Below are 250,673 nucleotides of genomic sequence, written 5' to 3' on the forward strand. Positions count from 1 at the left end.
CATTAACACTGTAAGCATTTTTGTAATTTCTCCTGGTGATATATTTAATTCACCATACTTCATTACAAATTTTAGATACTTTAAAAAATCGTCAGTTTTCTAGTATCTACAACATCTCCAATATACACGGTGTCCGGAAACTCGTAGTACAAGCGGGAAACTGGAGAATCTACACCACATGGGGAACCCAAATAAACATAAAGTTTTTTGATTTGAGCATTTTCACAAAAAAAAAAAAACAAAAAAAAATATTTTTCGGCTATTTTAGGGTTAAAGTTTTTTCTGGTGTTTAGGGTTGAACAACAGATGTTTTAACCCTGCAGAGCAGAAATATTTTATGATTACACCGGATTAAATGAAGGGTGATTCCAAAATAATGCTTCAAATCCGAGTTTCTTCATTTGTTTTACTTTCAAATAGTTTTAATTAGTTGGGTACTTTGATCTTCAGTAATAATTTATAAGAATTTGATTTAAAAAAAAAAAAATCAACTTCTAACTCGATTTACTCGATAACGAAAGCTCAAATCAAAAAAAAATATACTACAAAATCGACTCCAAATGTGATGTAGATTCACCAGTTTCCCGCTTGTACTACGAGTTTCCGGACACCCTGTATAACTCAAAACCAACAAAAATATTAGTAATTCCAAAAACATTTAAGTACATCAAATAATTTAGCGATTTTTTTGGCTGAGGACAATATAGATTATTAACACACCGGAGCTAGCAAATAAAATAGAAACAGACTAGCAAAAGAATTTGCTGACAAAACTCAGCAATATAAATATTTCATTAAAAAAATTGTCCCAATCGAAAAAAAATGAAAAATTGATTTTGAAAATTTTAACACATTTTTTTCTGTCTTTTCATCTTTGAAGTACTATTTAAATTATAGTCGTCATTCTTTTTACCTTATAATCACCCTTCAATGGTCCAACAATATTTTTTTAATACAACGTAAAACAAAATTTTAAAATTTCACAATTAATCTTTAAAAAAATGTCTTAAAAAAAAACAATAAAAAATTTATTTTTTTTACGATTTTCAAAAAAAAAACGGTTAATAAAATTAAATTAAAAAAATTGGCACAAGTTCATGTCTAGTAGTGTTCATTTTTTTACAATTGCATTTTACAAAACGTATTTTCCTTTTCATTCATCTTTGAATGTATGTATTTGGATTCAGAGCTGCCGATTTAAGTATTTCTTATAGTTTATAAACTCTCATTATTTAAACTAATTTATCAAGGTGCATATCATATAAAGTTTGTGCCAATAAGTTACTAAATCTTAATATACAAAAAAAAACACTATGAAATTTAAATTCCCTTTTTCCAAATTCCTTTTTTGCATTCGGAAGGATTCGGGCGACATCGACAGACGCCACACCCCCTTACAACTTTCCGCACGGGAATAATATTTCACACAGATATTGCAAGGAATTTAGACTCTATTTATATATAACTCAATTATTCAGGGTCAGTTTTATTATATGTTATATTATAGTAACTTAAAAATTAATGAGACCAACAAATCAAAAAGCCTTGCTTGTCAACTATGAATCGGCGGCTTCGACGTTTGTCAGAGAGAGTAGATTTGATCTGGTTTTGTATGGAGATTTTTATGTGTCAATTTTGTTTTGATACCCATCAGGGTGACAGCTGCGTGATCAAAAATTTGGGTCAGGACATCGGAGAACAAGGAAAAATTTAATTGAATGCAGTTAAGATTGTGTATAAATTCTTAGTAATTCTTGATAGTTCAGAAGGGAATTAGTAACGAATAAAAAAAATAAAAAAAATCGACAGAAGTTCCTTGTTTAAAAAAATTATCGAATTGGTTCAAATTTAAAATTTTGTTTCGTCTCAAAATGAATCATTCCTCATATAAGAAAAACTATTCATAATAACTACGAGTCATGGGTTGAATTTTCTCCTAAGTAGGTCCTTCGTCATTGCACAAGCAACACTTTCAGCTTATATTAATGGTAGTAGGATTAATTCAAATATAGCCAGGTTATTTTTTAACTCGGGAATAGAAAATAAATGCTGATTTAATAATATAATATAATAAGCAAAAACTAGGCTCTTCAGGTGGCTTTTGTTAAGTTACGCCTTTTTCTGTTGATGTTAAAAGGGCTCTTTGGATTTATCCATATTTATTAGATAAAAAATAATAACAATTTGCATTTTCGCGCCATTTTTGAAAAATTGACATAGATTTTTAGCGCATTTATAATATGTAATCGATCACGCAATAAAGAGTTGACACAAACAACTTTCAATATGATACATATATACTTCCGAGAGTGATATCCTTGCGAAACGTTACTGAGAAACAGCCTTTTGTCTTATACTGTATGCAAGCAATGCATTTGTTAAGTACTGTGTTTGTGTCAAGTCTACTATCATAAATTCGACACTAGCGGCAATATCAAATCATTACATTAGTATCATAATTGCAACAAGTCATCTACAATTAGGGAATGTAAAATTATGTAATATATTCATTTAAATAACAGCATAAATATATGTAATTATTATTTTTACAACATTATAAGATGATATGAAGTTGTTTGGAAGATAACGGTTTCATTTGGATATGTTTATTTACTTCTTAAAATAAGTAATTGAACTAATCTAGCCTATAATGACAACATTTTGATACAGCTTTGTCAAATACAGTTTTCAACATTGTATGATGTTACAGCATGCTTTATTTCATGTTTTGATTTTGTTTGATTTCTCGGTACAGTTATTATTAAGGTTTTCCGATTTAGTTATAAATTATGGTTTTTGTTTTCCAGTTCAGTAATTATTACAGTTTTCTGATTCAGTTATAATTTAAGGTTTTAGTTTTCTGGTTCAGTTACTATTTGAGTTTTCCCATTCAGTAATAATATAAGGTTTTGCCTTTCCTGTTTAGTTACTACATATTTAAGATTTCCGATTCAGTATAATTTAAGGTTTGGTTTTTCCAGTTCAGTTAAGTTTTCTGATTCAGTTATAATTTAAGGTTTTGCTTTTCCAGTTCAGTTAAGTTTTCCGATTCAGTTACAATTTAACATTTTGGTTTCCAGTTCAGTTACTATTTAAGTTTTCCGATTCAGTTATAATTTAAGGTTTTGTTTTTCTAGTTCAGTTAAGTTTTCTGATTCAGTTATAATTTAAGGTTTTGCTTTTCCAGTTCAGTTAAGTTTTCCGATTCAGTTACAATTTAACATTTTGGTTTCCAGTTCAGTTACTATTTAAGTTTTCCGATTCAGTTATAATTTAAGGTTTTGGTTCACTGATTCAGTTACTATTTAAGTTTTCCGATTCAGTTATAATTTAAGGTTTTGGTTCACTGATTCAGTTACTCTAGTTTTCCAATTCAGTTAATTTTAGGTTTTGGTTAACTGATTCAGTTACTATTGTTTTCCAATTCAGTTTTAATTTAAGGTTTTGTTTTTCCAGTTCAATTAAGTTTTTCGATTCAGTTACAATTTAACATTTTGGTTTTCCAGTTCAGTTACTATTTACGTTTTCCGATTCAGTTATAATTTAAGGTTTTGGTTCACTGATTCAGTTACTATAGTTTTCCAATTCAGTTATAATTTAACGTTTTGGTTTTCCAGTTCAGTTACTATTTAAGTTTTCCGATTCAGTTATAATTTAAGGTTTTGGTTTTCCATTTAGATTATGATTTGGATTTGATTTAAGATTTACTTTCTGGTAAAATTATATTATATTTCATGGATTATTTTGGGTTTTGTTATACAGTCACTTTTTCCTCTTTTTGTTTAAAATATTAATAGTAGTGAAATGTTTGTTTTTTGGGGAATGGTTTATTTCAAAGTTTGTTTAGTGGCGTTGTAATAAATTATATATTGTTATTTTTAAAAGCTTTTGTTGCTTTGTGTGATTCAATTCCTTTAAAAAGTTTTTTTTTCGAATTTGAAAATCAATTTTTGTTTAATAATTTTATTATGCCTCAAAATATAACTCATAGTGAATATATTAACAACTATAAGAGTTATTTTACGAGAATTGAGCTCTGTAATTACAATTTGATATGTTATTAAATATTGCTCTTTTTTTAAATTTAAAACAATTACAAAAAAAAAGCAAAAAAAAAATCGAATATGATATTTTTATCAAATATTAGTAGGTGGGTTCCTAGGGAACCATTGTGTAATAGTACTTTGCTACAATTTTGAAATATTTGATATATAATCCACCATTCAAATTATGTGACAATCTTCCTTCAAACACTTGTAAAAACATTATACGTTTTCCCAAAATTCACTATAAAGCTAATATAAATATATAATATTATAAATATTATTAATATTTAAATAGATTTTTAACATATCTTTCGATGATTTAAAAATCTCCCTCCACAATTCTTAATTGATTTATAACATTTTAGAATTTGGAATAAAAACATTTTAAAGTTTGAAAATTAGATACTTGAATTGGGTACCTTTTTGAATCAAAACTATTTTTTTATCTTTGGTATAAGTATACAATATTTTTTGATGCCATGAGTTGGGATTTATGTCAACAATTAACACAATCCAAGATATTTGCACAATAATTATAAACTAACTTAAATCAATATAATATAAATCGATATAACCACAACAGAACATTATTTAAAATAGGTTAATAAAAACATGGCCGATAGAAATTATTACAATATATTAGATTTGAACTAATATTTTCCGAAACGATTACAAAATTAGGGAAAATACCAGCACAATAACAACAGAACATTAATTAACTGGGGATAACGGCAACATCTTAACAGAACATTATTCAACTTAAAAATATAATGATGAAAATTATGTTAAATGGTTTTGTGCCAACTTAACCCTGACAAAAATGTTTTTTGTTGAATTATTGCCAACATTATCTCAATGGGTAGCTAAGATTAATACCAAAATTATATCAACATAACATTATTTAACTTAAATATGTATTTAAATAATAACAGAACATTAGTTAACTTAAATATTTATTTAAATAACAACAGAACATTATTTAACTTAAATATGTATTTAAATAACAACAGAACATTATTTAACTTAAATATGTATTTAAATAATAACAGAACATTAGTTAACTTAAATATTTATTTAAATAACAACAGAACATTATTTAACTTAAATATGTATTTAAATAACAACAGAACATTATTTAACTTAAATATGTATTTAAATAACAACAGAACATTTTTAATATGTAATAGTGACATAATATCATAATATCAACCGTAATCAAAAGACATAATTGACGCAATATCAGAACATTATACGAGCTTACTGTGACAAGGTCTGGCTGTAAAAAGGTTAATTCTCTACCACTAATTCTTTTCACACGGCACTATGACTGAGTATTAAGGTAGGAAAACTGAAAGATTTTTCAGTTTTTTATACTGCAGAATTTAAAAACGGTTTAATTCAGTTTTATTATATTATAACCCTATCAGAGTAAAGTAGAAATTCAACATTTTGACAAGTTTGTTATAATATAAAACAAATGGAAAATTGAATTAAATATTTTCAACAATTATTGGACAACATTTTAGGCAATGTAAGAAGTTTGGCAATAAAATAACAATTTAAGACTGTATTTCAACTGTGTTGTCCTGTTAAAGATATAGGAACATTGCAGTAAATCCTTGTGTAAAAGGAAATAGCAATCAGATATCAATAATTATTTTAGTCAACGAAAGAGAGAGACAACGCTTTGTGACCTATTGGTATTGCTTTCTCTTTTAGTCTTCCCTTTTTTAGATGTCAAAAAGATCCAATATTCTAGTTGAACTTTGAAAAAATTAACTGTCACGAAAATCTAAAAAAATGGTTTTTCCATAATCAAAACTTTTTGTTGGTTTTTGGTAGAAGATAAGGAAATTGGTTTGGGACACACTGCTCACATGGTCAAAAAAATGGTCAAAATAACCCGTGATACAATATCAACAAAGTGTAAAACTATTGAGATGAAAACACTTAGATCCCTCTATACTATTCCATAGTGTCATACTGTACCTTCTTCACTTTCAGGTACCTGAAAATACCATAACCAGTTACAGTGAAGAGGACTGCGATACTTAGGGTTGCACCAACGGCTATCGGGGCGGTCTCGTCTCTCACTGATCCTGCCAGCGCACACTGAAACTGAGCCCCGAACGCGTTCTTAGCCTTGTACATGAAGGCTTGCAGTTGAAAGTCTCGCAGGAAGAGGGTGGCTTCGTGGTCCAATGTGTTTCTGGAAGAAAATGTGGTTTTACGATACAGAGATAAGTCAGGTAAATTACTTGTTACTTTGATAGTCACTGGCTGATGTACAATGCTAAAAAGTCATTCTTGCTGATATTTAAAGCAAATACTGGTCCCACTGTCATCTGCAGCGAAATCAAATATTTGGTGCATGTCATCACCGATGACCTAAATGATAAAAATGACATAGAACGCCAAAGAAGAGTACTGAGTGTACGAGATAACATGCTTGCCAGAAGATTCAACAAGTGCAATCCTCTGTTGAAGAAACAACTTTTCCAAACATACTGCATGAGCTTCTACACTAGCGAGCTATGGACAACATAAACACAAGGCGTCATAAACACACTCCGAGTACAGTACAACCTCGCATACAGAGCCCTATTTGACCTCCCCTGGCCTCTACACCAGAGATGGAGAATTTCACTCAAGCTACCATAAAGTCCTAATGTGTTCATCAATTTATTCATTTTTTATTTATTTCTATATTGATTTTTTATGTATTAACTTAAATGTAAACTTTTATGGCAGGCAGAGCATTGGACACATCGCTCTGTCTAGCTCAAATAAACATTATTATTATTATTATTATTAAATAATATAGGACCAAGATGCGAGCCCTGGGGTACACCGTGTGAGGCTCAAAGAAGTAAGACAATTGATTTTTGATATATTATCGAATTGATAATTTATTTTAAAACCAGGAAAAAAAATTGTATCTATGGGAGAGACAGGGAAAACCAATGAATCAAGAGACCAATACTGGTACTAAATAGTACAGGAGCAAGTTCCGGCCCTGAGGCACTATTAAAAAATACTGAATCCTCTACAACACTGCGTATTCATCAAACTAGGTCAAAAAAAATATTCCAGTTCATAAAACCACATTCGAACAAAGAAATTATATTTATTTTGCGACGAAACTCCACAACATCCTTTTCCCAGATATAAAGCGAATAGAAAATTTGAATGGTTACAAACCAAGAATAAAAATCTGTGTGAAAGAGATTAATAAAAAACTTATTAATAAAAGTTTAAAAACTACATAGAAAACTAAAAAAACAGAAATGAATAAATTTAGTCCGCCTCAGCACAGTTCACCCTAGTGAGGAGGACTAAGAAATACAATTTACTATACATATATTTGATATCATATGTTGTATGTACAATGTTTAAATAGTCGATATAACAGAAAAATTTAAAAAATATATATATCAACGATTTAATTAAAACTTGTTTATAAGTAGGTATATATTACAAATGGTACGATGTTTATTGTCTTTTATTTTTAATTTAATATTATATAGTAAACTACGATTGTCTTGTAAACTTGATTTACTTTCAACTTTTTATTTTTGTTGTAAACTGCGCCTGGTCTTAACACAGGATTTTCTAGTGAGACAAGCACTGTACAGCACTCATTTATTGTAATTTATAAATTTAAATAAGGTATTTGATACACACAGCTTTCAAATCGATTAATAATTTTAAAACCTGGATATTTAAAAAAAACCAGTGTCTTTGGGATATATAAAACAGGGAAACATGCGAATCAAGAGACAAAGAAATAGTAGTAAATAGTATCGGACCGAGATGCGAGCCCTGGGGCACGCCACATGTGTCTAAAAAGACATTGTTATATAGTACGGTTGGTATTTGATGTACTAATTTCAAACCAATATAATAAATATTAAAAAAACAGAATTGGAGAGAGGAGAGACACAGATTAGATGTGCGACTTAAAGATACTCACTGCTGATCCTGCACCTGCAGTAGAACGGCCGTTTCCTGCGCGCACGCGTAGGATTTGCCCACAGGCGTTGGGAACAGCAGCGCCGGCACCTTGGTGCCCAACTCGGCCTTCACGCCAGACAGAGCCACGTGCTCAAACAACTTGTTGTCCGTGTTGTAAAGCAGCTGAAGGCGGGACACGTACCAGCGCTCACCACCAGGTGTCTGGAATACAAAAAAGGTGGTAAAATTTTTCATTAACAACCAACAAAAACAATCTTGATAAACCGTCAGCACTCGTTTGAACTAACCTCTCCCTCAATGACTCGTCAGTCCTCATATGCAAGAACGAGGGAAGTCTGTAAGATGGCAGCCTGCTGATAAGACCTTGATGCCACACCCAGTCACAGGAATAGGAAACGTTGGATGCAACTGTTTGGGTTAACATTACACAACATTTCCACCCCATTACCACCCCCAAACTTGCATCACAATCATGACAAAAGACCATTCCACCGTATTCCATACTTAATGTCCAAGATTACTTTATTCTTCTCAAGGTGAATGTGATGTGAATAGTTTGTCGTTGATTCCACATTCCATCATGGACAAACTGATGTGATCGCTATGGAGCGGAATTTGGCCGAGTTGGGGCGATCTTCTGTATTTGGAAATGCTGTATAGCTATATGGCGATATCCTTGTTTGTTTACTTTTTATTGCCGAGCTAGAAAATGTAATATGAGACAAAACTAAATAGTTGGGAATTCTACCAATCACTCTGACCGGTCATTTCAGTTTCAATTAGTTCTGGATCGATTGTGAATTACCCGCTCATTGAAACCTGATTACGAGCTTCTTAGGTTATTTTTTCGTCAGTCACTTTCGCAACCTACTTTTGCGACCCGGTGAGTGACCATAGAAGATAGAATAGAAGATGTATGAGTGTAAATTTTGTAGACCGTTCATCACGTCTCAAATCACTTTCTCACAACAGACAAAATTTGTGTTTTTAATAGAAATGGAAAATTCCTAAAATCTAAAATAGGCTATCATCATGGTTCTAGTTTCCAGTTACCGAAGACCTACATAGAACCGCTTCTTCTTCCAGATACTTTTGGAACCGGTTCCCGATGACGGGAAGGTTAATCATTAATAGGTGTGATAAAAAAAATTTATAAATTCATACCATGAATATGTTACCTACAAAACTCTAAATTTTCAAAATTACCATTTACAAATAAAACATCATTTTAGATTTTTTTTTTCCATAGGCACAGCTCAAATTCCAATAATAGCTGGTTTTTGGACAAATAATAACAGGTAGTAAAAAAAAACCAAGACAGGAATATATCATTGATCATGAAGTTGGGTTCATAAGTTAATTTTTGTAATCTTTTGATTTTGTTATTTGATGTTTGTAAATTTTTTATGTTTTTGATCTTGGAAATCTTGGAAAGATTTTTCTAAAACAATAGAAAATCTGAAACTTTAAGTTGGGAAAAATTTTGTATTAACATTTATCTTTTTGATATTATGTGAAGTTTGGGAATTTATCATGGTGGGAAATTAATATTTTTCTGAAAAAAATTCTTCAGGTAAATTGGAAAAAATCGGAAATTTGGTCTGAAAATGGGTGGGGAAATTTTTATAAAAACATGTTGAAATTTTTATTTTTCTGAAATTTTTTTTTCTTGTGTATTTAACCACTGATGAGTTTGTCCTCAATTCTTGTCGCACTCCAATATTCTGAATAGAATTTAGTCCAAACTCCGTCAGTGATCTCAATTCCTCCCTTCAGGTGACAGACAACCACCGCTGGTCGAAGCCCCGTGAATTTTATGAATCAGCATAATGGAGGACGCTGACTTCTTGAGATCAATAATACAAACTACTTACCTTAGCAAAGTCCCATATGAGCTTGAACCCCTTGAATGCCATGGTCATGGTTTCCGTGTCTTCATATCTGCAGTTTCCAGACACCGTGGCCAGGTCAGGGACGAAGATATCAGCTTCCTGGAAATTAAATAACCATAATCAAGTTAGCAGTCCACAATGGAGTGCTGGTACCTACCCTGATGTACGAAAGAGAGGCATGGAAATTTCAGAGAAAGGATGAAAGTAGGAGTAGGAGTGCAAGGCTGATGTAAGCGTAATGAGTAACATTAAGAAAGGGACGCTTAGATGTTTTGGGCATGTAGAGCGAATGAGCGAAGAAAGGAATGTAAGGAGAATATATGATTCACATGCGAATGGTAGCAGAAGTCGGGGACGTCCGAGGAAGACATGGCACGACCAAGTGAATCAGATACTCGAGTCGGGCCATGTCAAGAGTCAGAATAATAGAAGAGTATGTATGAGACAATGTATGAATTTGAATGAGGTAAGAAGTGTGTGCCAAGACCGAGTTGTTTAGCGGTCCGTCCTCTCTGCCTACCCCTGCGGGGAAACGTGGTGGTGGTTAGTTAGTTAGTTAGTTATAATCAAAAATACTGATTTCGGTTCAATGAACTCTAGAACAAATGTCATCATCATCATCAAAATTGGAAGAGTTTGTTTGGAGAATTCAGACAAGTGATAAAGTACAAATCTACAATATAATATTTAAGAACCGATATGTAGAGAATTCAAATTTCGATTTTTGTGTTTTATAAACAAAATTAATTTCAACAAGTTAACATGTCGACAGGAACAAAATATCAGGAACACAGAAATATAATTTTTTGATTTTTACCATAATGATGGTAGCAGGAGCAACATTAAAGATAATTCTAATATATTTACATACCGTTCGTTCACCGAGTTTATTATTATATTTGATGCTCAGCAAGCCGTCTGTCTTGAGTAGGATGCACGTGGCGCCAGAGGTACTATTAACCCTGTACAGGGCCGAGCTCGAAGGGGTTGGCGCCGGACCCACCAGATTCCCAGCAGACAGAGATACCTGCAAATACAAACATATCAGTAAATAAGTACAAAGTTATGCAGTTAGAAAGAGAGAGTATGAAAATAGTGTTATTTGTGAATGAATATGAAATGAAATTAAAGATGAGATTAGATGAGATGGGATAGGTTGGGATGAGATAAGATGGGATTGGATATGATGAGATGAGATGAGATGAAATGAGATGAGATGAGATAAGAAGAGATGAGAAGAAGTAAGAAAATAGTGTGCAATATATTTGGGAATGAAGAAGAAATTAAATCAAATGTGAGATTAGATGAGATGGGATAGTTTGAAATGAGATAAGTTGGGATGGGATGTGATGAGATGAGATGATATGATATGAAATGAGATGAGATAAGAAGAGATAAGATGATAAGAGAAGAGAAGAAAAGAGAAGAGAAGAAATTAAAGATGAGATGAGAAGAGAAGGGAAATGAGATCAAAACTGAAGTGAGATGATATGAGATGCAATCAAAGATGAGATGAGATCAAAGCTGAGGTGAGGGAGATGAGATGCAATCAAAGATGAGATGAGATCAAAGCTGAAGTGAGATGATATGAGATGCAATCAAAGATGAGATCAAAGCTGAGGTGAGGGAAAGGAGATGCAATCAAAGATGAGATGAGATCAAAGCTGAGGTGAGGGAAAGGAGATGCAATCAAAGATGAGATGAGATCAAAGCTGAGGTGAGGTAGATGAGATGCAATCAAATATGAGATGAGATAAAAGCTGAGGTGAGGGTGGTGAGATGCAATCAAAGATGAGACGAGATCAAATCCGAGGTGAGTTGAGGTGAGATGCAATGAGATGGGATATGTTGGAATGAGATGAGATGTGATAAAATTGAATAATAAGGGGTGAGATGAGATGATATGATATAAGATAAGTTGGTTAGAGATGTTATGAGATGAGAAGAATAGAGAACATAAATGAGATGAGTTAAGATCAAAGATTAGATGAGATAGATGTAATCAAAGATGAGATGAAATTATACGAGTTGAAAGATGAGTAAGATGAGATTAAATATGAGATAAGAAGAATAGAGATCAAAGTTGGACAAGATCAAATATGAGATGAGATAAGAAGAAATAAAAACTAAGTAGGAATGAGATTAGACGAGATGAGATGACACAAAATGAGACGAGGCGATACGAGAAAAGATGAGATATGATTAAATCAAAGATGAGAAGAGATGATATGATGTGATATGAGATGAACACATAATGAGTTGATAGTTACATTATCTCCGGGCAGTGGCGTAGTCCTGCTGTATTTAGTGACCCGGGGCTTCTTGGTGGATAGCCCTTCCAGCTGGAGACACGCTACTGAGGCCACCATCACAACTGGAACAAACAACATTTACATTACTGTCACGGAAGTGTCATACTAGAAATACTTTCCATTTAGATTTGAATAGAAACCAATATCACCACTTTGGTTCTTGCCAAAGTTCTCGTTTTTTTTACAAAAACTTGTCTTATCTCACCAAATATTAATACTATCGACTTGGGAGTCCCATTTGATTCAGCACGAATGAATACGTAGTAAAAGATACCTCACTCGACCTAGTTAGAAAATATTTTATTTTCTAAAATTCCTTTTGGACAGGCTCTGCAGGTCTTCATTTGAGTAGCAAACATGCAAATGTTACAAATTTATTCATATTTTCACATTTTGTTCTTCATAACGAAATCTATGGAATGAAACCACAAGACATGTTCAAAACACGTTTTGCCCTTATCAAAATGAATCCTAAAGCTTATTCTTTAAAAAAAACACGTTTTCTTCAGCAATCAAATTCAATCAAAAAACATTTTGTCCTAACGAAACAATGTTGGATTTTAGACAAATCGCGTTTTCTTGTAATTGGTGTCTCTTCAGTCCTACTATAATAATAATAATTGGCTAATTTATATGGCGTCGTTTTCGTGAAAAATCACCTCAAGGGCGTTGTACAAATATATCTATTAAATAATTAATACTACTGACTTAAAACTAGTGACTTACGACTAAGGCGTCGATTGTTTGTGTTTTTTAGTTTATCGTTTTATTATTAGTATATTATTTCAATTAAATTACAACTTTCGATAAACTACCAGCATACTACTACAGGGTTTTCCAATAAGAGGTGTTATTGTGATATTCAATCGTAAAAGATCAATGGTTTCGTTGCTTGTGTGGCACGTAGCGCCGTTTTGTTGAAAGTAAACGTTGTCCAGATCAATACCATCCAATTCCGGCCATAAAAAATCATTAATCATCTCTCGATAGCGCAATACATTCACTGTAACTGTTGCTCCAGCCTCATTTTCGAAAAAGTAAGGTCCAATGACTCCGCCGGACCATAAACCGCACCAAACAGTCACACGTTGAGGATAGATAGGCTTTTCAACAATAACTCTTGGGTTTTCCAAGCCCCAGCTGCGACAATTTTGCTTGTTGACGAAGCTACCGAGGTGGAAATGGGCCTCATCACTCAAGATGATTTGCACTTGATTCACTCAAGTGAATTTTAATAATTTCAATGCGTTGTTGAAGCGTGTATTGTTCCATTTTTATTAATGGCGTAGTTTCTACTTGTCAAATGTCAAAAACTGACAGCTTCAAAAGTAACATCTACCGAAATAGCGGGCTATTCAAAATAACACCTCTTATTGGAAAACCCTGTTCTATAAACTTGATTTTCATTCAAATGATGTTTTGTCACTGTAAGCAAATATTCAAACAGAGTTTTGTCCTCAAGTTTTATACAAATCGTGTATTGTCCAAATTTCAATCGTAAAAATGAATAATTTAGAAGAGTCTATTATCATTGAGAGTATATTTTTCGTGTTGTTTTGTACAAATTTAAAAATAAAAATTAGTTTGTTATCAAACAGTTTTTCGTGATTTTATCAGCTCCATACAGATTAGAGAATTTGGTAGGCGGGAATGGGTACCGCCGCCCTGGGAACTATTTATTGGATGACCAACACCTCTGCCACAGGTCACCCCAAGTGGTTGGCTACGTTTGGTGACTTAGCAGGGGTGCCCGGGTTCATGGGTTAAGGTTTGCCCGGGTCTTGGTGGCGGGTGCGTCGGCCCACCTTCTGCGTGGCGGGCCGGTTGGGAGATGCTAGTTGAGGGAGACCCTTTACAACCGGTTACCGCTGTCCGGGCCGCTCGATAGTACAAGGGCCCGACCCTCAGGCTCACGACTAAGGGTGGGCTGCCCCATCAGCGAGTGAAAAAACCCTGCCACAGCTGTTGTGCCGGTTCGTGACCGGAGGGGACCCAGCAGCAGCGTTTGGGGCGCATTGGATGCCCTCTCCAGCCGGACTCTCCCAGCCTATCGCCTAGCACCGCAGTGGGTGGGCTGGAACCAAACGCTCATCACTCCTGGACAGCCTGAACCCCAGATTCCTACCCACGCCTCATACCTTTCCTTTCCAAACCTTCTTTTCACCTCATACCCTTACAAAAAAAAACCTAAAATCATGAATATACAAAATAAATTTAACATTAATACATCGGCGAGTAGCAAGCGTCCCGGTGCGGGCCAAAACTGTTGGTAAATTTTGCCAACATTCGCGGCCTGCATACAAATTTAAACTCTGTTCATCACCATCTTTTGTCCCAACGTCCCAACCTTCTTTTCCTATCCGAAACTCAGATAGCCGAGCCGCCAGACTCCTCCTATCTGGACTGCCCGTCCTTTACCCTCGCAAGCAAGTTCCGACTCAAAGGAGGAGAGTCTGCCTCTATAGTCGAGCTGACGTCAACTGTGTACGACTATTGAGTCTGGAAAACTCCAGATTCGACGTAATGTGGGTGCGCGTCAATCTTGCCAGAACGGCAAGATTCTACGCATGTTTATACCGCTCACCGAACCATAGCGAATCAGACACTTCCGAACTCTTCAAACATTTGAGCGATACTATTGATGATCTCTTGCCCCGCTACCCTTCGGCCGATTTTATTGTTCTGGGGGACTTCAATGTTCATAACGAACCATGGTTGAAGTTTTCAGGCCCAACGGACTCGGCTGGCCGACAGGCGGAATCCTTTGCCATTTGCTACGGATTAGAGCAATTGGTTCAGGAGCCTACAAGGGTTCCTGATGTCCAGACTCACCGCTCCAATCTGTTAGACCTATTCTTAACTACTGTGCCACACGGTTATAAGATTGACGTCACAGCGCCTCTGGGATCATCCGACCACTGCCTAGTGATGACATCAATCCCCGTTAACCTCAGACCAACCAATGAGAGGCTGAGGAGAAAAGTGTGGCACTATAGGTCAGCAGATTGGTTCGGTATGCGGGCCCATTTCAACGCTTTTCCGTGGTCAGCTGTTTGTTTTCGGACTTCGGACCCTTCAAGATGTGCCCAGGAGATTGGTGAAGTCATCAAATCGGCGATGGATGGCTTCATACAATCGACTACTAAAGAAACTGGTGTGGGCTCAAAGCCGTGGTTCAGTCGACAATGCTCCGAAGCAGTTCGACGAAAAAACGCGGCTTACCGAGCCTACAACACATCTCGAACGCCCGAAAGAAGATCAGCATACAACAAATCGGCAAAGGAATGCAAGAGAATCATTAATAGGTCAAAATTCGACTTGACCTGCAGATCAGCAAAAAGCTGGCTGCCTGCCCGCATGGCAGCAGAGCATTCTGGTCGCTTGCGGGCTCAATAGGTCGAAATTTTTGCAAACCCAGTTTGCCACCTCTTACCAGACCTGACGGCTCACTAGCAAACACCGCCACCGAAAAGGCAAACCTATTAGGGAAAATGTTTGCGGAAAACTCGACCCTCGACGACGGAGGTGCTGTTCCGCCGTCGGTTCCTCACTGCGGCTTCTATATGAAAAAGCTAAGGATCCGGCATCGGGATGTACTCCACGTCATACGGGGGCTCGATGTTAACAAAGCTAGTGGACCTGATGGAATACCTGCCCTGGTATTGCAGAGGTGTGCTGCGGAAATAGTTTCAGTTTTGACAAAGCTCTTCAAAATGTCCCTGAAGTGTGGCACTGTGCCCTCTGATTGGAAAAAAGCGGTCATTCACCCTATTCCCAAGAAAGGTGACCGCTCCAACCCGGCCAAATACCGCCCCATAGCGATCACATCAGTTCTGTCCAAAGTGATGGAACGTGTGATCAACGACAAACTGCTCACATACCTCGAGAAGAACAAAATTATCAACGACCGTCAATACGGATTCCGGCGGAACCGCTCGTGCGGTGATCTTCTCGCGTATGTGACGCATGTTTGGGGGCGGCGCCTGGAACGTCACGGTGAGACCCAAACGGTCGCACTAGAGGCATATCCAAGGCCTTTGACCGGGTCTGGCACCGAGGACTTGTCAACAAATTGCCTTCTTACGGACTTCCCGCATCCCTGTGTACGTGGATTGCTGATTTTTTAAGGGATAGGTTGATTCAGGCGGTTGCTGATGGTTTCACCTCTTCCTCGCACTCCATAAATGCTGGCGTCCCACAGGGATCGGTTCTGTCTCCGACTTTGTTTTTGTTGCACATCAATGACCTTTTGACATGTGCACCGATTCATTGTTACGCGGATGATAGTACAGTTCATGATAGCTTTTTGTTTGACAAGCCCCCAAAGGGCACACAAACTCCAACGGCTCGGAGGGCTTTGAAGCATAGAATGGACGGTTATCTCGAGAGTATTTCCTCCTGGGGTAAAAATAATCTCGTCGAATTTAATGTTTCAAAGACCCAATCCTGTCTGATTACGTCTAAAAGGGATCCAAATGATAATCTAGTCTCCTTCAACGGAAGCAATCTTCCGAACAGGCCTTCCATTGATATGCTTGGTATAACTATAAGTGACCAGCTCAGGTACGGGGGCTCCATCGAAGCCAGAGTAAAGTTGGCCTCTCAGAAGCTGGGCGTACTGTTCAGGGCCCGCAGATACTTTAATAATACACAACTGCTGACCCTGTACAAATCGCAAGTGCGCCCTACTGTCGAATTTGTCAGCCATCTCTGGTCCGGAGCCCCTAAATACCTGAAAAAACCCTTGACTCTGTGCAAAAACGGGCGGTCCGTTTGATAGATTCCCCAATCTTAACAAACGGACTGCAATCTTTAGAGCACAGGCGTCAGGTAGGTATGCTGTCCTTGTTCTATCGGTATTACAATGGAAGATGCTCTGAGGAACTAGCGTCATTGATCCCTTCGGCACCGGTGCGTAGTCGGGATACACGCCAAACGCCCGCCCAACATTTGTACACAGTTGACATTTGTCACATGAGAACGGGTCGCTTCTACGATTCGTTCTTAAGTTCAACAGCTCGGCTGTGGAACGAACTGCCGGCCTCTGTGTTTCCTCCCTCCTACAACATGGGACTCTTCAAGACCCATGTTCACTCCTTCCTCTCCACAAAAAGACCCCCCACACAGCATCCCCAAAGATGACATAGGCCCTGAGGGAAATTATTTTCTTCAGGGCCTCCTGTGTGGAGTTAATATAAAAAAAAAGATGTATGACAAATCGCGTTTTGAATGTTTGCTCCTCGATTATTCTGCAAAGATGAATGTACGAGGCGTATCCAGAAAGTAAGTGTACTGAATTTATGTAGCTCTCAATTTTTTTTATTGAAACATAAAAATTACATGGTTAATGTAGTACATATGTAAGCTATTTTTCGACATAGTCGCCATTCCTCTCAATGCAGGTGGTGAAGCGGGGTTACAACTTTTTGATGCCTTCCTCGGAGTAGTTTCCCGCCAACCCCTTCGTCCACTTCTCCACCTCCCCCTTTACCTCCTCGTCGGTTGAAAACCTTTTTCCACCCATGTACAGCTTCAGGGAGGTAAATAGATAAATGTGCTAAATATCTGAAGGTGCTAGGTCAGGGGAATGCGCGGGGTGGTTTAGGACATCCCATTTAAACGAAGCAAGCAGTTCCTTCGTTGCGTTGGCCGTGTGTGGTCTGGCATTGTCGTGCAGCAGGCTTACTCCCTTTGTCAGAATGCCTCTCCTCTTGTTTTGAATCGCCTTCCGAAATTTTTTTAAGGTCTCACAGTACCTCGCAGAGTTGATGGTCTCCCCTTAAGTCAGATATTCAATCAAAATTATGACTTGACAGTCCCAAAACACGGATGCCATAATTTTCTTGGCTGAAATTGTGGTTTTGAACTTTTTGGCGGAGGGTGAAGAGGTGAGAACCATTTTTAAACTCGCGATACCACTTGTACATACTCGTACAATTCATAGCTTTATCACCATATGCAGTTTTCACCAAATTATAAACCTCAAACGGAGGTTTTCCCTTCCAAACGAGATAACGGATGACGCCGCGTATTTCGCACTTGGCGGGAGATTGGATTGACATTTTTCACGAAACGTGTTGTCGCGTCGACACTTCTCAACGTACTGACCTTGAACCGGTCTTGTTGCGGAGGGGAAGAGTCAGGCTACACGTAAGTGTAGCCAACATGTCGAAAATAAATTTCATTCGGTCGTGAGAGCATCAGTACACTTACTTTCTGGATACGCCTCGTATAACAAAAGAGTTTGTCATGTCATTTTACCAGTACTTTTTCTCGACTTATCTCTACTTGCAATAAATATAATATCCGTGTATTATATATGTAAAACTTCCGGAAGATATTCTCTAAATGATAGTGAAAACCCTATCAAACTTAGTTGCATAGCTTAGAAGAACTAAGCGCACAAACAGACAGACGGGGATAGTGACTTTGTTTTATACTATTTAGACATACCAATGTATTGTCACGATTCCGAATTTACTAAAAGTTTATCAGGAAACGGTCTGTAATCCCGTTTTTAGTTGTTGTGAGGTTAAAGGTATTTGGGATGGGGAGGAATTGAGGAAGAGGAAAGTGGGGGAGTTCCTGGCAATTCAGATCTGGTCACCAAACACGACTAAAGCCAAACAACGTTTCAATTGATAGCATGCCAATTTCCTGATAAAATTTTAGTAATACAGAATGTATTGACGGAATGCGACAATATCAGTATTTGTATGAACACGTGTTCCGCCATCCTCATAAAACATCCGCTTTTAACTGATACTTTGTTAGGAGCTATGTCAATTCATTCTTTGAATGCCTGCAGTCCCGTTTTTAACAGGAAAACGAATAATTCTACCAGATTTTTAATAAATGATCAGTATTTTACATCAGGGCGGTACTGAAAGGATGTTCCACTCTGGTAGTAATGTAATGACTGAACTATTTTAAACATAAAGCCGATAATACATTGTAGATTTCCGATAATAGATTATAGGGCATGACACCGGTTCGGACAATCTATTTTGGGAGGATATTTTCTACACAAGAATGATGTCATAAAATACCAAAATAAATCAATGGATTGATTGACGTCCATCAAAGTTAATGCGCCGTATTTTTTTACGTCATATCGGTAAATAAGCTTTTTCGAAACAGGGGTAGTAGGCACTGTAGGCAGACAGGAAGACCCAGAACCATCGACCCTAGGGTTTTCCAATAAGAGGTGTTATTTTGATATTCAATCGTAAAAGATCAATGGTTTCGTTACTTGTGTGGCACGTAGCGCCGTCTTGTTGAAAGTAAACGTTGTCCAGATCAATACCATCCAATTCCGGCCATTAAAAATCATTAATCATCTCTCGATAGCGCAATCCATTCACCGTAACTGTTGCTCCAGCATCATTTTCGAAAAAGTAAGGTCCAATGAATCCGCCGGACCATAAAACGCACCAAACAGTCACAAGTTGAGGATAGAGAGGCTTTTCAACAATAACTCTTGGGTTTTCCGAGCCTCAGATGCGACAATTTTGCTTGTTGACGAAGCCACCGAGGTGGAAATGGGCCTCATCACCCAAGATGATTTGCATTTGATTCACTCAAGTGAATCTTAATAATTTCAATGCGTTGTTGAAGCGTGTATCGTTCCATTTTTATCAATGGCGTAGTTTCTACTTGTCAAATGTCAAAAAATGACAGCTTCAAAAGTAACATCTACCGAAATAGCGAGCTATTCAAAATAACACCTCTTATTGGAAAACCCTGTATTATCTGCACAAAGCGTGTGAACTTTCAAATTAACACCGAAATCAAAAATTGGTTTATGAAAACAGATCGGAAGGAGCATTGCTTTTAATATATTTAGAGCCTGTAAGGCTGTTTTTCTAAATCTCTAAATAGTATAAAACAAATCCGCTATTCGTATATTTCTGTTTTTGCGCTTAGTTCTTCTAAACTAAGCAACGAATTTTGGTCGTGTTTTCACTATCATTTAGAGAATTTTTTCTGGAATGTTTATATATATAACACATGAATATTATATTCATAAAAAGTAGAGAAAATTCGATGTTTTATAATCAAGACGTAATAATATATTTACGGGCGCTACATTGTTAATGCTGGCTAAACCTCATGAGATACATCAAAATAATGTACTACGGAATTGTATATCTTAAAAAGGCCTACAGAAAAGTCTACCATGGTATATGTCTATCTCCTAAGGATAACCTGCAGCAGCGACGGGTACACGTTAGCTAATGTTATATAATTTTGATAGATGAATTTCACATTAATAATTTAGAACATGAGAAATAAATTATAAAAATAAAATTACAATACACAAAAAATACAAGTACATATACAATATACAAAATAAATTTCTTTTAAATACAGTGATTAGTTAGGTTTATGAGGAAACAACCAAAAGTTCAAGAATAGTTTATTCTTTAATTTTTCGTTCGATTTTATGTCCGGGTTAAATCTTCCCCACAGGAAAAACTAACACAAACAAAACTTCCACACACTTTTCCACAAATGATTATCTAGTCAATCCACATTATGCAAGTGCATTATATAAGCATAATAAATACAAAACAATACAAGAACAACACGTCAACTCACCAGAGATCAAATGAGAAAATAATTCACCGACTCCAGATATTTTCATATCAGAGGGTTCGGCTCGGTAGAACTCTTAACTGGACCTATAAATCCTACTGATCCCTCAATATAAATATTTAAAAAATTTCGTAATCCTACATGTATTTAAAATGACTGATTTTTGCATTTTTACATATAATTTTTTTGATAGATCTAATACGCCTAAATTTTGAATGAGAGAGCTATGTATAATGCCAGTAGCCGAAATAACAATTATTATTATTATCATTTATGCATTTTTAAGAAATTCTATGACATTACAGCAGTTATATTCGCAATAAGTAACGGTCTTATCCAATGGTGGCACTCATGCGCGCACACACGCATTTTTCTGAAAATCGACAAGATTAGGTATATTTAAAAATTTATTGCAAAAAACATACCAAATAAATGTCGGTACTATCCAATAAGGATTTGGTTTAAATGTTAGCGGTGTTGACTCCAGCCCCTGGGGAAGAAGGTTCAATACTCTGTCAAACAAAAGGATGCAATATTCCTGTATAAAGTAGTTAACAATAATATTCAATGCCCAGAGTTGCTAAACAAGATTCCATTCAATGTACCTGCGCGTTCAACACGCTCTTGTGTCCTGTTCAGGGTTGATCAAAACAAAACGAACTCTAAGCAGAATTTTTGCCTGAACAGACTATGCAATAATTACAATATCGTATTATCCAAGGTCGATATTTTCAGTTGCAAACTTATCAAATACAAGAGTTCCATAAAAGAATATTTCTCTGATGCTTTGTGAATAATGTTTATGTCTCTATTGTTTATATCTCTATTATGATTTCATTTATATCTACAACCTCTCTCCATGGCTATAAATGTATTGTTTTATAATCTTTTGTTTTGTATAAATTTTTTAATTCATATTCCTTGCTTACAAATTTAAATAACTTATTCCATATTATGCTGTCTCAGTTAAAGTCACAAGGAGGAAATCCATAATTGGTTTTATTTTAGTCATATGACACTCAACGCTTGAGGGGTTAAATTTCACTATATTAAAACCAGGAATTCAAGTATTTATCTGGAATCTAATCAACTACATACATATTATTTACAAGCTCTGAAGCCAAAGGGTAAACACATTATGCCACCCATAGTACTTCCTTTTTACATCATTAACTTTGAACACGAAAATAGAATCGAGCGTCTATTAAAAAATGTATTAAAGGTAAAGTAACGTACGGTTATGGTGTTAATATAATTATTTTATGGTAATATAATTTTTGCAAGTTTTGCTTTAAAATATGAGGAAGAATTATTTGTTTGCGCCCGTACATAATACGCAATATAATTTATTTTTTTAAAAGAAAGACAAACATTCCCGGGTTACGAATAACCTGACAATATTTAAAAATCTCCTACTACCACCACAGTAAGCTGAAAATGTTGCTTGTGTTGTAATGGAGGACTTAGCCAGCTGAGAAATTGAACACACTACGCCTGAGTGGGACCCAAGCGCGATGTCAACTCAGCCACCGACCGGTATGAATAAATAGTTATTTTTTACTAAATATATGTTTACAAGACAAGGTTTTTACGCAATGCACAAAGGATAACAAATTAATATAAGCAATAATTTCTTAAAAGTATAGGTACATTCTGTTGATGTTGCAGAGTATTTTTATAATGTTTTTGATTTATGTGTACCAATTAAGAAGTCAATAAATGTGAGTGCAACCTACATATTGTATGGTTCACAAAATCAATTATTGACAAAATAAAAATCAAGGAAGCGCATCGCAGAAAGTATAGAGTGCCTAAAAAGCAATCAGATTACTTATTGTTTTCTGCGATGCGATCCGAGTATTTCATCACCTTTCAAAAACAATTATTAGTTTTCGGATAAGTTCAGAAATATTCCATTTATTTGGATTTTATTGAGTAGCGGAAAACACACAAATCTCCGACTTTCTGACAACATCTTTCAACTCTTGACCGGCCAAGATGCCAAACAAAACGTCTGTAACCAAGTGGGTCTTCCGACGACCCCATGATTTTTCTGTCTTATGGACTTTTAAACTATAGAAATCACAATTATTCAGTGAAATATTAATGGTAACTTATGTACTGGGTTTTCCAATAAGAGGTTTTATTTTGATATTCAAAGAAAAATGCCATTTTTTAATATGATCGAATGTTTATTTCATTATAAAGAGGAAGGTATGCCGTTAATAGTGAAAAATAACATCAGTCAAATGACCACCACGACCACGTCTACAGGACCATATCCTTTTCATGAAATTTTCTAAAACCAAATCGCAAAGTGGCTGCCTTATGTCCTCGATAGCCTCACGAATTCCATCTTTGAGGTCTTGAATCGAGGCTGGGCTGTTGGCGTAGACCTTCTCTTTCACGTGGCCCCAAAGGAAGAAGTCGCAAGGTGTTAAATCACAAGTCAACATCTCGGTGGCCAATTGTGATCACCTCTCCGAGAGATAACACGGTCCGGAAACTTCTCCCGTAAAAGATCAATGGTTTCGTTGCTTGTGTGGCACGTTGCGCCGTCTTGTTGAAAGTAGACGTTGTCCAGATCAATACCATCCAATTCCGGCCATAAAAAATCATTAATTCCTTAATTAATATTCAAAATAAACACCTCTTATTGGAAAACCCTTTATTTGAGTCAAGTATTTAAGCTAAAATTAGGAGGATAGTAATTTTAGGTACCTACTACCTACTCCCCCACTTGGCTGCGGGATAGTTAAGAAATGTAGCGGTCAATATGCCAAAGGCATGAAGGGTTAACATTTGATAAGCAAATTTCTTCTTTTGAAAGGCAACGTTTATGAGGCAAATACTTTTTTTTTATATATTTCAGCAATTTTCACTGGTAACGATGGTAAATATTCCGTTGGTTCTCACGCAATATTGCAATCAACGCTTCGGTAAGATACGATAGGTATTATGAGATACGATTAGACGTGGGAGTTACCAGGTGTAGATTGAGTTATCCTTCAGCATTAACCGTCACCTCGTAATAAGTAGGGCCGGCCCTAAGCGGGCGCAATTGGAGCAGTCCACTCCGGGCGCCTAATTATCAAGGCGCCAAGGCGCTGATAATACGTAACACTTGAGATTATTTTTTAAAGTACAAATCATCTGATTATTATTGATCGCAGTGATCACCTGTCAAGGAGTCAACTTGTTTTTACAAGGGACGTCAAAATTTTATTTGCGCCTGGCGCCGTTTAGCTCAGGATCAGTCCTACTCTAAAGAGGTTATTTTTTTGATAAATTTAAAATAATTACAATCTTGGTGATTTTCTCAACTACCGTACTAGGCCCATTCCCGTATTACAGTATGAGTTATAACACTGAAATATCGCCCACAACATGAAATAATTAAACAGCAACTTATTACCATCATATTCTGTTAAAGTTTCAAAATATGGATACAAATATTAATTTGAAAACAATCTGCAATAAGTTTAGTTTATAAAAAATCAAAATTTTAGTAAAGGATTTTTACTAAAATACGTCTATTTTCATTAAGGCGATGCACTACGTCGTGTAATATTTTAAATTGAGCCGATATCAATATCAACCCTTACGTAGATGGCGATAAGGTTTAAATTCCCGCTTAACACCATCCGCCTGTTTTAATTTATGCAAGAAAAAAACATGGTCAAAAAGTGCCTTTTATTTTATTTTGTGGATGTTCAAGCATAAATATTTAATTTTTTTCCGGTCATTTTATAAATAACTTAATTTGCCACATTATACAATAAAATCATAACTGAAAATGGGTCCGTAAGTAGGAGATTTTGAACTTTAAAGCAGTTTTCATAGGCCTTCACATTATTTAGACTTATCTAAAAAATACTCGATTATTTCAAAGGCCAAGATGTATTCTATTCGCAGTATTTAATTAAAGCATCTGAAACATTTCTAGGCGACTAAATTTTCAAACCAAAAACACATGATTTTGCATTACTACGTATGGCATCGCCTTAATGAGTTATTTAAAAAAAATGTTTTGACTGACTGAAGATTGAACCTTTCTCCCCAGGGACTGGCTCTTAACTGATGTGAACTTTTTGACAATGTCTTTTAAAACTTAAAAAAAATGTTTCTACTGATAATTGAACCTTCCCTCCTAGGGACTGTAGTCAACCCCGCTAATACAGGGTTTTCCAATAAGAGGTGTTATTTTGAAAAGCCCGCTATTTCGGTAGATGTTACTTTTGAAGCTGTCATTTTTTGACTTTGACAAGTAGAAACTACGCCATTCATAAAAATGGAACGATACACGCTTCAACAACGCATTGAAATTATTAAAATTCACTTGAGTGAATCAAATGCAAATCATCTTGAGTGATGAGGCCCATTTCCACCTCGGTGGCTTCGTCAACAAGCAAAATTGTCGCATTTGGGGCTCGGAAAACCCAAGAATTATTGTTGAAAAGCCTCTCTATCCTCAATGTGTGACTATTTGGTGCGGTTTATGGTCAGGCGGAGTCATTGGACCTTACTTTTTCGAAAATGAGGCTGGAGCAACAGTTACGGTGAATGGATTGCGCTATCGAGAGATAATTAATTATTTTTTAGGCCGGAATTGGATGGTATTGATCTGGACAACGTTTACTTTAAACAAGACGGCGCTACGTGCCACACAAGCAACGAAACCATTGATCTTTTACGATTGAATATCAAAATAACACTTCTTATTGGAAAACCCTGTACCTAAGCAAAATTATAATTGGATCGTACCGATATTATATTTGTCATTCAATTACATAAAAATGCCTGTGAACCGGCATGTGCAATAGAGTACATTGTCATCGACAATGTACTCTATCTGCCGAGTTGCAGCTCGATCAGATGTCGGGAAGAGGGTTTTAATTTCCACGTCCAAGATTTTAATTTATTAATTTACGAAAACAATAGTGGAATTCAAATAGATGTATTTGAGGGATCAGTTGTTTCGCAGAAATTCACGTTTGACAAAATCATCAAATGGCCACTCAACGCCATTTTGTTTTTTTTTTAATTTGAAAGGTCCCAGGTTAAAAAATATTGAAAGGTTGATTTTTATTTATTAAGTCATGCTTTATTAGTTATAATAGCTTTTTAATATTAGCTCGCTCGCTTTAACATTCGTATACGCATATCTCCGTTTCAAACCATCTTCTTCTTCTTTTTGAATGCTTTCCATGGAGCGCATAAATTCGGCGTGGCATGCACGTATTATATGTTGTGCCGACACAATATCAAAATCTTCCTCAGGAGAGGAGGTCAGATCAATTGGGGGACTGCCGCGGAATATCACTTAATGCGAAATCATTATTTTGATTAATCTTTATAACGAATTTGTGTACATTATGAATACCAAAAATATGTTTTAGATAAATTTAAGATTTTCCTATCGCTTCGCTTGAGTAGAATACAAATACAAAATAAATTACTCAATAAAAAATATAAATGCAAACTACAAAAAAATAATATTTTATTATAGCTAAAATTGTCTGTGACAGTTTCACTTGATTAACTTTTTTGCTTTCCTATAAAATTATTTACAAAATAAATACAAACCAGTTTTGTGCTTGAAATCGAACGTTACTAGACTCCGTTTATCGAGCGATTTTAATGCCTATTACCATTGATGTATAATGCCTATTACCTACGATATTAGATATACAGAGGCTAAGGATCTGGGAGTAGTGTTAGATCCGAAATTACTTTTTGAGCGCCATATCGAATCCATTGTTGCAAAAGCTTCCAAGGTACTTGGCTTTGTACTCAGAACCTGTAAAAATTTTTAAAAAGTAAATACCATGAAAATGCTGTACTTTGCGTATGTACGCAATTCTTTGGAGTACGCCTCTCAAGTATGGAATCCCATGTATAAGTCACACATAGAAAGGATTGAGAAAGTGCAATATCGTTTTCTACGATACCTTGATTTTCGGGCCTATCGTCCTCATCTGAGTCACGAGGAGTCAGCAGCGTTTTTCAGGATTTCGTCACTGGAAAGTCGTAGAAACTCCGCAGACGTACTATTTTTACAAAAAATTGCCACCTCTGTGATAGATTGCCCGGAATTACTTGTAAGAATTCAATTAAGAGTACCCATCAGACAAACCAGACAAAATCACACATTAAACATCCCTCAATGTAACACGAACTCAAAACAAAATGCTTTTATTCACCGTGCTTCATACAATTTTAATACTTCATACAGTGAATTAGACTTATTTAACTCAGCACCCCACAATTTCAAACCTAAAATCAATAAATAATTATATTATCATTATTATTTTTTATTAATACACACACGTACAATGTACATGCTACACATTACACAGACTAGATCCATCCCATACCCCCCCTTCCGCCATCCCATCCCTATAGGCTAATGTAACTTTATTAATACACATACGTACATGCTACACATTACACAGACTAGATCCATCCCATACCCCCCCTTCCGCCATCCCATCCCTAAAGGCTAATGTTACTTTATTAATACACATACGTACATGCTACACATTACACAGACTAGATCCATCCCATACCCCCCCTTCCGCCATCCCATCCCTATAGGCTAATGTAACTTTATTAATACACATACGTACATGCTACACATTACACAGACTAGATCCATCCCATACCCCCCCCTTCCGCCATCCCATCCCTAAAGGCTAATGTTACTTTATTAATACACATACGTACATGCTACACATTACACAGACTAGATCCATCCCATACCCCCCCTTCCACCATCCCATCCCTATAGGCTAATGTTACTTTATTAATACACATACGTACATGCTACACATTACACAGACTAGATCCATCCCATACCCCTCCCTTCCGCCATCCCATCCCTATAGGCTAATGTAACTTTATTAATACACATACGTACATGCTACACATTACACAGACTAGATCCATCCCATACCCCCCCCTTCCGCCATCCCATCCCTAAAGGCTAATGTTACTTTATTAATACACATACGTACATGCTACACATTACACAGACTAGATCCATCCCATACCCCCCCCCCCCTTCCGCCATCCCATCCCTATAGGCTAATGTTACTTTATTAATACACATACGTACATGCTACACATTACACAGACTAGATCCATCCCATACCCCCCCTTCCACCATCCCATCCCTATAGGCTAATGTTACTTTATTAATACACATACGTACATGCTACACATTACACAGACTAGATCCATCCCATACCCCCCCTTCCGCCATCCCATCCCTATAGGCTAATGTTACTTTATTAATACACATACGTACATGCTACACATTACACAGACTAGATCCATCCCATACCCCCCCCCCCTTCCGCCATCCCATCCCTATAGGCTAATGTTACTTTATTAATACACATACGTACATGCTACACATTACACAGACTAGATCCATCCCATACCCCCCCTTCCACCATCCCATCCCTATAGGCTAATGTTACTTTATTAATACACATACGTACATGCTACACATTACACAGACTAGATCCATCCCATACCCCCCCTTCCACCATCCCATCCCTATAGGCTAATGTTACTTTATTAATACACATACGTACATGCTACACATTACACAGACTAGATCCATCCCATACCCCCCCTTCCGCCATCCCATCCCTATAGGCTAATGTTACTTTTTTTCTTACATAAATATTATATATATTCACTAAATAATTAAAATACGAAAGTGAAAACTTATTATTGGTTAAATAACTAACACTTACTACACCATACCTTGTTATTATTATAACTGTTGGTTTTCCAAATAAAATAAAAATAGAACTAAAATAAATATAAAGTATACCAATAATATACACATTTTTGGCTTGTAGCTTCCTCTTAAATATGGGAGCTGTCACTTAGACAAATGACAACTGCGTAATTACGGCGCTCCGTAAATTCTTTTGGTAGGAGCAGAGGCGGATTTGCCCTTAGGCCTATATAGGCCCGGGCCTAGGGCGGCCAGATATTAGGGGCGGCCAATCGTGACAAAAAAGTCACAGATGATATCAAGAAATTACTTCCTAAGTACCTAAATATTCTACGTACGAAATAGCGATATGCAAGAGCATGTTCACACACAGCACACAGCGCGCCCCCACGCCCCGCAGCCGCCCTCGCCATAAGGTCAAAAGGCCTCCCTCACCCAGTCTCTCTCGATCCGGCCCGCCACGCAGCAGGTGGGCAGACGTATCCGCCGCTAAGACCTGAACAAATCTCACCCCATGAACCATGAATGATAATGGCAGGAAAATTAAAACGGTTTTGACCCTAGGAACTTACTGAAAAGTTTGGATACTCCTGGTCAATATGATGGGTACTGAGAAAGGGGCGGCTACATGGTCTGAGGCCTAGGGCGGCCAAGACTGCAAATCCGCCTCTGGGTAGGAGGGTGGCATAATTTTCAAATGTAGCCTGGCTAGCAGATCACAGCGCTTATCGTCGCCACGCCCACACTTATAGCACATCATATCTCTAGGTATGTCAGGTCTTGTATGGCGAGCAAAATGGAGTTATTTAAAACGCTTAGAACTTATAGCGTAATCTGTCACCCCCTTGAAACTGTATCGCACAGCTGTCATGTCATGTAAACAGAGATGTGCAAAATGGGTACACAAAACCATTTGAAATGCAAAATGGAAATGGGTCAAAACTTTTCCATTTGAAAATGCAAAATGCAAAATGGTTTTTAGAAAAGCATTTCAAATGCAAAATGCAAAATACCTATTTTCAAAATGCATTGAAAATGCAAAATGGTTTCTCGGGTCAAACAACTAAAATAATTATAGAGTTTTTAAACAATTTTGTCATTTAATAATGGACATCAATGTAGAACAAACATATTACATGATGGTAAATCCAAAAACACCACGACTATAGATTATGAAACCACAAAAAAATTGCGCGGGACTAATGTTGCCAACGTAAAAACATAGAAACTGCTATCGAACATTTAATATTACAGCGTCATGGCCCCATGTTCAGTATTTGAATCAGTATTTTTTGTAATGGTATCACTCAATTGCCAGGGCTCCTACCAGGGAGCAACTTAACAAATGTAAATTATCTCTCATAGCGAGGTTGAGGACCGACTGATATTTGGGGCTTATGAAAAAAAGATGAGTGGAGATAGTGGGAAGAATGTTGCAAAAAAGCATTTAAAATGGAAAATGCATTGAGAAAAGCATTTAAATGCATTTAAAAAAAGCATTTAATTTCAAATGGAAATGCAAAATGGGTATTTTGCATTTCCATTTGAAATGGATTTATTTGAAATAAAGCACATCTGCATGTAAATGACCGCCGTCTACAATAGCGCCATCTGCTTTGAGCTTTTCAGATGACCTGCCATTTCAACAGGAGTAAGTTAAGTTCACACCCACGACGAGCTCCTATCGGTGTATTAATCTTTTTTATGATTCTATCACTTTTAATAGTCTCTTGTTCGCAGTAAAGGTTAATGCGTTCTGAGAATCCGCCTACTAAATTGAAAATGTCGGTCTCTAATATTATCCTTTTTAATAATGCTTTCTGGCAACACCGTAAATAGAAAGAGGCAGAGCTTGAAATGGCATGCGGAACACCGGAACGACGTTCCGGTTCGTGAAATAATTATCAGAACGGATGGCGTTGAGTTCCGTGCGATATCGACAGTAACACAAAAGGGAAAATTCGCAAAATGATTGCAAACTTCGTGTTTTATTTTATTTTTTTATTGTAATGAAATTATGTGTAAACCTGGGGGATTATGGTATCCCCATTAAATTGGAGTGTGTTTCGAGGCTGAAATCGGGCACGGGAAGAAGATGGGGCGGAGGAAGGTTAGGAAATACCTGGATATTCAGATCTGGTCACAAAACACAGCTAAATCCTTATCAAGCAATCTTTGACAACCTCCGTGGTCGAGCGGTTAAGACCCTCGACACAGAATACAGAAGTCGCGTGCTCAAATAAATTAAATTTTACATTTACTTTTTTTTATTTATTTTTATTTATTTATCGTTTCTTTACATTGAATCTTTTTTTAAAGTTATAATTTTTAACTACACTAGGACAACTTCATATTCACAGTATATTTGCGACACGTTGCAGTGTTGTACATACTCAATTACTTGTGTGGTATTCAAAAAAAAAAAAAGTACTAAAGGAATTCAAATATGTGTAGTCAGGTTATTCGTGACCCAATGTTTGTCTTTCATTTTAAAATAAGTTTTTTTCCTTTTATGCACAGTACAAAGTGAGGTATCACAAAAAAATAATGATATAGAACAACATAAAATGGAAGTGCACACGAAATTTTAACAAAACGAAAATAAAATTTCTGTCTCGGAGACTTTTTTTTCGGGATTAAAAAGGTAGCTATGTGGTTGCAGGTATAGGGTGTATCATGAATCAGGACGTACACAGGGTGTTCAGGGATAAAGTGCACTAACTTCAGGAGGTGATTTAACATGGATCGTCTCAAACCAAGATTATGAAGCTTAAAACTTTTGAAACCAAGAAAACCTTAATTACAAGACAAGACAAAGAGGATAGTACCAAAAATTAATACAAGGTTTGGACAACGATTTCATATATTCTTAGCGCCTGGGGTATATAATGACTCCGGACCGAAGATCGACACCAGATGTAAGCGGAGATGATGAAGATGGAGTGGTCGAGGCAATGATGTCTGTGGCAGGACACCGCATTAGTCCGACCGGACTTATAGACAGTGTTCAGCACTGGGGATGACGACAAGTCTTTCTGGTACTCCAGTGTGAGAAGTAAGAGAGCCGAAGATAGGGTTAACCTGTTTAACCATGTCGCAGGGTCAAGGCGCAGACCAGCAAAGATGTCGCAGGGCCTAGGCGCATGAGGGGCGCAGGCCAGGAATGATATCACAAGACCAAGGCGCTGTTGTAATCCCGCGGAGTCAATGATTATCGGTAGTCTCTCACTAAAAGTTCGTGCAACGTCGCACAGTGGGCTGGAAATCGCCTTTCATAGACATAGAGACTTGAATTTTCAAGGGTATTTTTTTTGGCTAAAAATGGATTCTGCTGATCATTACTATGCTATAAAATTTCGTATGAAGCAATTGCGTGTACAAATGAAGGAGTTAGAATTTTTTTTAAGAAAAAAATGTATGGCACTGACATTAAAAATGAGGCTATCTCTGGAATCATAAGGTTGGCCATTATATCCTTACACAGATATACTACTATTTATTTGACATACCTACTTCGTATTGTGGCGCAACTTGCGCTTTTTTTTTAAATCCTCAAACTTGTAGTGGTACTTTTTTATTTATTGTTTTTGTGTTTAATTCGTAGAACTCCATTTATTTTTTTTTTTTTTACGTCGTCTCAATGTGGACAAACCACAGTTTGAAAATGGCCTTGTAAGCCGAAACAGCTGTCACAATAATAAAAAACTAAAACACTTGCAGAACTTAATAATAATATTATCAAATTTAATCTAAATTATTTATAAAAAAAAATTGTAGTGGTACTACTTGATTCGAACGGCATTCTAGAAGTTTCGGCTTTTTCCAAACAAGCTTCTTGGATGTTCTTTTATTCTTTTTAATTTTGTTTTGGCAATATCTACATAGCAACCAAAATGTTCGAGAAGCTTCTTCACCTTATAAAAGCGGCAGCGTGAAGGAACTCGCCAGTCAGTCAGTCATCAATCCGCCGTCAGTTTACAAGGATCAACGAGTGATAATCCGCGCACCTTATTTGTGCGAAGGACAATATTCCCGGCTTCGCCCGTATTCATCATGGACTCCATCGGCCTATCCTAGCGCCTTGGCCCCGGCCGTCGTCCCTGGCCAGCGCTACAACGGATTACAGCGCCCTGGTTCCAGCGCCTCTGACCAGCGCTTCATCCACGCACCATGACCACCACGAGGACACGCAGCATCCTCACTGGTCTACGCAGCTCCCGCTCAACCGCTTACAAGGTCCACCGTACCTTCGGCCTTCCCGTTAGCACTGGAGTATTGATTGCCAAGATCGCCAGTGCCTGACAGACAACGAGTCCGGTCACCAGCGCCCGGCGTCGACTCACTGACCCGCGCTTGACCAGCCATCACGGCCAGCATCCGGAGAATACAACATCAGTCCTATGTCAACTCACATCACGGCAAACTGACTCACCAATAAAACACTGTGACCTTCACGACACGTCTTTCATTTCGTGCCTCCTCACCAGATCCCCAAAAACTAAACAAAGCATACTCATATGTAAAGCATTTAGCTGTGTCTGTTCTACAGGTATTTCAATGGAGCCTGCTACAAGGAGCTAGCAGCATTGATTCCTGATGCATTGATTGCATTGACACCGGTGCACGTGCACGAAACTCGACGGACACGAACTGAACACCCCCGTTCACGGTTGACGTTGTCTTCATGAGAACGGGCCGTTTTTACGACTCGTTTTTGTGTAAGTCGGCTCGTATGTGGAACGAGCTACCGGCATCTGTTTTTCTTCCCTCCTATAATCCGAGCCTCTTCAAGGCCCGCATTAACAAATCCCTTCCTACACCCCCTACCTTATTCCGCCTCACAACGCCGCCCAACCGGGTGGTGACATAGTTCCCCTGTCTGTACACTGCACAGGCAGGGACACTCTTGTGAGGTGTCACATAAAAAATAAAAAAAATTAAGCATTAAAATGAATCATCAACATAAAAAAGTTTTTTTTTCAACTATGAGGATTTGAAAAAAAAAGCGCAAGTTGCGCCATAATACGAAGTATGTAAAAAAATACAAATAAATAGTAGTATATCTGTGTGTAAGGATATAATGGCCAACCTTATGATTCCTCATTTTAATTAATTAAAATCCTGTTAAAAACGGGCCAGCAGGACAAAATGTTATTACTTTTAGAATATATCGGAACACGTGATAATGCACCTACGTTTTCCCTATGATGAAATGCGAAAATATAAAGATCTTTATGAACACGTGTTCTGACGTCGCGTTTATACATTTTATTTTTTTATTTGGGAAACAAACAGTTATACAAATATATTTTAATACATAGGCCAAGGTGAGATCCCTGGGGTACTCCTGAGGTTACGGGCACGAAACTAGAGCAAAACCCTTGAACAGTTACAGCTTGTGTACGATTGTAATATTAATATTATACATTCACTTTTCACTAAAATTTTGATACGAAATCTATCGATTCATTCGTTAAAGGTCTGCAATCTGGTTTTTGACAGGATTAGGGATAATTTGAAGAGATTTTTAATGAATGAGCTTTACTTTATATCAGAAAGTTTTCTTCGTGTCAATTTGGAAAAAGCGCCGTTTCGCTCAAAGCCGCCCTGATTATATAGACAGATTTTAACAAGCGACTCTCTGGGCTTTTTTGGAGTAAAAAATATACGTGACATTATCTTTCACATGTCGCTTGTGACAAAAAAAATAGTGCCAGAATGCTTGCACCACGTGATCTGAAATAAATGAAGTTTTTTCGTTTAGAGTTTTCAAATAAGAGGTGTTATTTTGAATAGCCCGCTATTTCGGTAGATGTTACTTTTGAAGCTGTCATTTTTTGACATTTGACAAGTAGAAACTACGCCATTAATAAAAATGGTACGATACACGCTTCAACAACGGGTCCTTGAAATGCGTGAAAATGATCCGGAATTCCATCGAAAAATCATATTGAGTGATGAGGCCCATTTCCACCTCGGTGGCTTCGTCAACTAGCAAAATTGTCGCATCTGGGGCTCGGAAAACCCAAGAATTATTGTTGAAAAACCTTTATATCCTCAACGTGTGACTGTTTGGTGCGGTTTATGGTCCGGCGGAGTCATTAAGGAATTTTTCGAAAATGTGGCTGGAGCAACAGTTACGGTGAATGGATTGCGCTATCGAGAGATGATTAATGATTTTTTTATGGCCGGATTTGGATGGTATTGGTCTGGACAAAGTTTACTTTCAACAAGACGGCGCTACGTGCCACACAAGTAACGAAACCATAGATCTTTTACGATTGAATATCAAAATAACACCTCTTATTGGAAAACCCTATATTTACATTTTTTAAACATTAATTAACACAGGAATGTCCGATTAAAGTCTGTCGGGCACGTCCTAATACACCCTGTATAAAATTACACACATTTCAATGGATTTTAATAATAGTGCTTGATCACGCGATGGAAACCTGTGGAACATTAAGTCCCTTGTTTCGGCAGTTTGAGTGTTTTAAAGGGGGCTAGACTTGTGAAAAAGCGGAAAATTCACTGACTTTCAGGAAAATTAATAATGATAATTAGACTCCCTTTGTATTGCAGCTGACACTGTTACTGTTGTGCACTCCTAACCAATAAAACACTGGCTTCGACAAAATACTTTGAACTTTGTTGTGGTATTTAACCCTTAAATGCATGATTTATTTATTTTTCTGGAAAAAAATATATTTTGTAGATATTTACATGCATATGCAAGGAAATATAAAGAATTTAATTTTTTTGTAATTTTTTAATGATATTTGATTTAAAAAAATTGTTGCAGGTTTACAACACCATGTATTTAATAAAAATTAATATGAATAATTTACGTATGAAAAAAAAATAAAAAACCTAAAAAAATTTCTCAACACTAATAAGTGTACCGGAAAAATACGAGTTATTACATATAAGTATTGTATTATTGTATCTACTTACCTAAGAAAATCAAAATAATAACAGCAAAACAAAACTGTAATTCTAACCTCCAACCAATTTTCGAGAATCTTCACTTTGTTAAAGAAAAAGTGACATTTGACATTCGCGAAAGAAAAAAAAAGGTGATGCCACTCGATAAAATATATTACCGTGAACTTGATAATTCTAAAACGGCATGCATTAAGTATACACCAAAGAGTTAAAGGTGATTTGAACGGTATGTTGCAGTTTTGCAACAGTATGCATTTAAGGGTTAATTATTACAAAAATCTGAAACAGTAAAATCAGAAAAAGATACGGTCACATCTAGGACTCGAACCCAGGACCCTTTCCTTGCCGGGGCACCGCTCTGCCAACTGAGCTAATGGGACCCTATCTATCGAAGCGTGTATCGTTCCATTTTAATAATGACGTAGTTTCTACTTGTCAAATGTAACAAAATGACAGCTTCAAAAGCAACATCTACCGAAATAGCGGGCTATTCAAAATAACACCTTTTATTAGAAAACCCTGTATAATGAAGAAATACAAAAATATTCTTAATTTTTTTATCATATTTTCCATCTAAATACGCGTTCTTCACAATATAAATAAGTCATAAGTGATTTCCCTATAATTAAATACAGTACTAGGATTTTTGAAAGTGAACAATTACGACATTTTACAAGGAATTTTACCACTCGCTTTTCCACATAAAAAAAATTAATATACATATTTGCAAGTGACGGAATGACAAGCTAGAATAATACACATTCCATGTGCCGATTAGGAACACAAGACAAAATGTAACATTCTTCTGTAATACATACACAACCAACTATCAGACACACTCACTAACCACCGGCCGGACGGCCGACATAGTCCGGTGGTAACGCATTGGACTGCCATTCCGAAGGTCGCGGGTTCGAACCCGGCGTGCGCAAATAAATTTTATTTGATTAATTTGTCTTATTTCACAATTAATTAATTAAAATAATATATAGTATATTTGCGGCACGTTCCAGAGTGGAAGATACTACCAGTATCGCCCTGGTGTGTAAGACCACCATTCAGAATTGAAACGTTGCTCCAAATGGCTTTAGCCGTGTTTAGTATTTTTATTATTTAGTTTCTGAATAGCCAGGTACTTCCCCACCTTCCTCTTTCCCTTCCCCACTTACATTCAGCCTCACAACATCCTCCAATTGGGGATGCCATAGTCTCACTGGCTCCAGACGGGAGCAGTTGGGACTCTCGTGAGGTTATTCACTATAAAAAAAAAATAAAAAAAACCAATAGGATGCATGATCTGGGCAACAAGTGGTACTATTGATATATTTCTTGACTCCATATAGAATTAAGCGTAATCTATTCCAGCACTTTGTTGAATCCTACAAATTAGAGTAGTATTGGTAATGTAGTTTTAGTGATTTGTTTTACATGTAGTATTGTTCTAGTTTCTATATTATTTGATGTTACTGTTACATTTTTTACTAATATTGTTTTATATTCAGTTTAACAGTTTACTGTTTTATCACGCTTTAAATTTTTGTGTATATTTTCGATAGCTCACTAGGTATATTCTGTTCTGAAAATCCATGTAAAAGCCCGTCTAGACGTAAAACCAAATAAATAAAGAAGCATTCCTTTATTAATCTTACACATTACGCTTACATCAGCCTTGCATTCTTTGCGAATCTCAACATTTCTCACACCGGCATACTTGGTTTTATCACATACACTAATATATTAGCGCGCTCCCTCTAATATTCTCATTTAAATTTCTCCCTTTTAAGCCCCCACTTACCCAATATCTACCGATTAATAACAAATTTCTCGCTAACTCTTTGATTATTTATTTATTTATTGGACAATTTGTATAGCGCCGTTTTTGTTAATTATCACCTCAGGGGCGCTTTACAGTTGATGCAGGTATTACAAAAATAAAGTGAAATAAGTTAAATAAAATGAACTACATGAACAGGTGATGAAGTACAGGAACGGGTGACACGAAGATAGAAGATAGAAGATGGAGACTCTGTGAAGAAACTGGACCAGCTGCTGCAGCGAGAGAGTCCACCGTGTCCACCAACAATGCCAGCACGAGATTCGTCATCCGTCCAAGTATGTGTCTGCTGCTAATAAAGAGCTGACACAATATCCTCACATAGATAACAGACCTTGGCAGCACCGCTGGGACGTTCGGCAATTCCATCATTCATCTCCATGTAATCTTGTTCCTGGTGATTGTGTTAGTGGTGCATTGTGCCCGCAATAAAAGGCGGCGGTCGGGATAATAAATTACCCTGGGCTTAACGAAACATTTCTTATGGCCTTCAGAGTTTACAAGAATTCCGTTGAAAACATCTGGCGTACCTACAGTTACCGATCTTCGTCGCAAGTTCTACTTCAGCTGAGCAGAATTTTCGATTATTCATTTTTAATCTCTACTCTAATCACATTACTATAAAGTTATGATTACTAATTGTTAAATTAATTTAAAATGGTGATTTTAAAAATAATTTCAAAGGGATGTTGCCTCATTTCCCTTGAAAATACTGAAAAAACAGCAAGCGAGGGGATTAGCATTACTAAAAAAATATATGTTATTTTTGAATATATGATAATATATATACATTTGTTATGACAAAACGTTAATTATATGAAATTCCCTCGATATAAAAAAAAATCGCAAAGTTATCTCCAAAAATTATTTAAAACACGTTTAGATCTGTTATTTAATATTTTATAAGCAAGAAAAAATTCACAGTGTATCTTTAAATGTAACTAAAGCATTTGTCGAGAGATTTTTGCTCTATTTCAAACGAGTGTTTTATTAAATATTTTCACCATTTTCGCTTAATTATTTTCGCTTTCTTTAATATTAGCGCGCTCCCTCTAACATTCGCATTTGCATATATCCCCCTTAAACCATATTTTTTTTTATTTTTGAACGCTTTCTAAAATCCAGTGAGTGAGCCATACTTTAAAAAGAAAACGTTGTTAGATTTTTATCACCTCAGGAATAATTAGATAAAAATAGAAATGTTACAGATATAAATGGCACTAGAAGTAATTTCAGAACAATCGACCTATTCCATCTTGGTTTTCATCCATATCGAATGGTTCATATGATTTACTACAATTTCTAAATATAACCCTATAACAGCCGTTACACTGTGCACATTTGGGTCAAATTAATAATTGAAATTCGATAGCGTTTACGTTAATTATGATGTAGAGAAGATTGCCTACTCTACCGATTTATTACTAGCTGACTTATACCTGGCGTTACTGGGGGTTATCCTTAGGAGATAGACATATACCATGGTAGACTTTTCTGTAGGCCTTTTTAAGATATACAATTCCGTAGTACATCATTTTGATGTATCTCATAAGCAGAGATGTGATTTATTTCAAATAAATCCATTTCAAATGGAAATGCAAAATGCAAAATGGGTATTTTCCATTTTGCATTTTAAATGCTTTTCTAAAAACCATTTTGCATTTTGCATTTTAAATGCTTTTTTGCAACATTCCTACTATCTCCTCTCATCTTTTTTTCATAAGCCCCAAATATCAGTCGGTCCTCAACCTCGCTATGAGAGATAATTTCTATTTGTCAAGTTGCTCCCTGGTAGGAGCCCTGGCAATTGAGTGATACATTACAAAATATACTGATTCAAATACTGAACATGGGGCCATGACGCTGTAATATTAAATGTTAGATAGCAGTTTCTATGTTTTTGCGTTGGCAACATTAATCCCGCGCAAATTTTTTGTGGTTTCATAATCTGTAGTCGTGGTGGTTTTGGATTTACTATCATGTAATATGTTTTTTCTACATTGATGTCCATTATTAAATGACAAAATTGTTTAAAAATTCTGTAATTATTCTAATTGTTTGACCTGAGAAACCATTTTGCATTTTCAATGCATTTTGAAAATAGGTATTTTGCATTTTGCATTTGAAATGCTTTTCTAAAAACCATTTTGCATTTTGCATTTTCAAATGGAAAAGTTTTGACCCATTTCCATTTTGCATTTCAAATGGAAATGGGTACCCATTTTGCACATCTCTGCTCATAAGGTTTAGCCAGCGTTAACAATGTAGTGCCCGAAAATATAATTTTTCGACTTGATTATAAAACATCGGCTTTTCTCTACTTTCTATGAATATAATATGCATGTGTCATATATGTAAACCTTCTGTTGCGTATCTTAGAAACACAGAGTGCACAAACAGACAGACGCGGACAGCCAATTTTTTTTAAATTTCTCTTGAATACTTGAAGTTTTTAAGTTCCTTAAAAAATATATGTATTTTTAGGAACTAGATAATGATAATGTCTATACATTTTTGAGGTCGTAGTAACCATACCCAACCTGTTACGGTGGCAGGGCCTGGATATGTATTGGTGGCTTACTCAGTCGAAGGCAGCTTTACCAGGAAGGACCTGTGAACTTTATTACGTAGTAATAAAGAACTACTAAACTTTTTCTCTGACCTTCCACACGGCATCGCCATAGATGACATAGGCCCTGAGGGAAATTATTTTTCGTGTGGGGGTAATTTATTTATTTAATATCAACGGTATAAATATACCATAAACAATGATAACATGTCACAGTTAAAATCGTAGAAATATTTAAAAAAAGAATTACAAATATATGTGGCATTTGATTGTGAAATGACCTTAGAGAGTAAGTAAGTAAGTAAACAAGAGATACAAGTACATAAGTTTCTATAGTGCAAATAAGGTAAATTAGATTAAATTAATATTGATTTAATGTAAGGTGAAAAAAAAATTGCATTTAGTACGGGAAGTCGTAGAAACGACCTGTTCTCATGTGACAAATGTCAACCATGTACATATGTTGGGCGCGCGTTTGTTGTGTTTCCCGACTATGCACCGATGCCGAAGGGATCAATGACGCAAGTTCCTCGGAGCATCTTCCATTGTAATACCGGTAGAACAAGGACAGCATAACTACCTGATGCCTGTGCTCTAAATATTGCAATCCACTTGTTAACATTTTTTTTTATTTTTTTTTTATTATTTATTGAGTTAGTTTATACATTTGAATATAAACTAATATAAACAAGATCATATTTCATTTTGTAATTTTACATATTTTTACAATAAATATAACATTTCTTTTTAAATACATTCATTCTTCCTTCATTCTTCCTTCATTCTTCAGACTTTCAGGCATTTCATCATACATTTTTAGTCCTTTGTACATTAGGCAGTTCTGTGATTTTGTTTTTTTTTCGTATGTGGCAATCTAATCCTATTTACATTTCTGGTTTCGTAATTATGAACATCTCTATTAAAAACAATTTCATCCTTAAAATATTTTGGCATTTGGTTGTTCATGATTTTATGTACAAAAATTAACACATTAAATAATAGTCTCTTTTTTATAGAAATCCAATTTAGCTGTTCTCTCATTTGATCTATGCTTGTGTATTTTCCTTTTCCTAGTATACATCTCATAGCTCTATTCTGTATAACATCTAGCTTGTTCAAGTTTCCTTCATTGGCCAAATACAACATAGTAGAGCAATAATCTAAATGTGGAGCAACTATAGTTTTATAAATCAGCCCTGTAGTGTTTCCATTTAGTTTATTTCTTAATCTTCTAAGAAAATTGACTTTTTTAGATACCTTCTTTAGCACATATTCAAAATTTGCTGCGAAAGTTAGTTTTGAATCTAGTATCACACCCAGGTACTTAATTTCATTTACTTTTTCAATTTTTTCGTCATTAATTGTCAATTTTAACTCTGTGTTATGCGTTTTGTTGCCTATTTCCATATATTTTGAACATAGGGTAATCTATCAAACAGACCGCCCGTTTCTCCACAGAGTCAAGGTTTTTTTCATGTATTTAGGGGCTCCAGATTAGAGGTGGCTGCCAAAATCAACAGCAGGGCGTACTTGCGATTAATATAGGATCAGCAGTTGTCTACTATCTGCAGTATCTGCGAGGCTAAGTTCTAAGAGGCTAACTTGACACTGGCTTCGACGGAGCCCCCGTGCCTGAGCTGGTCACTTAGAGTTACACCAAACATATTATTATCATTGGAAGGCATTTTGTGAAGATTGTTTCCGTTAAAGGGGACTATTTTGTCATTTATTTATTTTTATTTTTTTATAATATTCATTATATTTTATGCAAGGAAGCTTTTGACTGTCCAACTAGGAAAGTTTCCCCTTTTAGGATAGTCAAATTAACAGGTTTCAAATTATCCTAGAGGAATACAGGATTTAAGAATAGAGAAAATGAGTAAAAGTGAAGATACATAAAAATAATCAAAAAAGAAACATAAAAAGAATCAGTCCTGCCTAGATCCAACAACCATTTTGTCACTCTTGGACCGAAGAATGACAATTCCAGAGATGTGCTTTATTTCAAATAAATCCATTTCAAATGAAAATGTAAAATGCAAAATGGGCATTTTCCATTTTGCATTTTAAATGCTTTTCTAAAAACCATTTTGCATTTTGCATTTTAAATGCTTTTCTCAATGCATTTTCCATTTTAAATGCTTTTTTGCAATATTCTTCCTACTATCTCCACTCATCTTTTTTTTCATAAGCCCCAAATATCAGTCGGTCCTCAACCTCGCTATGAGAGATAATTTCCATTTGTCAAGTTGCTCCCTGGTAGGAGCCCTGGCAATTGAGTGATACCATTACAAAAAATACTGATTCAAATACTGAACATGGCGAACGAACATAAACTGAACATGAACGGGCCATGACGCTGTAATATTAAATGTTAGATAGCAGTTTCTATGTTATTACGTTGGCAACATTAGTCCCGCGCAAATTTTTTGTAGTTTCATAATCTGTAGTCGTGGTGTTTATGGATTTACCATCATGTAATATGTTTGTTTTACATTGATGTCCATTATTAAATGACAAAATTGTTTAAAAATTCTATAATTATTTTAGTTGTTTGACCTGAGAAACCATTTTGCATTTTCAATGCATTTTGAAAATAGGCATTTTGCATTTTGCATTCGAAATGCTTTTCTAAAACCCATTTTGCATTTTGCATTTTCAAATGGAAAAGTTTTGACCCATTTCCATTTTGCATTTCAAATGGTTTTGGGTACCCATTTTGCACATCTCTGGACAATTCACAGTTTCAGCCGAGAGGGGATTTTATTATATATTTTAGGAATGAGATATGAGAATAGTTTTTGATAAGCCGCTCTGTTGCTAGTTGGAACAAAAAGGTCACTTCTTCCCTTACTTCTGGTTTGATATTTGTGTTCGGCTGTTTTCATTTTGTTTTTATTTTTATGTACATGGTTTATTACTTTTTTTATATAACACTGTCGGACATCTAGTACATTAAATTCCTTGAAGAGAGCATCGCTCGAATATCTGAAAGGTTTCTTCCTTATAATAACACGTAAAATAGATTTCTGTGCCTTCAATAACGGGTTTAATGTTGTTCTTACTGTACCTCCCCACCCAATGTAATCGTAGGTTATGATTGAGTTACACAGCCCGTAGTATATGTTTTTTAAGTCTTTTTTTTTAATTTTTGATCCCTTTTAGACGTAATCAATGGATACAATTTTTTTTATACATATAGGTACATATATAATTATACAAAACATAAGACAGTAACAAAAAAATCCCACAAAGGCTGTGCGTGGGCATTATAAGTTATGTATTCAAAACAGTGGTGGTTACATTATCTATGGTTTAAATGAAAAAAAAAAACAAATATGAATAAAGAAAAAAATATATATAGTACATATAGTTAGATTAATATGATTTTACTGGAGTTTTTGCGTATTTAATAAAAACAGTTTAAAAGAAGTTAACTTTTTTTAAATGTAGATGGTAATGGCATATTTTAGGTATCATATTCGTAGTACAAATTATAGAAAAAATTCTCTCACTTCCAGATACTTTTTTAGCCAGCTTTTGACATTTATTTTATACGAGTTTAGGTTTTGGCACATCTTGATGGAACTCGGCAAGGAATTAAACAATTTTAGGCCAATATAGTTCATGTGTCTTTGGGATAGCCCACAGACATAAGAATATATAGACTAGAAATTAAAGGTGAGGGGTAAAATCAACTGTTGAAGAACTAAGGGGGTAAAGCTGACTGTGATTCGTCAATAAATCAATCTGACAGTATATAGGCATCTCGCATTATAATATCACCATTTAGTTCTTAAAAGTAAAATCTGCTTTTGAATGAATAGACATTTTTACATGGGAGCGGAAATTACTCGCCACGTTATGAACTAATTTGCGAAGTCCAAATTCGGCAAAGTAAATTTCTTCTATTTTCAGAGTCGTAGTTAGTTTCAGAGTATTTAGTTAAGACACTTTTACAAATGTTTCATAATTTACTTACCCCAGTAAACAACGATGAGCACACTTGAGAATCGGTACATTGTGATGTGATAGTATATGTTTCTAAAACTGATCCATATAATACGGTGTGAATAAGCATAAAATAAAGTAAAATAATGCTTACTTATGGAATGTAATACGACAATTGGGTTTATTCTCTTTTTCACATCTATTTTTACAAGTTTTTATATCACAAGCAACCATTTTGCCGTGTTATTTCGTAAAATGCCTCGACCATAGCTCGACGCTAGTTCGAACAAGAATGATGACGTCACATTCTCAAGATTCACGGGAAGCCATACGCGAGCCCAGCCGGCTCCAATGGAACCGGTATGGGGAGTGGGGAATAATACGCTTTTAATCACTCAGGGCAGGTCTACTAATATTTATATGTCTATGGGATAGCCTAGTTTTGCAGTGAGGCACTGTTTACACGCATATGTTGTGTGTCTGGCTAGAACGATTAGGATTTTTACAGAAATTATAATGACGAGTGTATACTGTTTATAAATTTAAGACATTGGACACAGTAGATCCGCCTTAGTTCCGTAATGTCAGTTTCCTGAAACAATTGATCTGTGGGATATGTTTTGGTCTTCTAGTGCAATATCTTAATGATAGACTTCTGAATAATTTCTAGAGGTTTCACATGGTTATTGTATGTATATAATATATCGTATTTGTGTTAATTTCCACTTCTCAATAAAACCCAAACAAACGGAATATTTTCGAACGTATCCGAATACTAAAAACTGTTTATTAAAGGTGATAAAATGTGCGTTAAAATTGTATTATTAGAAATAAACATATAAAGTTTTAAATGTTAAAATTTTGAACACTAACATAAAAAGTTTGAAAAATTGATGTTTTTTCGTCCACTGAACTAAAATAACTGATAACTGAAATATTATATAAACATTACTGCCACCTCGCTTTTTGTTGTTTTGTATAAAAATAATTAATTAAAAAATCACAATTTTTCATATTTTTTCTCAAATTGCGGTCGGAACCTTTGGTTTCATAGAAGTGTACATTTTAATTATTCTGTGGTTAACTTCTATTTTTGAATGTAGAAGGTTGGTATTTTTTTTCTAACACAATTTTTTATTTTTTTTTATTTAATATTTGTATGTTTTTTACAATAAATATACAATTATACATATTATACAGTGTTATCAAGGTAAATAATAATAGCTTTTCCTCACCATACAGAGAAGAGGCTCTTGTGTTTGGTGAGTGAATCCTAGCTCAATTATATGGAATCATGTAAGTAAGTAAATAATATATTTGCAAAACCAAAGGGATAAGTAAGAAATAGGCAAGATCTATCAATAATACAGTTTCAAGATTTGAAGGAAATAATAATAAGAGTAAGATATGGACTTTTATAATAGTTTTAGGTAATTTTTTAATTTTATTTTAAATTCCTGAATATCTTCAATATTTTTTTAGATATAATCAGAGATGTGCAAAATGGGTACCCAAAACCATTTGAAATGCAAAATGGAAATGGGTCAAAACTTTTCCATTTGAAAATGCAAAATGCAAAATGGTTTTTAGAAAAGCATTTCAAATGCAAAATGCAAAATACCTATTTTCAAAATGCATTGAAAATGCAAAATGGTTTCTCAGGTCAAACAATTAAAATAATTATAGAATTTTTAAACAATTTTGTCATTTAATAATGGACATCAATGTAGAACAAACATATTACATGATGGTAAATCCAAAAACACCACGACTACAACTATGAAATGTTGCCAACGTAAAAACATAGAAACTGCTATCTAACATTTAATATTACAGCGTCATGGCCCCATGTTCAGTATTTGAATCAGTATTTTTTGTAATGGTATCACTCAATTGCCAGGGCTTCTACCAGGGAGCAACAGCAACTTGACAAATGTAAATTATCTCTCATAGCGAGGTTGAGGACCGACTGATATTTGGGGCTTATGAAAAAAAGATAAGTGGAGATAGTAGGAAGAATGTTGCAAAAAAGCATTTAAAATGGAAAATGCATTGAGAAAAGCATTTAAAATGCAAAATGCAAAATGGTTTTTAGAAAAGCATTTAAAATGCAAAATGGAAAATACCCATTTTGCATTTTGCATTTCCATTTGAAATGGATTTATTTGAAATAAAGCACATCTCTGGATATAATGGAAGGATGTTATACCTAGATAGAGATAGGTATTTTGTGTGTGCTTTGTATTAAGTTTTGGGATTTTGATAGTTTTTTGATATCTTACTGATGAATTGAATTGTAAGTTATTTAACTGTATTTCTTTATAAATTTGTAGAATTGAATATTTTTTATATATATTGTCTATTGTGGGTACATTGAATATTGAAAAGAGAATCTCAGTAGAAAATTTGGATGGTTTTTTCAATATTACTTTAATTATCAGTCTTTGAACTATTTTAAGTGGATTTAATATATTGTTATAAGTTCCTACAATATACTTCATATTTCTATCTTTGACGGTAAGAGAGACAATGAGACATGAGCTGTTCCGAAAAGCGAACAATATTACTTTGTGGATAATGGCCATTTGTTCGAAAAACCGAACAAATTAGCTTAAGAAAATGAAGAAGAAAATAATTTTGTGTGGGTGGTAGCAAAGCTCAAAAATTTACGCCGGAACTTCCATTTTGACAATAAATTACTTAGTTATCCTTTTTAACACAATTTTTGGCAAAATAACATGTTCGTAATTAATATGTAATGAAAATTTATTTTTATAATGTTTTGAGTAGGTACTGACTTTATTAATAACAATGTTAGTTTCGTGAAAATGTGATGAAAATTTAATTTTAGACTGAAAACGTGATTTATAGAATTAAAATACATTTATTTATATTATAGACTTGAACTTACCAAAGAGAATCATCTTCGCGAGACACATAGCACTAAATCCTTTGGAAAAAAACATTTTTTGTAACCAGGGCGATAGCCTGAATGAAAATCTAAGCAAAAATTGACACAAACTACACTTTTAGGGAAGTTTTGTGTTATTTTGTTGTCTTATTATATACACATCTCCCTGGCAATTATGTGTCAGATATGGTTGAGTGTTTTTTCACTTTAATGTTCCGTTTAATGGATATGGTAAAATTCTAAAAATTCATTGACGTGCCGCGACACCCACAAGGAAAAACTACACGACAACTGAAAATTTCAACGCGTATCACGAATACGCCAAGCCTGCAAGCGAAAATGACCCATCAATACGTAATATTGCACCGAATCGTGATTAGAATCGTGTCGCGGCGCTACAGGCATGACGTGAGCGCGCTTCGAAGAAAAATCAACTCTAATGCTCGAGAAAAACTATAGCGAAATCGGTGAGAATCGCCTGCGCTGCTGCGTGTTTAAGTTCTGAACCGTTTTATCCCTTTGTTACGCCATATTGCAATTTCTGTTTTAAAAATCAATACTTTCGCACGCATTTCACTTTTTTACGCGCGTAAATTCAAATCTGACATTTCCATCTATCGGTATATTTTGCTAATACATCTAATTGATTGAGCATAGCGAATTCCTTTTTTAACTCGACCGTTTGGCATTTCATCTGCATGTAAATTTGTTTGTACATTCGTTTTCAGTTTTGAAAATCTGCTGCATCCACTTTATCATTAAAATAAGCATTACTTTGACTCTGTGGCTAACTTCTGCTTTCTTTGACTGATTTACCTACCGTGGTATATTTATGTACCTACCTGACTGACGAAAGTTTGAAAAAAGAATTGTCAATTGTGATGTTTCGTTGAACAAATTGTATAATTTCTTATTTCAAATAAAAAATAAAATGGTTTGTAATTAGGTAGGTAGGTATTTAAGTACTTACTTATAAATCTTATGATTTCAGAGGAAGTTTTGGTTTTGATTTATTAAATAAGAGAAAATTGGAAATAAACGATTTTGGACGCGAGGTCTTCTGTTTTCGAAAGTGCTTGACTATTCAGCTCTGGACACCAGGCAAGGCTAAAGTGAGTGGTTTATTTATGGCTAAAACAATTAAAGAAACTTTGTGTTTCCGAAAGGTGGTCTTTCACCAAAGTAATTAATACCTATATTAATTTATTTTTATTTTTCCGAATTTATGTCCGGGATCTTCCCCACAGTAAAAACTAAACCCTTCCACACACTTTTCCATAAATGATCATCTAGTCAATCCACATTATGCAAGTGCATTATATAAGCATAATATAGGGTTTTCCAATAAGAGGTGTTATTTTGAATAGCCCACTATTTCGGTAGATGTTACTTTTGAAGCTGTCATTTTTTAACATTTGACAAGTAGAAATTACGCTATTTATAAAAATGGAACGATACACGCTTCAACAACGCATTGAAATTATTAAAATTCACTTTAGTGAATCAAATGCAAATCATCTTGAATGATGAGGCCCATTTCCACCTCGGTGGCTTCGTCAACAAGCAAAATTGTCGCATCTGGGGCTCGGAAAACCCAAGAGTTATTGTTGAAAAGCCTCTCTATCTTCAACGTGCGACTGTTTGGTGCGGTTTATGGTCCGGCGGAGTCATTGTACCTTACTCTTTTCGAAAATGAGGCTGGAGCAACAGTTACGGTGAATGGATTGCGCTATCGAGAGATGATTAATGATTTTTTATTGCCGGAATTGGATGGTATTGATCTGGACAACGTTTACTTTCAACAAGACTGTGCTAGGTGCCACACTAGCAACGAAACCATTGATCTTTTACGATTGAATATCAAAATTACACCTCTTACCGTCTATATATATATATATATATATTAACCGTCTATATATATATACAGGGTGTCCGGAAACTCGTAGTACAAGCGGGAAACTGGTGAATCTACATCACATTTGGAGTCGATTTTGTAGTATATTTTTTTTTTATTTGAGCTTTCGTTATCGAGTAAATCGAGTTTGAAGTTGATTTTTTTTTTTTTTTTTTTTAATTTTTTTTAATCAAATTCTTATAAATTATTACTGAAGATCAAAGTACCCAACTAATTAAAACTATTTGAAAGTAAAACAAATGAAGAAACTCGGATTTGAAGCATTATTTTGAAATCACCCTTCATTTAACCCGGTGTAATCATAAAATATTTCTGCTCTGCAGGGTTAAAACATCTGTTATTCAACCCTAAACACCAGAAAAATTTTTAACCCTAAAATAGCCGAAAAATATTTTTTTTTGGTTTTTTTTGAAAATGCTCAAATCAAAAAACTTTATGTTTTTTTGGGTTCACCGTGTATATATATATATACACGGTGTCCGGAAACTCGTAGTACAAGCGGGAAACTGGAGAATCTACACCACATGGGGAACCCAAAAAAACATAAAGTTTTTTGATTTGAGCATTTTCAAAAAAAAAAAAAAAAAAACCAAAAAAAAATATTTTTCGGCTATTTTAGGGTTAAAGTTTTTTCTGGTGTTTAGGGTTGAATAACAGATGTTTTAACCCTGCAGAGCAGAAATATTTTATGGTTACACCGGGTTAAATGAAGGGTGATTTCAAAATAATGCTTCAAATCCGAGTTTCTTCATTTGTTTTACTTTCAAATAGTTTTAATTAGTTGGGTACTTTGATCTTCAGTAATAATTTATAAGATTTGATTAAAAAAAAAAAAAAAAAAAATCAACTTCAAACTCGATTTACTCGATAACGAAAGCTCAAATAAAAAAAAAATACTACAAAATCGACTCCAAATGTGATGTAGATTCACCAGTTTCCCGCTTGTACTACGAGTTTCCGGACACCCTGTATATATATATAAACCTTCCGAAATAAATTCTCTAAATGATAGTAAAAACCATATCAAAATCCGTTGCGTAGTTTAGAAGAACTAAGCGCACAAACAGACCGACGCGGATAGCGACTTTTATTTTAGTGTTAGCTGACGTGTACCCGGCGTTGCTCAGGGATAAATTCTTTGGGGTAATGTTTTAAGGTTGTCGGGCCTTTTTAAGATATACAATTCCGTAGTACATTATTTTGATGTATCGCAAAAGGTTTAGACAGCGTTAGAAATGTAAGTATTTTTTTTACGACTTGATTACAAAACATCGACTTTTCTCTACTTTCTATAAATGCAATATGCATGTTTATATACATAAATCTTCCGGGAGAAATTCTCTAAATGATACTGAAAATCCTATCAAAATCCGTTACGTAGTTTAGGAGAATTAAGCGCACAAGCAGGCAGCCAAGGATATCGACAGACAAAGTTAAGAGATAGGTCTATAGTTTGTAACGTCATGTTTGTCGCCCTTTTATAAATGGGAGTTATTACGGCAGATTTCCACTTATGAGGAAGCGTTCCTTCACTTAATGATTTTTGAAAATTGCTGTGACTGGAATAGTGATATATTTACTACAGTTACTTATGAAGATACTAGGCAAACTATCTAAACCTGGTCCTTTGTTAATGTCAATGGATGAAAGATATTTGTAGGTGATGTCTTCATTGATTTTAATTGAGGTTATGGCTATATTATTCAGCGGATCAGGTTTACGAACATCAGGTGCCAAATTTGGCGTATGATCAGTGAAGACGGTAGAGAAATAGTCATTTTTATGTATTGGTTTTGTGTCAATCCACTAGTGATGGGGCATAGCTATTAAAATCATGAGTCACGGTACCTGCTCAATATTTTCATATTAGACTCAATTGAACGACGGCTTAATTAAACGGGTGCCGAGAACTCAGAGCGTATGAGCAGTAAGCATGCTGTACTGGCCCGATACGGCTCCCAGCTCCCCAGCGTATGAATGATCGTACGGCTTTTGGTACTGGTACTCGGCCTCACACCATAAGAAAATACGATTCAAGATAGTTAGTACGCACGGGCGGCCTTAAAACAAACAGCGCCTAGGTATGTGAACATTTGTTTATTTATTTAATATCAACGGTATAAATATACCATAAACAATAAATCAAATAGGTACAATGACATCAGAAAGTATAAAATGATCAGAAACTCTATAATGGTATTAAAGTAAGAGATGCAGGTACACACAACTTCTAAGTAGACTTTCTAGGTTTAATTAATAGTTATTGAAAATATATGATATTATAGCCTTCTATTACTAACTTCATGTAATTTAGGTATAAGTGAGTATTTTCAATGCTCAACCCTGGTATTGATACATTTAAACATTATTTTGGAACGAGTAGCTCGCGCAAGTACATGAAATTCATTGAGGTTAGGTAAATTAAGTATGGATGATTTGTAATTACGTTTAGCGCCGTTTGTGAAACATAATCTCAAGGCGGGCTACTCCAGTTGCGCTCGCATAGGGCCGACTCTGCTAGTAAAAGTAGATACAGTCCAACTCCACATGTAGTTCACGTCTCTGAGTATGGTAATCTGGTAGCATTATTATCTTAATGACCGTACAGTTTAGGATTGTTGTAAACAGAAGTGGCGCCCTCTGTTATTTTCAAAAAGAACCGTTAAAGTTTCCACACCGCGGCAGCGCGTTTTTATCTGCTAGTAACAATTAATACTTGTAGTTGATAATTTTAATGGTGCTAGTTTAAAAAAATATAATACCTTTCTTTAGAAAAGTTTACCTACCATTATAAATATTTTTTGATGTGAATATCACAAAAGAGGCCCAAATGCTCCCAACTATCCGAAGCCAGTAGATTATGACATCCCCAATTGGGGAATACTGAGGCTGAAGAGAGTGGAAAACGAAAGGAGATGGGGAGAGGAAGGTTGTAAATAACCTGGCTATTCAGATCTCGTCAGCAAACAGGATGGATAAGGCCATTTGAGAATATCTGTAGGATAAACGAAGGAATAAAACAATGGTGTTACCAGGATAAAATGGAATAAATCCACATTGGACATTTATTTCATATTCCCTGTCAGAGAATCAAGAGAAATACTACAACAAAAATTAATAACATCTCCTTGAAAATAGTTTAAAAACAAACAAACTACAATATAATTAATAAACAATAATAGTTCTTAACCCATAAACAAACAATCCTTAAGCTACTTTAAACAAATAACTATTATTCATTATTACTTAAAAACTTAGAACAATAATAATATATTATATTTTCCATAATATAATAAAAACCATTTTTATATTTTTTGGCATTTTTACACATTTTCTTTTGCTAAATATCATTCACTGTTTTTTAATAAATCTATAAATGTTACATACGGGTTACATAAATATTTTCTTTTGATATACATCCTTACGCTAGCTAAACTATTGGAAATTAAATAAGATATCTTTTTTTTCTGATAAGGACTTGAGCGCTCTAAATTATATTGTTACAGGGCAACACAAAATTCCATTTGAGATTTCTCGTAAGTTCGTGAAAATGCCTCTAGGTCTCTTATGCAGGTAATAAATACAAGACTGCTAAGTCATTTTGCACCTCCCACCAGCATTATAGTGCTGATTGTAAGCTGCAATTGCAAATATTTTGTCGTGCAGTAAAGATATGAGCGAAAAAGACCGAAAGGATCAAATGAATTGATTCCGTACAGTGACCAATATGAATCAATTCGGATGTCTTGATTCAAACGAATTGATTCAGTTCAGTTACAAATATGAATGAATATGACTCTTTCAATAGTAATGACAATAAAAAAGTCATATTAATATGAAATTCCACCGTGAATAAAAGGTTTCAAAATTATACAGAAATATGAATCAATTTGAATCGAATACTATATTATTTTCACATCTTAACAGTGAAATTTGATGAATTCAAATTTTGCTTGGTAGTTGAGAAACAAATTTAATTGATTCAACGAAATGCAAATCAAATTGAATTAATTCACTTAACAAGGTGAATCAAATCAAAATAATTCACTTAACAAGGTGATTCAAATCAAAATAATTCACTTAACAAGGTGGATCAAATCAAAATAATTCACTTAACAAGCTGAATCAAATCAAATTAATTTGCTTGATGTGTTGAATCGCACAGAATCAATTCACCTGCGTGTTGCGGTAAATTGAGGTGAGGCTAGATTTAGTGACTCCAATATAATTATTTCACTTAACGTGAACCACACAGAAATAATTCACTTGCGTGATGAATTATTGATCTACTGAATGAAACCGAATTCATTCAATAATGTGACGACGTGGCATACAATCGAAAACTACTTAATTATTTTGCCATATTATCAAATCATATATCACATCAATCGACCAGTGTAATAAAATAAGCTATTCAATCTGTATTTTTTTTTTGTTCTAATTCTACATTCAGTGGTCATACCGAGTATGAGATAAGGCGTTTGATACATTTTTGAATGTATTTTTTTTTAATTGGCCCTTTTTATATTATTTTTGAAAAAAAATATTAGCAGTTTAAATATAAAATTTCTTAAAAATTATGTATCAGTTTTTTTTCATGAAATTTTTTTTTTCACAAAAATTTTAAATTTGAAAATGATTTCTTCTGTGTGACACTATAACAAGTATTCATTCAATTTAAAAAATGTATGAAAACACTTTGTTGGGAGAAAATCCTAGCTAATGAGTCTTGAAGAATTGTTCAGTTGCAGCATCAACAAGAGACGGCACGAGAGAGCGAGAAAGACTCTAAAAGAGTTTCACCGTTTGTCCAATGTCTCTTCTTCGTCACGGTCTGTTGACTAATATTACGCCATCTCACTACATGGTGTTAAAAGGGCATTACATTTATTGCAGCCACAAAGCCGTCAAAACAAAATAAAAAATCAATAGCAAGGATTTTTAAATTTTCATCTAGGGTTTTTCAATACAAAAATAATAACAAAATATTCATTACAAACCAAATTTTTTATTACAAACTTCAAACTTGGCATAATAATATTATTAATAATTACTATGTTTGATATATTTCTGTGGTTAAACATTATTTAACCTGAACAACAATTTAACCACTTCAGTTAACATTTTAACCGCAAAACGTTAATTACAAATAACTCTACCAAAGCTTCAACCTCGGGTTCAAATCGGATGGTTCTAACTTCATATAACTCAGTTCCAAAACTTGAAAAACTTCATTTTATCTTCAATCTAAGGCCACATTCGCTTAAATCACACTTTCAATAACTTATAACAAACATTCTCCCGCTGCATTATTTATGAAAACAATGTTTATAACAATATAATATATATTGTAACTCTTCACAAAACAACTTGAAATTTTATTTACAAATTTGATCAGAATCAAATCGCGACTATAATAGCAATAGGATATACATATAAATATGCTTATATAATTAAAAGGTTTCTATTTAAAAAACCTGCTGCGGTGGGTCTTTTGGGAAAAGCAAGGACCGAACCTGGGTTTTGAAGACCCGTATTGTAGGAGGGAGGAAACACTGAGGCCATCAAATCATTTCACAGCCAAGCTGCTAAACAAAAGAACGAGTCGTAAAAGCAACACGTTCTCACGTGACAAAACTTGTCAACCGTGAACAAATGTTAGGCATGCATTTGGCATCTTTCACGACTAAACACTTTTTATTTCACAAGTGGAATATAACAAGTTTCAAGTTTCAACGCATCTTTTGAGTACTGCGCTAGAGTAAAAAAAAATGCGCTGCAATACCTTTAACATATTATACAATCGTATACTTTCGCTATGTCAAAGTATAACGTACCATTTGAACAAACATAAATAATTAAAAATATACCCTATTGCCATCAGAGTATCGAGATACCAAACATAAACTGAGGCTTAGCTTAGAGATTAAATAACTAACTTTGACTCCGCGGTCCAGTGCAGCAAACACTAGACTCAGAGTCAGGAGGTTGTTGGTTTTAATCCTGCCTCAGCGCAAAAACATTTATGCATAACTAAAGATATTTTCTAGAATTACGGAAGAAGTCAAGAATTTGATGGATACATCCAAAAGTTCATTTTAACAAAATTCAACATATTAATCAATCGATAAGTATGTCTGCATGTAATTACTAGATTTTTTTACAAATAATTCCGTTTCTCCCAAATTGCGTTTCATCATATAAAAACCATAATCAATTTTTTTTACAAAAAGTTACATTAAATAAATTATTTATTTCAACAAAAACATGGGTAACTTGTCCAAAATTCAACAAAAAAAAAGGCAAATCTATTTTTTAAACTATGCAAAAAAATTAATGGACGCATTCACATTTTGTCAGAAAAACCAAAAAAAAATTTTAGTGGCACCAATTTTTTTTTTTTAATTAATATAAATCAAATATGTATGTATGGTTTTTTTAATAGCATCATTTAAACTTAATTTACAAAAAGTCCTATGATAATTTGAAATATACCTTCACGCTAAATTGGCTCATTCAAAAATGTTTTAAATGTATTTCATTGGAAGGTAATTTGACACAACACACTGTATGCGAAGTTGCATTTTTTATCCTTTTCCTGCTAAATATTTGGTGCTGGATCTATAAAAAAATATGTGTTGATAAAGATTTTTTTTACATAAATACATATTATAATTGGAATCAACAGAAACAATTGTTTTGCCAAATATACAGGAGTGAAAAGAACAAATGAATTAAATTAAATGATTCAGTGACAAATATGAATCGATTCGGAATTTAATGCTTGACAGACATACAAGAAAAAAATTGTCTTTTAGAATAGATACGAGCAAAAAATACCAATGAATCAAATGAATCGATTCAATTTAGTGACAAATATGAATCGATTCAGAATTCGATCTTTGACAAAGTTAAAATTTATCTTGCAGAATAGATACAAGCAAAAAAGACCAACGAATCAAATGAATCGATTCAGTTCAATTAAACATATGATTCAATTGGGATTTTGATGCCTGACAGACAATACATACTTTAAAACCATCAATTATAAGTTTAAATGCAGGACCATATTTATCAAAGTGAGTGACGATAGCTTATCTCAGATAGATAAGGGCATCAGAATAAGAAGGTTAAGTGCTATTTTATATGATTATTTCAAGAAAATAATGATATTAGGAGTTTATTTACAATTTTAGTCCTTCAGAATAATTAAATTAAATTACCTAATTTAAATATCCAACAGCAGATGCGCAACGGCCTGACGGTGATGATAAATAGAAATCACAAATAATTAAATTTATGCACCTTCAAACAAACTATTAAAACTACAAATTTTTCAAACAATAATACAGGTAGGTACTAAGAAAAAATAAATATTTAAGTGCACTTTTTGGTTTTTTTTTTTTAAGTTTTAATTTATCATCTGAACAACATTTACTTTTTTATCATTACTATGCACAAATCCATCAGAAAATAATTCAGAGTAAAAAATCAAAAATTTAATAATACGGTTTTTTCGGTACACGATTGTTATACAAACGCGAAATATAATCGAAAATAAACAATTTTTTTGAGAGGCTACATCAACACGGTTACAATTGCACTATAATCGCCAATCTTAATCTCACCTTACCTAACCACGCAGAAAGAGCGTATACAGTCGCGTAAAACTTACGCAGATTTAATTTTCAATGTATTTTACGCCTGTATAACTGTCATGTATTTGGTTTTTTTTTTAAATAGTGCTACATTATTACACCAAGTTGATAAAAAGATTTTTTGGATTAGTTTTCAAATGATCTGACACATTTTAAAAAATTGTTATTATTTTGTAAAGTTTCTTTTTAATCCAGCAGTGCCGAATGTAGAATTAAAATATAAGTACAATATAATAAAGAAAACGTAAGTGTAAAAAAAAAAATAAAAATAAATATTATAATACATAATCGTACATAAACATTCATTACTTTAAACCATCTGTATTAACTCTCATCAAGTTTGGTTTAAATTCACTTTATAGTTCGCTCCGACGATAGCCAACCTTCGATAGGGGACGAAGAAGAAGACTTGATTTATATATTATAAAAGTAGGTAGGTTGTAGTATATCTCATCAATAAATTATATAATATAGTGTTCGTCACGTTGAGATATTATGTTTTTGTTTACGCGTAGAAACGTGCGCTAAAAGCGACGACAAAAGTCTTGTTAACAATTAAATCACTCAAATATAATTAAATAATAACTCGCAGTAAAATAGGTTATAGCGATCTTCAAGGCGCCGTGACAGTGTCAATTGTCAAGCCAAGCCAAGTGTCGCTTATGCCAAGTGTAACTTAAGTCAAGTGTCGCTTATGCCAAGTGTAACTTAAGTCAAGTGTCACTTATACCAAATGTCGCTTAAGCCAAGTGTCACTTCAGCCAAGTCACTTTATCTCAGTGTCACTTAAGGCAAGTTTCACATCAACCAATTGTGAAACTTAAGTCAAGTGTCACTTAGGTCAAGTGTCACTTTAGCGAAGTGTCACTTTAACTCAATGTCATTTCAACCAATTGTCACGTTGGCCAAGTGTTACTTTAGCCAAGTGTCACTTTAGCCAAGTGTCACAATAACCAAGCGTCATTTTATCCAAGCGTTACTTTAGCCAAGTGTCACTTTAGCCAAGTGTCACTTTAGCCAAGTATCACAATAGCCAAGTGTCACTTTAGACAAGCGTCACAATAACCAAGCGTCACTTTATCCAAGCGTTACTTTAGCCAAGTGTCACTTAGGTCAAGTGTCACTTTAGCGAAGTGTCACTTTAACTCAATGTCATTTCAACCAATTTTCACGTTGGCCAAGTGTTACTTTAGCCAAGTGTCACTTTAGCCAAGTGTCACAATAACCAAGCGTCATTTTATCCAAACGTTACTTTAGCCAAGTGTCACTTTAGCCAAGTGTCACTTTAGCCAAGTATCACAATAGCCAAGTGTCACTTTAGACAAGCGTCACAATAACCAAGCGTCACTTTATCCAAGCGTTACTTTAGCCAAGTGTCACTTTAGCCAAGTATCACAATAGCCAAGTGTCACTTTAGACAAGCGTCACTATAGACAAGTGTCACTTTAGACAAGTGTCACTTTAGACAAGGGTAATTTTAGATATGTTTCACTGTGGCCGAATGTTACATTAGACAAGCGTCACTTAAGCTGTACGTAATGCAAGCAGAGACCAAAGGATCAGGGTAAATTGTCACTATAACCAAATTATAACGCTTGTAATATGAACTCACTAATAGAACTTCATTCACTTGCCGGAGTTGTTAAGCTTGCTGCGATTTCTCGTCAAGATCTTGACCGGCGCCACTTTGACTCTTTCCACTTTGACTCTTTCCACTTTGACTCTTTCCACTTTGACTTTTTCCACTTTGATTTTGACCGCTTTGCTCTTGGCGGACTTGGACTCTTTCTTCACCTTGGTCGCTTTGGCGCCGCTCTTCTTCTTGCGCTTGTACTTCTTGCGTTTGCTCAGTTTCCTACTGGTGATCACTTTGGTGAAGGTCTTGACGCTGGCCGATCGTTTCCGGAAGCTTTGGCTCTTGGGAAAGTCCATAAAGTTGAGGAGATTGCGGATCTCGCGTTCAAGCGTGGCCTGCCTCTTGAAGTCATGTGTCTTGTGTGTGACGACGTCGAGAGACGTTGCTTGTTCAACATTGGAGCTACTACTCGAACAAGGCACAAGATCCATCGATAGCATTGAAATATCCATAACTGATGCATTCGGACATGAAAATAACTTCATAAAACTACGCGTAACTCTACCAGAAGTCGGCGGGACAAATTTTTTCTTTACACGTTTTTCTTTTGGTACATCATCACTGATTTGTTTAGGTTTCTTAGCTTTCTTAGATCTTTTCGATTGTTTGGTCGCTTTCCTTTTACCTTTATTGCTTTTGGTAGAGCTTCTCAAACACCGCTCTTCTGACAGAATTTTTTCTATGATTGTACGCTTCGCTTCGCGCTTCTTTTTCTTTTCTTCGGCCTTTCGCTTCTTTTCGGCTTTCTTTTCTTTGGCTAATTTGTCGAATTCATTCAGTTCTTTCCTGACCCTTCCCGACCTATTCGGTGTATGTTTGACAGCGTTTGTAGTGCTTCTGGTAGACCTCTTTGACAGTCCTTCAACTTTGATGTAGATGTTGAGCTTGCGTTTCTTTTTCGGTGGTGATTTAACAACCAAACTTTCTTCTTCCTCGAAGGATGGCTCTTGCATTTTTTCCCGTTTAATGCGCTCGACGATCATGAAATCATCGAGGGGGCGTTTTCTTCTTGTGTAAGTGTTGGTGACATCTTTGGCAAATGTGGACTCGACATCAACGACCAATCTAGTGTTTTCGACAGTTGTGTCGTTTTGCATGACACTAGGTTCACTATCTTTATCTGCGTAGAGTGTAGGCGTATCGCGGTCCATGATGTCATCTTCCGCTGGAGGTGGCTGACCGAGGGTGTAAGACATAACCTCAATGTCTTCGTCACTGAGGCGGGGTTCAGCAGGCTCCAGCGAGTGGTGTGGGGGCGTCGGGGCCTCGACGGGGGTGTTGGGTTTGCCGACCGAGTCTGGAACGACGGCGGAAGAACTCTCGTTAGCAGATTTTTGCCGTCTGCGCTGGGCGAGCTTGGCATTAACAACCTCCTGAAAAAGATTTTTGGTATTAATAAGGTACACAGCAAAAGTTGAAAACTCACTATCAGAACTAATTGAAAGCAATCTGGGAGTTACTCAAGGATCCGTATTTATATTTTAAACAAATATTAGTAATTCAACATCAAGTCTAGAAATTGAGGACTGAGAGAATTGAGAGGGGTACAAGTTCTTGATGAAAGATATTATTAATATTGTAACACTGTAGCTGTTTGGCGCACGGCAACCATTAGCAATAATAATTTAAAAATGATTGTGTTTTCAACCCTAACCTGTAAGATGATGGGTGCCTTGGGTTCACTCCTTCCACTTCCCCGTCTGCCAGAAGTTGAGGCAGTGGGGTAGTCCATCTTGAGGGTATTTCCATTGGTGATCTATGGAAATAAATGCCATCAGAATTGTCATAGTTACCAATAAAACCTTTGTCGATATGGTTGTGCTAGGCTTTAGTCAGTATCGGGACTCCGATGTGGACTGATAGCTTCAGCAGCCTTGCATTTCCCGACTATGCACCGGTGCCAAAGGGATCAATGACGCTAGTTTCTTGGAGCATCATCCATTAGAATATTCCGGTAGAATGAAGACAGCATTCCCACCTGACATGTTCTATAGATTGCAATCAGTTTAATTAGAGTAATTAATGCTTATGGTAATTTGTTATCTTTTGTGCTATGCATAAAAACCTTGTCTTATAACCACTCGAACGATCACGCGTCAAAAAACTTTTTTCTCCGATTGCTCGCGGTTTTTTGGCGACGATTTTGAATATTTTCCGCCAACATTAAAAAAATCAAACCTCCGAATTTTAATACGGAGACATAAAACTGATTGTAGTGCTATACAGCCAATGAATTCACCTATATTTTAATAATAATTTTATATTTTTAGAATTGATAGATAAATTATTAAAAAATCTTAAACTTTATAAATGCGCGAAATTTGCGTTTTTGTGATTTGAAATTGCCGCCAGTGGCAGTTTTAAATATCTTTATAGAATATTTTCTACGTTTTTATGTTCTCTATGGCCTGTTTGATAACCACAGATGCATGAATATAATAGAAAAATAATTTTTTGTATGTTATGATCTCTTCAAAAGTTTGGTCAGAAAATGATTTTGTAAAATTTGAGTGCGTGACGTGTCAAAATTGAAATCACTGTATTATACTATATAATAAATTTACCACAAAAACTGGTATAACGTTAGGAAGATACAATAACTGTCTACAATTATTAATAAGCATAGTTGCCGTGTTGGCTTTATTTTATTCATTTGATGAATTATACAGAGAGCCTATTTCGAGATGTCAAAATCATGGTGCTACTTTTTAAATAATTGTAAATTAGAACTGGAGATTTGTAACCATGTTTTTATATAACGTGCAAAACGAGGAAATAAGGCTTAAAATGAGATATATATCATAAATATAAACATTGCCAATATTTCAGGGGGATAGTTATTATATTGTTTTCTGACAGGATGCCATAAAAAACCGCGAAAACTCGTTAAATAACACTACAAAGACAACGGATAAGTTCATAGACAGAGAATATATTATCAGCTATTCGATAAAACAAAGAGCTGGCCATGGAAACGTTTTAAATAATTACAATAAATATTTTACGAATGGTAGAAAAATCGGTCCATTTTTGGACCGATATCAATCGCAGAAAAATAAAAAGGGTCGATTTTTCGACCGAATTCGTTCCAGTGGTTAAACATTAGTTTATCATTAAAAAACAATAATACTTGACAAGTCAAAATATTTCACCAACAAATGTAGATATAATATATCTCGGAGCCATCTAGTGGGAAATTTAGCACTAACAAAGCCTTTCCTACAAAAATAAATTTGGTTGTTTACAGGTGAAAAAAAATAATAAGCAGTAATTGTCGATTGAAGTACTTGTACATATTGAATTATTTGCAAAGTTGGGAATAAACCGACATAGCTCAGTGGTCCAGAGCACCTGATCGGACATCAGAAGGTGCGGGTTCAATTCCTGTTGGCGGCATTTATTTTTACTTGTGAGATATTTTCAATTTGTATGGATATTTCAGGCGAGCAATTAATGCTTATAATAATTGGTTATCCTTTGTGCTATGCATAAAAATCTTGTCTTATAAAAATTAGTTTATCATTAAAAAATAATTATTATTGCAAGATTTGCAGAACACCTGGTTTCTAGGCTAAATCTATTTGTTACCTTAACTATCCCGCAGTCAAGTGTAGGTAGGTAGGTAGTACCCAAAATTACTATCTTCCTTATATTAGCTTAAATACTTGACACATAATTTTAGAATTTTACCACAGACATAGGAATTAATAGACGAGAAGATAATGGCGAGGGGTAAAATCAACTGTTGAAGAACGAAGGGAGTGAAGCTGACTGTGATTCGTCAATAAATCAATCTGACAGTAAATAGGCATCTCGCATTATAATATCACCATTTACTTCTTAAAAGTAAAATCTGCTTTTGAATGAATAGACATTTTTACATGGGAGCGCAAATTACTCGCCACGTTATGAACAAATTTGCGAAGTCCAAATTCGGCAAAAAAATTCGGTTCTATTTTCAGAGTCGAATATTTCGTTTAAGTATTTAGTTAAGACACTTTTATAAATGTTCATAATTTACTTCCCAGCAACCAACCAGCTTTGTGTTTCGCGTCCAGACGTTTCTCGATGTGATAGTAACAACTGATTCATATTATACGATGTGAATATGCTTAAAATAAAGTAAAATAATGCTTATATATGGAATGTAATACGACAATTGGGTTTATTCTCTTTTTCACATCTATTTTTACAAGTTTTCATAGTACAAGTCAACATTTTGCCGTGTTATTTCGTAAAATGAACCGATGATGCCTCGACCATAGTTCGCACAAGAATGATGACGTCACGTTTTCAAATTTCACTTGAGGCCATACGCGAGCACAGCCGGCTCCAATGGAACCGGTATGGGGAGTGGGGATAATACGCTTTTAATCACTCAGGGCAGGTCTACTAATATTCATATGTCTATGTATTTTACGTATTCCTGCGCAAATACATAAGTTACCATTAATAATTGACTTAATAATTGGGATTTCTATAGTTTAAAAGCACATAAGACAGTAAAATGCATGGGGTCGTCGTAAGACCCACTTGGTTACAGACGTTTTGTTTGGCATCTTGGCCTGTCAAGGGTTAATCAAGTCCATATGGTGCCATGAACATAGGATAAGTTCCATCTGTCTGCATATACAGGGTTTTCCAATAAGAGGTGTTATTTTGAATAGCCCGCTATTTCGGTAGATGTTACTTTTGAAGCTGTCATTTTTTGACATTTGACAAGTAGAAACTACGCCATTAATAAAAATGGAACGATACACGCTTCAACAACGCATTGAAATTATTAAAATTCACTTGAGTGAATCAAATGCAAATCATCTTGAGTGATGAGGCCCATTTCCACCTTGGTGGCTTCGTCAACAAGCAAAATTGTCGCATCTGGGGCTCGGAAAACCCAAGAGTTATTGTTGAAAAGCCTCTCTATCCTCAACGTGTGACTGTTTGGTGCGGTTTATGGTCCGGCGGAGTCATTGGACCTTACTTTTTCGAAAATGAGGCTGGAGCGACAGTTACGGTGAATGGATCGCTATCGAGAGATGATTAATGATTTTTTATGGCCGGAATTGGATGGTATTGATCTGGACAACGTTTACTTTCAACAAGACGGCGCTACATGCCACACAAGCAACGAAACCATTGATCTTTTACGATTGAATATCAAAATAACACCTCTTATTGGAAAACACTGTAGATGGTAGAGGATTTTTTTCTGGATTTATTCCAGCATATTTATATATTTAGTTTTGTGCGAAGTCCATATGGTGAGGGTAAAGGTGAAGGGGGACTCACCCAGGGGTGCACCATGATCTCTTCTATGGTGATGCGCTTCTTTGGATCCACGCGCAGCAGGTTGCGCACCAGGTGTTTTGCGCTGGGAGAGATTCTAGCCCAGCTTGGTCCTGAAATTTTTTAATATATTTTTTACATTATTTATTTATTTAAGCGCCATAAAATGGTGTTTACAATAGAATGGATACATCAGATTATAAGCATACAGTGGTACAATGGAGAATATTAGTAATAAATTACAGAACGAGTAATGGGTACACAAAAATATTATTGCAAGTGGTACAGTTTTTAATAGAAGTGCAGCGATACAATACATAAGTAAAAGAAATATCTACTAGTGTAATAATAGTTGAATAAATACTAGATTTGTATAAGACCTGACATAAATCGAGGTATGAGGTGTTTATACATGGTATTTAATTGACGTTTACAAGCCATCGATACATTAGTTATTTTGTATAAAATGTAAACAATATAATGTAAGATTTTGGGCCTTACTAATAAACGCGATTCAAACCCTACACAACCGATAACTAACCCTTAACATAGAGTAATGGTTGTTCCTCAGCTGCAAAAAATCTAAACCGCACAATTTAATTTCTTCATAAAAACACTCTTGTTTTAACTATTAACTCCACAATTATCTACGCCAACACTGTCATCTTTGGGGATGCTGTGTTGAGTTTCTCTTTGAGGAAACACAGAGGCTGGCAAATCATTCCACACCCGAACTGTTGAACTCGAGTACGAGTCGAAGAATCGATCCATTCTAATTAATATGACATGTGTACGTGTACAAATATGACATATGTACGTGTACAAATGTCGGGCACGGGTTTGATGTATTTTCACACCTCCAAATATTAACACACTATGAGCGGAAATGGTATTTTTACCCGCGCAGCCGACTGGTGCATATCGGCGGGACGGGTAAAAATACCCTTTACGCCGGCTCCACTTCAAAGGCGAGGAAGGTAAAGTTACCCCATTATTTCCCGTGACTATTTAATCTAAACGCTTGAAGACATTACAAACTACACACACATATAACAAAAAAAAGATAAGCCGTTGTTTCTTTTATGTACACACATACTCTTGCAATAATTAGGCAATTTTATCATGTTAAATTTCAAAGATTGTTTGTTAGTTGTACTGGGAATATGAGTACCTATTATATTTTTATGACGTGTTATAAATTCATTGGACCTCTCTTATGAGATAATTCCGAGGATGTTATTACAATAATCATTTCCTGAATGACTTTTCCCGGCACTCGTTACTTGTGAAGATAGAGTGGCGCTAATATACACGTGCTTTAGTTATGATATACAGAGTTACAAAACAGACATGTTTTTTTAGTGGAATTTATTTAATTGATATTTTCTTTTACCCTTCAAAAATGTCTTCAGATAATAACGAAAGTCATGGGGAAATATTCGCCGATAATTTGTCTGCCCATTCTGGTGAAGATTTAGCTGAAGCGATATATTTTTGCGCTATTCGCGAAAAACACCCGCTATAGGCTAGAGTCTATTGTTTGAAGCGCCCGACTACAGTGTGTTAATAAAGAAATATAAAACTGCTTGCTGAGGTTTAAAGCCAATAAATCATATTTTTAGGATTTACAATAAAATCCAAAAAAAGCGTTAAATTTATAATTCATTAATCCACGTAGATTTCATAGTTTATCCCATATTTTAAAGTTTTACAACAAAATTGAGAAAATAAAGCTAAATATTTAAATAAAATCACCTACCCAAATTTGGGTAGCTGTAGCTCGAGTGGATTAAAAAATGTTATGTTTCAATTTCTACGAGTATTTGATTGAAAACACTCGACATACTGACATTTCCTGTATCTGTCATTTTTATGCAAGCCGTCATATTTTAAAGTTTTACAACATTTCGGAAAAAAAAAAATTAAATATTTAAATAAAAATCACCTACCCAAATTTGGGTAGCTATAGCTCGAGGATATGATGGAAGAATTACTGACCTTCAAGACTGAGTTCTCCTCTTCGAATCCTGTCGATGATTCCTATGATGGGTTCGTTGGCACTGGCTGATTCAAAGGGCGCATCCCCGGTCAGCATAAAGTACTGAAATACATTAACAAAAAGATATAATATTACCAATATTAAACATACTAATTTCAGTCTTCGGCGCATGGGTGAAGTAATTGCGTATTTCAGCGAAATGTGTAAAATTATTAAATGAGCTTTTAATTTTTTAAATTTGAACTGTTAGCATAAATCATTATTTTATTAATTATAAATTCTAAACTTTATTCGAAAAAAATTTAATTTGTATTTCTTTTGTTCACATGTTTGACAGATTTTAATTTTTCAAGTTTACGAACATTCGAAAGGTAAATTTCTTCTTTTCAAATACTTTCAGTTTGACAAAAACCCACAATTATAATATCCCTGTTGGATAAGTGGAAAAACTCCAGTTTACGGCAACTCACCAGAATAACACCCAAACTCCAAAGATCACAGGTCTCTTTGTAGCCCGTTTTAATTCCCGTCACTTGGTCCAGAACTTCGGGGGCAGCATACGGCAAACTACAACAACAAAACATCAATCAATATTACAAAAGTCCGAACAAAACAATGATCAGAATCCCATTGTAATAATTTTCATTCATCGTTTTGCATTTTGTCTATCTTTAAATTTGTTTGCACGTTCCGCTTCTGTTTCAAGATTCTGTTTTCAAATGTGAAATCGTCGTGTTTATTTGGACTTTTTACAATTTTTCAATATTATGATATTTACCTATCTGAAGATAGTTTGAAAAAATAATTGTTGAACAAATTGTATAATTCCTTATTTGCTTAGATCAGCCTTAAATTTGAGAAAATTAGAAACAAACTTTTTGGACGCGTTGGTCTACCACTGTTCACAAAACTACTAGTTTAAACTTTTCAGCTGATACACACCTGATACATGCAAACCACATAAACAAAATCAACAAAAATTCAGTTAAAAGCAAGGACGAGAAAAATAAACAATTTGATTTAATTTCTCGCACAAACGAAAGAATGGGTCGGTAGGCATCCACAATTATAAGACACTTTGGACATGTTCCTCGCCAAACCTAGAAAAACTTATAGTCACTGGCAAAGTGTTTAACAGGAGAAGCAGAAGATCACCAATGCTTTGGAGTGATCAAATATCACAGGCATTCGGAGCGTCAGTGTCCTAGGTTCTCCGTGCAGCACAGAAACGCGAGGAACAGAGGAGTCTGCTTTATCAGTTGTCAAAAGAAGTTGTTGGCTACCTGAAGCAGGGAGTGTGCATCCTCATCCGGTCGTCTGACGCTGAAGAGCTTCCACTGCCGTATCCCTCGTACGAGGGAATGCGCCGCGCAAACCCAAAGTCGACTATCTTCAGTTGAGCATCTTCTGAATTGTTCTCAAATATCAGGTTCTGGAAGATAAAATGTACACGTTAATCGTAAATTAATTGTATTCAATGGCGGGTAATTTGTAAATCTCAAAGCAGATGGCGCTACTGATGATCATTTGCATGACATGATAGCTATGAAATATGGTTTAAAAGATTTTTAAAGCATTTTTCAATACATGGCCGATAAATAATATAAAGGTTGGAGTGTCAAGGAGAAAAATGAATTGAGAAATAGAAATACAAAAGTAATTGGGAGAAAGGAAGACTAAGGGGGTATTTCACTATGTCCGGCTAAATATCTGACTAGCTAGCCGTTGGCTGGCTTTAAAGATCAGAATAACTTCGTTATTCAACGGCGACCGTTTCACCATTGTTGCCGAGCTTCCGGATAGATAACACTCGAAATAGTCTGGCAACATCGCAAAATGTTTGCAGTTACTCCATCTACTGCCACGGCTGTCATGCGTCACAGTCCGCACACCGCAAAGTGTGCATTTTAATGGTTATGTTATGTTGATTATCAGGTCATTTTAGATAGATTCGTGTTGAATTAATACATTGTTTCTTATTTTGAACACAATCAAATAATTCAGGATGGATCATACAAGCATTCAAATTCATTCAACAAAATTCGACTCACTTCTCCGCTGTCAAACTCGGAATGTTTTGACGCCATCTTTGATTCGATGAATAGCGCCTAACGTGAGGTTCGAGCACTGATTAGTCAAATCGAACTTTAACCCGAGCGTTAGCGTTATTCAGATATAGTGAAAACGAAAAAATGGCTAATCCGCGGATTAGTGCTTAGTCAGAACATAATCAGAGATAGTGAAATACCCCCTTAGGACGAGTTGGTTCACAGAATTTGAGCAATTTATCAAATTTCAAAGTTAATATTCAAGTTTTGTCCTATTCAAGTTCTGTGAACCAACCGGCCCATAATGAAATAATAACAGAGTTTTTATTTTTATTTTTTAAAAAGGAAAGACAAACATTCCCAGGTTACGAATAACCTGACAATATTTGAAAATCTTCTACTACCACCACAGTAAGCGGAAAATGTTGCTTGTGTTGTGATGGAGGACGTAGCCGGACGAGGAATTGAACACGAATGAATATGAATAGAATATTCCTGTTCGAAGTAAATTGTTTATAACCTCAAATTATTTTTTTAGTTTGTTTTCCTATTAATGTAAATATCTACACATCATCACCTCAGTTGGACAGAGTTCTAACTTCGGTTTAGCTTGTTCTGAGATTTCTCATTATCTGATATATACTGATTTCTGATTTTGACCCATCAATATTAAACCAAGCTAGATACGACACACGTCTGCCTAGGAACACTATAATGAATAATGAACTCCCCACAGACATAGGAATTAATAGACGAGAAGATAATGGCGAGGGGTAAAATCAACTGTTGAAGAACGAAGGGGGTGAAGCTGACTGTGATTCGTCAATAAATCAATCTGACAGTAAATAGGCATCTCGCATTATAATATCACCATTTACTTCTTAAAAGTAAAATCTGCTTTTGAATGAATAGACATTTTTACATGGGAGCGCAAATTACTCGCCACGTTATGAACAAATTTGCGAAGTCCAAATTCGGCAAAAAAATTCGGTTCATTTTCAGAGTCGAATATTTCGTTTAAGTATTTAGTTAAGACACTTTTATAAATGTTCATAATTTACTTCCCAGCAACCAACCAGCTTTGTGTTTCGCGTCCAGACGTTTCTCGATGTGATAGTATATTATGTTTCTACAACTGATCCATATTATACGATGTGAATATGCTTAAAATAAAGTAAAATAATGCTTATATATGGAATGTAATACGACAATTGGGTTTATTCTCTTTTTCACATCTATTTTTACAAGTTTTCATAGTACAAGTCAACATTTTGCCGTGTTATTTCGTAAAATGAACCGATGATGCCTCGACCATAGTTCGCACAAGAATGATGACGTCACGTTTTCAAATTTCACTTGAGGCCATACGCGAGCACAGCCGGCTCCAATGGAACCGGTATGGGGAGTGGGGATAATACGCTTTTAATCACTCAGGGCAGGTCTACTAATATTCATATGTCTATGTATTTTACGTATTCCTGCGCAAATACATAAGTTACCATTAATAATTGACTTAATAATTGGGATTTCTATAGTTTAAAAGCACATAAGACAGTAAAATGCATGGGGTCGTCGTAAGACCCACTTGGTTACAGACGTTTATTTGTGATCATATCTATGAGTGGTTTATTTATGTATCTATGGTTCAAACTTCAAACGTATTTATTTGTTATTTATCTTCAAACGTCAACTCATCGTCAGCTCAGCTGTTTAATTTATTGTAATCTCACTGATTTCGATAATTCACTTTTTTTAAATGAAAATAAGGTTTGTCCATATTTTAAAATTTTGTGCGAACCATTTTCTGTAAATTTAATAATATTGTACAGGTATGCAATCCATCTGTCAAAAACTAGAAATGTCATCTAGTGTGTAAACATAACCTATGTGATATAAAATGGTTTATAATTTAAATAACAAAACGTTTAATTTAAATAACGAAACATTTAATTTAAATAGCGACACATTTAAAGAAATTGTTCAAAGGCCCAAAGGGCAAAGGCTGTTTAAAAAAACAACACTTGATTTCAACTTAAATATCGAATGGAGACATATTTAAGTCGGGATTTGTAAACATGCACAAAATAGGTTTTTAGCACAGACATAGGAATTAATAGACGAGAAGATAATGGCGAGGGGTAAAATCAACTGTTGAAGAACGAAGGGAGTGAAGCTGACTGTGATTCGTCAATAAATCAATCTGACAGTAAATAGGCATCTCGCATTATAATATCACCATTTACTTCTTAAAAGTAAAATCTGATTTTGAATGAATAGACATTTTTACATGGGAGCGCAAATTACTCGCCACGTTATGAACAAATTTGCGAAGTCCAAATTCGGCAAAAAAATTCGGTTCTATTTCAGAGTCGAATATTTCGTTTAAGTATTTAGTTAAGACACTTTCATAAATATTCATAATTTACTTCCCAGCAACCAACCAGCTTTGTGTTTCGCGTCCAGACGTTTCTCGATGTGATAGTAACAACTGATTCATATTATACGATGTGAATATGCTTAAAATAAAGTAAAATAATGCTTATACATGGAATGTAATACGACAATTGGGTTTATTCTCTCTTTTCACATCTATTTTTACAAGTTTTCATAGCACAAGTCAACATTTTGCCGTGTTATTTCGTAAAATGAACCGATGATGCCTCGACCATAGTTCGCACAAGAATGATGACGTCACGTTTTCAAATTTCACTTGAGGCCATATGCGAGCACAGCCGGCTCCAATGGAACCGGTATGGGGAGTGGGGATAATACGCTTTTAATCACTTAGGGCAGGTCTACTAATATTCATATGTCTATGGAACTCCCCAATAATGCTCTCTGTTGCAACACTCACCTCGGGTTTGAGATCTCTGTGCGCCACCTTGTTGACGTGCAGATGCACCACGGCAGACATGAGCTGGCGCATGATCTTGGCGGCGCGCACCTCGTCCATCGGCACGCGGTTCAGAAGCTCTCCACCACTCAGGAGTTCCATCACGATGTAAGTATGGAGCTGATAACAGATAAAAAGGACACTATTGAAGAGGGCAATAAATCATAAAACATCCATTGTCCATTACTTGATAGCTCATAGTACTGAACTGGTCATCTCTAAATACATAGTATAAAATAAAGTTGCTATCCGCGTCTGTCTGTTTGTACGCTTAGTTCTTCTAAACTACACAAAGGATTTTAATAAGGTTTTCACTATCAATTGTAGAATTTCTTCCGGAAGGTTTATATAAATTATACATGCATATCATATTTACAGAAAGTAGAGAAAATCGATGTTTTGTAATAAATCGTAAAAAAAAATATTTTCGGGCGTTTTCGACGCTACTAATATAAATTTAAAGCTCGACCGGATTCTTATTTGGAAAGAGAAACTTATTTTTAAATTTAAAACAACTCAACTACTGTTAAAGTTATCGTGAAATCAGATATGAGCGCATTAGCAGAATGCTGCCTGCTTATTAACCTTTTGAACGCGTTAATTTGCTCCGTTTTATCTATACCCGTACGCGGTACATATTTTCAAATACCTATGCACGCAATTAAATGTCAAATTATAGCATTCTGACATGATTTATTGGACTATATAGACAGAACAGATTATTCTCCACAATATGATAACAAATCCTCGTGTGTCAACACTCTTAGATGTTTATAAAAACAAAAACATAAAATTTCATACAAAGACGTACCGTATCTTTTGAATGTGGTCCCGCCATTCACTCGGCGTGTGTGTACTTAGGTGATAGACACAAGTGGGACACCATGATCACTTATCGTTTTTAGTTATGAAAAGTTATGAAGGACATACTAGAACTAACGCCATCCGTTGACAAAAATGTAAACTAAAGGACTAAAAGGCGCGAAGAGGCGCACTTGATTATCGATCTTTTTTTATGAAATACAATTTTATTTTTGAGAAATTCTTGTAGATGTCAGCATCGTGATAGTTCTACAAATGTCCAAGTGAGCAAGAAATACATTTATGACGAAAGAGCTCTGGAATATCGGCCGTCAAAGTTTCCATATCAACTGTTGATACAGCCGCGTGTGAGTATAGACTTTTTGCCGTAACAACAGTTGATACGGCCGCGTGCAAAGAGTTAAATAATAATAAAACATTTGTAGTATTGCTTGTAGCAGAAGTCTACAAAGTTATGTTAGTACTTACAGAATCCTCGTACACCTCATGCAGCGTCACAATGTTGGGGTGTCCCTGGCAGAACTGCAGCAATCGCAGTTCCTCCTCACACTTCACCACCTTGGAACAGATCTGGAAAAAGATATATCTATTTAGAAAATTTCATATTCATCTCTTCGTCATCATAACGGGGTGCTATTAGGCCTCCTTCGAATGTTCTCCACTGGCTGCGTTTATCTCTCCTCCAGTCTTCAGCATTTCCCGTCTTGCTCCAATCCTCTTCACACCCGGGGTTTACCTAGCTACACATTTCGTGGACTGATTCGTGGATAAAAATTATCGAAAATGCATTGTATGAGTCGAGTGGTGGTGCCTGCACAGATACTGTATTTCAAAAAGGATGCCGGACACAATGTCACGCCAAGAGCCTTTCAGAGAGTTCAGCGGAGAAGCGAAATGAGTTCAAATCAATCACAGACAGGAACTGAATTGAAGATCTGAAATTGAATTTACTATTGGGCAAGGAACTGTGTGTACTACTAAATACAGTGGAACATCTAATAACGAGCACCTCCTATAACGAGTAATTCGCATAACGAGCTAAACAGATGATCTCCCTTAACGAGCGACATTTCGCATAACGAGTCCTATCTTCACGTCACTCACACGTGAGCCGGGACGTACGCGCCAGTGCGTCCGTCAGTCTCTGGTTAGCACTCGTTCCGCTAGCATGTTAGTGTCGCTTGTGAACACACATTTTTCCAAACTTGTGTTCAGACATTATTTGCAATTTTTCTGTGCAAAGTTTAATAACGCTTGCAAAAACGTCCCTGAAGAAAAGACCAAGAGAAGACAGCCGTAAGAGAATAAAAGCAACTGTAGAAATAAGACGTAAAATCATTGAAAAGCGAGAACAAGGTATTAGCGTGGCTGATCTAGCGAACACATTTAATCGGTCTACATCAACGAATTGCATTATCCTGTACAATAGATAGATGCAACATCAATCCGTTACTCCAGCCTATAGACCAGCAGGTTATTTCTATGGTGTGGATAGCAACGATATTGATAAGCTTGTGGAAGAACACAGTCAAGAGCTGACCACCGAAGAGCTTATCGAGTTGCATTGTGTTTCACAGCAAGAAATTATGAAGGAGAGTTAAGAGAGGATGAGGAGGAAATAGCAGAACAACAATCTTCTGGTGCAATAAGAGAAATGCCGAAAGCATGGAACACTGTCGCATCGTACATTGAGAAGCATCACCCGAACAAGGAGGTGGTTATGCGGTCTAAAAATTTATTCAATGATAATGCTGTGTCATATTTTTACCAAATTTTGAAGCGTAGGCAAAAACAAATGTTTCTAGACAGCTTTCTAGTGAAAAATACTGAATTATTTGTCATAAATGCATAAATAATGAAGAAGTTATTTCGATTTTTTATTGTTTTTTGCAAATGGATATCGCATTCCAGGTTGTTACGCTCCTTAACAATTTATAAGTATGTAATTTTATTTGAATAAACGTTAAAAATAAATTAAATAGTATTTTCTTGGCATGGAACGCATTATAGTATTTTATATTGATTTATGTGGGAAAAATTTTTCGCTTACGAGTGTTTCACATAACAAGTTAGATTCTGGAACGAATTAAGCCCGTTATGAGAGGTTTTCACTGAACAAATAAAATACTACTAAACACTTGTAAATATTTTAACTTGGAGACTTTGGTTGTTTTCAGGTGAACTGTTACTTGTTTGGTGGTTGGTTAGAACTGCCTTAACACACTTCGGCCGGGAAAGGTAGTTCTACCCGTTCGGTCAATTGATGCTTAAGGCCGGGAAGGGTTGTTCTACCTTTTCTGAGAAGATCCCCGTTCATTGAGGGTGAGTTTGCTTAGGTATTTATTCCTGGCTGCTATGTCCTGCAGTGAGGATTGCAAAAATTGTATGAAATAGTTCTACCGTCACTAAATATTTTTTCCAAGTGCAGAAAATACAGGTAGGATTCAGTTTTCAGGTTATTATTTTAACGTATGTCCATTTTTGGTATTGATATTTATTTACTGGTTATAATTACGATCAGTTTCCAGTAATTTAGTTGGACGTGATCGGAAATGGTAGTTAAGCTGATTTGCTGTGATTGGCTGTAGGTTTTGGGCCAATGGAAATTCGTATTTTCGTCTGGTAGGCAGTAGTGGGGGAGCAACGTAAAGATTGAGGCAGTTCCTTAGTCGTGGTCATTTCCTCGTTTGGTAGCTCCAGGTGAAGAGTCAGACGGTTTTTTAGAAGTGATTCAGAATCTGTTATCGTTGTTGCGCGTAATAATCATCAACAATTATGAAGAAATGTAAAATGTGTCTGCGGCACGGTACCATAAGGTTTCAGGGTCTGCGTAGAACAGACATCGGCGATACGGTATCCTCAAGGTGCAGGTTATGGCTTTTAGAATAGGCTCCGGTGGCATGATAATTACGTAAATTCAAATTTAATTACATCATATCATTTTCTCCCGTATGCGTTCGATATATGAATGTTTTGATTAACATTCTTTGTCAATGACGTTTGATGTTTAACTGCCCTCAATACAAGCAATCCAAATTCAATAGGTCTTTAGAAAAAGCCTTGGGCGGCAATGCCTGGGACGGTCTGTCAAAATTATTTACAGTTTTGAATATTGTTTCATGGAAGGACGGGTTGTTTCAGGGAATTTGATGAATTGTTCAATTTCTGTGAAACAATCTGCCCTAAGTGCTGATAAAATAGATGATATATTAGCATTTTTATATATTTCTTACCTTAACAGCGTATGATTTTTTGGTTTCTTTGTGAGTGCACTTCCTACAGATGGAGTATGAACCGTCACCCAAAATGCTCTCTCTCAGGTTGATATCGTAGTTTTTGAAAAATTCGGACTCCTGGAAATAAACAACAAAAAAGACCATATTAAAACAAGAAAACAAAAATTACATGCTATCTCCCCTATCTCCTACACGTTTCAACTTATTCCTTCGACAGTGGCCCAGTCCCTTCAATAAAGTTTAGCAGGATTGTCATTGGGTATTTGGTCATGGCTCCTGGTTCCACAACGCCGTATTCAACTCCCCGGGTAACTGATCCTTCTTCCCATCTAGGCGGGACATTGGCGCCAGAGATGAATGGGTTCGTACAACTCTTAGGTCTTTTTCCACAGGGAGTATGCAAGCTTTTAATACTGAACGATTAATTTCAGTAGTGACGTGTACATACTGTGAACGACAAGTTGATCAACAAGTCCTCAACATTTTATAAATATAATATAAATGATAGTGATTTGTTTTTGGGGTATTATGCCGTGTTGCGGCATCTCCTTCTTTAGTCAACATTTCGGACAGCATTGCAGTGTCCATCATCAGGGCAGCTGTAATGGCTAAAGAGGAGGTAGAGCAACACGACATAATACCCCAAAAACAAATCACTATAATACTTTTGGCAGTGAAATCTCATATCATAATATGTATGCATTATATACATATAAAACTTCCGGAAGAAATTTTCTAAATGATAGTGAAAACCCTCTCAAAATCCATTGCGTATTTTGAAGAACTAAGAGCACAAACAAAAACACACTTATAGCAACTTTGTTCTATACTATCTCTAAATAGTATTAAATAAATTTGCTATCTGCGTCTGTCTGTTTGTGCGCTTAGTTCTTCTAAACTACGAAACAGATTTTGATAGGGATTTCATTATCATTTAGAGAATTTCTTCCGGAAGGTTTACATATATAACACATGCATATTATATTTATAGAAAGTAGAGAAAAGTCAATGTTTTGTAATCAAGTCGTAAATATATATTTTCAGGCGCTACATTGTTAACGCTGGCTAAACCTTATGAGATACAGCAAAATAATGTACTAAGGAATTGTATATCTTAAAAAGGCCTACAGAAAAGTCCTTCATGGTATATGTCTATCTCCTAAGGATAACCCGGTACACGTCAGCTAGTTTAAAGATAAATCAATATACTTGGGTACACACTTGAGGATCGTAACACATCTTCGTAAAGAAAGAATAACACATATCAAAATATTTAGATACTTTGCGGGAAGACATTTTGTGAAATAAAACTACACAGAAATTGACAAACAACACGTCTGAACGTTACAGAGGTAACCGAAGAAATGAAATTGGTGAGAATGTCGACACCTTCAAAATTATACGAGTGTGCAATAATATTGTATTACTGTACGTGTTTAGAAGAATGCACAACAAGCAGAAAAATTTTAAAATGCATTCAGTACGAAAAATGAAACTACAAACACGTGTAAGCGGGAGTGAACTGACTGTCTACATAGATATTTTATCCATTAATACATAATATGAATTTCACAATACATAATTTGTCAGATTGCATATAATGTCACAATCATGCACAATATATACATGTGTGTGGGGGGACTAGGGTTATTTTTCCTCCTTCATATAAATTATATATATTTTATATCAAAAGAGATAATAATTGTATTTTAATTGCTAAAAACATGAAAAAACCATCGGCAGATGCTAAAAAAACGTGCGAGGGATCCACATCTAACGACGGTCCGCGACCGACTGGATGTTGGCTATCACACTCACAGCTGTGCGGTCGTAGGTATCGATGGTCTAAATCATAATACAACTGCGGACCTGTGGATTTCTCGTGTTCCCTCATGGCGAACTAAAGCGGGACATCAATAGCGTGTCATTTCCTCGCACACTCTTTGCGTAGCAGTGTCACACGGTTGATTGCATTGGTGTATTTGTTCCCGATTTTTAACAATAATCTCTAATTTTTAATTGAATTTGAAAACTATGTAAAATATTATTTTTTAATTCAGTGCATAAATGTATGTATAACGGAGGAATACCTAAAATCTGAACCCAGAATTTATTATATTTATGGAGTTATTAAAGTTATTAGAAGCAATGTGTAGTAAATACACACTACAGATAAGGAAAGGTTAACAATGGATTGTCTATCAGACGGACCTCCCTCATTTGCACAGAATCAATACAACACCTGTTTGTTTGCACCTTGCATAATTTCTAACCTAAAACATGTCTAACAAATTATTATAAGCAATAATTAGTCAAATGAAATATCCATACAAATTGAAAATATCTCCGAGTAAAAATAAATGCCGCCGACGGGAATTGAACCCGCAATTCTGATGTCCGGTCAGGTGCTCTGGACCACTGAGCCACGTCGGCTTATTTCAGCCCGCCAAATACTTCAATATGTACTAGTACTTCAATCAACAATTACTGCTAATTATATTTTTTCTCCTGTAAACAACCAACTTTATTTTACACTAGATGGCGTCGAGACATATTATATCTACATTTGTTGGTGAAATATTTTGACTTGTCAAATATTATTATTTTTTTTAATGATAAACTAATTTGATTGAAGTACTAGTATATATTGAATTACGACTAATTATTGCTTATAATAATTTGTTATCCTTTGTGCTATGCATAAAAAAACCTTGTTTTATAAACATTAGTTTATCATTAAAAAAAATAATAAACATGTTTGTAAAACGTCCTGTAGAGTATAGAGTGTGTATTACCTTAAGTTTACAGCGAATGAGATTAGTATTGGACGGTTTCGTGTCGGTGGGGTCCATCAGGTCATCCATGCAGAATATCTCGTCCGAGATGAGGTTCTCGGAGAACAGAATGCTGGGGGCGATGTACGAATACCCTGGAACAAACAATACAATGTAAATCATTTATTATTATTAAAAACATTGCAAACTTTTTCAGTGTAACAAAACTTGATTTTAAAGCCAGCTTCATTGATGCTAAATATGTTCATATACTAATTGATTCTGTTCAACAGCAAGATTTCCCTCCCCATAGTCATGACCATTGGCAAGTTAGTTCTACAGGACGGGAGATAGAATAGTCTATGCTGTCGGTGACGGAGATAACCATCAGATAGCCGAGTTTTCACACTGTACTGGACACCTACGCCAGTGACATCGACTGTAAATGCCGGTTTCCTCTCGGGGGTACCTTGGGTAAGGATTTGCAAAGAAACACAACTTGCGAATGTCGTCGGACAACTGACTGGTTGGGCCAGTTGTTTGCGTATTTATTGGGTTCGAATTCAACAATTTCTACACGTTTTAATGTGGAGCAATTATTCTTATATCTAAACAGAAATATTATAAGGCGTCATAGCGCCCAGAATTAATTACTAAGGTCTCACAGTTTGTCGTGCGAGTAATTCATCCTTGAACTGGCGATATGACACTTGTACGGTGCTTTAAATTCTTAGCAAGATGACTCATCGTGCGAGATAAGCCTCAAAGGATTCGGCATCGTAAAATGTGTGATATCAGAATATTCATTTTCTTAATTATTTAATAATTATTAGGTACATCCATCTGCTGTCCGGTACACACACCATCTACGAATCAGTCTGAAGAAATGTGTAGCAATGCCCACATCCCTCCTGAGACGTAAATGGTTCATTCTGAGCATACCCGAAAGAAAGTCAGCAGGATAAAGCCACATTATGTAATGAGATGCTCTGATAGCCAACTGCCTTGCCCTAATGGCACTGGAAAGTAACCGATGCGACTCCAGAGTGGTGATGGACTGCAGGACCATTCTTGAAGAACTTGCTACTGTCAATAAAATAACCCTGATCTGGGTACCAGGACATAAAGCAATTGAGGGCAATGAACGGGCTGATGGACTAGCAAGAAAAGGGGTGAAAGCACCACTTGGGGGTTCCAAGCCGGCAGTGGGAGTTGCAGCTTGCCACACCAAAATACATATTGAAAGGTGGGTCAAATACCAGCACCGCAAAGAATGGGAGAGGGCACCTGGAATGAGACAATCCAAAGGACCAGACCCTAGACCAGGGGTCTCCAAACTACGGCCCGCGGGCCGTATCCGGCCCGCCAGTGTCTTCCATCCGGCCCGCGACATCTAATGACCAGTGTCATCAAGGACCCGTGACAGCTAATGGCTAAGACCTTGCTCAGAAGGGGCGAAAACTCCGCGATTTTTTTCGTGCGAATAAACAAATATGCTCGTTGGCGAGGTACTTGGCACCAATACATTGCGGCCACAAGTATCGCGCGAATATATCAAGAGGATTTTTTTGAAAAATCGTTATTTGATTCGCAATGATATCAGGGTCTGAGAAACGAGTATCAAAAATATCTTCAAAGCTACGTTATCTAAAGCTATATTTTCATCCCTGAAAATTCTATTGTCTTATACTTAGGGTAAGTTCAGTTTTCAAAAATCCACAAACTTTTAAGATTCTTTACATATCTTACGTCAGAAGCCACCTGGAGTACGCTTCGACAGTGTGGAACCCTCATTGTTCTACTTATAAAGCACATCTAGAAAGAGTTCAGAAAAAGTTTATCAAATATGTCTCTTATCGCGTGCGAAATGATGAATACTATGTCCCTATAAACCTTAAATCTCTTGAACAATGCCGTGATATCAGAGACCTATTGATGCTCTATAAGATACTTCATAACCATATTGATAGCCCATACTTACTACAAAATATTCATTTCAAATGTCCAAAAAGAGTTACTCGATCTCTGGATACGTTTTATATTCCTAAAAGCAATACAAATTACCTCGAGAATGTATTTATAAGAAGAAGCTGTAACACATTTAATAGGTTATGCCCAAACATCGATGTGTTTAACACGAACCTAGCTAAATTCACAGCATCCGTAAAAAAGTGATACTGCATCTTATTTAACCAAAAAACTTAATTTTTCGTTGATTTTTTTTTTAAATATTTCAATTGATTAATACATTTTTGATAATTGATGTACTTTATCAGAATTGTTTGTATTAGGTATGTTGTTATGTATTTTTCTGTTATGGTTTGTTTTGTCGTTATTTTATTGGTCAATGACATAACTACTCTGATCACTGTCATATATGTATGTATAAAGACTGTTTATAACGCTAATAAATAAAATAAATAAATAAATAAAAATATTTTGCCAAGGATATATGAAGGTAGATCTAAAATACAGGGTAGAGAGACAATTCACAATATTACCAAGAGAAGGGTAAATGCAGGTAACTCCATTAATGGATGACTGAACGCAGTTGGCGCTAACAAAACATTGTCCAACGAAGCGAAGTTAGCATTCCACAATGGAGTGCTGGAAGTGAGGCATGGAACTGGCAGAGAAAGGATGAAAGTAGACTGAATGCTGCAGAAATGAGATCTCTTGAGGCGTATGTATGGTAAAATCATGTATGATCGTGTGAGAAATGTGGAGATTCGCAAAGAGCGCAAGGCTGATGTAAACGTAATGAGTAAGATTAAGAAAGGGACGCTTAGATGTTTTGGGCATGTAGACCGAATGAGCGAAGAAAGGAGTGTAAGTAGAATATATGACGCAAATGAGAATGGTAGCAGAAGTCTTGGACGGTGGACGCCCGAGAAAGACATGGCACTGTCAAGTGAATCAGATACTTGAGTTGTTTGGCAATCTGACCTCTAAAAAATATAAACCTTCTGTTGGCACTGTATATGCAGCACGCCATGTTTTTACAACGCCCATCAGGGCGTTTAAATTAATTAATAAATAAATAAAAATAAATCATTTTTTCTTAAATTGCGATCGGAACCTTTGGTTTCATAATAAATTTAATTCTTCTGTGGTAACTTCTAGATTTTAGTATAAAGCATGGTGTTTTCTCATTCTAACACTGTTTAGATCAAATTTCTCAGCAGAACAGCAAAGGAGACAATGATATTAATGAGACCATAATATGAGCTGTTCCTAAAAGCAAACAAATTAGCCTGACGGGTTAAAGTCACTTGGCGAAAAAATCTCAAAGGACCCCAAGGGGTTAGATTTTTTGTAATATTTTTTTAAATTATAAAAATTGAATTGATTGATAGGACGCAGTCAGTTGAGTTGAGTTGACTGTGGCATCCTCAATTGGGGTGTGTTGCGAGGCTGTGGAAGAATAAGAGATAGAGGATGATGGAAGTACCTTTGAAGAGCCTCTCGTGATTGGCGGGCGCCGCAGCGGGGGAGTCCTCCGGCTCCAGCTTGGTGAACTCCTCGCTGAAGTTGGAGGTGTCCAGCTCGCCGGTGATGCGCGGCTTGAAGGGGGCGGGGATTTCCTTACGGGCCAGGGCGTCCCAATCCAGGTTCTACACAACAAACCAAATATAATGTTAAACTTATTAAGTTCTGTGAAGAAGTGAGACAAGTTGACCACCACTTCAAGATGGTTCGGGTTGGGGTAAGGCCACCCTATTCAGTTCAGTTTTCAAGTGTGTCTCTCTTCGATGGGGACACCCTCCCCAATAAAGACTTCATCGAAAATAAAATTGGAGTAAGTATATAAGAACGGCTCAAGTATCGGGACTCCACAGAAGCCCCAGTAAATCTGACTTCCCCTGTAGAAATATCAGGAAAGTCGAACAGTTGAATTTGGGAGCCACCTCTGGGCTGGAGCCCCAAAATACCTGCTAAACCTATTTGATTCTGTGCATAGGAGGACGGTCTGTCTGACTAACAATTCTTTACCAAACAACCGATAGCCGTGTCTCTAATACAGGCGGAATGTAGAGATTCTGAGTCTGTTCTACGGCTATTATATACGGCGATCCCAGGTGCACCGTTGCACGTACACGAAACTCGACAGACAAGAGCGAAACACCCATTCACAGTTGATATAGACATCGTAGAAAACGGGTCGTTTCTTTGACTCGTTTATGTATGCGTGTTGTTCGTGACGTTGCCTCTTGAAGACCCGCATTAATAAATCTCTTCCTACAGCCCCTACTTTAACCTGCCTCACAATGTTGCCCAACCGGGTGGAGACATAGTTGTTAGGTGTCACTAAAAAAAACTAATTAAAGTGTTTCCTAAATTAACTTAAATAAAATCTAATAATCTCTCTCATACAAGATTTCAATCGTACATTCATTGCAAATACAAACTGATAAAAAATAAATCTACTTGTTGTTTGAAGCACAGTTCATATAAACAAAATGAAATATGTAACAAAACCTGATAAAATCATTACATTACCAACAACAGGTTATCAAGTACTCATAATATCACAACATGTATTGTCATATCTGAGTACAAAATTAGTCACCTGTGCTCTTATTAATGCAAGTACATTTCACAATAATTTCTCAACATATTTAAATAAAGCCCGAGAAAATTATGACAATATACAGGGTTATCCAATAAGAGGTGTTATTTTGAATAGCCCGCTATTTCGGTAGATGTTACTTTTGAAGCTGTCATTTTTTGACATTTGACAAGTAGAAACTACGCCATTGATAAAAATGGTACGATACACGCTTCAACAACGCATTGAAATTATTAAAATTCACTTGAGTGAATCAAATGCAAATCATCTTGAGTGATGAGGCCCTTTTCCACTTCGGTGGCTTCGTCAACAAGCAAAATTGTCGCATCTGGGGCTCGGAAAACCCAAGAGTTATTGTTGAAAAGCCTCTCTATCCTCAACGTGTGACTGTTTGGTGCGGTTTATGGTCCGGCGGAGTCATTAGACTTTACTTTTTCGAAAGTGAGGCTGGAGCAACAGTTACGGTGAATGGATTGCGCTATCGAGAGATGATTAATGTTTTTTTATGGCCGGAATTGGATGGTATTGATCTGGACAACGTTTACTTTCAACAAGACGGCGCTACGTACCACACAAGCAACGAAACCATTGATCTTTTACGATTGAATATCAAAATAACACCTCTTATTGGAAAACCCTGTATACATATATATATATATATATTTTTTTTTTCTATTTTTCTGGCCCTCACCGCTGTGTGTGTTGCTCACAAGTGTGTGTTCTAATAATAATAATAATAATAATAATAATAATGTGATTTTTTAAATATTTATGTTGAGGGATCAGTAGGATTTATAGGCCCTGTTAGAAGTTCTACCGAGTCGAACCCTCTGATATGAAAATATCTGGAGACGGTGAATTTTTTTTCCCATTTGATCTCTGGTGAGTTGACGTGTTGTTGTTCTTGTATTGTTTTGTATTTATTTTACTTATATAATGCACTTACATAGTGTTGATTGACTAGCTGATCATTTGTGGAAAAGTGAGTGGAAGGGTTTAGTTTTTCCTATGGGGAAGATTTAACCCGGACAACAAAATTGGAAGCATAAAAATAATAACATGGCATTTAAATAGCGCAGTTTAGTGTCATTTCACTTCAAGTGCGCTTTACTATAGCAAAACTTAAAAACTGTAATTTAGTATTAGTGGTCATGTTCTTAAAATTTTGAAAAATTATGACAGAAATTCGCAATGTGCTTTTTCACAGATAAAATAAATACATATGCAAATGACGAAACGACAAGCTAATATAATATTAAGACACATTATTTTCTTGCCAAGCGAATAAAATATGTTTTAGTATGTTAGGACCATTTATAAATACATGTATGAATGAATGGATATTTGGTGGAAATTAGCCCGCTTTCCGAAGTCCGATGAAGCTGAAACTCGGCAGATAGAATTGCTGTCAATGACAATGCACTCTGTCCAATTTTGGTGGCAAACCCCTCATACACACGCATTTTTTTGAAATTGGAAGACAATCAATATACTAAATAAATGCTGGGGGTTATCCTTAGAAGATAGACATATATCATAGGGAACTTTTCTGTGGACCTTTTTAAGATATACAATTCCGTAGTACATCATTTTGATGTATCTCATAAGGTTTAGCCAGCGTTAGCAATGTAGTGCCCAAAAATATTTTGTTTATGACTTGATTACAAAACATAGACTTTTCTCTACTTTATATAAATATAATATGCATGTATTATATACATAAACCTTCCGGAAGAAATTCTCTAAATGACAGTGAAAACCCTATCAAAATCCGTTGCATAGTTTAGAAGAACTAAGCGCACAAACAGATAAGGATAGCGACTTTATTTTATAATATTTAGAGATAAACACAATATCTGGTATGAAACAATTACCTCAAAGAATGGATGTCTCTTTAATTCATTGGCATCATCTACTCCGCCTCCCAATCGCTTTCTCGGATCTTTCACCAATAACCTGAAAAAAAACAGTAAACATTCATTTAATAATCATGCTATACATTCAGTTCGCCAAGTTCAGAAATTGAATAAAATGGAACTAAACTTCTCATTACTACGGCAACACCGAGTAACATCGATTTTAGAACAAATCAAAGCAGATTCAAATGCGAGATGAAAAGTGAGGTTATTTTGATATTGCACAGGAAAAATGACAAAATTAAATTATTCTTAACATTTTCATTGATATTATCAGTGATCTCTAATGCAGCAGACGCAAAGTAGGTATGCTGAGTCTGTTATGAAGGTATTTACCTTTATTTTTTCACATTAACTCCACACAGGAAGCCGTGTGGAAAATTATTTCCCTCAAGGATTATGTCGTCTATGGGGAAGCTGTGTGGAGGGTCTTTTTAAGGAAAGGAATGAGAGGAAGTTCTGTCCAACCCTCCCACTGTTCTATATATATATATAAACCTTCCGGAAGAAATTCTATACATGAAAGTGAAAACCCTATCAAAATCCGTTGCTTAGTTTAGAAGAACTAAGCGCACAGACAGATGCGGATAGCAAATTTGTTTAATAGAGAAGTTTTTAACAAATTAATACCAACATACTTTATATTGTAGACAAACTACATTACAGTAAAGACTTTGACACAGTTCAAGACAGAAAAAAGATTGAACAAATCAAAAACCTAGAATTTTGTACTGTATAAAGGATCCCAAATGTAAAGCTTAGTTCGCAGTGAAATTATGTATGTGTAAATTAAAATATATAAATGTATGTTCATATTAGACCACATGAAGTGGACCTATTTTAAGTTCAATAAATAAAATAAATTCTATCCCTTCCTACGGTCCCTTTCTGAAGCCTGTGTTATAATGTGTAGATAGGTACATTATCGTAGGGGCAGCATCCTCACCTGTTGATAAAGTCAGCCACTCTTGGCTCCAGGCTGTCAGAGTTGGGCAGGATCCCTCGGAGGATGCGGCGACTGATGTCCTGCTGCGTGTTGTTGATGCCGTCCACCGTGAAGGGGGAGCCGCCGGTCAGCAGCTCGTAGGTCAGGACTCCCACGGACCACCAGTCCACGGCCTGGAACAGAGAAGATTGAATATTAATAAAACATGTGCGCAAAATCTTTCCATCACTAGAAAGTGGATCATACAGGAAAAGTTCAAGATGGATCGTGAACTACTCGAATACCTTATAGAAGGATTGTTGCTGGAAATGGTGTTAGTAACCAGATCGCAATAGCCAATATTTCCCAACCTTTCCTTCCCTCTCTCGTTCTCCTCCCTCATACCTTCAGCTTTACAAAATACCCCAATTGTGGATGCCAAAGTCTCCCTTGCTCCGGACGACTGGGAGCATTTTTTTTACACACATTCCACGCAGGAGGCCCTGAGGAAAATAATTGTACTATGAAGATTGCAATCCGTATATTAATAAAGAGGAATCTAAGGGATCGCCAGTATTTTGGGACTTGAGGTGGCCGCCAAATTCAACAGTTGGCGCGCACTTGTGATTTGTATAGGGCCAGCAGGTGTGTACTATCTGCAGTATCTGAGAGGGCTCTGTAAAATACGCCCAACTTCTGAGCGGCGAACTTGACTCTGGCTTCGATGGAGCTGACGTGCCTGAACTGGTCACTTCAAGCTACACCAAGCTGCATCAGAAGATTGCATCCGTTGAAGGAGACTAGAGTGTCATCTCAATCAGACATGATTGGGTCCTTGAAACATTAAATTCGACTGGAGAAGAATTGACTGGGGACTGAAGAAGATTGACTTCCAGAGCCATTGACGCCAAATTCTTGGATCTTGGGTTTACTAGCAAAATTATGAATTTTGCTGCACTTTGTAATACTAAGACAACTACAAACAGGGCTGGCCCTGTGCAGGCGTAATTGGAGCAGTCCACTTGCCAAGGCACTAATATTACCTAACACCGAATACAGCACCATTTTGGTTTTTACGAGGGCCAGGTACCGGCCCTGACTATGGTAACTGGGCAACTCAGGACAGTAGCAATTCAACACACTCTTGAAAAGTGATAAACAGATTAAATAGGTTACGTTAGATTAGGTTTTCATCACTATTAGTGACTTTATATCACTTTTCAAAAGTATGTTGAATTACCACTATCCTGAGTTGCCGTGGAACTCCTGACTACATAGCTGCAAGCTTGAGCGACATTGTGAGGTTAGGTTAAGGAAGGGGCTAAAATAAAGAGATAGATGCAGATAACTCGTTCCACATGCGGAAAATTTAACTTACCAACAGAAAATCTAGAAAGTCGAGAACTCTACATCAATATTGAAGATCGCCCTGATGATAACTAACCTCCGATAGGAGGACACCAGACGAAGAAACAGATACTAAAATGGTTTTATCTAATTTTTTATGTGAATTCAGCACAAGAGTCTCAAATGTTTTTGTATATTTTGAGGCTGATGTGATGTGATGTGGGAAATGGAGAAGGGAGAGATGAAGGCTAGGAAGCACCACGTGACTAGTCAGATCTGTTTACCAAACACGACTAAAGCCATTTCAAGCAAGAGATGGGGGAAATAAAGGCTGGGAAGCACCCATGTGACTTTTCAGATCTGGTTACCAAACACGGTTAAAGCCATTTCAAGCGAACTTTTCGATTCCGAAAGGTGGTCTTCCATCAAAGCGATACTGAGAGTATTTAGCACGAAAATTATAAAAAATACCGCTTTAAAATCAGATTCTCTAATCAAAACGAATCAGAGAGAAATTATCAAGATTTTTGGCTGTTTCTTGTACCTTTTTTTGACGTAGAAAATGTTTTTTCTAATTGAAAATCAAAACACAGTAAATCTAGTATTGCCTGTAAACTCGAGATTAGCGACAGATTCGAGGCTTGCACGTGGGATGACGGCGTTGCACTAACTGACTGCGCGAAAGACGGGAAATGACCGTGTGCGCATTGCGTCAAGTTTTTTTTTTCGACTAGTAACACAACCCTTTTATAAACAATCGATTTAAAACAAAGAATTGAATGAGTCGTAATACCACTAAGGTGAGAGGATGCTCTCTTTATTCTAGTATCGCACAGTTTTTGCTTAAGGCGAAGCTTAATGCTAAATCACTATTTTGATTAATCTTTATAAAGAATTGGTGTACATTATGAATACCAAAAACAATGCTTTAGATAAATTGAAGGATTTCCTATCGTTTCGCTTGAGTAGAATACAAATAAAAAAATAAGTAACTCAATAAAAAATATAAATGTAAACTAAAAAAAAAAAAATCAATAGAAATCTATGAACAAGTAAAGGAAACAACTTTAAAAAATACAGTATTATAGCTAAGATTATCTGTGACAGTTTCACTTGATTAACTTTTTTGCTTTCTTATAAAAATATTTACAAAATATAAAAAAACAGTTTTGTGCTTGAAATCGAACGTTTCTAGACACCGTTTGTCAAGCGATTTGAATGCCTATTACCTACATTATAAGGTATTATTACATATTTGTTTGTTACATATTTTTGGCTTGTAGCTTCCTCTTAAGATTCCGACTTTATTCCGGCAGGCGAGGCGACACGAGGAACTGCGAGGCTAGTATAATAATGTATAAGAGTATCGATTCTCCAATCTAGGCCGCCCGCAATCGCCGTCGAAAGTTCATACATTGGTCGAAAGTCTTATTCTCGAGTCTCGTCAACGGTACATACTTACGGTTCCATGATATTTCATCAAAATGACAATTAAACACACCTTTAAAAAGTGACATAGTCATTAAAACTAGGTTAAATAGTTACCTATTAATTAACCTAGTTTTTGTTTCATCACTTTTCGCGACTTTATACCATTTTTTGTAGGTGTGTTGAGCTGTCATTTTGTTGAGATCACCTTTAAAAGGTGATATAGTCATTAAAAGTGATGAAACAAAACTAGGTTAAATAGTTACCTATTAATTAACCTAGTTTTTGTTTCATCACTTTTCGCGACTTTATACCATTTCTTGTAGGTGTGTTGAGCTGTCATTTTGTTGAGATCACCTTTAAAAGGTGATATAGTCATTAAAAGTGATGAAACAAAACTAGGTTAAATAGTTACCTAATAGTTATTAAATAACCTCGTTTTTGTTTCATCACTTTTCGTGACTTACGGTTCCATGATATTTCATCAAAATGACAATTAAACACACCTTTAAAAAGTGATATAGAGTAATAAAAAGTGATAACAAACTAGGTTAAATAGTTCCCTATTGAATAACCTAGTTTTTGTTTCATCACTTTTCGTGACTTTATATCATTTTTTGTAGGTGTGTTGAACTTTCATTTTGATGAGATACCCGGTCACCCATACTAACATACGCCAAACGTCAAAAGTAATTTTTTCCCCCAATTTTTACATGAATTACATACACTATTATACAAAACAATACGAATAATGGGAATCCACTAAGGCGCAGCCTGTGCGTGGTTAATATATGTAAGTTATTATATTATTGTACCTAGAAATAAATAAACTATGGGCATATAAAACAAAAACAAGATTACAATTTGTCTAAGCGGTAAAAAGTGTTTACAATAGTGTATAGTGAAGTTATAAGTGTTTAGTGTAATATTTGGTGAATATTTTATGAGAAACATAAATTGATACAAATTAAATAAAAAAAAGTTTCAACTGCTGAATCGAAAAGCCATAATTTTAACTCTTTTAAATATTGAGAAAGTTTAGTAATCACTTGAATATTTTTCGGTAAAAGATTGAAAGTACGAGGTCCAATGAAACTGCAGTGTGTTTGCATCTGTTTTGTGTTCGTTTGGGGAGTATAAAATACATTATTATTTCTAATGTTGATTCTGTTTTCCTTTATTTCGAATTTATTTTTAAAGATGTATTTCATAGTTTGCAAAATAAATAGTTTACGGAGACAGAATAGTTTAGATTCTTTGTATAACTCATCTGTTGAAAATGTTCACAGCGAGTGGTTCGAACCACCGTTGTTCGAATGGAATGACTTCGTCGAGAATCGAGGCCCTGGGTATCGATTCTCCAATACAGGCTCGCAGTCGCCGTCGGAAGTACATTCATTGGTCGACATCTTATAGGAACATACTTACATACGCCAAACGTCGAAAGTCGTTCCATTCGAACGAAGAGTGGGTCGTACCACTCGTTGTTCGAGTGGAGTGACTTCGTCGAGAATCGAGGCCTTGGACATTTTCGCCAAAGTTTTTACCGTTTTTATGCTTTCTATTGTGTTACCTTTATATTTTACTAATAGTTTCCCCGCCAACACCAGATTACTAGAAGTCGGGATAATAATAATAATATTGGACAATTTGTATAGCGCCGCTTTTGAGAGATATCACCTCAGGAGCGCTTTGAAGTATTACAAAAAGTATAAATATTACAAAAATAAAGTGAAATTAAGTTAAGTAAAATGAAGTACAGGAACAGGTGACACAAAGATAGAAGATGGGGACTCTGCAGCAAGAATCCTAGGTGGTGAAGAAACTGGACCAGCTGCTGCAGCGAGAGAGTCCACCAACAGTGCCAGTACGAGGTTCGTCATCCATCCAGGTATGTGTCTGCTGCTAATAAAGAGCGCTGACACAATATCCTCACATGGATAACAGACCTTGGTAGCACCGCTGTGATGTTCGACGAAGATAGAAGGTGGATACTCTGCAGCAAGAATACTAGGTGGTGAAGAAACTGGACCAGCTACTGCAGCGAGAGAGACTACCGCGTCCACCAACAGTGCCAGCACGAGGTTAGGGATGTTTCAATTCTTTTTTACACTAAACCCACTTTGGAGATACTGTGTAAAGGGTATTTTCAAGGAAACGAAGGACTGGAAGTTCTGGAAAGGAAAACGGTATGAGGGTTGATAAAAATCTAGGGGTCAGTGCATACAAGACTGACAGACGTACGAATCCATTCCTCCCGCAGCGATTCAAGACGAGCTGGAGAGGTCAAAGGGTCTGCCCAAACCAGCTTTTCCCGATCTAACTTATTTAAGTTGGCAGGCGAATCCGCTGCCAAGACTTGAACCCGGGCACCCCTGTTAAGTCACCAAACGTAGCGAATCACTCGGGGTGACCAATATCGGTAATGGGTAATTTATCTTAACAAACGGACTGCAATCTTTAGAGCACAGGAGTCAGGTAGGTATGCTGTCCTTGTTCTATCGGCATTACAATGGAAGATGCTCTGAGGAACTAGCGTCATTGATCCCTTCGGCACCGGTGCGTAGTCGGGATACACGCCAAACGCGCGCCCAACATTTGTACACGGTTGACATTTGTCACATGAGAACGGGTCGCTTCTACGATTCGTTCTTAAGTTCAACAGCTCGGCTGTGGAACGAACTGCCGGCCACTGTGTTTCCTCCCTCCTACAACATGGGACTCTTCAAGACCCATGTTCACTCCTTCCTCTCCACAAAAATACCCTCCACACAGCATCCCCAAAGATGACATAGGCCCTGAGGGAAATTATTTTCTTCAGGGCCTCCGGTGTGGAGTTAATATAAAAAAAAAAATAAAAATAAAATGGGCAGAGGTGTTGGTTATCCAATGAGTGGTTGAACGCGTATCCATGACATATTCCTTATACTTCCCCCGGACATCCCCGACTTACACCATTCACTTACGCTTCATATTATATTCACCTAACACCTATTCTAACAATCACCATTCTGTAACATGTTAATAATACATTTATGATTATGTATATTTACCGGTTTGATTATTGTTCATTCAAAATCTTCACTTTCACTGTCAGTAGGTCGACTGCATAGCGAGCCACGAGTGCGAACGAGACAGATATAGGTAATACAGTAAACTGTATCACACCGATACTTCGTCAGCCTGTCGCATAACGGTATAATTTATTTAAATTTAGAACACCGGCTAGCAGAAGTAGGTCTTCAGGTAAAAAAAAAAAACAAAACAATATAGCTAATGGTTTTTTTTTTGTATTGGGCATACCATAGTCCAACTTGCTCCGAGATGTTGGGAGATCTTGTGCGGTATTAACGTTAAAAAATCACGGGATATTGCCAAAAAATAATAATCCTGTGAAAAGGTTTGCCCCGTATGACATAAACGCATTTCTCTGAAATTTTATGATGTTAACTAACTAACTAACCATCACGCCGTTTCTCCGCAGGGGTAGGCAGAGAGGACGGACCGTTAAACACCTCGATCTTGGCACACACTTCTTGCCTCATTCACATTCATACATCGTCTCATACATACTCTTATATTATCCTGACTCTTGACATGTCTTCCTCGGGCGTCACCCACTTCTGTTACCATTCGCATTTGCATCATATATCCTGCTTCCACTCCTTTCTTTGCTCATTCGCTCTACATAGGTAGGTGATAGGTAGGTACGCTCTACATAGGTTATGACGGCCGGCGTGGTCTAGTGGTATACGCTTTTGACTACAGATCCGAAGGTCGCGGGTTCGAACCCGGCGTGCGCAAATAAATTTTATTTGATTAATTTGTGTTATTTCACAATTAATTAATTTAAAATAATATATAGTATATTTGCGGCACGTTCCAGAGTGGAAGATACTCTCAGTATCGCCCTGGTGTAAGACCACCATTCAGAATTGAAACGTTGCTTGAAATGGCTTTAGCCGTGTTTGGTGACCAGATCTGAATAGCCAGGTACTTCCCCACCTTCCTCTTCCCCATCTCCCTTCCCTCCCCAATACCCTCAGCCTCACAACATATCCCAATTGGGGATGCCATAGTCTCACTGGCTCCAGACGGGAGCAGTTGGGACTCTTGTGCGGTAATACTGTAAAAAAAAAAAAAAACATGCCCAAACAATCTAAGCGTCCCTTTCAGAATCTTACTCATTGCGCTTACATCGGATCTTTTCTCATACGATCAAACATGGTTTTACCACACATACGCCTCAGGGATCTCATTTCAACAGCATTCAATCTACTTTCATCCTTTCTCTGCCAATTCCATGCCTTACTGCTATACATCAGGGTAGGTACCAGCACTCCATTATGAACTGCTAACATCGCTTATTTGGACATTTTTTTGCTAGCGCCAACTGCGTCCAGTCCTCCATTAATGGAGTTACCTGCAATTACCCTTCTTTCAATATCAGAGCTGATGTTGCAGCAGTTAAAATACGCAATAAATGTCGGTCCTAACCGATCGGCATTTGGAGCAGTTGTTAGCGAGATTGACTCCAGTCTCTGGAGAGGAAGGTTCAATCCTCAGTCAAACCAAATTATCAACAATTCAACAATTTTCGAAAAATGCAAAAAACACCACATTGTCAGCAGTGATTCAAAAGTTGCTATAGGAAACCTAGACATATTGTCTCTATAGAATGATGTAATAATGGTATTACCATTATTACAAACAGCTGTTGAACGTTACCCCATTTTGCTATAACCTTGAAACAAAAACTTTTCAATTCAAAGTGTAATTATTTTTCAAAATACCGCATTACCAAAACCTTTTGAGACAATTAAAATATAAACGATTAAAACAAACGAAATAAAATTTTCTTTCACGCGAACAAGAAATTTATTCTATTTGATTAAGCTGTAAAAATGTATCCGTCATACCGTGACCTAAAAGCAACAAACGACAAAACCACAAAAACCAAACAAACTTAAAATTCGATGAACTAACCTCAAAAATTCTAATATAAAACGCTGAAACAATCGAGAATTTTCTATAAAGTCACCGTGTAATTCTACCCAAGGTAAGGGTTGAAATTACAAAAATATCTTGCAATAATAACTTCGCGTTCTCCGATACAGATTTGTTGCGGATTTCGCGTAGGGCACGTGGAATACTTGATAATGCGACGTTGTGATTCGGCCCAAGGTAAAATGTACGCGAGAATCGCACGACCCAGTGACCTACATACTAAAAAATATATTATCTTCTGCTGAGCGCATTGCTAACTAACGTAATATCTCTACGCCACTGAACACAATAATCCATAGAAGTGTAATCGATTTCACAGTCGTTCTAGACTATCAAAAAAAAAAAAAAATGGGTTGTCATGTTGTCACTATAATTTTGGGGTTTTATGCCGTGTTTGGCTTTCTCCTTCTTTAGCCAACGTTTCGGACAGCATTACAATGTCCATCATCAGGGCAGATGTGTAGTTAAGGGTGACCGGGTATCTCATCAAAATGAAAGTTCAACACACCTACAAAAAGTGATAAAAAGTCATGAAACAAAAACTATTCTTTCATCACTTTTAATGACTCTATATCACGTTTTAAAGGTGTGTTTAATTGTAATTTTGATGAAATATCATGGAACCGACATTAAGAAGTAAAAACACAAATAAATAAAAATATTGCAATTTCCAAGAACTATCGAAACACAGACTGACCGAAACTATCCCGACCCGATTCGTCCCGCCCCGATCCATCCCGACCCATCCCGACCCATCCCGACCCATCCCGACCCATCCCGACCCATCCCGACCCATCCCGACCCGTCCCGACCCTGGATTATTTCTAAGAATTTATTAAGTATTTTCGTTTAAGGCGATGCACTACGTAGTAATGCAAAATCATTTTTTTTTGGTTTGAAAATTTGGTCGCCTAGAAATGTTTCAGATGCTTTAATTAAATACTGTGAGTAGAATACATCTTGGCCTTTGAAATAACCGAGTATTTTTTAGATATTTTTTTTTATAAACCCAGAAAAAAATAATGTATAAGGCCTATGAAAACTGCTTTAAAGTTAAAAATCTCCTACTTACGAACCCATTTTCGGTTATGATTTTATTGTATAATGTGGAAAATTAAGTTATTTATAAAATGATCTAAAAAAAAAAAAATATTTATGCCTGAACATCCACAAAATGTTATTTTCTTGCATAAATCAAAACAGGCGGATGGTGTTAAGCGGGAATTTAAACCTTATCGCCATCTACGTAAGGTTTGTTATTGATAGCGGCTCATTTAAAAATATTACACGACATAGTGCATCGCCACGAAAAATATCGATTTTCATTACGCTTTCTTGGGAGGGTTGTATACTTTATAATATGGGAGTTGTTTTTATTTGAATGGGTTAATTCAAAAAAATATAATGCAAAAAAAATGACGTCATAATATTCACGGTTCCAATTTTTTAACGGAGTTATATCCCCCCTAGCTCCTGCCGACGACTGAATTGACTGAGAATAAAAAAGACAGCAATATTTAAAAAGAGTACGTCCCGCGGACGTAGATTATCTTTCTAGGGTTAAAATTTTATCATTAAAGAGGATTATTATTGATATAATCAACGAATCTCAAACGAAAGATATGAAACAGAAAAAGATTCAGTAGCATCTAGGAATTAAACCCAGGAACTCTTGCTCTGACCACTGGACTAACTGTATCATACGTTTACTGAAAGCAAGCAACCAACATTTTCTTTGGTTGCTATCTTTGTGAATTATTCTTTTACTAATTCATTTATTCTAGTATTAAAAAATAATTTTAATTGCCAATGAGGAAAATCCCATCGAATTTACAAATAAGATATAATTTTATCACATTTCCTCGAAGATATTACTATCACAATAACAAGGATAAAAACAGCAATTAACGACGTATAAATAAGAATTTCAAGTATTAAAACAGTGTTGCCCGAGTGCTTGATGAGATACCAGTCCCAGCGAGAGATCGTACGTGACGTCATCGTTCTAGTATCTTCTGTCTTTTTTTGTTTTCATTCAAGACGGTTTAGAAGAAAGAGGACGTTCGTACGTACGAGCTCTAGCTGGGACTAGAAAAAAACAAAAAATAACCTCTAATACTGCACTTGACTAACTAACTAACAATCACGCCGTTTCCCGCAGGGGTAGGCAGAGAGGACGGACCGCCAAACAACTCGCTCTTGGCACACACTCCTTGCCTCATACATACTCTTCTATTATTCTGACTCTTGACATGTCTTCCTCGGGCGTCCCCGACTTCTGCCACCATTCGCATTTGCGTCATATATTCTCCTTACACTCCTTTCTTCGCTCATTACATTACATGCCCGCGTCCCTTTCCTAATCTTACTCGTTACACATACATCAGCCTTGCATTCTTTGCGGATCTCCACATTTCTTACACGATCATACATGGTATTACCAGACATACACCTCTGGGATCTCATTTCAACAACAGCATTCAATCTACTTAGATCCTTACTCTGCCAATTCCATGCTTCACTGCTATACATCAGGGTAGGTACCAGCACTCCATTGTGGACTGCTAGCTTCGCTTCTCTGGGCATTTTTTTGCTAGCGCCAACTGCATTCAGTCCTCCATAAAGTCCTAGTCTTTGTCCACACTTAACTTTTTTATTCAAGATTCTAAACTCTAAATTCGACTGTTGCGAACTTCTGCAACTCATAAACATAGAATACCTATAATAACAACACGACAAAATACACTATTCCACTGCAACACACATAAGCGCAATTACATTGCGAACTCCCCAATACAACGGTTTCACACTATGGGAAACCAATACTTAGGTGATGTCGATATATTTAATATTAACTTTGCGTTTTTTGTGGATCACGTAAAAGACTTATTTCAACACTATTCCTAAAAGAAAGTTATATTTTTGTAAACCAGTCAAATCGCTGTATTTTTTAATTTATATTCTTGTTATTTTTAATTTTGTTTCTTGCATATATTATTTTTTAATGTAATTTTATTAATTATTGTTTCAAAACTGTCATTAAAATTGTACCACCTACATGTAAAAGCCCTCTGGGCGTTAAATAAATAAATTAATGGAGTTACCTGCATTACCCTTCTTTCAATATCTCTGTCAGCCTACCTATCTCTCATAAATTCTGAAATCCTACAATAACTATCATCTAACTATAGAAATACAAAAGTAAATGTTAGTTTTTCTCAAAATCTCTACTTTCCGAAAGTTTTTCACGGATTGCTTTGAAATTTTGAAAAAAAGTTGCAAACGAATACGCGTGTGTTTCAACATACTATAGATGTCACCTGTGACAGGTAAATACATGTTTTTTTCTAAACAACGCCCTCTGTTGGACGGTGAACAGATAAGTTATCAAAATGACAATTCAACACGCCTATAAAAAGTGTTATAAAGTTATGAAAAGAGATATGGGTAACTATTAAACCTATTTTTTTGTTTCATCACTTAATGACTTTCAATCACATTTTAAAGGTGTGTTGAATTGTCACTTTAAGAAGTTGTCATGGAAATCTGTTGGACAAAAAAAAACTCAACACATAAACACGCTACAAGGTTCGCAGAAAACTTATTAATCCCAAAAGCAAACAAAACTATATTTCAAAAAGGATCACACTACATTGCCATTAAAGTATATAACAACCTTCCACGTAGCATCAAACAAATAACCGACATACTTAAATTTAAATCATCACTACAAACATTTATTTTAAACAAATGTCACTACACCTGCGCCCTTGAGGTGATTTTTCACAAAAACGGCGCTTTACAAATTATCCAATTATTATTATTATTATTATTATTATTACACCTTAAATGAATACCTTACATAAATTAAATACCTCTGTTTTTTATTTATTATTTACATACATTTGTTAACATGTAATTGTTGGGTTAGCTGGAAGAAATAGGATGTAACCTATAAGCTATACCCTTTGTACTCTGTATTTTTGTGCAATAAATGTTTTTTTTTTTTAATTTTGAATTTTGACATATATATTATTTTAAAAAAACAGCTCCATCTGTTGGATGTAAAAGCAATTCGCGCTATTGTTTCTTTTCGGGTACAGATAGTATATTATAAAAATGCACAAATTTCGCAAATGGGGGGACCTTCGTAACGTCATACAGCTGTGAACAAATGTTGACCTAATTAAATGAAATATTTTAGAACCATGTCTAGATAAAGACTTATAAAGTTTCGCCATTAAAACGGCCAAAGTCGCAGGGAAAGTGTGTCAACTTAAAAGCAACAGTTTTATGGATTATTCATGTCGCTTTTCAATATTCGACAAAAAATTCCAGAGCGGTAGACACTCTCAGTATCGCCATGGTAAAAAAAACAACCTTTCAGAATCGAAACATTGTTTCTTGAAATGTCTTGGTTATTGACCACATCCTTCTTTTACGTTAAGGCGATGCACTACATCGTGTTATATTTTAAATCGAGCCGCTATCAATAACACCCCTTACGTAGATAGCGATGAGGTTTAAATTCCCGCTTAACACCATCCGCCTGTTTTGATTTATGCAAGAAAAACACATGGCCAAAAAGTGCCTTTTATTTTATTTTGTGGATGTTCAGACATAAATATTTAATTTTTTTTCAATCATTTTTTAAATAACTTAATTTGCCACATTATACAATAAAATCATAACCGAAAATGGGTTCGTAAGTAGGAGATTTTGAACTTTAGAACAGTTTTCATAGTCCTAATACATTATTTTTTTCTGGGCTTATAAAAAGACTTATCTAAAAAATATTCGATTATTTCAAAGGTCAAGATGTATTCTACTCGCAGTATTTAATTAAAGCATCTTAAACATTTCTAGGCGACCAAATTTTCAAACCAAAAACACATGATTTTGCATTATTACGTATGGCGTCGCCTTAATGGGCAAATCATCTTGAGTGATGAGGCCCATTTCCACCTCGGTGACTTCGTCGACAAGCAAAATTGTCGCATCTGGGGCTCGGAAAACCCAAGAGTTATTGTTGAAAAGCCTCTCTATCCTCAACGTGTGACTGTTTGGTGCGGTTTATGGTCCGGCGGAGTTTTTCGAAAATGAGGCTGGAGCAACAGTTACGGTGAATGGATTGCGCTATCGAGAGATGATTAATAATTTTTTTATGCCGGAATTGGATGGTATTGATCTGGACAACGTTTACTTTCAACAAGACGGCGCTACGTGCCACACAAGCAACGAAACCATTGATCTTTTACGATTGAATATCAAAATAACACCTCTTATTGGAAAACCTTGTATATTGATTATTGAACTCCTTTGTACAACAGAACTCACAGTACACTTGTATTGTACCTGCTTAAATAGTTCATACTCAGTTGATTATGTTATGTACCGTACACTTATTATCGTACTCCTGCACAACTTACATACAACAATAAGACATGTAAAATATTTCATGGCTGAATAAATAAATAAATAAACATACCCCAATTGGGGATGCCATAGTCCCACTGGCTTAGGGCAGTTGGCACTTTTGTGCGGAAGGTAATAAAAAAAAATTAAATGGTTTTACCGAAGTGATTGTGGTATACACTGTATAAGCTGTGCCAATTTCAAGCTGGTAACAGATTTCAAAGATCTATTCAATATATCCAAGGAAGACATGGCACGAACGAATGAATCAAACAATATGTACTTGAGTCGGAATAACAGAAGAGTATTATTTATTTTTTCATGTTCTCCATAAAACGGTTATACACCAATATATCATGGAGAAGATTACAAATTAAAAAGTTTACAGAGGCAGTTTTACTATTTTGTGACATGTGTTAAAAGATAGTTACTGAATTGTCTGTAGGTGACATTGAAAATGTCGATGGCTAATGCAGAATCGTTAAGCAGTTGAGTCGCTCTGTTTATTGGCGCGTTCTGATAGGCAGAAGTCCTCGCTTTCGGAGCATATAAGAGTGCATGGGATCTCCCTCGAGTATAATTGTCAGGGACATAAAAGTTAACCTCTTTCAACATAGGCGGATTGTGTATTGTACCAGAGATTAACTTAAAAAAGTGTTTGCCTAAAAATATTTTTCTGACGGGCTTCTAATGTATTGAAATCGTGCATTCCTGTTAAGAACAAGGATGGATACAGGAATGGATAGTATGTATATTCCCTCATATACAGGTAACGCATAAACCTTTTTTGTACTTTTTCTATTTCTAAGATATGGTTTTGTTCAGAAGGGGCCCAAATATTGGAGCTGTATTCCAGGATGCTGCGGACAAGTGCTTCATATGTTCTCCGTATTGCAATTCCGTATTGCATTACGAAGAACAAATCCAAGCATTTTGTTGGCGCGGGAGACAATGTCAGATATGTGGGAATATATGAATGAATAATAGATATAATAATAGTATGTATGAATGTGAATGAAGCAAGGAGTGTGTGCCATGACAGAGTTGTGTGGCGTTCTAAAACGGATTATAGAATATTCTTATAAAAGACATTTGCATTAAATCAAATAAATACGCAAATCAAAAACTTTGCATCTTGACTCGTAAACCGTCATCTGAAACAAGATGTAAGGTCGCGGTCACGTCACGATCTAATGCCACGCGTCATCACGCGGCCGTCGGTTGCGTCACGACCCGTCACCACGCGTCATCACGCGTCACGCGACGGCACGACACGGCTGTGGCGTCACAGGTGTTCGAGGAATACCTCCTCTGAACAATAACCTGAGAATAATAGGTTGAACTTTCAAAGAATCATTATTTTACATTTTGTTTACAATTTTAATGCTAGAATTAAATAAATATTGTTATGTCAAATGTAGAAAACTTACTAGCGCAGACCCGTGAAAAATCACGAGATATTCTGAGTTCACAAATCAGTATTTACAATTTTTCAAATAAATAAAAATATTAAGGCGAAGCTTAATGCTAAATAACTATTTTGATTAATCTTTATAACGAATTGGTGTACATTATGCATACCAAAAAAAACTTTAGAAAAATTGAAGGTTTTCCTATCGTTTCGCTCAAGTAGAATACAAATTAAAAAATCAATTACTCAATAAAAAATATATGTTTAAACTACTAAAAAAAAATTTTTTTCAATAGAAAATGTATGAACGCGTAAAGGAAAGAACTTTTTAAAAATACAGTATTATAGCTAAGATTATCTGTGACAGTTTCACTTGATTAACTATTTTGCTTTCTTATAAAATTATTTACAAAATAATTAAAAACCAGTTTTGTGCTTGAAATCGAACGTTTCTAGACTCCGTTTGTCAAGCGATTTTAATGCCTATTACTCGCTAATAACGTTGCTCCAGCCTCATTCTCGAAAAAGTAAAGTCCAATGACTCCGCCGGACCATAAACCGCACCAAACATTCACACGTTGAGGATAGAGAGGCTTTTCAACAATAACTCTTGGGTTTTCCGAGACCCAGATGCGACAATTTTGCTTGTTGACGAAGCCACCGAGGTGGAAATGGGCCTCATCACTCAAGATGATTTGCATTTGATTCACTCAAGTGAATTTTAATAATTTCAATGCGTTGTTGAAGCGTGTATCGTTCCATTTTTATTAATGGCGTAGTTTCTACTTGTCAAATGTCAAAAAAAACAGCTTCAAAAGTAACATCTATCGAAATAGCGGGCTATTCAAAATAACACCTCTTATTGGAAAACCCTGTATATATTTTCTATATATATATATATATAGAAAAGTCTAGCAACGCCGGCTAAACATCAGCTACTATGTTATAAATCGGAAGTAATTCGGGGACTTAACTTAACTTAACCGCTAAACTAATAAATAAAAACAAATTTAAAAAGGTTAAACAAAGAATGGCGCAAACGGAATCTGGGTTATGAAGTTGTTCCGGTAGGTATTACAGCGTGGAAATACCACGATAATTTCTCAGGTGAGTCTGTTAGTACATTACAGGTACAACAAACGTTAGTTGTTACCTGTTCTGAGGTAACGAGCCCTGTAGTCTGTAGTACATACTGTACTGCATTAAAAATAGCTGTATATCGCGGAGTTCCTTCGAATTAATTATGTATCACGTTCAAGTTAACGGGATTAAAGATGGACTAGATTTAAGACGTGAAAAAACAACGGAAAATTTTGTTACAACGGCAGAAAGTGGATATTATTTTACGTAAATACTACGATTGTCTCAACTATTTGCTACACCCTCCAGAAAGTGGATATTATTTTACGTAAATACTACGATTGTCTCAACTATTTGCTACACCCTCCAGAAAGTGGATATTATTTTACGTAAATACTACGATTGACTCAGCTATTTGCTACACCCTCCAGAAAGTGGATATTATTTTACGTAAATACTACGATTGGCCAACTATTTGCTACACACTCAGACTCCTTCGACTAATTTCTTCAGTTTTGGGAACAAACTTCTATTACCTGAAGAGTTCAAAGATCACCTCACATGGTCTCACAGAAATCGTCTCCCTTACTCTCATGGTGAGAAATATTCATTTATTTTATATATACAGGGTGTATCGGCACGTAACCGACAAACTTTAACCAGCTATTCCTTAGCACATTTGGAGTAAAAAATGTTATGGGCACTTTGCTGTGCGGTAGCATTTTTTTTTTCAATTAAAAACAAAAAAATTAAAAATTTCCACACTACATCACTGTCATTGGCATTGCTTTTCGTGTTCAACAGCTGTTATAAGCAAATATGTCGAAAAGCGTCTTCGCTCTTTCGCACACACTAAATAATAATAGTTAAAAATGAGACGAATGGTGCCGTGCCATTTCGTTGTGATTGTAAAAGTGCGCCAATAATGTACGTACGTACCTATATTGGCGCGCTTTTACAATCACAACGAAATGGCATGCCACCATTCGTTTCATTTTTAAATATTATTATTTAGTGTGTATGAAAGAGCGAGGACGCTTTTTGACACACTTGCTAATAACAGCTGTTGAACACGAGAAACAATGACAGTGACAGAGTGTGAATTTATTTTTTGTTTTTAATTGAAAAAAATGTTACCGGACAGCCCATAACATTTTTAACTCCAAATGTGCTAAGGAATAGCTGGTTAAAGTTTGTCGGGTACTTGCCGATACACCCTGTATATAAATTACGAACAACACAATACAAAATGAATCTTTGTCTGTCCAACTGGGAAGGATTCCCGTTTCAGGACAGCCAAATTGTGTATTTAGTACATAATATTCTTACAATGGAATGGCGATGCTGTCAAAACAAATTTTTAGAACATTGTTGATTGCATTCGAAGTGACGATGTTTTCTTTATCCTTGAAAGAATCGCAAAGATGTAATTTATTACCAGGGTCAATTTGGATAACATTAGTAATTGCATTCAGAACAGATGAATGGTTTCTTTCGGGACATCACAAGTCTGAGATTCTTTAAGGTTTTTCTATCGTTTCGCTTGAGTAGAATACAAATTAAAAAATAAATTACTCAATAAAAAATGTAAATGTAAACTACTAAAAAAAACATTTTTTCAATAGAAATGTATGAACGCGTAAAGGAAACAAATTGTAAAAAATACAGTATTATAGCTAAAATTATCTGTGACAGTTTCACTTGATTAACTTTTTTGCTTTCTTATAAAATTATTAACAAAATAAATAAATAAAAAGTTTTGTGCTTGAAGTCGAACGTTTCTAGACTCCGTTCGTCAAGCGATTTGAATGCCTATTACCTACAATATAAGGTATACCAAGAATATACACATTTTTGGCTTGTAGCTTCCTCTTAAGAAGGTCAACATAACAGTCCATGGTATATTATATTCATCTCCTAAAGGATAACCCGAGCAATTTCGGGTACACGTCTGCTAGTACCATTTTTTTAAGACAAACATTTGCAGGTTAGTAATAATGGCAAACATCCATCGCCTCCTCAAATACGCACTATCTATTTAAGGCTCCGTATTAAACGTTCAAAAAGAAGAAGAAGATTTGAAGGGGAGATATTATGTAAATACGAATGTTAGAGGGAAGGCACTAATATTTAAAAAAAAAAAGATTATAATTAATAGGCGTAAGCGAAAATATTTAATGTCTTGTACAAAGTAGCATTTAAAGAAACACTGCGATTTTTGTCATACCTACAAATAGGAAGAATTTTTGAAATTTGTGTAATCGTAAAAGTATTTGCATCTCATTTATCGCGGGCTACTCGCAACTAGTGCGAGCGGGACGGCAGCAATCCAACAAGTGAAATTATTCATTGTTACAGAAGAATGTGTAGGTAATCCATTCGGCTCTCTCTCTCTCGCGTAATGCCCGGTCAACGAGAGTGAAAGAGGTGACTATATAATTATCACGCCGGCCGTAGAAGCGTTTGACACAATTTTATCTCTTTGTAGGTCATGGTTACTAGTACATAGTACGGTTTTAATTTTGTATTATAATTCAAAGCTGGAAGATCAAAGTGAATTAGAAAAACTAAGGGTATGCAGAGAAAATGTGACGCCAGAACCTTCTTATAAATTATACAAACTTTACTACCCGGTTTCGTACGAGATTTATAATTTAAAAAAAAGGGATAGACGTTTGAACTGTCAGTTAAACTAACATTTCAGAGATCCACAACGACGTTTTTATTGTAACTTGTAGTTTGTACCCGACTTCGCCCGAGATTAGAATTTTAATAAAAAGTAATCAAAAACTACACAGGTATTTTTGTTAAATCAATGCTTCGAAGCTCCATACTTCAACGGATATTTCAAAACGCCATGATATGAACACGTGTTACGCCGTCCTATAATAAAACATTCACTTTTAAGAGCAAGCTACAAGCCAAAAATGTGTATATTCTTGGTATGCCTTATATTGTAGGTAACAGGCATTAAAATCGCTTGACAAACGGAGTCTAGAAACGTTCGATTTCAAGCAAAAAAAATAATTTTATAAGAAAGCAAAAAAGTTAATCAAGTGAAACTGTCACAGATAATCTTAGCTATAATACTGTATTTTTTAAAGTTGTTTCCTTTACGCGTACATATATTTATATTGAAAAAATATTTTTTTTAGTAGTTTACATTCATATTTTTTACTGAGTATTTTTTAATTTCAATTGTATTATACTCAAGTGAAACGATAGGAAAACCTTTAATTTATCTAAAACATATATTTTTGTATTCATAATGTACACCAATTCGTTATAAAGATTGATCAAAATAGTAATTTGGCATTAAGCTTCGCCTTAACGTACAAATCTCTAAATTGTGTATAACAAAATCGTTATCCGCGTCTGTCCGTTTGTGCGCTTAGTTCTTCTAAACTATGCAACAGATTTTGATAGGGTTTTCACTATCATTTAGGGAATTTCTTCCGTAAGGTTTATATATATAAAACATGTATATTATATTTATAGAAAGTTATTATTTATTTCTTATAATAATATCCTCCGCATCATGTATTAAAAGTGCAAAAAAAACGAACAGGGCGTTAACCGATAAATCTCTGATAAAACAGGAAAGATAAAAATGACTTATCGCGTTTAAAAACAATTTTAGATGTATTCCCTTTTCGAGTTATTTTATCTTCGTTTTTTTTTTCAAATACAATAAACGAGCTGACTTCTTCCCGCCGTTGTTCGACTTTTCTAGTAAAAACAAAATGTAAGAAAAAAAAACAGAACGAAATTTATTATTAATGGAATAACATAATTTTTATATGTGTTTATTCAGTTTTTTTTTGTACATTATTTTCTCTTACTTAGATCTTACGAAACTGATCAATCAGTTTAATTGTAAGAAATCTCTCACTTTTTCTATTTATTAGCTTATAATAATATATTTAATTTCAACTTGATATCTTGATCCACAATATTAATTATTTTTATGAAGTTGTACCTCAAATATTTAATATTTAATCATTGAGAGAATATCAACGACTCTCAAACTTAAGGCGATGCCATACGTAGTAATTCAAAATCATGTGTTTTTTTGGTCGCCTAGAAATGTTTCAGGTGCTTTAATTAAATACTGCGAGTAGAATACATCTTGACCTTTGAAATAATCGAGTATTTTTTAGTTAAGTCTAAATAATGTGAAGGCCTATGAAAACTGCTTTAAAGTTCACAATCTCCTACTTAAGAAACCATTTTCGGTTATGATTTTATTGTATAATGTGGCAAATTAAGTTATTTATAAAATGATCGGAAAACATTTAAATATTTGTGCCTGAACATCCACAAAAAAAATAAAAGGCACTTTTTGGCCATGTTTTTTTCTTGCATAAATCAAACAGGCGGATGGTGTTAAGCGGGAATTTAAACCATATCGCCATCTACGTAAGGGTTGTTATTGATAGCGGCTCAATTTAAAATATTACACGACGTAGTGCATCGCCTTAATACTATAAATTTTCAAATCGAACCTAGGTTAACCCATCCAACGTTTGAGGGTCATATATGACCGGGCGTCCATATTTTACAAAACTAATTTTATCTTTTTTTCTATAATGCGGAAATATATAATTTTTTTGACGTTAAAAAGAGAACAAATAATTCTTTCTAGTTTGCCTCAAATATTTATACTGAAATCCATTAATAAAATCCTAAAATTTGACAAAATGAAACAATAATTCATATTTCGCGCCGCTTTTGTAACAATTGCTTTAACTTTCAAAATTATTTCTTATTTTTACTATCCGAAAGAGATAAAAGTGAAGGTACAGTTTTCTTACAAAGTCCCCAAACAAAACCAACGTGTTTTCTAAATGTCGAGTTCTCTTAATTTTTTTATGATTGTAGTAAATAATTAAAAAGTAAAAATGTGGTAAGCGTTTTAGTCAAAATTTTTCACGTTTGATGTTAAAATTTTATTATTTAGAAATAGTAATGTTTATTTTAAATGCATACACCGGAAAGATAATTTTATCTAGTTTCAAAAACAGTATTTGTTTTTATGGAAAATTAAAAAATAAGATGTATATAGCGCCATTTGAAATACACAAAAAACATTGCAAAGTGAACGAATGTGATGAAAGTACTGTAGGGTTAAAGTCGGTAGCTCTCAGTCGAAACAATTTAAAAAATGTTATTTAGGGCGGCTTGCACCATAAGTTAAATTTGATTTAAATATAATTTTAAACACATTATTTGATTTAAGTCGACTTGGCGTCTTGCACCACAAAATTTAAGTCGTTAAATGCGTTTAAAGAACTGTCAAAGTTAAATACCCAAAATGGGCTGTTTAACCGAGTTAAACGCGTTTAGCCCGACTCATAAAGCAGTACTGTCAAAAATTGTTTAGGTTATCCCTTAGATTTTTGATTGTGGTTAAAATCTATATCATTTTAATTTGTATTCACAATGAACATTTGGGATTTGTATTCTGACGATGATGAAGAAATTATAGAGTTTATAAGTAGACCGTTTATAGTCAGAGAAGTAAACACAAGAACAAATTTATTTGAAACACTCAGTGCCAAGAAGTTTCAAAGAAGATTTCGTCTCTGTAAAAAAACGACATCATAGTGCAAGAAATTAAACCTCAGTTAAAATTCAACACCAATAAAAACATCAGCGAGGTGCTCGTAACTTGAAGCTAACACTCCTTATCGAGGAGTACTTTGCAAGGTTGTAAACTTCTAATCATACCTACAGCATTCTTATAATACTTTAAAACAATATAATATGTAAAAGAAATAAAAAACAAAATTACTCGGATAATTGTTTTATTTTTAATTCCAACAACAGAAGCTCTTTTTGTCTTATTTCATCATTATGTCTATTTGCTTTAACTTTTTCTTCAAAATAAATGAACACACTATTAAACCACACACACAATCACAAAATATTTTGACACTTCAAGTAAAATGAAACATCGTAGCTGTTTTATTTACGCGTTAATAGCGGTAACCACGCGGTAACTGTTTTACCGACGCGTTAAACACGTTTAACTAAAATTGCCACCGAACTGCGTGGTGCAGGACGCAACTAAACGCATTTAAGTTAAATGTATTTAGGGTCTTAAATACGTTTAGTTAAATACAATTTAAGATAAAATTTGCGATAGTTGGTGCAAGTCGCCCTTAGTTATTGTTTTGTGTTTAAGTTGTAGAACTCCATAACTATTTTTTTTAAAATTTAATATATATCAAATTTAATAATATAATTTTTAAGTTCTGCAAGTACTTTTTAGTTTTTGTTATTGTTACAGCTGTTTCGGCTTTCAAGGCCATTTTCAAACTGTGGTTATAACCACGTTTAGACGACTTATTTATATGATTCTATTTAACCCCGTCCCGATTTAAAATGATTTAATACCGGTTAAACCGATTTACTGATAAAATATTTATGACAATAGATTTCATATTCTGTGGGGTATTTTGAAGTCTGTTTTCCCCACATTAATGTTATCTTAATTGTTTAATAACAATGTGGCTCCTATTAATTTATTTAAATGTGTTATATTGCTTAGGTTTTGTGAACATACTTAGAAGCGGGGAATAAATAATTTTCCTTACTTTATTAATTAATGTAATATTAGGGTCATTGGTTCTTTTATTGATTTTTAATTGTTGGAGTAAATTTAACCTAAGGCCCTTTCTTTCTATAGGTAAGGGTTTAAGTTCATTGTTGTCAAGCGGGACGTGATTATTCACTAAGAGATGTTCTGCAAATTTTGAAAAAGTGCTTTTATTATTACAACATATTATATGTTCTTTGAATCTAGTTGAGAAAGCCCTTCCCGTCTGTCCGATATAAGTAGTGTTGCAGTCGTCGTGGTCACATTTTAATTCATATATGCCACTATTATTAAGTTTAGGATTTCTATTTTAGAGTTTTTAAGATATGTTCTTATGTTATTATTGGTTTTGAAAGCTATATTTAGACCGCATTTTTGAAATTTATTTTGCTACTTTTATGGATATTGGACCGATGAATTCGAGACATGCACATTAAATAGTAAAAAATCAGCGGTCAGGGCACTTAGAGCACCCGGCAAGGAAGAGGTCATTTGGTGAATTGTTCAAATTCTATACTTTTTGACATTGAATGATGCAGTTTGGATAGATAATATTCAAAACCTAAATTTATATACCAGAGGAAGTCGCCATGGATAAAACGAGATCGAAGCCTGGTTGGCGAACCAAATTCCTGGTGCGTCTTCCGCTCCAACAGTGTAAAAAATAAACTTACGATATCGTGGCCGTGGCTGTTGCTCCTAACCACTTCAGGCGCCATGTACTCTATGGTCCCGCAGAAGCTGTATGCCCTACTCTCGTCGGGCTGGAACTCCTTGGACAGACCAAAGTCCGTGATGACCACATGGCCAGAGCTGTCCAAGAGAATGTTCTCCAACTTCACGTCGCGGTAGATGATGCCCAACTATGGAAATATAACAAATACATCATATTAGTAACGGTTATATTCATAGATAATAGAAACTAAGGGATATACAGGGTGTATCGGCACTAACCCGACAAACTTTAACCAGCTATTCCTTAGCACATTTGGAGTAAAAAATGTTATGGGCACTTTGCTGTCCGGTAGCATTTTTTTTTCAATTAAAAACAAAAAAATTAAAAATTTCCACACTACATCACTGTCATTGGCATTGCTTTTCGTGTTCAACAGCTGTTATAAGCAAGTATGTCGAAAAGCGTCTTCGCTCTTTCGCACACACTAAATAATAATAGTTAAAAATGAGGCGAATGGTGCCGTGCCATTTCGTTGTGATTGTAAAAGTGCGCCAATATAGGTACACACGTGCATTATTCAACGGAATTCGAATAAAATATTGCCAGATGGGTTTTCAAACTTTGACAAAGGATAAAACAGTGGTGACATGTGGTGAAAATATGAATAGTAATTTTTTTATTAAAAAAAACGTTACCGGACAGCAAAGTGCCCATAAGATTTTTTACTCCAAATATGCTAAGGAATAGCTGGTTAAAGTTTGTCGGGTACGTGACGATACACCCTGTATATTATTATCAACTACTACACGGACTAAAATGCGGCGGACACAATGCCAAACTTTCAAGTTTTCGACTTATTAAAAAAAATATATATATTTAAATAAAAAATAAAAATTTGAATACTCCACTGCTCAATATAAATACTCGACGCAAAATATACTAGTTATTCCCAGTCTGAATACATCCTTTAAACAGATAAATATTAAATTTCATGCTACGAAACTAAAACAGATTCCTACTCACACTTCATACCTTTTTTCCTTCCATAATGTCAAATCATCAAAAATTCAACGTTTCAGCTACAATAACAAACAGATTATAAATAATATGCACAGAAAACAGGGCCTAACTTGGCCTAACGGTCCCGGGCTAAGTCGGCCAAGGGTAAACGTATTGCCGGTGAGTTGCAATACGTATTAGCGCTGGTAACACCGTATTGTAACAACCAACGATTTGACAATCTTTTGGAAACAGTTTTGCGTTACGGTGACCAAATTATTACATACACTTTTTGCGGTCGATTAAAATATACAATTATTTTAATTCAGGAGTATTTTAATTAGTACGCAGTACCGCTTCTAATTGTATATTTCTATGGTTTGCAACTGAAATGTAGGGAGTTTTCGCAACTGCAAAGATATTTTAACTCTTTGTACACCATTGTCGCCGACACGGCGACATAGGAAACACTCTAACTCCGATGGCGCCGCAGCGGCGACATAAACAACGGGTATACATTTTATTGTTTAAAAAATAAAAGGGCCCTCTTACAGATATACACATGATTCTATTTAGTTGTATACAGTACCCACTTACGATTGGTTGTGCTTTTCGCTCTGTTTTTTATACATAACAATAACTACGCATTCATTTTATTTGAAATTTTTTTTACTGGGCAATAAATATTCTTACTCCATCAGAGACCAGGCTCAGTGGAAAACTCCATATTTTGAGAATAGGTTCCAAGCGGGACTGTGTGGTCTGTTCGAAAAGGGCAGTAAAAGGTGGCAGACGGGAAACCAGTGAGTACTATGACACGTGTCCTAACAAGCCACGTGTGCATTTGGGCTACTGCTTTTTAAAATACCACACGTTAGAAAATTATAAAGATAAAAATATGCAAATTTTTCTTTTACTAACAATCTAATATGATACCAAATATATATTTTAAAAAAAACTAACTAACTATCACGCCGTTTCCCCGCAGGTGTAGGCAGAGACGACAGACCGCCAAACGACTCGGTCATGGCACACACTCCTTGCCTCATTCACATTCATACATCGTCTCATACATACTCTTCTATTATTCTGACGCTCTACATGGCCCGACTCAAGTATCTGATTCACTTGGTCGTGCCATGTCTTCCTCGGACGTCTCCGACTTCTGCTACCATTCACATTTGCATCGTATATTCTCCTTACACTCCTTTCTTCGCTCATTCATGCCCTCTACATGCCCAAACCATCTAAGCGTCCCTTTCCTGATCTTACTCGTTACGCTTACATCAGCCTTGCACTATTTGCGGATCTCCACATTTCTCACACGATCGTACATGGTTTTACCACACATACGCCTCAGGGATCTCATTTCTACAGCATTCAATCTACATTCATCCTTTCTCTGCCAGTTCCATGCCTCACTTCCGTACATCAGGGTAGGTACCAGCACTCCATTGTGGACTGCTAGCTTCGCTTCTTTGGACAATGTTTTGTTAGCGCCAACTGCGTTCAGTCCTCCATTAATGGAGTTACTTGCATTTACCCTTATTTCAATATCTCTGTCAGCCTTCCCATCTCTCGTAAACATACTTCCGAAATACACAAACTCATCCACCTGCTCCAAGTATTCCTCATTCACAACTATATTGCACACTGTTTTCGTACTCTCTCTTTCAAACACCATGACTTTAGACTTACTTACATTCATCATTAACTCATTCTTCATACATACCTCGTAAAAATATATTTTTTAACACAATTATATTATTTTATTTACTGCCTTACCAAATAACATTTTACTCTAATTTTCTAGATGTATCGTAATTTTTCCTCATATTTTTACATTACACTCTACGGAGTAGCTGGTATACCATATAAATAGTTATTTGGAGTGCAAAGGGTCAAAATGAAGATAGTTTAGTTACCTTGTGGAGTTGTTCAATGGCTAAGATGACCTCGGCTATGTAGATGCGCACGTGCTCCTCTGCAAAACGCTCCTTGGTGTAAAGATGGGTGAATAGTTCTCCTCCACTGACGTAGTCTGTCAAATCAAATTAATAATTTTACTTATTAATAAATCAAGATTTCAGAATTCCTACAGACATAACAAACATCTCTTAAACATGATTTTTAAACTCTTCAAAAATATATGATATTTTAAAGACTTTTCTTTTACGCGGACCTTTCTGTAGGGCTTTTTAACTACCCGCAGCCAAGTGGGGGAGTAGGTAGTACCCAAAATTACTATCCTCCTTATATTAGCTTAAATACTTGACATATCATTTTAGTATTTTACGTATTTCTGCGCAAATACATAAGTTACCATTAATAATTGACTCAATAATTGGGATTTCTATAGTTTAAAAGACAGTAAAATGCATGGGGTCGTCGGAAGACCCACTTGGTTACAGACGTTTTGTTTGGCATCTTGGCCTGTCAAGAGTTAAGATATACAATTCCGTAGTACATTATTTTGTTGTATCTCATAAGGTTTAGCCAGCGTTAGCAATGTAAGCGCCCAAAAATATTTTGTTTACGACTTGATTACAAAACATTGACTATTCTCTACTTTCTATAAATATAATCTTCACCTGTTATATATGTAAACCTTCCGGAAGAAGTTTTTTAATTATAGTGTAGACCCTATCAAAATCAGTTGCGTAGTTTAGAAGAACTAAGCGCACAAACAGACCGACGCGGATAGCGACTTTATTTTATACTTTTATTTTTTTTATTTGGTAAGTACAATATTTTTTACATTTTAAATTTTTCCAGTAATGTTGGCCTCACTGGGTGGCTTGCCCGTGCTGAGGCCTTCATTTTATAATATGAAAATTTAATCTACATAATACATTTAAAGAGAAAATAATACATTGAAAATAATCTTGTGTGTTTTTGAGTGATGTGTGTTTATATTGGTTTTGTGTGTTACGTGTAGGTTTTATTTTTATTTTATGCTATGACATTTTAGTAATATTGTCTTTTTTGTTCTTTAATCCATTTTGTAATTTTGTGTGTGAATTTATTTTTATTTTGTAGGTTTTATTTTTATTTTATGCTATGACATTTTGGTAATATTGCCTTTTTTGTTCTTTAATCCATTTTGTAATTTTGTGTGTGAATTTATTTTTATTTTCCTCAATTTTTATTTCAAGTTTTCCACTGTTGAAAGCTTTTATAGCATGGTATTGGTAGTGTCTTTGTCCAAAGCTTGAATTTACTGTCGGAGTTTTTATGTTTTCTTTGTACGCTTGTCTAACTGGTTAATAATAATAAGTTAATGACTATTACATTAGCAACGCCGGGTACACGTCGGCTGGTTAAAATATTAGTACATTCAGAATATATCGGAGCACGTGTTCATGCAACTGTGCTTATCCTGATAAATATAACGACGAAATTCGAAAATATTAAAAATTTTATGAACACGTGTCCGTCATCCTCGTAACACATTAGTGTTTTACTGATAGTTTGTTAAGAAATCTGTAAATGTTAGGCCTGCAGTCTCGTTTTTAACGAGAATTCGAATGATTTGACCAGATTTTTAATGAATCAGCAATATTTTATACTAGTAAGTTTTCTCTGTTTGTGAGGCTGAAGGTAGAGGGGAAGTGAAGGAGATGGGACAGAGGAAGAAAGCAAATATCTGGCAATTCAGATCTGGTCTAACGATGACTAATGACATTTCATGCAAAAACGTTTCGATTGTGAAAAGTTGTCTTTTACCAGGGCGAAACTGAGAGTATTTAATATTTTCCAGTTCGATTGCGTCAATATGTGATTGACTCAAATAATGGTGGACCTCACGAATTAGAAAGTTGTCCGATTTGCTAAAATAATAAATTAATATTACCGGTTGGCAATAATAATAATTTGAAGTGACCTTTCTACCAAAAGTACTGTTTTTTTGGCCAAGCAATAAAATTTGATTATGCCAAACGCTGTGCAGAAAACTTGCGCACGATGCACCGTCGCATTCTTATATACTGGGTGTAATAGTAGAGTGGATGAACGAGGAAAGGAGTTAAGGCGATGCCATACGTAGTAATGCAAAATCATGTGTTTTTGGTTTGAAAATTTGGTCGCCTAGAAATGTTTCAGATGCTTTAATTAAATACTGCGAGTAGAATACATCTTGGCCTTTCAAATAATCGAGTATTTTTTAGATAAGTCTTTTTATAAGCCCAGAAAAAAATAATGTATAAGGCCTATGAAAACTGCTTTAAAGTTCAAAATCTCCTACTTACGAACCCATTTTCGTTTATGATTTTATTGTATAATGTGGTAAATTAAGTTATTTATAAAATGATCGGAAAAAAAAATAATATTTATGCCTGAACATCCACAAAATAAAATAAAGGGCCCTTTTTGGCCATGTTTTTTTCATGAATCAAAACAGGTGGATGGTGTTAAGCGGGAATGTAAACCTTATCGCCTTCTACGTAAGGGTTGTTATTGACAGCGGCTCAATTTATAATACTACACGACGTAGTGCATCGCCTTAAACTCTGAGTTTTGGGAATATACAGCAATTACCCATAGAGTCAACTTGATCGCTATTCGAAACAGCTCATATATTATGTTCTCATTGAAAACGTTGTTGTCTTCCTTACCGTCTTAGTTAGAAGTATGAACTAAACGATGTTAAAGAGTGAAAACACCAAGCTTTATTTTCATATACAAATTGACCACAAAATAATTAAAAAAGTGCACCTCTATGAACCCAAAGGTTCCGACCGCAATTTGATAAGAACTTAATAATGATTGGATTATTTGTATTGTGCCGTTTTCGTGAGAAAATCACCTCAAGGGCGCTTAAGAGGAAGCTACAAGCCAAAAATGTGTATATTCTTGGTATACCTTATATCGTAGGTAATAGGCATTAAGATAGCTTGACAAACGGAGTCTAGAAACGTTCGATTTCAAGCAAAAAACTGATTTAAATGTAAATAATTTTATAAGAAAGCAAAAAAGTAAAATTGTCATAAAACTAAATATAGTTTTAAGTCATTAGTTAATAGTCTTAGTTGTAAATCATTCGACAATCTTACTTATAAGCCACTCGTTATAAGTCACTAGTTATAAGGCGAAAGTAATAAGAAATAAGTTATAAGTCTGTGATAGGAATAAATTAAATGCATAAATTAAGTTGTTAAGGCGAAGCTTAATGCCAAGTCACTATTGTGATTAATCTTTATAACGAATTGGTGTATATTATGAATACCAAAAAATATGCTTTAGATAAATTGAAGTTTTTCCTATCGTTTCGCTTGAGTAGAATACAAATAAAATAATAAATTACTTACTAAATAAAAAATACAAATGTAAGCTACTAAAAAAAAAAATTTTTCAATAGAAATGTATGAACGCGTTAATAAAACAAATTTAAAAAAATACAGTATTATAGCTAAGATTATCTGTGACAGTTTCACTTGAAAAACTTTTTTGCTTTCTTATAAAATTATTTACAAAATAAATAAAAACCTGTTTTGTGCTTGAAATCGAACGTTTATAGACTCATTAGACTCGTTTGTCAAGCGATTTTAATGCCTATTACCTATATTATAAGGTATATTAAGAATATACACATTTTGGCTTGTAGCTTCCCCTTAATTTGTGAACAATGAACTTAAACAATGAAATACTACTTTTAAAATTGTTAGTTTTTATAATTATTTTTTTATGAAACGACAAAAAGTGAGGTGGCAGTGACGTTTATAAAAAATTTGTTCAGTAAAATTAGTGTTTTTTTTGTTGTTGTTATCAGTCATTTTAGTTTGATTTAAAAATTTGAAGATGATTAACACTTTTCAAAGATATTTTTTGTTTTCGAATACGTATAGAAATATCGCATCGGATTTTATCGAGATGCGGAAATACATACTAATTCTTACTGACAGAATCTTTAAGAAATATAACGATCAATATGCCAGAGGCCTGAAGGATTAAGGAGAATATATGACGCGAATATGAATGATAGAAGAAGTCGGAGTCGCCCGAAGAAGACATGGCACGATCAAGTGAACCAAATGCTCGAGTCTGATATAAATTTAAACGTGAATAAAGCAAGGAGTGTGTGCCAAGATTTAGGTCTATCAGCTCTGTGTACCCCTGCGACGAAATGGCATGATGGTTAGTTAGTTTAGTAACATATTAACTACTGATGCCTTGTAGATAATATTATTTACACCGGTGGTCGAATAACCCACAACCTTCAGAGATTTCTAATAACTTATCACAGTGAAATTGCAATGTCGCGGCACCATTCTTTATATTTACAATTGATTGTCTTTCGAAATCACTTTGTTTATAAAGGAAGTGTAAGTCAAATCTACAGTTTTATTCCCATATAGATGAAATTGATTTTTTCAGGCTCTATGGTACCAAATGGGCTGAAATTTTGGAATCCTGATAAGAATCCTGGTGTTATGCGATAGCGGGCAAATTATCAGTAAAAAGTTGCATTTCTGAAAAAATCATCATTCTTATGGGCACTATTGCGAGACTTGGGTTCGGACTTTAAAATGAATTTTTTCAGGCTCTATGTTTTGCACACTTGAACATTGTCACTGTCTGCATGAGATTTCCAAAAACTTTGCGGAAATACCGGGCAACACCGGGGACTTAACCAAGTTTATTAAATTTATTTAAAAACTAGCTGTATCCCGCCACGCTTTCTGTGGTTCAGTCTGTGAGTGCAGATAGAGAACCAATAGCGAGTGTTGCCTTTACGTCCAACAGATGGCGCGATTTTTATTTATTAAAAAGCATATTTGAGGAACAAATGGTGCTGTTTTTACCTAACACAGGTGACATCTATATGCAATGCATCAAATCAGGCTACTGCTCTATATTTATGTCAACAGCTAGCTGAACCCCGCCACGCATTGCTATGGCTCAGTCTGTCTGTGCAGATGGATAAATATAGCGCGTGTTGCTTTTACGTCCAACAGATTGCGCGGTTTTAAAAAAAAAACATGTTTTTACCTGTCACAGGTGAGATCTACATATATAAAACACAGGCGTATTCGAATGCAAAGTTGTGTCAAAATTTCAAAGCAATTGGTGAAGAACTTTAGGAGATTTAGGATTTTTAACAAACGAACATTTACTTTTTTTATTTATACAGGGTGTATCAGGAATCAGGACGTTTATTTACTTACATTACAGGTCAATCAGGGTGTACATTTATTTCCAATATAGGTATGTATCAAGACGTATATTTGTTTCAAGTATAGGTGTATCAGTACTTACACTTGTTTCCAATATAGGTGTTGTTCCGTCACGCCGATTGCTTTTGACAGGCCGTGTGCTAACCAATAGTATGGTCAGAAATTGAACTGTACAGTTTAAATTCGCACACGTCGCTATAACCACGGAGGGCCGTGAGCCGTAAAATCGCACAAAAACTTTTTCGTCCTGTCAAAACCAATGTGTATACTATCGCCGGTTTTATCGGAATAATCCCTTAATACGTATTTTATCGCAATCCAATTTAAAAATAACGAGTGCTACCGCACCACGATCGCTGTTCCAGTGTTGACGAGATGCTGATTTCATTCGCCACCCGGTAAGTTGATTGTGAATTAACCTTACGAATTGTGTTTTCGCATTCGCCTGTCATAAGCCATAGGCTTCATCCATGCTTTATCTGTGTGGAATAGCCCTTTAAAATACGGCTATCCCAACCCTTGTTCGTTCCTCGAACAGGTGTATCAGGACGTATATTTGTTTCAAATATAGGTGTATCAGGACGTATATGTGTTTCAAAACATAGAAAGTATAGTTTTGCTGTCCTCCTGTGACATTTTTGTTTCACATCTCGTAATATACTATGTGTGTGTACCGTGTACGTGTAAGTGGACCAATTATAAAAGAAATGTAACTTACCCAGAACAAGATGAAGTTTGGAGTCTGTTTGGAAGGCGTAATGAAGAGTTACTAAGAAGGGGCATTGTCTTATAGCTTCTAGGACCTGTAACAAAGAATAATACAATGACTTAATTTAAAAACTCTCAAAATCAAAATTACGCTAGATTTTTCCGAAGGAGGGTGGAGAATTTCAAAGTATAATTCCCCCACTATATTTTCAGCACGAGCAACGCCAGGAAGTCCGCTAGTTATTGATAAATATGGTATAGAAACATCACGATTCAGAATGCAGCCGTACGCATGACGTAACTAAACTCTATAATAACGAAGGAACGCTGGAAAACACGTGCGTTCGCTTCGAGAGTTGGCGCGCAACTGAATAAAATACTGTTATGTGTAAGGTAAATTGGGAAGACGACCAACCTGTCTCTCGGTCTTGGTGTGCTCAGCAGTCTTCTTCTTCATGACTATGATGCCCTTCCTGAGGATTTTCATGGCGTACAGGCAGCCCTTATCAGCTCCAGTTGTCTTTCTGACGAGGAACACCTTGCCGTAGGCTGGGGACAACAAAAACACCACGATTAGTTCATGTTAAAACATAAATTATTGCATGTTTAAAATAACCTTAATAAACCTTCGATATGATTTGAGATGATGGACACTGTAATGGTGTTAGAATCGTTGGCTAAGGCCCATTGTCCACGCAACCGCACGTCATACGCACGCTTTCTTCAATTGACGATTGTAAGACAAATGCTTGCATCTTGCGTAGAAACAATGAAATCTGTGTCCACGAAGCGGCAACGTCACGTCAGCCGCTCGCCATGCGTTCGTAATGCGGTGCGCGCGGCAACATGTCACTACTCGACCGACCGCATTGCAGTATTTTGTCTTTGTATCAGTGGTCCAACAGTAGAGACTAAATTTTGGTACGTATTCATTAGTACGTAGTCATTCGGTAAAATGATTGAAATACAGAATCATCTTCTGATAACTCTCTGGCAGCAACAAACAATCTACAATTTATATTTATTTCGATGTATGGATGAATCCAGTACTTTCTTCGCCTGTTTCGTCGTCTTCTAATAAAATTGCATGCTATAATCACTTCATCGTCATCACTTGACATTTTCACAACAAAATACGTGCTTTCTCGATGCTAGTTGAAAGAAAACTGAGACGTTTTGTAACGTGACTGACTATTGCATGAAGCAGCGTGGACATAACAAATATGCAAAATACGCCTATCTTCATTTGTAGGTTACATGCATCCTACAAAAGACGACTGTGTGGACAATGGGCCTAAAAAGGAAGGAAGTGAAACTATTTGTCCTTGTTGTCGAGTCCTAACTGCCCCCAACCGTCGGGAGCCAGTGGCGTATATGGCATCCCTATGGGTATGTTATGAGTCTGAAGGTAGTGGGGAGGACAAAGAGTTGGGAAAGAGAAAGGTGGGTAAGAACCATTCAGATCTGGTCACCAAACACAGCTAAGGCCATTTTAAGCAAAGTTTCAATTCTGAATGGTCGTCTTACAACAGGGCGATAATGAGAGTATCTTTCATTTTATGTTTTTAAAAACATCAAAAATACGATTTTATATACATTATTGCAACCAAAACTACAAATCGTATGTCTGATTATTATTATATTTTCTGAAAATCGATCTGTAACTTATTTTAGTTTTTAGCTACTCCTGAACAATGTTTTTGACACATTTCAAGGTATTTTCGCGTTACGACGATATACTATGTTTTCTACTACATTAATAAATTGTTTAATAAAAAAATAAAAATTTGCGCAAGACCCCGATTTGAACCCGCGACCTCTGGGTTGCTAGTCGACGGCCTGTTAAATTCACCTTCTGTCTTAAATACCAGTATTTTATAAAGTTTCGCATTCGTCAAAGCCCGCCAAAACGATCGAAATCTGACGTAGTACGCGTGACGTCATACGTGCTTCTGTTTTTTCAGTTAACAGTACGTTCAATCCCACTCGAGTCGGTATGAAATCAACAAAACAGAACTTCAAAAGATTTCCAAAAAACATGTATTTGAAATAATTTGTACGAATCACAGTTGGGATTCCGTGAGGTAGCCGTTTAAGATCTTTCAGAACCCACAGACCAATCGCAGGGGGGTTGTCTTTTACGTTTTAAATCGTTTTTAAATGAACACAATTATAATATATATATAGGCGTTAAGGGATGTATTTCACTTACTTTAACCAGTGATACCTGACTTTTTTTTAAACCAGGCAATTAAAAACTTCAACACGTCGTCACTGGTCACTGAATCTAGTAACCAACCAACCCTCACCTCGCTCCTAACTGTCCAATACCTACTGATTTTTTACGTTTTAAGTTGGAAAAAAAATGACAATAATTCAAGTACGGTATCAAAAGCTGTATAAATACATATTTTAAGCCATAATATGTTTTAATCAAGTTCCTTTTATTGGGGATGCCATAGTCCCACTAGCTCTGAAAAGTCTATGCTAAGTCTGCTATGGTTGTTGTGCGCTTTTAAAATTTCTCAGAGGCATCACCTTGTGGCAACGGATTTCAATCTACTTCATATGGCTACTAACAAATGTAAAATTCCCGCGCTGTAAAATAAACACGTTGGATTGGGGGGGTTCCAGACATGTTGAGAATGGGAAGAGTTGCGAGACTAAGGGGTACAGATGGGGGATGATGGAATAATGTTTTAGGGGTGGATTTTGGGGAGGTTTTTTGGAACTAGGAGGTGGTGGAAACGAGGTCAAATGAGGGCAGACGGGAGACAGCAGTCAGCCTGAAAGAGGTATAAACTCCGTACACGCGGAATTAGGAATTACAAACCAATGAACCGCGAGACACAGAATTGAAATATTAACAGAATTTGAATTGAACTTTCACAGAACTTGAATTGAACTTTCACATAACTTGAATTGAACTTTCACAGAACTTGAATTGAACTTTAACAGAACTCGAATTGAACTTTCACATAACTTGAATTGAACTTTCACAGAACTTGAATTGAACTTTAACAGAACTCGAATTGAACTTTCACAGAACTTGAATTGAACTTTCACAGAACTTGAAAATTAGGTGAATTCTAAAAATTCTGTTAAACATTTGGACTTTATTTACTAGTAAGAGTGTCTATGGCAAACGGCGAAGATTTAATTTGTGTACAAATCTACAGACTTATTTCAAGATTGATGAAATTTTGCACACTTATCCTTCAAAACAAGTGGAAGGTCACTGTCAAGTGTAAAATTTCAAAAAAACTCTTCGTAAATAGAAAAAAAATTACCACGGGCGAGAATCGAACCAACTGCCTGGAAGTCAATATGATAACAATTACACGATCAACTATTGTTAGAACGACGGCATAAATTCATTATAATATTTACTGAAAATAATAAAAAAAAAAAAAATTCTATTATAGAAACAAACAGAACATGATTTACAGAGAAGAAACAATATACAAGAATAAGATACTTCATATTGGGTACCTACCTATGATATGTTTCCTTGTAATGTCTGCTAAGTGGTATGTTTATTCCTTAATTACCAGGTGAAGTGTGTAGTATATAGGTGTGTAATATATGTGTGAGTGTTTGTGTCTGTGTATGTATGTATGCGCATTGAACAGTTTAAATTATTGATATGATTCCACGTTTGAATTTGGGCAGTGAATCCGAAAAAATGTCAATGTCAGAGTTTAGACAAATATTATTTAAGAATGTTACGTTCTCACATCGCATAACTTACATTGAGGTTCATTTTCTCACTAGCAGCGCAAACTCACGAAACACGTAAATTTAAAACAAAAATCAAATTCCGATCAACTGCTTGAAAGGCAACTATGCTGATCAGATAATAGATATTATAATTTTTAATTATTTAATTAATTTAATGCAGATTAGTCTGGTACTTTCCAACCTTCATATTCCCATCTCCTTCCCATTCCATCCAGTCTCAAACCACACCCCAATATGGAAAGTTAAAGTCTCACTGGTCTCCGGCAGTCATTCAGCGGTATTCACACAAATAAAATAAAATACAAAATTTCACAATGTGTTTTTTATCACACTCAAAAGGTTGACAACCACCTTACACCCTTAATACTTATCGTGCCAGGGGTAACGAATGATAATTCGGGGGTCCTTGCACCGAGTTGAGCCCCCCTGCCTACTCATACTGGGTCACAGACCTCGAAGGTCATTTGTTGTCGGGAGGACTCTATAACGGTTATATTTAATCTGTCTTCAGACGTACGTATTTATATTTGTATCAATGGTCTTTCTGGAGACAGCGTAATCGGAACGCAAATTGAAGACTGGAAGCTGGTAATTTGACTCGTTGAGATTTAAGATTTTTTGTAAAAATAATAAAAAATAAAAAAATGAAAAAACAAATGAATAAAGATTTTCAGATTTTTATTTCTGTTCGATCCTATGTCATCTTTTGGGATGCTGTGCGGGGGTCTTTTTGTGTAAAGAAAAGGGGGAAGTACTGGGAAAGTAAATGGTATGAGGGTTGGGTGGGAATCTAGGGATCAATGAATAATTTGAAGAGATTCTTATCCAATATTTGTATGCCTTTCAGGAAATAATTGAGTTTTTATACGGACAAAACTAATTATATATTCATATTATTATTAAGTATGCAAAAACACGAACAAACAATTCATTTCAAAATATAACTCGAGCAAAAGTGTTTTCCTCCGAAAATTATTGGCATCCATAAACGAGCAGATTATGAATTCTTTTAAGGCGATGCACTACGTAGTAATACAAAATCATGTGTTTAGAAATGTTTCAGATGCTTTAATTAAATACTGCGAGTAGTATACATCCTGGCCTTTGAAATAATCGAATATTTTTTAGATAAGTTTTTTATAAGCCCAGAAAAAATAATGTATAAGGCCTATGAAAACTGTTTAAAAGTTCAAAATCTCCTACATACGAACCCATTTTCGGTTATGGTTTAATTGTATAATATGGCAAATTAAGTTATTTATAAAATGATCGAAAAACATTTAAATATTTGTGCCTGAACCTCCACAACATAAAATAAAAGGCATTTTTGGCTATGTTTTTTTCTTGCATAAATCAAAAAAGGTGGATGGTGTTAAGAGGGAATTTAAGTATTATCGCCATCTACGTAAGGTGTGTTATTGATAGCGGCTCGATTCAAAATATTACACGACGTAATGCATCGCCTTAAGTTGGTTTTCAGGTTAAAAAGTTGAATAGTTTAAAGAAAATATTTTTTCTTATGGAATTAAAACCAAAAAGAAAATGCGAGAAACGTTATCTATAAACCTTGTATAATGCTGCCATCGTGAATAGAATCACTTATTGAAGTTAGAGTACTTTACCCCGGACACCCTGAAATTAGGTGCTTATATAAAAAGGTGAAAAACACCTCCCCACGACCCCACCCACACCAGTTGCTAATAAAAATGGAAAAATGATGAATCGGTCAACCCCCGTACTGGCTGGAGTGATTGGAGCACAGACCTCCAAGGTCGTCTGTAGAATACTGCGATTAGGGACCTATATACTATTCATTCAATTCAATCATACTAATTTCAGTTGTGGCATGTCTGTCTGTAAGCGAGTCTAGAAACGGTCGATTGTAGTCAAAAAGCTGTTTTTATATATTTGATAGGTGTACCCTGCCTCTAGTTTCTAAAACATTATATATTTTTACGAAAAATTAATAAATAAGATGTATTATAGCTAGAGATGGCAAAATTTCGTTTTAACTAAAAACGCGAAAAAATATTTATGGTTCGAAAAGAGGGCATTTATAAGTTTTCTTTGCGTATAAAGGCATTTGAAAGTGTTTAAAGTGATTTCTATTTCGCAAATTAACGCGAAAAACGTGATTTTGGCCGTATTTCAGCTAAATTATTCTATTTAGCGAAATAGTCGCGAATTTCTCGAAAATACCGGGTATTGACTGACAGGCGTACGAGAATGAAGGAGCCCACTATTGAAACGTGCGCAATGCTATCATTCAATCAGTAAAGTGCCTTTTCCATTGTTTTTTTGTATTTACCTGTATTTCAAATATGCCTACTTTATTTCATTTTTGGAAGCCTGTCCTACCTCTTTTTACAATTTTGTTACTATTTTATGTGTAAATATTTAATATTTTTAATTTATACTGTACGCTGAATTTAAACGCTTTCCGATAATATAGCGTATTTCAGAAGTCAAAGAACCATACAAATTGGAGAAGCTGATACAGTAATATTTAGTCCAGTACAACTAAAGAAGAATTGAGAAAAATGCATAAGGAAGGTAGTTTCATGTGAATGTGCAGGGAAAAGTATTATGCCTACTTTATTTCATTTTTGGAATTTATTATAATTTTGTTACTATTTTATGTGTAAATATTTAATATTTTTGCACTGTAGGCTAAAATTGCTTTTTGACATTACACAAATTGTGCGAAATAAATTACGCCTATTGATGTTAATCGCAACCTGCATTTGTTGTGTTTGTGTTCGACCCGTACTTAGAGTTTCCTTCCTTATTAATTTAATATTAAAATTAATTATTTATAATCTTTCACATGGAAATACTTGCAAATGAAGGTTAAACATATATTTTACCAAAAATACTTAAAATATGCGCTAAAAACATTAAAAAAAAATAATTTTTTTCTATTTTGCTACAAAACGCTAAATTATGCCTCAAAATGCTATAAAACGCTAAATTTCTAATTGTTAATGCTAAAAAATTTGAAAATTATTGCTAAATTTTGCCATCTCTAATTATAGCATATTTGACACAGATGTTATGAAAGTACTGAAGGATTAAATTCAACTATCTCAAATCTTAATTCTCTGAAAGTTCTTCGATGAATGTTTTTATACACCTTTATATGTCACCTGTGACTGGTAAAAACATGTTGTGTTTAAAAAAAAACAGCGCCATCTGTTTCGCCAAAAGAAATTTAAAAAAAATTTAAAGTGTTCAGCATTATAAAACTGTACTCAAAAAATGCACTACTCAATTTTAAAGAAAAATACGAGTACCTTGCTGAACAACACACCTACACTACAAGGACGAAATCCTCAAATCTACTAACTAACTAACTTACTAACAATCACGCCGTTTCCCCGCAGGGGTAAGCAGAGAGGACGGACCGCCAAACAACTCGGTCTTGGCACACACTCCTTGCCTCATTCACATTCATACATCGTCTCATACATACTCTTCTATTATTCTGACTCTTGACATGGCCCGATTCAAGTATCTGATTCACTTGGTCGTGCCATGTCTTCCTCGGGCGTCCCCGACTTCTGCTACCATTCACATTTCCATCGTATATTCTCCTTACACTCCTTTCTTCGCTCATTTGCTCTACATACCCAAACCATCAAAGCGTCCCTTTCTTGATCTTACACATTACGCTTACATCAGCCTTGCACTCTTTACGGATCTCCACATTCCTCACACGATCATACATGGTTTTACCACACATACGCCTCAGGGATCTCATTTCAACAGCATTCAATCTACTTTCATCCTTTCTTTGCCAGTTCCATGCCTCACTTCCATACATCAGGGTAGGTACCAGCACTTCATTGTGGACTGCCAACTTCGCTTCTTTGGACAATTTTTTGTTAGCGCCAACTGCGTTCAGTCCTCCATTCATGGAGTTACCTGCAATTACTCTTCTTTCAATATCTCTCACAATCTACTAAACATTCCAAAATTAAATACATCTTTCGGCCAAAAAAACCACTATTTCCATGCTATAAAATTATATAATGCCCTTCCTATTGAAATTAAAAACACCATGGATATTGAAAAGTTTAAAAAAGACATCAAATTATGGCTAACTAAATATGAAGATGAGGAAATCATTAAATTTATGAAGTAACCCCAACGCAACCTACAGACATAAAACATAAATACTTTTTGCTTGGCGATGCCATACGTAGTCATGCAAAATCATGTGTTTTTGGTTTGAAAATTTGGTCGCCTAGAAATGTTTCAGATGCTTTAATTAAATACTACGAGTAGAATACATCTTGACCTTTGAAATAATCGAGTATTTTTTACATAAGTCTTTTTATAAGCCCAGAAAAAATAATGTAAAGGCTTATGAAAACTGCTTTAAAGTTCAAAATCTCCTACTTACGAACCCATTTTCGGTTATGATTTTATTGTATAATGTGTAAAATTAAGTAATTTATAAAATGATCGAAAAATTTAAAAAAGTAAATAAAAAAAGAAACACGCGCTAGTGTCTATATCTGCACAGACAAACTGAGGCCACAGCAATGCGTGATAGAGTACAGCTAATTGTAAATAAATATTTAAAAAAAACAACGTGTTACCAATGCGATTGAGCGCAATTCTCTCTCAAAGATACGCCTTTTCTATGAATTAATAAATATTTGAATTTAAGATTCAACCCTTAACGTTCAATGCGAGACGCGCGCTGACCTGATAACAAGCGTCACCTAGGTTCATTGTGACCAACTTCAGATCCCGAACTACCCTCAAACTTTTAGGGGTAGGTCTGAGGTCGTTGCTCGTTCAAACCTACCTACGCCACGGTAGCGTACTTGTGCTACTGTTCTTCGTATAGATCGGATACTTAGTCGTTTTATATTACAATGTTTGTATACTAATATTCAAATCAACAAATGTATCAAATATTTCAATGTATCAAAAGTTATAAAAGCGGAATCGAAACGACGTAAGTGATAAAGTCGTGTAAAAACAATATTCAGCGCGCGGCTCGGCGTAATGGACGGACCTACGGTCGACTTTGTCCTAGCAGGCCTAGAAAATCGGTCTTTCCGTGGGGTTTATTTTAATTATTATTGAAGAACGTATTACTAAAATCTCTAATGTTTCTAGAGGTATCCCTTTGAGAAGTTACTAATTCATCGTCTAGAAAAATAAAATCTGGTACACACCATAAATTTTATAGTTGAAATACGTTTTATAAAATTTTCAAATCGTTTTCCGTAAAATATTTCAATGGTAATGTCTCATTTTTATTAATCTGAAATATAAATAACTTACATCCGTAAGGATCCGTGTAAAAACATATGAGAGTTTAGTTATACGGTCATCAAATTTAAAATAAATAATTAAAATGTGAGCGTCGAGCAAACCCCCGTTATTATGTCGCCTTAAGAAGAACAGCTTGGAAAGGCTACGCGAGCAGTATAACAACGTCTACCGCATGATGTTTGGCCTCCCCAGATATTGCAGCGCTTCGAACATGCTAACAGAAGGGCGAGTACCAGGTTTTGCAGCCCTCGAAAGAGCCCGGGTAGCAGGTTTAAAAGAGACGACAAACAAATCTAAAAATGTACTTATCATGGAATCCCGCCAGAGTCCAGACTCAAGCATAGCAGAACGCTAGAGAAAGTTGTTGGCCCCGTCAATCTAATTGCTTTAACGCCTTTTTTTAAGTATATTTAAAAATATATAAATCATTTCCTTGCTTGAACATTCTTACTTTTTACGTGCATGTATATTATACATAAATTTTATCACTAAATAGTATAAACCAAAGTCGCTATCCGCGTCTGTCTGTTTGTGCGCTTAGTTCTTCTAAACTACGCAACGGATTTTGATAGGGTTTTCACTATCATTTAGAGAATTTCTTCCGGAAGGTTAATATATATAAAACATGCATATTATATTCATAGAAAGTAGAGAAAAGTCTGTACAAAGATTTGTGATGAAAACGTAAAAAAATATTTTTGGGAGCTTAACGCTGGCTAAACCTTATAAGATACATCAAAATAATGTACTACGGAATTGTATATCTTAAAAAGGTCCACAGAAAAGTCTATGATGGTATATGTCTATCTCCTAAGGATAACCCCTAGCAACACCGGGTACACGTCAGATAGTTATTGTATATTATTGTAATATTATTGTACATTGTACATGCTTTATTATTGTATTATGGAATGTGTGGGATTGCACAAAGCTTCCCACATTCCTGAATAAACACTTATTATTTTTATTATTCTCTGAACGGACCTTTGTGTTGAGGGGTGAGGCTTACGACTAGCAATCCGAATCAATCAAATTTTATTTGATTGATTCGGATTTTAGCTCACAATTTAATCATTTAAATAATGTACGGTATATTTTCGGCATGTTGCAGAGTGGATATAAGATACTCTCAGTATCGCCCTGGTGTAAAACCACCATTCAGAATTGAAACGTTGCTGGCCGTGTTTGGTGAAGAGATCTGATTAGTCAGGTACTTCCCCACCTTCCTTTTCCCTATCTCCTTCCCCTGCCCTCTACCTTCAGCCTAACAACATACTCCAATTGGGAATGCCGTAGTCGCACTACCTCCAGACGGATGGGAGCAGTTGGGTCTCTTGTGCGTTTTCACATGAAAAAAAAAGAATGGCTAACAAATATTACAAATACAACAATGGATTGAATCAGCGATCCATTAACAGCGATCTTTAACCCACAGGTTAAACAATGCTGGAGTGGGCTGCCACATCGGAGGTCTATGTGTTAACAATATGAGCTACGCAGATGATATGGTTCTGATGGCACCGTCAATACGGGGATTAAGAATTCTCCTGAAAATCTGTGAAGAATTTGCTCACGAAACCAACATGATCTACGAGGCATATCCAGAAAGTAAGTGTACTGAGGCTCTCACGACCGAATGAATTTTATTTTCGATATGTTGGCTACACTTACGTGTAGCCTGACTCTTCCCCTCCGCAACGAGACCTGTTCAAGGTCAGTACGTTGAGAAGTGTCAACGCGACAACACGTTTCGTGAAAAATGTCAATCCAATCTCCCGCCAAATGCGAAATACGCGGCGTCATCCGTTATCTCGTTTGGAAGGAAAAACCTCCGTTTGAGGTTTATAATGAGGTTAAAACTGCATATGGTGATAAAGCTATGAATTGTACGAGTGTGTACAAGTGGTATCGCGAGTTTAAAAACGGTTCTCACCTCTTCACCCTCCACCAAAAAGTTCAAAACCACAATTTCAGCCAAGAAAATCGTGGCATCCGTGTTTTGGGACTGTCAAGGCATAATTTTGATTGAATATCTGCCTCAAGTGGAGACCATCAACTCTGCAAGATACTGTGAGACCCTAAAAAAATTGCGGAAGGCGATTCATAACAAGAGGAGAGGCATGCTGACAAAGGGAGTCAGCCTGCTGCACGACAATGCCAGACCACACACGGCCAACGCCAGGAAGGAACTGCTTGCTTCGTTTAAATGGGATATCCTGAACCACCCCGCGCATTCCCTTAACCTAGCACCTTCAGATTATTATCTCTTTACCTCCCTGAAGCTGTACATGGGTGGAAAAAAGTTTTCAACCGACGAGGAGGTAAAGGAGGAGGTGGAGAAGTGGACGAAGGGGTTGGCGGGAAACTTCTTCGAGGAAGGCATCAAAAATTGATACCCCGCTTCACCACCTGCATTGAGAGGAATGGCGACTATGTCTAAAAATAGCTTACATATGTACTACGGTAATCATGTAATTTTTTTTGTTTCAATATAAAGATCTGTAACCTACAAAAATTCAGTACACTTACTTTCTGGATACGCCTCGTATAATGCGAAAAAAACAGCACTGTTGGTCATAAAACACGGAGAAAGCCCAAAAAACATTCCCCCAGTCTTTTTGAAAGGTGAGATTCTGAAAACAGTAGAAACCACAAAATATCTAGGACATGTCATCAACAACAAGTTAACGGATGATGAAGATATTGACAGGCAGATGCGTGTACTGAGTATAAAATGTAACATGCTCAGTAGAAGATTTCGGCTCTGTAGTCCACGAGTGAAAAGGACGCTCTTCTTAGCCTTTTGCACCACCCTGTACACATGCGAGCTCTGGGCTAATTTCAAGAAAAGAACAATGGAAAGGCTTCGGGTGCAATATAACAACGCTTACCGATTGATGTTCGGACTCCCCAGGCACTGCAGTGCCTCCTCAATGTTTACAAAAGGGCGAGTTCCAGGATTTACAGATCTGTTAAAAACCAGGATAGCAGGACTGAGGGAAAGGATAAACCATTCCAGAAACATTCTTATCATAGAATCCCGACTGACTTCAGGATCGAGCATTGAAGACCATTGGAGAAAGATACTTGCTCCTACAATCTTAGATCCGATGGATTCCCGTTCTTCTCTGCTTTAATTTAATTTCATTTTCTATTTAATTTTTAATTTTTTAATCTCTTTTTATTTATTTTACTATATGTAAATACTATTTGTACTTATATCCTCTATGGGATGTGGGGGATTGCACTAACCTCCCCACATCCTGGAATAAAGAATTTATTATTATTATTTGTACGCCTTCAAACGTTACTTGAAATGTGATTTCGGTGACAAGATCTGAATAGCCAGGTACATTCCCACCATCCTCTTCCCACTTCCTTCCCTTCCCTACTACCTTCAGCCTCACAGTAATTTTGTGGGTAAAAATAAACTTACTACTGACTATTATCATAGACACCCTCATACTTAGACTTATGACAGGTCACAAGCCTAGTATAAATTAGTTCAACTATTGTTACACTGATATGTAATTCTTTTGAATTATGCATTGTCTTACTGCACTTATATTATTAAATGCATCACTTGCAATAGTGTTTTTGTTTACACATTAATTGTTCTTTAATGTATTGCTATTATTAGGTACCCTGTTTACCACTGTACGCTTGTAATTCGATTTTCACTGTATTGTAAAAGCCATTTTATGGCGGTTGAATAAATAAATAAATAAATACATCAATTGGTGATGCCATAGTCTCACTGGCTCCATACGATTGGGAGCAGTTGGGACTCTTGTACGGTATTCACATAAATCTTTACATCACAAGGTATGCTGAATTATCATGTTGTTGAGTTGTCCGGTTAGCGTCACCGTAATACCAGTTACTTTAAGGCGATGCCATACGTAGTAATGCAAAATCATGTGTTTTTTATTTGAAAATTTGGTCGCCTAGAAATGTTTCAGATGCTTTAATTAAATACTGCGAGTAGAATACATCTTGGCTTTTGAAATAATCGAGTATTTTTTAGATGAGTCTTTTTATAAGCCCAGAAAAAAAAAAATGTATAAGGCATATGAAAACTGCTTTAAAGTTCAAAATCTCCTACTTACGAACCCATTTTTTATTATGATTTTATTGTATAATGTGGCAAATTAAGTTATTTATAAAATGATCGAAAAAAAATTAAATATTTATGCTTGAACATCCACAAAAAAAAATAAAAGGCACTTTTTGGCCATGTTTTTATCTTGCATAAATCAAAACAGGCGGATGGTGTTAAGCGGGAATTTAAACCATATCGCCATCTACGTAAGGGTTGTTATTAATAGCGGCTCAATTAAAAATATTACACGACGTAGTGCATCGCCTTAAGCATTGTAACAGTAATAATAATAATAATAACCAAGATAAAATTAGAAACGAATTTTTTTGTACACGATATCTACTACTGTTCACAGAACTAATAGCGTACATCGTTGAAACTCGAGCGAAGATTGAAGATAAAATTGAATTTTGCAACGTAAAAACCAGGTGTAGACTAAATGCGATCATTAAAATAAATAAACAAATCGAGCTTTAGTCTGCGTGAACTTCAAAGTTTGCCGACCTCCGACACGGTAGACATAGTCATTCCGCCCACAGTCATGACCTTGACTACAGTTCCCCCAATAAAAATTAAATCCCGGATTATTATTATTACTTTTTCAAGTGCCAGAAGTCCACTGGGCACGGTGCCGGTCAAGCACCCCGACCCAGTGTAAGTCACCCCCGTACTGAAATAATAATTATTATTTTTACCAAACGATTAAAGATCAGAAGAGAAGATATTGATTTTGTGACATACAATCTTTGCAGCGTAATCTATTTATATAAATAAAATATAAATGTTCGCTTGTTCAAAATCTTGAATCTCCGAAAGTTTGAATTTTTGACACAACGTTGCAATCGAATACGCGTGTGTTTTTAAATAGATGTCACCTGTGACAAATAAAAAACATGTTTTTATTAAAAACAACGCCATCTGTTGGACAAAAATGCATTAAAAAAAAACAGCGCCATCAGCGAGAGACTGAGCATAAGCAAGGCGTGGCGGGGTACAACTATTTGTTGACATAAATATAGAGCAGTAGCCTGAGTTGACAAGAATAAAGACGCATATAGCAACTTTCAAAATTGATATTTGACTACAGAAAAGATTGAATTACCAATTTCGATTTTCAGAGCGTTAGTACTGCGTGAAACATGCTGAAAAACCTGCTGCTTCTGTGAAAACTTCAACGGTTCTATTTTTAAATAACAGAGGGCGCCACATCCGTTCATAACAATCCTAAAACGTAGACATTAATAAGATAATAATACTATAAGATCTCTAATTTGCTTTGAATTAAAGTGCTATTGAATAAAATTTCTGAAACTGTAGAGTTTAGATATATTTAATTGCTCTTTGAATAAGTTTAAAACTTTTTTGTATATAAACGAAAATACAACATTTGGGCAAAAAAGCTTCCCAAACTATGGTACAAAACTCTACAGCAAAATCCCACTCTCATTCAAAACTCAGAACAATACTATAATATTTAAATCTCAATGTGAATTCTCTAGTTGGTGTTTCGTATATATTTTTGTCAATTGATATCTGTATCTGTTTTTTCTCCTTAATAAAAAAAAAATAAAATAAAATAAAAAAAATAAAAAAAAAGCTGGATACAAAACATAGAGAGATCGGAAAAAGAAAATACACTTGACACCAAATATAGAATGAAACTATAAATGTAATGTGATGTAAATAGCACTACATAATATATTTATAATGACTAAATTTTAATAATATGAAAATGAAATCCTTAGCACGGGAGATCCCAGTGACGAAATCATTATCTCTATTTGTTACAAAGAAAGGAAGATAATAAAATATTTATTATCTTTAAGGCGATGCGCTACGTCGTGTAATATTTTAAATTGAGCCGCTATCAATAAAAACCCTTACGTAGATGGCGATAAGGTTTAAATTCCCGCTTAACACCATCCGCCTGTTTTGATTTATGCAAGAAAAAAACATGGCCAAAAAGTGCCTTTTATTTTATTTTGTGGATGTTCAAGCATAAATATTCAATTTTTTTTCGATCATTTTATAAATAACTAAATTTGCCACATTATACAATAAAATCATAACCGAGAATGAGTTCGTAAGTTGGAGATTTTGAATTTTAAAGCAGTTTTCATAGGCCTTATACATTTTTTTTCTGGGCTTATAAAAAGACTTATTTGAAAAATACTCGATTATTTCAAAGGCCAAGATGTATTCTACTCGCAGTATTTAATTAAAGCATCTGAAACATTTCTAGGCGACCAAATTTTCAAACAAAAAACACATGATTTACTACGTATGGCATCGCCTTAATCCCAAATATAAGGAAAGTAAAAAAAAATCTTGTACTGTAAATGAATAATTAATCTGTCGTACAATACAAAAAAAAAAAAAAATAGTCACATATTTTTATTATTGTATGTATTTCTGCATCCAATGGAGATTACAGCTATATAATCCTCGCATTGAATAGGCGAGACGTAGATCGTTGGCTTCACGAAATAATTACGAGCTTATTCATTGAAAGGTGACATTAGGCAGTCAGATTTAGTCATACTACGAATAAAATACAAAAACATTTTTCTAGCCAATGAGTTATACAGGGTGTATCGGCACGTACCCGACAAATTTTAACCAGCGATTCCTGAGCATATATGGAGTAAAAAATGTTAAGGCCACTTTGCTGTCCGGCATCGTTTTTTTGTTTTGTTTTTAATTTACTATTCATATTTTCACCACATGTCACCACTGTTTTATCCTTTGTCAAAGTTAGAAAAGCCATCTGGCAATATTTTATTCGAATTCCGTTGAATAATGAACATATGTACCTACATTGCCGCGCTTTTACAATCACGAAGAAATGGCAAGGCACCATTCGTCTCATTTTTAACTACTATTATTTAGTGTGTACGAAAGAGCGAAGACGCTTTTCGACATACTTGATAATAACAGCTGTTGAACACGAAAAGCAATGCCAATGACAGTGATGGAGTGTGGAAATTTTTATTTTTTTTTGTTTTTAATTGAAAAAAAAATGTTACCGGACAGCAAAGTGCTCATAAAATTTTTTACTCCAAATGTGCTAAGGAATAGCTGGTTAAAGTTTGTCGGGTTAGTGCCGATACACCCTGTATACATAAATAAATTCTAGATTCCTTGCAATATCAATTTGAAATATTGTTAATAAGTAGGAAGGGGGTGTGGCGGCTGTCGATGTCGCCCGAATCCTCAGGACCGCGAACGAACTAAACAAAAGCGCAAATGCTCCACGAGTTTTTAACATTAGTAAATCAATTTACACGACCACTGATAATGGTAAAATCCTACTTACAGATGAAAAGTTATACCACTGCTTTCCCTATATTTTCCAGTACGGCTTGTACAATATCTCAGCGTGCATGTCGGCATTATGAAGTTATCGCCGGAGACCTATGCCCGGTGAGCGCTTGTTACCGACTGATCCCCAAGATATCTCACATGGGACAATGATCCGATATGCGTGGCCCATACTTCGAACGCCAAAGCTGCCTCTATCTATATACCTCTATTGCCTTTGAAGACCATTTGAATTTGTTTTTGAGAATTAAAATAAATATATTTTCTTGTGGTTTTATTTCACGTAATCCACAAAATTATTTTTATATTTCATTTTAAACTGAGTTGAAAATCAATCCCAACTTTGAAAATGACACTTAAATTCAAATCAAATTTTAGTTCATTGAATCAGAGTACCAGACATATACACACGCACTATCGAAATTAGTATTTTTGATGATAACCAACCGGTTTCACTCTAGTCAAGCGTCAAGCTTTATCAGGGTTATGATTAAATTAAATTAAACTAATTTAAACTTGTCAAATTTTTATTTAAACTTCATTCAAACTTAATTTAAACTTCTCAAATGTAATTTTTTGACATTTGACAAGTAGAAACTACGCCAATAATAAAAACGGAACGATACACGCTTCAACAACGCATTGAAATTATTAAACAATTATTTTACAAGCAATAATTATTAGCCTGAAACACTCATCCACATTGAAAAATCTCCTGATAAAAGATACATGACGCCAACGGGACTTGAACCCGTGTCCTTTGCTTGTAAAATAATTGTTACCCTTTTTGCTATGCATAATAAATCTTGTCTTAAACATTAGTTTACCAAAAAAAAAAAAGAAATTATTAAACTTTGACTGTTTATTAGGATTAATAAGACAATATATGTAAAAAAAAAGGCGTAAAAATTGACCAATATAAATCGGGCATTACGAACGGAATGATGCAAATAATGCATTTATTTCGCAAAATTCTGGACATTTGCCAAAAATTGCGCGAAAAAATGACTTCTGAAATATGCCACATGTTAAAAGTTGTTATTATGCACTGCGGGGAAAAGCAAGAACATTTATTAGAAATCCGAGCAAATTCTTCTAACACATTACGCGCGAACGTCTACCACATAGATAATAGAAACAACGTAGATGGGCCATGAACGGTGGGACTATAAAGTCAGGTGTAGTGTAGAGAAGATATTGATTTTGTTACGTTTTATTTTATATTATAGAAACAAACAGAACATGATTTACAGAGATGAAACAATATACAGGAATAAGATACTTCATGTTGTGTACCTATGATATGTTTCCTTGTAATGTCTGCTAAGTGGTGTGTTTATTCCTTAATTACCAGGTGACTTGTGTAGTATATAGAAGTGTGTGTGAGTGTTTCTGTGTGTGTCTGTATGTATGAGCATTGAACAGTTTAAATTATTGATATGATGCCACGTTTGAATTTGGGCAGTGAATCCGAAAAAATGTCAATGTTAGAGTCTAGTTTACTATGAGTGCTCGGTTACAATCTTTGCAGCGTAATCTATTTGAATAAATAAAAATGTAAATGTACGTTTGTTAAAAATCTTATATCTAATAAAATTCTTCACTGATTGTTTTGAAATTTAATACAACGTTGCATTCGAATACGCGTGTGTTTTTTTATATATCTATATTACATAGATTTCACCCGTCACAGGTAAAAGCATGATTTTTTTGAAACAGTGCCATCTGTTGGACTTAAAATTATTTCGCGTTATTGTTTCTCTTTTTGCACAGACAGACTGTGCCATAGCAACGCGTGGCGGGATACAACTAGTTTGAAATATAAAAAAAATACGTTACTTAAAATATACGGTTTATAAATTATTAAATAGGTAGGTGTTTGAGTTTCTACTGTAGTGTAAATTATAGGGAGTTTACATCTCCCGAAAATAATGACAACATTACTTTTACCCACATTCTTGTGAGGCTGGAATCACTGTGAACCTGCGCGCGATACCTCGCGCTGCAAATAATTCATTCTATCTCCAGTGGTCTAGCCGCCGGTTTAGCCCTAAATCTCCTTTAACGTACGCGATCTGTTTTGTTCATAAAATTATTGTAACATGAGTTTTGTTAAAATAAAAACTAAATTTAAGATATCCGAATTCTCATTATTACACACCGAGAGTAATCACGCAACCTTGGATTCTGCGTATTGGAGAACCACAGAATCATTTAGCCAATAACCCATTTTAAATTGGCGATAGTCACAATCCTCCTAACTACTTACAAATCGTATGATTTCGGAGAAAATTTATGTTTTGTTTTATTAAATAAGAGAAAATTGGAAACACACTTTTTTGGACGCGAGGACTACTTTTAACAGAACTAATCGGTAGTATTTAGATATTTATTTATTAATTTAAACGCCCTGATGAGCTTTTACATCATACATATTTTACATAATTCACTGCATAATACAGTAACAGAAGGATTTTATTTTTAAAACATCAATACAAAAATTACAACAGTTTTTATGTTCACAACATATCTACAAGAAAGCAACACATAAACGCAATCGCTCTTTAAATATGTTACATAAAAACGTCATTCAGTTATCTCTTGAACAGAGGAAAACTTATATTAAATATGCCGATATTTGAGGTGAATTTGTTTCCAAGTGTGTGAAAGCGACAAATAGGTGCATGTATGTGGTATTTGGTACTGAAGTTATTGTTGCAGAAGTGTCTTGTCAAGTACCTTGCTAAGTGTCTTGTCAAAAATCATTGACAAAATCGCTAAAAGTAGGCTTGTCTCCCATATAGAAACCCAGAAGATCTCTCGCCTAATCTGTTTTGATTACAAAACAACCTAAACACAGAATCTGCAATCTTAGATTTATATCATTATATCTATTTGTTACACAAAAAAAAGATAATAAAACACTTATTATTATTATTATAGACTTGTCTGATAAGATCACTAACAGCCTGGATGAAGGCGATTCCTGCTTAGCCATATTCTTAGACTTAGCCAAAGCTTTTGACACGGTTTCTCACCCCATACTTCTAGAAAGGCCAACTCAAATAGGTATTCGACGTATCTTAACTGGTTCTCATAATACCTAACTGACAGACCGCAAACGGTGAAAATTAACAACATAGCTGTAAGTAACCCTTTACCTATCCGATTCGGAGTCCCACAAGGAAGTGTCCTAGGCCCTATTCTGTTCCTCATTTATATGAATAAACTCTGTAACCTTCCCATAACCGGAAAACTAATATCTTTTTTTAGGGTGAAATATAACAAAAAACCACATGTACTCTCTAAATCATGTATCAATAAAATAAAATAGAATAATATATTTTGCCCAGTTGCTCGAATAGGTACACTGAAATATGAGTTGCAGACGTTCACAACAGTCTAGTTTGGAGTGAATAATCTTATATAAAAAGTTGGGTCATTTAATTTAGGCCAAAGTTAGATGTGAAGGTTCTATCCTTGGGTCCCCCAGTCCAAGTGTTACGTGCAGTGGTCTCGCGAAACGTGAGTCGTTGAACCCATAGCTTCCTCATGTCGCGACAGGTGCCTTCTCCTTTCTGCCCTGACCGCTCCAATTTCACACCAGACCGCCGGAAATACGGTTAGGTTGATAAAGAGTTAAACACGTAATATATCACTCCCGCAATTACGCTGCGTCTAAGGCCATTCGTAAACAGAGATACTCACAAGCTACTTGACTGTGCAGCAACTACGAGTAGCCTACCGATATGCTACTCTTCAATGCTGATTTTCGCTACGGCGCTACCCGAATTATACTGGACTTGATCATTATTTTGAAGTGCAGTCGTGGAATTAATATGATTTCAAGTGACTCTAACGACGAAGACAATAATATTGTTCTTCTTTATTTATTTATTTATTTAACGCCCAGAGGGCTTTTACATGGTTGGTAGTATAATTTTAATTTGACAGATACTTTGAAATATAAAAAAAAAGTGGGTGTGTCAAGCCTACGCAAGACAGAAGTGAAACTTCTAGTATTCCTCTCTCTCTATTTTCATTTCATCATCTCTATTTTCTCTCTTAGGTTAGTTTGAAAATTAGAGGTTAAATAATTCAACGACGAAGCATGGATTTGCTTTTTCTAATATTTTCTTATAGATGAATGACGTTCGATTAATGTATAGTTCCAAAAATTTTCAATTTATTCACAAGTATACAATATTACATAAATAACAATATTACAATTAAAAATTACAAAGAAATTACAATGACAATTTACCAATCATGTGCCATTTTCATTGTCAATTTCATGAATATCATTTCCTAATGTCGTGATAATTGGGTTATGGTAACTAAAGTGCGAGATATATACATGAGCACTTAAATCCTTAATGAATCGTGCAAAAACTGCATCGATTGTTGTCCCGTGTCGGGAGAGAACGTTCGTGAGCGGCTCCCCCACCTCAACAAGCGCATATGGTGAGAGAGGGACAGTGAACGGTGAGCGGTGGTGGGGGTACCCGCATTTTCGTGTCGATCCTGACTCGGTTTTACTCCGTCCCAGAAAATTCATTACGCGCCTAAAGAAGTTTCACTTCAAAAATAAGAATAAAATTACATTTTTTTTTTTTTTTATTATTGTACGACAGACAGGTAAGTCCAATTATGGTACAATTTTATTAAAACTAACAATACATGTACATATATTTTTTAAAACATGGTATAGTGATATTAAACACATCTATATCCGCTGGTAGGGCATTTAGTAAGGTCATACCTCTTGTCATGCTATGTTGGGCAATGACATCTGTCCGACCCTGCAGTATACAGAATAGGTCGTGGCTACGATTTCGACAGTATTTATCAGGAACGAATAATCCACAGCATGACAGGAGATATGGGCAATCGATAAGGTTTTTTAGTAACTTTAATTCAAATACCACGAGTCCGGCATTACGCCTAGTCTCCAGGCTTTGGTAATTTGTCTCCTTTAGCAGTTCCACGTGATGAATTTCGGATATATTCCGTATGATCTGATAAAAGCTATGCAACAAGTCATACAAACACAAGAAATAAATACAGAAAATTACAGCTATTTGTAGGTTTACATGATGTGTTTAGGAGTATTGTTGAAATAAATGTTTTAAATGATCCACAAAACTTGCCAAGTTGGTATTGAATATATCAACATCACCCAAGTAATGATTTCCCATGGTGTGAAGTCGTTGTATCGGAGAGTGGGCAATGTAGTTACGCTTATGTGTGCTGCTGTAGAATATTGTATTTTGTCGTGTTGTTACTGTGGGTGTATGTATGTTATATTAACTAACTAACTAACTAACCATCACGCCTCTTCGGCAGAGAGGAAGGATCGCCAAGCAACTCGGTCTCGGCACACACTTCTTGCCTCATTCACATTCATACATATTCTTCTATTATTACGACTCATGTATCTGATTCATTTGGCGGTGCCATGTCTTCCTCGGGCGTCGCCGACTTTTGCTACCATTCACATTTGCATCTTATATTCTCCTTTCACTCATTCGCTCTACATCAAACCATCTAAGCGTCCCTTTCTTACGCTTACATCAGCCTAGCACTCTTTGCGGATCTCCACATTTCTCACACGATCATGCACGGTTTTACCACACATACGCCTCAGGGATATCATATTTCTACAGCATTCAGGCTACTATAATCCTTCCATGCCTCACTGCCATACATCAGGGTAGGTACCAGCACCCCATTGTGGACTGCTAGTTTCGCTTCTTTGGACATTTTTTTTGCTAGCGCCAACTGCGTTCAGTCCTCCATTAACGGAGTTACCTGCATTTACCCTTCTTTCAATAACTCTATCAGCCTTCCCATCTCTCATTCATCATTAATCAATACGTTAAAAAGGTGTAACAGGATCATTATTGAATAGTTTACCGAACAGGATTACGGAAAGTACAGTGTACCGGTGAAAAAAAAAGAGATTAAATAAGATTGCAGGATTAATAATTGCATATCATATCATATTTCCCTCGTGTTGGAGAGAGTGCAGAAGAAATTTCTGAGATTCCTGTACTTGAGGGAGTATGGCTACTACCCATGGCTCTATCCTACTGACTTTCTCTTGGGCATACTCGGTATGAACCATCTACGGGTCAGAAGAGATGTGCATATTGTATCACACTTCTTCAAACTGATTCGTGGATGGTTTGAAAATCGGACTATCATGGAGAGTTTTAGTCTTTATGTTCCTGATGGTTATCTCCGTCACCGACAGCATAGACTGTTTTATCTCCCGGCCTGCAGGACCAACATGCCAATGGTCATGCCGGTGGGGAGAGCAGTCTTTTCTGTTGAACAGAATCAATTCGGATATCGACAAATATAGCTGAAGGTGAAGCTGCTTTAAAAGGCAAGCTCTATTGATGCTGGTATAGTTGATACACCGCTTACTTATTATGTAATACCATTTTACAAATGTACTTAAAAACGAATTAAAATGTAATTTTGTAATGTTTTTAAAGGAATAAACTAATTGAATTGAAAATCAGCTCCCTGAAAAATGACTACACGTGATTTTACTTGTCAAAGTTTAACGTCGTTTGGGTTAATCGGTATTAATTAGTTAGTTGAATAATATAAAAATATAATATAAACCTCAAATAGCTGTAGTTTTCTGTTTTTGTTTCTTGTGTTTGTATGACTTGTTGCATAGCTTTTATCAAATGTAATTTTATTCTTATTTTTTATGTTTCAAAGTATTTGTCAAATTAAAATTATACTACCAACCATGTAAAAGCCCTCTGGGCGTTAAATAAATAAATAAATAACATAAAAAATATATCTTTAAAATTCCGGGGAAATTACTATTCGTCACAATAAAACATAGACGGTTTTTAATAACAATCTTTCGAAAAATTTCGTAAAAACCGAGCAGTCGATTTACTAACACGAAAGAATTTCCGTAAAAATTGATTTTAACAGATGCATTACGGGTGCAACGGTCATATTAATTAGGCGAAGATGCGTCTGGCCTGGTAGACTCCACAAGTTCAGTGGACCCCAAACTAACTTCGGCAGTGTAGTGGTGAGTCCAGTAGACCTTAGATCAGGGTGTCTCAAACTGTACGGAGTACTACTAACTACGGTATAACGGCTTTTATTTTAAAAACAGACAATACATTACCAGTTTACGAATAAATGATCTTTCCCATTTGAAAACTAAATAAACATTTTTATAGCTATACCTTAATTCAATAACCTTTTTACACCATAGATATAATTTTTCTTTTGAATAACTTGAGAAAAACCTCAAATTGAAATATCTAATAATTGAAGACAATATAAGCGACTTACATAATGTGTGAAATAACTCTAAACTGCGGTACATAAATGCTGTGTTATTATTATAAAGATAACAGCCAATCAAAATATGCGTTAAGGCGATGCCATACATAGTAATGCAAAATCAAGACTTTTCTAGTAAAAACAAAATGTAAGAAAAAAAACTGAACGAAATTTATTATTTATGGAATAACGTAATGAAGTTGTACCTCAAAATTGTAGTATTTAATCATTGAGAGAATATCAACGACTCTCAAACTTAAGGCGATGCCATACGTAGTAATTCAAAAACATGTGTTTTTGGTTTGAAAATTTGGTCGCCTAGAAATGTTTCAGATGCTTTAATTAAATAGTGCGAGTAGAATACATCTTGACCTTTGAAATAATCGAGTATTTTTTATATAAGTCTTTTTATAAGCCCAGAAAAAAATAATGTAAAGGCCTATGAAAACTGCTTTAAAGTTCAAAATTTCCTACTTACGACCTTAGTACGTAGTACTTGACACCGTCCGACTCTAGTAGTGGCGTACCACTACATATGTATATTTCTTTTTTTCCGAAGGAATCACATACTTTGGGATGTGACATTATATATATTAAAATAAAAAAAACACTTTGTCAAACACCACTTTTTATTGAATTAATAACTGACAGCCAACCAGGTTTCAATATAATAGCCCTGATGAAGTTTGAGATAAGCGAAACCTGGTTGTTGTCAGTCATTAATTCAATAAAAAGTAGTGTGTTCTAAACGTTAAATCGGCTACGTATTAAAAAAAAATAATAAACTTTTTAAACCGGTTGGTTTCATATATTGAAAATATAATACAATAAAGATGTATTAAAAACAAAGTTATTTTATTCTAATTATTATAACTATGTACTACATCCACAAAGTTAACATTCGAAAATTTAAAAAAAATATTGATAAAATACATACAACGGACTAATTCGATATGATTTGAGATTTTTACAGGCAAACGTATTATCGTGATTATTTTTTGGGGCATATCGTGCTTCCTCCATATTTACCCAACGTTTCAGACAGAGCAGAATGCCCTGATGATGGACATTGCAACGCTGCCCGTAACATTAGCTAAAGAAGGCGTAACATGGCATAACAACCAAAAAAATATGATAACGGACTAATTTTTGCATAAAATTATGTGTACACACTAATTTGGTATTTAATTGTAGTATGTACATTGAAAAAATTACACACATGGATATTGAAACCTAAGAATTCACAATCCGTTACTAATTTATTTATTCACGCCTTGAAGGCTTTTACATGCATACATTGTTGTAGGTAAATTGTTCAGGAGTACAATAATATGTATAGTACATAACACAATTAACTGAGTATGAACTACAGGGTTTTCCAATAAGAGGTGTTATTTTGATATTCAATCGTAAAAGATCAATGGTTTCGTTGCTTGTGTGGCACGTAGTGCCGTCTTGTTGAAAGTAAACGTTGTCCAGATCAATACCATCCAATTCCGGCCATAAAAAATCATTAATAATCTCTCGATAGCGCAATCCATTCACCGTAACTGTTGCTCCAGCCTCGTTTTCGAAAAAGTAAGGTCCAATGACTCCGCCGGACCAAACAGTCACACGTTGAGGATAGTGAGGCTTTTCAACAATAACTCTTGGGTTTTCCGAGCCCCAGATGCGACAATTTTGCTTGTTGACGAAGCCACCGAGGTGGAAATGGGCCTCATCACTCAAGATGATTTGCATTTGATTCACTCAAGTGAATTTTAATAATTTCAATGCGTTGTTGAAGCGTGTATCTTTATTAATGGCTTAGTTTCTACTTGTCAAACGTCAAAAAATGACAGCTTCAAAAGTAACATCTAACGAAATAGCGGGCTATTCAAAATAACACCTCTTATTGGAAAACCCTGTATATAAGCAGGCACAATGCAAGTTGTCATAGAGTTCTGTTGTATAAAGGAGTTTAATAATTGTATATAATAAAAAGATTACAAAATAGAAGGTACTGTGAAAGTAGTTACAGAGCAATCTGCAGTAACTTTTTTGATATTTAAATAAACATGATGAGTTTGTTGTTAAAGTATGTTTGTATTTAGCAAACCTTTATTACACCCGATTGGGCTTTTAATATAACATTAAAGGTGAACACGAAAAAGTATGAAAGATATATCGAAAGTTATAAGAGGGTGATAAGTGTATTATAGTAATATAATAACATAGTTAAAATAAGTTTCTTATCATAATATAAAAATAAACATTAACAGTTTGTAATCAACGTAATAAACGTGTTTCCACAACTGATAAACGATCATTTGCCCTACATTAAATATCTGTTGTGTATAATTTCACACACGTTTGTTAGTATCTAAGACCCTTATTGTTAGGTGCTCGTAAGAACCAATATTTAGTACTACACGGAGAAAAATGATCGTGTTTAAAAAGTGACAGCATGCCAACTTCCGATAAAATATTATTCATTCAGAATATATCGAGAGCACGTGTTCCTTTTCTAAAACATATCATGACGGAATGCGACAGTATCAGTATTTGTATGTGGTAACACGTGTTCGACCGTCATCATAAAACGTTCGCTTTTGACTCATAATTTATTAGAAACTCTTCCAATTCATTCGTTGTAGGCCTGCAGTCCCATTTACAACAGGAAAACGAATTATTTGGCAAGATTTCTAATTTTTTTTTTTTTTTTTTTTTTATACTAAAATTTTTGATACATATACAATTCAGGTACATACATAGTAATATAGAATGAAAGAGTAACAAAAAAATCCCACAAAGGCGAAGCCTGAGCGTGGGTATTATAGTGTAAGGATAAAACAGTGGTGTTTAAAATATATATTTTTTCAAACTTGTTAAATGTATCTATAGAGATCAATGTGATTGTTTTTTTTTTTAGAGAAGTTTTTATTTTTTCTTCTTTTTTTTAAATTTTACAAACATATACACACACACACAGTCACACAGACACACGCACACACAGACACACGCACACTCACTCACGCACGCACACACACACACACACACACACCCACACACACACATAAGACATAGATGCATGTATATATTTCTTTGATTTAAAGAAATTAATCTTTAATTTACAGAAAGACCTGTGGTTGTTTAGTTATTTAGAAACCGATGGCTTAAATTATAGAAAAAAGTTACTCGCTTCGAAATTATTTCTTATCCAACTTTTAACATTTTTCTTATATAAGTTCAGGTTTTGAGACATGTTGATGGAATTGGGTAAAGAATTGAACAATTTTGGGGCAATATAGTTGATGTGCCTTTGGCCCAGCCTAGTTTTGCAGTGAGGGACTGTGAACACGCATGTGGTATGTCTCTGGCTCGAGCGATTTGTGTTTTTGGTGAAATTGATAGGACGCGTAAATATAAATTTGAGACATTGAATACAATAGATCCGTCTTAGTTCCATGATTTCTGTTTCTTGAAATAACTGGTTGGTGGGATATGTCTTGGTCCTTTGGTACATTATTTGATTTCTAAGGGTTTTACGTGATTATTGTAAGTTCCTCCCCAGGCAATTATTCCATAGGAAATAGATGAAAGCACTAACGCGTCATAAACAAGTTTCATGGTTCTTATATTGACAATGTTGCTCATTCGTTTGAAAATGTAACTTAGGTATCTCAGTTTATTGACCGTCTTTTCTATATGGTAAGTAGTACTGGGCGTTGACGATAATTCCATCCAACGCCAACGTCGTTGTCGTTGGCGATTTTCAACTGTTGAAAATAACTGTTAAAAATAACGCCGACGTTGACGCAACTATAATCGATTATTTCTAGTGATTTATATAACTCAGGTCTGTTTTTAGTGCTTAATTCTCCATACTCGATGAAACCTCATTCATCACATATGTTATTATATTTTTTTAGATAATTTAGTATACATATCGTTATAAAAAAATACGGTCCAAGTATTTCGAATGTTGATGCTTATTCAGCTTAGTTATTTGTAAGAATATAATGTCCAGTTTTGAAAAATTAATAAGATCGACGTTTTTTAAGAAAAAAAAATGACTTACATTATTTGATAGGTTTACTCCAAGCTCAATCTATTTAGGGTCACACTTTTTTTAGCAAAGTTTTTACACATCAAATTATTTATGTACAATATTTACAAGTCATTTAAAGGTTATTTACAGATTGTTTTTTTACACATTTCTATATTTTAGAATTCATATTCAAAAACACCAGCTGTCGCACTTTTCCAGCCTTAAGACTGCACCTGCGGTCGGATATAATTTGTCCAGTCTTGGAAAAAATTCTTTCACAAGGAACGGATGTTGCTACAATACCGCATTGTTCTATGAAGACTTTTTTCAAATTCGGAAAATATACTGAATGTTCCTTCCACCATTTTAGGGGACAACTCTTTCTATCAAGAAGATCCATTTCGAGATACATGTCCAGTTCTTTGCGGAATTTGTTATGTGGATTATTCACTGGCTTAATTTTTTCGACTACTGAATTTACTGCATTCCAAAATGATAACGGTTCGTCTGAAGATTCTGTTTGATTTTCAGAAATATCTTGCGAATAGTCTTGTTCTTCCGAGGGAGTAGGTACCCCCCTTAACAAAAGTTCGTGAACTATGTTTTTAACCACATTAACAGTGTTGGGATTCGAGTAATAATTCACCTTAAAGCGTGGATCCATGAAGGTGCATAAAGACAGGCATTCATTTTTCTCCAAATCGCCAAACCGGGTGCTTAAACCTTCACATAGTTTGTTTGCAATTTGTTTTAAAACACCCGAGAGTGGCATCCCATCTATCTTCTCACAAACAATGATCAATCCCTTTGTCAAAACAATTGGCATGCTTCCTGTTAAATACTTTTCGCCACTGATGGCACGTGTGACTTCTTCAAACGGCCGTAATATTTTGCATATTTTTCCACAGGCTTCCCACTCTTCTACGGTTATTAAAGGCAGGTCAACATCCAATATTGCTAAGGTGGCACGGACAGCTTCCTTTAATTCCACAAATCTCTCGATCATGTAGAAAACCGAGTTCCACCTTGTGACGATCGATTGAATTAGTCGCTTTGGTTTGGTTACATTTGTTCGCAGCTGATATTGTAAAAATTTCTCTGATGAAATTGTACTTCTTTTAAAATGCATTACGATTCTTTTAACTTTTTCTATTACTGGCTCAAATAACTTTAGAGCATCAGTAACAACCAGGTTAAGCGAATGCGCATAACAACCAAAATGTGGAATTTCAAGATGATTATGAAATGCGTTTTTGATGTTGGAAGCATTATCCGAAACTCCAAGTCTGACACTGTCGGACAGTTGCCAATCTGACAAAATGCGTTGTATTTCATCAGCAAGGTTTTTTCCCGTGTGGGATCTATTTAAAGGTGCACAATCAAGTACAATGGATTTGAACTCCAAATCATTTGTTAAAAAATGTATCGTCACAGCTATATAAGACTCTGTAAGACGAGAAGTCCAGCAGTCTGTTGTAAGGCACACATTTTTAGCCTCCTGTTTAACAAACAGTAGGGTTTTGTCAAAACATTTTTGGAAAGCTACCGGTAACATCGCATTGGAAATAGTTTTCCTAGATGGTAATACATACGATGGATTCAACATTTTTACGAATTCTCGAAATCCAGCATCCTCAACTAAACTAAATGGTTGCAGATCAACAAAAAATAATTTTAAAATACATTCGTCAATCCTTTGTTTGTCTTCTCGAGCCAATTTTCGAGGAATAAATGATGTGATATTTTGTTGTTTTCTTTTTATTCCAACAACTGAAATACAGGTTGTAGATGTTGCAGGATTATCAGGCTCAGAACATCCTGGGGTATCATGGATTATAGGAGATTCTGCGTGCCTAACATTAGAAACCGTTCTGTGTTGACCACCTTCGTTGGATACATAAGCTCCAAGCGAAGAAAATTCAATCGGGTGCTTGTGCTTTAAATGGCATTTTAGATTAGAAATTGTTGATTTGTATGAGAGTGCACGCTTACAAACATTACATTTTGCAGTTTTTGTCTTTTCGTCAGATTGGAAATACTTCCACAAATCACTCCGATTATTGGTCGCCATTGATATTTGATATCTATTTAGGAGGGCACTTCAACTGTTCAATCACACTACGACACTAACACTAATAATTATTATTATTCTTCACTTAGAAATTGGTTTAGTCATTAAATTTATATCAAACACTTATGTATTTTTACTTCCTAAGTAAAACAATTAACAAAAACAGATTAATAGACGTGCGACAAGCCAGTACAATCAAACTAAACGTATAGGAGTATAGGAGATCGACACGACACTAACAAAAAATAGATCCAAATCGTATTAGGGAATCCCTTTAACGGGTGCTTCCCCGGATCATTGATGTATTATTATTATCTCACTCTTAATAATAACACACACACACTTAATAATAATCCTACGATAAAGTTGAAAGTTGAAACTGTTGGAAGTTGGAAGACGTTGGTTTCGGTGTTGAAAACATTACCCTGTTGAAATATCAAAGACGTTGAAGATATATTTTGCTGGTCGTTGATAAATTAGATTGTCCCTTGGCGCTGCGTATCGGCCGTATTGGATGGGAAAATAAAAAAAAACGTGCAGTACGTACGTACATTACCAAAAGACCATTTCAAATTAGGCATAATATCGTTCACGAAGTGTAATTTCTTGAACCTTTTGATTTAACAGGCCAAACTGTTGAAAACAATAGGTACAAAACGTAGCTAGGCCGACGTTGGTTATTTTTTGCTTGTCGTTGATAAATTCGATTGTCCCTTAGCGCTGTGTATCGGCCGTATTGGATGGAAAAATCAAGAAAAACATGCAGTAGGTACGTACATTACCAAAAGACCATTTCAAATTAGGCATAATATCGTTCACGAAGTGTAATCTCTTGACCCTTTTGATTAAACAAGCCAAACTGTTGAAAACAATAGGTACAAAACGTAGCTAGGCCGACGTTGGTTATTTTTTGCTTGTCGTTGATAAATTCGATTGTCCCTTAGCGCTGTGTATCGGCCGTATTGGATGGAAAAATCAAGAAAAACATGCAGTAGGTACGTACATTATCAAAAGACCATTTCAAATTAGGCATAATATCGTTCACGAAGTGTAATCTCTTGACCCTTTTGATTAAACAAGCCAAACTGTTGAAAACAATAGGTACAAAACGTAGCTAGGCCGACGTTGGTTATTTTTTGCTTGTCGTTGATAAATTCGATTGTCCCTTAGCGCTGTGTATCTGCCGTATTGGATGGAAAAATCAAGAAAAACATGCAGTAGGTACGTACATTATCAAAAGACCATTTCAAATTAGGCATAATATCGTTCACGAAGTGTAATCTCTTGACCCTTTTGATTAAACAAGCCAAACTGTTGAAAACAATAGGTACAAAACGTAGCTAGGCCGACGTTGGTTATTTTTTGCTTGTCGTTGATAAATTCGATTGTCCCTTAGCGCTGTGTATCGGCCGTATTGGATGGAAAAATCAAGAAAAACATGCAGTAGGTACGTACATTACCAAAAGACCATTTCAAATTAGGCATAATATCGTTCACGAAGTGTAATCTCTTGACCCTTTTGATTAAACAAGCCAAACTGTTGAAAACAATAGGTACAAAACGTAGCTAGGCCGACGTTGGTTATTTTTTGCTTGTCGTTGATAAATTCGATTGTCCCTTAGCGCTGTGTATCGGCCGTATTGGATGGAAAAATCAAGAAAAACATGCAGTAGGTACGTACATTACCAAAAGACCATTTCAAATTAGGCATAATATCGTTCACGAAGTGTAATCTCTTGACCCTTTTGATTAAACAAGCCAAACTGTTGAAAACAATAGGTACAAAACGTAGCTAGGCCGACGTTGGTTATTTTTTGCTTGTCGTTGATAAATTCGATTGTCCTTTAGCGCTGTGCATCGGCCGTATTGGATGGGAACATAAAAGAAAAACGTCTAGCAGGAGTTACATAACCAAAAGACCATTTGAAATATCGAGTAATGTTGTTCACGAAGTGCAAACTCTTAACCCTTTTATTTATTAGGCAGTTGAATCGTTGACTGCGTTGAATAATATTCGCAAGTAGGTATTATATTTCAACTATTGGCGCTAATTATTATCAACAGCGTTGGACGTTGAAACAATATAACTATTGTTTACAACGGCTAGTTATATTTTGATACAGTACTAATGGTAAGTCCATTTGAGTTGGCAGTCTATAGTAACTCCTAAATACTTGATATATTGTCCGAATTTCACGTCTTCGCAATTTAAGCATGTCGCAAAGTTACAATTAGGGTTGTGGAACATCAGATTAAGATTATTTTTAGGGGATGACTTTTGGGAATTGTAAAAGGGAATAAAGATAGTTTTATTCAAATTTAGACTGAGGAGATTTCTATCAAGCCAATCTTTGACTGTTGCAATACATTTGTTGGCTTTACTGGTTGTTTCTTCCCACGTTTTACCTTGTACTGTTATTGCAGTATCATCGGCGAAAGAGAGAATTTTACCTGGTATTGCAATATTGCATAGGTCATTGATGTAGATTAGAAAGAGTAGTGGCCCTAAGACAGTTCCTTGAGGAATACCATGTTTTGCAAAGTCATAGGTGCTTAAGCTTGTTCCTATTTTTGTGCGTTGTTGGCGATTCAAAATATAGCTTTTTAATAACATGAAACTTTTGTTTTTAATACCGACTTTAGAGATTTTTTTTAATAAAATTCTGTGGTTGACTGTGTCAAACGCTTTCTTTAAATCCAAGAAAATGGTTAGTGTTTTAGTGTTAGAGTCAAGGTTAGAGTATATGCTTTTGGTTAAGCTAAAGATAGCGTCATCGGTGCACAGTTTGGTTCTAAAGCCGTATTGATTAGCTGAGAGGATATCATTAGATTCTAGAAAGTTAATAATTTGTCGTTTTAAACACTTTTCGAAGATTTTGGATAATTGAGAAGTTAAAGTTATAGGTCTGTAGTTGTCTGTTTTGAATTGAGATCCGGATTTATGTATTGGGATGATGTGAGAGAGTTTGAAGTCATTGGGGTAAATGCTATGCCTGATGCAGTTGTTGAAAATATGATGTATTGGAATGATTATATGCTTTTTAATTGATTTAATTGTGGTATTGCTAATGTTATCTGGGCCATTTGCAGACTTCTCTTTAAGGTTGTCAATTTGTTTTGAGATTTCAAGTTCTGTTATTTCTTTGAAGGTAGATAGTTCATATGTAGTGACATTAGAATCTGAAAGGCCGGGAGGAATTTGATTCGAGTGAATGCTAAGACTGGGATTATCATCTATGAGGGTTGAGGCGATGTTTGTAAAGAAGTGATTGAAATTGTTTGCAATGCTCTCAGCGTCTTCGATGGTTGTGTTATTGTCAGTAATGATTTTTTGAGGAATTTTATGAACTTTTTGGTTCCTGTTAGAGATTTCGTTTATGACGTGCCATGTTTTTTTGGAGTCGTTGTGAGCATTATGTAGTTGTGTAGAGTAGTATTGTTGTTTTTGTTTTTTTATGATTGAGTTTAGGTAGTTTCTAAATAAAATGTATTCGTTCCGTTTGGTGTGGTTCTGTGTTTCGTTTTTGGATGTGCAATATTTTTCGTGATTTTTATAAATCTTAAAAAGTTTGTTTCTGTGTTGTATTGAGATTATTAGTCCGCGCGTAATCCACGGTTTTATGTGTTTGTGCTTACTTTTTGGCGGTGCTATTGTTTCTTGACTTTTTTTAATACAATTTTGAAGTATTTCATAGAAGGTATTTAAAGCTAAATTTGGGTTGTCATTAGATAGGACAGCGATCCACGATTCTTCGTTCAGTAAGTTATTTAAAGTTGAATAGTTGATTTTAATCATTGCTTTGTTTTTCGGTTCAACAGAGATGGATAAATTTGGTGTATGATGGCCGTAAAAGGTGGGATAGTGGTCAGTTATGTCGATTTTTAATGTAGCGGATTTATGTTGGAAATTTTTATGTGTTTTTAGAAATATATGGTCAAGACATGTATCGTTTGGATGATTAGGTCTGGTAGTGTTGTTTATGTATGATAGGTATCCTGTGGAGTATAGAACATTTAGATATTCGTTTGCGGTCGGATTTAATACAGCGTTTTGTATATTTATGTTAATATCACCCATAAAAAATGCAAAATCGAATTGATTCGAGCTGTTATTGTTGATAAAAGTTTTGATTTCTTGTGTAAACAAAATTGGGGATAAAGAAGGGGAGCGGTATGCTGTTAAAATTGAGTATTTTTTTCCTTTGGAGGAGAAGGTTGCATGGACGGCATTTGCATATTTGAAATGAGTGTTGTCTATGCTAATGTTGGATATAGTGTGTATATTGTAAAATATGGTTATGCCATCGTGAGAGGTGTGTCTAGACGGAACTGAAAAAGTAGTGTAGTTTGGTAAGTTGAAAGGGGTACATTCGCGCATTTGTGTTTCAGTGAGTGCAATAAAATCAATTTGGAAGGTTAACGAATTTAAAAGGATACAGAAATCATCAAAAAATTTTCTAATGCTTCTGATGTTCATGTTTAGTATGTTGAAAGATGTGTCGTAGAAAAGTGTGTTTACATCTTCAAAATTGTCACATTCAAGAGTTTCAGGGATGCTGTTTTCTTCTGAAGGGGCCATTTTTAGTTGAGTCCGGAGGTCATCTTTGAAGGTACAGGAGGGAGTCCAGGTTATTGAAGGGGTATGTCGCTCGCGTCTCTGATGTATATAATTGGAGTATCCTTATTTTTGCGGAGAAGGACGTTCCCGTTCTTCGTCCACGCGTATTGGTAACCCATCGCCTTTGTTGCTCTCGCTAGTCAGAGAAGTTGTTTATTTTGTGGCGTCAGCTTATCGTTTATGTAGATGGGTTAATTAATTAGCAATATTTATTTTAAATAAGATTACAAAAAATCTGTCAACACATCAAAAAAACTACACTGAATGTATTTCATAGGATCAATTCGACGAAGGTTAGTTAGTGATCCAGGGGTTAATAAAACGTAAAAAAATGATTTAATTACAGTATAAATATCGGTAAAAAAAAAGATTTTTTTAAATGTTAAAATTAATGTAACTCTTTGGGAAACACAGGTCTGTCTCGACAACACATGGCGCCTAGAGAAAGAGAAAACAATATGAAATAATTTGGCACCCTAGCGCGATTTTACGCGAGAGTGAAAGGGACATCAGGATGGGTGTATTGGTGTCGCGCACTATCGCGTCTGCCAGGTGGTAACGGTGGAATATTGGGTAGGCGAGGTAGGTACCAAGTGCATATAAAACGGTCTTAAAATCGGAGAACGTGTTATATTGGCCAGTTAAATTTCATTGTCGGGTGAAGATTAGTTTTTTGGTAGCTTAAGTTAAGAGGAAGCTACAGCCAAAAATGTGTATATTCTTGGTATACCTTATATTGTAGGTAATAGGCATTAAAACCGCTTGACAAACGGAGTCTAGAAACGTTTGATTTCGACCAAAAAACTGGTTTTTATTTATTTTGTAAATAATTTTATCAGAAAGCAAAAAAAATAATCAAGTGAAACTGTCACAGATAATCTTAGCTATAATACTGTATTTTTAAAAAGTTGTTTCCTTTACGCGTTCATACATTTCAATTGAAAAAAAAATCTTTAGTAGTTTACATTTATATTTTTCATTGGGTAATTTATTTTTACATTTGTATTCTACTCAAGCGAAGCTATAGGAAAACCTTCAATTTATCTAAAGCATATTTTTTGGTATTCATAATGTACACCAATTCGTTATAAAGATTAATCAAAATAGTAATTTAGCATTAAGCTTCGCTTTAAGATTATTTTAAAGTATTGTCTCGCATTGCCAAGGTTTTATTAGTAACGTACCTAGTTATTGAGTTGATTTTTCACCAATACACCACTATAAAAAATTATCCAATTATTATTACTTGAATATGCTGTATAAAATTATGTGGTAGTAATGCGTTTATGACGACTTTGACTGCAATATTCTTACATGAAAAGTCCCATCGTTTCGCTGCTCTTTATACGCTTAAATATCACAGGTGTCGTGTTTATATTCAGCAGGCAGGTAGGGTGTTTAGCCAGGGGAACTATGGGTTAATGTAACTTAAAACTATAACTCATAACTCAACATGTTGTAGGTTGCCTGGTAGGTGGATAACCTTATTTTTAACGGTCAGATTCTAGTCTATAGCTACGTACCTTTAACATGCTTGCGAAACTGCTTAACTGGCAAGGGTTTAATGGCCTTAGGTAAAATGCATCATTTAAAAGGGGGAGGATGAATTTTTATTTATTTTTTACATGAATACCACACCAAGAGTCCCAGATTCCCGTCTAAAGCCGGTGGAACTATGGCATCCACAATTAGGGGTATGTTGTGAGGCTGAAGTTAATAATAATAATAATAATTGGATGACTTGTATAGCGCCGTTTTTGCGCAAAGCACCTCAAGGGCGCTGTACAAACCCATAATACATCTATCTCTACAGTGATCTATGTTAGTATGGGGTGGGAGAAAAGATGGAAAAAAGGACACATATTTTTTCAAATAGTACATATGTATTTATATTTTTTGAATAGATGTATTTTTTTTAAACTTTTTTGTTTGACTGAGGATTGAACCCTACTCCCCAGGGACTGGCTATAATCTGATGTGAAATTTTAAAACTTTTTTTTGGTTTTACGTAGGATTGAACTCTACTCCCCAGGGAGAGACAGGAGTCAAGAACGCTAACACCAAATCCAAATTCTAATTGAATAGTACCGACATTTATTTCGTATATAATCTACTGTAAATTGATATTTATTAATAATGCTCGCGCATGAGTGTAATCGACGACGAGTCCATCTGCCGAGTTAAAGCTCGATCGGATGTCGGGAAGTGTGTTAATTTGCGCTTAAGATTGGTATTCATTCATTATCGAAAACAAACGTGACATTCAAAAGTCGAGTTGCATCGCCAGACAATTTGTACGTAAAATAATGTAATCAAGATGGGGTTGTTTCGTGGGCCATCTTATCCTTCAACGATTGACAAATAAATAACAAAATGGCATTTTACCATAGACATATGAATATTAGTAGACCTGCCCTAAGTGATTAAAAGCGTATTATCCCCACTCCCCATACCGGTTCCATTGAGCCGGCTGGGCTCGCATATGGCCTCAAGTGAAATTTGAAAACGTGACGTCATCATTCTTGTGTGAACTATGGTCGAGGCATCATCGGTTCATTTTACGAAATAAAACGGCAAAATGTTGACTTGTGATATGAAAACTTGTAAAAATAGATGTGAAAAAGAGAATAAACCCAATTGTCGTATTACATTCCATAAGTAAGCATTATTTTACTTTATTTTAAGCTTATTCACACCGTATTATATGGATCAGTTTTAGAAACATATACTATCACATCTCAATGTAGCGATTCTCAAGTGTGCTCATCGTTGTTTACTGGGGTAAGTAAATTATGAGACATTTGTAAAAGTGTCTTAACTAAATACTCTGAAACTAACTACAACTCTGAAAATAGAAGCTGCCTTACTTTGCCGAATTTGGACTTCGCAAATTAGTTCATAACGTGGCGAGTAATTTGCGCTCCCATGTAGAAATGTCTATTCATTCAAAAGCAGATTTTACTTTTAAGAACTAAATGGTGATATTATAATGCGAGATGCCTATTTACTGTCAGATTGATTTATTGACGAATCACAGTCAGCCTTACTTCCTTCGTTCTTCAACAGTTGATTTTACCCCTCGCCATTAGCTTCTCGTCTATTAATTCCTATGTCTGTGCATTTTACAAATTACACCAAGACATTAAAAACTACGTACATTTCACGACAGATCACACGACTGATCTTACCGTTTGATACTTTTGAGTGAGAATATAATAAACGCTAGAATTTTACAAAGTTGTTCGTATATGTACTAGTATAGCACCTTCGTTCAGAAAATGAGATGTCTTTTAGCGTCACCTGCATTTAAAAGCATACAAATTCCGCTCAGGTAGCCGAGGTAAGTGTCAGTTTTTGTCCTTAGCGGAAATGCATTGACAAAATACTGCATTACAATATATTATAATACAATACAGAACTATGACAATGCTCACTTATAGTATAGTCACACTATGCCAAGGTTCCTTGCTTTGGCAAAAATGCGAAAATGGTCATAGTATTTTGTGAAAAATAGTAAGAAAATCAAATTTGTTCAAGTATGGAGAGCACACGAATCAGGCTATTGCATCTCTGTGAGGGAAGCGTTGTATGTGTTAGGGTGAACGGTGGTTTAATATTACAAAAGGTGTTAACCAAGGCTGCGTAATGTCACCGTGGTTATTCAATCTATACATGGATAATTTAATGAGGTGGGATTGGGCGCGAATTTGAGTAATCTGAAAGTATTTTGCATGTTGTATGCTGATGATGCGGTGCTAATTGCTAATAGTATGGAAGATTTACAGTCTCTCATGTCTAGGATGAACGAAGGTGTATGAAGAACGAGGTAACGATGAATGTAAGTATGTCGAAAGTCATGGTGTTTGAAAGAGAGAGTACGAAAACAGTGTGCAATGTAGTTTTGAATGATGAATACTTGGAGCAGGTGGATGATTTTTTTTAGTTTGGGGAGTTTTTTTACGAGAGATGGGAAGGCTGACAGAGATAGTGAAAGAAGGGTAAATGCAGGTAACTCCATTAATGGAGGATTGAAAGCAGTTGACACTAACAAAAAAATGTCCAAAGAAGCGAAGTTAGCAGTCCACAATGGAGTGCTGGTACCTACCCTGATGTATGGCAGTGGGGCATGGAAGGATTATAGTAGCCTGAATAGTAGAAGATTTCTGAGGAGTGTGTGTGATAAAACCATGTGTGAAAAATGCGGAGATTTGCAAAGAATGCAAGGGTGATGTAAGCGTAACGAGCAAGATTAAGAAAGGGACGCTTAGATGGTTAGGGCTTGTAGATCGAATGAATGAGTGTAAAGGAGAGTATATGACACGAATGTGAATGGTACAAGAAGTCGGGGACGCTCGAGGAAGACATGGCACGATCTAGTGAACCAAATATTTGAGTCGGGCCATGTAAAGAGAATAACAGAAGAGTATGTATGAATGTGAAAGACGCAAGGAGAGTGGGCCAGCGAGATTTGGGCGACGATCAATTCTCACTGCCTACCCCTGTAAGGAAACAACGTAATGGTTTTTAAGAAACTAATAAACGTAAGGTTATCTAAATGTCCCATTCACTCTCATCAAACCTTATTAAATAGACACTAATAAAAAATAAATAAAAAAATGAATATCAGATTACCTTACCCTGTACATAAATTTTAAAAAATAATGAAAATGTATAAACTCACCTCCAGTTCCTAACACTCGGATCATGTCAAAGTCTGACATAGAGACTGCAGCCTTGCCATTGAGGTTGACTGAAACAATTAAAAAAAATAATACATTTTCAAACATAGTAGAAAACAAATAACAAATATATATTGAGGTACTGTCAAAGAACGGTGCCCGGATAACTCATCAAAATGACAATTAAACACACCTTTAAATTATATTAATTATTCTATTATATATCGGTCACTACAAAGTACCTTCACTACATACCACGTCAGCTCAAAGACAATTTTTCTTCCTAGCTTCTAAAATCTTTAACCTTATCCCTGAATACCTAAAAACCGTGAGTCAACTCCATTCCTTTAAAAAAACTAATTACGAAATGTATCCTTAGGCCCAGGCTACACGAGCGGTTCTCCCGCCGCGGGAGAACCGCTGTAAACCGCTCCAGACACAATTTACTATGAACGTTGTATGGCCCAGGCTACACGAGCGGTTCTCCCGCCGCGGCCGCTCGCGGTTCACGGGCGGGAGAAATTCGACCGCCGCATGCAGCGGTTCTCCCGCAGCGGATAACCGCCACGTTCATACTACACGAGCGGTTTCCCCGCTTTTGCTCATTCCCTGCGAGAGAGCGTTGTTGGTCGGTCGTGCGCGTGAAGGATTCATGTTACAACATGTTTGATACGGAGCGATTCATAATAGAAATACAAGATCGGCCTGCTTTATATGATGTAAAGTTAAATGATTACGCCAATCGAGAATTAAAAGCAAAGTTATGGATGGAGATAGGACAACAAATGATGGATCATTGGGATGATTTAGGACCAGAAGATAAAAACAGATCTAGTGAGTATACTTTTTATTCTTATACAGGGTGACCTCAAAAATGTTAGAGAAACTTTATAGGATGGTTTTGTATCGATAATGAACATTCTAGATCAGTTCCTATTAATTGAAATATGCTTGAAATTTTTTGGTTTTGCGATGCAGTTAACGTGAGTATGAATAAATGTACGCGAATTTGACGATTATAATGAACGCTTCTCCATCTTGAAAAGTTTCACCAATATTTTTGGGATCACAGGGTAACCATATGGCATTTACGAATATACAGTTTTTTTTAAATCATAAACGCTAAATAATAATGTTATAATAGTTGAAATTTAATGTTAGTAACCAGCGTCTTAATGAATCATCCTGTTTTGCCAAGGAACGGCACCAGGACCATTGAAGTATCGAATAAACGAATCTCTTACTGTAATGCCAGTAGATCGGCCTGCAACTGCCTGAACTACATCGTATTCTTCGAAATCACATTCAATCGTGTCTTCAAATCGATACCCATCTCTGCGTCTTACAAAGTTGTGTAGCACACAAGCTGCTTTTATAATGGGTATGGCACTCGGTGGATTGATCATGATGCTTGAATGAAATATTCTCCACTTTGCGCTGAGAATACCAAACGCACATTCGACAAAACGGCGAGCTCTTGATAATCGATAGTTATAAATTTTCTTGGGCAATGTTATGTTTCGTAAAGAAAATGGTCTCATAACATTTTTGTTTAGACCAAACGCAGCGTCACCTACAAATACAAAAGGCACAGGTGGTTGTCCTATATTGTCAGGAAGATAAGCGGGCTCTGGTAGATCTAACTGAGAATTTATTAACTTTTGCCCAAAATTTGAACTTTTGAAGATTGATGAGTCAGCTTCTCGACCTGGAGCACCAATATCAATGGATGTAAAACAGTAGTCTGCGTCCACCACTCCAAATAAAATAAGAGAATGGTATTTTTTGTAATTAAAATATTTAGATCCACCTTTCGGAGGGCAAATAATTCTAATATGTTTGCCGTCCATGGCGCCAACGCAATTAGGGAAGTTCGCTTCTTTGTAAAATTTCTCAGCAATATTGATCCATTTTTCTTTATTTGGTTTTGGCATTTCTAAAGGTGCCAATTCTTCCCAAATAGCTTGACATGTATCTTTTACAATAAATGGTATGGTTTTTCGTGAAATTTGAAAATCGTATTCCAAATCTGTGAATGTTCCCCCTGAAGCCAAATATCTGAAAAAATAAATCATTGTCATCATCAGCCAATATTGTCTACTGCTGAACATAGGCCTGTCTCAGAGCTCGCCACAACGTAAAAAATAATAGATGCATTATAAATATAATATATTTCTTTTTTTTACAGTAAAAGATCTCATGAAGAAGTGGAAGAACATCAAAGACAGTTATATGAAAGAAGTAAAGTCAGAAACCAACACAGTGTCGGGACAATCAGCACAAAAAAAAAATATATATATTTATTTTGACCTCTTGTCCTTTTTACGCCCTACTGCTGCCAGTACTTCAGACGAACGTGAGTCTAGTATTTCTCCTGTGGTTTTAACACAAAATCAGGAGATAGAAGCAGATGTTCTAATGAGACCACCTCAAGAAAGACAAGTTTCTATGAAGAAAAACCAAAAAGAAAAAAATGCAATTCCTCATATAACCAAAATTTTGAACGAAAGTTTGCAATTGCAAAAAGATAACAAGGATAAGGATGAAAAGGGAAATCGTGCATTTCTTATGTCGTTTGTACCCATTATGAATTCGATGACACTAGATTTGGCTATGGAAACCAGATATCAAATCACCAGTTTATTCAGAAATATACAAAGAAAGCAAACAACCTACGCAAATAATGAAAATACAAATCCCGATATTCCCAGCAACTTGTCTGAATTTATTTACCGCAGAAACCAGGATGGGAGCTCAGGCTCAAGAACATATTCTGAAGCATTTTCTCCAATAAGCAGAGTAGCATCGCCACAAAATGAGACTGCTTCTGACACATCACAAGAAAATGATGATTATTATAATATTATATCTTACCTACCTCTTCAATAAATTACTCTGGTCTACTTTTTATTAATAATTTTTTTTAAATAAAATAATAAATAATATTATGTGATTTTATTTACCTGAGTGTGATAGCCAAGCGTTCTGCAGGTTTGATGGATCGTCGCATGTTTGTATCTTGTTTGTTAATACTATGGCTCACAATTGATAGAAGTTCATCAAACGAGTTCACAGACATTCTGTAGTATGTGAAGAACTTTTGAGGATTATCTCGGTGTACACTAAACATTAAATGAAATATTCCGGAATTTAAACGATTACTTAATATTGGTGCCACCCAAACACTTCGTCGTTTTTTTTTTTTAATAACTCTATTAAAATAAGCGCTCCAAGAGCAGTGATCATTGGCGGATCCATTTTGAAGAATGAACCAAATAATGTCCGCGGTCGCTTTCTCGAGCGGTTTCCCGCGGCGGGAGAACCGCTCGTGTAGCCTGGGCCCGTCTGTAGCGGTTTACAAGCGGTTCTCCCGCGGCGGGAGAACCGCTCGTGTAGCCTGGGCCTTACACACGGAATACATTACAACTACAATACCCATTCATTCTACACTCTATCAATTTAATCACCTTTCAGACAAAACATAATATATCCTTATTCCCTAACTTAGCGGTATAGTATGTACATAATTAATTAGTGTGATCTATTTACTAATAATTTCTCAAATTTTTCATATTCTTATAATTCTCTAACTTCTCCATCGTCTTCTTGTAACCCAAACTAGCTATGCAACATTTTTTCTTATTTATATTATAGTAATGTATAGATTCTATGTCCGCAAACTGTAAAATTCACCCGCCATAATCCCTAGCACGGAGGGTGAAATATCACAAAAAAACACATGTACTCTCTAAATCATGTATCAATAAAATAAAATAAATATTACGTAAGTTAGGTTTATTTTTAAAGGTGTGTTGAATTATGATGGAACCGTTTGTGGATAACTTAACCTAACCAGTACAGAGAACCAAAACCTAGTACTATCATGACAAAACCATTACCGATGGTCACCTTACTAATGACGCTATTTCACAACCAAAAATACCTGTAGTCTGGAACTCAATTATAATTATCAGTTAGGTCCATAAGTGCAACAGGGTTCAACGCACCACATAAACTAACTTACACTAATACAAGCTATTAGTGAAATGTCATCATTATAAGTCGAGGATTTTTGTTAGTTTGTCGACCAATTCGGGTGCAACAGTAGTTGTACAGGTTTTTCCAATAAGAGGTGTTATTTTGATATTCAGTCGTAAAAGATCAATGGTTTCGTTGCTTGTGTGGCACGTAGCGCCGTCTCGTTGAAATTAAACGTTGTCCAGATCAATACCATCCAATTCCGGCCATAAAAAATCATTAATCATCTCTCGATAGCGCAAACCATTCACCGTAACTGTTGCTCCAGCCTCATTTTCGAAAAAGTAAGGTCCAATGACTCCGGCGGACCATAAACATGACCAAACAGTCACACGTTGAGGATAGAGAGGCTTTTCAACAATAACTCTTGGGTTTTCCGAGCCCCAGATGCGACAATATTGCTTGTTGACGAAGCCACCGAGGTGGAAATGGGCCTCATCACTCAAGATGATTTGCATTTGATTCACTCAAGTGAATTTTAATAATTTCAATGCGTTGTTGAAGTGTGTATCGTTCCATTTGTATTGGCGTAGTTTCTACTTGTCAAATGTCAAAAAATGACAGCTTCAAAAGTAACATCTACCGAAATAGCGGGCTATTCAAAATAACACCTCTTATTGGAAAACCCTGTACATCAATTTGTTTAATTATTGGAGACAATATTAGCGATTCCTAAACGAAAATCTGAAATAGAAAAATCAGAAAAAGATACGGTCACATCTAGGACTCGAACCCAGGAGCCTTGCCTTGCCGGGGCACCGCTCTACCAACTGAGCATATGGGACCCGATCTCCTTCGGTCATATTTAAATGTATAATACTTCGAATAAGAACTACCAACATTGTCTTCATTTTTATTGGCAACTATCTTTATGTAATTTGTTTCTGTACAGGACCAGTCTGGGCATTCCCAATCTGGGACTGGAATCGACAACTCTACCAATGGAGATGACCGACATTTATTGCGTATATTAACTGTTGTATTGTTATTGAATTTCAGAAAAATGCGTATATGTCATCGTGTGTTTACGTGATTGCCACAAAAAGTTTATACGATGCATTGTCATCGACAAAGAGTGTATCTGCCGAGTTTCAGCTCGATCGGATGTCGGGAAGTGAGTTCATTTCTGCTTTTTTTAAGATTGGCATTAATTATTTCAATAATTATTATTTTTTACATTAAACCACACAGGAGGCCGTGAGGAAAATAATTTCCATCAGGGAATGTCATATTTGGAGATGCTGTGTGGAGGGTCCTTTTTAAGGAAAGGGATGAGAGAAGGTTCTAGGAAGGTAAAAGTTATGAGTTTTGGGTAAGAATCTAGGGATCAGTGTTCACGAGTGACGGATATATTATATGAATATATCCCTCCCATAAAGAGAAATTAAAACAGATGTATTTAAAACGAAAACAAAAAAGATTACGAAGGTTTTGTGAAAGTTCGGATGAAATTTGTGTAAGGTCCAGCCCTGTGTATGTGTAGGTCCATTTATTGTTGCTAATTGTTGCTAGTTGCTAATTGTACCTACCTAACATTAGTTATTGAAATAGTAGTATTTAAAATAATTTATGGTGACACTTTTAGACTTGTTCGTCGAATCCGCATTCGTATAGATAATTTAAATGATAAGATTAACAAAGATGTAATTTATTAATTTCTTATTCTATAATAAGTTAGAATGCATTATATGTTAACTAGCTAGTTTGGCTGGCTCCACACAAGAGGCCCTGAGGGAATTATTTTCCTCAGGCCCTATTTCATCTTTGGGGATGCTGTGTGGAACAGAATATTATATTTGAGACAAAAAAGGGAATGACAATGTTGTACAGCGATCTATCCTCTCTGTCTACCCCTTCGGGGAAACTGCGTGATGGTTCGTTGGTTAGCAGGGAATAAAATGTTGTCAGGTTATTCGTGACCCAAGAATGCTTGTGTCTGTTTAACCCTTCAGTACTTTAATAACTGTTGTACAGTTTGCAATGTTTTCTATGTATTTCAAATGCGCTATGTAAATCATATTTTATACAAATACTGTTTTAGAAACTAGATAAAATTATCTTTCCGGTGTATGCAATTAAAATAAACATTACTATTTACAAATAATAAAAAATTTAATATCAAAAGTGAAAAATGTTGACAAAAACGCTAACCACATTTTTGCGATGATGCACTACGTAGTAATGCAAAATCATGTGTTGAAATTTTGGTCGCCTAGAAATGTTTCAGATGCTTTAATTAAATACTACGAGTAGAATACATCTTGGCCTTTGAAATAATCGAGTATTTTTTAGATAAGTCTTTTTATAAGCCCAGAAAAAAATAATGTATAAGGCCTATGAAAACTGCTTTAAAGTTCAAAATTTCCTACTTACGAACCTATTTTCGGTTATGGTTTTATTGTATAATGTGGCAAATTAAGTTTTTTATAAAATGATCGGAAAACATTTAAATATTTATGCCTGAACATCCACAAAATAAAATAAAAGGCACTTTTTGGCCATGTTCTTTTCTTGCCTAAATCAAAACAGCTGGATGGTGTTAAGCGGGAATTTAAGCCTTATCGCCATCTACGTAAGAAGTGTTATTGATTGCGGCTCGATTCAAAATATTACACGACATAGTGCATCATAGAAAAATTGAAAGACCTCGATATTTCGAAAACACGTTCGGAATTTTCAATAAAACTGTACCTTCACTTTTATCTCGTTCATATAATAAAAGATAAGAAATATTTTTTAAAGTTAAACCGATTGTTACGATAGCGACGCGAAATATGAATTATTTGGCTATTTTTAGGGTTTTATTATTGGATTCCAGTATAAATATTTGAGGCAAACTAAAAAATATTGTTTATCTTTCTAACTTCAATTTTTTTTAGTTTTTCCGCGTAATAGAAAAAAGATAAAAATACTTTTATAACATAAGGACGCCCGGTCATATATGACCCTCAAACGCTGGAGGTGTTAAATACATATATTTGAATTTGGATTTCGTTTTCGTAAATGAATAAACATATGAATCTTGGAAATGGAAATTAACCCACTTCCCGAAATCCGATTGAGTTGAAACTATATCGGCACATATAGGCATTTCTCTGATGTCATTACAGCAGTTAATATACGAAATAAATGTCGGTCCCACCAAATCGTGATTTGACTCAGGAACGTTTGATCCTCAGTCAAACCTTTAACAATTTGAACAGTTCATCAAATTTCAAAGATGATTTTCAAATTCTGTGAAGGTTTTGTTCAAGATCTGTTATTATTTCAGCTTCGCTAAACAACTGGCCAATAATGATATATTAACAGAACTTGAAAATCAACTCAAATTCTGTGAAGGTTCTGTTCAAGATCTGTTATTGTTTGAGCTTTGCTAAACAACTGGCCAATAATGATATATTAACAGAACTTGAAAATCAACTCAAATTCTGTCAAGGTTCTGTTCAAGATCTGTTATTATTTCAGCTTTGCTAAACAACTGGCCAATAATGATATATTAACAGAACTTGAAAATCAACTCAAATTTTGTAAAGGTTCTGTTCAAGCACTGTTATTATTTCAGCTTTGCTAAACAACTGGCCAATAATGATATATTAACAGAACTTGAAAATCAACTCAAATTCTGTAAAGGTTCTGTTCAAGCACTGTTATTATTTCAGCTTTGCTAAACAACTGGCCAATAATGATATATTAACAGAACTTGAAAATCAACTCAAATTCTGTAAAGGTTCTGTTCAAGATCTGTTATTATTTCAGCTTTGCTAAACAACTGGCCAATAATGAGAACTTGAAAATCAACTCAAATTCTGTAAAGGTTCTGTTTAAGATCTGTTATTATTTCAGCTTTGCTAAACAACTGGCCAATAATGATATATTAAGAGAACTTGAAAATCAACTCAAATTCTGTGAATCAACCTGTACTAAGGACGGATTGTTTCGGAGAATTTGAACAATTCATCAAATTTCAACTTTTATTTTCGGGTTCTATGAGAGTCCTATTCAAGTTATGTTATTATATCATTATCGGCTAATTGAATGACACAACTGAAATAAAAACAGAACTGGTAAAAATCTTTCACAGAACTTGAAAATGAACGTTGAAATTTGATGAATTGTTCAAATTTTCCGAAGCAACCCGTCCTAAGACATTTTAAAATTTCAAAGGAGTTAAGAGCCATTATTACTGAGCCATCTTGAAAGGGTTAATAATCATTTCTGAAAAAAGTTCCAACGGCAACATTCATTGCTAATTTGCAGAAAGCGAAAATGATCGTGACAAATAATGCATTTGAATTGCATCTAAACGCATTCGGAATAACTGCAGCACGTGTAGGAAGGTATGTACGTCAGTCGGATTGCACACCAATATCCATTATTGATTGCTAATAATAATAACCCAGCACATATTCAAAGGCGACGCACTACGTCGTGTAACATTTTGAACCAAGCAGCTAACAATACCACCCCTTATGTATTAATTACCGCTTAAGACTTCTGGCCTCGGAAGGACATTACTAGCCACAAATATCGTATTCCATTATAGGACAGATCTATAAAAGTATTTTTGATTTATTTATATTATTTTTATATAATATGTTTTATAAATATCGATCCGGTAAACAACCAACTTTATTTTTGAAGTACTAGTACATATTGAATTATTTGACGGGTTGGGAATAAATAGATAAAAAATAGACAAATAGATCACACTAATTAATTATGTACATACAATACCGCTAAGTTAGGGAATAAGGATATATTATGTTTTGTCTGAAAGGTGATTAAATTGATAGAGTGTAGAATGAATGGGTATTGTAGTTGTAATGTATTCCGTGTGTAAGGATCCATTTCGTAATTTGTTTTTTAAAGGAATGGGGTTGACTCACGGTTTTAAGGTTTTCAGGGAAAAGGTTAAAGATTTTACGAGATAGGAAGAAAAATTGTCTTTGAGCTGACGTGGTATGTAGTGAAGGTACTAGGTAGTGACCGTTGGTTATTGTTCTGGTGGTGTAGTTGTGTTGTAAGAGAGTTTTGTTTTTATATTTGAACAGGAAATGTATTAGTGAAAATTTTAGGTGTTTAAGACCTTATACTCTATGAGGATATATAGTGTACAAATACAGTAGGATTATCCCTGCTAGAAGAATAACTCGTAGAACTGACAACAAACGTAGAATTAAAAATGAAAATCAAGAATGACTACCAACAATTTTGGCCGCAGAAGCGAATCTCCTAACTGTACCCTGCAGTATAGTGTTTTGATCGGTTGTTCAACTATTTCTGATAGCATTTCCGTCGTCGTATATGTGTGAACGTGGATTTAAGTGAAGCTTAATGCTAAACCACTATTTTGATTAATCTTTATCGAATTGGTGTAGATTATGAATACCAAAAATTATGCTTTAGATAAATTGAAGGTTTTCCTATCGTTTCGCTTGAGTAGAATACAAATAAAATAATAAATTACTCAATAAAAAATATAACTGTAAGCTACAAAAAAATTTATTTTTCTAGACTCCGTTTGTCAAGCGATTTTAATGCCTTATTACAACTAAAAAGAGAAATCGGCTGCGAGTTACTGAACGCAGCGACTTTTAAGTAAAGTCGAGCTATTAACGAATAATATTTGGATGATTTGTTTTTGTGCAAAATCACCTCAAAGGCGCTGTATAAATATATGATAAATTTCTGCAATGATTCTATGTATGAGTTTTATTTCCTCTAATTGAAACATTATTTGATCTCAGAAATAGGTTATAATGCATGTTTAAAAATTATATTTGCAATAACTGTTTTTAAGATACATAAAAGATAGTAATGTAAAAAGGTAAGTTAAAAAATATGGGAGCCATTAGATTTTGTTTAAATCTCAAAGTGGGCGGTGGTCGAAATAAGTTTGAGAGCCTATCATCTGTCATCAATTTACTAAAAATGAATTATATTGATAATAACGACAGTAAAATATTTCGATATCTCAAAAAATTACAAAGTAAAAACATTCAAAGTGGACTTGGATAAAACGTATACAATAATTTCTCGTGATGTCATACGAGACGAAATTAGATTATTGACAAATTTTAATCAGTGTTTAATGCAGCAGCACGGCTCATAACCCGAGTTTCTAAATATTCGCACATTTCAGAACACCTTCGTAACCTTCACTGGCTCAAGTGCCCTGAAAGAATCCATTACAAACTGTGCTGGATGGTGTTTAAATCCATCAATGAAATGGCCCCACCCTACATCTCTGAACTATTTGTCCCGGAAAACACTGGTCTGAGGCAGTCAACTCTTAGATCAGCAACATCATCAGCTGTAGGCAGACTGATGGAACCTAAACGCAAGCCAAATACTAAGTTTGGTGATCGCGCTTTCGGAGCATCTGGGACGAAGGCTTGGAATAAACTCCCTCCGGAACTAAGATCCATAACAAGTCCAACAGAATGCAGGTCTAAACTAAAAACTTACCTTTTTAAACTGTCATACCCTTAAATTAAATATACGATTCCTGAGAGAAAGTCCAGTTATATCTAATTATGTCCTAAATCCTGAATATAAATTTCACTAATAAACTTAAGTGTTAATCTCAAATGACCTACCAGGTAAGTATGGTACTGTATATTATCTCCACGGTGACCGGATAAATCATCACAATGATAATTCATCATATCTTTATAAAGTTATATAAAGTCATGGAAAGTTACGAAACAAAAACTTTATTAATTGGGTTAAGTAGGTTAGGTTAAAAAAATTTTACATCGTTTCTAATGACTTTATATCAATGTGTTGGGTTATCATGGAACCTATCTCCATATATAGTTAGTAGAAGTGTATTATATATTTGTACAGCGCCCTTGAGGTGATTTTGCACAAAAACGACGCTATATAAATCATCCAAATATTATTATTATTGTTCATAGTTCGAAGGCAGTGCTGCAGTACAGTAGCTGCGCCAATCATCGTATATACTGAGAAATCACGCGCTTATCGGCCTGCCGCCGCGCCGGGAATATTGACATTTTGACGGATACATACGTGTGTTTATATTTTTTTACGTGCCACCTTACAAGAGTTCCCCTGTCTGTACAGTGTAACGGCAGGGGACCTATAGCGCCACCCGATTAGGCAGCGTTGTGAGGCGGATTAAGGTCGGGCTGTAGGAAGGGTTTTATTAATGCGGGTCTTGAAGAGGCCGGGTTTATATGAAGATTTATACACAAAAACGAGTGGAAGAAGTGGCCCGTTCTCACGAAGCCAACATCAACTGTGAACAGGTGTTCCGCTCGTGTATCAATGCTGCTAGCTCCTTAGAGCAAGCTCCATTAAAATACCTGTAGAACAGACTCAGCATGCCAACATTGCGTCTTCGCGTTACTGATGGCAATCGGGCTGTTAACAATGGATTGTCAATCAGACGGACCGCCCTCCTTTGCACAGAATCAAATATTGTGGTGCTCCAACCAAGAGACTCCCTAACATACATAAGATGAAATTTCGAAGAATTTCGTTGTCAACTTATTGCTTAGTCTGGGGATTTCATAATTTAGATTAATAAAAATCCCGTGATATTCCTAGACAAGTAATATTGCGGAATAATACCCAGCACCAAAGACAAGTCATTTTAAAATAACAAAACTCGAAATATACCTGAACAGTCTTTTTTACAGCACACGAGCGAGCGGAATTTTCCAACACCCAAATACAAAGAATAAAAAATAATAAATTACCTGTTTTCTTTGATATCCTACTGGTGATGACCAGATCCGAATCTCCCTCAGGCTCTGGAACCTGAACAGAGCTGTTCCTCTCAGCTTTAGGCCTGACTTCCATACTCTGCGTCAAGTCCACAGGAGGCAATTCAGCACCCTCATAATTGATGCTCATCCTTCTCGGATGCTTTGAATTACCGCCTTGATTGCACTGCCCGTTAAAGCCTGCAGAACTACCACCATTCTCTGATTTGACTCCTATATCTTTTGGGGTTATGTTATCATCTTCGTCATCATCATCCAAGAACTCTATTGGAGAGCTTGGACTGTAATGACTCCTGTTGATGACGCTCTCACTCTTAATCTTCATAACGTCTATATGTTGGTGTTTGTATTGCTTTGGTTCTATTGAATTCTTGGCGTATTTCTTGAAGCAACCTTCATCATCCTCGTTTCTCTTGGGTTGCTTCTTCTGTCTGCCGTATTTGACAGAGCTTTTAGACGATCTATCTGAGCTTGCTGATAACTCTGCGCTGTCTCCATTCTTGTATCGCTGGTGTTGGTGAGCTCTGTCTGGGTTTCTGGTCTTTGATGAACGGGAGGATGTGTCCATGTTGACTGATTCGTGATCACTCCCTTCGTAGTACCCAGATTCGTGGTTCTTTCTACTTCCGTTGTCGTCTCTCATCTTCGGACTGACTTTGTTTATCTGGTCAGTCTTTGAACAATTACTGTTGATTTTTATTGTTATCGTTGACATTTGCGTTCAATTTTATTAATGTTTGTATTGTTGTAAGAGTACATTGTATATGTTACTGTTCATTCACACTGATTGTAATTTTAAAATCTGAAATTTCATAGAAATATCTTGCCAGTTTAGTCAAAATGATTCTATTGATCTAACCATTTTTTTATATAAATACCGCACATCCCAACTTGTCTTAGACGTGTAAATCAGTGGGGCTATGGCATCCTCAATTGGGGTAAGTTTTGAGGCATAAGGGAGTTGGGAAAGAAAGGAAAACGGGTAAAGAGGGAGGATGAGGAGCAAAATTTCTTACACCAGGGCTACACTTAAAATATCTTCCACACTGATTCTATAGACCTGACCTAATTATTGATCTACGAGTAATTACTTCTTATTACGTGATACACTGCCAGGAAGCCAGTGAGATTATGATATCCCCATGGACTAGGGTCCAATCATCTTCCCAGCTAAGACTTTCCGTTATTGCATAAGCAACATTTTAGAAGGAATTCAAATATTGACAGTTATTTCGTTTTGAAAAATACGACGTTAGACATCCGGTCCTTATTCTAATATTATTATATGGCTAGCTGACGTGTACCCGGCATTTCTGGGGGTTAACCTTAAGGCGATGCACTACGTCGTGTAATATTTTAAATCGAGCCGCTATCAATAACACCCCTTACGTAGATGGCGATAGGGTTTGAATTCCTGCTTAACACCATCCGCCTGTTTCGATTTATGCAAGAAAAAAACATTGCCAAAAAGTGTATTTTATTTTATTTGTGGATGTTCAGGCATAAATATTTAAATGTTTTTCGATCATTTTATAAATAACTTAATTTGCCACATTATACAATAAAATCATAACCGAAAATGGGTTCGTAAGTAGGAGATTTTGAACATTAAAGCAGTTTTCATAGGCCTTATACATTATTTTTTTTCTGGGCTTATAAAAAGACTTATCAAAAAAATATTCGATTATTTCAAAGGCCAAGATGTATTCTGCTCGCAGTATTTAATTAAAGCATCTGAAACATTTCTAGGCGACCAAATTTTCAAACCAAAAACACATGATTTTGCATTACTACGTATGGCATCGCCTTAAGAGATAGACATACACAATCGCGAACCTTTCTGTAGGCTTTTTCAAGATATACAATTCCGTAGTACATTATTTTGATGTATCTCATAAGGTTTAGCCAGCGTTAGCAATGTTAGCGCCCGATCACATTTGTTATGACTCGATTACGTGATGAGTTAGAATGAAGGTTAGGTAGGTAGTAAGTATTGAAGAATTTAAATAACACGATCATTGATATAACTTCCATCTGGATACAATAACAGGCTGGGCAAAACGCCCTTGAGGTGATTCAATTACTAAACGGCGCCTAAAAATCTTTAAATAATAATAATGTTTCAAATTAGAAACAAAGTTGACGCCATGACAAAAATTATATCCAATTTCTTTTCAAAATTATAAATAACCTGTAGAATCTTCCCTACACAATCAATATCAATCACCGTCAACTAACAAACCCCGAAACTTTCCATATTCCTTTCCAAAAAAAAACAACTTAAGAGGAAGCTATAAGCAAAAAATGTGCATATTCTTGGTATACCTTATATTGTAGGTAATATGCATTAAAATCGCTTGTCAAACGGAGTCTAGAAACATTCGATTTCAAGCACAAAACTGGTTTTTATTTATTTTGTAAATATTTTTATAAGAAAGCAAAATAGTTAATCAAGTGAAACTGTCACAGATAATCTTAGCTGTAATACTGAATTGTTTCCTTTATGCGTTCATACATTTCTATGAAAAAAATATTTTTTTTAGTAGTTTACATTTATGTTTTTTATTGAGTAATTGATTTTTTAATTTATATTCTACTCAAGCGAAACGATAGAAAATCCTTCAATTTATCTAAAGCATATTTTTTGGTATTCATAATGTTCATCAAAATAGTGATTTAGCATTAAGCTTCGTCTTAACTTTCTCCCAACCTCTTGTGCGAAAGTTTCGACTGTATCAAATGCTACGTATACATACGCGAGCAGCCTGGCTGAACCTCAACTTATGGGAAAGGAACGAAGCAACCGTAAATGGCGCGTAACGTCGCTTGCAGCTGCTTCGTTCCTTTCCCCTAATTCGTGGCTCGACTCGCGTTAACCTTTATCTGTTGCATATTATACAAGAGTATATAATAAAATGTACTAAATTAAATTAAGAAAAGATTACATTAGACAATTTTTAATAACTTTTTTGTTTGTCTTTAAAATTGCTTCAATTAAAAAAGTTCATTACGATGTTGTTTTTCTTATCGAATGTTAATACCATTTTGTACACGGTTGACATTTTAACATCTGTACACGGTTGACATTTGTCACATGAGAACGGGTCGCTTCTACGATTCATTCTTAAGTTCAACAGCTCGGCTGTGGAACGAACTGCCGGCCTCTGTGTTTCCTCCCTCCTACAACATGGGACTCTTCAAGACCCATGTTCACTCCTTCCTCTCCACAAAAAGACCCTCCATACAGCATCCCCAAAGATGACATAGGCCCTGAGGGAAATTATTTTCTTCACGGCCTCCTGTGTGGAGTTAATATGAAAAAAAAAAAAAAAAAAAAAACCATAACAACCTTTACAGTTTTTACGTGATTTTACCACACATACACCTCAGGGGAACACACTAAACTAAATAATAATAACAGAGTTTATATGGCACAGTTATGTGTATGTTCAAATCAGGCCTTATCAGCCACTTTCCACTTATTCTGGTACAAAATACGTACGGTCAAAAATAATATCAAATATGTCAATACTATATATGTACTCGGTGAATTTGTTGATAAGATAAAGGTAACATTACGAATTAAATATCAATTTTGATGATGACTAAAATTAAACAAAATATTACTAAATTTAATATTATGCTAATATAAAAATTGTATGAGATAGTTTATTGCTTTAATGGAGAAGATAGCATCGGCATTTAACCTTTGGAATGACAGGGGTAAAATTGGGGTTGGAAAAACCCGGGTTTAAAAAAAAATGAAGTCAGAATGCCCAGTGGGTTTTGGTGTTTTGACGGGTTTTTTCGGGTTGGATAAAATGCCAATCATTAATCAGCTGACATAATTTTCATAAAAACATACTTGTTTTTTTTTTCAAAATGATATTTTTCTAAATTGTTCATATCTGTCCAATACAGTTTCCCCAAGATAACCAACAATATTCAGAAAAATGTTATTTCTAACGTTTTGAAAATATATCTCTAATAGTATAAAATAATGTCGCTATCCCCTTCTGTCTGTTTGTTCGCTTAGTTCTTTTAAACTATGCAACGCACTGATAGGGTTTTTACTATCATTTATAGAATTTCTTCCGGAAGGTTCTCATATATAATACGTGCATATTATATTTATAGAAAGTAGAGATAAGTCGATGTTTTGTAAACAAGTCGAAAAAAAATATTTTCGGGGGCTTATATTACTAACGCTGGCTAAACCTTATGAGATACACCAAAATAATGTACTACGGAATTGTACATCTTAAAAATGAATACAGAAAACTTTGCGATCCTTTAAAGATAATCCCCAACAACTTCGGGTATACGTCAGCCAGTTATATTTAATGAAGACATAGGAAATTGTTGAGTTTATTATATCTTCTAGTTTAATAAACGTTTTAAAATAAACCATTTGAGGATTTCCTGTATTTGAATACTGTACTTTAAAAATTAGAAATTATGAAATTTAATTCGAAATTTTGCGTCGCGCTTTCTCACAGATAAAATAAACATGTTTGCAAGTGACGAACGACAAGCTACAATAAAATTAAGATACGTCATTTCCTTGTCAAAGGAATAAAATATATTTTGGGATGCTAAAAGTTTAAAATACCATAAAATCGAGGGGCGGTTACTACTAGAAAATGCACAGAGGTTTTTTGGCACACTAAGGGTTAAACGTGGGCATAACCTCCTTTATTGTAGAGCAAGCCGTACCAATTTCTTCATAAACTCACCCGTGGAGAGAGCTAGGTACTTCCTATGAATGTTGGATCAAAATATCGATATGATTTTCAATTCTTGCAACGCTCTTACAAGTATAGAATTTTCCAATAAGAGGTGTTATTTTGATATTCAAAGAAACTTTTCCTGTAAAAGATCAATGGTTTCGTTGCTTGTGTGGCACGTAGCGCCGTCTTGTTGAAAGTAAACGTTGTCCAGATCAATACCATCCAATTCCGGCCATAAAAAATCATTAATCATCTCTCTATAGCGATCCATTCACCGTAACTGTTGCTCCAGCCTCATTTTCGAAAAAGTAAGGTCCAATGACTCCGCTGGACCATAAACCGGACCAAACAGTCACACGTTGAGGATAGAGAGGCTTTTCAACAATAACTCTTGGGTTTTCCGAGCCCCAGATGCGACAATTTTGCTTGTTGACGAAGCCACCGAGGTGGAAATGGGCCTCATCACTAAAGATGATTTGCATTTGATTCACTCAAGTGAATTTTAATAATTTCAATGCGTTGTTGAAGCGTGTATCGTTCCATTTTTATTAATGGCGTAGTTTTTACTTGTCAAATGTCAAAAAATGACGGCTTCAAAAGCAACATCTACCGAAATAGCGGGCTATTCAAAATAACACCTCTTATTGGAAAACCCTGTATTTTGTAATAAATAAATACATTGTGTAAACGGTACAATTATAACGATGTAGACCCGAATCTGTAATGTTATAAAGATATACGATATACCTAATAAAGCGAATATTAATTTATTATCGATGCAGTGATGGTTATTTGATTCACAAAACTTTAAAAATAATGGTTAATATGTTGCATCGAAATTTGACATATATATCGTCAAAGAAACATCGATATATCAAATCATTCCGCCGGAGTCAAAAATTAATATAATTCGGTAGTTACGCGAGGCGACTACAAAACTAGGCCACGGTTCTTTGCGAAGTATAAAAAGTAGGATATAATATAATAATAATAATAAAGTGCCAGCGCCATGAAAATAATATAAGTACAGAAAATCGTGCAACGGTCTTAGCGGAACAGTTACCCCACTGGGTTTAACTCTTTCGAGACACGATACCGGTGTTATTGAATAATAATTTGGTACTAGTTTATTTAGGTCTAAAAAATCAACAGGTAAGAAAAAAGTTATTTTTACTAGAATACATCTATTTTTATTAAACTAACAATTGAACAAAATCCCGATTAGGTAAGACCGACATTTATTTCGTATATCAATTGCTGTAATCTATCTAATATCATCCAATTTCAGAGAAATGCGTATACATCCGCGTGTGCATGTGCGATTGCCACTAAAACTTGATAGAATGAATTGTTGTCGACAACGAGTCTATCGGTAGAGATTCAGCTCGATCAGATGTCGGGAACTTTTAATTTAACGCATTGATTTCCAATTCTAAGATTTGCATTGATTCATTCACGAAAATAAAATTTTAAAAGTAATTTAACCTGACAGTTTGACTATTTTTTTTATTTATTTTAATACTAACATTGACCGGTGGAAAACCAGAGGGTAATTTACATTCTTGACACAATTAGATCTAATTTTGAAAACGACACCCGTTTAAAAAAAAATCCAATTCATTGAATCATAGTTACAACCACTCACAAAAAGACAGACTCACATCGGAAATCAGTGTGTTTAATTTTACTCTCGGAAACATTCGTGCCACTTTAAGGCCTGCAAAAGTATACACACTACAAACACAGAATAAAAAATATTCGTCTGGTAAAATACAGTATAGGCAGGGACATCGCTTGTATGGATTTGGAAATATCTTGGAAATATCAGTCCACCAGTACGATGTATTTTTATATTTCAGGTTAAAACGTACGCACAAGAAAATAATAATAACTGACAATAACAACTATTTGACCTCTTTAAAAAGCTAAGAAATGACATAATTAAAAAATACTATACTATTTTATTATTTCTATTTTTGATCTGACGATTCGTGGTGGAATTCCAATTTTATGATATATTGAAACAATTTAAAACTTTATTCCATTTATTTTGTGTGATTGTGACCGGTTTCAGCTTAATAAAGCCATAATTCCTTAAAACATGGTTTAAATACATCACATTTGGGGGAGAAGGTGGGAGTTGTATAATGATTTGTTTTGTCCGGAATGTTATATAATGATTTTATTATATCTATTTTGGGTTATTACGATTATATATTCGTTGCTATGTAGTGTTAACAGTTGAATTTACAATTATTTGGTTATTTATTACCAGCAGACATAATTTTGGAGATTGATTTACTATTTATTTTGGGAATACCTTAATTGAATGGTTTTCACAAAATTACAGTCGTCAGGCAGGGGTCTATTGCTTTTCTTATTGTATTCTTTAACATGGGAGTTTTTATTGACATTTGTTACATTATGGCGCGAATACATTCGACGCTTGGCTGGAGTTTCGGCTCGCAAATGTATATGCAGCATTAGACTTTAAACGGACACGATAAAAAAATAAAATAAGATTAAAAAACTTTTTGACTGTTTCAATACACCATTTTAGTTCGATTTAATGAGACAATGACAAAATAGAATTTAAGTATAGAATAACTTAATGAGTAAAACATCGATGGTCATGGGTTAAAGTCTAGGACTTTCATTTAAGAATCGCTGATATTGTCTTCAATAATTAAAAATTAAATGAAAATAATATTTCGTAAACTGGTTTTATTGTTCATACTGAAAAATGTGCAAGTTTATTTATTTTTATTTTATTAAATTCAAGCAAAATAAGATAACCGCGTAGTTGCAGCTTGTTTGTAAAGTGTTACGGCAGTTTGACAGTAATCGCCCCCCAAGAAAAGCAAGGTTCCAGCTGACACAAAACTGTTAGGGTATAATGGGTTCTATAGAAAGTTACTTTAGAGTTCATTATCGCATAACATTGCAGTGTTACATGGGACCTTGTTATTCCAAAGGATCGAGTTATCAACTTGGCCGCAAAATGGCCGCGCTGGGATGGCGCTGCCGGCGACGATAACAGAAAATTTCACAAAATTAAAATGCAATTTAATATTATTTACATTGCAAAAACTGACATAAAATACATTTTGAAACAATAAATAGTTATTTTTCTATTTAAATTATATGATTGCAAAACTTTAAGAGCGAGATAAAGTAGTTAAATTTGACGAAATATGTTTGACGGCGGGTTTTGACAACGGCACTCACAAACACCAAACTTCACAATGTAAATTACAATTCTTAACTATTCATTTACCTTGCAAAAACTCATTTTAATAATTAAATAGATATTCTACTGTATAAAAAATATAATTTCAGGATTCGATAAGCAAAAAAAAGTGGTTTTAATAATAGAAATATGTTTCACGGCGGGTTATTACAATAGCGCTTACAAACAACACGAAACTTCACAATGCAATAATTTATAGCTAAAAAAACTGCAGTAAAATGCATTTGATCAATAAAAACAAGATGTTATAACAACGTACTGTCTATTAACGTAAAAACACGTAATAATTGAACAAATGCATAACGAAATAGGTACGTTGAAAGTTATGTTATGATAAAAGTCAAAATGGTACTTTAGCATGGCCGTCAATCTGAATAACGGGAAATCATTTTTACCTAATTACTGTTATTCTTTATTATTATTAAATTAAAACTGTTTCAATATTAAATGATGGACGCTACGTTTAAACGACTATATAACGTGTTACAATTTAATATCATTAGAAAACCTTTTACGTAATAATATCCGATACCAACTTTCACAAATGACTTTTCTAACGAGGGTATCACAATTTTGACAATCATTATTATCATTATTTGTACCTTGTGACATATTAAAATAAAATAATTAAACATAAAAAACTAATAATTCAATCCATTTTGTGATTAATTATAAATTTAATGTAGTATAAAGACGAAAAAAATTAAAATTAAATAAAAAATAGAAATTTTAGAATACAAAAGCAAAATTTTATGAAAAGAAATTTTTAGGTTATTATCTTATGTCAGTTGATATTTAACTAGGTGAAAACGAAATTAACCTATTTTTAACTAAATAACTGAACTACCAAGCCGTTTCCCGTATGGGTCGGCAGAGAGGAAAGACCGCCACACGACTTTTTCTTGGCACACGATCCTTACTTCTTTCACATTTATGTACCGTCTCATACATAACTCTTGTGATTCTCGACATGACCCCGACTTATTTTACCATTCACATGAACAACTCGAAACATTGCTTTAAAATCCGTGTTTGGTGTCCAGATCTAAACAGCCAGATACCTGAATCGAGCCTCACAATCACAACACGTCCCATTTTGGGGATGCCATAGATCCACTGGCTCTGGCACTTGGTACGATGGTGCGGTATTCAAATAAATAATAAAAACAACACTTGAGACGAATTAACACTTCATTATGATTTATACATGTTGTATTATTATGAGAAACAAATGTATTATCATAACTCATAACTGAACCACTTGCAATTAATTTGAATTGTTGTATTAGTGGCACTTGAAAATGCAAAACAAAATGAAAAAACTGCAAAACATCAACAAATAACTATTATTTATAACTCACAACGCAAAAACATCCGAAAAATACAATTTAACCTCAAATAATGTTTGTTTTATACTAATTTCAATAAAATTTCAAAATGAAAGCATAGTACAACACAGAGTGAAAAATTAGCACTGCGATTCGTGGCACTTAAAAACGTGAAATTTATATGAAATAACTTAGAATATATAACTGAATTTATGGTTTTATAACACATATAACATTAATGCAAGTAATTTGTAAGTTTTTACTGGTAATAACCTGTTTTCAAATAGTAATATTGAAATAAAAGCGAGCGGCGACGACCTCTCAGCAAAATGAAAACGGAATGACTGATCTCGGATTCCATAGGAAATAATGTGGTGGTCTTTCTTGTAGTTGTGTCTCGCTTTTCCTCGTAGCGGCGTCTCTCTCCGCATAGTATAGCCCTTTATTTGAGGCAGCGAATCCCTTGTGAACAAAATAAACCGTCGGAAGAATGTAAAAAGCCCTATATTAGCTCAATTTACTTTAATTCCGCTTATAAAACGTATACTTCATATTAAAAAAATTCTTTATTGAGCAAAAAATAATTTCCCCGTTTAGGATATAGGAATGGAATAATTTTCAGTAATAATATTTTTTCAATAGTTTTAAAAAGACCACCTCAAGGGCGCTTAGCGAGTCTAGAATATAACTGAAGAACGTTCTACATATACTTACATTTGAGATGATTGTAGTACTTAAAAACTAAAGCAAAGATTACCTTTAAATTACCCGTTTTACTGGGATGCGTTTGAAGAACTCCCAGCACTATGTAAAATCAGAAATAACTTTGCAACCACAGTTAGCGCGCCACAGTATTTTAAGAAGAACTTTTTCTTCGATTTCCACAGTACATACTAATTTACTGAGCATAGCACTTGTTTTAACTCGACCATATATCATTTATCTATCTAAATTTGTCTTTAAGTTCCGTTTCCTTTACAAGATGGTGGCCGTTTTAATAATTTTGTAAAGATAAATTTTTAATATATTATATCGACGTGTTTATTTGGACCTGCTTGAAGAAAGTAAGAAAAATAATTTCCTTATTTAAAAAATAATAAGTGCTTAAAATATATGGTGTATAATTAAGTAAGTAGGTAGGTACCTACTTACAAAAATATTATATTATGACAAAACATTATTTAAACATCCTAGTGTTTAAGTAAAATAATTTCATTGGCCTCTGGGGCATTGGAGTCAAGATGTCTTGTGTGCATTGGCAATAAGTTTTTTCTTCAATAAGTAGGTGAAAACAAAATTCTGTTTGTCAGTGATGTTTGACAAAGACATCACTGACGGAAGCGTATACATATGCAACAATACTCAAAATTCTATTTATGTGTTGTACGCATCGCTTACAATACGTACAAACTTCCATTATTTGTCCTAACATAATTGCCACAATTGTAGAGCCTCCTCTATACTTCTCCCCTCCTATAACGGCATCCATGTTAGCGATCAGCTGTGTTTGTTGTTACGTTATAAAATGAACTGAATTCGAAGCAGGCCATCTCTGTTTCACTCTAATTTTGTAAATATTCATGTGTGTGAAAGAGACATACTGTAATAAAGAAAGTTCCAAGTATTGTTAATAATACCGCCTCGTCCTCGGATTCAACAGTTGATGTATTTTGTTAAACCCTTTCATAATATCAGCTGTTGATTTCAAAATGTTATTTAATTTAGTGTTTTTGTATATAGGACCGCTCTTATAATGCTGAAAAAGACATGATTATATTATGAACCTCTAGTGTGCCAAGAAATCCGCCGTGGATTTCTGAAGTTGGTACCCGTCACGTGCTTCGAATCCTCGGTGGATTCTTTACTGGCTCTCTGCAATTTCCTCGATTTTGTGGTACTTTAAACCTTTAAAAATGCTTCTTGTGCAGATAAGTTTTATAAAAATAAAACACTTGTTTTGTGTAAAACCATAAGTTTTAAATTAATTTAACAGGCCGGTTTCGCCTTCCTCGCAAGAGAACGCAAAATAATTTTATTTCGCTACTCTTTTATTTACATTTGTACCTCGTCTCATACAAACCCTTCTGATAATGTATAAAACATTAAATTAATCAAGTATTTCATTTTATAGATAATAGATTTCCGAGTCATCGCCAACTTTCTAATATTTCTTTGTCCGTCTATCTGCTTTCCATGTCCAAACATATTACCCACCAAAATTACACCAGCTTTATTTTATTTCCAGATTTCTACATAAGTTATCAGTATGGTAGTGCATATTTTTAGCGTACGTACGCCGGCACAAATTAAACAATTTACTTAAATCTCACGAATCCCTTCATTGTATTATAATTCTCGTTGATTTGCAATGTGAACTAAAATTTAGGATTGCATTAATTTGTAAGTAACGAAACTCCATTACATTTTTTAAAATAATCTTCATCCTAATCTGTTTTTCTGTTTCATGTGTCGTTCATGAAAAAAAGGTGCAAAGGTTACAATGCATAAACATCGCTTTAATTCTTATCGAAGATTAAACAATATAGAAGTTGTTTTCGTAGTTGCTGCTGATTTTAAATAAACAAAAAATATTATTACAACGTTTCTACTTATCATCCAATTGATAGTAATTGATTTTCAAGTAATATCGATAAATCTGCTGAAAATAGATGGTCATTTCAGTCCCTTTTATCATTTCTTGGAAGAGAAACTTTAACTAATTTGGTTTTTCCTGGTTATATCTCATTATCTGGAATGTATGCTATGGGTGCATTTGTAACCACCATAGAAGCAATAAGTGTTTTCGGAATAATAATAACACATATAGTGGGTATTGGAATTGGATTTCCGTAATTACAGAACTTTACTCAGGCTGGGGTAATTAAAAGAGGATTAAAATTTCATGTGACTCATTTGAAACTTACGCTTTTATAGATAATGGATTTCTATTGTTCGGTACATGTCCGGGCCAAATCTTTTTGGTTCAATTACAACTGCACCAAATAAACGGAATCATATTATCTTAACAGACATACGATTAATGTACCTACATGTAAGTAAACATGTACCTATTTTAAATATAGAATTATGCAGTGGCGGATCGTGACTTTTGGGTGTGTTTTGAGTTTTAATTTTTAAAACGGAATTTTTGAGCTAGTTGTAGACAAGAATTTTTTTTTCGAAATTTCAGTTTTTTGTATAAAGATTTTCAGGAAATCGGTGAAAACCTTCATACAAAAACCCAATTTACGAAAAACAATCTTTTTGTATTAAACATTATCAATAATGTCAATTTTTTCGAACTTAGCACTCTATCACTCTCAAAAATCACGGGCTGCCACTGGAAGTAAATACCACTCTTTGTTATAAATTAACATAATACGTATTGTATTGGAATCTGCAACTCAACAGTAATACATTGTTAAATTGCTTTGCCACTCAAAATTATTTGACATTCTTGATAGTCATTTGCATAGGCTAGGGTCACAATAATTATTTGGCCGTAATAAGTCAAATCTTCAGTAACGATCATAGCTGTCCCAAAAATTATATGATGGATTGGCCTAAATAATGACTTAAATTCAGATTTTGTAACCTGTTTTGCTTCCCTACTTTAAAAAAAATTGTGTCCCTTATCAGATAAACCACAATCTAATAAACGCATGATAAAATAATGTGTAATAAACAACAATGTGTTTCGTTTTCTGGAGAAAATCTCAAATATTATTATATTTATACATATATATGTAATTATGTCATTGAAAAACATAATCTAAACAGAGCGGCAAAAGTGGACACGAGAAATCGACGAAGCTCTAACAAAACCATACGTCTATTTACCCTGATTGATAAAGTGCTTCGTAGAACATTTATTTATCAGATTAGGATGTTATGAAGGTACATTTATCGAATGGAAAAATTACGATTTATAATATTGAAATCGTCAGAAAACACATTTATAATAGAGTCGCAGAGTTGTATTTCAGATGTTTTGGCGATTTGTAGCAAAAATCTTCGACTACACCATTAATTGCTTAACATTTTGAATGCCAGCATATCCTGAAGTATATTATTTAATTCTATCAAAAATTTCTCTGATCGGGGTACAATAGATATGGTAGATTATATACTGTTTTTATAAATATATAAGAAATTATCTGGCAAGAAAGCATTTTGCGTCCGCCATCAAGAAGTTAATGCTTTAACGTAAATTTCACCGCAAGTAAGTAGGGCCGATAATCTTATCAATCTCAATTCGTTGAATCACCCAATAGGAACGCAACCAATAACGGCATATGGAGGGAAAACATTGGTAAAAATGGCCGCCAATAATAAAATAAGTATTTAGGTACCTGCCCAACCTAAAAGTTCCTGCCAACATTTTATTCAAACAATATGTTTTATTATTAAATTAAATAATACAATTGATTAAATAATGAGCTATTTATATGTATTTAGTGCCACCATGCGACATTGAGAAGCATGTGGGTTATTTTTATACATAATTGCAATCAGCTGTCTTGCGAAGAATGTAACGAAATATATATATCTTATAATAATGATTAACCTATAAAATGAGAATAATCACTTTTTTTAATTAAATTAAAATGTTTTTTAATCAAAACTGTGTATGCAATTGATTTATTTTCAGCAGTGTAGAGGTGGCCCTTTGCCAAGCGGCAATTTCTTTCAACAAACCAACACAGATTGCAATTCAACACAGTGACTATTCAACACATTTTTGAAAAGTGATATAAAAAGTCATGAAAAGTCGTGAAAAAACTAGGTTGGGTTTATAGGTTAGTTTTTTAAAACTTTTTATAACTTTTTAAGTCCTAAGTTCTCATGGAAACGCGTTTTTTGCAAGGTGCCAATGATATGAATAAATGGTTCCATGATAACTCAACACAGTAACTATTCAACACAACTTTAAAAAGTGATATAAAGTCATTAAAAACGATGAAAAAAAAATTAAAATCTAACCTAACCTACTTAACCCAGTTAATAAAGTTTTTGTTTCATCACTTTCCATGACTTTATATAACTTTTTAAAGATGTGATGAATTAACATTTTGATGCTTTATCCGGTCACCGAATAAATAGGTTCCATGATAACTAAACACAGTGACAATTCAACACACCTTTAAAAAGTTATATAAAGTCATTAGAAACGATGAGAAAATAAAAATTTAAAGATAACCTAACCTACTTAACCCAGTTAATAAAGTTTTTGTTTCATCACTTTCCATGACTTTATATAACTTTTTAAAAATGTGATGAATTATCATTTTGATGATTTATCCGGTCACCAAATAAATAATACTAATAGTGTTGGATACTCTCAGTATTGCTCAGGTTAAATACCATCATTAAGAAATGAAACATTGCTTTAAATGACTTGACAACGTATCTGAATAGCCAGGGACAGTTTTAAACCTTCATCTATCCCCCTCCAGTCTGACAGCATATCCAAACTGGGGTCATAGTCTTACTGGCTACGAGCAGTTGATTTTATGATTCTTGTGCGTATTAACAAAACGATATTCATTTTAAATATGACTTAAATTAAGAAATAAATATATATTTTTTAAATGACTCATCACTTTTTTCCACCCTTTCTTTTCTCAAAAAACGCACTGGAAAAATGATTATGAAAATATCAAGCGAATACGTGCTTCCCGACATGCGCTCAAAGCAGAAGAAACGTTCAAAAACGCTTAATCTGAACAAGGCCGTAGGTACATACCTACTGTATTTTGATGGCGACATAATGGTACGCACAGACATAGGAATTATGGTACGTATATATCCGCGAGCTGAACTGCCGAACTTAACTTCAACTTATGGGAAAGAAACGAAACAACCGCAAATGGCGCGAAACGCCTCACAGTGGGCTAAAACACGCCTTTCATAGACATAGAGACTTCAATTTTCAAGGGTCTTTATTTTGGCTAGAAATGGATTCTGCTGATCATTACTATGCTATAAAATTTCATAAAATTTCAATAATTGCGTGTACAAATGAAGGAGTTATCATTTTTTAAAGATAAATTTGTATGGCTCTGACATTAAAAATGAGGCTATCTCTGGAATCATAAGGTTGACCATTCTATCCTTACACACAGATATACTACTATTTATTTGTATTTTTTGACATACTTCGTAATGTGGCGCAACTTGCGATTTTTTATTTAAAGTTGAAAAAAAACTTTTTTATGTTGATGAATAATTTTAATGCTTAAATGCTTTACATATGAGTATGCTTTGTCTAGTTTACAATATTTTATTTACACTGCAAGCCAAAACAGCTTAAGAAATCACAAAATTAGTTTTATTTTTATTTATTGCTTTGTATTAAAATAGTAAAATTCAAGTCTCTATGTCTATGAAAGGCGATTTTCAGCCCACTGTGCGCCGCTTGCAGTTGATGTGCTCCTTTCCCGTAATTCGTGGCACGGTTCGCAAATGTATACGTACCCTAAGACTGTAATAACGGGGGTTTGCACGATTACGTATTTTACAGTAGTGGGTTCTTTTTATTTAAGATTAATAAAAACAGGACTGGAAAGGTTAAAACAGTAAAAACTTGACTTATTTTATTACCATGGGGTTTGTTTGGTTGAAACGGTCTTAAACCAGGCTCAAGGCCGGCTTTACCACCAACGTTGAACGGACGTCTAATCTAATTAGTAAGAAGGTAAGTGTGTGGCAATGTTTAGTCTATAATCCCCTAGTATTTATAGAATATACATAAGTTTAAAAAATGTTACCAGTTTATATGTTAAAGAGGGATCCATGATAACTCCTCTAAATGACAATTCAACACACATTTAAAAGGTAGTAAAGAGTTACACATGTAACCTATTTAAGACGAAATAAGATCCTAAAAATATATCAGTTATGGGCGTGAACGCGCTTTAAGTGGGCGAAGCCAAAAAAGTTTCACTTGCGCTCCGCGGCATCGAAACAAATATTATAATGTTTCGGGGTGTGGAGGAATGAAGTAAGTTTGAACGGGGAACACGACACGTTGAGTTGACCAAGCGCGGTCAACTCGGTTCGAAGTCAGAGCAGCTATGAAATCCACTAGATGGTACCCATGAGTAAGGTTTGAACATGAAATGCTTAATAATGGGCGTCTTTCAAACTATGTGAATAGTAATATTAAGTTGAATGTGCATGTTTTAGGTAAATTTCGATAGAAACGTTACCTATTGCAGAAGGAGCTCATGATTTTATGATTCTTATCAGATTTCTGTAACCATACTGATAGACGGTAGGCAGTAACTTATGACTCGTAACCGACGTGTTCTTCATTGACAGATGTCAAAGCAATACGGTATTCAATCACGAATCATTTTCATAATATCTGATTATAATTATATCTGAATATATTGACAAGATAAATAAAATATCAGTCATTTTCAATATTTATTATTATCGTTTACAAAAAGTTACATAAAACAAATAATTATGTAATTTAAAAAGCATAAGATGCAACTTTTTTTGTATAAAGGCCATCATTTATTATAATATAAGTTAGAAATAGTAAAAATAATTTTATATAAAAAACGAAAATAATTATTCAATAAATAGCATTTCGTCGAAATCTAAACGACGATTTCCAAATTGACGTTCTTTACATACAATATCTAAGATATGTGGAGGATCACGAACATTCATAGACCTTGTGACTCCAGGATCGATAAGCTCGACAAGAATGCAATCCATTTAAAAATTAGTTAATTTAATAAGCATTTTTTCTTCCCAGAACTTGTCATCTCGAAGTATACGCTCAACTATCTCTAAGTTAGATAATTACAATCATAAAAAGAGTCGTGCTGCGAAATTCTATTTAATACAGTTAAAGAAAAAATATGTCTTCTATTCTCCTTCCTTCCAGAATAACGGGTTTCTTCTCTTCCTGTGTAAACAAAACTTTTACTTTATTTACGTCAATTTTTTTTTTTTTAAATTTTTTTTTATTAAAAGTATACAATACAGAATATAGTATATTATATAAAGCATTGTACTCCCAGGAGTTAATAAACTCATTGCGGGAATGATACGCATTACATGAAACATATAGCTGTATGTATTAAATGGACATATGATGGGACATACACAACATTATTATTTCAGATAGTCATTAATAAGATGAAGTTTGAGCATGTTAGTTTGGGTCTTTTTACATTGACTTGCACATTTGATCTCGTTGGGTAGTTGATTATATTTTGTGTGAGCTATGTATTCCAGGGATCTTAGTCCATATTTTGTTGATTTGATTTTTGGTATATGTAGTTTGTTGTGATTTCTTGTGTTGTGTTGGTGTACGTCGTAATTGTAATAGAGTGTAGTGTTGGAATGTGCCGAGTGTTGAATTACTTGTAATATAGTTTTCGTTATTTCAAAAGTGGGAATGGTATTAAAAGGAAGTATTTGGGTGTTTCTGTAGATGTCTTTGACATGTGTGTCCCAAGGTAAACTGAAAATATTTCGCAGGGCTCTATTTTGGACGACTTGGACTTCTGAAATCATTTTTTTTGTAGCAAATCCCCAGATTCCGGCGAGATATATTAGATGTGAGTGAATCATAGCATGGTAAATCGATTTTAATAGAGAGGGGGGAAGTAACCCGCGAAGTCTATATAAAACACCAGTTATAGGAGTAATTTTGGATAGAACATGTTTAAATTGGTGATTCCATGTGAGTTGTGAATCAATGAAAAGGCCAAGATATTTTGTAACATCAGCCCTTTCAAGGCGGTTATTATCAAGACTTATATTAAGACTTACATTTTTTTATTTGCAAACAGTATGTAATGTGTTTTTTTTTATGTTTAGGCTAAGTTTGTTTAATCGCAGCCAGTTTGCCAGGCAAGCTACATCCCTTTCCATTTCCTTTTCAAGTTCGTTTAAATCATTATTGTGATAAAGAATCACTGTGTCATCTGCATAGAGTTGTATTGTACCCTTAAGTCCCCATTTAGCAATATCATTTATATATATTAAAAATAGTAATGGTCCAAGTACGGAGCCCTGAGGCACGCCACATTTTATCGTTCCCATGCTGCTTGTCCCCTTTCCAACAAAGGTCTGACAGTGTCGGTTAGAGAGGTAGCTACACAGTAACTTCAGGGGAGTGCCTACTATGCCTAGGTGTTCTAGCTTCTTTAGTAGTATCCCATGGTCAACCGTATCGAAAGCCTTTTTTAAATCTATAAATAAGCCTGCAGCATGCTTACCCTGGTCTATATGCTTTTGGAGGGCGTATACAAAATCGAAGGCAGCACATTTTGTGTTAGATTGGTTTCTGAATCCATACTGTTGGGATGCGAGTAAATTGTTTGATAGGAGATATTTAGTGAGCCTAAGCTTAATAACCTTTTCAAAAACTTTAGAGACGACAAAGAGGATGGATATAGGACGGTAATTAGAAGGATTTTTTTTGCAATCATCTTTGTAAATCGGAATTATTTTTGCTATCTTTAGTTGATCTGGGAAGATTCCACTATTCAGGGATTGATTAATAAGAAAAACAAGGTGGTCAGCTGATATATCTTTGCAAAAGTTCAGGTACACTGGTGTAATTCCATCTAAACCTGGAGATGCATTAGACTTTAGTTGAGAGATGATACTGAGAACTTCTGTTTTATTTGTTTTGGCCATGTATAAGGACTGGATTGCTTTTTGATCCGTGTTTATAGTGATAGAATTATCTGGATATGATGCAATTGTAGCTGCTAAGTTTTCCCCAACTGATATAAAGAAGTTGTTAAAAGTTGAAGCTATCTGTGTTGGGCATGTTATTTCTTCATTCTTAATGAGAAGACATTCAATTTCATCTTTCTGGGGTGTCGAGCTATTTGTTAGAATTGCATTTATTATTTTCCATGTCTGTCGCGGATTACGCAGGTTTTCTTTAAATATAGTCGTGTAGTATTTGGTTTTAGCATATCTTCTATAGTTGGTAACTTGATTTCTTGTTTTATTTCTCAGTGCTGTGAATATATCACTTTGCTGATTTTTTTTCCAGATTTTAAACGCATTGTTGCGCTGTTTGATAAGTGCATTTAATTTTGCATCAAACCATGGAGTATTACCCCTCCGTTGGTCTCCTATGCGTAACTCAGATTTATGTTGGGATGATTTTATTGCTGTTTTGATGTATTCATTAAAATTATTATAGATTTCATTGGCATTACTGGTGGTTTCGTGTGGAAAGTTGTGGGATTCTACATATGTTTTTAACATGTTTTTATCGGTTTTGGTGTTGTTTGAAAAAGAATGTATTCTATTATTAGTGTGATGTTTCAAGCTGTTTTGGTAATCTAATATCAAAATGTTATGATCACTTAGGTAGGCATCTATATTTGCAGTAGTTGAGGAAATATTTTGTCTGTTTGAGATGATATGGTCTATTAGAGAAGTAGAGGTATCTGTTACTCGTGTAGGATAGGATGTGTTACATATGAAACAGTTGTATGAGTCTAGCGTGTTGATGTATTTAAGAGATGTATTATTTTTTTGAAGAATGTCAATGTTGAAATCACCAAAGATAAGGGTATCATCTGTACAGTTATTTAAAATAGATTCATGATACATTAAGAATTCGTTAATGTTTGAGGTAGGCTTTCTGTATATAACATAAATATTTAACGGTTTAAAATTTCTATTACGGATATATAATTGAAAACAATATGTATGGGAAATATGTATTTGAAAATTTTTTACGACTCAATACGTTCATAATAAAATTATATGTTTAAATCAGTTATTACTTGCTCAGAATTTTTCTCCGGTGAAATCGGTCCTTTCGGCATCGGATTATTGATATATTAAGTATTTTCGTGATGAAATAAAAACAATATTAGAAACATTATGTTAATTCACTTTTCAATCAAATTTTGGAATTATACACACGAGCGTATAAGTACGTATAGACGGGTATATACAAGTGTATAAATTACCTGCTGTAATATAGATAGAGGTGGTATATTGCTGAGTCTAGAAGCAAGCATTAATTGCACATTTTTTCTGTGTTCTTTATTCTGCCTTTGATTTTTTTCACCCTGCTTACTAGCGGATACCTGTTCTTTTTTTCTTTGTTGCCATATGCCTTTGCCTTTGTTGTTATATGATATTGGTCGGTTTTTGTATTGATTTGTTGATGATAAACGTACCTACATGTTATCTGGGTTATAAATGTGAGAATGTTGTCGATATATTTGGGGATTCCGTATTATAGGCCAGTACACATAGCGCCAAAAAGGGGGTTGCGATCGTAATTATTCCGGTAGTCCCAATTTTTTTATATGTTTTATAAACTGATCCCATGATGTATAATCTGAATTTCCAACCATGGCGCACCTGTGCTCGCGCCACCATTTAAAAAAAAACCGGCTGTAATCGCGCCAAAATCTAGTTTTTCCAAAATATCTCATTCTCAATGCAAATTTTGGCTAAATTAGCTAAACAATTAAAGTAGAACATAAAATTACTTACAACTTTTGTGAAAACAATTTTCTTCAATCTCAAATAGGTACCGAGGTAGAAAGTCGTAAAGGTGCGTATATTTTTGAAAAAAACAAGTTTTTTGCGCGACTAGCTTTGATTTTTTGTAAATATCTCGTTTCCAGTACAATTTTGTGTAAAAATTATTGATACTAATTTTGTAGAAAATAAAATTTCATAAAATAAATAGGTATATAATTTATATTTTTATACGTTATTTATTTATACGTTAAACATTTTCCTTGGTGCCGTAATTTTGTTCGGGATAAAACTCCTTTTGTCTTCTGTTTTCCCATATTTAACTGAAACGTAAGTATATATATTAGCCAAGAGATTTATTATAAATTGGTTCAATTTTACCTTAAAATTGAAAATCATTTCAACGTAAGTAAGTGCAGTAACTTAGGGAGATAATTGCACAATTCTATCTACAACAAATGATCTAACAATCTAAACTTAAAAGATTAATGACTCTTTTTAATATTCGAATGACTTTAGGTACTTTATAGGTGACATATGTCTAATTGTCTGTATGGAGAAAAACTTTCGATGTAGAGTTTTTGTTTTATGGAAAAAAAAACTTTCGAATTTCAAAAATTTGTTGTTGGGTAATTTAACTGGTTTTGGTGGATTAGAGCTTGGATACATATTAGAGTTAAAACACATAAATTAAATACCTATTTATTTTATGAAATTTTATTTTCTACAAAATTAGTATCAATAATTTTTTCACAAAATTGTACTGGAAACGAGATATTTACAAAAAACCAAAGCTAGTCGCGCAAAAAACTTGTTTTTTTCAAAAATATACGCACCTTTACGACTTTCTACCTCGGTACCTATTAGAGATTGAAGAAAATTGTTTTCGCAAAAATTGTAAGTAATTTTATGTTCTACTTTAATTGTTTAGCTAATTTAGCCAAAATCTGCATTGGAAATGAGATATTTTGGAAAAACTAGATTTTGGAGCGATTTCGGCCGGTTTTTTTCAAAATGGCGGCGCGAGCACAGGTGTGCCATGGTCGGAAATTCAGATTTTACATCAGGGGACCAGTTTATAAAACATATAAAAAAAATTGGGACTACCGGAATAATTACGATCGCGAATCGCTAATTGCCCTGGAGTATTAGTAATGAAACGAACTCTTCACAAACACTTAATTGAAATATAAGAGAATACCACTCCTTAGTAAAAAACTCCTTTTATTTTACCATAATTTATTAGATATACCATTGTTACAACTACTCTATTTCTAACTATACAACGACTGTATAGTTAGAAATTTATGTAAAAGCCCAGTAGGGCGTAAATAAAGGAAAACGATTCTAGTGAAGGGGCCACTCTATAACATTCTGTGCCGCTGATTGACAGCCAGCTCGCCAAGTGTCGTAAAAAACGGATTAATAGTTAAAAAGTCTACTTGGGCTAGAAATGATACATAATAACATAACGACAATACTTTAGTGTCATCTTTTTTCTCAAGTGCCTACACATTTACGCATTTAATAATGTATTCTTTTGTATTGGTTATTATTTATATTTATATTTATTATTTATATAAAAAACCTTTACTCACTTGAGGAAGAAGTTAAATTATAAAAAAAAGAAAATTTCACTAATAGATTTCAAAGTAATCGTTTGATTAAATAAAATAATACGCAAAAGAAATGACCGCAGCGACGGGCCGGATGACACACAACCTTACAGGCCGGAACTTTGGCGGCGTCTGAGTCATTACGTAATAACTCCTTACCAACGCGCACACAAATATACTACGAACAATCCAGAGTTTTGGAGTACTGGCGGTCGACTTTCGTGTATCTGGCCAGAAATTGAATTTTCGCGAGTGTTTTTATTTTAATTAATTCTTATGAATACATTAATAAAATCTCTAATCTTTTGTGAGGGAGTCGTCGGGAAGTTACTAATTCATCGTCTAGAAAAATAAAATCTGGTACTTGCCGCTTATCTTACAACATTTTACATTTAATAAAATGTACTTATCGTTTTACATAATATATTTAATTGTAAGGTCCTGTTTTTATTAATCTTAAATATAAATAACTTGCATCCCTTCGAATCCCTCTAGAAACATTTAAGATTTTAGTAATAAGCTCATCAGAAATAATTAAAATGTGAGCGTCGGGGCAAATCCCCGTTATCAGGGTATTGTGTCGCCTTAACCTAGGTTTTGTTTCATAACTTTATAGCACTTTTCATAACTTTATAGCACTTTTCATAACTTTATAGCACTTTTTATAGGTGCGTTGAATTGTCATTTTGAGGAGTTACCCGGTCACCGTTAAAAAGTACTAGTATTAACAGTACAGGCCATGGCTATCCTACGAGAAGCTGCAAAGATTTTAGGCTTCCTAAGACAAATTTCTCGTTATTCCAAAACAATATTTATTATAAAGGTTTTAACTCTCTTTAAATTTTAATGAAACTAAAGCCTTACATCACTTTTAATTACTAATAATCTATATGATTCAAAGCCAATGATTTCTTCATCAGGATAATGAAAATTAACGAATTTAAAAATAGACAAGTACATATTTTATTTTATTTATTTAGGAAAACCAATAGATTTTTTTACATCTTTAAATAATAAACTTATAAACAATACGAATAAAATCTATTGACAGGTTTTCACGTGAACATATAATTATAACGATTACTCCAACGGCATTTATGCTAGCCTTCCAAAATATCAAATTGACAAGCTTCAATCAGTGTAATAACCGGGGTTTCTAAATATTCACACATTTCAGAACACCTACGTAACCTTCACTGGCTAAAGTGCCCTGAAAGAATCCAGTACAAATTGTGCTGGATGGTGTTTAAATCCATCAATGAAATGGCCCCACCCTACATCTCTGAACTATGCGTCCCGGAAAACACTGGTCTGAGGCAGTCAACTCTTAGATCAGCAACATCATCAGCTGTAGGCAGACTGATGGAACCTAAGCGCAAGCCAAATACTAAGTTTGGTGATCGCGCTTTCGGAGTATCTGGGCCGAAGGCTTGGAATAAACTCCCTCCGGAACTAAGATCCATAACAAGTCCAACAGAATTCAGGTCTAAACTTAAAACATACCTTTTTAAGCTGTCATACCCTTAAATTAAATTTACCATTCCTGAGAGAAACTCCAGTTATATCTAATTATGTCCTAAATCCTGTATATAAATTTCACTAATAAACTTAAGTGTTAATCTCAAATGACCTGCCAGGTAAGTATGGTACTGTATATTATCTCCATGTTGACCGGATAAATCATCACAATGATAATTCATCACATCTTTAAAAAGTTATATAAAGTCATGGAAAGTTATGAAACAAAAACTTTATTGATTGGGTGAAGTAGGTAAGGTTAAAAAAATATTTTTTTCATCGTTTCTAATGACTTTATATCACTTTTTAAAGGTGTGTTGAATTGTCACTGTGTTGAGTTATCATGGAACCTATCTCCATATATAGTAAGTAGAAGTGTATTATATACTTGTACAGCGCCCTTGAGGTGATTTTGCACAAAAACGACGCTATAAAAATCATTCAAATATTATTATTATTATTATAACAAACTAAGGGCCCAGTACTCGTGGGCTAAAAATATTTACTTAAAATACAAATTTGTAAATATTAAATAAAATTAAAATAAAATAGGATATAAGAACAGAAATAAACAACAATATATCAATTTATCCTCACTGACTACACCAATAATCACTAATATATGTATATACCTACAACTAAACTCAACAAATGTTTATACAATGAATCACATGCAATTGGACAGGGTTCATATCAACAACATGATAACTTGCAGTATGTTATAAATAATTATTTAATAATAGCTGATGTATATTTTTAACTGTTCCTAAACTAAACGAAAATATATCAATATCATTAAAATTCTTATTATACAGGGTGTCCGGAAACTCGTAGTACAAGCGGGAAACTGGTGAATCTACATCACATTTGGAGTCGATTTTGTAGTATATTTTTTTTTTATTTGAGCTTTCGTTATCGAGTAAATCGAGTTTGAAGTTGATTTTTTTTTTTTTTTTTTTTTAATCAAATTCTTATAAATTATTACTGAAGATCAAAGTACCCAACTAATTAAAACTATTTGAAAGTAAAACAAATGAAGAAACTCGGATTTGAAGCATTATTTTGAAATCACCCTTCATTTAACCCGGTGTAATCATAAAATATTTCTGCTCTGCAGGGTTAAAACATCTGTTATTCAACCCTAAACACCAGAAAAAACTTTAACCCTAAAATAGCCGAAAAATATATTTTTTTGGTTGTTTTTTGAAAATGCTCAAATCAAAAAACTTTATGTTTTTTTGGGTTCCCCATGTGGTGTAGATTCTCCAGTTTCCCGCTTGTACTACGAGTTTCCGGACACCGTGTATAAGTTACACGCTCTGAATATAAAAGCGTTTTGTCTGTGTATAAGTACATTAACTAGTTATTATTATAAAACATTCGTTATTATTATAAACACCAGTTCACCTTATTGGGTAATAGAATAATTAGGAATAAAAAATTAATTTGTATAAAATAAAGTAAATTATCATAAAATAGTTTAATTATTACATTAACGTGTGTAGCGTTTTTAATAAACTAAACCAATTATTTATAAATTAAAAACTTTTATAATTCAACAAAAAAATAATCAAGGAGTAACTAAGGTGCATAAATAATAATAATAATAATACGACATATTATATCTGGATGTTCTGTATTAGCGCCGTCCGAGTTTACAATCATTAAGACACAATCAAGTTTTAAAAATAATTCACCAAAGTTTGGTAGTTACACATAACTTGATTGACTTCCGTAATATACGAACCAAATTAATTTTATAAAATATATTATGATATAACTATACTAACAGACCGAAGGATTAGTCATAAAAGACCCGATATAGTTTTACATGACAAAATAAAAATAAATAACTTATATCATTGATATTCATGATGATTATTATTTAATGTGTATATACATTGTACTATTTACATGCTAATTACCTAGCATGCAGATGATAAAAAAATATACTCAGTTATTAAATCAATCAACGACTGCATTAAATTTCAAGAGGACCTCCATCGTCTCTTTTGTCTATTGCGAATTAAACAAACTTGTTATTAACATCGCAAAATGCAATAAATTAACATTTAACGTAATAAAAATAAAATATCTTTTATATACACACTAAACGGCACACACATCAATGAATTAAAATATATCAGGGACCTTGGGGTAACACTGGATGTTAAATTAAACTTTATCCAACACACTGATGACATCATTAACAAAGCCAATAAAATGCTGGGATTTATAATTCGCATAGCAAAACCCTTCCACAACATAAACACTCTATATTCCCTTTACACCTCATATATTCACCCGCACCTGGAACACTGTACACCGATCTGGGCTCCTTTATATCAAGCCCATATCGAAAGAATAGAGAGAATTAAAAAAAAACTTTAAACACATAAATTATAAACTAAACTTACACTTCTCAAATTATACCGAATCCATTAAATTTCATAATTTTAACTCCCTCCAAACACGACGTCTAATTTTTGATCAAATATTATTGTTTAAAATCCTAAATAATGGTCTGGACTCACCAGAACTTGGCGATGCCATACGTAGTAATACAAAATCATGTGTTTTGTTTGAAAATTTGGTCGCCTAGAAATGTTTCAGATGCTTTAATTAAATACTGCTAGTAGAATACATCTTGGCCTTTAAAATGATCCAGTATTTTTTAGATCTGTAAAAGTCTTTTTATAAGCCCAGAAAAAAAAGGATATGAAAACTGCTTTAAAGTTCAAAATCTCCTACTTACGAACCCATTTCCGTTTATGATTTTATTGTATAATGTGGAAAATTAAGTTATGTATAAAATGTACGACACAAAATTTAATATTTATGCCTGAACATCTACAAAATAAAATAAAAGGCACATTTTGGCCATGTTTTTTTCGTGCATAAATCAAAAAAATAAACAGGCGGATGGTGTTAAGCGGGAATTTAAACCTTATCACCATCTTCGTAAGGGTTGTTATTGATAGCGGCTCAATTAAAAATATTACACGACGTAGTGCATCGCCTTAAAAATAAATCTTCATATTCCGTCTAGATCAACTCGACAATCTGATTTATTTTATCTACCCTCGTGTAGAAAAAACATTCGAAAAAATTCCCCAATTCCTCGTATATGTGCACAATATAATACAAAATTTTACAGCATTGACATTTTTGGTAATATCGATATGAAGTAATGCGTACGATCGATTATTAATATGAGAGTATGGAATGTATCGGCAGCATCTCCTATCCTCTTCCTATTTTCCTCTTCCTTTAACACCAAATTAATTTTAAGATAATAAAACTTCATTTCCAATGAACTTTAACATAAGAAACTTCTGTGGCTTGACTTCAGTTAACTTGTATATTTATATCTATCATTGTATAAATTATGTAAAAGCTGTTTGTTTCTTACAAAATAAATAAATAAAAAAACTGTTTTATTACATAAAAGAAAAACTTAAAATGTATTGTTATTAATTTTTTTATAGATTATTATTATTAACATTCAGGGTGATGTTAGCTTACTTGATGTATAACTTAATAATACTGGCCCATGTATCTAGTTGTTTGCAAATCAATGACTAAATAACAAGAAACATTTAACGTGACACGTGTATTCAAGGTACGAGGTCATTGTAAAAACACGACTTGACTCTTGGCGAAACAAATTTTGTACCAAGCTAAAAATAACATACTTACAATAAATTCTGATACTTTGTATTTTTGGAATAATTTACTGAGTTAAACATCAAATTGTAATATTTAATCATTGAAGACTATATTAGCGATTCTGAAAAGAAAATTGAAACAGAAAAACCATAAATATGATTCGGTCGCATCTAAAAATTGAACTCAGGACTTCACCTTTTTTTTTTAAACATTAGCTCTGCACAGGAGGCCCTGCGTCATTTTTTTCAAATCACTATTTTGATTGATCTTTATAACGAATTGGTGTACATTATGAATACCAAAAAATATGCTTTAGATAAATTGAAGGTTTTCCTATCATTTCGCTCGAGTAGAATGCAAATAAAAAAATCAATTACTCAATAAAAAATATAAATGTAATCTACTAAAAACAATATATTTTCGATATAAATGTATGAACGCGTAAAGGAAAAAAACTTTAAAAAAATACAGTATTATAGCTAAGATTATCTGTGACATTTTATCTTGGTTAACTTTTTTGCTTTCTCATAAAATTATTTACAAAATAAATATAAACCAGTTTTGTGCTTGAAATCGAACATTTCTAGACTCCGTTTTTCAAGCGATTTTAATGCCTTACCTACAATATAAGATATACAAAGAATATACTCATTTTTGGCTTGTAGCTCAATTTATCAATTGAAAAGAAGAAAGAAAAAAAATGGCACCTGTCATACAATGTTTGTGTGAACAATCGTATCTTATGGTATAAATTTCAAAGTAGATTGATTGATTGATAGTTTAAAAAAATATTGTTACATTGCTATTTGAATATTTTATTAAAAATATATAAACAGGGTGGTGTAGGTTAAAATGTGTTACATTTTTTTCGTGTATGGCCACAGATGAGAAACATTTGGTGTTAGATTTACGATTTATTGAAAACTGATACTTGGAGCAGGTGGATGAGTTTGTGTATTTAGGAAGTATATTCTAGAGAGATGGGAAGGATGACAGAGATATTGAAAGAAGGGTAAATGCAGGTAACTCCATTAATGGAGGACTGAATGCAGTTGGCGCTAACAAAAAATTGTCCAAAGAAGCGAAGTTAGCAGTCCATAATGGAGTGCTGGTACCTACCCTGATGTATGGAAGTGAGGCATGGAACTAGCAAAGAAAGGATGAAAGTAGATTGAATGCTGTTGAAATGAGATCCCTGAGGCGTATGTGTGGTAAAACCATGTATGATCTTGTGATGAATGTAGAGATCCGCAAAGAGTGCAAGGCTGATGTAAGCGTAATAAGTAAGATCAAGAAAGGGACGCTTAGATGGTTTGAGCATGTAGAGCGAATGAGCGAAGAAAGGAGTGTAAAGAGAATATACGTTGCAAATGTGAATGGTAGCAGAAGTCGGCGACGCCCGAGGAAGACATGGCACGACCAAGTGAATCAGATACTTGAGTCGGGTCATGTCAAGAGTCACAATAATAGAAGAGTATGTATGAATGTGAATGAGGCAAGAAGTGTGTGCCAAGACCGATTTGTTTAGCGGTCCGTCCTCTCTGCCTATCCCTGCGGGGAACGGCGTGATGGTTAGTTAGTTAGACTTTTTTTAAACAGCTATAATGTAAGAAAATATTTGATTTTAACTGAGTGGGAGAGAACATTAATTGATCTATTTTTTTATGGCTACAGGAGACTTCGAAAATGCAGAAAAAAATATAAATTTAAATGCTGCTAGGTAAATAAGAATGTGTTTTTTGTATCTGTAATTAATTAGATAGAGCCTAGGAGGTCATTTTCGTACAGCGCCCTTGAGGTGATTTTTAACAAAAAAACGGTGCTGTACAAATTATCCAATTATTATTATTTTATCGCGTGGTACAAGCATAGGCAGTGGGATTAGATTATCGTAAGTGGTAACGATATTATAATATAATGATTTTTTTTTATTGTAAACAAATGTCTGCGGAGACCAAAGTGCACTTTGTAAATAAATCTTATTGAATTTAAATTTTCTTTCCGTGAATGAATCTTGTAAGCGAAAATAAACTCATTTCCCGACATCCGATCGAGCTGAAACTTGAAATATAGACTCGTTGTCAATGACAATACGTTATAGCAACTTTTGGTGGCAATCACGCACAGACACGCGGATATATAAGCTTTTCTCTGAACTTGGAAGACATTACAGCAGTTAACATACGTAATAAATGTTGGCCCTAACCAATCGGGATTTGACTCCACTCCCTGGGGAGGAAGGTTCAATCCTCAAACAAACCAAAAAAAAATATATGTTGAAATTGGCTATTCGCCGGCCCAAAAATAATTTGCTTTGTACGGGTTGATTTAGATTTCAAATAAACCCAGCAATCGCTGGTAAGTCTGTCGGGTAAATACTGATACGAGCTTTAATATAAACAAACTTTACCCGGCGTTACTGGAGGTTATTCTTAAGAGATAGACATATACCGCGATGGACGTTTCTGTAGGCCTTTTCACGATATACAATTCCGTACTACATTATTTTGATGTACCTCATAAGGTTTAGCCAGCGTTAGCAATATAAGCGCCTGAAAATATTTTTTTTCGACTTGTTTACAAAACATCGACTTATCTCTACTTTCTATAAATATAATATGCACGTATCATATATGTTAACCTTCCGGAAGAAATTTTCTAAGTGATAGTGAAAACCCTATCAAAATCCGTTGAGCAGTTTAGAAGAAATAAGCGCACAAACAGACAGATGCGGATAGCGACTAAATGTAATACTATTTAGAGACTAGCTGACGTGTACCAGGTGTTGCTCAACTTACAATAAATATACTATGCATGCTTTATATTTATACACCTTCCGGAAGAAATTCTCTAAATGATAGTGGAAACCCTATCAAAATCCGTTGCGTAGTTTAGAAGAACTAAGCGCGCAGACAGACAGACGCGGATAGCGACTTTATTTTATATCATTTAGAGATAGCATATCTGTCACTTCAAATGCCATCACTCTGTTAATCTGTATTCTGTATACAGAATACTTTGATATGCATCTGAAGTTAATTCGCTAAGTACTGGTTTTCGGCCTTGACTTCTCAATGCTAAGACTTGATTATTCCAGATAAAACTCCATACCTATTTACACGTAATCATTGAATTAATAATTAATATAGTCTATCTTTCCTAAACATTGTTTGATACAAGCAGAGATGTGCTTTATTTCAAATAAATCCATTTCAAATGGAAATGCAAAAAGCACAATGGGTATTTTCCATTTTGCATTTTAAATGCTTTTTTAAAAACCATTTTACATTTTGCATTTTAAATGCTTTTTTGCAACATTCTTCCTACTATCTCCACTCATCTTTTTTTCATAAGCCCCAAATATCAGTCGGTTCTCAACCTCGCTATGAGAGATAATTTATATTTGTCAAGTTGCTCCCTTGGCAATTGAGTGATACCATTACAAAAAATACTGATTCAAATACTGAACATGGGGCCATGACGCTGTAATATTAAATGTTAGATAGCAGTTTCTATGTTTTTACGTTGGCAACATTAGTCCCGCGCAAATTTTTTTGTGGTTTCATAATCTGTAGTCGTGGTGTTTTTGGATTTACCATCATGTAATATGTTTGTTCTACATTGATGTCCATTATTAAATGACAAAATTGTTTACAAATTCTATAATTATTTTGATTGTTTGACCTGAGAAACCATTTTCAATGCATTTTGAAAATAGGTATTTTGCATTTTGCATTTGAAATGCTTTTCTAAAACCCATTTTGCATTTCAAATGGTTTTGGGTACCCATTTTGCACATCTCTGGATACAAGTAACATACCTCATGGAAACATTTTCTTAATCCCCCGTAAACCCAATTTCTACCGATTTATAACAAGTTCCTCGTTAACTCTTTAAGTTTTTAAGTTTCAAAAAAATGTATGTTATATTTGAAAATAATATCTATACATTTGTTATGCCGAAACGTTAATTATATGAAATTTCCTCCATTAAAAAAATCGCAAAGCTAGCTCCGAAAATTATTAAAAACACGTTTTGTTCTGTTATTTGATATGTTATAGGCATGAAAAAAATCACAGTGTATCTTTAAATGCAATTAAAGCATTTTTCTAGAGATTTTTGCTCTTTTTCAAACGAGTCGTGTTTTATTAAATATTTTCACAATTTTCGCTTAATTATTATGGTTATTTCAATATTAGCGTGCTCCTTCTTACATTCGTATTTACATATCTCCCTTTCAAACCATCTTTGAACGCTTACTAGGGGGCCTTAATTGAATGATGTTGAAATAAAAAAACTCGACAAAAACAAATTGAAAGTGAATATATATTACAAGTTAAATATTGTGTTACTATTTAAGGCGATGCCATACGTAGTAATGCAAAATCATGTGTTTTTGGTTTGAAAATTTGGCCGCCTAGAAATATTCCAGATGCTTTAATTAAATACTGCGAGTAGAATACATCCTGGCCTTAAATAATAATCGAGTATTTTTTACATAAGTCTTTTTATAAGCCCGGAAAAAAATAATTTATAAGGCCTATGAAAACTGCTTTAAAGTTCAAAATTTCCTACTTACGAACCCATTTTCGGTTATGATTTTATTGTATAATGTGGCAAATTAAGTTATTTATAAAATGATCGAAAAAAAATATTTATGCCTGAACATCCACAAAATAAAATAAAAGGCACTCTGTGACCATGTTTTTTTCTTGCATAAATCAAAACAGGCGGATGGTGTTAAGCGGGAATTTAAACCTTATCGCCATCTACGTAAGGGTTGTTATTGATAGCGGCTCAATTTAAAATATTACACGACGTAGTGCATCGCCTTAAATACCTTTAGAGAAACCCAATTCTATTAGGCTAAGTACTAAATAAAGCAGTTTTATAGAAATGTCAACAACTTTATAACTAGACCCATTTTTATAGATTAATCCCAATTGGAAAATGCTCTTGGGGAAAATAATTTCCCTCATTGCTTATGTCATCTTTGGGGATGCTGTGTGGAGGGTCTTTTTAAGGAAAGGAAGAAGATGAAGTTCTGGGAAGGAAATATGTATGAGGGGTGGATAGGAATCTAGGGATCAGTGTGTCAAGGAGTTACGGACGAATGAATATATCATTCTCACTGCGGCGCAAGGCGATGGATCGAGATGCCAGTTGGAGAGGTCAAAGGGTCTCCACAAACTAGTCTCTCCCGATCTGGCATGCCACGCAGCTGGTGTGCAGACGCATCCTGAATACTCCTCACTCGATGAGCCCGGGCACCCCTGCTAAGTCACCAAAAGTAGCATACCACTTGAGGTGACCTATGGCAGAGGTGTTGGTTATCCAATAAATGGTTCTCGGGGCGGCGGTACCCAAACCCGCCTACCAAATTATTATAATAAAACCGCCTAAACACGGTAACACTACCAATAATAATGTTGGGATGATTTGTATAGCACCGTTTTTGTGCAAAATCACCTCAAGGTCGCTGTACAAACTACATGGGCAGCACCTACAAGTCTCCCGCACGGTGCCTACAAATTACATGCGCAGCACCTACAAATCTCCTGCACGGTGCCTAAAAATTACCTGCACAGCACCTAGAAGTGTCCTGCACGGTGCCTACAAATTACATGCGCAGAACCTACAAGTCTCCTGCACGGTGCCTACAAATTACATGCGCAGCACCTACAAGTCTCCTGAACGGTGCCTACAAATTACATGCGCAGCACCTACAAGTCTCCTTCACGGTGCCTACAAATTACATGCGTAGCACCCACAAGTCTCCTGCACGGTGCCTACAAATTACATGCGCAGCACCTACAAGTCTCCTGCACGGTGCCTAAAAATTACATGCGCAGCACCTACAAGTCTCCTGCACGGTGCCTACAAATTACATGCGTAGCACCTACAAGACTCCTGCACGGTGCCTACAAATTACATGCGCAGCACCTACAAGTCTCCTGCACGGTGCCTACAAATTACATGCGTAGCACCTACAAGTCTCCTGCACGGTGCCTACAAATTACATGCGCAGCACCTACAAGTCTCCTGCACGGTGCCTACAAATTACATGCGTAGCACCTACAAGTCTCCTGCACGGTGCCTAAAAATTACCTAATACAATTCTCAACACAAACTATCAAAGCATTACTTATCTACAAAGATCTTGCGCTGCCCCTACAAGCTAATTGCTTAGTACCTACCTACAAAGATCCTGCCCCTAAAAACATATAAAAACTGTATTCACACAAATAAATAATTTATTCTTAGGATCTTTTCATCAATAGACCAATAAAAATAATAATTATTTGAAGAATTACTTGCTAAGCGATTAAACTGTTGCTGTGTATGTTAACTACATTTCTTATCGGACGAAAGATGATAACGAAACATTATAATGATATATCATTCAACATAATGTTCCCACATATTATCATATCATTAATACAACGTATTATTGATAACAGATATTGCATGATACGCCAATTTTGCCACATGCATATTTTCATGATTTTTAACAAGACATGTTACCGTCACAAAATAATCATAATATGTATTTTTGAATGAGATATGAAAAATCTTTTTAGTAAGAGCCGCGAAGGGGACATCCCGAATTCAGGGACGTAGTTTTTAAACTTCAGTACATTAAGCGGCCGCTACACTACTCGCTTCGACGCTTCGACGAAGTCCTCGACGAAGTTAGCCGAAGTTCGAAGCAGTGGCGGATCCAGGGGGGGGGTCACGGTGGTCATGACCCCCCCCCCTGGGCCCCAGCCCAGGGGGGGTCATGCCTACCTAGGTCCTGGGCCCATCCAGGACCTAGGTGGACCACTAATTAAAATTGTTAAACATAATGTTTTTATATATTTTTTGTCACAATATAAATTTTATTTAAGGTGAGTTGGGGTAAGTGAATTTTTGGGGGAAGTTCATCCAGGCCTTCTACCTTCTTTGAATACAATATTCAATCGCTGCTATCTATGAGAATGTAATATAATTAGCTAAATCCTCATTCTGACATATAGATGGAGCTGCTTCATAACCACAGAGAGTTGTTAGAGAGCTTCAAATTTTGGTAGTTGGTTTTAGTCTGCGTGCGAGTTGTGAGCGCTGCCTTCATTTATCTATAACTTGACAAAAACTTGTGCTAGAAAGTTACAAATTGGTGAGTACTCTATAATTGAATTGAGGTTTGATGTGTATATATTTGCATTATGAATATCTTAAAGAATTGTGATTTATGAGACTAGATTCACTTCCCCCATAAATTATCATGCTGGGGTAAGTGCTACTAAACTGTAGATCCACTTCCCCCTGATATTTTTGTATGCACGCAAATGTTACTAGTGATGTGCATACTACTTTAAAAAAACGAAACATAGTATCAGACATAGAAATAATAACTACTACCTATTTCGAAATGTGTATTGATGAGGAAAACATAAAAATAGATAAACCAAGTCACAATTGGAATGCGCAACCAACAAAAACATTACCTGAAAATCCACTATCATCAATAGAAAATATTGAAAAAATTTATGCCATTCCTTCCACATCTAAAGAAGTCAAACCTTTTAAAGAACAGTTTGTATCACATGTTGGAAATGACCCAATTCAGTATTCCGAGTCTTCTACTTATACTACCAAAAATCACTCCCTTAACCCGTTGAAGAAGATTACAATTTTAGAAGACCGAATAATTAAAACAGCTAATTCAGATTTTCTGTGTTCTGTAAAGGTCAAACAATCATTTGAAGAGCTTATGCTGAGATCTATACAAAAAAAAAAACAAACCTGCTAAAGTAAAAAAAGACGAAAGTTGCACCTGGTGCGGAGGTCATAACATACGATGATGTCGTAGAGCGTTTAAAAAATAAACTAAATGATTCGAAGAAGAAAATTAGTTCAAGCAAGAAGTCTAACCTAGCCTGGCGTCCGAAACATCTGTCAGCGAATCTGATTGGAAGTCTAGTTCTGAAGATGAATGCGACTATTTCCAAAATCTATTAATGGAAGACGTGGAAGACAATACAAATAACGTACCTTTAGATGATGTTCTGTCTATTGACATTAATGGCATTTTGCAAGAACTGGATGTACAACCAAATTTAAACGTTGAGACAAAAGTTGGTGACTGGATACTTACTAAATTTATAGCGAAGAAGAGCCTCAAACATTACATAGGAAATATTATAAAAATGATGAATATAAGAAGACAGTCAAATATGTACGAAGGGTTTCACATTTAACCAGAGAAAATCGTAACGTATTTTCATTCCCGAAAGTTGATGACGTATCCGATATTTATAACGCAGATATTATATCTGTTTTGCCAAACCCCTTAACTGGGAGAAGAGGAGAATTCGTTTTCAAAATGTCCTTTAATGGTTTTAATGTTCAATAAGGGATTTTGTATGAGGTAAACTCTTACCTGTAAAAGAAATGTTATTTTTTATTTTTTTATCATTTTAATGTCGGAAACAACAGGTTCCGCAAAGGCGTTATTATTTCCATATATTGTGTAATTTAAAAAAAATCTAGTAACTAAAATATTAGTTCCTATAAAAACATATTAAGTACAGTTATTAGTAGTAAATATATATTGTTATAATAAAATTGTTAGTAAATATTGTGAAAAATAATACTAATACATAAAAAAATGTTTGTTTTCGTTGCCCCATCACTAGTCATAAAATGTTGCACTTACCCCAATCTGCCAAATAATGTTCGATTTATGATGTATATTCCACTATATTCAATATTTTTAAATGGCGAAAATGTGTGTTTAGAGCGTTTGATTGGATTTGCAATTAAACATTTTTATTCGTTTAGCCAAAAATCAAAATATTGAGGTTAGATCCACTTACCCCGGAGGCGGGGTAAGTGGATCTATCAAGACCTTTTTTTTTTGAATACTTAAAAATGTAATAAAAATAGCAGATTAACTTCTTGCAATAAAACAATTTGATTAAGGAATAGTTAATATTCCTTGTATAAAAATTTGAATGCGATGGGATAATGCTGTGACGTATGGGATTACTTTAAACTTCATCTATTCATTTTATACAGTGCTCTTACCCCAACTCACCTTAAGTACTTTCAATATTTAATTAATTTAATATAATACTTTGTTTGACGGCAAACGCATTATTCGGGAACGAACGCATCGAAAATTCGAATGTTACCGCGTCACCGCGCACCGCCACCGGCGCGCGCTTCGGCCGCCACCTTTCATATTATTATAATAATAATAATACCTGGATGACTTTTATAGCGCCGTTTTTGTGCAAAAACACCTCAAGGGCGCTGTTGACACATTTCGTGTAACCACGTGTGACGCTTGCGCGCGCTTTGTTTCGACTAACGTCTAGCGTCTAGCAAAACCTAACCTCAATCGGAACGACTAAACTTTATTAATAAAGTGTTTACTTTTATTTGTTTACTAAGTTAAAAAAATAAGTTCCAGTATAAGTATTAGTGTTCTTAAAAATTGTTGCTGCAAATTCAATTAATTACAATAAATGGTAAGTAATCTAATCAGTTTCTTCATTATGCCAGTGTATGTGTGTTTAAACTCAAATGTTATTTGTTAATGTTCTAAGGCTGGGGTTAGACTCGTAAGTTTTTTTCCTGTAAATCGCTCTTGAAGGCTAGTTTGGCCAAATTCCCTATGTAAACGACACCAAAAGTCACTTAACGTAATTTTAGTAAGTTACAGAACTTATTCTATCGGAAGTTTTTTGACAGGTCTGGACAGGTCTAACGCGCCCGCGCGAATTACCAGCCTTCCTATACTTCCTAAAGCAATTCTTAAGGCGAGACACAACCTCGTTCATCGAGGTTTTGCCCAAGGCTAACATTTTAATTTATTTCGGCGAAATTATAATTGAATTAAAAAAAAAAAAATTATGCCGCACGAGGGATGCAAGTTATTTATATTTTAGATTAATAAAAAAATTAATATATTTTACGTTCAACGATTTTAAAACTTTATAACCCGTGTATAACTATAAAGTTAGCGGACTTAGCGGTAAGTACCAGATTTTATTTTTCTAGATGATGAATTAATAACTTCGGAAGTGGACACATTTTTAATATTTGTAACAAATTCTTCAGAATCAATTAAAATGAAGGCTAAAAGTGTGGATAGATTTTTTTACTAAGATTACGAAAACGTTAGTAATTTTTTTTAGAAATGCATAGTATTATTTTTAATGATGGATTTTGAATGATTTACATGAAAATGTTCCGTCTCCGATTATGTTCCCTTAATTTTGTAAAATTCCACACTGATTATTTTTTTTATACGGCAAAACTTTGATATCCGGCGAATTTTTGAACGCCTAACCGGACTGGCACTTCTCCACGTTCATAAAAACGTACCAATTGAAGTAGATGAGGTGATAACGCGTTTCGAGAGAAGAAGTATACGAAAAATTGATTTTGTTACTTAAGATGAAGTTATACGTTTTTTTTATTTTATTTTTATTTTTTTATTTAGTAACTATATTACATTTTTTAAACATTTTTATAAGAATTATATATATTTATATGATTAATTGATATAGATTTTTATAGTCCTCCTCACTAGGAGATCCTGTGCTGAGGGGGACTAGGTTTTGAATAAATTTTCAGCGACTTCTATGGTTCGACTTCATGTTTTGGGTAAGGTTTTCCAGAAACTTCTACGACGATGTTTTTAATAGGCTAGTGAGTTCTTTTTCCGGTAGTTCCTTAAGCCAAGATTTAATGTCCTTAATGTAGTGATTTTTGGTTTTATTTTGTTTGATACTAAGTGGGAGTTTGTTATATACCTTTATTGCTAAAAAATTAGAACTTTTTTGTCCAAAGGTAGAGTTACACTTTAGTATATTTTGTATGTCTGTTTCTTTGGCTCTGGTTTTATAAGTATGTGAGGTGTTTACTTCTGAATTATTTTTGAGGTGGTGTACCTGAATGTTTTTGGCATAGATTTTCTGTATACTTGGAACGTCAAAATGCTTAAAAATTTCTGTTGTTGACGTCCTTATGGGGACCTTTAGTATGGTGTATGTAAAATTGATAAAAATACATATACCTAGTTTTTTAAAAGTATGTATTAGTTACATTTTGTAACTAATATATACATATTATATTTCACTTAATCAAGTTTCTTTTTATTAATATATGTAGCTGGGAGCAGTTCCTTGATAATGTCTAATACTGATATTTGTTTGCCGGGTTTGAACCCGCGATCTCCGGATCGCTAGCTGGCAGCCTTTCCCCTCTACCATGGAGGCCGTCGAAATTTTACTTTTTGTTTTAAAATAATATATATTGTATTCGTTTTAATTATGCTCTTTTTGGAATAAATTCAGCATAGGTAGATGCAAGTTATTTATTTTAACCTTTTTTTTAAGTGTATGTATCCATAAATTGATGCATCTATTGTAGAATATATTTAAACCTAGCTGTGAGTTGTTCCATCATCATTTCTAATATTGAGATTGGTTTGTTGATTTGTTTCCAAAAAATTTATTTGTAAATAAATTTTACAAAAATTTTAGATGTGGAAATTTGATAAAGTGTATGTAAATTTGATAAAAGTACATATACCTAGTTTTGTAAAAGAACGTATTAGTTACATTTTGTTAATATATATACATATTATATTTAACTTAATCAAGTTTCTTTTTATTAATATTTATATGTACCTATTAATAATTCACTTTCAGAATATTTTTGTTTGGATTGTAAATAAATAAAATCAATTCAAATTTTATAAATATTTACTTTTATTAGCGTTCCCCATAGTTTGAGGATTGTCGATAATATTGACTACGCTGCCGGCTCGGCCGCTGCTGGCAAAATAGAATGGAAGGTATTCATCCACCAGGTAACAAGGTATTAACAAGCGTATGGAAGCATCGGCGAACGGAGATCTCGCTGGGCGCTTCTTACGTATTGCAAGCACCGCGTCATGGCAACAATATTTATTTCAAATTACTTGCCTCGTGCAAATCAGGCCAAAATATGACGGTGCAAGGCGCTCGGTTTTAAAATTTATAAAGCACAAGAATCGAAATATTTCCAGCGTTTATATTCCTCTTAAATATGGAAGTACAGTACTTACATTTATTAATAACATTTGCTGCACACGATTGGTCCTAAAGGAGTTCAAATTTTTAATTCATTCGGCCTCACTATTGAGAAGAGCACGCTGGAAGGCATTATTCTACTCTTCGATAGACTGGATAGACACTTCATACCTACAGTGAATATTACAGTGGAACGATTCAAATTCTTTACCAGGAAGCAAAGAAATAACGGTCAACAAGCTGTTATTATTTGTCTATTTTGTCGTGACAAGCAAAGTGTTACAATAATAATGTCGAGTCAAATTCTGCAAATGCAGAATGCTACGGATATGGTTGGCGAGTGGAAACGTTTTAAGCAATCATTTCTTTTATATATGATGGCGAATAACTACAACGAGGAAAAGGAAATTCAAAAAGTTGCAAGATTCCTACACACAATACTATGTTGAAGACACACCTGACACCATGTTATATTGTGGTGAAATAAGAACACGATTAATAATTGTAATCTGTACTGTATTGGTTGACAATTGACATTACACGAGCCTACGCCGCCCGGGCTTGCGGAGCAAAAGACAATCTTAATGATATACCTAGTGTTACCATATCCAACAATACCTACTTTTTACTTGTATATATTATTATCAAAATTAAATTATAACTTATTGTAACTGTAACTGACCGGACCTAAGTCCTCCATCACAACACAAGCAAGCATTTTCGGCTTTCTGTGGTGGTGGTAGGAGTTATTGTTGGGTTATTCGTAACCCGGGAATGTTTGTCTTTCTTTAAAAAAAAAAAAAAAAACTTGACCACGACTACGTGACCCCCCCCTGGCGCCAAAGCTGGATCCGCCCTTGATAAGGTTAATTAAATCAGAGCTGTCTACTCTACTATTTACAATTTTGAACATAAATATTAAGTCGGTCTTCGATCTGAGAGTTTTAATAAGTTTAATTTTTTCATCAAGTAATTATAGTTTATGCTTTCAATGCAAGTTTAAAATTAATGTGTCTTAGGAATTTATATCTGACGTGTACCCGGCGTTACTGGGGGTTATCCTTAGGAGATAGACATATACCATCGAGGACTTTTCTGTAGGCCTTTTTAAGATATACAATTCCATAGTACATTACTTTCGTGTATCTCATAAGGTTTAGCCATCGTCGACAATGTAGCGCCCGAAAATATACGTTCACGACTTGTTCAAAAAACATCGTCTTCTCTCTACTTTCCATAAATATAATACGCATGTATCATACATGTAAACCTTCCGGAAGAAATTCTCTAAGTGATAATGAAAACCCTATCAAAATTCATTGCGTAGTTTAGAAGAACTAAACGCACAAACAGACAGACGTGGATAGTACCTTATTGTATACTATTTAGAGATTAGGTTGGGCAAGTTATTGGGACGCTTTGTAGAAACGATGGGTTCCAGACCTGATTAGGATGAGGAAACGAATGTGTTAGTTTTGAGTTAAGTTTTTTTGTAACTCACCATAAGTTCGATGTTTTCGTGGAGCACTGGTGACAGGGGCCGGTGTAGCAAATCCTTCATTTTCTGCTCTGGAAACTTCGGGAGATTTTCCAAAAAACACGTCATTCCTTATTTCAGGATCTCCAGAAGTAAGGAAACTATCCTGTTCAGCTCCTACAGACCCTGGGGTGTCCATTCCGACTAAAAAAGTCGAGTCATTCATTGCTTTAATCCCACTGACTATCTCCAAATCATTGCTGATCCCTGAATCTGGATAACTCTCAACCAAATCCACATTCTCAGATGCTGTAATTACAGTATTTTCTAATGTTTTAACATCAAAATCATCAGATATTTCGATGTTTGTTTCTTCTGCATCACTATTTAAATGATCATCTTCCAACATATTGTCACTTTCTTGGTCAAAGTACATCACTGATCTTGCGTCGTCAGTTTCAGGATGATAATAATTGTTGACTGGCGTTGAATCTGCTCTTACATCAGGTCTGATATCTTTGTTTTCTGATGTTGGAACACCAACATTACCAGTCGTTGTTATTCCGACGTTTGTTCCATCATCATCATTTATTACACCTTTCATCATATTATTATTGTCTTTTTCTTGGTTTCTCACTAAACTTGTATTCTTCTCGTCATTCATTTTGTATATTTTTTGCAAGTAGATACCAGCTGACTATTGTTTGTGGTAAAGTTCTGAGATTGTGAGGCCTTTTTAAGGTATAGGTACAATTCCGTAGTACCTACATAATTTTGACGTATCTCATAAGGTTTAGCCAGCGTTCAATGTAAGCGCCCGAAAATATTTTTTGAAGACTTGATTACAAAACATAGACTTTTTTATTTTCATAAATACTAACGCATGTATTTTATATGAACATTGTTTTATAATATCTAGAGATAGAGATTATGCCAACATTTCGGACAGCACTACAGTGTCCATCATCACATTCACACATCTGCCCTGATTATGGACACTGTAATGCTGTCCGAAACGTTGGCTAAAGGAGGCAGCGCAACACGGCGTAATACCCCAAAAATAAATCACGATAAAATAATTATACACTTCCAAATTAATAGACAAGCCAATCAGAGAAAGGGAGACAAACTAACTTGCGCGGAGGAGGTCGGTACCGTCCCGTATTTGGTGATTTCTCAATAAATGAATCTGAAAGTATACAGGCAACTCGCATGGTAATATCACCATTCGCTCCTTGAAAATAAAATCTGCTTACGAATTACTACTTCTTTTTACAATAAGGTTGGCTGCGTAAAAAACAATTTAACCCCAAATTGGGTTAACAAATTTTCGGGCTTGTTTATAAAATTTAATATTTTGTAACACATTTTAGTTAGACACTATTAAAAATGTGATAATTTAGCTGCCTTACTCAATTTTTGGGTCGTTTAAGAATGAACATTCAGATCCTGCGCAGAAAAGTCACACAATGGACAGGGCTGCAAACCTTTGTCTTGCTTTAGCGAACTTTACTTTTCTGCGCGTGGTCTGGTTATTTCAATATCATAGTTTTGCTCTCCTGGTGCCAAAAATATTACCACGTTGTTTGCCTTTAGTTCGTCAAAATGATGCCCAGATTTTGTGTTAGGGAAAGCCTTATCAATTTGAATGTCTAAGGTAAAAACCGACATCTTTATAAAACTGCTAGAAACGAGTGTAATAATAACAAAAAACAATAAAAAGGTTATGTTTTTATTCACGATTTAATCATGTAATTAAAAAACATATTAATAAAACGTGTTTCACGATAAAAAATAATTTGTACAGGAAGTTGTGTTAGCAACAAATGGGATTCGTATTGAGATTATCGGGGTATCCAGCACGGTTGATCGATAGTGGTTTTATCGATAATTTATTTATTTATTTATTAACGGACATCGTCCAAATTACAAAATAATAACACGAATACAGTAAAATGAAAAATACAGGAGTAGACAAAGGTATATGAAAGCAAAGACATAAGGCAGATATAATATAAGAAAATAAAGTGACAAGTCGAATCAAGTCAAGACTACGCCGTGGGTCAGGACCACAGGACACTTATAATATTCTGTCACTTGTTTAGCGACCGGCAAAAATCATTCAGACTTATCCCAAAAAAGTTAAGGTTTTGACTTGAGTTGACCAGTCTACACATTCTTGACAATGGTGAATAATATCCATAATTTGTCGAATGATGGTTGAGGAAGAGCAGTTCATTATTTCTGAGTCTGTGCGAGGGGATATTGAAGGGAATGAGTTGCAGTAGAGTAGGTGAATCAATAATACCATTTATAATTTTGAAGAAGCAAATTAGGTCATTTCTTTCCCGACGGACTTCCAAAGGAGAGAGGTTTAGAGTTAGTTCAATTTCATCATATGAGTATTTGCCTTTTTCTAATCCTAGCCTAATAATAGATAATGTCGCTAACTTGTCACCGTTTCGAATCGCTTACGAAGAAATAACAGTTAACGTCGAATAAATGAAGAACACGTTGTAAACTGTTGTTTGTTCCTTTGGCAATTTTCAGTCATGCTCCAGATACCCCACACTGGAGGCCATGAGGAAGATAATTTCTCTTAGGGCCTATGTCATATTTTAGGATGCTCTGTGGAGGAAGTTCTGGGAAGGTAAAAGGTATGAGGGTTGGGTAGGAATTTAGATATCAGTGTGTCCAGGAGTGATGGTCATGTGAATATATCTCTCGCACTGCGGCGCAATTCGATGGTTTGAGAGACAAGTTGGAGAGATCAAAAGGGTCTCCCCAAACCAGTCTCTCCCGATCTGGCACACCACGCAGCTGGTGGACAGACGCACCCTGAACACAGGCACCCCTGCTAAATCTCCGGCAGTAGCGAACGACTTGGGGTGGCCTATGTCAGAGGTTTAGGTTATCCAATAAATGGTTTCCGGGCCTACCAAATTGACATTATCGATGAAATCTTTATCGATAGACCATGCTAGACACCCAGGGGTAATTATCAGATTAGTAAAATTCGAACAAGATTACGAACCAAGGAGAACACGTGATGTAAGAACGCTGATGGCGATGAGGTTGAAATTGCCACATGAAGCCAGGCGCTTATACAGATATTTATAATGTTTCCCAGTCAAAAACCTTCATTTTCAACCATTTGTATTGACTCCATTTATAGAATTAAGCATAATCTATACCAAAACTTTGTCGAATCCTACAAATTAGAGTAGCGTTGGTAAATTAGTTTTAATGATTTGTCTTATATGTAGTGTTGTTGTAATTTCTTTTTTACTTTACTATTACGTTTTACTAATATTGCTTCATATTTAGTTTTTTTTTTTTTTAATTATTTCTTAATATTTTCTCACTATACTTGTAATCACAATTTTACAATTGTGTATTTGGTACCTACTTTACAATGGATTACATCTATTTACTGTCAGTATCTCCTGTATAATACAGATATTCTCCCATGTACACTGCATCATGTATCACTTTTATGTAAAAGCCTTTTTAGGCGTATATATATGAATAAATAACAAAACAAAAGCAAATCCGAAAGAGGTTCGTAAGTAGGAGATATTACGCGTCAAAGCATTTTTTTATAGGCCTGATCACAGACATATTATGAATATATAGACTAGAAATTAAAGGTGAGGGGTAAAATCAACTGTTGAAGAACGAAAGGGGTAAAGCTGACTGTGATTCGTCAATAAATCAATCTGACAGTATATAGGCATCTCGCATTATAATATCACCATTTAGTTCTTAAAAGTAAAATCTGCTTTTGAATGAATAGACATTTTTACATGGGAGCGCAAATTACTCGCCACGTTATGAACAAATTTGCGAAGTCCAAATTCGGCAAAAAAAAAATTTCTTCTATTTTCAGAGTCGAATATTTTGTTTACGTATTTAGTTAAGACACTTTTATAAGTGTTCATAATTTAGTTCCCAGTAACCACTGATGCGTACAGATATATCTCGATGTGATAGTATATGTTTCTACAACTGATCCACATTATACGATGTGAATAAGCTTAAAATAATGCTTACATATGGAATGTAATACGACAATTGGGTTTATTCTCTTTTTCACATCTATTTTCATAAGTTTTCATATCACAAGCCACCATTTTGCCGTGTTATTTCGTAAAATGCCTCGACCATAGCTCGACGCTAGTTCGAACAAGAATGATGACGTCACATTCTCAAGATTCACGGGAAGCCATACGCGAGCCCAGCCGGCTCCAATGGAACCGGTATGGGGAGTGGGGAATAATACGCTTTTAATCACTTAGGGCAGGTCTACTAATATTCATATGTCTATGGGCCTGATACTTTTTAAAGACTTAAGAAAGGCAGCACTTGAATATTAACTTTGAAATTTCATCATTTGCCGGTTGTTTCACAGCACTTGAATATTAACATTGAAATTTCATCGTTTTCCGGTTGTTTCACAGCACTTGAATATTAACTTTGAAATTTCATCATGGGCCGCTTTTTTCACAGCACTTGAATATTAACTTTGAAATTTCATCATGGGCCGGCTGTTTCACAGTACTTGAATATTAACTTTACTAAATTTGATGAATTTTCAAATTCTGTGAAACAACAAGTGTTTAAAGCGATGCACCACGTCGTGTAACATTTTGGAATCATTCCTTATGTAGGTGGCGATAAGGTTTAAATTCCCACTTGACACGCAGGAAAGAAACATCGCCAAAAAGTGTGAAAAAATGTTTTAAGCCTCTGCATACCCAATTTCTACCGATTTATAACAAGTTTCTCGTTAACTCTTTAAGTTCCAAAAAATATATGTTATTCTTGAAGATAATATATATACCTGTGTTATGCCGAAACTTTAATTACATGAAACACCCTCGATAGAAAAAAAATGAAAAGTAATCTGCAAAAATTATTAAAAACACGTTTTGTTCTGTTATTTAATATGTTATAGGCATGAAAAAATTCACAGTGTGTCTTTAACTACAACTAAAGCATTTGTCGAGAGATTTTTATTATATTACAAACAAGTCGTGTTTTATTAAATATTTTCATCATTTTCGTTTTTTAATATGAGCTCGCTCCCTCTAACATTAATATTTATACATCTAATTATATATCTTCCTTTCAAACCATCTTTGAACGTTTACATAATATGATAATATACACGGTGTCCGGAAACTCGTAGTACAAGCGGGAAACTGGAGAATCTACACCACATGGGGAACCCAAAAAAAAATAAAGTTTTTTGATTTGAGCATTTTCAAAAAAAAAAAAAAAAATCAAAAAAAAAATTTTTCGGCTATTTTAGGGTTAAAGTTTTTTCTGGTGTTAAGGGTTGAATAACAGATGTTTTAACCCTGCAGAGCAGAAATATTTTATGATTACACCGGGTTAAATGAAGGGTGATTTCAAAATAATGCTTCAAATCCGAGTTTCTTCATTTGTTTTACTTTCAAATAGTTTTAATTAGTTGGGTACTTTGATCTTCAGTAATAATTTATAAGAATTTGATTAAAAAAAAAAAAAAAAAATCAACTTCAAACTCGATTTACTCGATAACGAAAGCTCAAATAAAAAAAAATATACTACAAAATCGACTCCAAATGTGATGTAGATTCACCAGTTTCCCGCTTGTACTACGAGTTTCCGGACACCCTGTATAATTATTATCAAAAAAAAAACAAAAACAATGCTAGGTTTCATATTCTTCCGAGATAAATCTATTTTTAAAGTTTTCCTCATTTTTTAAACACAATCAGCACAGAAATATTACGAGGAAGTCGAAATGTAAATAATAATAATTTCGCATCTCATTCAATACATTTATTCAGACTAGGCCACCTGCGTTGAACACAAGTTCAGATATATTCTGAATGACTAATATTTTTTAAGAAAATGGTTATGCAGACCCATTTTTAAAAGTATAGTGATAAAAAAGGCGTAATCATTTTTTCCGTGTACATTTAATTATATTATACAAAACAAGGTTTTGTGTCTTAAAAGCGGGAATTTATTTTTTATAATTGACATTTGAAGACCCGGCACGATCAAGTGAACCAGATACTTGAGTCGGGCTATGTCAAGACTCAGAATAATAGAAGAGTATGTATGAGACGATGTATGAATGTGAATGAGGCAAGGAGTGTGTGCCAAGACAGAGTTGTTTGGCGGTCCGTCCTCTCTGCCTACCCCTGCGGGGAAACGGCGTGATGGTTAGTTAGTTTTAGACTTCACATGCATTAAGGCGATGTACTACCTAGTAATGCAAAATCATGTGTTTTTGGTTTGAAAATTTGGTCGCCTAGAAGTGTTTCAGATGCTTTAATTAAATACTGCGAGTAGAATACATCTTGGCCTTTGAAATAATCGAGTATTTTTTAAATATAAGCCCAGAAAAAAATAATGTATAAGGCCTATGAAAACTGCTTTAAAGTTCAAAATCTCCTACTTACGAACCCATTTTCGGTTATAGTTTTATTGCATAATGTGGCAAATTGAGTTATTTATAAAATGATCGAAAAATATTTAAATATTTGTGCCTGAACATCCACAAAATAAAATAAAATGCACTTTTTAGCCATGTTTTATTCTTGCATAAATCAAAACAGGTGGATGGTGTTAAGCGGGAATTTATGCATTATCGCCATCTACGTAAGGTGTGTTATTGATAGCGGCTCGATTCAAAATATTACACGACGCGTAGTGCATCGCCTTAAACAAATTAAGTAGATACAAATACAATGTACAAATTATTATTCTTTATCTAAAAGTAATAGTTTCCTCATTGCTGTGGTCTTGACCAGTGGCGGTTCGTGACTTTTAGGAGTAATATTTTTTTTTCGTAAATGCGATTTTTTGTGTGAAGATTTTTAAAACTGAAATTTCCTGTAAATCTGCATTAAAAAATACGACTTTTCGAAAAAAAATAAAGTTTCATGCTGCAACATCAATAGCGGACGTGTACCCGGCATTTCTGGGGGTTATCCTTAAGAGATAAGATATATACAATTGTGCGTTTCTGTAGGCCTTTTTAAGATGTACAATTCCATAGTACATTATTTTGATGTATCTCGTAAGGTTTAGCCAGCGTTAGCAATGTAAGCGCCCGAAAATATATTTTTTACGACTCGACTACAAAACATCGAAATTTCTCTACTTTCTACAAATATAATATGCATGTTTTAAATACAAAACCTTTCGGGAGAAATTCTCTGAACGATAGTGAAAACCTTATCAAAATCCGTCGTGTAGTTTAGAAGAACTAAGCGCACAAACAGAGAGACGCGGATAGCGACATAGTTTTATACTATTTAGATATAGGTATTAGCACTCAAGCTTTTGATTCTCACTTCAATTGATCTTATTTTTGATTACACAACGTTGAAACGAACACCGTACTCGCATTAATGCGTTGGCGACATACAGCATGTTTCAAAATTGTTGTTCGACTTTAGAAAAGAAAAATTCCAGCACAACAGGGTGGTATGGTGGTATGTTCACTGATTTTTTATTCTATTTTATTGCATTTTAATTTTGTTTTTATGTTGAATAAATTTTCTACTATTTAAAATGTACCATTTTCGATTTGCCGCCAAAACTAGATGTTCGTTGTTTCGTGAATTCAGCGGCGTTGATGTCACGCCAGGCAACGTTGGTGATAGTCGTCTTACCAGACATTGGCGGTTTCTACGTCATAATAACGTTGTAGCCAGTTGGAACCGTTTTTGAAATCGATAATTATGAATGAAAATATGAAAAATAATTGTTTTTAGTACTATAATCATAATATGATGAAATCAAATGAAAATAATAAGAAAATACACAGATTTAGGAAATGAGATAAAAAGAATTTGGCATTCTCAGACTATAAAAATATTACCATTTGTTATTTCGGCTACTGGCATTATACCTAGCTCTCTCATTAAAAATTTAGGCGTATTAGATCTATCAAAAAATTTATATTTAAGATGCAAAAGTCGGTCATTTTAAATACTAAGGATAACGAAAGATTTTTTAAATATTTATGGGGATCAGTAGGATTTATAGGCACTGTTAGAAGTTCTACAGAGCCGAACCCTCTGATATAAAAATATCTGGAGTCGGTGAATTATTTTCCCATTTGATCTCTGGTGAGTCGACATGTTGTTCTTGTATTGTTTTGTATTTATTTTGCTTATATAATGCACTTACATAATGTTGATTGACTAGATAATCATTTGTGGAAAAGTGTGTGGAAGCGTTTAGTTTTTCCTATGGGGAAGATTTAACACGGACATAAAGTCGGAAAATTAAAAACTTTAAATCTTCCACACATTTTAACGGTATTTCATTGTTTGTGAAAATTCCTAATAAATAAAAATGATTTCAAAATTAAATTGCAAAAAATATCGAACACTATTGGGTGTTCAAATTAGAGTCAAATTCTTATATTTATTTCGCTACCTTACAAAATGATGTGATCATTTATAAAAAGCTGTACACGTTGTCTGGAAACTAGTGCTACAACCGGGAAGCTGATGAATTATATGTCACATAGAAAAAAATGATAAGCCAATACCCTAAAATAAGGCCAGAATTTTAATTATTCAATAATTTCCCCTAATAGGTCTATTAGTCTTAAGCAACATAAGACTCTTATAACGGGGTTTGTTCGACGCTCACATTTGAATTATTTCTGATGAACGTATTACTAAAATCTCAAATGTTCCTAAAGGGATCCCTACGAATGTAAGTTATTTATATTTAAGCTTAAGAAAAATGAGACACTACCATTAAAATATTTTATTTAAAACGGTTTGATAATTTAATAAAACGTTTTTAAAATATAAAATTAGCGGTAATCACCAGATTTTATTTTTCTAGACGATGAATTAGTAACTTCCCAAGGTATCCCTCTTGACACATTTGAGATTTTAGTAATGCGTTCATCAGAGATAATTAAAATACACCCCACGGAGAGATCGATTTTATAGGCCTGCTAAAGCAAAGTCGACCGTAGGTCCATCCATCACGCCGGGCCGCGCGACAAATATTGTTTTTACACGACTTTTCACTTTTGTCGTTAAGAATCCCACTTTATTTTAAAGATGTGATAGGGAAAATTCAACCGCAGGTCTGCCCAATACACAAGGGCCTCGCGTCGTATATTTTTGTGCACGGCTGCTTCACTTACGTCGTTAAGGCGATGCCATACGTAGTAATGCAAAATCATGTGTTTTTGGTTTGAATATTTGGTCGCCTAGAAATGTTCCAGTTGCTTTAAATAAATACCGCGAGTATAATACATCTTGGCCTTTGAAATAATCGAGTATTTTTTAGATAAGTCTTTTTATAAGACCAGAAAAAAATAATGTATAAGGCCTATGATAACTGCTTTAAAGTTCAAAATCTCCTACTTAAGAACCCATTTTTGGTTGTGATTTTATTGTATAATGTGGCAAATTAAGTGATTTATAAAATGATCGAAAAAAAATTAAATATTTATGCCTTAACATCCACAAAATAAAATAAAAGGCAATTTTTGGCCATGTTTTTTTCTTGCATAAATCAAAACAGGCGGATGGTGTTAAGCGGGAATTTAAACCTTATCGCCATCTACGTAAGTGTTGTTATTGATAGCGGCTCAATTTAAAATATTACACGACGTATGGAATCGACTTAAGATTCTAGTTTTATTTCAGAGTATTGTGTCGTGTTTTTTATTCGAATGCGCCATGATGACATGCATATGAATTAGGAGCTCTGTCTAGATTGCATAGAGCAAGAACTACGTGTTCTAATGCATAGACATATAGTGCTTATCACGCTAGATAAGAACTCGATTATGGTTTTCAATTGATTATAACAGAACAGGTGAGTAAGTACTTAGCACTTGGGAAATAATGCTTAGGTAATTGCCTAAATTACAATTGAATTTATTTTACGTTTGTCTTAAAAAATCAACCCTGTAAAAATCAAAGATTTTTTTACTGTAATACATCTATTTTAAAATGTCATTTAAATCCCTTTTTTGGTTTGATTGAGAATTGAACCTTCCTACCCAGGAACTGGAGCCGAAAAATCTATCAACCACGCCAAATGCCGATCGGGTAAGACAAACATTTATTTCGTACATTAACTGGTGTAATGTCATCCGATTTCAGAGAAATGCGTATACATATATATGACCGCGTGTGTGCACGTGATTGCCACAAAAAGTTTATAAAATGCGTTGTCATCGACAACAAGTCTATATCTTGAGTTTCAGCTTGATCGGATATCGGGAAATGGGTTAATTTCCGCTGCCAAGATTTGCATTCATAAATTACCGAAAAAAAAGAAAAATTCAACGAGATGTTTTTAAAAAGAAATTCAAACATTCCAAGGTCACGAATAACCTGATAATATTTAAGTTTCTACTGCCGTCATTATAGTGTGTAAATATTGCTCGTGCAATGATGGAAAACTCAGCTGACAAGAGGAGTAAATTCGCAACGCCTAGGTGGGAACCCGTAGTACTTGTTGATACACTCAAATTAACCGGTAAAATAAATGCATTACATGCTACCAGTATTGGTAGAATTAAATTATTGAAGACGAGATGATAATATAATGAGAGAAGAAATCGGGGACGCCGAGGAAGACATGGCACGACCGAATCAATCAGATACCGTCCTCTCTGCCTACCCCACGGAAAAACGGCGCGACGGTTAGTTAGTTAGATAGTTGAATATTGTATGTTTGAGAACTAATAACTCTAGCTAATTTTCAAAGAAAGAAGGCCACCTTTTTTTACTTAGAATGTTCTTAAACCTAAAGAAAATTCAATTACGATACGAGCGTTATTCGTATTATGTATTCACTTTTTCACTAATGTCAAGCTTTAATATTTTATTCGGGACTAAAACTTTGAACCTCAATAGTATATCAGCTTCATACAGATAAGCACCTTGTTGTTCCAAGGGACGCATACTCTTCAATATTTCAATGTCGGCAAGTAGGTACCTAAGTAAGTGGTTTATTTATGGTACCTAATCATTATCACACATCACACCCATTTATAACATGACAAGAAATGTCTCAAGTCAGAGCGGAGATGTTACAAAAACACAATTACAGAATACAATGTCATTTTCTTTACAAACAAAATATTACTACTTAGTAATAAACATAATACTACTATTTGTGATATCAAATAATACTAATGGCCTTCAAAATGAAAACAATCTGTCAATCCGCAAAGATGAAAATAATGAATCTATTTATTTATCACACGTTTTTCAAAGAATAAAATCTCATTGCGGATAAAAACATAACTAAGAGATTTAGTATGTAAATTATTAATTTATTTAAGAATTCAATTTTAAGCATAGATTATTTTTATAGTTATCATTCCTGCCGCAAGGATCGCTTTAATTCACCGCGTATAAATTTTCCGATTGAGTTTCTGTTTTAGCGTGCGGCGTTTTTAACACAAGTTAAAATGTTGTTGCAACCTACGCATTGTCAATATGGCGAGAAAATATCAAATATCTGACGCGACATTGAGTTTTCTTTTGCAATTTTCACAGCATTTGCTATATTATCGACGACACAAAAAACTGGACATTTTCCGCGTTGGCATTGCGTATAAAACAACGTATTTTGACATGTCGGTCTAACCAACGTTGTACCCACGTACGCCGGCAAAGAACTTCGAAATATATACTGATTTTAGCTCAGTTTTTATGTAGATATATTATTTATTGTATATATATATATCTGCTTATTGTATGTATTGCGGTTAGTGTGGGCAAACACACACCTATAAATAGACTCATGGTTTGAGATAAGTACCAAATTACATAGCTTCACTACAAAAAAGTTCAAAGTTTTTTCCTGTACGGTACGTACCTACTTAGCGATCGTAGAATGTCAAAATATACCTACCTAATAAAATCGGGCTTTTCTTAGAAGTCTAAAGTGTAATCTACACGAGTCTAATATCGCTAGGGAACACTATTTATATATTTTATAGTGGAATAATAATGATGTTTTTAATATGCATCTATTGAAGTATAAAGCTGTACTAAAGCATTTTAGCAGTACATGTTTTAACGAGTTCATTACATAACAGGTTTATTGTATTTATTTCTACTTCATTTCTTTCACTAACTTTGTACTAATGTGTATTCTTCTGTCTTGTTTATTTACATAATCTAAAGCGGCCGCTACACTACTCGCTTCGGCGCTTCGACGAAGTCCTCGACGAAGTTAGCCGAAGTCCGAAGTGCGTGCCCACACACTCGTGCAACTTCGCGAGTAGCTCAGTCCTGGCTCAGTCTCTCGGAGTCCGTGCACTAGGCAACATGGACGTTCAAGTGGCAAATAAAGGATGAAAGTAGATTAAATGCTGTTGAAATGAGATCCCTGAGGCGTATAATAATAATAATAATAATAATTGGATAATTTGTAAAGCGCCGTTTTTGTGAAAAATCACCTCAAGGGCGTATGTGTGGTAAAACCATGTTTGATCGTGTGAGGAATGTGGAGATCCGCAAAGAGTGCAAGGCTGATGTAAGCGTAATGAGTAAGATTAAGTAAGGGACGCTTAGATGGTTTGGGCATGTAGAGCGAATGAGCGAAGATAGGAGTGTGACGGCCGGCATAGTCCAGTGGTAACGCATTGGACTGCCATTCCGAAGGTCGCGGGTTCGAACCCGGCGTGCGCAAATAAATTTTATTTGATTAATTTGTGTTATTTCACAATTAATTAATTAAAATAATATATAGTATATTTGCGGCACGTTCCAGAGTGGAAGATACTATCAGTATCGCCCTGGTGTAAGACCACCATTCAGAATTGAAACGTTGCTCCAAATGGCTTTAGCCGAGGGGACTTAACCAAGTTTATTAAATTTATTTAAAAACTAGCTGTATCCCGCCACGCTTTCTGTGGTTCAGTCTGTGAGTGCAGATAGAGAACCAATAGCGAGTGTTGCCTTTACGTCCAACAGATGGCGCGATTTTTATTTATTAAAAAGCATATTTGGGGAACAAATGGTGCTGTTTTTACCTAACACAGGTGACATCTATATGCAATGCATCAAATCAGGCTACTGCTCTATATTTATGTCAACAGCTAGCTGAACCCCGCCACGCATTGCTATGGCTCAGTCTGTTTGTGCAGATGGATAAATATAGCGCGTGTTGCTTTTACGTCCAACAGATTGCGCGGTTTAAAAAAAAACATGTTTGTACCTGTCACAGGTGAGATCTACATATATAAAACACAGGCGTATTCGAATGCAAAGTTGTGTCAAAATTTCAAAGCAATTGGTGAAGAACTTTAGGAGATTTAGGATTTTTAACAAACGAACATTTACTTTTTTTATTTATACAGGGTGTATCAGGAATCAGGACGTTTATTTACTTACATTACAGGTCAATCAGGGTGTACATTAATTTCCAATATAGGTATGTATCAAGACGTATATTTGTTTCAAGTATAGGTGTATCGGGAGGTATATTTGTTTAAAATATAGGTGTATCAGGACGTATATTTGTTTCAAGTATAGGTGTATCAGTACTTACACTTGTTTCCAATATAGGTGTTGTTCCGTCACGCCGATTGCTTTTGACAGGCCGTGTGCTAACCAATAGTATGGTCAGAAATTGAACTGTACGGTTTAAATTCGCACACGTCGCTATAACCACGGAGGGCCGTGAGCCGTACAATCGCACAAAAACTTTTTCGTCCTGTCAAAACCAATGTGTATACTATCGCCGGTTTTATCGGAATAATCCCTTAATACGTATTTTATCAATTCAATTCAGTGCCGGCAACCCGGGCGTTTATTTATTATTAGTTATGTACATACATGATTTTTCTCCTTACCCTCCTCACTAGACAAAGTCTGTTCTGAGGCTGGTAACTAACAATTTCTAATTACATAAAAACAAATAAGTGGTTAAAAAAGAAAAAAAAAGAAATATAAATATTATAGTAAAAATAATAATAATAAAATAAGAGGAAAATCAGAAATTAGAAACAGAGTAGAAAAAAGAAAATATATAATTTTAGATATTAAGAATATTACTTATCTCTCTTCTTTCTTTGACATTCAACCAGTTTAAAAATCTTTTGAATACCCAATTCAAATTATTAGATGCGACATAGGTCTTTGTTTGGGCTACAAACTTATTGAATATATGTGGTGCCAAGTAAGATTCATGTTTTTTGGCAAAATTTGATTTGATATATGGTACTTGTAATTGATTGTGTGTGTTTGCTCTTGTGTTTTGCGAGTGAGTTATGAAGTGTGGTGATATTTTTATGCAGTTTTTGTAGATGATCTTCTTTATGAATAGTTTATTTATGTCTAATAGGTTATTGTTGATCATTAGCTGTTCTGTCGGATGTTGATAAGGCTTTCTGAACATAATTCTGATTATTGTTTTATGATTAATTTTAAGTGATTTGAGATGAGTCTCTGCTGCTGCTCCCCATACTGAAATACCATACATAAGAATACTTTGACAGAGTGCAAAATATATATTTTTTAGCTGAGGTAGTGACATAATGTTTCGAATTGTTTTGAAGATGTAAGAGAGTTTCCGTATTTTTTTTGTAATTAGGTTGATTTGGAGATCCCATTTTAAGTTATTGTCAACAGTTAAACCGAGATATTTAATATTTTGCGCATAATCAATTTTGTCACAAACACAGCGTGAGTTAGTTAGTGAGGTAACTGTGCAGGGGTGAAGATGAAGTTGTGGGTGACTATCTGGCTGACCAGCTAATGTTTTACTGAAAGTTAAGTATTTAGTTTTAGAGATATTTAGTGTCAGTAGATTATTTATTAGCCATCTATTTACTTCAGTCATCCCTGTTTCCGTGTGTTTGTATCGCAATCCAATTTAAAAATAACGAGTGCTACCGCACCACGATCGCTGTTCCAGTGTTGACGAGGTGCTGATTTCATTCGCCACCCGGTAAGTTGATTGTGAATTAACCTTACGAATTGTGTTTTCGCATTCGCCTGTCATAAGCCATAGGCTTCATCCATGCTTTTTCTGTGTGGAATGGCCCTTTAAAATACGGTTATCCCAACCCTTGTTCGTTCCTCGAACAGGTGTATCAGGACGTATATTTGTTTCAAATATAGGTGTATCAGGACGTATATTTGTTTCAAATATAGGTGTATCAGGACGTATATTTGTTTCAAAACATAGAAAGTATAGTTTTGCTGTCCTCCTGTGACATTTTTGTTTCACATCTCGTAATATACTATGTGTGTGTACCGTGTACGTGTAAGTGGACCAATTATAAAAGAAATGTAACTTACTTGCATGAAGAATGAGTTAATGATGAATGTAAGTAAGTCTAAAGTAATGGTGTTTGAAAGAGAGAGTACGAAAACAGTGTGCAATATAATTGTGAATGGGGAATACTTGGAGCAGGTGGATGAGTTTGTGTATTTAGGAAGTATGTTTACGAGAGATGGGAAGGCTGACAGAGATATTGAAAGAAGGGTAAATGCAGGTAATTCCGTTAATGGAGGACTAAACGCCGTAGGCGCTAACAAAAAATTGTCCAAAGAAGCGAAGTTAGCCGTCCACAACGGAGTGCTGGTACCTACCTTGATGTATGGAAGTGAGGCATGGAACTGGCAAAGAAAGGATGAAAGTAGATTAAATGCTGTTGAAATGAGATCCCTGAGGCGTATGTGTGGTAAAACCATGTTTGATCGTGTGAGGAATGTGGAGATCCGCAAAGAGTGCAAGGCTGATGTAAGCGTAATGAGTAAGATTAAGACAGGGACGCTTAGATGGTTTGGGCATGTAGAGCGAATGAGCGAAGATAGGAGTGTAAGGAGGATATATGATGCAAATGTGAATGGTAGCAGAAGTCGGGGACGCCCGAGGAAGACATGGCACGATCAAGTGAATCAGATACTCGAGTCGGGCCATGTCAAGAGTCAGAATAATAGAAGAGTATGTATGAGACGATGTATGAATGTGAATGAGGCAAGGAGTGTGTGCCAAGACCGAGTTGTTTGGCGGTCCGTCCTCTCTGCCTACCCCTGCGGGGAAACGGCGTGATGGTTAGTTAGTTATCTTTATAGTCCCTTTCAATTGGGTCCCAAATAACCGCCTCGGATTGGAGTGTTTCTAGAAACAAAAAAAATTAGGTCCTGTGACCACAGTGTAGAAGCCATATTTTATTACGTATAGTCACTATGACTCTGCGCACGCACAACCACCAAACACGACGTCTCGAAGCGAACTGAAGTGAACCGAGTAGTGTGGGCAGACACTTCGTGTTCGAACTTCGAGTCCTTTGACTCGGGCGCATTTACCGACAACAATCGGAAGTCGGGCCAAGCGAAGCGAAGATGCCCGAAGCGAAGCGAAGTTCGTGCCCACACTATCGTATTAGGTCAACTTCGATCAACTTCGCGAGTAGTGTAGCTGGGCTTTTAGATATTTCTTTTCGTTCGTCTTTCCGTATAGTAGGTACTGTGACTGTCAGTGACTATTATGAATGTAAATAGCAATTGTGCTGTTAATTATAAATAAATAAATAATTTTATGAGTCCTCAAATTATAATACATATTTAATCATTGAAGGCAACAAATATGCCTTGAGAAAATGTTCGTAGCTCTCAGTCGAAGTATGATATAGTTAAAAATGGCGTAAATTGATATGGTCGAATTTTTTCAATGGTTCCCCGGCAAGAAAGAGGTACTGGGTTCATTTCCAAAATGCGACTGAATCTTTTTCTGTTTCACATTTTTCGTTTGAGAGTTGTTAATACATACATAGTTATTATGCAGTTTATAAAATAAGCATCCAAAGTACAGGCCGTGCAATTAGTTTTAAACCAAACAATACATAGGTAGCTTACTCAAGGTTGTGTATAATAGGTTTTGGTAGATATGCACAGGGTGTCCTGTAAGAAAGGCCCGTTCGCATTGGTCGAGTAGTTTAGTCAAGTAGCGAGTAATTTAGTAACTGGACACGTGCGAACACCATAAATTTAGTAGAGTAGTTTAGTCAGCGATTTAGTCAAGTCAATCCATTCTGTTCTATTTTTTCGGGCGAGTAGCGTCCCTCATCATGTGTCTATGGCAGATTTATAGAGTTTATCGATGGTCTATTGTCACTGGCTGTGGCTGCATTAGTCAGTGATCAGTATAGCGAGTATAGCATTAGTAGCCGTCAAAACACGCCAAAATGTCTTGTCGTTGGAGCGAAAACGCTACTGTCAAATTCGTGACGTTGTATTTACAACACGAATGCTTGTGGAATATAAAGTCGCCCCGATATAAGATCAAACAAATCAGGGAATCAGCATACGCTGAATTAGAAAAAGGGATGAATATTCCTGGATTTGGTGATAGGGAGATAAGAGCGAAAATTAAAAGCATCAGGTTAGTGAAGTTTTTTTTATTTATATGGTATATTACAAGTGCCTGTATTATTATAAATTTATGTTAAAGTAGTAGCAGAGTCATTAATCATTAATAATTTCTTTTCAGATCTACCTACTCACAGGAGTTAAAAAAAATAAAGGAGTCAAAACCCTCCGGTGCCGGAACTGACGCAGTATATTCACCATCAGTCAAATGGTTCAATCTATTAGATGGATCCCTCAGAAACATTAATACAATGTTAACAGAAAGTGAAAGCAATTTGGCAAGTACATTTCAATTCTATTCTATCGTTTATACATCAGTTTTTAATGTACCATTCTTGTCTGCCAAGGTACCGATCCATCGTTCACAAAGTAATCTGCATATCTTTCTCGAAGATCTGTAGACCTTCGGGATGAACGATTGGACAGACAACTTGGTAGTGGTTCCAATCCTTGAGGCTCTGGCTCCACCCTCCAATTACCAGGGATAACAGTTCCTGAATCAAAATTGTCTTTGTCTACTGTATATTCCAACTGCTTGTTCTGTAATTTTGTCTCTCTGAGCCAATTATGTAAAGCGCAACACGCCTTTACAATGCAAACAACCTTCTCAGGACTGTAGGGCATCGGTTTCTCAAACACTCTGAATCTGGCAGCTAGTATACCGAAAGCATTTTCAACTATTCTTCTGGCCCGAGACAATCGATAATTAAAATTTTTTTGCTTTGATGTTAATCGATTTCCTGGGAAAGGTTTTAAAAGGTATTCTTTCAAGGGAAATGCATTATCTCCAACTAGTACATGCCCTTCTGGCAGAATACCGTTTTCTAATGCTTGATACAAACTACAGTTTCGAAATACGCCTCCATCAGAAACCCGCCCATTACATCCAATGTCTATATAACTGAAGCAATATTTATGATCTACAACTAGTGATGTATAAATTCCCGGGAATTTATTTCTGGGGAATATTCCCAGGAATATTCCCGGGAATATTCCCCTGGACGGGAAATTTTGGGAATTTTGATTTAAACAACTTAATACCTCAAAAAGAATAATATTTATTAAATAAAAAATAAAATATACACACATATGGTACATAGAGAGCAGGATAGATCCATAAAAACTATTCCCATATATATAGGAATAGGATCCAAGAGAAAAATAACAAAAAAACACCGATCAAAATTATTTTAAAGTGAGTAGTATCTCTATATAATTGTATACTGTACAGTATTAGTAGCCTATATACACTCTATGCTAGTAAACGGTACATATAAAAAATCAATCGTAAAACTGTAAAAATGACACAACTTCACAGATCGGTACTGTTCATCTGATGATACCGATTGGACACTGACACTATCAACTTCGCTTCCACTTTCACCTTCATATTCTACTTCTTCTTCTTCTTCATCTTCATCTGACCCGGACGAAGTTGTTGCCAACTCAGAATTATCTACGTTTTCTTCTTCCTCAGCACAGTCAATTGGATGTTTGCGTTTGCGAGTACCAGATAAGTTTGAAACGTTATGATGCGAAGCAATCTGCTCATCCGTGGAAGAAAGGGTTTTCGTGGGAGCAACTTGAGAGCCTCTTTCAGAGGAAAGAAGTTTCCAATTGTGTGCCATAAATGTTATTTTCCCTGCTCCTTGAGTTGTTAGACGATTCCTCCGTGTTGTATGAATGGGACTAAACGTGCTAAAAGATCTCTCAGTGGCTGCTGAAGTAATGGGAGCAGTCAATATTCATATGGCAACCTGTGACAAATCAGAACATCCGCACATCCCCTTCCACCAGGTCACTGGCGTGATTTTATTGACACACTTCCATAGGAATGCCTTGCTCCATGATTCACAAAAACATTTGCACTATCAACAGTCTCCATATGACTTGCTACTTGGTCAATGAATTCAAGTGCTTGAAGTTGCTGTGCGTGGCTTAGCAGATGTCCTTGGGAACCTGGATCTAGTAGGGCAGCAGCCAGATATATTGGAGCAATAGCAAATTCTTTGCGCTGCGCCGCCTTTTCCAGTATTTGCTTCTCTTCGGCATGTGACAGTAGAGACGTTGAAAGAGTTTTACTTAGACTGCTCTCAAAATCCTCAAAAGCATACAATGCTTTGTGTGTTAGTGGATCGTCTCCCTCTAGCTGTGTAATCCAGGAAACAATCGGTCGCAGAACATTGTCTAATGATGTCACTCTTTTCCAGTAAACATCATCGTCCAACAGGCTGTTCTTCATATCACGAAGTAAAGATGAGGCAGCTTCGTTTACTGCAAATGTTTGCAGGCTTACTTTACATGCTAACACTCAATAAGGCATCCAAGAGAAGTGTAGAAACCATTTTATTAAAAATAAAATAAATTCCCCGTTTTCGGGAATTTATTTCGGGTCGGGGAATATTCCCGGGAATATTCCTGTTCCCGGGAATATTCCCCGGGGAATATTCCCGGGTCTACATCACTATCTACAACTGCCATTAAGACAATGCTGTTTGTCTCTTTATAATTGTAGTATAAACTTCCTGATTCAGGAGGTGCTTTAATGACGACATGTTTGCCGTCGATTGCTCCACAGCATCCAGGAAAGTTCCATTCTTTTCGAAATCCGTTCTCAATGATATTCCAGTCTGTGGTGGCGGGAACCTGAAAAAAGATTTATAATAATGTATACATTCGATATAAACAACATTCTACTTTATTTTCAGGAAGACATTATACACACGGATACAGATACTGAGGAAAGCAGAATTACTATGAATTCTTTTCGTGAACCCGTATCTAAACCCCCTACAAAAAAAAAGCGGCTTTCCCAACTTTCGAGTATGGTGAGTCAACTAAAGGAGATAACTGAGGTTGCCAACTCTACAGAAGAAGACGAGTTTGAGGTCTTCGGCAGACACGTCGGCTTACAACTGAAATCTTTGCCCTTGCTATTGGCACTTGAAACCCAGGAATATATTCAACTGTACATGAACAGAATTCGACGCCAACACCTTCAAAATTCAACTGAGCAAAATAGATTCACCAGGATAGTCACACCAGTATCAAATGATTCGCAAGACTCTCCATGTAGTAATACTTCGTATTATGATGATGTAATTTATTTAGATGAGCCCCCAGAAGACACATATGAAATTGAAACACATGAAAACCATGACATCGAATAACTTTAATGTAAATTTTAATATTTAAACCATGTGAAAATTAATAAATGTTTCTCAAATTATATTTATAATTTATTTAGAACCGTTTTAGATACAGCTATAATTATAGCGGGATGGCCTATTTTAGTGGCTATTTCAGTGGTCGTTCCATTGGGAATTTATGGCGAATGATATGCTGAAATAAGCCATCTACTATATTTGTAGCTGTGTGAAACAGCTCTTAATCTTACCTTGATAAATTCCTTTAATGATTCATAGATAGCTTCACAAACTTCTATAATGAATTCCGAAACAGTTGATTTTCCAAGTCGAAAGAGATGTGTGATTGTCCTTAAACTACATCCTGTAGCAAAAAAGTAGAGAACTGCCTGTAATTTGGTTTTTGCGGGAATTGCACTTCTGAAAAGGGTATCCGTGCGTTGAATTTGTGACTGCACTTTCATTAGAAGGAAATTAAAACAGCTTTCAGTCATTCTCAAAGTCGCGAAGTATTCTTTCGGATCTTCAAATGCCATTTCCTTCAGAAGAGAATTTGTAGCTCCTAATGCATCTCTTCTATTAATCCATTTTCGTATCCATAGTTTTTTCACTTTCGTCTCACTAATTTCTTCCTCCACCTCTTCTAAAATATCCATTACAATCAGCTTAATTAGCCTATTTACTTTGTTGCGTTGCAGCCCGTTCATCTTACAATTTGACACTTCACTCGTGAAATCTACTCGACCAATGCGAACGCTTTTTGGTCAGTCAAATGGCGAGTAGCGAGCTACTTGACTAAACTACTCGACCAATGCGAACGAGCCTTTATGGATCAAATAAAGTAGGGTGATAGGGATGAGATTCTTTGGGATCAAATATTGGGTGGTACAATTCTTAAGCCCTTAAATTTAATATTTTTTTAAATACCCAGTAGGTATTCCATATGAAAAAAAAATCATAGCTAAATAAAGTACAGTATTTAAAAAAAAATATTTCAAATATAAGTTTAATAAACTTTTAACTTGAAAAGTTCTAAATGCAATTAAAATTTATTAGAGAGTGACCAATCAGTTATACCATGGTTCAACTTTCTCTAGTACATATTTTTTGTGTCAGCTTTATTCGAACGTTGGGTTTTATTTTTAAAGAAATAAAAAATATTACAGAAAATGAGAAGCACCATTACAAAAATCTTAAAAATAGTATACTTTTTATTATTGTTTTTAGAATTAGACCTCTATATTTAACAAAAATCATAAATTGATGTAACATTGAAAGGTTTAAAGATTGGAACACCACATATTTGTTCATTCTGATTGCAAATAATGACCCCATCACCCATTTCATTTGATCCATGGCTTACAGGACACCCTATATCAATTTGAGCAATGTTTGGCACATTATGCCAAGTTTGCAAAAACGTTTGGAGTGATCTTGCCATAATGTGCCAAACTTATATAACCTAAAAATATGGGATAGACGGTGAAATCTAGGTGGATTCATTGACTTTAAACCGGAGTAAGCAGTTTTATATGTTTCTATATTAATATTTTGAGGAATAGTACTATTTAAATAAGACACCAATCGCTCGAGTGGATATACACTTGCGACACACACTACTAATAAAGAAGCTTTTTGTTTTGTTTATGCCTACTTATTGTATGCATTGGTAAATTTTTAATACTTACATAGGTAGGTCCCATTGGAGAAGTTTGTGTGGTCTTTTTTTTACACTTAAGGCGATGCACTACGTGGTGTAATATTTTAAATCGAGCCGCTATCAATAACACCCCTTACGTAGATGGCGATAAGGTTTAAATTACCGCTTAACACCATCCGGCTGTTTTGATTTATGCAAGAAAAAACATGGCCAAAAAGTGCTTTTTAATTTATTTTGTGGATGTTCAGGCATAAATATTTAATTTTTTTCCGATCATTTTATAAATAACTTAAAATGCCACATTATACAATAAAATCATAATCGAAAATGGGTTCGTAAGTAGGAGATTTAGAACTTTAAAGCAGTTTTCATAGGACTTATACATTATTTTTTTTCTGGGCTTATAAAAAGACTTATCTAAAAAATACTCGATTATTGCAAAGGCCAAGATGTATTCTACTTGCAGTATTTAATTAAAGCATCTGAAATATTTCTAGGCGACCAAATTTTCAAACCAAAAATTAAGGAAGTTTTTTTTTATTTTGCTGGAATTGTTTTTTTATAAAATCAGGTAGCAAGTTTGAAAGATGCATTGTACCTACTATGTTGATATTAACTCCGACTGCAATACCTATTATACTTATCTAGTTCCTTATTTAGTTCAATTTATTCTCGACAGTGGCTGGGTAAAATGGGGTCCTGACGAAGCCCTACACTCCAACGATGTAGAAAAAGTGCAAACAGTTTATGCGATACCTTTACATGCGAGAGATGGTACCACCACTACCCTCTGTTGTATCTCTCGGATTTTCTTGCTGGAATACTAGGATTGAGAAGACTCTAGAACAGTCATTCCCAAAGGGCTCTATATCGACACCAACTCCAGTTGGAACTCTTGTGAATAACACAAAAAGAGGTTGGCACATCCATTTGCTTCTAGTACTAACTACTTTTTTACTATAATTAATAATTACCTATTTTAAAATGTCTTTTAAAACTTTAAAAATAAAAAATGGTGTGACTGAGTATTGAACCTTCCTACCCAGGAACTGGAGTCGACAACTCTGGCAACCTCGCCAAATGCCGATCGGGTAGGACCGATATTCATTTCGTAGTTAACTGCTGTAAAGTCATCCGATTTCAGAGAAATGCATGTATTTCCGCGTAGTGTTGGTCCGTGGAGTGGTTTATTTATGAGTGTGTGTATGTGATTGCCACCAAAAGTTGATAGAAAGCATTGTCATTGACAATGAGTGTATCTGGCGAGTTTCAGCTCAATCAGATGTCGGGAATTGGGTTAATTTCCACTTACAATATATGCATTCACTCATTGCCAAAAACGAAAGAGAAATAAAATAGAAAAATAGTATTTAAAAAAGATAAATATTGAAATTATTTATTGATCATTTGTGATGAGATTGTTTAATAATGTACAAATATACTTTACTTATTTTAACACTTGCAATATACATGGTTTTATTTATTTATTTAACGCCCAGAGGGCTTTTACATGGTTGGTAGTATAATTTTAATTTGACAGATACTTTGAAACATAAAAAATAAGAATAAAATTACATTTGATAAAAGCTATGCAACAAGTCATACAAACACAAGAAACAAAAACAGAAAATTACAGCTATTTGTTGGTTTACATGATGTGTTTAGGAGTATTGTTGAAATAAATGTTTTAAATGATCCACAAAACTTGCCAAGTTGGTATTGAATATGTCAACATCACCCAAGTAATGATTTCCCATGGTGTGAAGTCGTTGTATCGGAGAGTGGGCAATGTAGTTACGCTTATGTGTGCTGCTGTAGAATATTGTATTTTGTCGTGTTGTTCTGTGGGTGTATGAATATATTATGTTTTACCACAAACTCTATAAGGTCAGTCAGGGGAAGTGCGGTGCATAAATTAACCAGATTCAATTACCAATAATCAGTGTGCTTTTAAGAATTAAATGGAAAAGAAATGTATAACCAAAAGCATGGGAGAGTGTACCAGCATTGTAGAATGTAATATAATCATTTTAGTAAAAGCTGTCACCTAGACCAAATACTGTAGGACAGTTATAATATCTCCAATTTCTGACATTTCACATGCATTCTAATGGAAGTATTTGTTTTCCTTCGCTGCTCATCTCACTAGGGAATTCCTGTATCGAGATGAGCAGCTTTAAAATTATATTTAATCAAATAAGTAAAGTATATAATACATACATAGATGGATTATATTGAATATGTGGTTTCTAAGGTGATTTTTAACAAAAGCTACGATATGGGTAATCCAAAATCAGCCAGTATGGAATTTTTTACCATTTTCTTGAATAGATTTAACAAACCTATAGTTTTTTTTTATATTTCCTCCGAGCATATTATAAAGCAACGTAGCTTTATAAGAAAAGCTCCTTTGTCCAAAGGATGTTCTGGTATTCACCGGCTGATACATTAAAGAAGAACCCAATCTAGTGTTGCGCAATTGTGATCTTTTGACAGTATCAATTTACAGAGAGCCTGTATTGTGTACAACTGCCTTATTGACATAATTTTACTTTGACTATACACGGTGTCCGGAAACTCGTAGTACAAGCGAGAAACTGGAGAATCTACACCACATGGGGAACCCAAAAAACATAAAGTTTTTTGATTTGAGCATTTTCAAAAAAAAAAAAAAAACCAAAAAAAAATATTTTTCGGCTATTTTAGGGTTAAAGTTTTTTCTGGTGTTTAGGGTTGAATAACAGATGTTTTAACCGTGCAGAGCAGAAATATTTTATGATTACACCGGGTTAAATGAAGGGTGATTTCAAAATAATGCTTCAAATCCGAGTTTCTTCATTTGTTTTACTTTCAAATAGTTTTAATTAGTTGGGTACTTTGATCTTCAGTAATAATTTATAAGAATTTGATTAAAAAAAAAAAAAAAAAAAAAAAAATCAACTTCAAACTCGATTTACTCGATAACGAAAGCTCAAATAAAAAAAAAAAATACTACAAAATCGACTCCAAATGTGATGTAGATTCACCAGTTTCCCGCTTGTACTACGAGTTTCCGGACACCCTGTATAGTAACTGTGACGAATACAAAAAACTTTTCTTATATATAACATTAATTTAATTTTTGTGTAACATAAAGGCTCTAGGGTAGTCTTGTTACAAGAACTCCAACATACAACATTATATGAAAGCATTGATTGAATAAGCGCATAGTATACAGTTTTTAATGTATGACTGTCCAATATATTTCTTAGAGTCTTGAAGATGTAAGCTAGCTTAATTATTTTGTCTGTTAATATAATTTATTTATTTATTATTTATTAACGCCCTATCGGGCTTTTACATAGTAAATTGACAGTATATGTATGTAAGTGTAACATAATACATGGATAAAATGGCTAAACGTAATTTACTCATAAGGTAATTAGAAAATAAATTTATGTAATATACTGATATGTATTATAAAACAAATGTTTAAAAAATGAAGAAAAATAATGTCTGTTGTATCTATAGAAAAAAACTAACAAGTAATGGCAAAATACCAACGCTGTAATTAATATTGAATTTAAATAATAGTACTTGAAATGGTAAAGTAAATCAAAGTATAATATACTTATCAAGTATGACCGTACATGCATACAGTTATTAAAAAAAAAAAAAAAAAAAAAAAAATATGCGTCCAAAAAAATAAATAACAAATAAACTAAGGAGTATGTGAGTTAAACGTTGGAAGGTATAGAGACAAGACTTTTTTTTTAAAGCTAATAAATAATACAAGTTAATAACTAGCAAATAGGTCTGAAATTAGTTGCCTTTTGAAACTCACAAAGTTATTAACACCAAATATATATCAATAAGTTTACAGTATTCGTTTGCAAGGTAATGAATTCTTGGAATTGGTGAATACATAGAGTAGTAAGTATTGAGGTTATTATTATTTTTTTGATTAACTAATGTTTAAGACAAGATTTTTTATGCATAGCACAAAGGGTAACAATTATTTTTACAAGCAATAATTATTAGCCTGAAACACTCATCCACATTGAAAAATCTCCTGATAAAAGATACATGACGCCAACGGGACTTGAACTCGTGTCCTTTCGATTTCTGGTCGACAGCTCTGACCACTGAGCTATGGCGGCTTATCTCTTATCTGCGAAATAATTCAATACATACTAGTGTTTCATTCAACAATTAGTCCCGTTGGCGTCATGCATCTTTTATCAGGAGATTTTTCAATGTGGATGAGTGTTTCAGGCTAATAATTATTGCTTATAAAATAATTGAGGTTATTGTTGCATTTAAAAGTGTCTTTGCTTCGAGTTTGTCTGGCAGGTACATTCATATAAATTAATTCCAATAATTCAGGGCTGTCAATGAGAGATTTGATAATTTTGAATAAAAATAATATATCAGTTAGAACTCTTCTATCTGATAGTTTGAGAAGTCTGGTTTCGGTACGTAAGTTATTATAATATGATTGTTCCATTTTAGATTTCCATCAATTATTAAGCCAAGATATTTGATATTGTCTAATCTTTCCAAAGGTTGACAATTATACTCTTGAACACAATAATGCATTTTTAAGGAAAGGTCCAAAGATACACTCTGTAGTATGATAGGAAGTATGAAGGCACAGGTACAGAGTATGAGGGCCCTAGCGGCACGAGTTGTGCTTTGTTACATAAGTGCCTTTAGCGGCAAAAGATGCCAGCCAATACAAGTAAATACTGCTAATATTTTAATGGATTTGAGCATATTATTAAGATATTTGCCTTGACGTACATACCCCGTGGGCCATGAAATAGGGTAAGTGCGTCTATCTATTATATATTTTTTATAATAAACACAGAAATTTATTAGTATACTGAAAATGTTAAAAGGAAATGGACTTTATAAGCCAGCTTTTGCAGTTATGCGATATCATTAAAAACGAGAAAATATGTAGGGTTTTACTAATTCGGGGAGTAAATCACCATGAAAATAAAATTGGCAATTTGGCAATAGGCATCTAGCAGTAGTAAATTGTAACGGGTTTAGCATAAAAGTCAATTTTCTTAGAAGATTAAGAAATAAACTAAATAGAAACACTACATAGCTCATTTATAAAACTATAGTTGCTCCACATTTAGATTATTGCTCTACTATGTTAAATTTGGCCAATGAAGGAAATTTGAACAAACTAGATGTAATACAGAATAGAGCTATGAGATGTATACTGGGAAAAGGCAAATATGCAAGCATTAATCAAATGAGAGAGCAGCTAAATTGGATTCCAATAAAAAAAGAGACTATTATATAATGTGTTAATTTTTGTGCATAAAGTCATGAACAACCAAATGCCAAAATATTTTAATAGAGATGTTCAAAATTACGAAACCAGAAATGTAAATAGAATTAGATTGCCACATATGAAGAAATCAAAATCACAGAACTGCTTAGTGTACAAAGGACTAAAGATGTATGATGAAATGCCTGAAAGTCTGAAGAATGAATGTATTTAAAAAGAAATGTTATGTTTATTGTAAAAATCTTTAAAGTTGCAAAATGAAATATTATCTTGTTTATACAGGGTGTATCGGAAAGTACCCGACAAACTTTAACCAGCTATTCCTCATCACATTTGGAGTAAAAAATGTTATGGGCACTTTGCTGTCCGGTAACATTTTTTTTCCATTAAAAACAAAAAATAAATAAAAAATCCACACTCCGTCACTGTCATTTGCATTATTTCTCGCGTTCAATAGGTGTTATTAGCAAGTGTGTCAAAAAGTGTCCTCGCTCTTTTGTACACACTAAATAATAATAGTTAAAAATGAGACGAATGGTGCTGTGCCATTTCGTTGTGATTGTAAAAGCGCGCCAACGTAGGTACGTACGTACATTATTCAACGAAACTCGAACAAAATATTGCCACATGGGTTTTCAAACTTTGACAAAGGATAAAACAGTGGTGACATGTGGTGAAAATATGAATAATAAATTTTTTATTAAAAAAAAATGTTACCAGACAGCAAAGTGCCCATAACATTTTTTACTCCAAATGTGCTAAGGAATAGCTGGTAAAAGTTTGTCGGGTACGTGCCGATACACCCTGTATTAGTTTATATTCAAATGTTGTATAAACTGACTCAATAAATAATAAAAAAATTAAAATAATGCAAGTTCCTAGATCTCACACAATCAAAAATAGATTTTTTTACAAAACGTGATAGACGCACACACCCTGTAGATTGTAGAAGCACTTCTCCCAACCAACCTTAATGTTTCTAATATTCAAGGTCATAATTATCTCCCTCTTCAATAATGTCAGAATTCAGCTCAAATTCATTTACATTGTTACATTTATTTGTATGCACTATCCTTTTGTGCTTCTTCATCCCTTGTGAACACAAACATATATAGTCGCACAGATCACATTGCAATGCGTTTTTATTCTCGTGAACTGCTGCATGCTTTTTCAAATCACGCATCTTCCTAAAACTACGCGTGCATAAATCGCACAAATATGGTTTTAGATCCATATGCGTCAACTCATGTTGTTTCAAGTATTTGAGCAACTTGCAAGTAAACGGACATTTTTTACAAGAGAATTTTTCTCCGATCGTGTGGCAACGTAAATGATTACGTAGATTGATCAAACTTGGCGAAGTATAACTACAATGGTTGCAAAAGTACTTTTCGTTTTCGACTTTTTTAAAGGTTTTCCTTTTTTCTAAAGGTATATGCGTTAAAACGTGTGCGGTTAAATTGCTTTTACGATCGGTAGCATAGTCGCAAAGCTCACATAAATGTTGTTTGCTAACGTTTTCTTCTCCATTATCAATTAAAACAATGACCGCTTCTTGGTGGATTACCTGCATGTGCTTTTTGAACGCTTCAGACCTCTTTGTACAATAGCTGCATTGATTACACGAGAACATTACTTTAACGGGTCGCAGATGTAGTTTCTGATGTCGCTTCAACAAGGACGGAAATTGAAATGGTAATCCGCATTCGTCACATATATATTTATGTGCATCATTATGAGATTCTTTATGCACGTCCAATTCTGTTTCGGTCGATGAAATAAAGCCGCATTCGCTACAGTTGAACATTTCTTTAATTCCTTCATGTGTAAAGATGTGTTTCTTCAATTTGATTAATGATTGAAATATCTGTTCACAGACAGAACATTTGAAGTGTTTTTTATGAATTTCGTTGTGTTTAAAAAGTATTTCTTTCGATTTGAACTTTAATACACACTTGGCGCATTGAAATGGTCTTTCGTTATTGTGTTTGATTGCGTGCTTTTTGAGGTTTGACGGGTATAACGTTGAATAATCACAATCACCGCATTTATACTTCATATTCTTATTAAAATCCCCATTGCAATGCGAATTGATATGTGTATTTAAAACGCTTTCGTCGAGTGTGATATAATCGCAAGATCCACAAGAATAAATACTTTCCGTACGGTGTTCCTTATTAACATGTACTTTAAGTTGTATCGAATCTGTAAATCTTTTTCCACAAGTGCAGCCATATTTACTGTCCAAATTAAGACATGGTTTATGATTGTCAAATTCAAATGCATCCACACATGAAAAGCCGCATAAATCACACAAGAGATTGTCGTGTCTATCAGAATGGAGACTTAAATTGCTGTGGGTGATTGCATGTTGAGCTGCATCCAATTTAGTTTTAAAGACTTTTTCACATATTGAACAATGAAAAAGTAATTTATCCGCATGCTTTTCAATGTGTCTAATCATATAAGCTCGCTTATAACACATATAAGTACATTTGTCGCACTTGTAGATTCTACATTCGCTGTCATACTTGTGTTTTTTCAACTGTTCGGCGGAGCAAAACCAATTATTACATTTATTACAGACATACTTCATTTCGTCAGTTGTTCCTGGAGTATATGGATCATATTTAACATTATCTTTCTCATTTCCACGTGCAGCTAACTTATGTTTTTGTAAATATGTGGAATTAACAGTCCGATAGGAGAATTTGTCACAAACATTTCCCATTTTATCGAGTTTAAATTTGGCCATTTTAATTTCTGTGTGAGTTTCTTTGAAGTGTAATATCAACCAACTCTTTTTATTGAAACTTACATTGCAATCGTCGCATGTAAATATCTTTGAATACCTATTTTTATCAGAATCATGATTTGTACTGCGCGGAATGCTTTCTGGTATAAAATTTGAAACACAATTTTCAGGTGCTATTACTTTGATAATGTAGAATTCTTCTTCTTCTAGTAAATCCATGTCGCTATTGCTTCTGGGTTTTTCCATCTTAGCTCAGTCTTTATAAATTCGAATAGTACTAAATAAACTTTCTGTAATCCTCCACTGATTCGTCAATTATCATCTGTCATCTGAAAAACAAAAAGAAATTAGGTACGTACTGATAATGTTGAAATAATTCTAGAAATGATATTGAAGACACACGTTTATTTATTACAATACAGAAGAAATTTATAAAATTAACCAATAAATTTAAAAAATGTAAACAGACACATTTGTTCGGCATTGAGATATGGATATGAATAATTTACCTGTTAAACAGAAGGATAACGGCAAAATGTATTAATCACACTGGTAAGTGGTAATTGGCGGTAATATTATCGTGGCATAAGGAACAAACTAATGAAAACATTGTTTCAAACATTTCGAAATTTGACAGATATGAATGTTGCAAGTTACAACCGGTTACAACTGTAGAAAATGTAAATTGTCAGTAAGGTACCTACTCAAATAATCTTTTCTAAAAGAGAACTAACCACAACTTTTACTCTCTAAGACTTGGTTTATCAAAAACATCAAGTCGTTTAGCAGGCAGAGAGGATGGACTGCCACACCATTCTGTATTTACACGCGCTCCTTGCTTCCGTCTCATACATACTCTTCTTGACATGACGTGACTCAATTTGATTCACGTGCCTTAACTTGGGTGACCTCGACGTCTTCTAGCATTAATTTCCGCATCATAATATATAAATTTTTTAAATAAAACAAACATTCCCAGGTGAAAAATAACCAGATAATACTTGAATTCCTCCTACAACCATTGTTATAAGTAGAAAAAAAAACTTGTGCAATGATGAACTTTATTTAGCCAGTTAGTAGAGAAATTAAGCCTACGACGCATGAGTGGGAACCTGACGTATTTATCCCCTCGGCTACTAACCTCTAACTCCTGGGATGGCTCCGCTGGCAAGGACGTTTAGAAGCCAACCAAATTAATTTCTCTATGATGTGCTTGCAGGACAAAGGAATGTCGGGATGCCTTAACTTGTTGGCTGGATGGTGTGGACGTCAGACAATAGGAGTGGAGGCTTTCGTTAGAGACGGTCTAGTCTTTTCAAGTGTTATATATTAGGTATAACTTAGAATCTCATACTGAGATGGCTTGCAGCACTTTATTGAGCATGTTGAGCTTTGTTAGACACGTGGATTCTTATAATTTTATTCGATTCCTTTTGGGAAGTAAGAGCTTTATAGATGCACGCACAGATGGCAGTGCATAGAGCTTGCGGGGAAGTCCGCAAGATGGAGCCAGTGGCCAGTAGTCGCCAGGGCCAGTGGGAAGGCTCTCAGAGAAACTCACTGTTTCAGATTCCAATTAGCAAGCTTCTAGTTAGGACGACTATCTAGTCACCATTATAATATGTGGAGTATTAATAAATCCCTGATTAATATAAAAGAACCATTTTATTATTAAACTCCTTCCAAGACGAATTGGAGATCTGTTTGTACGAACACAACAGTTCCTTAGTAAGGAGTAGACTTTAAAATGGGTCGGTAATTAGGAGTCCACACCAGGTAAAGTATTCTCTCATGTTGGAGAGAGTTCAGAAGAAATTGCTGAGATTTCTCTACATGAGGGAGTATGGCTACTGCCAGTGGCTCTATCATACTGATTTTCTTTTGGGTATGCTCGAAATGAACCGTCTACAGGTCAGAAGGGATTTGCACATTACTACACATTTCTTTAGACTGATTCTTGGATGGTTTTAAGACTCAGCTATCATTTTTATGTTCTCCATGGTTACCTCCGTCACCGACAGCATAGACTGTTCTATCTCCCAGCTTGCAGGACTAACTTGAGAGCAATCTTGTTGAACATCAATGGAGCTGCCTTTACATATAAGCAAGCTCTTTTACTCCTAGTATTAAATATAACTCACTAGCTAATAAACTTAGTTATAAGCCACAAGTAATAAGTCTAAGTCATAAGAATAAATTAAATGTATAATGTATAGATTAATGGCGCTCTCTAGGTGATTTTCTTACGAAAACTGCGCTACACAAATAATCCAATCATTATTATTATAGTTGACACCTACTGTTATTATTTATACAAGTGGGGCAGAAGTAATGACCCGGTATAGAAATAGACTACATCAGTGTATTGCTGATGAAGGCTGCCATCTTGGTGAAGTGGTATTCAAAACTTAATTTAAAAAATTGGATTATATTCAGGTAATAAAAATATTGGCATTATACCTAGCTCTCTAATTAAAAATTTAGGCGTATTAGATCTATCAAAAAATTTATATATAAGACTAGCTTTAGACTTGTAAGTTTTTTCGTAAATTTACGACTTCTAGCCAATGGGCATATTGCATTTTGAAAATCCAATACGCCCATTGGCTAGAAATCGTAAATTTACGAAAAAACTTACAAGTCTAAAGCTAGCCTAAAGATGCAAAAGTCGGTCATTTTGAATACATGTAGGATAACAAAAGATTTTTTAAATAATTATGTTGAGGGATCAGTAGGATTTATAGGCCCTGTTAGAAGTTCTACCGAGCCGAACCCTCTGATATGAAAATATCTGGAGTCGGTGAATTATTTTCCCATTTAATCTCTGGTGAGTTGACGCACTTGTTCTTGTATTGTTTTGTATTTATTTTGCTTATACATATAATGCACTTGCATAATGCTGATTGACTAGATGATCATTTGTGGAAAAGTGTGTGGAAGGGTTAAGTTTTTCCTTTGGGGAAGATTTAACCCGGACAACAAAATCGGAAGTTTAAAAAAAAAAAAATATCTAAGTTAATTTTTTTTAATACCTTATCAAAACCGGGTTATTACTTCTGCCCCACCTGTATTATTCTCCTATATAAATATATTTAAAAACACAATAACACGCTACTTTTAGTATAGGCTTCGCGCCTGGAAACATTGCGATGAGAATGCGTCAGCTTTCCCACAGTTTCTACAACGGTCGGGACTACTCCACGCGTTTATATAAAGGCCGTTGTCTGCCCCCGGCTACTCAGTCTAGTCTAGTACGCAAATACAGAGACACTCGCTATGCCGGTCCTCCGCCTGCGTGAGCACCAATCCATCGCTTCGACCACACTCCGGAATTCACCGATTATCTTCACCACCCACAGTGCCGAGCATCAGCCTGGGGAATTTGCCATTGTTTATCTTCACCCACCTCCCATGGTGTCGAACATCGCAATCACATTTTGCAAACATTAATCTCTATCACCCACGGGGTCGAGCATCTCACTGAGCACCTTTCATTCTGTGCCGGGCGATCCGTTTGATAGACGATAGATGTCTTTACAGACGGAATGCAATCTTTTCCAACACAGGCGTCAGGTGGGAATGTTGTCCTTATTCTATTGGTATTATAATGGCATATTTATGAGAAGTTTATATGAATAGCTGCATAGCATTGCAAAAAAAAATTATCATGGTTTTGTTGTCAATATTAAACATTAACCAATTGTTCACATCAAGGATTACAACAGGAAAAAAATAGTAAAAATCACTCATTTATGAAAATGTTTTTATGTACTTATAAAATAAACATGAGAAATCTAACACAACATTACAGTGGCTGATTTAAAAAATTATAATCATATTATTTACTAGAATTGCACCCCATATTCATGCATACATATTTTTCAAAGTGTCTAGTTAGTAGGTACCACTTTAGAGTAAACTGATGACTATTCGTAGAGTAATTTTAATCATAGGAATAGTATTACTCAGGGATTGTGAAACAGATAATAAACGCTACTCGACGAGTAGAGCTGATCGCAGTTTATTCAAAGGAAGTGAAATTACGCACAATTTAGAATGATTCATTTTATCGTTGATTCTTCATTGGACGCATTTCCAAATTTATCTCTCGTAGAGTAACTTTAATGATAGGAATAGTATTACTCAGGGATTGTGAAACAGATAATATACGCTACTCGATGAGTAGAGCTGATCGCAGTTTATTCAGAGGAAGTGAAATTACGCACAATTTAGAATGATTCATTTTATCGTTGATTCTTCATTGGACGCATTTCCAAATTTATCTATGCAGTTATGAGCGTTGCTTCTGTAGATGAAGATACAATATATCTATGGACTGAAATCAGGAATTTGTTTATTCCTTAAGGACCTACAGGGAAAAATATGTCAGCCGGTAATTTAATTCCAGAAGAATGCAAGTGTATAAAAATCATTACATATTTTTGCATTCATAATTAAAATTGAATGTTGCAAGGCATTTTTATCAAAGTTTGTACATTGCGTTTTTGTCATGTTTTGTGAATGGTTTTTTCATCATTATGCATTATGGAATATTGGAAAATTATTTTATTTAGTCAGTTAAATACTCCTGTCGAATCTATATATATATATATACAGGGTGTATCGGCACGTACCCGACAAACTTTAACCAGCTATTCCTTAGCACATTTGGAGTAAAAAATGTTATGGGCACTTTGCTGTCCGGTAACATTTTTTTTCTTTTAAAAACAAAAAATAAATAAAATTTCCACACTCCGTTACTGCCCCCAGTATAGGGGTAAAGTACTTGGCAATGCCGCGCTACTGTCATCTCTTTCACACGTATTCTGTCTCAAGTCCCGTGTGGGCTTTTATAAGCAAGTGTGTCGAAAACCATCTTCGCTCTTTCCTACACACTAAATAATAATAGTTAAAAATTAGACGAATGATGCCATACCATTGTGATTGTAAAGCGCGCCAATACGTAAGTATACAACGAAACTCGAATAAGAATTGCCAGGTGGGTTTTTTAATCGCTTTAATCTGACTTCAAAAAATAATTAAACATGTAAAAATTTATTAAAATATTTCCAAGTATTATTAAATATAATATTACAGTACAGTACTTTGAACCTTCGCAATAAATTTATTTGATTTTAAGTTTAGTTTGTAGACCTCCATTTCAATTTAGAGATTTTTTAAAATTTTTAACAGTCTTATTATTAAATTTATAAAAAAAATGTGTTTATAAACAAGTTCTGCTAGTTGTAGTTATTATTACGCGTGACAGCTGTTTCACCTTCTGACTGCATTATCAAACTGTGGTGAAGCCACTTACAGACGAAGTAAGTGATAACTTCCTATTTTTATTATCCTGGCTTTATTGATTTCCGAGTAAATTGTCGTAAATTATTATTTGCTAATTCCTATTATTGCATTGTTTAAAATTTCACTTAATGTCGTTGGTATTTCCAACTGATGACTCAGGGGTTTATTTCCCTGAATAATTAAGTATTTTGGGGTCTAATTATCATGCATTTCATTACATCCGATATATCTACACAATTTTTATGTTGAATTGGGGAAAGTTTTATGGCTAAGGGAAGGAGTGGAAGGTGAGGAAGTACCTGGATATTCAGATCTGGTCACCAAATACGGCTAGTCATTTCAAGCAACGTTTAAATTCTGAACCTGGATATTCAGATCTGGTCACCAAATACGGCTAGTTATTTCAAGCATTGTTTAAATTCTAAACCTGGATATTCAGATCTGGTCACCAAATACGGCTAGTTATTTCAAGCATTGTTTAAATTCTAAACCTGGATATTCAGATCTGGTCACCAAATACGGCTAGTTATTTCAAGCATTGTTTAAATTCTGAACCTGGATATTCAGATCTGGTCACCAAATACGGCTAGTTATTTCAAGCATTGTTTAAATTCTAAACCTGGATATTCAGATCTGGTCACCAAATACGGCTAGTTATTTCAAGCATTGTTTAAATTCTAAACCTGGATATTCAGATCTGGTCACCAAATACGGCTAGTTATTTCAAGCATTGTTTAAATTCTAAACCTGGATATTCAGATCTGGTCACCAAATACGGCTAGTCATTTCAAGCAACGTTTAAATTCTGATATTATTGTAGAAAGCAATCACTTTGTGGTTTGACATATTTAATAAAATAAAATACTTTTTTGTTTTAAAACCACGATATTTATTAATTTAAGAACCGACCGGTTTCGCTTTACTTAAGCATCATCAGGGTACAAATTAATACTGTATTAATTTGTACCCTGATGATGCTTAAGTAAAGCGAAACCGGTCGGTTCTTAAATTAATAAATATCGTGGTTTTAAAACAAAAAAGTATTTTATTTTATTTAAATTCTGAATTAATTAATCAATTACGAAAAAGCGTGGGGTTAAGAATATTTTTTAAAATTATAGTTGTAATTTATTGTCGATTTTTTTAAAAATTTGCGATATTTTAAATAAAATTTAATAATTATTATGTAAATCAATTAGCAATCTGGCAGCATTCATTTGCAGGTGGTCAATCCAATGCAGTCATGACGTTTGTGTGAGTGCTTTCCTTTGCGTGCATCTATAAAGCTCTTACTTCCCAACAGGAATCGAATAAAATTATAAGAATCCACGTGTCTAACAAAGCTCAACATGCTCAATAAAGTGCTTGCATTTTGAAAATAGGTATTTTGCATTTGAAATGCTTTTCTAAAAACCATTTTGCATTTTGCATTTGAAATGCTTTTCTAAAAACCATTTTGCATTTTGCATTTTCAAATGGAAAAGTTTTGACCCATTTCCATTTTGCACTTCAAATGGTTTTGGGTACCCATTTTGCACATCTCTGCATAGGAATACATTAAATGTATAATGTATAGATTAATGGTGCTCTCTAGGTGATTTTCTTACGAAAACTGCGCTACACAAATAATCCAATCATTATTATTATATTATTTATTGTTTTTGTGTTTAATTCGTAGAACTCCATTTAATTTTTTTATAAATTTAATTTAGATTAAATTTGATAATATTATTATTAAGTTCTGCAAGTGTTTTAGTTTTTTATTATTGTGACAGCTGTTTCGGCTTACAAGGCCATTTTCAAACTGTGGTTAGTCCACATTGAGACGACGTTTTTATACTATTTCAAATGTTGTAATTTATTGTCGATTTTTTTAAAAATTTGCGATATTTTAAATAAAATTTAATAATTATTATGTAAATCAATTAGCAATCTGGCAGCATTCATTTGCAGGTGGTCAATCCAATGCAGTCATGACGTTTGTGTGAGTGCTTTCCTTTGTGTGAGTGTGTTGCGCAGCAGTTTTATATGAACCGTTTTTTGATTCATCGGGATTGTTTTTAAAACTATACATTCTTTGTACCTTTAAATTAGTGGAAATAAACTTAAGTGTGTCAAGCTGCTCGTTATATTCCGGTAATTCTGGAAGGCAATAAGCAATAATATTCATAAATAACATTCCGCGAAGTTGTAAATAACTAAATTTATTAAAAATATACGTTGTAGGATAGCCTAGCAAGTAACATTTTGACAGAGCACTTACGGTGATTTAAAAAACAACGGCGCTGTTCAAATAATCCAATTATTATTATTGATAAATACCTAAGTGAGGAAAATTGTTTTTAAAAGTGCTCAGAATTATTGGACTTCGATTATAAATTCAGGAAATCTACTAATTAGTTTCTTAGTTTCAAAATTAGACTATTTAATACGTGAAACGCGTAAGAGGTGAAACCAGAGCATTCCAGAGGTGAAACAATTTAGTTACAAAAATAAAACTGATGTGTACAATACAAGAAGATAATCAGTGATTCACATACGAAAAATGTGAATAATCATTTATTGTTAAATAAAATATTTATTTTCTGGTACTGGATTATGTAATACGGGCTTCGTTCGCAGCGATACGCGAGTTAAGTTGCGATGTTGCTTTCAAACTTTGACAAAAAATAAAACAGTGGTGACATGTGGTGAAAATATGTTTAATTAATTTTTTATTAAAAAAAAACGTAACCGGACAGCAAAGTGCACATAACATTTTTTACTCCAAATGTGCTAAGGAATAGCTGGTTAAAGTTTGTCGGGTTAGTGCCGATACACCCTGTATATATAATTAATTATTAAGATCAAAAGGTAGTGTGTTTTTACCATGTCTCATTTCTACATTAAATTAAATAAAGTCTGATTTCGTAATCAATTTTGTTTGTAAGATTAATTCAATGTTTTCATAATATATATATTTTTTTAATATACATACAGCTTAGATAATAAACAATTATCATTTTTATATTAATTTTTTGTACTTAACTGAATTGCCCCAGCAATATTTTTTGTATTTATTCAGTGACAAATTGAAAATATTATCTGAAGAATCCACATTGTAACCGTCCACTAGCATTCTGGGCAACAAGAAGTACAGATTATGGTAGTTAGTCCCAGAATTTCCGCGCATTAAAAATTTTCAAGTTCTAGTAATCTGATATTGGTGCAAACTTAACAATAAAAGCAACATAATGGAGAGCATAAAAAATGATAAAAAACATATACAAACTTTGGCAAAAATGTCTATTTTATAAAATTGAAACCCTTTAAGGTTTTTCAAGGAAAGGGAATAAAATAATATATGTAAGTAATCATGTTCTTTTGTGGGAACCTTATATGTGTGCAAGAGGGGTTTTAACTAGTTGTTTGTGCAATTGTACATTTTTTAATTTCTCTAGAATATTCTTTTCTGAAGTCAAATAAAAAATTTGAAACATGCTGTACGCTAGCAATGCATTTGTGTAAGTACTGTGTTCGACTCAACTCTGATTACGATACCTGTAATGTATGATTTAACGCAAACGTAAAATTAATTTTGCCTTAATATCTGTGTATTATTTGCAAGAAATAAAAGGATATATCATTTGAAAGAAAACAACCATTTTGAATTGTTAGTTTCTCACAATTGCCAAAAATAAATAAACCTATACAAATAAATTAATACCACAGTTTGGTTTCAAAAAGGAGAAATGATATTTAACTAAGCTAGGGGCTATATACAAATACGTTATCTTCTTTGAGATTGACTTTAACAACCTTCCATATTGGTGACCAAATTTCTGTATAGAGAGGCCCTGAGGAGAACAATTTCCATATATCATCTTTGGGGATGCTGTGTGGAGAGGAAGGAGTGAACATTGGTCTTGAAGAGACCCACGAAGCCGGAAAATATTTCTAAAGCTGAGCAGATGAACTCAAGAACGAGTGTAAATACGACCAGACAAAGGAAAAAAACGACTGGGCGGGCATTTTTCCCGACCATGCACTGGTGGCGAAGGGATCAATGACGCTAATTCCTCGGAGCATCTTCCATTAAAATACTGGTAGAACACGGACAGCACTCCAACCTGACGCCTGTGCTTTCAAGAATGCAATACGTTTGTTAAGATAAGGAATCTACCAGTGGTAAGGATTTTTTTCAAGTACATATTTTGGGGCTCCAGGCCAAAGGTGGCTGGTCTTAGGACTTAGTCAGCCGAGGAATTAAACACACTACGCCTGGGCGAGAACTAAACGCGATGTCGACTCAGCCACCAACCGGTATTTATATTTGCTAAATACCTCATAATTTATTATAACGATTGAATTAAAATATTCTAAAATAGTATTTAGAAATTAAAACATGTAGATAGAAAGAAAGGAGGTAATAAAGCTACTTTGTAAAATTCCTTACAGAAATTTGATCAAAGTGTGAAAGATTGTTAATATTTTTCTAAAAATAAAATTAAAAGCATTACATACGAAGCAAATAAAAAGTCATATTTCAAATTCATTTCTAAAATAATAAATAAAATATTCAGTTGGATGCCTCTTTGTGATGTTCACAAACTTAAAATAACTGCGGCCTTTTGCCTACAATTCTTTCCCACCAATCCACTTAGGATGCGTTGTTTCACAGATGTTGAACAATAATTTCAAGTATATACTGTGAAACGACCGATCTGTAAAACAACCCGTCCTTAGCGAGCAAGTAAAGCTTTACAATTTCCACTGTGCACTTGCAACAACAGCTTCAAAGCAATTTTCAAAAATCACAAATATTTTACTAAAAGCACTTTTGCACTTCAATGGGAGATGAACACATATTATATTCTCCTTAATCTTAGTTACTGCTTTTACCACTAGGCCAGTGTAGTTTTCATTGGTGTGTGATGCTATTCTACCAAAGTGAAAATAATAATATTTTACAGGAGAGTGAAAAACAAATTTCAAACGGGAAAATGAAAGCGGAATAAAATCCAAATAATAATTATAATGATTTATGAAGACATTGAATAAAAAGAAATGGAAGTTTCACTTCATTTTCCTGCATAAAAATGCATTTCTCACAATCAAAGTAAACTGTAATTAGCTGCACACAAGAGGCCACGAGGGCCCACGTTATCTTTGAGAATGCTATATATATATATATATATATATCTATGCAGTTCAGTTCCACAGAGTTGTTCTGCAGCCTGCGGGGTAAAGATTACCCTGGCAATAGCCAACCTCCGCTAGTAGAAAATCTGCAACAATTGCTTCCTAACTTAATTATTAATTGTAAAATTACTTATTCTATAACGGGTTTCCTCTTCATCTTCTTAAACTTTCCGATGCTCTTGCAGCCGTCGCGGCACACGCAATACGTGATCCCTTCCTGCCCAATCTCACTCAGACTGGTCTTGTTCAATATCCTCAGATGTCGCTTGAGGTGGCGATTCAACTCGGTGATGTTCCTGCAGCGATGGCAGCACACGGAACACGGGTACAGTCTCACCGTCATGTGGGTCATCTCGTGTTGCTTCAGATACTTGGGCAGCTTGCATGTGAAGGAGCAGTGCTGACACGCATACGGCTTCTCGTCTGTGTGCGTGAACATATGCTTGCGCAGGTTGCTGCTGTCTGGGGTGCAATACTCGCACTTGTCGCAGTGGATTATTTTCAGGTTAGGCTCGTCGAGGTATTTGAGGCGGCGGGTGTACTGCCGGCGCTTGCGCTCCATGTCGTCCGAGACCTGGATGATGTAGAAGTCTTCGTCTTCTTCCCCTTCTTCTTCAGTGTCCATGTTGTAGAGGAGGGACTCGGGATCCACGTCTTCGTAGTCCATCGTCTCCAACTGAAATCAGAGTGATAAATGTAATAACGTGGTCCATCAACAATAATCAGCAAGCAGAGAAAGATCAGCGATGCATTGGAAACTTAACTACAAATCCCAAATCGGGTAAACACAAGTCAGGACTTTTGTTTCCAAAATTGAATATTTCGTTACACTATTTAGTTAGACACTTTAACTCTTTGCACGCGGCCGTATCAACTGTTGTTACGGCAAAAAGTCTATACTCACACGCGGCTGTATCAACAGTTGATACGGAAACTTTGACGGCCGATATTCCCGCTCTCTTTCGTCATAAATGTATTTCTTGCTCACTTGGACATTTGTAGAACTATCACGATGCTGACATCTACAAGAAATTCTCAAAAATAAAATTGTATTTCATAAAAAAAAATCGATAACCAAGTGCGCCTCTTCGCGCCTTTTAGTCCTTTAGTTTACATTTTTGTCAACGGATGGCGTTAGTACTAGTTTGTCATTCACAACTTTTCATAACTAAGAATGATAAGTGATCATGGTGTCCCTTTTGTGTCTATAAACACAGTGGGCTAAGTACACACACACCGAGAGTGGTTTATTTATGACGCCGAGTGAATGGCGGGACCACATTCAAAAGATACGGTACGTCTTTGTATGAAATTTTATGTTTTTGTTTTTATAAACATCTAAGAGTGTTGACACACGAGGATTTGTTTTCATATTGTGGAGAATAATCTGTTCTGTCTATATAGTCCAATAAATCATGCCAGAATGCTATAATTTGACATTTAATTGCATGCATAGGTATTTGAAAATATGTACCGCGTACGGGTATAGATAAAACGGAGCAAATTAACGCGTTC

The 250,673-nt window shown here is 34.8% G+C and overlaps 3 protein-coding genes across 5 annotated transcripts in view; all 3 read right to left on the reverse strand.

Moving 5' to 3' along the window:
- Positions 1-5,243: 5,243 nt before the first annotated feature.
- On the reverse strand, positions 5,244-47,064 carry LOC149409560 (lysosome-associated membrane glycoprotein 5). The gene is made up of 6 exons (XM_089649546.1): positions 46,790-47,064; positions 12,184-12,287; positions 10,785-10,940; positions 9,896-10,012; positions 8,020-8,222; positions 5,244-6,255 (listed from the first exon to the last, which is right to left on the reverse strand). The coding sequence occupies exons 1-6, from the start codon at positions 46,842-46,844 to the stop codon at positions 6,012-6,014; spliced, it is 879 nt and encodes a 292-aa protein (XP_089505672.1). The 5' UTR covers positions 46,845-47,064; the 3' UTR covers positions 5,244-6,011.
- Positions 47,065-51,660: 4,596 nt separating this feature from the next.
- LOC149409561 (ribosomal protein S6 kinase alpha-5-like) lies at positions 51,661-208,952 on the reverse strand. 2 transcript variants are annotated; one of them, XM_089649683.1, is made up of 20 exons: positions 176,865-176,922; positions 167,257-168,085; positions 155,494-155,562; positions 116,727-116,860; positions 116,322-116,406; positions 110,357-110,472; positions 107,431-107,619; positions 84,489-84,661; positions 83,501-83,582; positions 80,508-80,670; positions 77,078-77,211; positions 74,280-74,399; positions 71,515-71,616; positions 70,186-70,344; positions 66,567-66,715; positions 65,754-65,850; positions 65,283-65,385; positions 63,288-63,397; positions 59,653-59,754; positions 51,661-59,371 (listed from the first exon to the last, which is right to left on the reverse strand). In XM_089649683.1, exons 2-20 carry the CDS (start codon positions 167,996-167,998, stop codon positions 57,989-57,991), a joined length of 4,212 nt encoding a protein of 1,403 aa, XP_089505809.1. In that variant the 5' UTR covers positions 167,999-168,085; positions 176,865-176,922; the 3' UTR covers positions 51,661-57,988. The 2 variants fall into 2 exon arrangements, with proteins under 2 accessions (XP_089505809.1, XP_089505810.1); XM_089649684.1 differs by lacking the exons at positions 167,257-168,085; positions 176,865-176,922 and adding an exon at positions 208,460-208,952.
- Positions 208,953-247,983: 39,031 nt separating this feature from the next.
- LOC149409562 (uncharacterized) overlaps positions 247,984-250,673 on the reverse strand; it is an 8,453-nt gene continuing 5,763 nt past the window's right edge. For both annotated transcript variants that reach the window (XM_089649527.1, XM_089649528.1), the window contains exon 3: positions 247,984-249,834. In XM_089649527.1, the coding sequence (XP_089505653.1) occupies positions 249,289-249,834 (546 nt within the window). In that variant the 3' untranslated portion in view covers positions 247,984-249,288. The remainder of the gene's footprint in view (positions 249,835-250,673) is intronic.

Source organism: Hesperophylax consimilis, chromosome 30 (assembly GCF_061612785.1).
Source record: "Hesperophylax consimilis isolate HC1 chromosome 30, BYU_Hcon_1.0, whole genome shotgun sequence".
Taxonomy (NCBI): Eukaryota; Metazoa; Arthropoda; class Insecta; order Trichoptera; family Limnephilidae; genus Hesperophylax; species Hesperophylax consimilis.

Bases quoted from the DNA above. Each gene is read 5' to 3' on its own strand.
- LOC149409560 (XM_089649546.1), bottom strand. From the start codon at position 46,844: ATGTTTTTTTCCAAAGGATTTAGTGCTATGTGTCTCGCGAAGATGATT. The intron at 10,941-12,183 runs GTAACTATCAAC...TTGTATTTGCAG, and splicing joins CGCCACTGCCCGGAGATAAT to GTATCTCTGTCTGCTGGGAA. The intron at 6,256-8,019 runs GTGAGTATCTTT...ATTTTCTTCCAG, and splicing joins CTGCAGGTGCAGGATCAGCA to AAACACATTGGACCACGAAG.
- LOC149409561 (XM_089649683.1), bottom strand. From the start codon at position 167,998: ATGTCAACGATAACAATAAAAATCAACAGTAATTGTTCAAAGACTGAC. The intron at 66,716-70,185 runs GTGAGTGTTGCA...TTTATCTTCCAG, and splicing joins ACAGAGATCTCAAACCCGAG to AACCTGATATTTGAGAACAA. The intron at 65,851-66,566 runs GTAGCCAACAAC...TTGTTGTTGTAG, and splicing joins ATGCACACTCCCTGCTTCAG to TTTGCCGTATGCTGCCCCCG.